We start from the raw sequence: 288,358 nt of genomic DNA on the forward strand, positions 1-288,358 counted from the left end.
TTATCATTGTTATTATTATTATTAGACAGAATGTATAGATACATTCCCTGCCCACAAGGAACTTACAGTCTAGAAGGGGAGACAGACATTGATATAAATAAATAAATTACCGGTATGTAAGTGCTTTGACGATACTATGTCCCCATTGGAAATATCCTTTTGCTAACGGACATTGGAACATCATCCCAAACTGGTCCGTCTTCCCTCTCTTCTAGGCAGCTACTCTTCCCAGTAACAGTGAATATGTGTATTAATCAATCAATCAGTGGTATTTATTGAGCATTTACTATGGGTTGGGCACTTTTCTAAGCACTTGGGAGACTAATAATAATAATAATGATTGGTGATGGTTAAACATTTACTATGCATTAGAGATGCAGTGTGGCTTAGTGGAAAGATCATGGGCTTGGGACTCAGAGGACGTGGGTTCTAATCCCAGCCCTGCCACATGTCTGCTGTGTGACCTTGGGCAAGCTACTTCCCTTCTCTGTACCTCGGTTATCTCATTTCTAAAATGAGGATTAAGGCTGTGAGCCCCACGTGGGACAACCTGATGACCTTGTATCTACCTCAGCGCTTAGAACAGTGCTTAACAAATACCATTATTATTATTATTAGTATTATTATTGTGAAAAGTGGCAGGGGAGATAGGAAAATAAATAGCAGATAGGGGAAATAATGGAGTAAAAGGATATGTACCTAAATGCTGTGGGAATGGTTAAGTTTCAAAGTGGTTGGGGAACACAAGTGCCCAGTTTTGTGTCGGGAAGAAGAGGTGTTCCGTGTTGGACATTTTAAATTTGAGGCATCAGTGGGACATCCCAGTTGACATGTCCCGAAGGGTATGATGGTATTCTCAGCTTTTTTATAGATGCAGAGCAGAGTAAGTTTAACACCGTAGAACACTGTTTAAATGTAAACAATGCTAACCTGAGTCTAAATTAAAATGTAAATACTGCAAACAGAGAGGGTGTGTTAGATTCGACCGAGCCAACAGCACCAGATGAGTGGCTCAAGGACCACTTGAGCCTCTCTTGAGACTCTAGATCCCTGCAGTCAAGGATCATGTCTACGAACTCAATGATACTGAACTTTCCCAAGTACTTAGTATCGGGCTTTGAACACAGGAAGTGCTCAATAAATACCTTTGATTGATGAATTGGCTTGGACTCCAGGGAAAGAAACAAGCATCCTATCATTGCAGCCTGATCCACACAGCTGAAGGGGGATTCCCATAGAGAAGCAGCGCGGCTCAGTGGAAAGAACGTGGGCTTGGGAGTCAGAGGTTGTGGGTTCTAATCCTGCCTCCGTCACTTGTCTGCTGTGTGACTTTGAGCAAGTCTATTCACTTCTCTGGGCCTCAGTTCCCTCACCTGTAAAATGGGGATTAAGACTATGAGCCCCATGTGGGGCAACCTGATTACTTTGTATCCCCCCCAGTGCTTAGAACAGAGCTTGGCACATAGTAAGTGCTTAACAAATGCCATTATTATTATTATCATTATTATTATCTTTCTGTGGCAAATACAACCATATGCTCATTGTGCCCAGAGAACGTGCCTGTTTATTGTTGAACGTACCAGCGCTTGGAACAGTGCTTTGCACATAGTAAGCGCTTAATAAATGCCATTATTATTATTACTTTGTTAGAGTGTACTCTCCCAAATGCTTAGTTCAGTGCTTTGCGCACAGCAAGTGCTCAGTAAATACGATTGAATGAATAAAAAGCTCTGGCCCTTTTTAGACCGAATCTTATTTATGTGCTAATGTACTGTTTTCCAGTGGTTAGTATAGTGCTTCAAAAACACGACCATAAGAAATTAGGTTATTAATAATAATTATAATCATGATAATGATGGTATAAAGCAGAGAAGAGATGGTGAGTGGGATAACGATTCATGTTCTAGGAAACACTCTAGAACTCTCAAGCATCGGTATTTGCAATATGCATTAAACACTTATATTGCATCAGGCACTGCTCTAAAGAGTGAGGTAGATGGTCTGATTGGATCACCTCCCCGTACCACCCAGGGCTCACAGTCCAAGAATGAGAGAGAACAGGTATTTTATTCCCGTTTTACAAGTTATGAATCTGAGACACAGAGAATCAAACAATCAATCAATCAATCAATCAATCAATCAATCGCATTTATTGAGTGCTTACTGTATGCAGAGCGCTGTACTAAGCACTTGGGAAGGACAAGTTGACAACAATCAGTCAATTGACTGATTGAATCAGTCAATCAATGGTATTTCTTGAGTGCATATGGTGTGCACAGCAGCGGACTAAGCACTGGAGAAAATACAATAAAAAAGAGTTGGTAGCTGTCATCCCTGCCCACGAGGAGCTTAAAGTCTCCTAGGGGAGATGATGAACATTCAAATAAATTATGGCTAGGGGAAATAGGAGAGCATAAGGATGCTTACATAAGTGCCGTGGGTGGGGTGAGTAAAAAAGTACTAAAGGGGTATGCAGCAATGTGCATAGTCAGCACAGAAATAATAATGATGGTATTTGTTAAGTGCTTACTATGTGCAAAACACTGTTCCAATCTCTGGGGGGATACAGGGTGATCAGGTTGTCCCACGGGGGGCTCACGTTCTTAATCCCCATTTTGCAGATGAGGGAACTGAGGCTCAGAGAAGTTGAGTGACTTGCCCAAAGTCACACAGTTGACAAGTAGCGGAGCCGGGATTTGAACCCATGACCTCTGACTCCAAAGCCCGGGCTCTTTCCACTGAGCCACGTTAATGTAATAATAATAATGATTGGATTTATTAAGCACTTACTATGTGCAAAGCACCGTTCTAAGCACTGGGGTACGTACAAGGTCATCAGGTTGCCCCATGGGGGGCTCACAGTCTTAATCTCCATTTCACAGATGAGGGAACCGAGGCCCAGGGAAGTTAAGTGACTTGCCCAAAGTCACACAACTGGCAATTGGCAGAGCCAGGATTAAAACCCACGACCTCTAGGCCTTCCCAGCGTGGCTCAGCGGAAAGAGCCCCGGCTTTGGAGTCAGGGGTCATGGATTCGAATCTCGGCTCTGCCAATTGCCCGTTGTGTGACTTTGGACAAGTCACTTCACTTCTCTGGGCCTCAGTTCCCTCATCTGTAAAATGGGGATTAAGACTGTGAGCCCCCCATGGGATAATCTCATCTCCTTGTAACCTCCCCAGTGCTTAGAACAGTGCTTTGCACATAGTAAGTGCTTAATAAATGCCATTATTATTCCCCCCATCTTACCTCCTTCCCTTCCCCACAGCATCTGTATATATGTTTGTACATATTCATTACTCTATTTATTTATTTATTTATTTATTTTACTTGTACATATCTATTCTATTTATTTTATTTTGTTAGTATGTTTGGTTTTGTTCTCTGTCTCCCCCTTTCAGACTGTGAGCCCACTGTTGGGTAGGGACTGTCTCTATATGTTGCCAATTTGTACTTCCCAAGCGCTTAGTACAGTGCTCTGCACATAGTAAGCGCTCAATAAATACGATTGATGATGATGATGACCTCTGACTCCAAAGCCCAGGCTCTTTCCACTGAGCCACGCTGCTTCCCTAATGTAGAGAGGTTAAGTGACTTGCCCAAAGACACAAACCCGGAAAGAGGCTGAATCAGCTCTAGAACCAGGATTTCCAGGCTCGTGTTCTTTCCATTAGCCCTCACTGCCTCCCAGTGAGTGATCCGGGTTCTCACTCAATCTCCAACCTAGTAGGAGATGGAAAAATGACATCGGGTAGTAACTCTGGGGAATTTTGTTTCCATTTAAGCCCGAATGTCACTCCTGAAATCTATGGTGATGATTCCTGGCCATTTAGAATATCTTTCTCTCTATCATTCCCACATTTTACAGGAAGACAGACGTACTGATAGAAAAATCGATAAGAGAAAAACAACAACTCGAGAGCGTGTTTGGTAGCAGGTGTCAAAATGAATACCAAGCAGGGAAATCAGATGTGTAGCTTAGCAGGCCTGTTGTGTATGTAATTTTTCCATTAAGAATTTCATAGATGAAGCACTGATAATCGCTCTCCCGATGAATCCTGATGAGGCATGCTTGCCTGGCTGAAGAGGAGGAAAATGAATATGTGCATTTAAAATTTTTATGATTACATTTTTAGTGAAGTGTGAGGACCCAAAGTTTCCTGACTGCTTTAATGCAATTGGTTCCACTTAGAAGAGATGACATGTTTAACTGTGATGAGCAAAGATGTTCTGAATGCGAGCAGAAACACTGGGCATTATCACAGCATTTAACTAAAGTGTCCTTAAATGGTTTCTCACTTTTCTGTCTGGAAGAAAATATAAAGAATTTCAGAACAGCAGAAAATACATGACCATTTACGATGAAAAGACATTTCAAAATATGCTTCTTAACTAACCCTCTTTTGGGTTTGATCTAAGTGTCGCTCCTGTTAGAATGTAAGTTTCCTGTAGGCAAACTACAGCAGTGTGAGAAGCAGCGTGGCTTAGTGGAAAGAGCCCGGGCTTGGGAGTCAGAGGTCATGGGTTCTAATCCTGGCTTCACCACTTATCAGCTGTGTGACTTTGGGCAAGTCACTTAACTTCTCTGTGCCTCAGTTACCTCATCTGTAAAATGGGGATGAAGACTGTGAGCCCCAGATTACCTTGTATCTACAACAGTGCTTAGCACCAAGTAAGTGCTTAACAAATACCATAATAATAATTATTATTATTAGGCAGAGAGGTGTCATTTCTTTTTTTTATCATCACTAGCATCAATGATATTTATTGAGCGTTGACTGTGCATAGGGAGAATACAATACAATAAAGTTGGTAGACACATTCCCTGGGATGGTGAGCTTACAGTTTGGAGGGGGAGACAGATATCAATAGAAATAAATCATTTATGATATAAAATTAATAATTTACAGATATGTACATTGCTCTTCTTTAGCTCTGCTTCAATTCTTCTCTAGAGTTTAGCAGTGTGGCTTAGTGGAAAGAACACAGGCTTGGGAGTCAGAGGCCATGGGTTCTAATCCTGACTCCACCACATATCAGCTATGTGACTTTGGGCAAGTCATTAACTTCTCGGTGCCTCAGTTACCTCATCTGTCAAATGGGGATTAAGACTGTGAGCCCCACGTGGGACAATCTGATTACTTTGTATCTACTCCAGGGCTTAGAACAGTGCTTGGCATATAGTGAGCACTTGAGAAATGCCATCATTATCATTATCATTATTAGAGGCCATTGTAACAAGTGGAAACTGGAAAGATATTACAATTACTACTATTACTATTTAAAGTTGAAACCACCTCTGGGAAACTGAACATTAGTTCTCTGTTATTCTACATCCCTAATTAATCAACCAATTAGTCATCTTTATTGTGTGTCTTCTTTGTTTATTAGATGGGACACTGTACTAAGCACTTGGGAGAGTAAAATTAAATTAGAAAATACAATTTCTGTCCTCCAGAAGCATACAATTCTAGTAGGGGAGGCAGACACGAAATAATTTAGACACCAACCAATCATTGTTGTTTGTCGAGTGCTTACTATGTGTGGAGAACTGTATGTAACACTTGGTAATCATAGAGTTAGTAGACTCTCTAGAATGTAAGATCCTTGTGGGCAGGGACTGTGTCTACCAACTCTGCTATATTGTATGCTCCCAAGTGCTTAGTGCAGTGCTCTGTGCACAGTAAGCCCTCAGTGAGTATCACTGATTGATTGATTGACTGATAGATATGATCTCTACCATCAAGTATCTTAGAGAAAAGAAAATTAAAGGGAAAGATGAATCGTGTTGCCAACTTGTACTTCCCAAGCGCTTAGTACAGTGTTCTGCAATCAGTAAATACGATTGATTGATTGATCGATTGATTGATAGTAGGATATACAAATTAATATGTGCTGAAATGCCTAGGACTTTCTCAAGGTCACACCTGGAGAGTTCCCAGTACTCAGCAGTCTCAACTACAGGAGAGAGAGTCAAGCAGAGGCCTACCCATTCTATTAAGCACTTAGTACAGTGCTCTGCACATAGTAAGCGCTCAATAAATATGACTGATGATGATTCGTGGTCGTGGGTTCTAATCCCAGCTCCACCGCTTGTCAGCTGTGTGATTTGGGGCAAGTCACTTAACTTCTCTGTGCCTCAGTTCCCTCATCTGTAAAATGGGGATTAAGACTGTGAGCCACACATGGGACAACCTCATCTCCTTGTGTTCCCCCCAGCGCTTAGAACAGTGCTTTGCACATAGTAAGCGCTTAACAAATACCAAAATTATCATTATTATTATTATTCCTAGCTTGACCAGTGGCTAGCGAGTGGAAGGCAATCTGTTACAAATCAAAACTCACCTGTGCTCGGCAGCAGCGACATGGGAGAGAGCTCAGGGAGGAGACTCAAGTTTACGGTGCGGAAGGAGGCAATGATAAACCAAGAAAACTCTAAGGATCCACTACCAGGACGATTGCAGATGGAAGTGGGGCATTCTGGAAGACATGTGACCATGGAGTCCCTATGGGTCGGTGATGACTCAACAGCAAAAGACAAGACAAGACAAGAAATGCTAAGGATGGGTGTGCGAGAAATGTTGAAGAGGCACAGGACTCCATTTGAATCCTGATGGTTCGTTGGTGGCCCAGGTGACAATTGGCTGGACGTCTCGTGTCCGGAAGCTGCCGGGGGAGTAGCATCAAATCAAATGTGAGCCCACTGTTGGGTAAGGACCGTCTCTATATGTTACCAACTTGTACTTCCCAAGCGCTTAGTACAGTGCTCTGCACACAGTAAGCGCTCAATAAATACAATTGAATGAATGAATGAATGAATGAATGTCCTCCTCATTCTCCACCCCCCCAGAGAGGTCCACTCCATCCTTTCTCTCTGTGATTCTCTTTTTTATTATTATTACGCTTTTGTTAAATGCTTACGACGCATCAAATACTGTTCTAAACATGCAATTCCTCCCCCCCCCCCGACCCCCAACCCCCGCAATTAAGAAAGTGAACTTGAGAGGACAAGGAATACAAACAGGTGAAGAGAACAAATGTTCAAGTAATAATAATAATAACAATTGGGGCTTTTATTAATTATTTACTACATGCCAGACATTGTTCTAAGCGTTGAGGTGAATGTAAGACTGTAAGCCTGTCGAGGGCAGGGATTGTCTTTTTATGGCTGTATGGTATTTTCCAAGCACTTACTACAGTGCTCTGCACACAGTAAGCGTTCAATAAATACGATTGAACAAATGAATTGATATAAGTAAATTGGTATGAACACAGTCCCCGTCCCATATGGGGTTCACAGTCTTAATCCCCTTACCAGACTAAGCCCCATCTTTCCTCATCTCTCACTCCCTTCTGCATCACCCTGACTTGGTCCCTTGGCTATTCCCCTCTCTCAGCCCCACAACACTTATGTAAATATTTGTAATTTATTTCTTTGTATTGTTGTCTGTCTCCCCCGCTGTAAACTGTAAGCTCATTGCGGGCAGGAAATGTATCTGTTTATTGTTGAATTGTAGCCTCCTAAGCATTTAGTATAGTGCTCTGCACACAGTAAGTGCTCAAAAAATATGATTGAATGAAGTACAATTAAATCAGTGCATTTTACAGATGAGGTAACTGAGGCACAGAGAAGTTAAGCAACTTGCCCAAGGTTGCAGAGCAGACCAGTGGCAGATCAGGATTAGAACCCAGGTCCTTCTGTCTCCCAAGTCCATGCTCTACCCACTAGACCCCACTCGAACTATGAAGCCAACGATAGGAGTTTCTGCTTGACGAGGAGGGAAATGGATATCAGCTGGAAGTCTTTGAGGAATGGAGATACGTGATGGTGGCCCATATTTTAGATAGAGAATCCAGGCTACTTTGTGTAGAATAGATGAAGGGGGCAGAGTCAGGAGGAAGAGGCATCAGTCAGAAGACTGCTGAGGTTATCAGATTGGGAGATAATAAGAACTCGAGCCAGGGTGGGGGCCGCTGTGGGGAGAGGAAAGTGCGGAACTGAGAGATTATGTTGGGGGACCGTCAAAGGAGTATTTAGGAACAGACTAGATGTGGGCGATATAAGATGGCGAGGAGCTAAAAACAAGATCGGATTTGTGGACTTCAGGGTCGGGGAAGATGGTGATTATGGCAACTGTGATGGAAAAAGAGCTTGGGAGAGTAAACTTCAACAAAGTTGGTAGACGTGTTCCCTGCCCACAATACGCTTACAGTCTAGAGTGGGGTGCAAACATTAATATGAAAGAATAACTTACATATGTAAGCTGTTGCCAGCTGTTGCCAGCGTGTACTTCCCAAGTGCTTAGTACAGTGCTCTGCACACACTAAGCGCTCAATAAATACGATTGATTGATTGATCGATTGATTGATATGTATTTGTGCATATTTAGTCTATTTTATTTTGTTAATATGTTTTGTTCTCTGTCTCCCCCTTCTAGACTGTGAGCCCACTGTTGAGTAGGGACCATCTCTATATGTTGCCAAATTGTACTTCCCAAGTGCTTTGTATAGTGCTCTGCACACAGTAAGCGCTCTATGAATATGATTGAATGAATGAATGAATATCTTCCAGACCGTTAGCCCACTGTTGGGTAGGGACCGTCTCTATATGTTGCCAACTTGTACTTCCCAAGTGCTTAGTACAGTGCTCTGCACACAGTAAGTGCTAAATAAATATGATTGAATGAATGAATGAATGTGACCTTAATAAGGTTTTGAAGGTGGGGAGAGTGATGGTCTCGTGTTTTTGGAGGGGCAGGAGGTTCCAGAGCAGAGGGAGGATTTGGGAAAGGGGTCGGTGAAGAGATAGATGAGATTGGGACACGGTAAGCCAGCAGGTGTTAGATGAGCCAAATGTGTGGTCTGGGCTTTATTAGGAGTTCGGGGAAGGAAGGTAAAGAGGGGAAGTGTTGATTGAGTGCTTTAAAACCAATGGTGAAGAGTTTCTGTTTGCTGCAGAGGTGGAATAGCAACCACTGGAGTTTTTTGAGGAGTGGGGAAACATGGCCTGAAGGCTTTCATAGAAGAATGATCTGGGCAGCAGAGTGAAGTAGGGACTGGAGTTGGCAGAGACAGGAGACAGGGAGGTTAGTCAGCAAGGAGGCTGATTCAATAATCAAGGCAGGATAGGATGAGTGCCCGGATTAAAACAGTAGCAATTTGCATGGAAAGTAAAGGCCAGATTTCAGCAATTTTGCGAAGGATGAGCAGATAGTATTTGGTGAGAACGAATAATTGGGTTGATAGAGATGAGTCGAGGATAATGCCAAGGTTATGGGTTTGTAGGTCAGAGAGGATGGTGGTGTTGCCTACGATGATGGGAAAGAGAGTGGAAGGACACATTTTGGGTAGGAAGATAAAAAAGTTCTAGTTTGGTCATGATTAGTTTGAGGAATCAGCAGAACTACCAGGTAGAGGTATCCTGAAGGCAGGAGGGAATTAGAGCCTGAAGAGGAGAGAGGTCAGGAGTGGAGATGTAGACTTGGGAACCGTCTACTTAGAGAGGGCATTGAAGCCATGGGAGTGAATGAATTCTCCAAGGGTGAACTGATCCTTAGGGGACACCCAACTGTCAGAGGGTGGTAGCCAGAAGAGGAGCCTGAGAAAGAGACTGAGAAGAAGTGATCAGGGAGATAGGAGGAGAGGCCAAAGAAAGGACAATTTCAATGAAGATAAAATCTGCCCTTTCCCCTCCTTCCAAACAGCTACTCTGTTGATCCAAGCACTTACCAATCAACCAATCGATCGTATTTATTGAATATTTACTGTGTGCAGAGCATTGTATTAAGTGCTTGGGAAAGTACAATGTAAAAATATAACAGATCTAGTAGATAATTCCCAGCCCACAATGACTTCCTATCCCACGTTGATTACTACATCGGCCTCCTCTCTAACCTCTCTGTCTCTTGTATCTCCTCCAACCATTCCAGACTTCACTCTGATGCCTGGATTATTTTTTCTGAACAATGTTCGCTCCATGTCTCCTGTCCACTCTTCAACAACCTCTAATGGTTGCCTATCCACTTCCACAACAAACAGAAAAGCTCTCATCCTATCCCGTCTGGACTACGGCATCAGCCTTCTCTCTGATCTCCCATCCTCGTGTCTCTCCTCACTTCAATCCATACTTCATGCCGCTGCCTGGATTGTCTTTGTCCAGAAATGCTCTGGGCATGTTACTCCCCTCCTCAAAAATCTCCAGTGGCTACCAATCAATCTGCGCATCAGGCAGAAACTCCTCACCCTGGGCTTCAAGGCTGTCCATCACCTCTCCCCCTCCTACCTCACCTCCCTTCTCTCCTTCTCCAGCCCAGCCCGCACCCTCCTCTCCTCTGCTGCTAATCTCCTCACCAGGCCTCATTCTTGCCTGTCCCGCCGTCGACCCCCGGCCCACGTCCTCCCCCTGGTCTGGAATGCCCTCCCTCTGCCCGTCCGCCAAGCTAACTCTCTTCCTCCCTTCAAGGCCCTACTGAGAGCTCACCTCCTCCAGGAGACCTTCCCAGACTGAGCCCCCTCCTTCCTCTCCCCCTCGTCCCCCTCTACATCCCCCATGTCTTCCCTTCCCCACAGCACCTGTATATATATATATATATATATATATATATATGTTTGTACTTATTTATTAATCTGTTTATTTATTCATTTATTTTACTTGTACAGATCTATTCTATTTATTTATTTTGTTAATATGTTTGGTTTTGTTCTCTGTCTCCCCCTTCTAGACTGTGAGCCTACTGTTGGGTAGGGACTGTCTCTATATGTTGCCAACTTGTACTTCCCAAGTGCTTAGTACAGTGCTCTGCACACAGTAAGCGCTCAATAAATACAATTGATTGATTGATTGATTGATTCAACACTGACTTTAAGAATTCAATCCCACTGCTCCCTGTTGTTCCCTTCTACCTTTCCTCACAGAGATCCACCTACAGCTGTCGCCCACTTCAGTCCTCTAGCCCCCGCTTCATCACCCCTTTCCTATCACTCCCCTTTTACTTGGAACTCCCTCCCTTTCCAAGTACAACAGATCACCACTTTCCCAACCTTCAAAGCCTTGCCGAAATCACATCTTCTCCAAAAGGCCTTCCCTGACTGAGCCTTCTTTTCCCTTACTCCCTCACCTTACTGCAATATCTGTGCTTTTATATCTGTACCCTTTTACTACTTGAAATTCATCTCACCTACCACCCTGCAGCACGTATGTACATATTAGTAATTTTTTCATGTATATTGATGTCTGTTTCCCCTCTAGACTGTAAGCTCTTTGTGATCAGGGAACACATCTCCCAACTTTACTGTATTGTACTCTCCCAAGCATTCAGCACAGTGTTCTTCACACAGTAGTGCCCAGTAAGTACCACTGGTGAAATGATGGATTGAGTTCCAGGAGGGATGGAGTTTCAGTCTTTAGTGACTTATACACAAGCAGCTCAGATACTCAAAATTACAGCAGACATACCTCCCTAACCATCATATATCTCAATTAATGGATCATTTATTCATGCATTCATTCATTCATTCATTCATTCATAGAGAAGTAGCATGGCTCAGTGGAAAGAGCCCAGGCTTGGGAGTAGGAGGTCATGGGTTCTAATCCCGGCTCCACCACATGTCTGCTGTGTAACCTTGTACAAGTCACTGAACTTCTCTGAGCCTCAGTTACCTCATCTGTAAAATGGGAATTAAGACTGTGAGCCCCCCGTGGGACAACCTGATCACCTTGTATCCCCCCAGCACTTAGAACGGTGCTTCGTGCATAGTAAGCACTTAACAAATGCCATCATCATCATTATTATTATTATTCATTCATTCATTTATTCAATCATATTCATTAAGTACTTACTGTGTGCAGAGCACTGTACTAAGCGCTTGGAAAGTACAATTCATCAACAGAGACAATCCCTACCCAACAACGGGCTCAAGAGAAGCAGCGTGGCTCAGTGGAAAAAGCGTGGGCTTGGGAGTCAGAGGTCATGTGTTCGAATCCCAACTCTGCCACTTAGCTGTGTGAACTTGGGCAAACCACTTAATTTCTCTATGCCTCACTTACCTCATCTGTAAAATGGGGATTAAGACTGTGAGCCCCATGTGGGACAACCTAATCACCATTTATCCCCCCAGCACGTAGAACAGTGCTTCGCACATAGTAAGTACTTAACAAATACCATTATTATTATTATTATTAGGGGGGAGACAGAGCACAAAACAAATAAAAAGTAGACAGGAATCAATACCATCAATACATATATTGATAAATACACATCGTTAATAAAATAAATAGAATAATAAGTATGTACATATATACACAAGTGCTCACATTAAGCATCATGCTCAAGCCCTAACCTACACATATACACATACAAACACATACAAAAAAACATTCATTCATTCATTCAGTCGTATTCATTGAGTGCTTACTGTGTGTAGAGCACTGTACTAAGCGCTTGGGAAGTACAAGTTGGCAACATATAGAGACGGTCCCTACCCAACAGCAGGCTCACAGTCTAGAAGGGGGAGACAGACAACAAAACAAAACATGTTAACAAAATAAAATAAATAGAATAAATATGTACAAATAAAATAAATAGAGTAATAAATATGTACAAACATCTATACAGGTAAACATGAACACCAGAGAAAACACAACTTCTAGTGCTGCAGAAAGCAACAGCAGCAGAGTGCTTAGTACAATACTCTGCAGACAGTAAACACTCAATAACTATGATTAATTAATTGGTTGATCCTCAGCAATGTAAGCAGAATAGTTCTCTTCTGTTATAGTCCTTAGTGTCTGTTATAATGGCTGTACCATTTACAGGGCTTTGAAATTCCCCCAGAGATTCCTATTCCCATTTGACAATCTTTATTCTATATCAATTACATCTAAGTGTTCCTTTCACCAGATATCTACAACTTGCTAAAAGATCAGGGATCAATACAGGTGAAACCATGCTCAAATTTGATGGTTCAACAAATGGGAACTTCATTGAAAGGAGAGAAAATGAGATGTTTTCAAATGGACAGGGCTACAAATAGGGAAAATGCAGGATTGCAATAATGCTGTTTGAGATGGATATAGTATTTAATGAGAGCTTGCTAAGGGATAAGCATTAGGATAAGGGAAAGATAATCAGATCAGATTATTTGTTTTTAACTTCATTTATCTTATATCTACCTCAGCACTTAGTGTTTGGTACATAGGAAACCCTCATGAGATAATAATTCAATAATAATAATAGTAATAATTACTATAATTGTGGTATTTGTTAAGTTCGTACTATATACTAGGCACTGTTCTAAGCACTGGGATAGACTAGACATGCGCTAATAAATTTGGATGCAGTCCATGTCCCACATGGGGCTCACAGTCTAAATTCCCATTTCACAGATGAGGTAACTGAGGCACAGAGAAATGAAATGACTTGCCCAAGGTCATGCAGCAGACACGTGATGGAGCCAGAATTTGAACCCAAGACTTAATGACTCCCAGGCCTGTGGTCTATCCACAAAGATCACAGGCCTGGGAGTTGGAGGACTTGAATTTTAATCCTGGATCTGCCACTTGTCCACTGTGTGACCTTGACCAAGTTGCTCAAATTTTTTGTGCCTCATTTACCACATCTGTGAAGTGAGGATTAAAACTACTCCCTCAAATTTCGATTGGCCTCCACGTGAATCAGGGACTGTGGTTCAAACTGATAAATTTGTACTTTCCCCAGCATTTAGAAAAGTGCTAAGTAAGCATAGTAAGCACTTCATAGATACCATATATTGTTAGTGTTATTATTATAAATGATTTTAGAAAATGACACACATCTAAATCACTTCTATACTAACATTTTCCTCATCTCCTTCCCACTCTGTCCTTTGCTCAGCTGCTTAACATAGAAAGAACTGAATGATCCCACCATGTGGATGAGAAAGTGTCCTCAGAAGAAATGGAGCAACTTGATTCTTAAAAACAGTGGAAGGAAAAACAAAAAAAGCTTGCAATCTGCTTAGCAGTTCTCTCTTCAAAGGTCCTTGAAAAGTGTCATATGAGGTTTGAATAGAGGCATAAAAATTGAAGAGAAACCTTTTTTTTCTTCAACTGTACAAATTTGTTTGGAAACATCGTGGCTTAGTGGATAAAGCACAGCCCGGGGAGTCCAGAAGGACCTGGGTTCTAATTCTGGCTTCACCAGTTGTCTGCTGTGTGACCATGGGCAAGTCACTTAACTTTTCCGTGCCTCAGTTACCTAATCTGTAAAACGGAGATCAAGACTGTGAGCCCCGTTTGGGGCAGGTACTATGTCTAACATGATTAGCTTGTATCTACCCCAGTGCTTAGAAAAATGTTTGACACATAGTAAGTGTTTAACAAATACTAACATTATTATTATTTTCAGTATCATTATGATGATGATAATATTATTAAATGTTTTGAAGACAGGTTTACAGCCACTATGCTCTATTCAGGATTATTCTACATTTCAATCATTCATAAGTAGTAAGTGAGTTCACCTAGGATCATAAAATGATCAAGACTAATACTGGGCCTGTAGGACCAAAGTAGAGAGAAAGACACAGTCTGCCGTTTAGGAGTTCGCTATCTAATGAAAGAGGCAGACAGGCAAAAAGGGTGTAATTGTAACAGTGGGAGCAGTCAGAAGGCAGTGACAACTGCTAATTGGAAATTTAGCCCTTTCATATATATACACAATATTAATAATAATAATAATAATGGTGTTTGTTAAATGCTTACTATGTACCGAGCACAGTTCTAAGCGCTAGGGTAGATACAAGGTAATCAGATTGTCCCACACAGGGTTTACAATCTTAATCCCCTTTTTGCAGGTGAGGTAACTGAGGCACAGAGAAGTTAAGTGACTTGCCCAAAGTCACACAGCTGACAACCTGTAAAATGTTTATTTGCAAACCAGTGTGCAAATAATGTTCAGAGTGGCTGATAGGTTGGGTGATGACCAGCTCCACTGGCCCCCACCTTCGGGAGAGAGAGCAGGAATCCAGAGTCACTTTGGTACCTCTCCCTGAATGGTAAACCAAACCCCAAAATACCATTACAAAAAAAAAAGAGAGAGGAGAATTGAGGAGGAAGAGTGGGGCAGGTAGGGAAGAGGTAGGAGAACCCGGACCATCCTGAGGTGAAGGAAAGCGAGCTGGGGTCCTGGAAACATAGGCCGTGTGGAGAGCTCGGGCTCTGGACCTTGGATGGACATAGGACATGGGAAGGGATTGGAGAGGATCCCTGGAGATTTGGAGACCAGCGGCCGGGACTCTGGAGGAGTGAGCCTCCTGCCCCTAAGTGGGAGAAAAATAGGAACCTTGGGAAACCAACAGGGAACTACTGGAGGGGGAACATTCATTCGCTCAATCATATTTATTGAGCGCTTACTGAAATGCAAAGCACTGAATTAAGTACTTAGCATTATATCCAGGGAAAGGCAATTTCCTGGATTTGTTTATTAAGGGCATATCAGATCTTGGTCCCTGACTGCAGTCGGGCTTGGGGAACAGCTCTAGAGGCTGGGGAGCCATGGGACCCGGGAAGCATGGGGAAGCAGTGCTTTGTCCACAGGCTTCCTGCAACCCGCTCCAGAACAGGGGTGGTAGACTAATACCTGATGGCCTCTACCCCTTCAGAGAGGCACCCGGGTAAGCTGTAGAGTGCGGGCAGCAAGAGGGTTGCAGGGACTCCTGCAGACACTAATTTGGATGCTCCCAAACCTGTGGTAAAAGAATGAAAAATCTAGAGGGCATCCAGCAGAGACTGACTGGGGTCTGGACATTCTTACGGTGATTACAGGGGCTTCTCCGGTTGGAATTTAGGGCTGAAGAACCCCAGGAACATCACATGATGATGTTGTCCACCACCGACCTCTCCAAGGACGGGTGTGGTTATGCTAAGGGTTATGCTTTATTTCTATTTATTGTGATGACTTGACACCTGTCCACATGGTTTGTTTTGTTGTCTGTCACCCCCTTCTAGACTATGCGCCCATTGTTGGGTAGGACCATCTCTATATGTTGCCAACTTGTACTTCCCAAGCGCTTAGTACAGTGCTCTGCACACAGTAAACGCTCAATAAATACGATTGAATGAATGAATGACTCCATCTTGTGCATACCAACAGTAACCCTCCATTTTGTGCAGACTGAGAGCAACTCCAGTGTGTGCAAGCCTACATTAATCAAAGTGGCTCTACTCTGTCTGGGATATCTCCATCCTGCGCAGGCTGTTATCTCCTGATAATATGGATTCTGACACTAACCAGACCATGACAGACAAAGCGGGGATAACAACTCAGGATCTAGGAATGCCAAGGTTTCATAGGCGCGGAATCCTTTGTGTAGCTCGGTTGGGAGACTAAATAAAAGATAATAAATAAATAAAATAATTGGGGCTGCTTGTCACTTGTACCTCTCTTGGGAGGTGAACGGGCAGGTAGTCACCTTCCTCCTTTACTGCTCTATCTGAACTCATGTCTCTGAGTCATTTTTCCTATCTGCATCACCACCTTGGGTTCTTGAACCCTGCGGCCGATTTATACCGGTTAACTTATTGCACCCTACTTTTGATAACAATGACATGACCAGGGAAGGCGAGATATACTGGGGAACATCAGCCAGTTATGGCAGCTTTTAAAGAGGGATGAAAATATAGAAACTCTTCTTTGTCCTTCCAGACTGAAGTTCATAATGGTCTGGGAACGTGTCTGCTAATCCTGTTGTACTGTTCATTGTCCCAAGCGCCTAGCACAGTGCTCTGCACATAGCAATCACTCAATAAATGTCGTTCATTGATTGACCACTGATTGAAACTATCCATTTCATGTCACTGAAATCATCTCAAATCCATCGTATTCTACAAAGCCCCCCTACTCCTTCATGGATGAGCAAAGGCAGATGCAAACTTGCTGTAAATTTCTACAGATTTCTACCAACATCTGGCTTGCAGAATAATCGTGCTGAGCCCATATGGCTCGTGTCATATGATCTAAACGCTTTCGCCCTCTAACAAACTCAAAAACACACACACACAGGCAAGTGGTGGAGCTGGGATTAGAACCCATGACCTCTGACTCCCAAGCCCAAGCTCTTTCCTCTAAGTCAGGCTCCCTCCTAATAAGATAGTCAGGTTGGACACAGTCTCTGAGCCACAAAAGGGTCACAGTCTTAATCCACTTTTAAGAAATGAGGGAACTGAAGCCCAGAGAATTTAAGTGACTTGCCGAAGGTCACACAGCAGACATGTTTAATTGTTTACAATTAATTAAATCTGCTTCATAATTCCTCAAGTATCTCCCAGTGTTTTTAGGATCCCCTTTTTCCATCGTATAAAAACATTGTTTCCTATTTGGGCTATGTTCTACTAATACTGGGGTAAATGCTTAAAGGGAGTTTACCTTTATTTTGTTTTCATATGTGAGGGATGGATTAGGCATATGGTCTTTCCTTCCTAATTTGAACAGAATTTTCCCAGGCACATATGGATGGTAGAATTTTCCAAAGCATATTATTCAGCAAATGTTTTCTAAATCAATGAATTACATTTAATCTCCTCAGACTTCTACATACCTGTTTCTCAACCAGTACAAAGCTAAAGAAGAGAAATTTGGTTGGGAAAACAAAATGCAACTTTCAAGATCAGAAACTGGTAAACTACTTACACATCAGAAGTTCAATTTAATCTGAAAGGAAAACAAATCCATCAATGTCTATTCAACTTGCTCTCAAACCCAGAGGGACATTTAGTTTTCTTCTAGTTGAATCTGTGTACTTTTATACATTGTTTAGGTCTTTCTGTCCATTCAACGCTCACTTTGTGAAAGGCTCTATAATTGGATTCTCTCATTCTTTTCTTAGTCCTTTCACGTCTGCATTACCCAGATGAAATGCCTTTAAAATGGAAGGAGAGTCATTTTCACTCCATTTCACACTGATGCTGAGGAATACTGGAGGACTTTGCTTGATGTTTTCAGATATATGGTGGCCAGTATAATTCTTTCTTATTCAGCAGACCTTCCCCATATCACAAACAAAATGTGACCTCTGTGGAGTTTGCTTTTCTCTTCTACCTCTGAGTAGTATTTATAATAATAATAATGGCATTTATTAAGCACTTACTATGTGCAAAGCACTGTTCTAAGTGCTGGGGAGGTTACAAGGTGATCAGGTTGTCCCATGCGGGGCTCACAGACTTAATCCCCATTTTATAGATGAGGGAACTGAGGCCCAGAGAAGTGAAGTGACTTGTCCAAAGTCACACAGCTGACAATTGGTGGAGCCCGAATTTGAACCCATGACCTCGGACTCCAAAGCCCGGGCTCTTTCCACTGAGCCACGCTGCTTCTCTAGTATTTGGAGGATAATGGCCTTAGGTAGATAAAAATCAGGCAATGCCAACATGAGAACATCAATTTAGGCATGATGTTATTCTCCGAGCAATGCTCCCATCAACAAATACTATGCAGAGAAGCAGTGTGGCTTAGTGGAAAGAGCTCAGGCTTGGGAGTCAGAGGATGTGGGTTCTAATCCCACCTCTGCCACTTGGCTGCTGTGTGACCTTGGGCAAGTCACTTAATTTTTTTGTGCCTCAGTTACCTCATCTGTAAAATGGGGATTAAAAGTGTGAGCCACATGTCGGACAATCTAATTACGCTGTATCTACCCCAGTGCATAGAAATATTAAGTGCTGAACAAATACCATTATTATCATTATGATTATTGAGTGCCAACTGGGTACAGAGTTCTGATATATACCATAAAATCAAGTGTAAAGTGATGTGGGAATCAAGTTGCTAGAGGGCTTCTTCATGTCAGTTGAAGTTTGCTTGTGCCCTGCCTTTCCCATTTTATTACTCATCATTTCAGATTGAGCTCTAATAATAATGATCATTAGTATGGGTAAAAACGTTTACTATGTGCCAAGCACTGTACTAAGCGCAGGGGAGTATAAGAGCAAATCGGGTTGAACACATTTCCTTGTCCCACCTGGGGCTCACAGTCTGAATCCTCATTTTACACCTGAGGTAATTGAGTCATAGAAAAGTTAAGTGACTTGCCCAAGGTCACACAACGAACAAGTGGTGGAGCCGGGATTAGAACCCATGACCTTCTGACTCATAGCCCCGTGCTCTCTCCACTATGCCAAGCTGCTTCTAGGCCGAAAACTTGTTATGGGCAGGGAACATGCCCCTGATTCTATTTTACTGTACTCTCCCAGGTGCTTAGTATAGTGGTCTTCACATAGTAAGTGCTCAAGAAATATCATTGCTTGATTGATTAATTGATAAGTAATGGCTCAGGGGAAAGCACAGGCTTAGAAGTCAGAGGTCATGGGTTCAAAACCCGGCTCCGCCAATTGTCAGCTGTGTGACTTTGGTCAAGTCACTTAACTTCTCTGGGCCTCAGTTACCTCATCTGTAAAATAGGGATTAAGACTGTGAGCCCCACCGGGGACAACCTGATGACCTTGTATCCTCCCCAGCGCATAGAACAGTGCTTTGCATATAGTAATAATAATGATAATAATAATAATGGCATTTATTAAGCTCTTACTATGTGCCATTAACAATTAAGTGTTTAACAAATGCCATTAATAATAATAATAACAATAATAATAATAATAATAAATAGTAGTAGTAGTAGTAGTAGTAAGTAGTAGTAGTAGTAGTAGTAGTAGTAGTAGTAGTAGTAGTAATAGTAGTAGCATATTTTAGTAAGGAAGAGCACAAACCTGGGAGTCAGAGGACCTGGGTTCTAATCCAAGATCTTCCACTTACGTGCCGTCTGATCTTGGACAAGTCATATAACTGCTATCTCTCAATTTCCTCATCTCTAAAATGGAATTGCATACTTATTCTCCCTCCGACTTAAACTATCAGCTCTGTGGGTCAGTAACCATATTAGATCTGATTGGATTATGTCTACCCAGCATTTAGGAGAGTGCTTAGCACATAATACGTGCTTAATGAATATGACAGTTCTTATCATTAATAGTTGATCAGCGGAGAGGTAATTCCTGTCTTTCATTGATGACCACAGTTCATTCATTCATTCATTCATTCATTCAATCGTATTTATTGAGAGCTTAATGTGTGCAGAGCACTGTACAAAGCACTTGGGAAGTACAAGTTGACAACATGTAGAGACGGTCCCTACCCAACAGTGGGCTCACAGTCTAGAAGGGGGAGACAGACAACAAAACAAAACATATTAACAAAATAAGATAAATAGAATAGTAAATACGTACAAGTAAAATAAATAGAGTAATAAATCTGTACAAACATATACACAGGTGCTGTGGGGAGGAGAAGGAGGTAAGGTAGGGGGGATGGGGAGGGGGAGGAGGGGGAGAGGAAGGAGGAGGCTCAATCTGGGAAGGCCTCCTGGAGGAGGTGAGCTCTCAGTAGGGCTTTGAAGGGAGGAAGAGAGCTGGCTTGGTGGATGTTGGGAGGGAGGGCATTCCAGGCCAGTGGGAGGACGTGGGCCAGGGGTCGATGGCGGGACAGGCGAGAACGAGGCCTAACGGTGAGGAGATTAGCGGCAGAGGAGTGGAGGGTGCGGGCTGGGCTGGAGAAGGACAGAAGGGAGGTGAGGTAGGGGAGGCAAGGTGAAGCAGAGAGTGAGGAGTTTTTGCATGTTGCATAGGTTGATTGGTAGCTCGTATCTTCATATGTTCATATCTTAAGTGGGAAAATTCCAAAGGGGTCAATGCTGAACAAATGCTTATGGCCCAGGAGTCAGAAGACATGGGTTCTAGTCCCGACTCTGCCAGTTGTCTACTGTGTGACCTAGGTCAAATCACTTACCTTCTCTGTGCCTCAAATACCTCATCTGCAAAATGGGGATTAAGATTGCGAACCTTATCCAATTGTATTTATTGAGTGTTCACTGTGTGTAGAGCACTGTACTAAGGGCTTGGGAAGTACAAGTTGGCAACATGTAGAGACAGTCCCTACCCAAAAATGGGCTCACAATCTAGAATGGGGAGGAGACAGACAACAAAACAAAACATGTGGACAGGTGTCAAGTCATCAGAATAAATAGAAATAAAGCTAGATGCACATCATTGACAAAATAATAATAATAATAATAATAATAATAATAATGGCATTTATTAAGCACTTACTATGTGCAAAGCACTGATCTAAGCACTGGGGAGGTTACAAGGTGATCAGGTTGTCCCACAAGGGGCTCACAGTCTTAATCCCCATGTTACAGATGAGGTAATTGAGGCCCAGAGAAGTTAAGCAACTTGCCCAAAGTAACACAGCTGACAACTGGTGGAGCCGGGATTTGAACCCCTGACCTATGACTCCAAAGCCCGTGCTCTTTCCACTGAGCCACGTTGCTTCTCAAAATAAATAGAATAGTATTGTAGACAGGGACACTGTCCAAATTGATTATCTTGTATCTACTGCAGTGCTTAGAACAGGGTCTGGCACATAGTAAGCACTTAACAAATGCCACAATTATTATTATTGTTATGTCAGAATTGCCAGGTTGATTGCCAATGCATTTCTTAGAAATTTTTATAGAGAAACACATTGGGATTTAAATTACCAACACAGATTACAAAGGTCAAGTGGGGATAACTGATTAGAGTGCAAGAGGAGGACAATAATAATAATAATAATAGTAATTGTGGTATTCGTTAAGTGCTTACTAGGCACTGTACTAAGCGCTGGGCGGGGGGGATGCAAGCAAATCGGATTGGACACAGTCCTTGTCCCTTGTGGGGCTCACAGTTCTTAATCCCCATTTTCCTGATCAGGTCTCTGAGGCCCAGAGAAGTGAAGTGATTGCCCAAGGTCACACAGCAGACAAGTGGTGGAGCCTGGATTAAAACTCATGACCTTCTGATTCTCAGGCCCATGCTCTATCCACCACACATGCTGCTTCACTATGAAGTAGTCCCCTAAGTACTTAGATGCTCATCGCAGCCCTACAGAATTTATATAAATATCCTTATTTTCTACCATTTCCCCTCTCCATAATCTATTTTCATGTCTGAATCTTCCTGCCGGCTGTAAATTCAGTCTAATCCTGTCTCCACCACTTGTCTGCTGTGTGATCTTGGACAAGTCACTTCACTTCTCAATTGCCTCATCTGTAAAATGGGTATTAAGATTGTGAGCCCCAGTGGGGACATGGATTGGGTGCAGCCTGATTACGTTGTAGCTACCCCAATACTTAGAACAGTGCCTAGCACATAGTAAGAGTGTAAAAAATACCATAAAACAATAGTAGGATGTACTGCGATATTCCTGTGGAAACAATCTAGATTTGGAGCTTCAAAAAGGATTCTGAATGATATTATTTGGGGGTATGGGGGATTTTCTTCCTCTGAAGCTGACCCTGCTTTCCATGTACTTGAAGAATGGAATCCAGAATGAAAATATCTGCTGGCATTAAATTGTAAAGCAGTCCAAATTAAAATATTCCTGGATTACTTTGCCCTAATTGTATTTTAATACCCACGGGGTGTTCTAATATATTTGAGTGTTGAAGAATGGAAACCTGGCTTCAGTTTGGTCAACTGAACTCCTGGGTTCAATTCTCTACAGAAATCAAGAGGCAAACAGATCTGAAATTAAGCTACACAATTGCATTTTGTTCGTTGATTATAAAACATGACAGCATCAAGCCTGTGGAGAGAAAAGATAATTACACCAAAATTTGCCTTTAAACAGGAGAGATTCAGCTTCCCTCTAAACCCTCTGGCTTTGTGCAGAACTTCCATGCGTCCCTGATAGAATTAACATTTAGAATTCCACAGCAGGTGTAATACCTCAGATTTACTAAAATAATCCACACTTCCCTGCTGACAAATTCGTTCCAGAATATTTAAGATTCTATCAGATTCCCACTAGGAGACTAAAGCCCCGTTTTCCCTGCTCCTTCTCCCCTCCCCATCACCCCAACTCCCTCCCACTGCTCAACCCCCTTCCCTGCCCCACAGTGCTTGAATATATATATATATATATATGCACATTTATTATTCTATTTATTTTATTAATGATGTGTATGTAGAGAAGCAGCATGGCTCAGTGGGAAGAGTACGGGCTGGGGAGTCAAAGGTCATGGGTTCAAATCCTGATTCTGCCGTTTGTCAGCTGTGTGACTTTGGGCAAGTCACTTAACTTCTCTGTGCCTCAGTTCCCTCATCTGTTAAATGAGGATTAAGACTGTGAGCCCCGCATGGGACAACCTGATCACCGTGTATCCTCCCCAGTGCTTAGAACAGTGCTTTGCACATAGTAAGTGCTTAACAAATGCCATTATTATTATTATCTATAATTCTATTTATTCATATTGATGCTATTGATGCCTGTTTACTTGTTTTGATACCTGTCTCCCCCCTTCTAAGATGTGAACCCATTGTTGGGTAGGGATTATCTCTATTTGTTGCTGAACTGTACTTTCCAAGCCCTTAGTACAGTGTTCTGTGTGCAGTCAGCGCTCAATAAATACAATTGAATGAATGAATGAGCTAAATCTGCCTTGTTATCTATATCTTCATTTCCAAACACTCTTGGAGAATGAATCATTTTACTGAAGAACTTGAGGAGGTAAAGCTTTGTGATAAGCAGTCCCCTTCAGATAAAAAATATGGTCTTCCAAATTCAGTGGCAAAGTGAAACATTACATCATAAGATCCTAGAGGGGAGGGTCTGTCTTTTATTTCTATTCTATATTTCCTAATTTAATATCAATCATTCAACCAATGGTATTAATTGAACATCTGCTGCTGCCAGCAACATCCTAAACTCTAGATTACACACAACAGTTGAGAGACCTTCATTGCTGAAGCAGGTATTCAGGAAAAGCTTCACCTGCTAACAATAATAATAATAATAATAATAATAATAATAATAGCATTTATTAAGCGCTACTGATTACTACTGATGTGGGTAATAATAATAATAATAGTAATAATGGTATTTCTTGACCATTTACTATGTGCCAAGCACTGTTCTAAGAGCTGGGGGAAATACAAGATAATTAGGTTGTCCCACAAGGGACTCACAGTCTTCATCCCCATTTTCCAGATGAGGTAACTGAAGCATCGAGAAGTTAAATGTTTTGCCCCAAGTCACACAGCTAACAAGTGGTGGAGCCGGGATTAGAACCCATGACCTCTGACTCCCAAGCCCGTCCTCTTTCCACTAAGCAATGCTGCTCCTCTATGACAATTTTAAGGAGAAGAGAGAAAATCCCTTAGCAGTGATGCTTTTCCTCTGCAACTCCATCCTCATGATTACAAACTTTGACTACGAAAATACGAGATTTGCCTCTAAAGGAAGTCATCCCTTTACATTTCTGAATTCATCTGTGGATGAAAACTCATAGGGTAAGGTGGGAAAATTGAGATTTCTGAGTGAATAGGAAAACCCGAAGGTGAGATGAGGATAACGTTCTAGCTTTTGACCCATCTCAGTTGTTTTTGACTGTTCATTATCCTTCAGTTCTCCATTGAATGTGTCTAGAATTTGTATTTTTCAATACCCAGAATTTATTACACCTCTAGACTCTGATTCATTATTTGGGTGCAAATGAGGACTCTGGATGGAGAGTCAAGTGAAATTAAACTCAAGGCCTCAGTCTATTCCTGAAAATAACAATTAATAATGAAAAAGGGAGGAAATCCAAGTGCCCTGATGACACAGAAGGTGGGAGAGAGTAGGGGACCTGAAGGTTTAGTGCAAGAAGGCCTCTTGGATTAAATATGATTTTAACAAGGTTTTCAAGGTGGGGAGATGGTGGTTTCTTGGATATGAAGTGGAAAGAAGATCCAGGCTAGAGGCAGGACATGTACGATGGAGCCAATGGAAAGACAGACCAGTAAGTTGATGTTAGAGGGGCAAAATGAGAGTGCTGGCTTGTAGTAGGAAATAGGAGAGATAAAATAAGAAGGGATCAGGTAATGGGGTGCTTTAAAGTCGATGGTGTGGAGTTTAGGTTTGGTGTAGAATTGAATGGACAACCACTAGGGATTGTTGAGGAGTGGAGAAACTGTGGAATCAGTGTTTTTTCAGAACAGTGATCTGGACAGCGGAGTGACGTGCAGATTGAAGTGGGGAGAAAGAGGAGGCAGGGAGGTTAGCAGGGAGGCTGATGCAGTAGCATGGCCTAGTGGATAGAGCATGGGCCTTGGGAGTCAGAAGGTCATGGGTTCTAATCCCAGGTCTGTTGCTTGTCTGCTGCATGACCTTAGGCAAATCACTTAACTTCTCTATGCCTCAGTTCCCTCATCTGTAATATTCATTCATTCAGTCAGTCATATTTATTGAGTGCTTACTGTGTGCAGAGCACTATACTAAGAGCTTGGAAAGTGCCAATTGGCAACATAAAGAGATGGTCCCTACTGAACAATAAGCTCACAGTCTAGAAGGGGGAGACAGACAACAAAACAAAGCAAACAAGTGTCAATACCATCAGAAAAAATAGAATTATAGCTGTATACACATCATTCATAAAATAAATAGAGTAATAAATATGTACAAATATACACAAGTGCTGTGGGGAGGGGAAGGGGGAAGGGTGGGGTAAACGATGGGGAGGGAAGGAGGAGGAGAGGAAAAAAGGGGGGGATCAGTCTGGGAAGGCTTCCTGGAGGAGGTGAGCTCTCAGTAGGGCTTCGTAGGGAGGAAGAGAGCTAGTTTGGCAGATGTGTGGAGGGAGGGCATTCCAGGCCAGAGATAGGACATGGGTCAGGGGTCGATGGTGAGAAAGGAGAGAACGAGGCACAGTGAGGAGGTTAGTGGCAGAGGAGCAAAGTGTGCAGTCTGGGCTGTAGAAGGAGAGAAGAGAGGTGAGGTAGGAGGGGGTGAGGGGATGGAGGGCTTTGAAGCCGAGAGTGAGGAGTTTTTGCTTAATTCGAAGGTTGACAGTCAACCAATGGAGATTTTTGAGGAGGGGAGTGACATGCCCAGAGCATTTCTACACAACCCCCGGCCCACGTCATGCCCCTGGCCTGGAATGCCCTCCCTCCCCACATCTGCCAACCTAGCTCTCTTCCTCCCTTCAAGGCCCTACTTAGAGCTCACCTCCTCCAGGAGGCCTTCCCAGACTGAGCCTCCTCTTTTCTCTCCCCCTCATCCCCCTCTCCATCCCCCCAGCCTTACCTCCTTCCCTTCCCCACAGCACCTGTATGTATGTATATATGTTTGTACGTATTTATTACTCTATTTATTTATTTATTTATTTTACTTGTACATATTTATTCTATCTATTTTGTTCTGTTAATATGTTTTGTTTTGTTGTCTGTCTCCCCCTTCTAGACTGTGAGCCTACTGTTGGGTAGGGACTGTCTCTATATGTTGCCAAATTGTACTTCCCAAGCACTTAGTACAGTGCTCTGCACACAGTAAGCGCTCAATAAATACGATTGAATGAATGAATGAATGGGCAACAGAGTGAAGTATAGACTGAAGTGGGGAGGACAGGAGGTTGGGAGATCAGAAAGGAAGCTGATGCAGTAATCAAGTTGTGATTGGATGAGAGATTGAACCAGCAAGGTAGCAGTTTGGATGGAGAGGAAAGAGCGGATCTTGGCGATGTTGTGGAGGTGAGACCGGAAGGTTTTGTCGACAGATTGGATATGTGGGGTGAGTGAGAGAGGGATTAAGACTGTGAGTACCACCTGGGACAGGGACTGTGTGCAAACTCAGTTATCTTGTATTCATTCATTCATTCATATTTATTGAGTACTAACTGTTTGCAGAGCGCTGTACTAAGTGCTTGGATAGTACAATTCAGCAAGAAAGAGAGACAATCCCTGCCCACAAAGGGCTTGCAGTCTAGAAGGGGGGAGACAGACATCAAAACAAGTAAACAGGCATCAATATAAATAAATTGAATTATAGATATACACATATATACATAAGTGCTGCGGGGCAGGGGGGAGAACAAAGGGAAGGAGTCAAGGAGACTGTGGGAGGGAGTGGGAGCTGAGGAAAAGGGAGCTTAGTCTGGGAAAGGCCGCTTGGAGGGTGTGAGCCTTCAATAGGGCTTTGAAGGGGGGAAGAGTGATTGTTTGGTGGATTTGAGGAGGGAGGGCATTCCAGGCCAGAGGTAGGACGTGGGCCAGGGATTGATGGCAAGACAGGCAAGAAGGAGGCACATTGAGAAGGTTAGTGGCAGAGGAGCGGAGTGTGCAGGCTGGGCTGGAGAAGGAGAGAAGGGAGGTGAGGTAGGAGGGGGCGAGATGATGGACAGCCTTGAAGCTGAGGGTGAGGAGCTTTTGTTTGATACGGAGATTGACAGGCAATCACTGGAGATATTTGAGGAAGGGTCACTGGAGATATTTGAGGAAGGGGGTGACATGCCCTGGACGTATTTACCCTGGGTCTTAGAATAGTGCCTGGCACATAGTAAGCGCTTAACAAATTATTATTGTTATAGTCAAATTAATAATACTTGATTATTAATAATAATATTATTACTGTTGGGTAGGGACCATCTCTATATGTTGCCAACTTGTACTTTCCAAGCGCTTAGTACAGTGCTCTGCACACAGTAAGTGCTCAATAAATACAATTGAATGAATGAATGAATGAATTATTATAGTCAAATGCTTGTATCAGTGTAGTAACAGTACAAGAAAATCACATTGAACGCTGCCCTTTTCCAATACAGAACTCAGTCTCTAAGGGGTAGAGAGAGAGAGAGAATGGGTATTTAATCTCCAAGTAATAATAATTACATTTAATCCCCATTTATAATAATCATCATTAATAATAATTATGACTTCTCTGGGCCTCAGTTTCCTCATTGATAAACTGAGGCCCAGAGAAGTTGTAATTATTGTTATCATTATTACTACATTTGTTATGCCTTACTATGTGTCAAGCACTTTTCTAAGCACTGGGGTACATACAAGTTAATCTGGTCAACGGCTCACTGTCTAACAACGAAGGAAAACAGAAATCAAATGTACATTTTACAGATGAAGAAACTGAAGCACAGAGAAGTGAAGTGACATGCCCATAGTCACAGCTGATAAATGGCAGAATTAGGATTAGAACCTAGGTCCTTTGCCTCCCAAGTTTGTGCTCTCTCCACTAGGTCACACTGCTTCAGAGGTAATGTTGTTCCGCTTATGTCTTTTCTGAACCTCTAGACTGAACCTCCAACCTTAGCCATCTTGGTCTCAATTAATCTCCTTCCTCTCTTTTCAAACACCAGTCCACCTTCTCTGCTCTCACCAGTCAGACCATTTTATAACCCCTCTTTTCTTCCTCTTCCCAAACAGGTTTTCCTCCCTCTTTTAATCCTAAATCACTGTCCTAGCCATGCTCTTTGTGTGCAATAACTTTCCATCCTTATCTACCATTCTCTCTCTTTCTAACCAATCGATAAATCGATCAATAGTATGTATTGAGCCCTTACTGCGTGCAGAGTACAGCTTTCAGCACTCTGGAAAATACAATAGTTAGTAGGTAGCCTAGGAGTCAGAAGTCTGTCAGATGTAATTTAAGTAGGGCTTTGAAAATGGTAAGATAAATGGTGAGAGTGGGGGGTCTGTCAGATATGGAGAGGGAGGGAATTCTAGGAAGGCAGGAGGAAAGCATCAAGGGTTAGAAAAATGAGACCGAGGCATAGAGAGTAGGTTGGTGCTAGAGGAGTGAAGTGAACTGGCTGGATTATAGTGAGAGAAGAGTGGGGATAAGTAGGGGGGGAGTTCTTCCATCTATTTACTACATTCCTTCTGAGTCAATGGCCAGAGAAATAGTGGCCTATTTAAACCACAGCTAACAAAATATGTTTCTTATCTCCCTGTTAAAACCATAATTCCCTCTATATTTCCAGTTAGGGTGAGGGAAAGAAAAAGCATGCCTTCCTATTTATTTTAACTGAATTTGTTTACCTCTAATTGAGTTTTTACTTTTTGTAATAACCGCAATCAAGTCCTCATACACTCTTATTTAGACTGCGTCACCAAGAGTTTTAACAATGGTGTCACGGCGCGGCGAGAGAGAGACCTGAGTTTTAGACAAAATTTATTCTGTGAGGCGAACTGAATTATTTGATTATTTTGACACGGCGAAATGAACTTCCCTTTCGGGAGGAATATGATTATTTGGTGATAATATATTCCTTTCAGGAGGAATATACTTGTATGTTACTCTCGCGTGGCAAAACACCCAGGTCGCCTCCAGGTGGAATTCACTTATGGTTTCTTGGCTTTGGTGAGGCGACTACCTCCCACCCACCAGTACTGCCCATTCGGGAGGAATCCTCTTATGTGTTACACACCCATGGTGAAGTGGCTAGCTCCCACCCACGACTACCTCCCATTTGGGAGGAATCCACTTCTGCATTACACACCATGGCAAAGCCACTAGCTCCCACCTCAGAGTACTTCCCACTAGGGAGGAATCCACTTCTGTGTTACACACCATGGCAAAGCCACTAGCTCCCACCTAAGAGTACTTCCCACTTGGGAGGAATCCATTTATGTGTTCCATAGCCATGGTGAAGTGCCTGGCTTCCAGCCCCACGAGCGTTAAGCGGGATGGGACACTCACTCACCCATCCCACAGCTCCTCACTTGGTGCAGGCAGAATGGGCTTATGCTCTGGACAGAGGCGCCCTGCAGCTGGCTGCTGCAAGTCTTGATCCTCTGCACAGAAGGTTAGGGGCTGTAGGAATTTATCACTTATGCTCTTAGGCCATTCCAGCTTCCGGCCTCAGTTTACCCAATCTCTGCCCTCCCCCCTCCTCCATACCTAATACGATTGGCATGGAGGCGACAGACACCTTTTGTGTTCCCGGCTTGGGCTGTCAATCTAGCACTTTTGGGGGGAGGCGGTGAAGCAGTGTGGCTCAATGGAAAGAGCACAGGCTTTGGAGGGTGCCGGCCCTTCCCTGTTCACTCCGGGGGACTGTCTGAGCCCAATGTACTGGGAGGGTCCAGAGGGTACGACCTTGAGTGTAAGGGTGGGTCACATCCACCCCTGGGCCCAAATTGAGGTGGCTGCCTTCAAAGCCCTACTGAGAGCTCACCTCCTCCAGGAGGCCTTCCCAGACTGAGCCCCCTCCTTCCTCTCCCCTGCCCTACCTCCTTCCCCTCCCCACAGCACTTGTATATATGTTTGTACAGATTTATTATTCTATTTATTTTACTTGTCCATATTTACTCTTCTATTTATTTTATTTTGTTAATATGTTTTGTTTTCTTGTCTGTCTCCACCTTCTAGACTGTGAGCCTATTGTTGGGTAGGGACCGTCTCTATGTGTTGCCAACTTGTACTGCCCAAGCGCTTACTACAGAGCTCTGCACACAGTAAGCTCTCAATAAATACAATTGAATGAATGAATGAAGAGTCAAAGGTCATGGGCTCAAATCCCGACTCCACCAATTGTCAGCTGTGTGACTTTGGGCAAGTCACTTCTCTGTGCCTCAGTTACCTCATCTGTAAAATGGGGATTAAGACTGTGAGCCCCCCATGGGACAACCTGATCACCATGTAATCTCCCCAGCGCTTAGAACAGTGCTTTGCACATAGTAAGCACTTAATAAATGCCATCATTATTATTATCCCACCCTCATTTCCAAGTTCCACCTGCTGGCTCAGGTGGTCAGGACATAGCATTTGACTTTGAGATGGCTGGTACCCCAGGGGCACCTTGAGACAAATGGGCATGCAAATTTTGTCGATTAATAAACTTGTTAATCAGTCTTGACCCTTTCAAGGGACTTAAACACTTAGGGGAGATGACGGTTAATTGCTAGGGAATTCTAGGGAGTCTGTGTAAGCATAGGCTTTTGAACTGCCCACATGGTCATTCATTAGTCATTTTCCCTCTGCCCTAAGAGAGCAAGAAACGTCCTCTTTTATGCAAACATGACCTGACCATGTTCAAAGACCCCTGTGTTAGTGTCTGTCTTCGCCGCTAGACTGCAAGTTCCTTGAGGGAAGGAATCATGTCTATGAATTCCATTTTATTCTCTCAATTGATTAATACAGTGCTCCACACAGAGCAAACAATAAAAACTATTGATTCCCAGATTGATTTTACTGGTGACACTACAAGTCAGGAGCAGCATAATAATAATAATGATGGCATTTATTAAGTGTTTACCAGGGGCAAAACACTGTTCTAAGCGCTGGGGAGATTACAAGGTGGTCAGTTCGTCCCACAGGGGGCTCACAGTCTTAATCCTCATTTTACAGATGAGGTAACTGAGGCAAGGAGAAGTGAAGTGACTTGCCCAAAGTCAGCCAGCTGATAATTGGTGGAGCCGGGATTTGAAACCATGGCCTCTGACTCCAAAGCCCATGCTCTTTCCACTGAGCCATGCTGCACAGTGGATTGAGCACAGGCCTGGGAATCAGAAGGTCATGGGTTCTAATCCCAGCTCTGCCACTTGTCAGCTGTGTGACTTTGGGCAAGTCACTTCACTTCTCTGGGCCTCAGTTATCTCATCTGTAAAATGAGGATTGTGACTGTGAGCCCTACGTGGGACAGGGACTGTGTCCAACTTGATTTGCTTGCATCCACCCCAGCGCTCAGTACACTGCCTGGCACATATAGTACATACTTACAAATATCATAAATATGAATTATTAATAGTAGTAGTAAAGATATCGAATTTGGCTGTTTGTCATCAGAACTACCGTTGTTAGATCTGAATTTCCCAGGGAACCCGCATACCGCTCCTGGGGAAATGAAGTGTAGAAAAGACTTGGAAAATGCTTTTTTGCCAGGTTAAATACCTACATTCCTACTTTCCCAGAGAGTGTCAGCATATACCTGCGGGTATCTGCCTGGAGAACAAGTTCCCTGAGCTCTCCTTAACCATCTACATATTTCCACTCGTAGTCCACCCAATCAGCCCACCTTGATGTCTGTCTCCCTGCTTCTATACTGTAAGCCCAGTACGGGCAGTGATTGTCTCTCTTCATCATCATCATCATCAATCATATTTATTGAGCGCTTAATGTGTGCAGAGCACTGTACTAAGCGCTTGGGAAGTACAAATTGGCAACAAATAGAGACAGTCCCTACCCAACAGTGGGCTCACAGTCTAAAAGGGGGAGACAGAGAACAAAACCAAACATACCAACAAAATAAGATAAATGGAATAGATATCTACAAGTAAAATAAATAAATAAATAAATGAATAAATGAATAAATAAATAAATAAATAGAGTAATTATTGCTGAATTGTACTTTCCAAGTGCTAAGTACAGTGCTTTGCCCACAGTAAGTGCTCAATAAACAGGATTAATTGAGTGAATGACTGTATGAATGAATGGTCCCACCGGCCTGAATCCTTCCTGGCTTGTCACCGGTTGTTGGGTTCCCAAGCAACTCCCTCAGCCATTCAGTGCTCGCTATCATACAACCTGCCACTCTTTGTGTAGCTCACTAGGATCTATTGCCAGTCCAAGAGCTACCAAGAAATATTCATCACTTTACAACTTCACTGAGTAAGGTAGAAGAAGAGAACAGGTAACAGATGGTTACCCGAAAAACTGCTCAGTGGTGAACTATAATGGAAAAATCATAGGTAAAGGGGATCAAGAAGGAAACAGACCCGTGAAAGCTAAGCTTCAGACACTGTTTAGGGCAGATTGGAGAAAGCAGCAGTAGAGAGATTAGGAAGTAGAACTGGGATGAACTTCTTAGGGACAACGAATGGAATATACTAACACTAAGGCCTAAACACTGTATTAAGTGCTAGAGATAGTACCAATGTAGCGAAAGATATATTCCCTACGTACAAGGTGCTTCCCCTCTCAGGGTCGTACCAGGAGTTTCCAGTACTCTACCAGCCTCGACTACAGGATGGAAAATCAAGCAGAGGTCTACCCATTCCACTTCTAGCCTGCGCAGTGGCTAGTGAGAGGAAGGTAATCTGCTACAAGTCTAAACTCTTCTGTGCTGGGCAGCAGCGACATGGGAGAGAGTCAAGGACAGAGACTAAAGTTACTGTGTGGAAGGATGCAATGGAAAGCCACTTCCATATTCTATGGATATACTACTGAAATGATTGCAGATGGAGGTGGGCCATTCTGGGAGAGATGTGGCCATGGTGTCCTTTGTGGATCGGACATGACTCAACAGCATAAGACAAGGAACTTAGAATTAGATTAGAAGTCTATCTGCCATTGCAGCTATGAGGTTGCTATTTTCTCTGGTCCCTCTATTTATTATTATTATTATTATTATTATTATTATTATTATATCGTCATTATTATTATTATTATTATTATCATCATCATCATCATCATGATCATTATTTTCTTGGAGTACTGTTTACACAATTCACACAGTTTAAACTGTTTAAACAATTAAACAATGAGAGAAGCAGCGTGGCTCAGTGGAAAGAGCACGGGCTTTGAGGTCGGAGTTCATGGGTTCAAATCCCGGCTCTGCCAATTGTCAGCTGTCATCTTATGAAATCTCTCGCTCCATCCCTTCTCCCCTCCTTAACTTCCATCTTCAACCGCTCACTCTCCACTGGTTCCTTCCCCTCTGCCTTCAAACATGCCCATGTCTCTCCCATCCTAAAAAAACCCTCTCTTGACCCCACCTCACCTTCTAGTTATCGTCCCATATCCCTCCTACCATTCCTTTCCAAACTCCTTGAACGAGTTGTCTACACGCGCTGCCTAGAATTCCTCAACAACAACTCTCTCCTCGACCCCCTCCAGTCTGGCTTCCGTCCCCTTCATTCCACGGAAACTGCCCTCTCAAAGGTCACCAATGACCTCCTGCTTGCCAAATCCAACGGCTCATACTCTGTCCTAATCCTCCTCGACCTCTCAGCTGCCTTTGACACTGTGGACCACCCCCTTCTCCTCAACACATTATCTGACCTTGGCTTCACAGACTCCGTCCTCTCCTGGTTCTCCTCTTATCTCTCCGGTCGTTCTTTCTCAGTCTCTTTTGCAGGCTTCTCCTCCCCCTCCCATCCTCTTACTGTGGGAGTTCCCCAAGGTTCAGTGCTTGGTCCCCTTCTGTTCTCAATCTACACTCACTCCCTTGGTGACCTCATTCGCTCCCACGGCTTCAACTATCACCTCTACGCTGATGACACCCAGATCTACATCTCTGCCCCTGCTCTCTCCCCCTCCCTCCAGGCTCGCATCTCCTCCTGCCTTCAGGACATCTCCATCTGGATGTCCGCCCGCCACCTAAAGCTCAACATGTCGAAGACTGAGCTCCTTGTCTTCCCTCCCAAACCTTGTCCTCTCCCTGACTTTCCCATCTCTGTTGACGGCACTACCATCCTTCCCGTCTCACAAGCCCGCAACCTTGGTGTCATCCTCGACTCCGCTCTCTCATTCACCCCTCACATCCAAGCCGTCACCAAAACCTGCCGGTCTCAGCTCCGCAACATTGCCAAGATCCGCCCTTTCCTCTCCATCCAAACCGCTACCCTGCTAATTCAAGCTCTCATCCTATCCCGTCTGGACTACTGCACTAGCCTTCTCTCTGATCTCCCATCCTCGTGTCTCTCTCCACTTCAATCCATACTTCATGCTGCTGCCCGGATTATCTTTGTCCAGAAACGCTCTGGACATATCACTCCCCTCCTCAAAAACCTCCAATGGCTACCGATCAATCTGCGCATCAGGCAGAAACTCCTCACCCTGGGCTTCAAGGCTCTCCATCACCTCGCCCCCTCCTACCTCACCTCCCTTCTCTCCTTCTACTGCCCAGCCCGCACCCTCCGCTCCTCCACCACTAATCTCCTCACTGTACCTCGCTCTCGCCTGTCCCGCCATCGACCCCCGGCCCACGTCATCCCCCGGGCCTGGAATGCCCTCCCTCTGCCCATCCGCCAAGCTAGCTCTCTTCCTCCCTTCAAGGCCCTGCTGAGAGCTCACCTCCTCCAGGAGGCCTTCCCAGATTGAGCCCCTTCTTTCCTCTCCCCCTCGTCCCCCTCTCCATCCCCCCCGCCGTACCGCCGTCCCCGCCCCACAGCACCGGTATATATGTATATATGGTTGTACATATTTATTACTCTGTTTATTTATTTATTTATTTATTTTACTTGTACATTTCTATCCTACTTATTTTATTTTGTTGGTATGTTTGGTTCTGTTCTCTGTCTCCCCCTTTTAGACTGTGAGCCCACTATCGGGTAGGGACTGTCTCTATGTGATGCCAATTTGTACTTCCCAAGCGCTTAGTACAGTGCTCTGCACATAGTAAGCGCTCAATAAATACGATTGATTGATTGATTGATTGATTTGGGCAAGTCACTTCTCTGGGCCTCAGTTACCTCATCTGTAAAATGGGAATTAAGAAAGACTGTGAGCCCCCCGTGGGACAGCCTTATCACCTTGTAACCTCCCCAGCGCTTAGAACAGTGCTTTGCACATAGTAAGCACTTAATAAATGTCATTATTACTATTATTATTATTTATTATTATATTAAAATAATATTATAATATATTATTATTATATTAATAATAATAATAATAATAATAATAATTCCTTGCCTGCAGTTCTCACTGGCTAAATTCCTTATTTATCTCCTATTAATGGAGTTTAGCACAAATATACGCATGATGCCACAAGACTTGCATAGTCCCAATTAGGCTAAAATTGGTCCAAAGGGAAGTTTCACTTGACAGATTCCATTTGAATGATAGATTGATCCCTCTAGCAGCTTCCGTGTCCACCATACCTCTTCCTTTCTCCAGATAAAGGGAACAGAACAATGTCATCCCTTCCACATTCCACCTGCTTATCAGCAATTCTCAAAAACTAAGTCATTTACAAAGGGTTTGTGCTTCACAAAGTACTTTTTAAAAGTTGGGGAATCTCCATGAAAGGTTGGATAATTTGCCGTTAAGATCAGGCAAACCTTTTGGAATGTAAAGAGAATGAGGAATGGGCTCAAATGGGAGGAAAATAGTGTTAGTTCTGGGAGAATAAGAAAGAGATTCCATTGATTGAAATATACTGAGTGCCTACGGTGAGAAATTATGCCATTCTGAATTCAAGTGTTTTGGAATTTAATTAACCGTCTTCCTCTTAAAATTGGTGTACATGATGCCATTTGGATATCTCTCCCATCAGAGAGAGGTGAAATAATGGAGAGTGCAAATTTTCTGGTGATTCTCTAGTCCCATTTTGGTCTGTAGACAGAGAGATTGCCAAACATCACACCTTTACTTGTGACTAGAAGAGATCTACTTCAGCTCGTAAGATGATTGATGACCCTTATTATCGTCATGATTTAAAAATTTGACTTCTCACTCATTCCAACCCATCAGAAAATGTCACCGTGTCTGTGACCTTCCCTGATTTAAGGCCTCATTATTCAGCTCAAGGAAATTGGTGGCATGTTAGCAGACCTAGGAGATCTGCACCTGGCTGAAAGAGACATTGTTTCCTTGACCATTCTTTCCTCTCCTCACTTCTCCAGGCTGGGTCCCTCTCCTGATTTCCCCCACGAGGCTACCTTTTCAACGCTCTCTGAAGTCTCAGCCTTAAGGGGAAGAGGGTTGATCTCAGGGAGGATCAATCTATCCTCCCACTCCCCAACAACTAGAGAGTAGTAATAATGCACAGCAATCTCTGCCCAAAAGCAAAGCCTACAATCTCAGGGAAGAGCTTTAGTAAAGGATATTAGTAGGAGGATTAATAGTAATAGTTGTAGCATTAATAGTAGTAGAAGTAGCATTTATTGAGCATCCCCCTAGCGCCTTGCACTGTACTAATCAATCAATGGAGACTGTTTATTCAGTCATAAATACTGAGTGCTTACCACGTGAGGTACTTACTAAAGAATTTATTATTAATTATGATAATAATAATGGTATTTGTTAAGTGCTTACTATGTGCCAACCAATGTTCTATGTGCTGATAGATACAAGGTCATCAGGTTGACCCATGTGGGGCTCACAGTCTTATAGATGAGATTACAGATGGGGAAGCAGCGTGGCTCAGTTGAAAGAGGCCAGGCTTTGGAGTCAGAGGTCATGGGTTCAAATCCCAGTTCCACCAACTCATCAATTAATGCCTGGAAAAGTTGCTACAAAATGCTTGGATTTTTTCATAATTAAGTTCTTAAGTGAGTCATAAGGGTTTCTGAAATACTTATTGTTAATCATATAAGCCAGTCGGTATAATGAAAATAGACAGGAACTCTACTATAATACAGTCACTGTGTAGCAGATTTCTTTCCCCAATTTAATTACCTTGCTCTCATTGTTATTCAAGGTTGACAATTTTCATTTTACTCCACTAAATTTTGGAAAGATATTTTTTAAAGGTTGTTGGGTAGAATTTTTGAAAAAATGTCATTTCTTTCTATTGACACATTTTTTCTATTCAGGAAGATACAATTGAATTTTAATTGTTTTATATAACACTAATTTGAATGAAACAGACATTTTTAATTACTTCAGGTGGATACCTAAATCTATGTGATTCTTTCCTTGATAAGAAATTAGTTTTCTTCCTGGTCATTAAACACCTCGTCATCTACCTTCTCATTCTGAACTGGTTTTAATAGCCTAGTTGGGGTGATGTGCTGATTTGAGATTGGTCGATAATGAAAAAAAAAAATTAAAAACTTTATGAGCCTCTGAGACCCAATCTGGAATCAAACGTTTCTTCCATCACCTGGGTCATCCAATGTTAATCATTTATGAAGGATCTAGATGTCTTTGGTGTTGAACTCGGGGCTATTCAAAAGCCAAAACTTGCCCACCCTCCCAGTCTCCACCCACTAGGACTGAAAATGGTATTTACTGAGTGCCCAGTGCAAGTAGTGCACTGTGCTAAGCACAGGCAATAAGCATCCAATAAATACGACAATGAAAATACAGCAGAAGCAAGAGATACATTCCCTCTCCACAAAGAGAAGCAGTGTGGCTCAGTGGGAAGAGCCCGGGCTTTGGAGCCAGAGGTTAGGGGTTCAAATCCCGGCTCTGCCACTTGTCAGCTGTGTGACTTTGGGCAAGTCACTTCACTTCTCTGGGCCTCACTTCCCTCATCTGTAAAATGGGGATGAAGACTGTGAGCCCACTGTGGGACAACCTGATCACCTTGTGACCTCCACAGCGTTTAGAACAGTGCCTGGCACATAGTAATTGCTTAATATATGTGGACTTGGACTTGGGAGTCATAAGGACCTAGGTTCTAATCCTGGCTCCACTACTTTTCTGCTGCGTGACCTGGGACAATCACTTAACTTCTCTGAGCCTCGTCTGTAAAATGAGAATTAAGCATATAGTTAGCACTTAACAAATACCACAAAACAGGAGCTTACTCTCGCACCCTAATAGAGCTTACAAAGATAACAGATATTCAGGGGCAGTTTTACTTGGGATTTTTGTAGTTGTATAGTGGGAATCAGCCTCTTCACCTCATTGTTTTTTTCTTGGCTTCACAGTTGTCCACACTATTGCTAGGTTTGAACAATGATTGGAAGACTGTGAATTTCAGGACCAGTATTTAAATGGGATTTCACGGGACCTCCGATCCAAGGGTCACAGTGAGTAGCAATGGGGTGGGGGGGATGAGCAGACACTTCAAACTTGAACCCTCTCAGTTGGAGGCTTAATTTCAGATCTCATCACCCAAAAAATATAGCCAGGCTCATATCCTCCACTCCTCTGCTGCCGCTCACCTCCTCACTGGGCCTCGTTCTCGCCTGTCCCGCCGTCGACCCCCAGCCCACATCCTTCCCCTGGCCTGGAATGCCCTCCCGCCACACATCCGCCAAGCTAGCTTCGTTCCTCCCTTCAAAGCCCTACTGAGAGCTCACCTCCTCCAGGAGGCCTTCCCAGACTGTGCCCCCCTTTTCCTCTCCTCCTCCAAATCCTTCCCGCCATACCTCCTCCCCACACCACAGCACTTGTGTATATTTGGACAGATTTATTACTATATTTATTTTACTTGTACATATTTTCTATTCTATTTATTTTGTTAATGATGTGCATACAGCTATAATTCTATTTCTTTTGACGATTTTGGCACCTGTCTACATGTTTTGTTTTGTTGTCTGTCTCCCGCTTCTAGAATGTGAGCCAGTTGTTGGGTAGGGACCATCTCTATATGTTGCCGACTTGTACTCCCCAGTACAAGTACAAGGGAAGTACAAGGGGAAAAGGGGGCTCAGTCTGGGAAGGCCTCCTGGAGGAGGTGATCTCTCAGTAGGGCTTTGAAGGGAGGAAGAGAGCTAGCTTGGCAGATGGGTGGAGGGAGGGCATTCCAGGCCAGTGCTTAGTACAGTGCTCTGCACACAGTAAGCGCTCAGTAAATATGATTGAATGAATGAATGAATCATTCACTCTGGTTCAATCTCTCATCCTATCCCGACTGGATTACTGCATCAGCCTTCTGTCTGATTTCCCATCCTCCTGTCTCTCCCTGCTTCAGTCTATACTTCATTCTGCTGCCCGGATTATCTTTCCACAGAAACGCTCTGGGCATGTCACTCCCGTCCTCAAAAATCTTCAGTGGTTGTCTATCAACCTTCGAATCAAGCAAAAACTCCTAACTCTCAGCTTCAAGGTTCTCCATCACTTCACCCCCTTCTACCTCACCCCCTTTCTCTCCTTCTCCAGCCCAGCGCACACCCTCCGCTCCTCTGCCACTAACTTCCTCATTGTGCCACGTTCTTGCCTGTCCTGCCATCGACCCCCAGCCCACATCCTTCCTCTCTCCTGGAATGCCCTCCCTCCACACATCCACCAAGCTAGCTCTCTTCCTCCCTTCAAAGCCCTACTGAGAGCTCACCTCCTCCAGGAGGTCTTCCCAGACTGAGCCCCCTCTTTTTCCTCTCCTCCTCCTCATCCCCTCCCCATTGCCCACTCCCCCCCTCTACCCTCCCCCTTTCCCCTCCCCACAGCACTTGTATATATTTGTATATATTTATTACTCTATTTTATTTGTACAGATTTACTATATTTTATTAATGATGTTTATATAACTATAACTCTATTTATTCTGATGGTATTGACACCCTGTCTACTTGTTTTGCTTTGCTGTCTGTCTCCCCCTTCTAGACTGTGAGCCCGTTGTTGGGCAGGGACCGTCTCTATATGTTGCCGATTTGTACTTCCCAAGTGCTTAGTACAGTGCTCTGCACACAGTTAAGCGCTCAATAAATATGATTGAATGAATGAATCCCCATTTTACAGATGAGGTAAAATGAGGCACAGAGAAGAAGAGTGACTTGCTCAAGGCACTGAAAAGTGGTGGTGCTGTGATTAGAACCCATGATTCCCAGACCCATGCTTTATCCAATATGCCACACAACAATGTAATGGACACATTCTCTACCCACAGTGAGTTTACAGTCTAGAGGGAGAGAGAGAAATTAATAGAAATAAATTACAGATATGTACATAAGTGCTGAGGAGCAGTGAACAGAGATGAATAAAGTGAGCAAGTCAGGATGAGGCAGAAGGGAGTTGAAGAAAAGGAAAAATGAGTGTAGCTAGAGAAGGTGTCTTGGAGGAAATATGCCTTCAATAAGGGTTTGAAGTAGGGGAGAGTAATTGTCTTTTGGATGTGAGGAGGGCGGGTTTTCCAAGCTAGAAGCAGCATGTGGGCGAGAGATCGGCGGCAAAATAAATGAGATCGAGGGACAGTGAGGAGGTTAGCATTAGCAGGCTGGATTGTAGGAGGAGAGTAGCAAAATGAGGTAGGAGGGAGCAAGGTGGTTGAGCATTTTAAAGCCAGTGGTAAGGAATTTCTCTTTGATGTGGAGTTGTTGGGCAACCACTGGCGGGTCTTGAGGAGTGGGGAAACATGGCCTGAACGTTTGCGTAGAAAAATCATCCAGGAAGCAGCCGAAAGGTAAGAAACAAGAAGACGAATGCTGGGAAGGGGTGGGAGGGTGCTCTCCCTTCCTATAATCCCCTTCCCCCTAGCTGGTCAGTCCAACAAGTGTATTTGTTCAGAGCCCATTTAAGATAGAGCACTGTGCTGGGTACATGGAGAGTGAAGTAGAGAGGTTCAACATGAACCCCAATCTTAAGAACCTTAGTGCTTAAATCTTCTTTTTCAATTTGCTTTTAAAGACGGGATAATTACGTTCATTTACCTTTTATTGGAACCTCTTATTTTCCATGTCACTGATTCTCCTCCAGTAAAGGGAAGAGGAAAGAAAAGAACCCCTGCATTACTGAAATCATCTAGGAGCTGGGATAATAGGCTCAGTAAATGGCAGAGAAAATAAATTGGTTATTTGGGAGTAGGGTGGAAACCTGAATCTTTTGTCTTTCGGAGAATTTCAGACCAGCTATCTCCTCGTAAGGAAAAGGAAGGCCTGCAATTCTGCCCAAGACCAGTGGAAGGTAATAATAATCTTGGCAATTGGATTTGAATCTATAAATGATGCCTGGCAGTTAAAAGAGTAAATAAATATTCAGGAAACCTGGGTGTCACCTGCCTTCAGGGCTTCAGGAAAATGGTGTAATATAGAAACTTCATGTACTGGTTCATTGGATCAATATTTCTTTCCATTACCTTGATGGAATTTGCATTGCCCTACCAAGCATAATTTAATTTCTCTCACTTCTCAAATTAAATGATACCTTAAAGGTTTAGCTGATGAATGACTCTATTTTACCCTTTGAGGTCTTCCACATGATTTTGCCAATGGAACTCACTGTTCCTAAAGTGCATTAGCTGTAATATAATGGCTTTGCGATGACATCTAATGCATGTATCTATTAGAAACATTCCAGTCTTGCAACTCAATTGCAAAGCTAGGGTTATTTAAAAAAAGGGTCACTAGAAACTATCATTTTTTTTGCCTTCGTTTAAAGAATGACAGAAGGCTGATCAGGTATGCAAGGAGATTTTTGTTCGAGGTGCAGCATGATATAGTGGATCCAGCATGGGGGCTCGGAATCCGAAGGTCATGGGTTCTAATCTCTCCTCTATCACTTGTCTGCCATGTGACCTTGGGCAAGTCAGTTAACTTCTTTGGGCCTCAGTACCTCATCCATAAAATGGGGAATGAGACTGTGAACCCCATGTGGGACAGAGACTGTGTCCAACCCTATTTACTTGTATCTACCCCAGAGCTCAGTACACTGCCTGGCTCATAGTAAATGCTTTAAAAATACAACTATCATTTCTTTCAGTGCATTAGCTGGTTATTGCATGAAAGTGGTTTTGTCACTATTTCAGGGAGAGTGTTGAGTACATGTTGGCTAGCTGACTATCCAGAATAATGACCTGAAAAACCCTTTTTGGTGAATCACATTATAAAAAAAGAGAAACGAAAAAGGGCACGGCAGAGGTAGCACGTTCTTTTGCCAAATGTAAGACTTCAGTGAACAGAAAATATAGTCACATTTTGTCTAGCAATTTTATATTTACATCTCTTTACTACTGTAGTCAACACGTGGTTGATGCTTGATGACTGTATTTGATGACGAAATGTGCGATATAAGACCTAACAATCAATCAATCAATCGAAGGCATTTATTGAGTAGTTGTCGTGTTCAGAGCACTGTTCTAACTGCTTGGAAAAGTACAGTATAAAAATAATAATAATAATTGTGGTATTTGTTATGTGCTTACTATGTGCCAGGCACTGTACTAAGCACTAAGGTGGATACAAGTATATTGGGTTAGATACTGTCCATGTCCCATATGGAGTTCACAGTCTTAATCCCCGTGTTACAGATGAGGTAACTGAGGCACAGAGAAGTGAAGTGACTTGCCCAAGTTCACACAGCAGACCCATAACCTTCTGGCTCCCAGAGCCAGTGAGCTATGCCATGCTGTGCCATGCTAGTAGATGTGATGTCTTTCCATCAATGTATTTACAGTCCATGGGGCGAGACAGACATTAAAAATAGTGAATTAGCAATAGGGGAAATAGTAATAATAATAATAATAATGGCATTTTATTAAGCACTTACTATGTGCAGAGCTGGGGAGGATACAAGGTAATCAGGTTGTCCCTCAGGGGGCTTACAGTCTTCATCCCCATTTTACAGTTGAGGTAACTGAGGCCCAGGGAAGTTAAGTGACTTGCCCAAAGTCACACAGCTGACAATGGGCGGAGTCAAGATTTGAACCCATGACCTCTGACTCCAAAGCCCGGGCTCTTTCCATTGAGCCATGCTGCTTAAAGATATTTACTTAAGTGCTGTAGGGCTGGGGCAAGTATCAAAGTGTGGAAAGGACACACAGCCAAGTTCAGAGGCAACACTGAAGGGAGATACGATAGGGGAAAAAAAAGGAATTAGGTCAGAGAAGGCCTCTCGGGGTTCCGATTCCAGAACTGTGCTAACTGCTATCACGTTAGTACAATCACTCATCCTATCCTGTCTGGTCCCAATTACTGCATCAGCCTCCTTGCTGGCCTCCCAACCTCCTGCCTCTCCCCACTTCAGTCCATACTTTACTCCACTGCCCAGATCATCTTTCTATAAAAACGTTCAGGGCATGTCACCTGCCTCCTCAAAAATCTCTGGTGGTTTTCTATCCACCTTCATATCAAACAAAAACACCTCATTATGGGCTACAAAGCTCTCCATCACCTTGCCTTCTCCTACCTCACCTCCCTTCTCTCCTTCTACAGCGTAGCACACACACTTCACTCCTCCGGGGCTAACCTTCTCACTGGGCCTCAACCTCGCCTGTCCCGCCGTCGATCTGTGGTCCACGTCTTACCTCTGGCCTGGAACTGGTCCTGACTGACTCTCTCCCCCCCGCCACAATCCCGGGGAAAAGGCCCTTGTTATCACCAAGTTACATTAATGACAACCTCATTCGCACCTACTCGGCCTTCCTGTCCCGCCATCGACCCCCGGCCCACGTCCTCCCCCAGACCTGGAATGCCCTCCCTCTGCCCATCCACCAAGCTAGCTCTCTTCCTCCCTTCAAGGCCCTGCTGAGAGCTCACCTCCTCCAGGAGGCCTTCCCAGACTGAGCCCCTTCCATCCTCTCTCCCTCGTCCCCCTCTCCATCCCCCCTGTCTTACCTCCTTCCCTTCCCCACAGCACCTGTATATATGTATATATGTTTGTACATATTTATTACGCTATTTATTTATTTATTTTATTTGTACATATCTATTCTATTTATTTTATTTTGTTAGTATGTTTGGTTTTGTTCTCTGTCTCCCCCTTTTAGACTGTGAGCCCACTGTTGGGTAGGGACTGTCTCTATATGTTGCCAATTTGTACTTCCCAAGCGCTTAGTACAGTGCTCTGCACATAGTAAGCACTCAATAAATACGATTGATGATGATGGAACGCCCTCCCTCCTTAAATCCACCAAAAAATCACTCATCTCCCCACTTCAAAGCCCTGCTGAAGGCATACCTCCTCCAAGAGGCCTTCACATACTAAGCCGCCTTTTCCTCAGCTCCCCCTCCCTTCCTCCTCACCTCGACTCGTTCGCTTTGCTCTCCCCCCGCCGCCCCACAGCACTTATGTATATATGTATATATCTATACTTCTATTTATTTTTATTCATTCAATCATATTTACTGAGCACTTACCATGTGCAGAGCACTGTACTAAGCACTTGGAAAGTACAATTTGGCAATAGAGACAATCCCTTTTATTCATTCATTTATTCAATCGTATTTACTGAGCACTTACCGTGGGCAGAGCACTGTACTAAGCACTTGGTAAGTACAATTTGGCAACAGAGACAATCCCTTTTATTCATTCATTTATTCAATCGTATTTACTGAGCACTTACCGTGGGCAGAGCACTGTACTAAGCACTTGGAAAGTACAATTTGGCAACAGAGACAACCCCTTTTATTCATTCATTCATTCAATCGTATTTATTGAGCGCTTACTGTGTGCAGAGCACTGTACTAAGCACTTGGGAAGTACAAGTTGGCAACATATAGAGATGGTCCGTAGCCAACAGCGGGCTCACAGTCTAGAGGGGGGAGACAGACAACAAAATGAAACATATTAACAAAATAAAATAAATAGAATAGTAAATATGTATAAGTAAAATAAACAGAATAATAAATATGTACAAACATATATACAGGTGCTGTAGGGAGGGGAAGGAGGTAAGGCCGAGGGGGATGGGGACGGGGAGGAGGAGAATAGGAGGGGAAGGAGGGGGAGAATTTTATTCATCATCATCAATTATATTTATTGAGCGCTTACTATGTGCAGAGCACTGTACTAAGCACTTGGGAAGTACAAATTGGCAACATATAGAGACAGTCCCTACCCAACAGTGGGCTCACAGTCTAAAAGGGGAAGACAGAGAACAAAACCAAACATACTAACAAAATAAAATAAATAGAATAGATATGTACAAGTAAAATAAATAAATAAATAGAGTAATAAATATGTACAAACATATATACATATATATATATATTGATACCTGTTTACTTGTTTTGATGTCTGTCTCCCCTCCACCCCCTCAGACTGTAAGCCCGTTGTGGGCAGGGATTGTCTCTCTTTATTACTGTACAGTACTTTCCAAGAGCTTAGTACAGTGCTCTGCACAGAGTAAGCACTCAATTAATATGATTGAATAAATGAATGAATATAACTATCATTTCTTTCAGTGCATTAGCTTGGTTATTGTATGAAAGTGGTTTTGTCACTTTTTCAGGGAGACTGCAGAGTACATGTTGGCTAGCTGACTATCCAGAATAGCGACCTGAAAAACATTTTTTGGTGAATTATATATATATATAAAAAAGAAAGAAAAAAGGGCATGGTAGAGGTAGTAATTTTTTTGCCAAATGTAAGACTTTAGTTAACAGATAGTCACACTTTGTCTAGCAGTTTTATATTCCAGTCTCTTTACTACAGTAGTCAACACGTGGTGGATGCTTGATGACTATATGTGATGATGATAATGTGTGATATAAGACATAGCAATCAATCAATCCATCAATGGCATTTATTGAGTGGTTATCGTGTTCAGAGCCCTGTTCTAACTGCTTGGAAAAGTAAATTATAAAAATGATAATATGGGGTGGATACAAGCATATCGGGTTGTAAAGGTAGGGAGAGTTGTGGACCAAAAGATACGAAGGGTGTAGGATTTCCAAGCCAGTAGGAGGATGTGGGAAAGAGTTTAATTCTGGGACAGATGGCCTATTGGATAGACCACAGAACTGGGAGTCATTCTGGTTCTAATCTGAGTTCTGTCACTTCTTTCATTCACTCAATCATATTTATTGGGGGCTTACTGTGTGTAGAGAACTGTATTAAGTGCTTGAGAGAGTACAACAATAAACAAGCACATTGTCATTGTCTGCTGTGGGACCTTGGGCAAGTCACTTAACTTCTCTGAGCCTCAGTTCCCTCATCTGCAAAATGGGGATTAAGTGAGCCCTTTTTAGGACAGGGACTGTGTCTAACCTGATTATCTTACATCTCCCCCATTAGGCTCCTTGTTTACCTCCCCGCTTCCTGCCTCTCCCCATTCCAGTCCCTACTTCCCTTTACTGCTTTATCATTTTTCTACAGAACTGTTACAACCATGTTTCATTCATGCATTCATTCATTCAGTCGTATTTTTTGAGCACTTACTGTGTGCAGAGCACTGTACTAAGCGCTTGGGAAGTACAAGGTGGCAACATATAGAGACGGTCCGTACCCGACAATGGGCTCACAGTCTAGAAGGGAGATATAGACATAATGTGAACTGCAGTTTCATCACCAACTTCCTGTTTTTCTCAGAAAAAATATTCCATAAATCGGGGAGAAAATAGAAATACAAAGTGAGAGGAAGTAAAGAAAGAGTGAAAAAATACTGGATTTAAGAAATGGAAGATTAACGATGGAAAAGCATAATCATTGATGACCATACTTATATTGATGAGAACGATCTATATTTACTTGTGAGCATTTTCCATTAGAATTTGGTAGGTAGGTTGACATTCTGACTTTAACCTGTGAACCATGAGTTCTGAAACACTAGTTCTACAAAGCATTTTAAAATTTCTCTAACTGTTATTCACCTCTAAGTGTTAGCTTTTAATTTTAGTGTGTCTCCCCCGCTAGATTGTGGACTCAATCAGTTAGTGGTATTTATCGAACACATACTGTGTGTATTAAGTGCTTGGGAGAGTACAATAAAACAGAGCTGGTATACATAATCCCTGCCCACAACAAGCATACAGCCTTGGCCGAGATCACATCTACTAATCATGTTGTACTCTCTCAAGCACTTAGTATAGTGTTCTATGCTTAGTAGGTACTCAATAAATACCATGACATGATCACAAAGCCCTCTCAGAATTGTTCCTTGGGTATTTCCATCAAAATTAACTTTCCTGGCTGGGTCTGGGCAGGATGGAAAATATATATTTCTCTTTTTTCATTCCTCAAGAAGCTGCAGCAGGTGCCTACCCACCTCCACATCAAACAGAAATGCCTTACCATCAATTTGAAAGCACTGTCACCTTCCTCCCTCTTACCTCACCTCAAGGCTCTCCAATTACAACCCAATGTGCACACTTTGCTCTTCCAATGCCAACCTACTCAATCAATTGCATTTATTGAGCGCTTACTGTGTACAGAGCACTGTACTAAGCGCTTACTCACTGTATCTTCTTCTCATCTCTTGACATCAACCTCTTGTCCACATCCTGACTCTGGCCTGAAACCTCCTCCCTCTTCATGATCACTGTCCCCACCTTCAAAGACTTATTGAAGGCACATCTCCTCCAAGAAGTTTTCCCCAACTAAGTCCTCAATCCCCTTCTCCCACTTCCTTCTGTGTCACTCCTGTACTTGGATTTTTACCCTTTACTCACCCCTCCTTCAGGCCCACAGCTCTTATATATCAGTAAATTATTCATTTATATTAATGTCCATCTCCATCTCTAAACTGTAAGCTCATTGTGGGCAGAGTCCATTTAATAATAATGGCATTCATTAAGTGCTTACTAAGTGCAAAGCACTGTTTTAAGCACTGGAGAGGTTACAAGGTGATCAGGTTGTCCCACGGGGGGCTCACAGTCTTAATCCCCGTTTTACTGAAGAGGTAAATGAGGCACAGAGAAGTTGTGACTTGTCCAAAGTCGCATAGTTGACAATTGGCAGAGCTGGGATTCGAACCCATGACCTCTGACTCCAAAGCCCATACCCTTTCCACTGAGCCATGCTGCTTCTCACTTCTACCAATTCTGCTATATTGTACTCTCCCAAGTGCTTAGTACAGTGCTCTGCACATAGTAAGTCCTCAATACATACGATTGAATGAATCACTGAATGGGTAGTCAAAATAGCTCTGCTTAAATCAATCAATCAGTCGTATTTATTGAGTGCTTACTGTGTGCAGAGCACTGTACTAAGTGCTTGGGAAGTACAAGTTGGGAACAGATAGAGACAGTCCCTACCCAACAGCGGGCTCACAGTCTAGAAGGGGGAGACAGAGAACAAAACCAAACATATTAACAAAATAAAATAAATAGAATAGATATGTACAAGTAAAATAAATAAATAAATAGAGTAATAAATATGTACAAACATATATACATATATACAGGTATAAGGTATAAGCTCTCAGATGGAGTCCAGGTCACTACCGTAGGGAAGCAGCATGGCTTAGTGGATAGAGCGTGGTCCTGGTGGGAGTCAGAAGGTACTGGGTTCTAATCCCTGTTCTGCCACTTCTCTGCTGTGTGACCTTGGGCAAGTCATCGAACATCCCTGTGACTCAGCTACTCCCTCAGTTACAGGGAGGTACTGTAGTAAGCACTGGGATGGAGACAAGCAAATTGGGTTGGACGCAGTCCCTGTCCTACGTGGGGCTCACAATCTCCATCCCCATTTTACAGATGAGGTAATTGAGGCCCAGAGAATAATAATGATAATACTGATAATAATGGCATTTATTAAGTGCTAACTACGTGCAAAGTACTGTTCTAAGTGCCGGGGAGGTTACAAGGTGATCAAGTTGTCCCACGGGGGGCTCACAGTCTTAATCCCCATTTTACAGATGAGGGAACTGAGGCACAGAGAGAAGTGACCTGCCTAAAGTCACACAGCTGACAAGTGGTGGAGCAGGGATTTGAACCCATAACCTCTGACTCCAAAGCCTGGGCTCTTTCCACTGAGCCATGCTGCTTCTCTAGAGAAGTCAAGTGACTTACCCAGGGTCACACAACAAACGTGTGGTGAAGCTGGAATTAGAACTCATGACTTTCTGGCTCCTAAGCCCATGCTCTCCCCACTACACCATGCTGAATAAACGGACGCTCTGCTCCAAGCCTGCTGTCCAGAGAGAAGGATGAGACCTCGTTCCCCTTGAAGCTTCCCCCTCCCTGCCCTCTGTGGCTCCTCCCTTCTGCCCACCGGGCATCGGGACCTGGTGTGCTCGGAAGACTCCAGGCCAGGTGTGAATCTTGCCCTGCCTTAGAGCTATCCGGGGCTCGAACACTATAGCGTGGCTCAGTGGAAAGAGCCTGGGCTTGGGAATCAATCAATCAATCAATCAATCAATCAATCATATTTATTGAGCACTTACTGTGTGAAGAGCACTGTACTAAGCGCTTGGGAAGTACAAGTTGGCAACATATAGAGACAGTCCCTACCCAACAGTGGGCTCACAGTCTAAAAGGGGGAGACAGAGAACAAAACCAAACATACGAACAACATAAAATGAATAGAATAGGTATGTACAAGTAAAATAAATAAATAAATAGAGTAATAAATATGTACAAACATATATACATATATACAGGTGCTATGGGGAAGGGAAGGAGGTAAGATGGGGGGGATGGAGAAGGGGACGTGGGGGAGAGGAAGGAGGGGGCTCAGACTGCCAAGGCCTCCTGGAGGAGGTGAGCTCTCAGTAGGGCCTTGAAGGGAGGAAGAGAGCTAGCTTGGCAGATGGGCAGAGGGAGGGCATTCCGGGCCCGGGGGATGACGTGGGCCAGGGGTCGATGGCGGGACAGGCGAGAACGAGGTACGGTGAGGAGATTAGCGGTGAGGAATCAGAGGCCATGGGTTCAAATCCCTGCTCCGCTGCTTGTCAGCTGTGTGATGATGATGATGATGATGGCATTTATCAAGCACTTACTATGTGCAAAGCACTGTTCTATGCGCTGGGGTAGAGACAAGGTAATCAAGTTGTCCCACGTGGGGCTCACAGACTTAATCACCATTTTCCAGATGAGGTAACTGAGGCACAGAGAAGTTAAGTGACTTGCCCAAAGTCACACAGCTGACAAGTGGCAGAGCAGGGATTTGAACCCATGACCTCTGACTCCAAAGCCCGGGCTCTTCCCACTGAGCCACGCTGCTCCTCTAACTCTGGGCAAGTCACTTAACTTCTCTGGGCCTCAGTTCCCTCATCTGGAAAATGGGGATTAAGACTTTGAGCCCCTCGTGGGACAACCTGATCAACTTGTATCCTCCCCAGCGCTTAGAACAGTGCTTTGCACATAGTAAGCGTTTAATAAATGTCATTATTATTATTATAGCTCTGGAAGGACCCTTCTGTATGCAGGAGCAGGGAATGGGAGAAGGATAGTGTCCTTCTCTTCTGACTTTCTATTCCCTGCTTGCCACAGACAGGCTCGGGGAGTAGAGAAGCTTGGCATCCCATCCCTCATCCAGCTCATGCTATCGTCACAGTACGTTGCCAAACCAGCATGTTATGATACAGGCATTCTGGTCAGAAATGTATTTTATTAGTAATAATAATAATAATAATAATAATAATAATAGTAATAGTATTGGTTAAGCACTTACTACGTGCCAGACCTTGTCCTAAGCACTGCAGTGAATACAAACAAATGGAATATATTTACTATTCTATTTATTTTGTTAATGATGTGCATTTAGCTTTAATTCTATTTGTTCTGATGACTTGACACCTGTCCACGTGTTTTGTTTTGTTGTCTATCTCCCTCTTCTAGACAATGAGCCTGTTGTTGGGTAGGGACCGTCTCTATATGTTGCCAACTTGTACTTCCCAAGCGCTTAGTACAGTGCTCTGCACACAGTAAGCGCTCAATATGATTGAATGAATGAATGAATGAATGAGTTGGACACATTTCCTGTCCCAAGTGGAACTCCCAGTTTCAATCCCCATTTTCCAGATGAGGTAATTGAGGCACAGAAAAATGAAGTGACTTGCCCAAGGTCAAACAAGGGGTGAGGCTGGGATAAGAACCCATCACCTTCTGACTCTCACGCCCATGCTGTATCCATCATGCTTCACTTTTAGTTTCACCCCTGTGCTGGGGATATGTACAACATAACTGAAAATGGAATAAATGAAGAAAACATGATCCTGAAAATATGCTATCATCACCACCACCATCCTAGTCTTCTATTTTCTACTGATGGTTCTACAATATTTTATTCCGTATCTTGTTCTGACTTTGTTAACGTCCCGTGCTTCTCCTCTCTCTTTTTCTTTTACCTTAATCTCCCTTCTTGTCTTATATGGATCTCTTTTCGACCAATGTGGAGAAATGAGTAGTCATAGTAGTAATGATATTGATTGAGAGCCCAATGAGTCAATGAGAAACGCATTTGCAGCACATAGGAAAGCACAAAAAAGCATTCCCTGTCTCCAATGCCCAGAAAACTAATCTCTAAACAAATATTTTTATTGTTAAAGGGAATATGGTTGAGTATCAATAGTATAACTGGCATATAGCATGTGCATTATAAACCAAGAAATCATTTGAGAATGGAATAGAGCTTGTACAATGAAATCCTCTTTTGCAACAGAGATAAAGGTCAATGAATTTTCATGTAAAATTACAAAAAGAAGACATTTGTACAAACTTTTTAGTCATTATATTTCTGTGTTTGTCCACGCATTTTAAGTGTACCTAGGCTATCCAAGCTATAATTGCATTGAACTTCTTATGGAGGTCGAGAAATATGGTAATAGACATATTTTTAAGTCATATATCGAATAGATCATGGATTTCATTTGCCTTAGAGAAGCAGCATGGCTCAGTGGAAAGAGCCTGGGCTTTGGAGTCAGGGGTTATGGGTTCAAATCCCGGCTCTGCCAATTGTCAGCTGTGTGACTTTGGGCAAGTCACTTAACTTCTCTGTGCCTCAGTTCCCTCATCCTAAAATGGGGATGAAGACTGTGAGCCCCACGTGGGACAACCTGATCACCTTTGTAACCTCCCCAGGACTTAGAACAGTGCTTTGCACATAGAAAGCACTTAATAAATGCCATTATTATTATTATTATTATTATCATTATTATTATATACTACCTTTTGCCATTAACATACATACAGTTTATCCATACTAACCTAATTCATTGAAGAATTAATTATAAAATATTAATTCTCCTGATTGGATTAGTCATACCAAGTGATACAGCCCGGGCTATGACACCAATTTCCAGAAGAGAAAAGCCCCAGTCTAATAGTCTGATTTCTTATGGAGTACATTTTCCTCAATATTATTAATTTTATTTGTCTTAACTTCATCTCGTCTTCCTGAATGAGTCCAAATATAAACCTGAAATAATGGTCTTTGATGATCTTGGGTTTCCCTTCCCCATTTGGCTATCATTTTCAGGAAGAAAACTATATAACGCAACGTGGCTCAGTGGAAAGAGCACGTGCTTTGGAGTCAGAGGTCATGGGTTCAAATTACAGCTCTGCCAATTGTCAGCTGTGGGACTTTGGGTAAGTCACTTAACTTCTCTGTGCCTCAGTTACCTCATCTGTAAAATTTGGATGAAGACTGTGAGCCCCAGTGGGACAATCTGATCACCTTGTAACCTCCCCAGAGCTTAGAACAGTGCTTTACACATAGTAAGTGTTTAATAAATGCCATAAGTATTATCATTATTATATAATGGAATACAGTGTCACTACAATGGTATTTTCCTTTGTAATAGATAATGAAGATGATAACAATGACAATTAACAAGTAAAGAATTTTAAACATTTATTGCATGCTTAGTGCTGAGGTAGATGCAAGATTAGGATTACCAGATGGACCAATTTCTGTCCCTTTCAGGACTCACAGTTAATTTTATCCCCATTTTATAGATGAGGAAAGAGCTGAGATTTGAACTCTCCCGTCTCCCAGCACTATGCTCAGTCAGTTTTATTCAGCATATCCAATGCTCTAATCTACCACCTGGGCAAAATTGAGCTTCAGTTCAGAAGAAAGCTTGTGCAGAAGTTTTTGATTGAGAAATATTTCACCTAATTCATCAGTGTTAAGGGATGTCAAAAATCAAACCTTTTCCCCGCACCATTATAAATCAACCCGGCTAAAACGTTACAAAATGTGCTATCAAAAATGAAACACCCACTGCTATGCATTCCAAACTACCAACAGAAAGTCAAATAAAACCTGCAGGGCCCAATATGAATTGATGGCACTTTTTGAGGAGCTATAAATTTCAAGAATGCAAGTGCAGGCAGCTTTAAAATGGTGACACCCGAAAAGAGGAAAGATGATTAAATAGTGGAAAGCATGGAACTGGAACACACACAGACTTCTCCTCAGGGAGTAATGAAAATGTTGTGAGCTTTGGAAGAAAGATTCATTCATTCATTCATTCAATCGTATTTATTGAGCGCTTACTGTATGCAGAGCACTGTACTAAGCGCTTGGGAGGTACAAGTTGGCAACATACAGAGACGGTCCCTACCCAACAGTAGGCTCACAGTCTAGAAGGGGGAGACAGAGAACAAAACAAAACATATTAACAAAACAAGTAGAGTAAATATGTACAAGATAAAGTAAATAAATAAATAAATAAATAAATAAATAAATCAGAGGTAAAGTGAAATGTTACGCCGACAAATTAAAATGATGTATGAAGACCATCTTCTAAGGTGAAAATGAGGGTTTTGCAACACAGCAACACTGCCAGATACGATGTTTTACTGAACCTCTAATTATATAGCATTACATGTGGAAGAGTAAAACATTGATTTATGCTGAGAAATTAGGCAGAAGAATTTGCAAAAACAGAACAGTGATGTAATAATAATAATAATGATATTTGCTAAGTGCTTACTATGTGCCAAGCACTGTTCTAAGCACTGGAGTAGATACAAGAGAAGCAGCGTGGCTCAGTGGAAAGAGCCCGGGCTTGGGAGCCAGAGGTCATGGGTTCTAATCCTGCCTCCGCCACTTAATAATAATAATAATGATGGCATTTGTTAAGCACTTACTATGTGCAAAGCACTGTTCTAAGCACTGGGGGGTGATACATGGTGATCAGGTGGGGCTCACAGTCTTAATCATTTTACAGATGAGGTAACTCAGGCTCAGAGAAGTTAAGTGACTTGCCCAAGGTCACACAGCTGACATGTGGCGGGGCCGGGATTCAAACCCATGACCTCTGACTCCAAAGTCCGTGCTCTTTCCACTGAGCCACGCTGCTTCTCTTGTCAGCTGGGTGACTTTGGGCAAGTCACTTCACTTCACCACACCTCCCTTCTCTCCTTCTCCAGCCCAGCCCGCACCCTCCGCTCCTCTGCCGCTAACCTCCTCCCCGTGCCTCGTTCTCGCCTGTCCCGCCGTCGACCCCCGGCCCACGTCCTCCCCCGGGCCTGAAATGCCCTCCCTCCGCACATCCGCCAAGCTAGCTCTCTTCCTCCCTTCAAGGCCCTACTGCGAGCTCACCTCCTCCAGGAGGCCTTCCCACACTGAGCCCCCTCCTTCCTCTCCCCCTCCTCCGCCTCTCCATCCCCCCATCTTACCTCCTTCCCTTCCCCACAGCACCTGTATATATGTATATATGTTTGTACATATTTATTACTCTATTTGTTTATTTAACTTGTACATATCTATTCTATTTATTTTATTTTGTTAATATGTTTGGTTTTGTTCTCTGTCTCCCCCTTCTAGACTACGTGCCCACTGTTGGGTAGGGACTGTCTCTATATGCTGCCAACTTGTACTTCCCAAGTGCTTAGTACAGTGCTCTGCACACAGTAAGCACTCAATAAATACGATTGATTGATTGATTGATTCTTTGGGCCTAAGTTACCTCATGTGTAAAATGGGGATTAAAACTGTAAGCCCCACACGGGACAACCTGATCACCTTGTATCTCCCTCCCCAGTGCTTAGAACAGTGCTTTGCACATAGTAAGCACTTAACAAGTTCCATCATTATTATTATTTCAAGGTAATTGGGTTGTCCCACATGGGGCTCATAGTCTTAGTCCCCATTTTACAGATGAGGTAACTTTGACACAGTGAAGTTAAGTGACTTGCCCACTATGTGCCAAACACTGTTCTAAGCACTGGAGTAGATACAAGAGTAGCAGAGCGTGGCTCAGTGGAAAGAGCATGGGCCTAGGAGCCAGAGGTCATGGGTTCTAATCCTGGCTCTGCCACTTGTCAGCTGGGTGACTATGTGCCCACTATGACTTGGCACAGCGAAGTTAAGTGACTCCTCACCCAGCTCACAAGTGGCAGAGTCAGGATTAGAACCCATGATCTCTGATTCCCAAGCCCGGGCTTATATATAAATATATATATATATATATGTAATAATAATAATGGTATTTGTTAAGCACTTACTATGTGCAAAGCACTGTTCTAAGCACTGGGGAGGTTACAAGGTGATCAGGTTGTCCCATGGAGGGGGCTCACAGTTTTAATCCCCATTTTACAGATGAGGTAACTGAGGCACAGGGAAGTTAAATGACTAGCCCAAACTCACATAGTTGACAGCTGGCAGAGCCGGGATTAGAACCCACGATCTCTGACTCCCAAGTCCGTGCTTATAGGTATGCATATATATTATATATATAATAATAATAATAATAATAATAATAATGGTATTTGTTAAGCGCTTACTATGTGCAAAGCACTGTTCTAAGCGCTGGGGAGGTTACAAGGTGATCAGGTTGTCCCACGGGGGGGGCTCACAGTTTTAATCCCCATTTTACAGATGAGGTAACTGAGGCACAGAGAAGTTAAGTGACTTGCCCAAAGTTACACAGCTGACAGTTGGCAGATCCGGAATTTGAACCCATGACCTCTGACTCCAAAGCCCGTGCTCTTTTCACTGAGCCACACTGCTTCTCTGATATTATATTATATTATAATTATAATATAACATCTTATATTATAATTATATATAGCGCCCCTTCTAGACTGTGAGCTCACTGTTGGGTAGAGACCATCTCTATATGTTGCCAACTTGTACTTCCCAAGCACTTAGTACAGTGCTCTGCACACAGTAAGTGCTCAATAAATATGATTGAATGAATGAATGAATGAATGAATGAATAATATAATATATTATATTATATATGCAGATGATACCACCCAAGAGCTGCCTAGGGAACTCAAGAACTACCCCAAAAGGTATATAAAAAACTACTGCAAAGTAGAATACAGTGATTAAAGCAATCAATATCATATTTATTGAACACTTACAGTGTGCAGAGCACTGTACTAAGTGATTGGGAGAAGACAATGTAACAGTATGATAGACATATTCCTTGCCCATGACAAGCTTACTTATTTGGTTATGGTATTAATGGAGACGGCCTGGTAGTTGAAGGACCTGGGTTCTAATTCCGGCTCTGCCGCCAGTCTGCTGTGAGACCTTGGGCAAGCCACTTCACTTCTCTGTGCCTCACTTACCTCATCAGTAAAATGGAGAGGAAGATTGTGAGCCTCATGTCCACCCTCATGTATCCACCCCAGTGCTTAGTGACAAGTGCTTACTCTGTGCCAGGCACAAAACGAAGTGCTGGGGTGGATATCAGCTAACCAGGAGCCACAGAAATAAAACTCCAGCTTCTGTGTGAATGGAGGGAAGTGAGAAACACTCAATAAATGCCAGGCAGAAAAGGTAGGAAAAGGAGAGTGAGCACTTGGATAATATGGAAAGAAGACTTTTCTTTTCTTTCTATTTTCCTGAAAATCAGGCCTGGTCACCATCTCCAACCCCTTGGACCTACAATAATAATAATGGTATTTATTAAGCGCTTACTATGTGCGAAGCACTGTTCTAAGTGCTGGGGGGGGATACAAGGTGATCAGGTTGTCCCACGGGGGGGGCTCACAGTCTTCATCCCCATTTTACAGATGAGGGAACTGAGGCCCAGAGAAGTTAAGTGACTTGCCCAAAGTCACACAGCTAACTGGCGGAGCCGGGATTTGAACCCATGACCTCTGACTCCAAAGCCCGTGCTCTTTCCCACTGAGCCACACTGCTTCTCTTACAATAGTAAGGAGTCCTGCCCTTTCCTCTCTCCCTTCTAATAATAGTAATAATTATTATTATTATGGTATTTGTTAAGCACTTACTGTGTGCCAAGCCCTGTTCTAAGTGCTAGGGTAGATACAAGGTAATCAGGTCGGACACGGTCCCCGTCCCACAAGGGGCTCACAGTCTTAATCCCCATTTTAGAGATGAGGTAACTGAGGCACAGAGAAGTTAAGTGGTTTGCCCAAAGTCACACAGCGGTAAGTGGCGGGGCCAGGATTGGAACCCACGACCTCTGACTCCCAACCCCAGGCTCTTTCCACTTCATCAGATGAGAATGGTTGATTTTTGTTAATACTTCCGTATTAAATGAAAGGGAAACCTAAAAGATAAGTGGATTACCCCTGACTCTGCCTCAAAAGCGGTTTTACACTGTATGAACTTGATCCACCCAGATATCAAAAGGAACATTTCCTCTTTGCCTCTTTTCATTTTCAGCCTGACTACCAGAAACTCAAAGGATGGTGATTTTCCTTCTGCTAATCCCATATAGGATCTGCAGAGAGGGAATGATGTGCTCTCAGGCAATTACTCAGGTGCACTGTGCCCATGCACACCGATTTTTATCGGTAAATTGGCACTTTTGAGTGTAATTTTTTAAACTCAGTCTAATGTAATCCTTTCAAAACTCCCACTGCCCTGAGTTGCTTCTTGCATATTATATTTTTAGACTGTCATTTACTTATATGTGTATAGTTCAATAAGAAAGTGACCACACACACACACATATATATATATATATATATACATATAATAATAATAATGATGATGATGGCATTTATTAAGCACTTACTATGTACAAAGCACTGTTCTAAACGCTGGGGGTGGATACAAGGTGATCAGGTTGTCCCACATGGGGCTTACAGTCTTAATCCCCATTTGACAGATGAGGTAACTGAGGTCCAGAGAAGTTAAGTGACTTGCCCAAAGTCACACAGCTGACAATTGGTGGAGACAGGATTTGAACACATGAACTCTGACTCCAAAGCCCAGGCTCTTTCCACTGAGCCACACACTACATACGTATATGTACATACCTATAAATATATATATATTTATAAGACAGATGAGAAGCAGTGTGGCTCAGTGTAAAGAGCCTGGGCTTCGGAATCAGAGGTCATGGGTTCGAATCCCTGCTCAGCCACTTTTCAACTGTGTGACCTTGGGCAAGCCACTTAACTTCTCTGTGCCTCAGTTACCTCATCTGCATAATGGGGATTAAGACTGTGAGCCCCATGTGGGACACCCTGATCACCTTGCATCCTCCCCAGTGCTTAGAACAGTGTTCTGCACATAGTAAGTGCTTAGCAAATACCAACATTATATTATTATTATTATTATTATCATTATTATTATTATTATTATTATTATCATATATATATACACACAATCTGTCATTCAAACTCCAAAGAAGATGCCACTGATGGTAAAATTCACCTCAACATCAATGTCACCACTAAAGAGCCCAGGCTTGGGGGTCAGAGGATGTGTGTCCTAATCCTGGATCCACCACTTGTCTGCTGTGTGACCTCGGGCAAGCCACTTAACGTCTCTGTGCCTCAATTGGCTCATCTGTAAAATGGGGATTAAGACTGTGAGCCCCACGTGGGACAACCTGATTACCTTGTATCTATCCTGGCGCTTAGAACAGTGTTCGGCACATAGTAAGTGCTCAACAAATACTGTTATTATTATTATTATTATTACAAATATTGGCATTAATAGTATTTATTCAATGCACAACATGTCCTGGTGGAAGAAACATGGTACTGGGAGTCAAAGAACCTGAGATCTAATCTGCTACTTGACTGCTGTGTGATCTTGGGCAAGTCACCTAACTTCTCTGTGCCTCAGTAATCTTATCTGTAAAAAATGGGGATTGAATCCTCCTCTCTCTAAGAAGGTGAACTTCACTTTGAACAGGGACTGTGTCCAACATAATTAATAATAATAATAATAGCAATGATGGAATTTATTAAGGACTTACTATGTGCAAAGCACTGTTCTAAGCACTGGGGAGGCTACAAGGTGATCGGGTTGTCCCACGGGGGGGGCTCACAGTCTTAATCCCCATTTTACAGATGAGGTAACCGAGGCCCAGAGAAGTGAAGTGACTTTCCCAAAGTCACACAGCTGACAATTGGCGGAGCCGGGATTTGAACCCGTGACCTCTGACTCCAAAGCCTGGGCTCTTTCCACTGAGCCACGCTGTTTCTATTACCTTGTGTCTATCCCAGGGCAGTGCCTGATATATAGTAGGCACTTAACAACAACCATAAAAAATAGAATTTAAAAACACACTTTTATGAAAGCACATAGTCGTATCCTCTGTTGAACAGGCAAAACTTCCCTGAGAAAGGTAGAAAATCAGAGAATGAAAGTCACCACCCTATACCAACTTCGATTAGACCGCAGCAGATTGAGCTAATGTGCCCTTCTATTCCACTCTGTGTGTGTTTGTTCTTTAATAAAATGGATGACTTTCACCAGGGATAATGCAATAATTCAGAAGCACTGAAAGAATCCTGACCTCTACTCCCTCCGATGAAAATTGTTACGCTCCGCTTGTATTCCATGCTTGGTCTTTATGTGTTTGCATAGTCTATTTTGTTGTGTCTTTATTGATTTTAACTCCCTTTTCCCAGTTGGGTTTTCTACTGGGAAAAACATATGCTTGAAATGTGAAACCACAGGCCAGAGATACCTGAATACCTGATGAAAGTCTGAAACATGTGGAAAGTTTCCTTTAGAGTAATCAGAATAGGGGCCATCTTCAGAGGCAAGCAAGTATTCTTCACAAAATCAGGCTTAAAGCAGAAAATGAACTCAGTTGAGAGTTTTTTCCCCTCACAATTCAAAGAGGAGGCCAGTTATTTGATTCAAAGTTACACTGCGAACCCAATAATCTAACATTGTCGACTGCTATAAATATAGGAGGCTGCTGCTCTCTTAGTACAACCCAGCCTGAACCTTCATTCCTCTAGTGTCAACCTACACAGCCTACCTAGATTCATTCATTCAATCGTATTTATTGAGTGCTTACTGTGTGCACAGTACTGTACTAAGCGCTTGGGAATACAAATTAGCAACATATAGAGATGGTCCCTACCCAACAATGGGCTCACGGTCTAGATGGGGGAGACAGACAACAAAACAAAACATGTGGACAGGTGTCATCAGAATAAAGTGCCTGATCATCATCATCATCATCAATCGTATTTATTGAGCACTTACTATGTGCAGAGCACTGTACTAAGCGTTTGGGATGACTTGCTGTCATCATTCTCTGTGCCCAAGAGCCCTATACCCACTTATTAACATAGCTGTAATTTATTTATTTCTATTAATGTCTGTCTTCTCATCTAGACATAAGCTCATTGTCAGCGGGGACTGTGTATACCATTTCTGTTACAAATTTTACTCGCTCAACTGCTTACTACAGTGCTCTGCAAACAGTAAGTGCTAAACAAATATGAGTGATTGATTGACTGATTAAAAGTGACCATTCAATACAGTTTGCAATACGAGAGAAGCTTCACCTATTGCTTATATGTTATATCCCGGCTCTGCCAATTGTCAGCTGTATGACTTTGGGCAAGTCACTTAACATCTCTGGGCCTCAGTTCCCTCATCTGTAAAATGGGGATTAAGAGTGTGAGCCCTCCGTGGGACAACCTGATCACCTTGTATCCTCCCCACGCTTAGAACAGTGCTCTGCACGTAGTAAGCACTTAATAATAATAATAATAATTATTATTATTATTATTTTAGGCCCTCCTAGCAGGAAGTCTTTTTTGAACACTCTATTTCTCTTCCACACTGTCCTTTCAACAATCTCATCCCTCATTTAATGATTATAATGACAGTTATGGTATTTATTCAGTGCTTACTATGTGCCAGGTACTATACTAAGCACGGGATGGATACAAGCAAATCAGGGTGGACGCAGTCCCTGTCCCACATAGGGCTCCACAGTCTTCATCCCCATTTTACAGATGAGGTAACTGAGGCCCAGAGAAGTGAAGTGACTTAGCCAAGGCCACTCAGCAGACAAGTGGCATTGCCAGGATTAGAACTGATGACTCCCAGGCTCTCCAGTAAGTGCTAAACAAATATGAGTCATTGATTGACTGATTAAAAGTGACCATTCAACACAATTTGCAATACTAGAGAAGCTTCACCTATGGCTTATATGTTATATCTCAGCTCTGCCAATTGTCAGCTGGGTGACTTTGGGCAAGTAACTTAACTTCTCTGGGCCTCAGTTACCTCATCTGGAAAATGAAGATTAAGAGTGTGAGACCCCCGAGGGACCACCTGATCACCTTGTATCCTCCCCAGCGCTTAGAACAGTGCTTTGCACATAGTAAGTGCTTAACAAATACCAAAATTATTATTATTAGTATTTATTAAGGTCAGTTCTATCCTTAATACAGTGCCTTGCACATAGTAGGCGTTAAATAAATATGATTGAATGAATGAATGAACAAGAGGAAGAGATGGCATGAGAATTATTTTAAATAAATTAATGAGCAAAGGAAATAATCTCTGAAGAAAAGGTAGGTTAAGCAAACGGAATTAAGAAAGCCCATCCAATCAATGGAAATTATTGAACACTTACTGGGTATAGAGCACTGTAATAAGCATTTGAAGAGTACAATGCAATAGAAGTTATAGTAATGATCTCTGTCCTCAAGGTGCTTACAATTTAGGGCCTTTAGTGTCTGCTCCACTCAGTCAGAAAGACAAAAACTCTCTGAATTCATGGCTCAGTGGAAAGAGCCCGGGCTTTGGAGTCAGAGGTCATGAGCTCAAACCCCGGCTCCGCCAATTGTCGGCTGTGTGACTTTGGGCAAGTCACTTAACTTCTCTAGGCCTTAGTTACCTCATCTGCAAAATGGGGATTAAGACTGTGAGCCCACCAAGGGACAACCTGATCACCTTGTACCCTCCCTAGAGCTTAGAACAGTGATTTGCACATAGTAAGCACTTAATAAAATGCCATCATTATTATTCACTTGTAGGGAACTATTTTCTTGGCAAATTCCTAATTTTCACCCAGATATTGTTACCCCATTTTGAAAGAGGGTTTGAATCCAAAACCAAGGCTAGTTTATTCGAAGGGACAGGAGCAGCGGTCGTAGCTGGAGTTCCAGATGGGTGAGCCGGCTGTTGGGTAGGGACCGTCTCTATATGTTGCCAACTTGTACTTCCCAAGCATTTAGTACAGTACTCTGCACACAATAAGCTCTCAATAAATACGATTGAATGAATCAACAGAAGCAGGCAGTAGAGCTCCTCCTTCTGAACTCTTAAATTATTTCTCTAGTTTGTTTTGAGGAGATGAAATATTTCAGTCAGCACCTCAGGTCACACTGTTAGCCTAGACTATCAGCTCTTTGTGGGCAGGGAATATGTCTGTTATTGTATTGTACTCTCCCACGTGCTTAGTGCAGTGGTCTGCACACAGCAAGCGCTCAGTAAATATGATTGAATGAATTCATGAGAAGCAGCAAAGCCTAGTGAACAGTGCACATGTCTGGAAGTCAGGAAGACCTAAGTTCTAATTATGGCTGTGCCCCTTGTCTGCTGTGTGACGTTAAGTCACTTCACTTCTCTGTGCCTCATCTATAAAATGGGGCACTGTGAGCCCTGTGGGCGACAGGAACTGTGTCCAACCCAATTTGCTCGTTACCACCCCAGTGCTTAGTAGACTGCCTGGCTTAACAAATATTGTCGTTATGATTTCATATTATATTATTATGTCTACTTGGAGTCCTATAGGCTCTCGACAGGTATTGATGATGATGATGGTGTTTGTTAAGTGCTTCCTATCTGCCAGGCACTTAACTAAGCACTGGGGTGGATACGAGCAAATTGAGTTGGACACCATCCCTGTCCCATGTGGGGCTCACAATCTCAACCCCCAATTTACAGAGGAGATAACTGGAGCCCAGAGAAGTGAAGTGACTCCCAAGGTCATGCAGCAGAAAGTGGAGGAGCCGGAATTAGAACCCATGACCTTCTTACTCCTAGGTCCGTGCTCTATCCACTACTCTGTGCGGCTTCTCAGGGAGGGCAGAGGAAAATATCCATTCATTCGTTCATTCAATCATATTTATTGAGCGCTTACTGTGTGCAGAGCACTGTACTAAGCACTTGGGAAGTACAAGTTGGCAACATATAGAGAGGGTCCCTACCCAACAGTGGGCTCACAGTCTAGAACGGGGAGACAGAGAACAAAACATATTAACAAAATAAAATAAATAGAATAAATACGTACAAATAAAATAGAGTAATAAATACATACAAACATATATACATACATACAGGTGTTGTGGGGAGGGGAAGGAGGTAAGGTGGGGGGGGATGAGGAGGGAGAGGAGGGGGAGAGGAAGGAGGGGGCTCAGTCTGGGCCCCAAGCATTCAGGCGGTACCCATCATTAGCCCCTTCTCCACGCCTATCCCAGTATTAGCTTGTTCTCCTGATCGGTGGAAAGCACTTTACGCTCCATCCCTTTGCTCCAGCCCTGCCTCCCTCAGTGTTTCACAGAGTTTAGTCAGGGAATGATAATGAATAATAATTACGGTATTTGCTAATTTTGGCTTTCTAAGTGCCAATCACTGAACTAAGCCCTAGGGTAGACGCAAGATAATGAAGTTACATTCCCTATCCCACATGAGACTAGCATTAGGAATGTTAAACATCCAAACTAAATATTGGATTATAATAATAGTGGCATTTGTTAAGTGCTTACTACGTGCCAAGCACTGTTCTAAGCGCTGGTAGATTTGAGGTTATCAGGTTGTCCCATGTGGGGCTCACAGCTTTAATTCCCATTTTACAGTTGAGGTAACTGAGGCACAGAGAAATTAACTGATTTGCCCAAAGTCACACAGCCGACAAGTGGTGGAGCCAGGATTAGAACCCATGACTTCTTACTCCCAAGCCCGGGCTCTTTCCACTGAGCCACACTGCTCTGCTGGATGTCACTGTTGGATGTCAAGGATGGGATGCCAAATGATTAATTCAAGGACCCAACTGATAAAGTTGGAAACAGAATTCCACCAAGCTCGTTGACCACTGGTGATACTCAAGAATGGCATTGCTGTTATTCCTATTCTCTTAAGAAATTTTTGCCAGCCTATGGGAAAATAATAGATGCTTAAAAGCAAGTTAAAAAAAAAAACACAACAAATCCCTCCTCAAATCCTCCAATCACTCTTCCCCCCCGTCAAAGCCCTATTGACAGTGCACCTCCTCCAAGAGGCCTTCCAAATATTCCCCACTTTTCCTCAACTCCCACTCCCTTCTGTGTCACCCTATGTGTGCATGGGTGTATGTGGCTTTATATTCCTGGCTAGACACATTTATGTAAATATAGTACCTTCTCAGGTGTCCTGTACACTCACTATTAGCATCCAAACAATACCCCAGTCAGGCACAAGGTATAACCTAAATAGGAAACATCTGGTGCTTAAATGAGCTCTCAGCATCAGTAAACAATTTCTTGTTCCTCTATAATTTGGTTATCAAAATGAAAGATGGCTTTTCGAGAAATGATCAGAAAAACGGATGGTCTGAGCAACCTATGTACTACATATGTACTAAGAGAAGCAGCGGGGCTAAGAGAGGCAGTGTGGCTCAGTGGAAAGAGCCCGGGCTTTGGAGTCAGAGGTCATGGGTTCAAATCCCAGCTCTGCCAACTGCCAGCTGTGTGACTTTGGGCAAGTCACTTCACTTCTCCGGGCCTCAGTTACCTCATCTGTAAAATGGGAATGAAGACTGTGAGTCCCCCTTGGGACAACCTGATCACCTAGTAACCTCCCCAGTGCTTAGAACAGTGCTTTGCACGTAGTAAGCACTTAATAAATGCTACCGTTATTATTAAAGAAGGTACATATGCATTTCTTGGTTTATATAATGGAAAGAAAAACGTATGAAATTACTATTTTTAATCTTCAATGCCTTTCATTCACAAAGGAGCTTTCCCTTAATACTATCTTGGCTGGAGTTTATCCCGAGATCCTCTAATTGATTTTTTTTTTTTTGACAAGTTTCTTTTATACTAAAGCATTCTGTTTTTCATTTTATTGCCCTTCTCAAAGCCAAATTCGATTATTGTATTCCTAGCCGTTCTTTTTAAATCATTTAATGTGTTTTCAAGATCCCAATTAGTACTCATTCCCCCAAGATCAACAGTCATTATTTCTCCATATCTAGATTTTCCTTTTGAAGCCCTTGTTCAAGTTTGAGGACAGAGAAGAAATTCATTCCCCAAACTTCATTGCAATATGTGCACATGTGAATTTCCTCAAACCTCAAAACACTATAGAAAACGATGAGTGTTGTCATATCCAGTGAAAAGGTGAGGATAATAAACGCAAATGCTTCCCCCAAATTTGCTGGCACCTACAGGTATCTAGGAAAAGAATCTCTTGAAGAATTAAATAAATAGATTTGGGGCCCTCTTTGCCTATTGTCTTTTAAATCATGTACTAACCACCAGCTCAGAAGCTGAAAGAGTGGTGATGGAAGCCAAATGCAAGAGCCATTGAGCATAAATGAGAATGGGATGAGGCCCAGACTGCAAGCTTGATGTGGGCAGGGAAGGTGCCTATCCAACTACCCTGCATTGCACTCTCCTTAGCATTTAGTACAATGTTGTGCACACAAGTGCTCAATAATAATAATAATAATAATGGCATTTATTAAGCGCTTACTATGTGCAAAGCACTGTTCTAAAAACAGGGGAGGTTACAAGGTGATCAGGTTGTCCCATGTGGGGCTCACAATCTTAATCCCCATTTTACAGATGAGGTAACTGAGGCACAGAGAATAATAATGATGATGATGGTGGTATTTGTTAAGCGCTTACTATCTGCAAAGCACTGTTCTAAGCACTGGGGGGATACAAGGTGATCAGGTTGTCCCACGTGGGGCTCACAGCCTTAATTCCCATTTGACAGATGCGGTAACTGAGGCACAGAGAAGTGAAATGACTTGCCCAAAGTCACACAGCTGACAATTGGCAGAGCCGGAATTTGAACCCATGACCTCTGACTCCAAAGCCCATACTCTTTCCTCTGGATTGATCAAGTCTTAGCATACCACTGAATCAGACAGGCAAGTTTAGCAGGAAAAGATTTGAGAAGAGTATTGCTCTCCTGGAGCAAAGGTTTCATGGAGATTGGGGTAAAAGATAGCAGAGACCCCCCGGAATATGGACAAACTCTCTACCTCAAGAAAGATCAATCAATCAATCAATCGTATTTATTGAGCGCTCACTGTGTGCAGAGCACTGTACTAAGCGCTTGGGAAGCACAAGTTGGCAACACATAGAGATGGTCCCTACCCAACAGTGGGCTCACAGTCTAGAAGAGGGAGACAGAGAACAAAACGAAACATATTAAAATAAAATAAATAGAATAGATATGTGCAAGTAAAATAAATAAATAGAGTAATAAATATGTACAAACATATATACATATATACAGGAAAGATCTATCCTTTCTCGAGAAGCAATGTAGCCTACGGGAAAGAGGCAGGACTTGGGAGTCAGAAGAACTGGATTCTAGCATTGGCTCCACTACCTGCCTGCTGGGTGACCTTGGACAAGTCACTTAACTTGTCTGTGCCTCAGTTAGTTTATCTTTCAACTTGGGATAAGATGTGTGTTCTTCCTCCCGCTTTTACTGTGAACCCCATGTGAGGGAGGCTTATCAAGTCGGTTTATATTGTGTTAAGGCTAGTGTTTAGTAGTGCTTATTACTATTATTATTATTTTATCATTGATGTGAATGATGCAGGAGGGTGCGTCAATCCCATATCAGTCTTTTCAGGCATATCCACACATTCATTCATTCAATCGTATTTATTGAGTGCTTACTGTGTGCAGAGCACTGTACTAAGCGCTTGGGAAGTACAAGTTGGCAACATATAGAGACGGTCCCTACCCAACAGTGGACGATAGGACTTCATCATCAGTAGTGTCGTCTTCAAATAAAAAGAGTGCACACACACACACACACACACACACACACACACACACACACGTACACACACTCTCTCAACCCTGCCCTATAAATAATTGTGGTATTTCACATTCTAAGTGGGAGGGGGAACAGGTATTAAATCCCCATTTTGGCAGTTGAGGGAACTGAGGCACAGAGAAGTTAAATGACTTGCCCAAAGTCACATAGCAGGTAAGTGGCAGAGCCAGGATTAGAACTCAGGCTCTTCTGAATCCCAGGCTTGAGGTCTTCCCACTAGGCCAAACTGCTGGTTTACAGGTTGTGGATTAAAGGCTAACAACCTCAGAGTGAAATCCTCTCGGCAGGATTGGTCATTCAATCATATTTCATTCGTTCAATCATATTTACTGAGTGCTTACTGTGTGCAGAGCACTATACTAAGTGCTTGGAAAGTACAATTCAGCAATAAAAACAATCCGTGCCCTCACTGGGTTTACAATCTAGAATTATTATTACTATCAGTCACAGAAGCATGCTGAAAAAAAGATACTTGCCTACTAGCTGTTGTTTAGTCAAAGCAACCCAATAGAAAGTTGAGAGATAATAATAATAATTCATAATAATAGTGATTTTAGGCCCTTACTCTTAATCAATCAATCAATGATGCATTTTGAATACTTCCTGGGTGCAGAGCATTGTCCTAAACTCTTGGAAGAATTTGAGAGAGTAAATCAGTGCTTGGAACAGTGCATTGCACATAGTAAGTGCTTAACAAATGCCATCATTATCATTATTATTAAATAGATACGATACCTGCTCTGAAGTAGCTTTGAGCACTATGATAAGCTCTGGGGTAGATGGACTACATCCCTGCCCACATGGGACTCACCGTCTAAAGTGGAGAATGATGCAACTTTCCACTCACCACTTTACAGATGAGGAAATTGAGGCACCAAGAAGTTGTTAAGTTAATATATGTTGCCAACTTGTACTTCCCAAGCGCTTAGTACAGTGCTCTGCACACAGTAAGCACTCAATCAATCAATCAATCAATCAATCGTATTTATTGAGTGCTTACTGTGTGCAGAGCACTGTACTAAGCGCTTGGGAAGTACAAATTGGCAACATAATAAATACTATTGATTGAATCAATAAATACGATTGATTGATTAAGACACCTGCCCACGGCCACCCAGCAAGCAAATGGGGCAGGCAGGATTAGAACCTGGGTCTCCTCACTTCCTTTGGGCTACCTCCCCCTCCACCCCACACCACTGTCTATATATGTACATATCTATAATTCTATGTACATATCTATAATTCATTCAATTGTATTTATTGAGTGCTTACTGTGTGCAGAGCACTGTACTAAGCACTTGGAAAGTACAAGATGGCAACATATAGAGACGGTCCCTACCCAACAGTGGGCTCACAGTCTAGAAGACTTATAGTAATGCCTGCTTTACTTGTTCTGATGTGTCAGCGCTTAGATCAGTGCTTTGCACATAGTAAGCACTTAATAAATGCCATTATTATTATATATATATATATAAATATATCTCATTCTATTTATTAATATTGATGCTATTGATGCCTGTTGACTTGTTTTGCTGTCTGTCTCCCCCATTCTAGACTGTGAGCCAGTTGTGGGCAGGGATTGTCTCTCTTTGTTGCCCAGTTGTACTTTCCAAGTGATTAGTACAGTGCTCTGCATACAGTAAGCGCTCAATAAATGTGATGGAATGAATGAATGAATGGATGGATGGATGGATGGATGATGAATGAATGAGTGAATGAATGATTCCTGTGCTCTTTTCACTAGGCCCCACGTTTTCTTTCAACATTCTGAGGTTTTGGATGTAGATAAGTTACCACACAAGAATGAAAATAAAACACCAACCAGAAGTTGAAAATCATGGAATCATAGATCTGGACAGAGCGTCTAGGCCAGGCTGGATGTATCATTTGATCGATCAATCAATCAATGGTATTTATTGGGTGCTTACCACTGTACTAAGCACTTGGGAGAGTACAGTATCACACAGTTGGTGGACAGGTTCCCTATGGTGCCTCTACACTAACCTAGAAGGAGAGAAATGCAATCAAGGAAAATGAGTCTTCACTGTATTCTATGTGCTAATGAAATTACATCATAGGAAAGAGTGTCCAAGGAGCTTTTTTGAGAAGAAAGAACCAGTCAATTCATCAATGGTATTTATTGAGTGTTTACTGTGCGCAGAGTACTGTACGGAGCAATTGGGAGAGTATACTACATGTTCCCTGTCCTGGATTGTCCCTTCTTAGAGTAGCTTCTGTTTAATACATAATGAGATCACCTGATGTAATCTTGTTATGGGCCGGGAATGTGTTTGCTAATTCAGTTCTAATATACTCTCCCAAGTGCTTAGTACAATGCTCTGCACATAGCAAGTGCTCAATAAATTCCATTGACTGACTGATTATGGATAAGAAGATATCATAGAAGAGAAGCAGTGTGGCTCAGTGGAAAGAGCATGGCTTGGGAGCCAGAGGGCATGGGTTCTAATCCTGCATATATGTTTGTACAGATTTATTACTCTATTTTACTTGCACATATTTACTATTCTATTTATTTTGTTAATGACGTGCATTTGTTAGCCCACTGTTGGGTAGGGACTGTCTCTATATGTTTCCAACTTGTACTTCCCAAGCACTTAGTACAGTGCTCTGCCCACAGGAAGCGCTCAATAAATACGACTGATTGATTGATTGATTGATTTAGCTTTAATTCTATTTGTTCTGACGACCTGACACCTGTCCACACGTTTTGTTTTGTTGTCTATCTCCCCCTTCTAGACTGTGAGCCCGTCATTGTTTAGGGACCAACTCTGTATGCTGCCAACTGGTACTTCCCAAGCGCTTAGTACAATGCTCTGCAAACAGTAAGCGCTCAATAAATACGATTGAATGAATGAATGAACCAGTGTACATAACAGATTGATCTAGACCTCATATTCACTTTTTTAAATTCTAAAAAACAAAGGGTTAGTTTAAAAAATGTTTCCGTGGCATCATATTTGCAGAGTTCATCATTGTGCTGATTTCTCATCAGCCTGCAAGATAAAACTCTTCTGATTGCCGATCCAGCATCCGTTTGTGGAGAAATGTTGATGGAGTCACAGGAGGCACTTTATTCCATCCAGTGGGAAATAAGCAGAGCGCCTGCAGGGACATTTAACCAAGAGCATTCCTCTGCCTCCAAATTATTAAACAGGACTCATTGTGAAACGATGAAACAAAGACTCTATTTTCAAGCAAACGGCCCTCGTGACGCTCAGAATGGGAGCAAAAAAACAGGGAAAAAGACAATTAAACAGAACGGTCTCGGTGCAACATTTTCAAAAACTTTATTCTGGGACAACAGATTCATTCATTCAATTGCACTTATTGAGTGTTTACTGTGTGCAGAGCACTGCACTAAGCGCTTGGGAAGTACAAGTTGGCAACATATAGAGACGGTCCCTACCCAACAGTGAGCTCACAGTCTAGAACAGTTGTCCTAAACATTTCCAGGGAAAAGTGTTTGAATAGATAAATGACTCAAGTTTCTCAAAATTTTGTCTTTATCACATCCAATATTCTGAAATGATGGACTTGGGCTTCTTGAGAAGGAGCCATGGCCTATTGGATAGAGCATGGACCTGGACATCAGAGGACCTGGGTTCAAACCCTGGCTCTGTCACTTGTCTGCTGTGTGGCCTTCACTTCTCTGAGCCTCAGTTACCTCATCTGTAAAATGGGGATGAAGACTGTGAGCCCTATGAGGAACAGGTACTGTGTCCAACCTGATTTGCTTGTATCCACCCCAGGGCTTAGTACAGTGCACGGCACAGAGTAAGAGCTTAAGAAATACCAAAATAATAATAATAATAATTATTAATGCTATTATTAGAAGGATCAATCAATCGTATTTATTGAGCGCTTACTGTGTGCAGAGCACTGTACTAAGTGCTTGGGAAGTACAAGTTGGCAACATATAGAGACAGTCCCTACCCAACAGTGGGCTCACAGTCTAAAAGGGGGAGACAGAGAACAAAACCAAACATACTAACAAAATAAAATAAATAAAATAGATATGTACAAGTAAAATAAATACATAAATAAATAGAGTAATAAATATGTACAAGGATGTGGGAAGCGCCTTTCTTGAGCATCTCACAAGGTTAGGCTTTCCCTCAAGACTATAAGATCATCATGAGCAGAGAACAAGTCTACCAACTCTGTTGTAACCTATTCTCTCAAGCACTTAGTATGGTGCCCAGCTCACAGTAAGCGCTCAGTAAATACCACTGATTAATTGATTCTGATAATACCCAAACCAACACTGAACCGTCTCTATATGTTGCCAACTTGTACTTCCCAAGTGCTTAGTACAGTGCTCTGCACACAGTAAGCGCTCAATAAATACGATTGAATGAATAAATGAATGAACCTTAGGTTCACTGCCGGGTTAACCTCCAATGCTTAACTTTCCTTCATCCTCTTTCTCATCTTCCTGTCCATCACTATCATCATCACTATAATCATTCATCGACGAGTCATTGGTTTTAATTAACCCTCCCGGCCCTATGGAAAACTGCCAAGATTTCATTCATTCAACCACATTTACTGAGTGCTTACTTTGTGCAGAGCACTGTACTAAGCGCTTGGGAGAGTACAATGCAACAATAAATCGACACATTCCCTGCCCATAATGAGCTTACGGTCTAGAGACCACTCCACTCCCATGAGGAGATCCCTAAAATAGGAAATTTTATAGCCACTGAACTTTTTTTCAGCTGGTTTGCTCTCTGTTTGGTATTGGTGGTATAATAATAATAATAATGATAATGATAATAATAATAATAATAATAATAATATAATGGCATTTATTAAGTGCTTACTATAATAATAATAATAATGGCATTTATTAAGCACTTACTATGTGCAAAGCACTGTTCTAAGCACTGGGGAGGTTACAAGGTGATCATGTTGTCCCATGGGAGGCTCACAGTCTTAATCCCCATTTTACAGATGAGGTAACTGAGGCCCAGAGAAGTTAAGTGACTTGCCCAAAGTCACACAGCTGACATTTGGCGGGGCTGGATTTGAACCCATGACCTCTGACTCCAAAGCCCGTGTTCTTTTCCACTGAGCCACGCTGCTTCTCTATGCACTGTTCTAAGTGCTGTGGAGGTTACAAGGTGGTCAGGTTGTCCCACAGGGGGCTGACAGTCTTAATCCCCATTTTCCAGATGAGGTAACTGAGGCCCAGAGAAGTTAAATGACTTGCCCAAAGTCACACAACTGACAATTGGCAGAGCAGGGATTCAAACCCATGACCTCAGACTCCAAAGCCCGTGCTCTTTCCACCGAGCCACGCTGCTTCTTGTGATATGGCACCAGACTCCTGTATGTCTTGGATTTTTTGTTCTTAAGCACACTGCGACTATTTAAATGGATATTTACAATCTGAGAATCCCTGCATAAAACGTTCTCAATCACTCAGTTGTGTTTATTGAATTCTTACGTGCGGAAAGCACTGTACTGTTTGGGAAAGGATTATATCACAGAGTTGGTAGATCTTTCATTAGTTTATTTAAATAAGACTAAGAGGGGTGGTAGCCAATGGGGATGGATGATTTCCTATGTGCCTTCATTGGCTGCTTCTTTGAAAACCATCCCGCCCCATTCCTTCAAGTAACACCGGCATCTGGGAGCAGTCCTTGCATATAGGAGTAGCCTTCACATCATCATCATCATCATCAATCGTATTTATTGAGCACTTACTATGTGCAGAGCACTGTACTAAGCGCTTGGGAAGTACAAATTGGCAACACATAGAGACAGTCCCTACCCAACAGTGGGCTCACAGTCTAAAAGGGGGAGACAGAGAACAAAACCAAACATACCAACAATATAAAATAAATAGGATAGATATGTACAAGTAAAATAAATAAATAAATAAATAGAGTAATAAATATGTACACATCTTTTTTCTTACTGGTATCTATTAAATGCTTTCTATGTGCAAGGCACCACACTAAGCGCTGACAGATACGAGCTATCTAGTTTCGACACAGTCCATGTCCCACGTGGGGCTCACGGTCTTCACGCCCATTTGACAGATGTGGTAACGGAGTCGCAGAGAAGTGAAGTGACTTGGCCAAGAGCACACAGCAGACACATGGAGGAGCCGGGATTAGAACCCCGGTCTTTCTGACTGCCCGTGCTCTCTGTACTGTGCCAAGCAGCTTCTCATCTCCCACAGCCACCCCAACATCCTGACAGTGCCAGGCTTTCTCAATCCTCCAAGGAGTTGAGGGGCTGGCAGATCTGTGTACTTTCACCCCTGCAGGGGCATGGCCACCATCTTCTCCAGGACCAGCTCCTTTCGCATTCTGCATGCCACTCGGGGCACCAGGGGTTTGTTCACTCTTTCTGCATGAGGGCCCCCGGAGGATTTCTCACTAATTATTTATTTTACTTGTACATATCTATTCTATTTATTTTATTTTGTTAATATGTTTGGTTTTGTTCTCTGAGCCCACTGTTGGAGGGCCTTCCCAGACTGAGCCCCTTCCTTCCTCTCCCCCTCGTCCCCCTCTCCATCCCCCATCTTACCTCCTTCCATTCCCCACAGCACCTGTATATATGTATATATGTTTGTACATATTTCTCTATTTATTTATTTATTTATTTATTTTATTTGTACATATCTATTCTATTTATTTTATTTTGTTAGTATGTTTGGTTTTGTTCTCTGTCTCCCCCTTTTAGACTGTGAGCCCACTGTTGGGTAGGGACTGTCTCTATATGTTGCCAATTTGTACTTCCCAAGCGCTTAGTACAGTGCTCTGCACATAGTAAGCACTCAATAAATACGATTGATGATGATGATGATGTTGGGTAGGGACCGTCTCTATATGTTGCCAACTTGTACTTCCCAAGCGCTTAGTACAGTGCTCTGCACACAGTAAGCGCTCAATAAATACGATTGATTGATTAATTCAGGTATTCATTCATTAATTCATTCATTCAGGTTTTTTTGATAGCATTTATTAAGCGCTTACTATGTGCAAAGCACTGTTCTAAGCGCTGGGGAGGTTAACAAGGTGATCAGGTTGTCCCACGGGGGGCTCACAGTCTTCATCCCCATTTTCCAGATGAGGGAACTGAGGCCCAGAGAAGTGAAGTGACTTGACCAAAGTCACACAGCTGATAAGTGGTGGAGCCGGGATTTGAACCCATGACCTCTGACTCCAAAGCCCGGGCTCTTTCCACTGAGCCACGCTGCTTCTCTAGCGTGAGAATTCAGTTGTAGTTGAATTTCAGTTGTATTTATTGTGCGCTTACTGTGTGCAAAGCACTGAACTAATAATAATAATGATTTTGATGGCATTTGTTAAGTGCTTATAATAACACTGATGGAATTTGTTCAGGGCTTATAATAATAATGATGGCATTTGTTAAGCACTTACTATGTGCAAAGCACTGTTCTAAGCACTGGGGGGGATACAAGGTGATCAGGTTTTCCCACGAGGGGCTCACAGTCTTAATCCCCATTTTACAGATGAGGTAACTGAGGCTCAGAGAAGTCAAATAACCTGCCCAAGGTCACACAGCAGGCATGTGGCAGAGCAGGGATTAGAACCCATGACCTCCAACTCCCAGGCCCATGCTCTTTCATTCAATCGTATTTATTGAGCGCTTACTGTGTGCAGAGCCCTGTACTAAGCACTTGAAGCTAGCTCTCTTTCCACTGAGCCACACTGCTTCTTAGCGCTTTCCAAATAAGCGCTTGAAAAGTACAATTTGGCAACAGGTAGAGACAATCCCTACCCAACAACGGGGTCACAGTCTAGAAGGGGGGAGACAGACAACAAAACAAAACAAGTAGACAGGCATCAATACCATCAAAATAGATAAACAGGATTATGGATATATACACATCATTAATAAAGTAAATAGAGAAATATTTACAAGTGCTGTGGGGAGGGGAAGGGGGTAGAGCAGAGGGAGGGAGTTGGGGAAACGGGGAGAGGAGGGGGAGCAGAGGATAAGGGGGGATCAGTCTGGGAAGGCCTCCTGGAGGAGGTGAGCTCTCAGTAGGGCTTTGAAGAAGGGAAGAGATTTAGCTTGGTGGATGTGCGGAGGGAGGGCATTCCAGGCCCAGGGGATGACGTGGGCCGGGGGTCGATGGCGGGACAGGCGAGAACGAGGCACGGTGAGGAGATTAGCGGCAGAGGAGCGGAGGGTGCGGGCTGGGCTGGAGAAGGAGAGAAGGGAGGTGAGGTAGGAGGAGGCGAGGTGATGGAGAGCTTTGAAGTCAAAAGAGAGGAGTTTTTGCTTGGGAGGACAGAACAGCTCCTCCCTTTGCTCCCAGTGAACAAGAATGTATTGCATGGAAATGAGTTTCACAATCATGCAGTCACGCATTTGGTCAATAAATGTATTAAGCGCTCGATAAATGTTTATTGAGTGAGTGTTCGATAAATTCCAACTGACCGTAGGAGGAGGAGAAGGAGCAGCGGTGTGGCCTAGTGGAAAGAGCCCAGACTCGGGAGTTGGAGGAACTGGGTTCTAATTCCCAGCTCGGCCACTTTTCTGCTGTCTTCACCCATTGACTTAGGCTGTGAGCCCCAGGTCGCAAAGGGATTATGCCCAACTTATCTTGTTTCTACCACAGGGCTTAGAACAGTACTTGCCACATAGTAGATGGTTAAAAAAGGCCATTTTAATAATAGTAATAGTATTTATTAAGCACTTGTGTTCAGAAGAGTCTTCATTCATTCAATTGTATTTATTTAGTGCTTACTGTGAGCAGAGCATTGAACTAAGTGCCTGGATAGTACAATACAACAACAAAGAGAGACAATCCCTGCCCACATCGGGCTCACAGTCTATTAAGAGCTAGGAAAGGAAACACAGGTGGGAAATACATACATACCCTGACCCTCAAGCATTTCAAAATTGTTTCAAAATCAAGTGGACCAAAAGGGCCGTAGAGTCAGCCACAACAGAAGTGTTTAGATGATAAGCGCTTAGTACAGTGCTAAGCGCTTAGTACAGTGCTCTGCATACAGTAAGTGCTCAATAAATACTATTGATGATGATGATGAAGCAGCATAGCCTAATGGATAGAGCACAAGTCTGATACTCAGAAGGACCTGGGTTCTGGCACCTGTCTGCTGTGTGATCTTGGGCAAGTCACTTAACTTCTCTGTGCCTTAGTTACCTCATCTGTAAAATGGGAATTAAAACTGTGAGCCCAACAAGGGACAGGGACTATTTACAACCCCATTTGCTTGTATCCACCACAGCGCTTAGTGCTTAACAAACATTAAAGAAACTAAAGACAAGGGAAAACAAAAAAAATAAAATAAAAGCAGAAATCCACAGGGTGAAGTGATAGTAATTAAAGGAGCAGAATTGCAGGGTCCTGGTGGCTCAGAGGCCAAGGCACCGCCATAGCTGTAGCACCACTAGTCATGTCAATGTACGAATCAAGCAAAAACTCCTCACTCTCAGCTTCAAGGCTGTCCATCACCTCACTCCCTCCTACCTCACCTCCCTTTGCTCTTTCTCCAGCCCAGCCCACACCCTCCGCTCCTCTGCCACTAACCTCCTCACTGTACTTCATTGTCACCTGTCCTGCCGTCGACCCCCAGCCCACGTCCTCCCCCTGGCCTGGAATGCCCTCCCTCCACTCATCTACCAAACTAGCTCTCTTCCTCCCTTCAAAGCCCTACTGAGAGCTCACCTCCTCCAGGAGGCCTTCCCAGACTGACCCACCTTTTTCCTCTCCTCCTCCCCATGCCCCCACGCCCTAAATTCTTCCCCTCCCCACAGCACTTGTATATATTTGTACAGATTAATTGCTCTATTTATTTTACTTGTACATATTTACTACTCTATTTATTTTGTTAATGATGTGCATATAGCTTTCATTCTATTTATTCTGACAATTTTGATACCCATCTATATGTTTCATTTTGTTGTCTGTCTCCCCCTTCTAGACTGTGAGCCCGTTGTTGGGTAGGGACTGTATCTATATGTTGCCGACTTGTATTTCCCAAGTGCTTAGTACAGTGCTCTGCATGCAGTAAGCACTCAATAAATGACTGACTGACTGAATGAATGAATCCTATGGTTTTTGTGGTGGTCTCTTTCTGCGGGTGCTTTTCTCTTTCCCCCTGGCAGTGGGATGGAGTCCCCCATGATGACCTGAGGTGGGGTCAGTGCCACTACCTCCAGTGTGGCTGTCTGGTTGAGTGGGGATGGAGGGGAGGACATCAAGATCATCCAGTAAAGCTTTCACTTTCAACCAACCTCTTCTCCTGGTAATATTGCCCAACCTTGGCTTCACTGACCCTGTCCTCTCTTGGTTCTCCTCATCTCTCTGGCTGCTCATTCTCAGTCTCTTTCACAGGCTCCTTCTCTGCCTCCCACCTCCTAATAGTGGGTGTCCATCAAGGTCTGCATCCCCTTCTATTCTACATCTATATGCACTCCCTTGGAGAACTCATTTGCTCCCATGACTTCAAATACCACCTTTATGAGGATGATACCCAAATCATCATCTCCAGCCTTGATCACTTTCCCTCCCTGCAGACTTTGCATTTCTTCCTGCCTTCAAGACATCTCCACTTGGATGTCCTCCAGTCACCTCAAGTGTAATACATCTAAAAACCAGAACTTCTAATCTTCCCACCCAAACCCTCCCCTCCCCCTCACATTCCCATCACTGTAGATGGTACCACCATCCTTTCTTCATTCATTCATTCATTCAGTCATATTTATTGAGCACTTACTGTGTGCAGAGCACTGTACTAAGTGCTTGGGAAGTACAAAACAGCAACATATAGAAATGGTCCTTACCCAACAATGGGCTCACAGTCTAGAAGGAGGGAGACAGACAAAAAGCAAAACAAAACAAGTAGATAGGTGTCAATGCCATCAGAATAAATAGAATTATAGCTACATACACCTCATTAATAAAAAATATAGTAAATATGTACAAATGAAATAGAGTAATAAATATGTACAATTGTGTACAAGTGCAGTGGGGAGGGGAAGGGGGTAGGAGAAAGGGAGGGGGTACAATGGAGAGGGGAGGAGGAAGAGAGGAAAGAAGGGGGGCTCAGTCAGGGAAGGCCTCCTGGAGGAGGTGAGCTCTCAGTAGGGCTTTGAAGGGAGGAAGAGAGCTAGCTCAGCGGATGTGTGGAGGGAAGGCATTCCAGGCCAGGGGAAGGACGTGGGCCAGGGGTCGACGGCGGGACAGGCGAGAACGAGGCACAGTGAGGAGGTTAGCGGCAGAGGAGTGTAGGGTGCAGGCTGGGCTGCAGAAAGAGAGAAGGGTGGAGAGGTAGGAGGGGTGAGGTGATGGAGAGCCTTGAAGCTGAGAGTGAGGAGCTTTTGCTAGATTTGTAGGTTGACAGGCAACCACAGGAGATTTTTGAGGAGGGGAGTGACATGCCCAGAGTGTTTCTGTAGAAAGAAAATCTGGGCAGCAGAGTGAAGTACAGACTGAAGGGGGCAGAGACAGGAGGATGGGAGATCAGAACGGAGGCTGATGCAGTACCCCAGTCAGGGTAGGATGAGAGATTGAACGAGCAAGGTAGCGGTTTGGATGGAGAAGAATGGGCGGATCTTGGCGATGTTGTGGAGCAGAGACCAGCAGGTTTTGGTGATGGATTGGATGTGTGCAGTGAATGAGAGAGTGGAGTCAAGGATGGCACAAAGTTGCGGGCTTGTGAGATGGGAAGGATGGTAGTGCCGTCTACAATGACAGGAAAGTCAGGGAGAGGACAGGGTTTAGGAGAGAAGATAAGGAGCTCAGTCTTGGACATGCTGATTTTTAGATGGCAGGTAGATATCCAGATGGAGATGTCCTGAAGGCAGGAGGGGATATGAGCCTGGAGGGAGGGAGAGAGAGCAGGGGCGGAGATGTAGATTTGGGTGTCACATTTCTGTCTCACATTCCAGTAACCCTGGAGTTATCCTTGACTCCTCTCTCTCATTCAACCCATATATTCAATCCAACAGTAAATCCTGTTGGTTCCACCTTCACAGCATCACCAACGTCCACCCTTTCCTCTCCATCCAAACTGCTACTACATTACTCCAAGTACTCATCCTATCCCACCTGGATTACTGTATCAGCCTCCTTATTGACCTCCCAGCTTCCTCTTTCACCCCAGTTCAGCCCATATTTCACTCTATTGCCTGGATCATTTTCCTGCAAAAACTTTCAGACAAGGTTTCCCCACTCCTAAAGAAATTCCAGCGGTTTCCCATCCATCTCCGCATCAGACAAAAGCTCCTCACCATTGGTCTCTGAATTAAACAAAAGCTCCTCACCATTGGCTTTAAAGCAGTCAATCACCTTGACTCCTCCTACCTCACCTCATTACTCTCCCACTTCAACCCAACGCGTAGACTTTGCTCCTCTAATGTGAACTTTCTTTCTTTACCTCAATCTCGTCTATCTCGTCACTGACCTCTTGGCTACTTGCTGCCTCTGGCTTGGAACTTCCTCCCTCTTTAAATCTGACAGAAAATTACTCGGCCCCGCTAAAAAATCTTATTGAAAGCACATCTCCTCCAAGAGGACTTCCCTGATTAGAACCTCCTATCCTCTTTTCCTATTCCCTTCTGTGCCACCCTGTCTTGCTCCCTTTATTCATCCTTCCTCTCTGTCCCACAGGACTTCTGTACAGATCTGTAATGTATTTGTTTATTCCTTTATATTAATGTTTGTCTCCCCCTCTAGACTGTCAGCTCGTTGTGGACGGGGAATATGTCCATTTATTGTTATATTGTACTCTCCCAAACTGTTTGTACAGTGCTTTGCACACAGTAAGCACTCAATAAATATCAAATGAATAGTCCAGCTTGCAAAGGGCATGTCGGGAGCCAGGACCCTAGGTGACAGGGAGGAAAGACAGGAGTGTTGTCTATTCTTTTGTTCAGACGCAGTGCACTGGGGGCAAAAATACACAGGGAGGGGAGCCTGCAGTGTCTCACTCAAACGCAGTGCAGAAGGTCTGAGAACACTCAGCTGCTGCAGGGACAACAAGAGATCTCTGAAGGACATCTCAGTGCACCTTCTCTTTAATGGGGAAAATGCAGTGGGTGGGAAAGAAATGCATGAGTCTAGTTTGGCTTCTGGTTCCTGTCTCTCCAGTAGCTTCTCTTCATTAAAAACAGGATGCTGTTGTCTACTTTGCAGTCCATTATTTCATTTCTTTAATGGTAAAGTGGAGGATTATGCAAAATTGATGAAGGGAGAGGCATGTCTCTACTAGCTAGGTTTTTGAGATTTCTCCTTACTGGGAGATAACAGTGGCCTAAAGACTGTAATTACTGAATCTCCCATCAAGTCTCTGGAAAACAGTGGAGAAAAGAAGGATCCACTCTAAGGAAACTTCCCTGACTGAGAAATTTTTCAGGATGGTGTCTATTCTTTTTAGAGAGGCAGGGCGGTATTTGTGGTCCCAGAGTCTGAAATGATAACTCACTGGAGCTACAACTAAAATGATTTAAACCATCTCAGTTTCCAAAAGCTCTGTGACAGTGGAATAATGTACAGGATAAGACAACGATCATTTTGAGACAAAAAGAATGTAAATGGTATTTCAAGGGTCCATCATAGCTTCCAATACCAATCAAAAACCAAACCAATTCCCCCCCCGCCACTTAGCATCCTGGTGGAAGAATTTCCCAGCCTGTACTGTCTTTTAACCTATAATTTGTTAGGGAACTGCCTGAAAGAAAATTAATACAGAAATCAATTATGTCAATGTTAAAAGCTACTTTTGAGAATTGAGCAGCACTCCAAAATTCTTTTATTAATGCTTTTCCTCATGGATTTAATGTACCCTTGCTATCTCAGTAGGTTTCTAAGATACGTAATTAACAAAGTATTTTGAGATAGTGTTCTCAGATTTTCAGATAATTGCTTCAAAGGAGCTCAGAATATGCACACATTTTTATTCTATTTTTCACGATTTCTTCATTGGCAGTCATATTCATAACAGCTCCTCTTGTTTCTTGCTTCTTTTGGGAAATGATTTTGGACCTAGTACAACCTTAAAAAGATCACACTTGGCTGACTCTGAAGGTTAATGCATTAGCAACAGATTCTGCAGCACCTGGCTTAAGGTCTTCTATCAGTGAAAATTTTAATTCTTTTGTACACATTACTAATTGATTCAATCCATGGTTTGGGACATTTTAAAGGCAAGGTGAAAACCTGCATGAAAATCATCAAAATTATCATTTATTTTCAGGTATCCTGCGCAGTATCACAACCTTTTTATTATATTAATGGAGTGAATTACTTTTGCACTATACGGCACTAAAAATATCATTTTCTTCCCACTGTTAAAGATACCAATAGCCTAGGTCAAGTTGACTCTAGACTGTAAGCTCGTTGTGGGCAGGGAACGTGTCTGTTATATTGCTGTACTGTACTCTCCCAAACACTCAGTACAGTGCTCAATAAATATAATTGATTGATTGACTCAGCTTAGCATACAATACGCTTCAATACATGTTAGACAATTATATATGTAAAATTGATTGGAAATGATTTAGTATAAAAGAAAAATAAGTGTTTCCTGCACAGAAGGATAGTGCCAAAGAGAAAATCATACTTAAGTACTTTCTGCTTACAGCAGCGTAGTTTAGTGGAAAGAGCATTGGCTTGGGAATCAGAGGTTGTGGGTTCTAATCCTGGCTCCACCACTTGTCAGCTGTGTGAGTTTGGGAAAGTCACTTAACTTCTCTGGGCCTCAGTTCCCTCATCTGTAAAATGGGGATTAAGACTGCGAGCCTCATGTAGGACAACCTGAAAACCTTGTATCTATCCCAGCGCTTAGAACAGTGCTTGGCACATAGTAAGTGCTTAACAAATACCATTATTATTATTATTATCATTATTATTATTATTATCTTTCAAGAAGATCGAGGATTTGGGTTGGGATTTCTGAGTTCTTTTTCAAGTTGCCCATTAAAACTAAGTATAATCCAAAGAGAAATAATTTGTATCCTCTACACCACAGTTTCCCCATAATAATAATAATGATGGCATTTATTATTGCATGTCTAGGTGTGTCTATTACATTGTTATATTGTAATCTCCTAAATTCTTGGTACAGTACTCTGCACACATTAAGTACTCAATAAACAGAAGTGCATTCATTCAATCCTATTTATTGCAAATATACTGTGTTCAGAGCTCAGTACTAAGCACTTGGAAAGCACAATACAGCAAATCAAGAGAAACAATCCCTGCCCATAATCGGCTCACAGTCTAGAGGGCGGGCGGAGGATGGGACAGACATCAATACAAGTAAACAGATGTCAGTAAGAATAGAATTATAGATGTATATTATATATTATATATATATATACATATATATGCATATATATATATATATATATATATATATATATACATACATGCATATATATATATATAAGTCCTGTGGGGTGGGGAGAGGGGGCATGAGCAAAGAGAGTGAGTTGTGATGATGTGGAAGGGAGGGAAAGCTGAGAAAAAGTGGGGCTTAGTCTGGGAAGGCCTCTTGGAGGTGTGCCTTCAGTAGGGCTTTGAAGTGAGGAAAAGTGATTGCTTGGCAGATTTGAGGAGGGAGGATGTGCCAGGCCAGAGGTGGGATGTGGGCCAGCGATTGGCAGCCAGACAGGAGAGATCGAGGCACAGTGAGACGGTTATTAACAGAGGAGCACAGTTGTGTGGGCTGGGCTATAGAAGGAGAGAAGGGAGGAGAGGTAGGAGGGAGTAAGGTGATGGAGAGCTTTAAAGCCAATATGAGGAGTTTTTGTTTGATATGGAGGTGGATGGAGATTTTTGAGGAGAAGGGTGACATGCCCTGAACATTTCTGTAGAAAGATGATCCGGGCAGCAGAGTGAAGTATGGACTGAAGTGGGAAGAGGCAGGAGGTTGGGATGTCAGAAAGGAGGCTGATGCAGTACTCCATTTGAGGTAGAACAAGTGATTTTACTAACGTGGTAGCGGTTTGGATAATAATAATAAAAATAATAGCATTTGCTAAATGCTTACTATGTGCCAAACACTGTTCTAAGCCCTGAGGGGATACAAGGTAATCAGGCTGTCCCACATGGGGCTCATATCTTAATCCCCATTTTACAGATGAGGTAATTGAGGCACAGAGAAGTTAAGTGACTTGCCCAAACTCACGCAGCTGACAAGTGGTGGAGCTGGGATTAGAACCCATGACCTCTGACTCCCAAGCCCGGGCTCTTTCCACTGAGCTACGCCGTTTGGATGGAGAGGAAAGGGTGGATCTTGACAATGTTGTGAAGGTGAGACCGGCAGGCTTTGGTGACAGATTGGATATGTGGGGTGAATGAGAGAGCAGAGTCAAGGATGACACCAAGGCTGTGGGCTTGTGAGATGGGAAGGATGGTATTGCCATCCACAGTGATGGGAAAGTCAGGGAGAGTACAGGGTTTGGGAGGGAAGATAAAGAGCTCCATCTTGTTCATGTTGAATTTGAGGTGGCGGGAGGACTTCCAGGTAGAGATGTCCTGAAAGCAGGAGGAGATGTGATTCTGGAGGGAGGGAGAGAGTACAGGGGAGAAGATGTAGATTTGGTTGCCATCTGCATAGAGATAGTAGTTGAAGCCAGGGGAGTGAATGAGTTCTCCAAGGGAGTGAGTGTAGATGGAGAATTAAAGGGGATGAAAAACTGAACCTTGAGGACCCCCTACAGTTAGGGGATGGGGAGGGGAGGAGGAGCCCGCAAAGGAGACTGAGAATGAATGGCCAGAGAGATGAGGAGAACCAGGAGACGATGGAGTCAGTGAAGCCAAGGTTGGATAACGTATTGAGGAGAGGGGGGTGATCCACAGTGTCAAACATTGCTGAGAAGTAGAGGGGGATTAGGATGGAGTAGGAGCCATTGGATTTTGCAAGGAGGAGATGATTGGTGACCTTTGAGAGGGCAGTTTCAGTGGAGTGAAGTGGGCAGAAGCCAGATTGGAGGGGGTCCAGGAGAGAGTTGGAGAAGAGGAATTCAAGGCAGTGAGTGTAAACCATTTGCTCAAGGAGTTTGTAGGGGAAAGGTAAGAGGGAGATGGGGTGATAACTGGAGGGGGCTGTGGGGTCAAGGGGGGTGCTTTTTTAGGATGGGGGAGACAAGGGCATGTTTGAACACAGTGGGGAAGAAGCTATTGGAGAGTGAGCAGTTGAAGATGGTAGTTAAGGAGGGAAGGGGCAAGAGTTTTTATGAGGTGCAAAGGAATGGAGTATGATGAGAATGTGGAGGGAGTGGCACTTTAGAGGAGGCAGGAGATCTCCTCTGGAGATACTGCTGGGAAGGATTGGGAAGATGAAGAGTGGGCAGAGAGGAGGGAGGCTTCTGGGGGGTGATTTGGGGGGAGCTCAACCCTGATGGTGTTAGTTTTCTTAATAAAGATCATGGCCAGCTCTTTGGGTTCAAGGGGAGGGGTGGGACTGGGGGCCTGAGGAAGGAGTTAAATGTCTGTAACAACTGGCGAGGGTGATGGACATGGGTGGCAATAAGGGAAGAGAAATATTTTTGCCGGGCAGAAGAGAGGGCAGAGATTAGGCAAGAAAGGACAAACTTGAAATGGACAAGGTCAGCCTGAGGTTTAGATTTCTGCCAGCAGCTTTTAGCAACTCGAGCAAAAAGAGTGATGGAGGAGAACAGTGTAGGTGATTCAGGACTGTGGGTTATTGGTGTGAGAGAGACAAAGGGAGAGGGGAGGATGTGAGTTGAATAGAGTAGAGAATGTGATTTGGAGATTATCTATTTGGCCATCCACAGTAGGTAGATCGTGTAAAGAGGCTAGCTGGGGTTTGATGTACTGAGAGAGATGGATGACATCGAGAGATGAGAGGTCTCTGTGGAAGAATAGTAAAGATTTATGGGGAGGAGGGGTGTGGGAATCAAGTGAGAAGGTTGTGGGCAGAGAGAGGGATTTCAGAGTTGGTGAGGGTTGAGATTGTGCAGTGGTTAGAGATGATGCTTTGTACTGTACTTTACCAAGCACTTCGTTCAGTGTTCTGCACAGTAAGTGCACAATAAATACCTTTCCTAATACCTGTAGTAATCACATTTATAAAGTTATTTCTGGATCCAGGTGATGATGAAGTAATGATAATAATAATAATATTTGTTAAGGCTGGTCTTACTACATGTTGGAGTGGATAAAATACAATCAAGCTGTGACACAATATCTGTACCACAAGAGGCTCTCAGTCTAAGGGGAAAGGACAAAAGTTATTTTACAGTTGAAGAAACCAAGTGACAGAAAAGATGAGTGACTTCCCAAGCTTAGCCAACAGGCAGAAAGAGTCCTAAGGCAAATCATTTCACTTCTCTATGGCTCATTTTCCTCATCAGCAAAGTGCAGATTAAGACTGTGAGCCCCATGTTGGGACAGAGACTGAGCCCCACCTTTTTCCTCCCCTCCATAACCCCCACCTCCCTCCCTCTGCCCTTCCCCCTTCCCCTCCCCACAGCACTTGTGTATATTTGTACATATTTATTACTCTGTTTATTGTATTAATGATGTGTATATAGCTATAATTCTATTTATCCTGATGGTATTGACACCCGTCTACTTGTTTTGGTTTTTTTTTGTCTGTGTCCCCCTTCTAAACTGTGAGCCCATTATTGGGCTGATTTGCTGATTGGTACTTCCGAAGCGCTTAGTACAGTGCTCTGCTCACAGTAAGTGCTCAGTAAATACGATTTAATGAATGAATGAAAGAGACTGTGTCCAGTCCAATTTTCTGGTATTCACCCCAGGGCTTAGTACACTGCCTGGAATATACTAAGTGTTTAACAGATACCATTAATATTATCACTATTATTATTACAGTGCTTGATGTAGTAAGTGCTTCACAAACACCACAATATTATTACATAGTAAGCACTTGTTCATTGTCTGACTGAGCCCCCCTTTTCCTCTCCTCCTCCCCATCCCCTCCGCCCTACCTCCTTCCCCTGCCCACACTTGTATATATATATTTGTACAGATTTATTACTGTATTTATTTTACTTGTATGTATTTACTATTCTATTAATTTTGTTAATGATGTGCATACAACATTAATTCTATTCGTTCCGATGATTTTGACACGTGTCAGCATGTTTTGTTTTCTTGTCTGTCTCCCCCTTCGAGACTGTGAGCCTGCTATTGGGTAGAGACCGTCTCTATATGTTGCCAACCTGTACTTCCCAAGCGTTTAGTACAGTGCTCTGCACAAATTAAGCGCTCAATAAATACGACTGAATGAATGGTCATCTTTATTTCTATGACTTTTGGAGTTTCCATTCATGAAGAGTTAAAGAAAAAATTGACAGTAGCTCTAGAGGTTTCAGTTATTCAATTCATTTGTTCAGGATAACGAGATCATTAACTCATTCAGATTAAATTACTATAATCAAAACTATACATTCAGAAACTAAACTGCATAATTTTTTAGCACATATAGCACATTTATAGCATAATCAAAGCAATAAAAATCTCTACAATACAATCGTCATTGTTACTATTGACTTAATAAAGCCACCTTTTTCCTAAAGAAAATTCGGATCGGATGTTAGATTCTTAAACCGGAGCTGACAAATTTAGATATTTTATATATGTAGGATTGTGAAAAATATGAGTATTGCTCAAAGAGGCATCTTATTAGTTAAACATTAGTGTCCTGACCAAAAATTCCTAATCTTTTTTCAGAATACTAGTTGAACTTTAGCTTAATCCCTACATTAAATCCACAGTTCTTCCTTCTGATTTCTCCAACTCCCCTCACTATTGCCCAAATTATTCAGAAATGTTTCAAGCCTCACTTTGAAATACATCTTGACTAGTGTGTTGTGCAGTTATAATATCAAAGAAAATGCTCATTTCAGGTCAAATCATTAAGATGAAACAGAAATTTTCCATAATTATGTTCCCCAAAAGGCCTGTTAACAAAGACAGAATGGAAGGGAGAAACCAAATGGTTTGTAATGATGTATTTGTCTTCTCGCTAAGTAGCAATAGTACTTTCTGGTACCCACTATGCAATGTGTCTGGGAAGCTACAATAGAAAATCAAGATAAACTTCGCAGGAAATCAAGATAAACTCCACAGAAAATCAAGAGAAACTCCGTCCACAAAGAGCTTACACTCAGGTCAAGGTGAGGACAAGTTATATTCTTTAACAAAGTGACAATACAATACAAGCAAATTTGACACAGTTTTTTTTTTTTCCACCCAGAGCTTACATTGTAAAGGAGAGGGAGATAGCATCTCCATTTTATAGATGAGGAAACTAAGGCACAAATGAGAGGCATTATGAGAATTCCTTGCTCTATTAGTGAAGCAGTGTGGCTCAGTGGAAAGAGCCCAGGCTTGAGAGTCAGAGGTCATGGGTCGAAATCCCGGCTCTGGCACTTGTCAGCTGTGTGACTTTGGGCAAGTCACTTAACTTCTCTGTGACTCAGTTACCTCATCTGTAAAATGGAGATGAAGACTGTGAGTCCCAAGTGGGACAATCTGATCACCTTGTATCCTCCCCAGCGCTTAGAACAGGGCATTGCACATAGTAAGCACTTAACAAATGCCATCATCATCATTATTACTATTAGTGCTCTCCTGAACCGAGAGTGCAAGCCTCATTCACCTGAAGACAGTTGGTGTCAGCCATGCCCCTCGTCATAAGGATTCATCCAGCTTGGTTCCAATTACTCTCCCCCCATTCAGTGTCTTATTGATGATGGTGATTGTGGTATTTGTTAAGTGCTTACTACATGCCAGGCAATGTGCTGTGCCCTGGGCACATCTCCTCCAAGAGGCCTTCCCTAAGCCATTCCTTTCCTCTTCTCCCTCTCCCTTCTGCTTTGCCCTGATTTGCTCCCTCTATTCTTCCCCACTCCCAGCCCCCCAGCACTTATGTTCGTATCAGTCATTAATTTATACTGACGTCTCTCTCTCCGCCTCTAGACTGTAAGCTCACTGTGGGCAGGGAATGTCTGTTTGTTGTAGTGTAATCTCCCGAGAGTACAGTGTTCCACACATGGTTAAGCACTCAATAAAAAGGAAGGGAGGGAGGAAGGGAGGAAGGGAGGAAGGGAGGAAGGGAGGAAGGGAGGAAGGGAGGAAGGAAGGAAGGGAGGGAGGGAGGGAGGGAGGAGATTAGATGCTGTGCCTGTTCCATATAGGGCACACCCCTTCAGGACATGTCACTCCCCTCCTCAAAAAACTCCAGTGGATGCCCATCCACCTCTTTATCAAGCAAAAACTCCTCACCATTGACTTTATAGCCGTCAATCACCTTTCCTCCTCCTACCTCACTTTGCTACTCTCCTGCTACAACCCAGACTAAATACTTCCCTCCTCTAATGCTAACTTTGTCAATGTGCCGCGATTTCTTCCATCTCACTGCTGACCCCTCGTCCGCATCCTGCCTCTGGCCTGCCCTCCTCAAATCCAACACACAATTACTCTCCCCATCTTCAGTGCTTCATTGAAGACACATCTCCTCCAAGAGGCCTTCCCAGACTAATCCCCACTTTGCCTCATCCCCATCTCCCTTCTGTATTGCCCTGACTTGCTCCCTTTGCTTTCCCCCCGGCCCCCTGCAGCTCCAAAGCACTTGTGTACATATTTGTCATTTTATTTGTATCGATGTCTGTCTCCCCACTGTAGACTGTAAGCTCGTTGTGGGCAGGGAATGTGTCTGTTTTTTGTTGTATTCTACTTTCCCAAGCACTTAGTACAATGCTCTGCACATAGTAAGTGCTAAATAAATAAAGTTTAATGAATGAATGAGTGAAAAAAACCTGGGTTCTAATTCCAGCTCTGCCATTCGTCTGCTGTATGACTTCGAGCAAGTCACTTAACTTCGCTGGGCCTCATTTACTTCATTTATAAAATGGGGATTTTTTTGAGCCCCAGGTGATATATGTACTGTGGCCAACCTGATCAGCTTGCATCTTCTAGACTGTGAGCACGCTGTTGGGTAGGGACCGTCTCTATATGTTGCCAACTCGTACTTCCCAAGCACTTGGTACAGTGCTCTGCACACAGTAAGCGCTCAATAAATACGATTGAATGAATGAATGAATGAATCTACCCCAGCACTTACTACAGTGTGTGGCATATAGTAAGTGTTTAACAAATACAATTTTGAAGCAGCATTGCCTAGTGGAAAGAGCCTAGGTTTGGGAGTGAGAGGACCTGGATTCTAATTCCAGATCCTCCACTTGTCTGCTGTGTGACCTTGGGCAAGTCACTCACTTCTCTTATCTTCATCTGATAAGTGCCTGGCATATAGTAAGCCCTTAACAAACATCGTAATTATTATTAATTATAATTAAGTGGGGATTGAGACTGTGAGCCCCATGTGGGACATGGACTGTGTCCAACCGGAATGACTTGTATCTACCCCAGGCTATGTGCTTAGCCTGACATATGGTAGAGGTCATGGGTTCAAATCCTGCTCCTCCAATTGTCAGCTGTGTGACTTTGGGCAAGTCACTTAACTTCTCTGTGCCTTAGTTACCTCATCTGTAAAATGGGGATTAAGACTATGAGCCCCACATGGTACAACCTGATCACTTTGTAACCTCCCCAGTGCTTAGAACAGTGCTTTGCACATAGTAAGCATTTAATAAATACCATTATTATTATTATATGGTAAGCCCTTAACAAATAACAGTAAAAAAAAAGTTTCCCAATTCCCAGGCCCGTGCTCTTTCCACTAGATTACACAACTTCTACTCCGTCAAATTCTACTGAGTCACTCATTTCTTTATTTGGTTGAGAAGCAACATGGCCTAATGGACAGAGTACGGGCTTGGGAGTCAAATGGACTTGGGTTCGAATTCCAGCTCCCCAACTTTGCTGTGTGAGCTTGGAAAAGTCAGTTCACTTCTCTGTGCCTCAGTTATCTCATCAGTAGAATGGTGATTAAGACTGTGGGCCCCATGTGGGACAGGGACTGTGTTTAAACTGAAAAGCTTGAATTTACTTCAGCACTTAGAATAGTGCTTGAGACACAGGAAGCACTTAAAAAATACCATTATTGTTATCATTTCTACCATTTCTTAGAGAAGCAGCGTGGCTCAGTGGAAAAAGCCCGGGCTTTGGAGTCAGAGGTCATGGGTTCAAATCCCGGCTCTGCCGATTGTCAGCTATGTGACTTTGCGCGAGTCACTTAACTGCTCTGTGCCTCAGTGACCTCATCTGTAAAATGGGGATGAAGACTGTGAGCCCCCCGTGGGACAACCTGATCACCTTGTTACCCCCCCAGTGCTTAGAACAGTGCTTTGCACATAGTAAGTGCTTAATAAATTCCATTATTATTATTATTACCAATTTGAGACACCCTCCTTCCATCATCCTCGGTCCAACAGTTCAGAGCCAAGATTGGAGATGCACGTTAGTAGAGAAGCAGCATGGAGTAATGGCTATAGCACAGGCCTGGTCATGGGTTCTAATCCTTACTCTGCCACTTGTCTGTTGTGTGACCTTGAACTAGTCACTTTACTTCTCTGTGCCTCAGTTACCTCATCTGTAAAATGGGGAGTGAGCCTGTGAGCCCCAAAAGGACTGTGTCCAATCCAATTTGCTTGTATCCACCCCAGTGCTTTAAACAGTGCTTGGCACACAGTAAGTGCTTAAAAAATACCATTAATGTAAAATATTAATGTTGTGACTCACACCTGGATCAGTTTAGGGTATCAGCTCTATTCCATATTGTACAATGCTCTGCACACAGAAAATACTCAATTAATACAATTTATCGACCTCTGCCACTATGACTCAAGTACATCCCACCTCTTCATTTAGGTTCATACCTTTCAAAATGTGTCATTTACATCCTGTATTTAACTCCCTATTAATAATGAATACAGGTGAAGAAGACTTGCTATTAATATCGATCAATGTTCCAATGGAAAGCACAGATGTCAGGATGATTTTTTTTTTAGCAAATTTGGTTCTACTTAATAAGGCTGTTGATGAGAGAAAATCTAATTCAAACCAACAGATGGTCTATTTAATATCGTTCTAGATTTTGAAGGATTTGCCAAAAACCTTCAAAAGCACTTGTTAGAGTCATCACTGGGAACCCTTAATTATAGTTACTTTCACTTCTGGGCCTACTGTTACTGCAAACCTAAAACTGCAACTCTACCACTGGTCAAGCCAGGATTTAAATATAGCCTTTTGTTGTCACCTGAATTCCCTGTCGTTATGCCAGTAAATTTCTTAAATATTACTAGTGCACAGTGGCTTATTGACATCTGAATCTGATGGAAAGAAAAGTGAACCGACCCTTTGATCTCTAAGAATTGGTCAGACTTGGGGACCTCTGTCCTTAGAGCCACAGAATAATAACAACAACAATAATAACAGTTATATTATAATAATAGTATTTGTTAATAAATGTCATTATTATTATTATTATTATTATTATTATTATTATTATTATTATAAAAACCCCGGCTCCGCCAGTTGTCAGCTGTGTGACTTTGGGCAAGTCACTTAACTTCCCTGGACCTCAGTTCCCTCATCTGTAAAATGGGGATGAAGACTGTGAGCCCCCCGTGGGATAACCTGATCACCTTGTAACCTCCCCAGCGCTTAGAACAGTGCTTTGCACATAGAAAGTGCTTAACAAATGCTATTATTATTATTATTATTAAGCATTTACAATATTTCTGCAGTATCCATGCACCCAAAAACCAATTTCATCAACAATGGTCTTCTTTGAGTACAAAAGACAACTATACCTTATCAGTTATCAAATACACTGGATGAATTTACCAATCAATGATATTTATTGATCACTTATTGTGGGCAGAGGACTGTACTACATGCTCGGGAGAGTATAGTAAAACAGAGTTGGTAGACACATTCCCTGCCCACAGTGAACTATTTATAATAATAATAATAATAATAATGATAATAATTATAATAATAATAATAATAATGGCATTTATTAAACGCTTACTATGTGCAAAGCACTGTTCTAAGTGCTGGGAAGTTACAAGGTGATCAGTTTGTTCCACAGGGGGCTCAAAGTCTTAATCCCCATTTTTACAGATGAGGAAACTGAGGCACAGAGAAGTTATGTGACTTGCCCAAAGTCACACAGCTGACAATTGGTGGAGCTGGGATTTGAACCCGTGACCTCTGACTCCAAAGCCCGGGCTCTTTCCACTGAGCCACACTGCTTCTAATTTATGGGAGAATTCAACCTGCAACCTCCTTTATAACTGGCCCCCCTAGATAGAGATGGCGTCTGCTGGCATCGCCCAAAAGGAGCAACAGAAGATCCTTGGGGATGAGATTTCATGAATGAAACCTGTGCGGAAAATCCGCTCCTCAATTTATTGATTTTAGCCTTGTTATTCACATTTCCTCAACACCACTACTCATTTTGTCTCCACGGGGTCCAGAGTGCAACAAGCATGTAGGCGAGCAGGGGTGTAGTCCATTGAGAGAAGCAGCGTGTCTCAGTGGAAAGAGCCTGGGCTTTGGAGTCAGAGGTTATGGGTTCAAACCCCAGCTCTGCCAATTGTCAGCTGTGTGACTCTGGACAAGTCACTTCACTTCTCTGTGCCTCACTTACCTCACCTGTAAAACGGGGATTAAAACTGTGAGCCCCCCGTGGGACAACCTGATCACCTTGTAACCTCCCCAGCACTTAGAACAGTGCTTTGCACATAGTAAGCGCTTAATAAATACCATTATTATTATTATTGAGAAATCAGTGAGTGGTCTTTAACCATGTTAGGTGTTATACTGTTCTCTCTCAAGCACTTATTATAGTGCTCTGCAGACAGAAAGAGCTCAGTAAATACAATTGATTGATATTTCCCAATTACTGCCAGAACTATTGCTACAATCAAGTCTTCCTGACACCAGTCGTCTTGGTGCCAAGGTAGATACAGGAAAAAATTGATTTTTTTATAAATAGCAATTAGATTAACTACCTACCAACCTCACTCTCCTTCTGGGATCCTCTCTGAGCATCAGAGGGGCTGGGGCTCCATCAGCCTATCAGTGGCAGAAACAACACACATGTTTTCTCTTGTCCATTCTCCTCCCAGCAACTGTACTAAGCTCAGCACAATGATGACTGCAGCTCTGATGTAGAAATAGGGGAACAATTGCATTCTCAGAAGGTCGCCTAATCGGGTGCCTCGGACCTTCCCTGCCGTGATCTCACCAGAGCCATAACCTGTCAATAAGAAGCTTGGCCTAGTGGAAAGACAATGAGCCTGGGTTTCTGAGGACCTGGGTTCTAATCCCAATTCCTCCACTTGTCTGCTGGGTGACCTTAGGCAAATCATTTGACTGCTCTGTATCTCAGTTCCCTCATCTGAAAAACAGGGATTCAGTACCTGTCCTCCATCCTGTGAGTCCTTAGACTGTGAGCCCGTTGTTGGGTAGGGACCGTCTTGATATGTTGCCAACTTGTACTGTCCAAGCGCTTAGTACAGTGCTCTGCACACAGTAAGCACTCAATAAATATGATTGAATGAATGAATAATTAGACTGTGAGCCCCGTCTACATGCTTTGTTTTGTTGCCTGTCTCCCCCTTCTAGACTGTGAGCCCGTTGTTGGGTAGGGACCCTCTCAATATGTTGCCAACTTGTACTTTCCAAGCACTTAGTACAGTGCTCTGCACACAGTAACTGCTCAATAAATATGATTGAATGAATGAATAATTAGCCTGTGATCCCCGTCTACATGTTTTGTTTTGTTGTCTGTCTCCCCCTTCTAGACTGTGAGCCCGTTGTTGGGTAGGGACCCTCTCTATATGTTGCCAACTTGTACTTCCCAAGCACCTAGTACAGTGCTCGGTACACAGTAAGCACTCAATAAATATGATTGAATGAATGAATAAACTTGTATGTATGCCAGAGCTTAGTATATTGCATGTCACATAGTATGCACTTTACATATACCACAATTTTCATTATTATCATTATTATGAGCTTCTGTCTACCACCTGCATTTGTTCTCTCCCAAGTGTTTAGTACAGTACTCTGTACATAGTAAGCACCCAATAAATACCACTGATTGACTTATCAAAGCATTGTGATAAGTACAGATAAAATGACATCAGACCAGACACAGTCTCTATCCCACACAGTGCTCATGATATAAGAGGGAGGGAAGTTGATATTTAATTTTGATTTTACAGATGAGCAAATTGAGGTACTGAGAAGTCAAATGACTTACCCAAGTTCACCCAGCAGGAAAGTGACAACAGTGGTTAAACCATAGACTGCCTTGGTATATGGTACAGAGATTGGTATGGTCCTTGGCAGCCAGATGTCATGGGTTCTAATCCCGGCTCCGCCACATGTCTGCTGTGTGACCTTGGGCAAGTCACTTCACTTCTCTGAGCCTCAGTTATCTCATCTGTAAAATGGGGATTAAGACTGTGAGCCCCACGTGGGACAACCTGATCACCTTTTATCCCCCCCAGCGCTTAGAAAAGTGCTTTGCACATAGTAAGCACTTAACAAATGCCATCATCATCATCAGATACTGTTGTCTATGGGCTAGCAATATTTCTGGAGGTCATGACAGGCTCTAGACCTTGTAGCTCTGAATCTAGGCTGGTGTTCAGAGCTCATCCTTTATCAAACTTCCAGACAAAAAAAAAGAGAGAAATTCTTATGCAAACATTAATAAAGTTTACGGAAATAAACACCTCTGTAGGCAATAAAAGCACCAGAAGCCTAGTGAGGAAACTTCCACTAGCAAAACAAAGTCATAGAAAATAAATTTCCTCCGGGAAAGGTCTTTAAAACCCTCAGCATCTTATAAATCAACTGGAGTAAATCAAATATGGCAATTACCTTCCTGAAAGTCTAAACTCAATCTCTAGCAAAGTAATGGAAGAAAATTACAGATCTTTTTTTCTCCCTTAAACCATCCCCAGAACAGCAGAAACAAGAACAGGGAGTGACATTGGGGTTTAAATAGGACAAGTAGGGCCTGGCTAATTTAATTGCTTTGTAGATAAAATTACAAGATTAGTAGAGGAGGAGAATGCAGCAGACACAATATATCTTAATTTTACTAAAGCATCTGATTTGGAGTCTCATAGAATCATACTCAAGATCTAATTCAAATCGACTTACCGAACAGCCTTGTCATATGGATTTTAGCAGAGTTTACAGAACCACGAGCAAGGGAAATGATGAACGACAGCCAAAGTTGTGGCTGAGGGGAAAACCCAGTGAGTTGGGATTTGCCCAGCAGGATAGCGCAACTCTTCATTAGTGATGTGTGAATGCTGATAAGCAGTCTATTAAATTATTAACAGACCAACATGGAGTTTTCACTGTGATCAGTACAGAGGGCAAAGATTCAGGAGAAAGCGGGAAGGCAGAAGTCAGAGGATTACCAGGGACATGCTGGGGAAGAGCTTGTATAAATTTTAGAAAGCAGATGGAGCCTTCCTTGCGTGAGGATCTTGGTTAGGTAAGACACTGGGTTGCAGTGTTCTTTATTTTTATGGCTCTGACTTCTGTGGTAATTTCCTTAAGATTTGGGTCGACTGCTGTGTCATCAGAAGGGATCCTGGGTTTTGAAGAGACTCTTCAGCAGTTGTGTTGAAGTGGACACTGAAAAGCTGTCCTCTAGATCGTAAGCTCATTATGAGTGGGGAATGTGGCTATTTATCATTGTATTGTACTCTTCCAAGCGCTTAGTACAGTGCTCTGCACACAGTAGGAGCACAATAGATACGATTGACTGACTGTTATAATAATGATGGCATTTATTAAGCGCTTACTATGTGCGAAGCACTGTTCTAAGCGCTGGGGAGGTTACAAGGTGATCAGGTTGTCCCACATGGGGCTTACAGTCTTCATCTCCATTTTACAGATGAGGTAACTGAGGCACAGAGAAGTGAAGTGACTTGCCCAAAGTCACTCAGCTGACAAGTGGCGGAGCCGGGATTTGAACCCATGACCTCTGACTCCAAAGCCCTGTGCTCTTTCCACTGAGCCATGCTGCTTCTCAAGATGACTGTTGTCATCTCGTCAACATTCCCACCTTGTTCTCGATGAGGCTGAAGTCGCCCTCGTGCATGGGGTTGTATTTTATTTTCAATAGTGTGTAAACGTTGTTGGTTTTGTGGTGAGCTGAATAGCTTTGGTATCTCCCCACTCGCCAATCAATCATATTTATTTTATTGTTTAATAAATAATAATATTGTTCAATATTAATAAGTGTTTAATAATATTGTTCAATATTAATTAATATAAATTAATATAATTAATTGTGTAATGTTAATGTTTAATAAATTAATATTGTTTAATATTGATATTTAATAATATGGTTTAATAATATTGTTTGATGAATATAATAATAAACAACAATATTTATTGTTGCCAACTTGTACTTCCCAAGTGCTTAGTACAGTGCTCTGCACACAGTAAGTGCTCAATAAATACGATTGATTGATTGATTGATTGATTGAGCACTTACTGTGTGCAGAGAGCCATACTAAGTGCATGGGAGAGTAAAATACAACAGAAATGGTAGACATATTCCCTGCCCAGGAGGAATGTATGATCTAGAGGAGAAGCGTAGTCTAGATGACTGTAGTCTGGTAGCCATATTCTTCCATTTAATTTGCATATTACAGTGAAAGTTTCTGTTTGGAATCAATTTGGTGCCGTGACCAGAGGCTTGAACTTGCTCTAGGAGGAGTTGTTAATTTGTAGCAAGCTGCCATTTAATCTCAAAGTCATTTTCTTTTGATTCGGTCTTATCGACTACGCTTAGCCATAGCCACTGGGTTGAATATTGCCTATGGTATGGAAAGAATCATGGGACAATGAACATGTTTTACTTACAATGGGCTAATCCCAGCTTTGCCACTTGTCTGATGTGTGACCTTGAGCAAGTCATTTCACTTCTCCTTGCCTCAGTTGCGTCATCTGTAAAATGGGGCTGAAGACTGTGAGCCCCACATGGGACAACTCGATTACCTTGTATTTACCCCAGGGCTTAGAACAGTGCTTGGCACATAGTAAGCGCTTAACAAATACCATAATAATAATAATAATAATCAAAACCATCATCTTCTAGGTATTCTTCTGTCACCTGGTAGGACTGCATGTCAACCATCCAAGGGAACATGGCAAAATCCTCCTCAGCCACATCTTGCAGAGAATCACAGTAAGCAAGGCAAAATCATCCAGAGCCAGATTTAGAGAAAAGGCCAATGATCCCATTTACATAGAAAGAGGCTGAAGTAGTGTTGCCTATAGTGGAAAGAAAGTATGCTGAACTCAGGAGACCTGAGTTCTAGTTCCAGCTTTGTCCCTGGCCTGTGGTGTGACTTTGGGCAAATCATTTAGCTTTTCCACATGGCTCAGTTTTCTCATCTGTAAAACTGGGATAAGATACCTGCTCTCTCTGCCCCTGGCTTAGTGGAAAGAGCACGGGTTTAAGAGGAGTCAGTGGTCATGGGTTCTAATCCCGGATCTGCCATTCATTCATTCATGAATGAATGAATGAGTGGATACAGAGTGGATACAATCAATCAATCAATCAATCATATTTATTGAGCGCTTACTGTGTGCAGAGCACTGGACTAAGCACTTGGGAAGTACAAGTCGGCAACGTATAGAGACGGTCCCTACCCAACAACGGGCTCACAGTCTAGAAGGAGGAGACAGACAACAAAACAAAACATGGAGACAGGTGTCAAAATTGTCAGAACAAATAGAATTAAAGCTATATGCACATCATTAACAAAATAAATAGAATAATATATATGTACAAGTAAAATAGAGTAATAAATCTGTACAAATGTATATACAAGTGTTGTGGGGAGGGGAAGGAGGAAGGGCGGAGGGGATGGGGAGAAGGAGAGGAAAAAGGGGGCTCAGTTTGGGAAGGCCACTTATCAGCTGTGTGACTTTGGGCAAGTCACTTAACTTCTCTGTGCCTCAGTTTACCTCATCTGTAAAATGGGGATTAAGACTGTGAGCCCCACATGGGACAACCTGATTGCCCTGTATCTACCCCAGAGCTTAGAACAGTGCTTGACACATAGTAAGCACTTAACAAATACTATAATAATAATAACTTAAATTATGAGCCCAGTGTGAGATTGAGTCTGGGCCGATTATCTTGCATTAATCAGTGCTTGATATATAGTGGAAAGAGCACAGACCTGGAATCTAATCCCAGGTCCACCATTTACCTTGGGTACTTACCGTGTGACCTTGGGCAAATCGCTTAACTTCTCTGTGCCTCAGTTCCCTCATCTGCTAAATGGGGATTCAATCAATCAATCGATCGATCGTTTTTATTGAGCAATTACTATGTGCCGAGCACTGTACTAAATGCCTGGGAGAGTACAACAGAATTAGCAGATACGTTCCCTGCACATAACAAGTTTACCTGATCTCCCTCCTACTTTCTCTGTGAGCCCCATGTGGGACCTGATTATCCTGAATCTACCCCAGGATTCAGTACAGTGCTTTGCACATAGTAAGCAATTACCAAATATTATTATTATTATTACTGTCATCATTACTATTATTATTATTACTATTGAATACCACAACTACCAACTTGTGGGCTGAAAATCTATGTTTTCATTTAGTTATTTCAATCAATCGTTCAGTCTATGCTATTTATTGAGGGTAAAACTGTGCAGAACACAATGGTAAGTGATTGGGAGAGTACAGTAAAGCAGACACAAGCCTTGCACTCGTGGGTTTTACAATCAAGTAGGAGAGACAGACATTAAAATACACAGATAAAGGAAGCAACTAAATATAAAGAGATGCATATAAGATTTTGGGGGGATGAGGATGGGATGAGTATCTAAGTATTTATGAGACACGGACTCCAGTTCCCAGGTGATGCACTGAGGAGGGAAAGAAGGATGCAGAGATCAATCAATCAATCAATCAATTGTATTTATTGAGCGCTTACTGTGTGCAGAGCACTGTACCAAGCGCTTGGGAAGTACAAGTTGGCAACATATAAAGACAGACCCTACCCAACAGGGGGCTCACAGTCTAGAAGGGGGAGACAGAGAACAAAACCAAACATATTAACAAAATAAAATAAATAGAATAGATATGTACAAGTAAAATAAATAAATAAATAAATAGAGTAATAAATATGTACAAACATATATACATATATACAGGTGCTGTGGGGAAGGGAAGGAGGTAAGACGAGATGAGAGAATACTCAGGGAAGGCTTCCTAGAGGAAGCTAAACTCTGTCCTTTCCTTTCCATTCAAACTGCTACCACGTTAATCCAATCATTTATCCTACCACCCCTTGATTACTGTATCAACCGCCAAGCTGAACTCCCTGCCTCCTGTCTCTTCCCAATCCAGTCCGCACTTCACTCGGCCACCTGGATTATTCAGGCCATGTTTCCCCACTCCTCAAGAAACTCCACTCATTACCCATCCACCTCCACATCAAACAAAAACCCCACACTATTGGCTTTAAAGGACGACATCACCTTGGCCCCTTCTACCTCACCTCGCTACTCTCCAACTATAACCCAGAACACATACTTCACTCCTCTAATGCTAATCTTCTCACTGTATGTCGATCTCGTCTCTCACCGCCAATGTCTCACTCAAATTCATTCATTCATTCAATCGTATTTATTGAGCGCTTACTGTGTGCAGAGCACTGTACTAAGCGCCTGGGAAGTACAAGTTGGCAACACGTAGAGACGGTCCCTACCCAAAAACGGGCTCACAGTCTAGAAAGGGGAGACAGACAACAATTTAGAACAGGACAGGCACGGGAAGCAGCATGGCTCTCTTACCTCTGGCCTGGAATACCCTCCCTTGTCAAATCCAACAGATCATTTCTCTCTCCCCCTTCAAAACTTGTTGAAAGACATCTCCTCCAAGAGGCCTTCCCTGACTAAGCCCTCCTTTCCTCTTCTCCCTCTCCTTTCTTTGTCACCCAGACTTGCTCCCTTCATTCATCCCCCCTCCCAGCCCCAGAGCACTTAGGTACAGATCTGTAAACCATTTATATTAATGTCTGTCTCCTCTCTATCATCATCATCATCATCATCAATCATATTTATTGAGCACTTACTGTGTGCAGAGCACTGTACTAAGCGCTTGGGAAGTACAAATTGGCAACATACAGAGACAGTCCCTACCCAACATTGGGCTCACAGTCTAAAAGGGGGAGACAGAGAACAAAACCAAACATACTAACAAAATAAAATAAATAGAATGGATCTGTACAAGTAAAATAAATAAATAAATAACTAAATAGAGTAATAAATATGTACAAACGTATATACATATATACAGGTGCTGTGGGGAGGTAAGATGGGGGGATGGAGGGGGGGCGAGGGGGAGAGGAAGGAAGGGGCTCAGTCTAGGAAGGCCTCCTGGAGGAGGTGAGCTGTTGTGGGCAGGGAATATGTCTGTTTATTGTTATACTGTACTCTCCCAAGCGCTTAGTACAGTGCTACGGACATAGTAAGGACTCAATGCTCATGATTGAGTGGATGAATGAATAAATAGTAGGGTTTGGGGAGAGTAGTGGTCTGTCAAATATATAAAGGAATGGAGGTCCAGACAAGGCCAAGAAGCCATGGATAAAAGAAAAAAAGAGCAAAGCAGAGTGAGTCTGTGGGTATTAGAAGAATAAAGAGTAAGGGCTGGGTTGCAGTGAGAGAGACTATGATGTGTGAGCCCGCTGTGGGCAGGGATTGTCTCTCTTTATCGCTTTGTTGTACTTTCCAAGTGCTTAGTACAGTGCTCTGCACGCGGTAAGAGCTCAATTCATATGAATGAATGAATGAATGGATGCTTTGATCACATCATTTGAGTATAACTAACTTCCCCTAACCATATCCATATAACCATAGAGAAGTAGCGTGGCTCAGTGGAAAGAGCACGGGCTTTGGAGTCAGAGGTCAGAGGTTCGAATTCCGGCTCCACCAATTGTCAGCTGTGTGACTTTGGGCAAGTCACATCACTTCTCTGTGCCTCAGTTACCTCATCTGTAAAATGGGGATGAAGACTGTAAGCCCCCCCGTGGCACAACCTGATCACCTTGTAACCTGAACAGTGCTTTGCACATAATAAGCGCTTAATATATGCTATTATTATTATTATTATTATTATTATATCCCACTTTCTCCGGGATATTTTCCTTAATTGATTTTTCTTCTCCTCCGGTCATATGCTTCCAAGTACCATCTTAACCCTGCCACTTCTGCCCTTGTGCACATACAGCCACTGGTAAGACTGTTGTACATACTGATACACACATACTACTGTTTAAAAATCTTACTCAGCCACATATACATAACTTTAATTCTATTTGTTCTGATGATTTTGACACCTGTCTACATGTTTTGTTTTGTTGTCTGTCTCTCCCTTCTAGATTGCAAGCCCGTTGTTGGGTAGGGACCGTCTCTATATGTTGCCGACTTGTACTTCCCAAGAGCTTAGTACAGTGCTCTGCACATAGTAAGTGCTCAATAAGAGGTCATGGGTTCAAATCTGACTCTGCCACTTGCCAGCTGTGTGACTTTGGGCAAGTCACTTCACTTCTCTGTGCCTCAGTTACCTCATCTGTAAAATGGGGATGAAGACTCTGAGCCCCCCGTGGTTCAATCTGATCACCTTGTAACTTCCCCAGCACTTAGAACAGTGCTTTGCACATAGTAAGCGCTTAATAAATACTATCATTATTATTAATAAATGCGATTGAATGAATGAATACACGTTGCCATTCTTTTGTGTTTGTCTCCCCCATGAGATTGTCATATCTACCCACTTAAGAAATCAATAGCATCATTATCTCTTACTCCTTCCTGCATAATGATAAGAGAATATAAGATTCTACTTGTACAGACAGAGACTTTCTCTAAATAAAAATTCCTCCAGAAAACTCATCAGTCTAATCATTCCTTCTGGGCTCTTGCCACCAATTTTCCTTATGCTGTACCTGTTTATTAAACCCACACTTTACAAAGCACATGCTAATTTAAATGGAAGGTAAAAAAAATAATGAAGATAATAGAGATACTTAACAAAACCATTGTATAATGGCACAGTGCAGTTATTTTGACAGTAGTCATTTAACTTCAGTTCAAGTATAATTGTGCAGGTGAGTCTCCCCTGTTGAATATTAAGATCTTGAAAGATGGAATTGTGTCTTTTTCCTCTATTATGCGATCCCAAATGCTTAGTGCAGTCCTCGGCCTATAGCAGACACTCAAGAAAAGCTATGGAATGATTCTTCTCCTTTCTTCTGCTTTATTTTTTTATGGTATTCGTTAAACACTTACTATGTGTCAGTCACGATACTTAGCACTGGGGTAGATACAAGCTAATGGTAATAATAATAATAATAATGATAATAATGGCATTTATTAAGCGCTTACTATGTGCAAGGACTGTTCTAAGCGCTGAGGAGGTTACAAAGTGATCAGGTTGTCCCACAGGGGGGCTCACAGTCTTAATCCCCATTTTACAGATGAGGTAACTGAGGCCCAGAGAAGTGAAGTGACTTGCCCAAAGTCACACAGCTGACAAGTGGCAGAGCCGGGATTTGAACCCATGACCTCTGACTCCAAAGTCCGGGCTCTTTCCACTGAACCAAGCTGCTTCTCTGGTTGGGCACAGTCCCATGTCCCACGTGGGGCTCACAGTGTGAATAATTATTTTACAAACGAGGTAACAGACACAGAGAAGTTAAGTGACTAGCCCAAGTTCACACAGCAGACAAGTCCTGTATCAGCCACCTTGCTGATCTCCCTGCCTCCTATCTCTCCCCACTGCAGTCCATACTTCACTCTTAGGTCTGGATCATTTTTCTACAGAAACATTCAGGCTGTGTTTCCCCACTTCTCAAGAAACCCATCTACCTCCGCATCAAACAAAAAGTCCACACCATTGACATTGAAGCACTCAATCACTTTGGCCCCTCCTACCTTAACTGGCTACTCTCCTACCACAAGCCAGACTATACACTTCACACCTCTAATTGCAACCTTTTCATTCTATCTTAATTCGTCTACATCTCTCCCGCATCCTCCTCAAATCCAACAATGACACTCCCCAACTTCAGAGCCTTATTGAAGTCACATCTCCTCCAAAATGCCATTCCTGACTAAGCTCTCCTTTCCTCTTCTCCCATTCCTTTCTGCATCGCCCTGACATGCTCTTTTCATTTACTCATTCATTCAGAGAAGCAGCGTGGCTCAGTGGAAAGGGCCCGGGCTTTGGAGTCAGTGGTCATGGGTTCAGATCCTGACTCCACCAATTCTCAGCTGTGGGACTTTGGGAAAGTCATTTCACTTCTCTGTGCCTCAGTTACCTCATCTGTAAAATGGGGATGAAGACTGTGAGCCCCCCGTGGGACAACCTGATCACCTTGTAACTTGAACAGTGCTTTGCACATAGTAAGGGCTTAATAAATGCCATCATCATTATTATTATTCATTCATTCAATCGTATTTATTGAGTGCTTACTGTGTGCAAAGCACTGTGCTAAACGATTGGGAAGGACAAGTTGGCAACATATAGAGATGGTCCCTACCCAACAGCGGGCTCACAGTCTAGAAGGGGGAGACAGACAACAAATAAAACATATTAACAAAGTAAAATAAATAGAATAGAATAAATAGAATATAATAAATATGTAAAAGTAAAATAAATGGAGTAATAAATATATACAAACACTCATGTATATAACTCTCATTCATTCATTTATATTATTGTTATATAATATATTAATATAATATAATATTCCTCCTTCCCCTCCTCCCCCTCCCCATCCCCTCCACCTTATCTCCTTCCCCTCCCCACAGCACCTGTATATATATATGCATATATATATATGTATGTTTGTACGTATTTTTACTCTACTTATTTATTTTATTTGTACATATTTATTCTATTTAATTTACTTTGTTAATATGTTTTGTTTTGTTGTCTGTCTCCCCCTTCCAGACTGTGAGCCCGCTGTTGGGTAGGGACCGTCTCTATATGTTGCCAACTTGTACTTCCCAAGCACTTAATACAGTGCTCTGCACACAGTAAGCGCTCAATAAATACGATTGATTGAAGGAATGAATGAATATATTATATATTATTAGATATTATTATTTATATATCAGCACGGAGAACAGTGCTTTGCACTTAGTAAGTGCTTAATAAATGTCATTATTACTAACGTCTGTCTCCCCCTCTAGACTGTAAGCTCATTGTAGGCAGGGAATGTGTCTGTTTATTGTTATAATGTACTCTCCCAAGCGCTTAGTACAGTGCTCTGCACACAATAAGCACTCAATAAATATGACCGACTGACTCAATGACTACAGTAGCAGAGCTGGAATTAGAACCCAGGTCCTTTTCATTCTGTTGTTTCTCCAGTGAAACTATTAATTCTTCCTAGAGCATGAGTCTATTTGGAATATAACTCAATGCACAAATTGGACAGAGTAGAGCTTGGGGGTAGGAAGAAACTTGCACATCCATGGATGCATCTGTCGAAGTGGGATAATCCCACGCTTCCCACCCAATGTCTTTGTTCTGCCAGTTAACCCACAATAGGGGGAATCACTCTCGGTGTCATTCCCACTTGAACTTCGTTGGCACTGAATTCCTGTAAATTTATTCAACAAATGAGTCGTAAGCTAGCAATGGGAATGCTAGAGATGTCACTGAAATTTCTCTCATTTTATAAAAGGGTATGCCAGTGATAGAAAGGAGTAGTGTTTTGGCAAAATTCCTCCGTAGCATTAAGTAGCGAAGATAATGGGTAAAAATAGTTCATCTGGGAATTTTACTTGTAGTCCTCTGAAAATGTTTTCTTTCAAAGAACCCCCCTCATACAGATTTTCTTTTTCTTCTGACCTAAGATGATCTTACATTTTGTTGGCCAAAATATAGACAGTTTTTTTCATTCTTATTCCCATACTGAGTGTTATTATAACACAAAATATGTAATAACCTAGGAATTTGTATTGAAAATATTAAGCATGGGGATATTCTTGGAACCATGCATCCCCTGTCACTTTAATTTACATTGAATCTATGATCTGTGAGGTTCTTCAAAGAACACAGCTATTGTGTTATAGGAAAAATGACTGTGAGCATTTAAGAAATCTGGGGGTATGGTTGAATTGGTAGTGTTATTTATCAAAGTAAATCCAAAAATACTTTAAGCTGGTATCTCATTTTTACTTATCACTGAGTTCTGTGGGGTGTTTTTTGATTATTTGGTGTGTTTTTTCTTTTTATGGTATTTGTTAAGTGCTTACTATGTCAGGCACTGTAGTAAGTGCAGGGATGGATAATAATAATAATATTAATATTAATATTATTAATAATAATAATAATAATAATAATAATAATAGTATTTGTTAAGCCCTTACTATGTGCCAAACACTGCTGTAAGTGCTGGGGTAGATACAAGGTAATCAAGTTGTCCCACGTGAGGCTCACAGTCTTAATTCCCATTTTACAGATGAGGTAACTGAGGCACAGAGAAGTTAATTGGCTTGCCCTAGGTCACACAGCAGAGAAGTGGCAGAACCAGGATTAGAACCCATGTCCTCTGACTTCCAAGCCTTTGCCCTTTTCATTAAGCTTATCGGGTTGGACACAGTTCATGTCTCAAGTGGGGCTCACTGGCTTACTCCACGTTTTATGGAAGAGGTAACTGAAGCATAGAGAAGCCAAGTGACTTGCCCAAGATCACACAGCTGACAAGTGGCACAACTGGGATTAGAACCCAGGTCCTTTTGACTCCCAGGGCTGTGCTTTATTCACTTAATCCCACTGCCTATGATTCGTGTTTCCTACCTGCAAATTGAGGTTTGATGGGTTTGGAGCTAAAGAAGACTGGGCTGTCTCTGAAATTATCTATAAGGCTGCATTAAGGGCCTGACAACAACAACAGCAACAACAAAATAGAAATTACCCTCATCAGAACAAGGCAAGTCGCTTGCTATATTTTAATCAAAAACTGCTTTGAAGTCATCGCCATCTTCATCATCATCAACAGCACCTATTCAGCACTTCCAGTGACAAACTTTAGCAAATGTGGATGGTTGATTTTAGTGATAGTTTTTGGTGGAGAAATGCCGCGTAGAACAATAAATATTCAGGTCCTTATTAAGTTTCCCTAATTAAAGTGTACACTCTTTGTGAATTGGGAGATATCTCATGCTTCAGTGTATCTTCCCAAGCACCTAGGTTAGTGCACAATTATAAGACACTATAATACCACTACTAATAAAGTCATACAAGTGATAATAATAATAATAGCAATAATACAGATAATAGCAAATTGGTATTTGCTAATTGCTTACCATATGCCAAGCACTGTACTAAGCACAAGGTAATTGGGTTGGACATGGTCCCTGTCCCACTTCGGGCTCACAGTCTTAAACCCCACTTTACAGATGAGTTAATTGTGGCCCAGAGAAGTGAAGTGACTTACCCAAGGTCACACAGCGCACAAGTGGCAGAGCTTAGGTTAAAACCCAGGTCCTTCTGAATCCAGGCCTGTGCTCAATCCACTAGGCCACAAAGCAGTGGGACCTAATTGATTCATTCATTCAATCATATTTATTGAGTGCTTACTGTGTGCAGAGCACTGTACTAAGCGCTTGAATGGATAACTAATGGATAGAGCATGGATCTACCCAAGTCAGAAGGGCTTGGGAGTCCCTTCTAGACTCCCGTCTAGACTGCGAGCCTGCTGTTGGATAGGGACCGTCTCTATATGTTGCCAACTTATACTTTCCAAGCGCTTAATACAGTGCTCTGCACACAGTAAGCTCTCAATAAATACGATTGAATGAATGAACGAATGAATGACTTGGGCTCTAATTCCGGTTCTGCCATTCATCTGCTGTAGGATCCTGAGCAAGTCATATCACTTCTCTGTGCCTCAATTTTCAAATCTGTAAAATGAGGGATTAAGACTGTGAGGCCCACGTGGGACAAAGACTGTGTCCACCCTGATCACCTGAAGCAGCGTGGCTCAGTGGAAAAAGCCCGGGCTTGGGAGCCAGAGGTCATGGGTTCGAATCCCGGCTCCACCACTTGTCAGCTGTGTGACCTTGGGCAAGTCACTTCACTTCTCTGGGCCTCAGTTCCCTCATCTGTAAAATGGGGACTAAGACTGTGAGCCCCATGTGGGACAACCTTGATCACCTTGTATCCCCCCAGTGCTTAGAACAGTGCTTGGCACATAGTAAGTGCTTAACAAATACCACCATTATTATTATTATTATTATCTTGTAGGGAAGCAACGTGGCTTAGTGGCAAGAGCATGGACCTGGGAATCAGAGGACGTGCGTTCCAATTCTGGCTCTGCCCCTTGTCTGCTCTGTGACCTTGGACAAGTCACTTCACTTCTCTGTGCCTCAGTTACCTCATCTGTAAAATGGAGAGTAAGACTGTGAGCCCCACGTGGGAAAACTTGATTACCTGGAATCTACCCCAGTGCTTAGAACACTGCTTGGCACTTTCATTCATTCAATCGTATTTATTGAGCACTTACTGTGTGCAGAGCACTGTACTAAGCACTTGGGAAGTACAAATTGGCAACAACTTAGCACTTAGTAAACACTTAACAAATACCATAATAACAATTATTATTATTATTATAACTCAAAGCTTAGTTCAGTGTCTGGCACACAGTAAGTATTTAACAAATACCATTAAAAAAAGTCTTAGTAACAGGTGTTCAGTCAATAAATGGTATTCATTGAGGACTTACACTGTGTCAAGCACTTAGCACTTGGGAGAGTACAATACAACTGAGTTGATAAACACATTCCTTACCCACAGCGTGCACCCAACACAGAACCGGACGGGACCAAGAGTTTCAGGGAAATTGTCCACCCACTCAAAGTATTCCATAATTAGAAGAGGCTAGAACTGCTGAATTGTTTTGTAAAATCAATTAAACTCTAATGAGTATTGGTTTCAGATGTGCTGTGGGATGATTCACTGTTTAAGCTGACCTTCTTTGCTCAGGGTTATCAATCCACCCTTTCTGCTTTTATCGATGTTTCCAAATGTCCCTTTGAATCTCCTTGACATGCAAAATCAGAATGTTCGCTGTCATAGACAACAGTGGTAACTTGCTCCAGGGAGCAGGTCCCAAGATAAACAGCCTTTTAGGTTTTCTAGCTATTAGCTATGTATTCATTTATTCAATCATATTTATTGAGCACTTATTGTGTGCAGAGCACTTACTAAGCACTTGGGAGAATACAATAAAACAACAAACACATTCCTTGCCCACAATGAGCTTACAGTCTAGAGTAGGGGAGACAGATATTAATATCAAAAATGAATTAGAGATATATAAATGTGTGCTGTGGGGCTGGGAGAGGGGTTGAAGAAAAGGCGTAAGTCAGGGTGACGCAGAAGGGAGTGGGAGAAGAGGAAAGGGGGGAATTGTCTGGAGGAGGTGCACCCTCAATAAGGCTTTGAAAGAGGGGAGGGTAATTGACTGTCGGATTTGAGGAGGGAGGATGTCCCAGGGCAGAGGTGGGACATGGGTGAGGGGTCAGCAGTGAGATAGGAGAGATCGAGGCATTTTGAGAAGCTTAATATTAGAAGAGTGAAGTGTGTGAGCTGGATTGTAGTGGGAGAGTTGCAAGGTGAGGGAAGAGAGGACAAGGTGATGGAGTGCTTTAAAGCCAATGGAGTGGAGTTTCTGTTTGATGCGGAGGTGGATGGGCAACCACTGGAGTTTTTTGAGGAGTGTGGTGACATGTCAAGAAAGCTTTTGTAGAAAAATGAGCAGGGCAGCAAAGTGAAGGATGTATGCACGCCTATGTCTGTACATGCAGGCCCAGCACAAGAACGTTGTACTCAAGGAGAAAAATCTAGGATTAAGCAGAGGAATTTAGGGTGCTGTGGCTTTGAAATGACCACAGATCCTGAGGAATCCCAGCACACAGTTTCCATAACACTTTGATATGTGGGCTTCCACAAAAGCACTAAGCATTCTGAGAGGCAATCAAATGGGCACAAAGCAGGAAGAGATGTTTATCACTTAATAAGCCCGGGAGGCCCAGCAAAATACGTATGCTGGACTGGACAGTCTTTTTTTTAATGGTGTTTGCTAATCGCTCGTTATGTGCCAGGAACTGTAGCAAGCACTGGGGATGATACAAGGTAATGAGGTTGGACATGGACTGTGTCTAGCTGGGATTCACAGTCTTAATCTCTGTTTTACAGAGGGAACCAAGGCACAGAGAAGTGAAGTGACTTACCCAAGGTCACATAGCAGACAAGAGTGGTGAACCCCACAACAAGCTGCCCTACTGGTGACGGTTTGTGATCCCGTGAACAACAAAGAAGAGACTGGCGAGGGCACTAATGGGCTCTACCTGAGGTGATTGCTAGACAGAGGGGGTGGAAAATGGAGGGAAGTGTGGCCTTCTCTCCCTGCTCTCCCCAATGTGGCCTGGAACGATCAATGACTTCCACATAGAGCCAGAGCTGCGATGCCTAAGTCAGATAAAAAGGTAGTCACTTTGAATCACAAGAAGGCATGCAGAAGCAAGCATTGAAGGAAGCACTCAGAGCAGGAGCAGAAGAATGAGAAGCATGAGGAGAGAGATAGCAGGAGAGCAGCACTCAAAAGCAGCAGAAGTCAGTAGCACTTAGAAGCATAGAGGAAGCAGTGTTTGGGGGAACCGGTGTGTGGAGGAGGCACACAGCGTCAGCGGTCCGTGTTGCCAGGAACTTCTCCCAACCTTCTGCTGTGGACAGAATGGGGTTCTCTGACCAGCAGACTGGGAATGGACCCTTGATGGAGAGGAGTGAGAGAGTGAGAGTATGTTTCACTCCCTTGCAGATTGGTAAAACTAAGTAAAAAAAACCTTCCTCAGTAACCTCAGTGGTCAGTGGTGTGGTTTAACTCTACTACACGTCACTGAGGCTCCCCTGGTAGAGGAAAGTCCTGGATGGGTACTTCCTAAGCGCTTAGTACAGTGCTCTGCACACAGTAAGTGCTCAATAAATATGACTGACTGAATGAATGAATGATTAGAACCCAAGGCTTTCTGACTACGAGGCCCATGGTCTATCTACTAAGCCAAGCTGCTTTGTCTCCCCCTTCTAGACTGTGAGCCCGTTGTTGGGTAGGGACCGTCTCTATATGTTGCCGACTTGCACTTCCCAAGCACTCAGTACAGTGCTCTTCACACAGTAAGCGTTCAATAAATACGATTGAATGAATGAATGAATCGTGGAAAGATCTAGGAAGCTGAACCTCAGCCTTGGGTCCAGAAATGCTGCAGGTGATGCCAGGCGACCGGAAACAGTGTGAGCACAGAAGGTCCGCTTGAGAACCCAGACCGCCCTCAAAGCAGAAGAACACTGCTATGGTATTATTTCATCTTTATATCCAGCTCTTTATGACGGTCTCCTACGTGTATACTGATTGACTGCAATTATCCCAATGACTCCCTCTGATTCCCAGGCCTGGGCTCTTTCCATTAGGCCATGTTGCTTCTCTTCTCATAAGAAATTCTTCTCATGATGATGCAAACAGCATTGATTCTCCCCTTTTGTTGGTAGAATGTGGAAACTCTTGCTGAGAGATCTTTGTTTTAATGCTAGCGTGTGTGAATCTCTCTTTGAGCTGTTCCAGAGATGACCAGATTGTCCGCCAGTGATCGATGCCGGCCCAGTGAGGGAATCCTGCTGTGATTATTCTGCAGTTGGTATGCCATGGACCTATTTGTCCCCTGGACCACTGATAAAACTTAGTATCTATTTTTTTGGCCGTGCAACTTGATATGATCTTTTTTCCTGCGTGTCTAAAGTAGACTGTATTGTTTTGTTGTTTGTCTCCCCCTTCTATACTGTGAGCCCATTGTTGAGTAGGGACCGTCTCTATATGTTACCGACTTGTACTTTCCAAGCGCTTAGTACAGTGCTCTGCACACAATAAGCACTCAATAAATACTATTGAATGAATGAATGAATGAATACGGCACACAACTATCACAGCTACGAGAATCCTCCCTGACCTCGCTGGCTCCAGCCTCTACCACTCCAGACTATACTTCTCTCTGCTGCCCTGCTCATGTTTCTAAAACACCACTCTGCACACATCTCCCCACACTTCAGAAACCTCCAAAGGTTGCTCATCCTTCTCCACATCAAGGAGAGACTCCTCATCATTGGTTTTAAGGCAGTCTATCAGACATCTCCTCCCAACGTATCCTCACTCTTCTCCCAGTATAACCTTGTCATGAGCCCTTTTCTGGGGAGTCACCTCCCGCTATAGTTAGGTGCTCAATGACAAGTTTATTATCTTATTTATTATCTTGTTTATCAAATTTATTACCTGGAATATTTTTGTGCAGAAATGCTTTGGCCATGTTACTCCCTCCTTAAAAATCTCCAGTAGCTGCCTGGCAACCTACAAATCAAGCAAAAACTCCTCACTCTCAGCTTCAGGGGTATCCATCACCTTGCTCCCTCCTACCTCACCTCCCTTCTCTCCTTTTACAGCCCAGCCCGCACCCTCCACTCCTCTGTTGCTAGCCTCCTCACTGGGCCTCCTTCTCGCATGTCCCACCATTGACCCCTGACCCACGTCCTTCCCATGGCCTGCAATGCCCTCCCTCTGCACATCTGCCAAGCTAGCTCTCTTCCTCCCTTCAAAGCCCTGCTGAGAGCTCACCTCCTCCAGGAGGCCTTCCCAGACTGAGCCCCCTTTTTCAATCAATCAATCAATCAATCAATCGTATTTATTGAGCACTTACTGTGTGCAGAGCACTGTACTAAGCACTTGGGAAGTACAAGTTGGCAGCATATAGAGACAGTCCCTACCCAATAGTGGGCTCACAGTCTAAAAGGGGGAGACAGAGAACAAAACCAAACATACTAACAAAATAAAATAAATAGAATAGATATGTACAAGTAAAATAAATAAATAAATAAATAGAGTAATAAATATGTACATACATATATACAGGTGCTGTGGGGAAGGGAAGGAGGTAAGATGGGCGGGATGGAGAGGGGGACGAGGGGGAGAAGAAGGAAGGGGCTCAGTCTGGGAAGGCCTCCTGGAGGAGGTGAGCTCTCGTAGGGCCTTGAAGGGAGGAAGAGAGCTAGCTTGGTGGATGGGCAGAGGGAGGGCATTCCAGGCCAGGGGGATGACGTGGGCCGGGGGTCGATGCCAGGACAGGAGAGACTAAGTAAGGTGAGGAGATTAGCAGCAGAGGAGCGGAGGGTGCGGGGTGGGCTGTAGAAGGAGAGAAGGGAGGTGAGGTAGGAGGGGGCGAGGTGATGGACAGCCTTGAAGCCCAGGGTGAGGAGTTTCTGCCTGATGCGCAGATTGATTGGTAGCCACTGGAGATTTTTGAGGAGGGGAGTAACATGCCCAGAGCGTTTCTAAACAAAGACAATCCGGGCAGCAACATGAAGTATGGATTGAAGTGGAGAGAGACACGAGGATGGGAGATCAGAGAGAAGGCTGATGCAGTAGTCCAGACGGGATAGGATGAGAGGTTGAATGAGCATGGTAGCGGTGTGGATGGAGAGGAAAGGGTGGATCTTGGCCCTTATTTTACTTGTACATATCTATTCTATTTATTTTATTTTGTTAGTATGTTTGGTTTTGTCTCCCCCTTTTAGACTGTGAGCCCACTGTTGGGTTGGGACTGTCTCTATATGTTGCCAATTTGTACTGCCCAAGCGCTTAGTACAGTGCTCTGCACACAGTAAGCGCTCAATAAATGCGATTGATGATGATGATGATGATGATGATGATGATCTTGGCAATGTTGCGGAGCTGAGACCGGCAGGTTTTGGCGACGGCTTGGATGCGAGGGATGAATGAGAGAGCGGAGTCGAGGATGACACCAAGGTTGCAGGCTTGTGAGACGGGAAGGATGGTAGTGCCGTCAACAGAGATGGGAAAGTCAGGGAGAGGGCAGGGTTTGGGAGGGAAGACAAGGAGTTCAGTCTTGGACACGTTGAGTTTTAGGTGGCGCGCAGACATCCAGATGGAGATGTCCTGAAAGCAGGAGGAGATGCAAGGCTGGAGAGAGGGGGAGAGAGCAGGGGCAGAGATGTAGATCTGGGTGCCATCAGTGTAGAGATGACAGTTGAAGCCGTGGGAGTGAATGAGGTCACCAAGGGAGTGCATGTAGATCGAGAACAGAAGGGGACCAAGCACTGAACCCTGGGGAACCCCCACAGTAAGGGGATGAGATGGGGAGGAGGAGCCTGCAAAAGAGACTGAGAATGAACGACTGGAGAGATAAGAGGAGAACCAGGAGAGGACGGAGTCTGTGAAGCCAAGGTCAGATAGCGTGTTGAAAGAAGGGGGTGGTCCACAGTGTCAAAGGCAGCTGAGAGGTCGAGGAGGATTAGGACAGAGTATGAGCCGTTGGATTTGGCAAGCAGGAGGTCATTGGTGACCTTTGAGAGGGCAGTTTCCGTGGAATGTAGGGGACTGAAGCCAGACTGGAGGGGGTCGAGGAGAGAGTTGTTGTTGAGGAATTCTTGGCAGTGCGTGTAGACAACTCGTTCAAGGAGTTTGGAAAGGAATGGTAGGAGGGATATGGGGCGATAAAAAGAAGGTGAGGTGGGGTCAAGAGAGGGTTTTTTTAGGATGGGAGAGACATGGGCATATTTGAAGGCAGAGGGGAAGGAACCAGTGGAGAGTGAGCGGTTGAAGATGGAAGTTACGGAGGGGAGAAGGGATGGAGCGAGAGATTTCATGAGATGAGAGGTAATGGGGTCAGAAGCACAGGTGGCCGGAGTAGCACTTGAGAGGAGGGAGGAGAGCTCCTCTGAGGATACTGCTGGGAAGAATGGGAGAGTAGCAGAGAGTGTTGAGAGCCCGGGGGTTGGAGAAGGGGGGGAAGTGACTTTCCTCTCCTCCTCCCCATTCCCCCTGCTCTACCTCCTTCCCCTCCCCACAGCACCTGTATATATATTTGTACAGATTTATTACTCTATTTTACTTACTTATATATTTACTATTTTATTTATTTTGTTAATGATGTGCATATAGCTTTAATTCTATTTGTTCTGACAATTTTAACACCTGTCTATATATTTTGTTTTGTTGTCTGTCTCCCCTTTCTAGACCGTGAGCCCATTGTTGGGTAGGGACCGTCTCTCTACGTTGCCAACTTGTACTTCCCCAAGCACTGAGTACAGTGCTCTGCGCAGTAAGCGCTCAATAAATGCGATTGAATGAATGAATGAAAGTTCAAAGTGAAACTAAACCATTACTGTATATCCATTCAATCATATTTATTGAGCGTTTACTGTGTGCAGAGCACAATACTAAACAATTGGGAAGTACAAATTGGCAACATATAGAGAAGGTCCCTACCCAACAATGGGCTCACAGTCTAGAAGGGAGGAGACAGTCAAAAAACAACAACAAGTAGATAGGTGTCAATACCATCAGAATAAATAGAATTATAGCTATATACACATCATTAGTAAAATGAATATAGTAAATATGTACAAAAAATAGAGTAATAAATATGTACAAATGTATACAAGTGCTGTGGGGGGTAAGGCAGAGGGAGGGAGGGAGGCAATGAGGAGGGGAAGAGGAGGAGGAGAGAAAAAAAGGAAGGCTCAGTCAGGGAAGGCCTCCTGGAGGAGCTGAGCTCTCAGTAAGGCTTTGAAGGGAGGAAGAGAGCTAGACTGGTGGATGTGTGGAGGGAGGGCATTCCAGGAGAGAGGAAGGATGTGGGCCGAGGGTTGATGGCAGGACCGGCAAGAACGTGGCACAGTGAGGAAGTTAGTGGCAGAGGAGCGGAGGGTGCGGGCTGGGCTGGAGAAGGAGAGAAGGGAGGTAAGGTAGGAGGGGGCGAGGTGATGGACAGCCTTGAAACCGAGAGTGAGGAGTTTTTGCTTGATTTGAAGGTTAACAGACAACCAATGGAGATTTTTGAGGAGGGGAGTGACATGTCCAGAGCATGTTTCTGTACAAAGATAATCTGGGCAGCAGAGTGAAGTATAGACTGAAGTGGGGAGAGACAGCAGGATGGGAGATCAGAGAGGAGGCTGATGAATTAATTCAGTCGGGGTAGGATGAGAGATTGAGCCAGCAAGGTAGCAGTTTGGATGGAGAGGAAAGGGCGGATCTTGGATATGCTGTGGAGGTGAGACCGGCAGGTATTGGTGACGGAGTGGATGTGTGGGGTGAATGAGAGAGCGGAGTCAAGGATGACACCCAGGTTGCGGGCTTGTGAGACGGGAAGGATGGTAGTGCCGTCAACAGTGATGGGAGAGTCAGGGAGAGGACAGAGCTTGAGAGAGAAGATAAGGACCTCAGTCTTGGACATCAGCAGAAAACCTTATTCCATGCTTAGTCTAATTAGAATGGGTAAAGGTATACACACACTCATACACACACTACACACACACACATATATACAGATATCTGTATATAGGTAGGAGAGGGCAAGATGATTGACTGCTTTATAGCTAATGGTGAGGAGTTACTATTTGATGTGCAGTGAAATTCACCTATGAATTTTGTCTTCGCCCCCTAAGCACTAGATACCTATCCCATCTCCTCCCTTAAAAGCACTTACCCACATATATTTACACTAAGTTGGTTCCCTGCCTATAATTTATCTTAATGTCTGTCTTCCCCACTAAACTTGCTCCTTGAGGGCAAGTATCATCTCTAGTGTACTCTTCCAAGCACTTCAATACAATGTTCTGCACAGCGTTAGCATTCAATAAATGATCGATCAATTCTTATATCTAGGAAATATTAGACAGAATACAGTTCCTACACTGGCAAAGAGAAAGATATCATTTTCAAATGAATACAGTGAATTCAACTCAGATACGATGGAAATTACAAAACGCTTGCCATTTTCCACAGGTATGTGCAGATTATCCATCATGCATAAGTAGAGAATACCATATTTTCCAGAATTTTTGCAAATGATATACTTTATTTTGACAATATTAAAATATTTTCATTTAATTTGTGTAGATAGATTCCTTTTCTTTTCAGTGATATAAAGTCTCATTTTGTCGACATAATTTTGAGGATGGAAAGCAAAAATCCACGAGTGGAAGGGTTTTCCACGGAGATTGCACTGACTACGGAGAACCAGTGAAGAATATCAGGAAATATAACACTTGAAATGTTTATTGTACAGAAATAAGAGATTTGGTCACTTTGGCAAACACTTAAGTTTATTCTAACTGAACATCATTATCTACTTTGTAATTGGCATGCTTAATCAATAAATCAATGGAATTTATTCAGGGCTTACTGTGGGCAGAGCACTGTACTAAGCACTTGGAAGAATACACTACTACAGAGTTGGTAGACACAGCCCCTGACCAGAAGGAGCTTACAATCTAGAGGGGAAAATGGACATTAAGATGAATAAGTGACTTAGGAATATGCACGTAAGTTTTTTGGGACTGAGAGTGGGGGAAATAACAAATACATAAAAGGAACAGATCTTAGCGCATAGGTGAAGCAGAAAGGAGAGGGAGAGGGGAAGGCCTTCTGGAAGAGATGTGATTTAAATAAGTCTGTAATTCCTTGCAGATCCAGTAAAATGGATTGCTTAAAAGCTAGTGAGTTTGTTAACAAAAGACATGTTTGTATTCAATATCAGTTATAAAACTACTTGGATGGGAAATCTAAGTTTTATTGGCCACAAAATAGATAGGATCTGGTTAGGGAAATCACCTTCTTGTGCTTAGGAGGTAAGGTAGTGTGGCTTTCATTGAAGCTGTGTAACGATTCCCCTTGGGCATTGGACAACTCTGGATAATTAAGGCATAGATTGCTTTATCGCTTGGTAAGGGATGTAACGATCAGTTCATCGACATAAAATTCAGTGATTCATTATGGATCTTACTATATATTTTCACATGAAAATACCTTGTTTGGTTCTGAAACAGTGCATAAAGGTGACCCCTGAGCTGGGAGGGCAGCTTGCTCTGTAAATGGTCTCACAGTTAGTGTGATTTATATCACCTCAGGACAGCTGTGTGGGCACTGCTTTTGAATTCCATCACAGGAATTTCTAGTAGCATCATTCTCTCCACTTATTGGGCCAAACATCACCTACCCAACTTTTCTGATGGAGAAATTGAGGCTGAGGAATGGTAAGCAAGGTGGCTCAAGAAACACAAATTCATTCATTCATTCATTCATTCAATTGCATTTATTGAGCGCTTACTGTGTGCACAGCACTGTACTAAGCGCTTGGGAAGTAGAAGATGGCAACATATAGAGACGGTCCCTACCCAACAACAGGCTCACAGTCTAGAAGGGGGAGACAGAAGTCTAGAGTCTAGAAGGAGTCTAGAAGGGGGTAGGTATAAGGTAATTAGGTCAGATTCAGTCCGATACAATCAATGTTATCTATTGAGTGTTTATTGTGCCGGGCACAATCCTAGGTCCTATTTTTATGATACTTGTTAATAGCTTAAGATATACCTGGCACTGTACTAAATCCTGGGGTAGATACCTCTTCCCCTCCCCATCACCCTCACTCCCTCCCTCTGCCCTACCCCCTTCCCCTCCCCACAGCACTTATGCATATTTGTACATATTTATTACTCTATTTATTAACGACATGTATATAACTATAATTCCATTTATTTTGATGGTACTGACACCTGTCTACTTGGTTGTTTTTTTTGTTTATCTCCCCTTCTAGACTGTAAGCCCATTGCTGGGTAGGGACCATCTCTAGATGTTGCCGAATTGTACTTTCTAAGCGCTTAGCACAGTGCTCTGAACACAGTAAGTTCTCAATAAATATGACTGAATAATGAATTAATACAGGTTCATTCATTCAACCATATTTGTTGAGCACTTACTGTGTGCAGAACACTCTACTGAGCACTTGAGGGGGGTACAGTATAAACAGACATATTCCCTGCCAGGCACAGTCTCTGTCCCACAAAGGGCTCCCAATCATATTCTCCATTGTATTGATGAGGTCACTGAGGCACAGAGAAGTTAAGGGATTTGCCCAAGGTCATACAGCATACGAGTGGCATATCTGGTATAAGAACCCACGTCTTTCTGACTCTCATGTTTGTGCTCTATCCACGAGGCCACGCTGTACTTGGGAGACTATAATAGAGTAGGTAGAAACTGTCCCTACCCACAAGGAGCACACAGTCTAGAGGGGGAGAATGATGGGAGAATGAAAGAATATACAGATATGTACGTACGTGCAGTGGAACTGGAAATGGGGTAAATACCAAATTTTTAAAAGGTACAGCTCCAACTGCATAGGCAACAGAGAAGGGAGAAACGAAGGCCTAGACATGGAAAGCCTCTTGGAGGAAGTGCAATTTCAGCAGGGCTTTAAAGTGAGGAGAGAAGTGGTTTGTCAGATGTGAGGGAGGAGTGAGTCCCAGCCCAGAGGGAGAAAGTGGGGAATGGGGTCAACAGAGAGACAGAAATGTTTGAGGTACAGAGACTAGGTTAGCTTGAGAGGAGTGAAGTGGATGGATTGGCTTGTATCTGAAGATCAGTGAGGGAAGGTAATAATAAGAATAATAATGGCATTTATTAAGTGCTTACTATGTGCAAAGCACTGTTCTAAGCGCTGGGGAGGTTGCAAGGTGATCAGGTTGTCCCACGGGGGGCTCACAGTCTTCAACCCCATTTTATAGTTGAGGTAACAGGCACAGAAAAGCTAGGTGACTTGCCCAAAGTCACACAGCTGACAAGTGGCGGAGTTGGGATATGAACCCGTGACCTCTGACTCCAGAGCCCGGGCTCGTTCCACTGAGCAACGCTGCTTCTCCGCGTGGTAGGTAGGTAGGAGGGAGAGAATTGATTGGGTGCCTTGAAGGGAAGCAGCGTGGCTCAGTGGAAAGAGCATGGGCTTTGGAGTCAGAGGTTATTGGTTCAAATCCCGGCTCTGCCACTTGTCAGCTGTGTGACCTTGGGCAAGTCATTAACTTCTCTGTGCCTCAGTTACCTTATCTGTAAAATGGGGACTAAAACTGTGAGCCCCACGTGGGACAACCTAATCACCTTGTAACCTCCTCAGCGCTTAGAACAGTGCTTTGCACATAGTAAGCGCTTAATAAATGCCATCATCATTATTATTATTATTAAGATGATGGTAAAGACTTCCTGTTGGATGTGGAGGTGGAGAAAGAGTCAGTGGCCTGCCCCAGATCTCACAGCAAGGTTGTGACAAAGCTAGGATGAGAACCTGGACCTTCCGACCCCCAGTTTTGTCCTAGGAACCATCCGTGAGGTTGAAAGGTCAGTACGTTTCCAAAAACATTTTCCATAATGTGGGGTTGACTAGATTGCCCTGGGCGGGCAGGGGAGTCACTTTATGACCTGTGTATTCTTTCCCAGCATGTACTAAGGAGTAGCATGGTGTATTGGAGAGAGCACTGACTTGGGAGTTAGAAGGCCATGGTTTCTAATCCTGGCTCTGCCACTTGTCCTTGGTAAGTCACTCCACTTCTCTGTGCCTCAGTTATCTCATCTGTAAAATGGGGATTAAAACTGTGAGCCTCATAGGGGACAAGGACTGTGTTCAACCTGATTTGCTTGTATCCACTCCAGCACTTAGTATAGTGCCTGGCACATAGAAAGCGCTTATTTTATTTTGTTAGTATGTTTGGTTTTGTCTCCCCATTTTAGACTGTGAGCCCACTGTTGGGTAGGGACTGTCTCTATATGTTGCCAACTTGTACTTCCCAAGCGCTTAGTACAGTGCTCTGCACACAGTAAGCGCTCAATAAATATGATTGATGATGATGATGAACAAATGCCATAATTATATGCAGTAAGTGCTTAATAAATACTGCTACTGAACACACACACACACACCCTAAATATTAGGTAATTAAATGAACTTGGGGAGAATTTATAGACTGAGCCACTACCTTTGAATCTCTTCAGAACTATTATCAAATTATTGGAAAAAGCATGACTTGGTGGGAAGAGCATGGGTTTGGGAGTCGCGGGTCATGGGTTCTAATCCTGCTCCGCCACTTCTCAGCTGTGTGACTTTGGGCAAGTCACTTAACATCTCTGTGCCCTCAGTTACCTCATCTGTAAAATGGGGACTAAGACTGTGAGCCTCACATGTGACAACCTGATAACCTTATACCTACCCCAGCACTTAGAACAGTGCTTGGCACATAGTAAGCGCTTAACAAATACCATTATCGTCATCATCATCAACCTTTTCCAGGAATATCCCTGTGCCTGTCTGAAGCTGTTGGGTAGGGACCATCTCTATATGTTGCCAACTTGTACCTCCCAAGCGCTTAGTACAGTGCTCTGCACACAGTAAGTGCTCAATAAATACGATTGAATGAATGAATGAATGAATGAAAACATATTGCATTTTTTTTATGAATGAGGGGTAAAGTGCTGAAAGAAATGCAAAGTCATGACCCCACTTTATTGAATATATTATTAAAGTGCTTACTTGGTTTATAGTCCAAATTCTTAATATAATGAACCCACTTATTTTAATTGTGAGAATTTATTACATCTTATAATCTTTGAATTGAGGTTTAGAGCAGCAATGAGCAAAGTTAAAAGATGTTTTGGATTGTTCTGGATCTGATAGGGGGCCTAGAAATGTAGCTGCAGTTTGCAATTACAAGTACCAGTCAGGCTCCCCCTGCTTTTTTTTTCTTCTGTTTTGTTTTTTTTTTTTCTTGGTTCTTCCCAAAATTTAGTTAAAAAACAGATTCTTCTTTGGCAGGCTCACCGGCAAATTTTCCATATCCATGGAACTTTGGGGCTCCAGAGAAGTGACGAACTTGATGACGGCCACAGGAGGTGAGAAAGGATGGTGAAAACAGAATCAATCAATTAATGGTGTTAATTGAGCAATTACCTTGTGCGGAGCTCGGTACTGACCCCTGTGAGAATACCACTAAAGCAGAGTTGGTAATAATAATAATAACAATAATGACATTTATTAAGCGCTTACTATGTGCAAAGCACTGTTCTAAGCGCTGGGAAGGTTACAAGGTGATCAGGTTGTCCCACAGGGGGCTTACAGTCTTAATCCCCATTTTACAGATGTGGTAACTGAGGCACAGAGAAGTTAAGTGATTTGCCCAAAGTCACACAGCTAACAATTGGTGGATCCGGGATCTAGTTTACGATCTAGAGAAGAAGCAGCATGGCATAATGGATTGAGCATGGGCCTGGGATCCAGAAGGACCTGGGTTCTAATTCTGCCCCACCACTTGTCTGCTGTGTAACCTTGGGCAAATCACTTCACTTCTCTGTGCCTCAGTTACCTCATCTGCCAAATGGGGATTGATACTGTGAGCCCCACGTGGGACAGGGACCTTATATCTACCCCAGTGCTCAGAACAGTGCTTGTCACATAGTAAGCACTTAACAATTAACACCATTAGAGGAGGCCCTTTCAGTTTGGAGGAGGAGCTTAATAATAATAATAATAATGTTGGCATTTGTTAAGCGCTTACTAAGTGCCAAGCACTGTTCTAAGCGCTGGGGGAGATACAAGGTGATCAGGTTGTCCCACGTGGGGCTCACAGTCTTAATCCCCATTTTACAAATGAGGTAACTGAGGCTCAGAGAAGTTAAGTGACTTGTCCAAAGTTACACAGCTGACAAGAGGTGGAGCCGGAATTAGAACCCGTGACCTCTGACATCCAGGCCTGGGCTCTTTCCACCGAGCCACGCAGCCATGAGACCAGACAAGGACATTGGGATTGCAGGAATATTCTGGTGGATGGATGTCTGGGTGGATGGGTGTCTGTATGGACCCCCTAGGCTACTGTCTGAACAGCCCTGAATCCAATCTGCTTTCAAACAGTTCCTAACTCTCTTTGAGCAAGCTAGGAGCCTCTTTGAGCCAGTTAGGAGAATGAAACAGAAATAAATCTTCCATTCTTATCGGTCGGTAGTATTTAGTGAGAATCCAGAGCACCGAACAAGTAAACATATAAAATGAAATTAGTAGAAAAATGCTCTGCCCTCTAAGACTTTACAATCAAGTGGTGAAGGCAGAAATTAAAATAAAATGCAGGTAAGTAGAAAGTAAGAGTGTAGAGATATGCACAAAAGTGCTATGGAATCCGGGAGGGTATGGCAACCCAAGTACTTAGGTGGTACAGAAGTATTCAAGTGCCAATAGGATATACTATAAAAAAATAATTTGGGAAGGACTCCTGAAAGCTATGCAGTTTTAAAAGGCCTCTGAAGTTGGGGCGAGCAGTAGTCTGCCAGATGTGAAGGTAGAAGGCAGCCTTTTTTTTTCTTTTTCGGTATTTCTTAAGCACTTATTAGGTACCATTCATTCATTCATTCTCCCCCTCGTCCCCCTCTCCATCCCCCCGTCTTCCTCCTTCCCTTCCCCACAGCACCTGTATATATGTATATATGGTTGTACATATTTATTATTCTATTTATTTATTTATTTATTTATTTATTTTACTTGTACATTTCTATCCTACTTATTTTATTTTGTTGGTATGTTTGGTTCTGTTCTCTGTCTCCCCCCTTTGGACTGTGAGCCCACTGTTGGGTAGGGACTGTCTCTATGTGATGCCGATTTGAACTTCCCAAGCGCTTAGTACAGTGCTCTGCACATAGTAAGTGCTCAATAAATACGATTGATTGATTGATTCATTCAATTGTATTTATTGAGCGCTTACTGTGTGCAGAGCACTGTACTAAGCGCTTGGGAAGTACAAGTTGGCAACATATAGAGACAGTCCCTGCCCAACAGTGGGCTCACAGTCTAGAAGGGGGAGACAGAGAACAAAACAAAACATATTAACAAAATAAAATAAATAGAATAAATATGTACAAGTAAAATAAATAGAGTAATAAATATGTACAAACATATATACATATATACAGGTGCTGTGGGGAAGGGAAGGGGGTAAGATGGGGCGGATGGAGAAGGGGAGGAGGGGGAGAGGAAGGAGGGGGCTCAGTCAAGGAAGGCCTCCTGGAGGAGGTGAGCTCTCAGTAGGGCCTTGAAGGGAGGAAGAGAGCTAGCTTGACGGATGTGCAGAGGGAGGGCATTTCACACTGTACTAAATTCAGGGAAGATTTAGCTAACAAGGCTCTCAGTCTTAATCCTCATTTTACAGATGAAGCACAGATAAAAATAATAATAACAATGATGGCATTTATTAAGCACTCGCTATGTGCAAAGCACTGTTCTATGCACTGGGGGGGTTACAAGGTCATCAGATTGTCCCATGGGGGGCTCACAGTCTTCATCCCCATTTTACAGAGGCCCAGAGGAGTTAAGTGACTTGCCCAAAGTCACACAACTGACAAGTGGTGGAGCTGGAATTTGAACCCATGACCTCTGACTCCAAAGCCTGGGCTCTTTCCAGTGAGCCATGCTGCTTCTCTAGCAGATAAGTTAAATGACTAGCTCAAGGTCACAAAGCAGACAAGTGACAAAGCTGAAATTAGAATCCAGATCCTCTGACTCCTGGACTGTGCTCTTTCCAACAGGCCATACAGCTTCTCTGAGCTTTAAACCCTCCCTATCCTCTTCCCTACTTCTCAAGCATCCACCCCTGGATTTCCCTGGAATCATTTTGGAGGCAGTGTAGTAGTGTGCAGGATTCTGCTTACTGTGATGAAATGTCTAAGACTAAGTTTCCAAGACGTTTCTCAGCATCAATCGTTTAGTTGATCCTCCAGAATTGCAATAAATAGCATATAGGATCAATCCATCAAGAGTAATTATTTTTTATTGTATTTATTAAGTGCTTACTCTGTGTCAGGTCCTGTACTAAACCCTGGGGTGAAGACAAGAAATCAATCAATCAATCAATCAATCAATCGTATTTATTGAGCGCTTACTATGTGCAGAGCACTGTACTAAGCGCTTGGGAAGTACAAATTGGCATCACATAGAGACAGTCCCTACCCAACAGTGGGCTCACAGTCTAAAAGGGGGAGACAGAGAACAGAACCAAACATACCAACAAAATAAAATAAGTAGGATAGAAATGTACAAGTAAAATAAATAAATAAATAAATAAATAGAGTAATAAATATGTACAACCATATATACATATATACAGGTGCTGTGGGGAAGGGAAGGAGGTAAGACGGGGGGTTGGAGAGGGGGACGAGGGGGAGAGGAAAGAAGGGGCTCAGTCTGGGAAGGCCTCCTGGAGGAGGTGAGCTCTCAGCAGGGCCTTGAAGGGAGGAAGAGAGCTAGCTTGGCGGATGGGCAGAGGGAGGGCATTCCAGGCCCGGGGGATGACGTGGGCCGGGGGTCGATGGCGGGACAGGCGAGAGCGAGGTACAGTGAGGAGATTAGTGGTGGAGGAGCGGAGGGTGCGGGCTGGGCAGTAGAAGGAGAGAAGGGAGGTGAGGTAGGAGGGGGCGAGGTGATGGACAGCCTTGAAGCCCAGGGTGAGGAGTTTCTGCCTGATGCGCAGATTGATCGGTAGCCATTGGAGGTTTTTGAGGAGGGGAGTAATATGTCCAGAGCGTTTCTGGACAAAGATAATCCGGGCAGCAGCATGAAGTATGGATTGAAGTGGAGAGAGACACGAGGATGGGAGATCCGAGAGAAGGCTAGTGCAGTAGTCCAGACGGGATAGGATGAGAGCTTGAATGAGCAGGGTAGCGGTTTGGATGGAGAGGAAAGGGCGGATCTTGGCAATGTTGCGGAGCTGAGACCGGCAGGTTTTGGTGACGGCTTGGATGTGAGGGGTGAATGAGAGAGCAGAGTCGAGGATGACACCAAGGTTGCGGGCTTGTGAGACGGGAAGGATGGTCGTGCCGTCAACAGAGATGGGAAAGTCAGGGAGAGGACAAGGTTTGGGAGGGAAGACAAGGAGCTCAGTCTTCGACATGTTGAGCTTTAGGTGGCGGGCGGACATCCAGATGGAGATGTCCTGAAGGCAGGAGGAGATGTGAGCCTGGAGGGAGGGGGAGAGAGCAGGGGCAGAGATGTAGATCTGGGTGTCATCAGCGTAGAGATGATAGTTGAAGCCGTGGGAGCGAATGAGGTCACCAAGGGAGTGAGTGTAGATTGAGAACAGAAGGGGACCAAGCACTGAACCTTGGGGAACTCCCACCGTAAGAGGATGGGAGGGGGAGGAGGAGCCTGCAAAAGAGACTGAGAAAGAACGACCGGAGAGATAAGAGGAGAACCAGGAGAGGACGGAGTCTGTGAAGCCAAGGTCAGATAACGTGTGGAGGAGAAGGGGGTGGTCCACAGTGTCAAAGGCAGCTGAGAGGTCGAGGAGGATTAGGACAGAGTATGAGCCGTTGGATTTGGCAAGCAGGAGGTCATTGGTGACCTTTTGGAAGCAGTCCACGTCCCACATTTCATTTATTCATTCATTCATTCATATTTCTTGAGCACTTACTGTGTGCAGAGCACTGTGCTAAGCACTTGGAAAGTGCAATTCGACAACAGATAGAGACAATCCCTCCCCCAAAACAGGCTCACAGGCTAGAAGGAGGAAACAGAGAACAAAACAAAACAAGTAGACAGGCATCAATACCATCAAAATAGATAAATATAATTATAGATATGTACACATCATTAATCAAATAGAGTAATAAATACGTACAAATATACACAAGTGCTATGGGGGAAGAGGGTAGAGCAGAGGGTTAAGGCTCACAGTCTTAATCCCTATTTTACATATGAGATAACCTAGGCACAAAGAAGTTATGTGACTTGCCCAAGGTCACCCAGCTGACAAGTTGTGGAGAGGGGTTCAGAACCTATGTCCTTCTGAATCCTGGGCCCGTACTCAAGAAGCAGTGTGGCTCAGTGGAAAGAGCCCGGGCTTTGGAGTCAGAGTTCATGGGTTCAAATCCCGGCTCCGCTGAGTGTCAGCTTTGTGACCTTGAGCAAGTCACCTAACTTCTCTGTGCCTCAGTTACTTCATCTATAAAATGGGATTAAAACTGTGAGCCCCCTGTGGGACAACCTGATCACCTTGTAACCTCCCCAGCGCTTAGAACAGTGCTTTGCGCACAAAGTAAATGCTTAATAAATGCCATTATTATTATTATTATTATTATTATTATTATTATTATTATTATCCACTAGGAAACACTGTTTCTCTGAGGACCTACTAATAATAACTGTGATATTAGTTAAGTACTTTCCATGAGCCAAGCATGTACTGAGAGCTGGAGTAGCTATAATAAATTAGGTCAGACGCAGTCCATGACCCACAGGGGACTCCTCACATTAAATCTATTGAGTGTGGCGTACTTCAGCAAGCGTTTAGGTGAATGGACATCATCACTGTCCTCAAGAATATTACAGTCTAATGGAAAACCAGCTTCTTAAGGCACAATTAACTCAACTCAATTCATTTCCTTCTCCACTCCTCCTCGCCCATTCACCAACTTGGACACACACTCCCTCTCATCATCTCTAGTCAGTGGACGATTTCTACCCACACCAACTCGGAAATCCCTCTATCCAACCACAGCCTCCTCACCTTCCTTTTCTCCCATACACCTCCCCCCTGCAACTCTGTCCTTTCTCCCAAAGAGATCTCCAATCCTTTGGCCCCATTCAATGTTTCAAGTTATCATGCTCCGTGTAGTTTCCACAGTCAAACACCTTTTCCTTGAAGACCAAATTGACACTCTCAACACCATCGCTACTGAACTCAACTCACTCGCTCCCCTATCTCTTCAACAATTTTGTATGACTAATCCACAGCCCTGGATCACCTCTGCAATCTGCTTCGTTTGCTCCTATGCACAAGCTGCAGCAGGCTTCTGGCACAAATCCAGATATCAGGCTGACCTTATCCATCAGGCCGACCTGAGTACATCCTTGCCCATTTTAACATTGCCCTCTCTTCTGCCAGGCAACAATATTTCTCCATCCTTATGGGCTACCAAACATATTGCCCTCGCCAGTTGTTTCAGATGCTCCCTCCTCATCCCTCCTCATCTCCAGCGTGGAGATGCTTCTCCATGCTGGAGAAGCAGCGTGGCCCTGTGGAAAGAGCACGGGCTTTGGAGTCAGAAGTCACAGGTTCAAATCCCAGCTCCGCCAATTGTCAGCTGTGTAACTTAGGGCAAGTCACTTCACTTCTCTGTGCCTCAGTTACCTCATCTGTAAGATGGGGATTAAGACTGTGAGCCCCCCGTGGGACAACCTGATCACCTTGTAACCTCTCCAGCGCTTAGAACAGTGCTTTGCACACAGTAAGCATTTAATAAATGCCATTATTATTATTATTATTAAATAGCCTGACCCCCTCACTTCCCTAAAGTGGCTGCCCATCATCTTCCATATCAGACAGAAACTCTTTCCCATCGGCTCTAAAGCACTCCATCACCTTCCCCCATCCTACCTAGCTGTTTTCCAAATACAACCCAGCTGATACACTTTGGTCCTCCAATGCCATCCTGCTCCCAGTACCTAGATAATAATAATAATAATAATAATAATGATAATAATAATAACAATAATAGCAGCACTTTTTAAGCATTTACTATGTGCAAAGGACTGTTCTAAGCACTGGGAAGGTTACAAGGTGATCAGGTTGTTCCATGGGGGGCTCACAGTCTTAATCACCATTTTACAGATGAGGTAACTGAGTCCCAGAGAAGTTAAGTGACTTGCCCAAAGTCACACAGCTGACAAGTGGTGGAGCTGGGATTTGAACCCATGACCTCTGACTCCAAAGCCCGTGCTCTTTCCACTGAGCCATCTCACCTATCTCACCACCATCCTCTTGCCCAAAGCCTGACTCAAACCAGGAACTCACACCCTCTTCATATCTGACAGATGATCACTCTCCCCACGTTTTTAAACACATCTCCTCCAAGAGGTCTTCCCTGACTCGGGTCTCATTTCCCCTTCTCCCACTCCCTTCTCTTTTGTCATTTGCAGTTGGATTTGAACCCTTTTATTCACCCCTCTCTCAGTCCCACGTAACTTCTGTATACATCCATAATGCAATCATTCACATTAATAATCGTCTCCTCCTTTAGAGTGAAAGCTAGTTGTGGACAGGGAATGTGACTACCAATGCTGTTACAGTGTACTCTCCCAAGGGCTTATACAGTGCTGTGCATATGGGAAGTTCTCAATAAACATGATTGTCATTTGATTAATTAACATGGAAATCCTACCAGATATACCCTTTTCTCATACATCGTCATGAATTTAGGTTGAAATGGTAGTGTCAAATGGCAAGATGGAGGGAAAGAAAGGATTAGCTTTCAAGAGAAGCAGCGTGGCTCAGTGGAAAGAGCATGGACTTGGGAGCCAGAGGTCATGGGTTCTAATCCTGGCTCCGCCACTTGTCAACTGTGTGACTTTGGGAAAGTCACTTCAATTCCCTGGGCCTCAGTTACCTCATCTGTAAAATGGTGATTAAAAATGTGAGCCCCATGTGGGACAATCTGATCACCTTGTATCCCCCCCAGCTCTCAGAACAGTGTTTTGCACATAGTAAGCACTTAATACATGCCATTATTATTATTATAACAAATGCCTATATATATGCCTTTATATCTATCTATCTATCTATCTATATGCATGTATGTATGTATATTAGCTGAAATACTACCCAAAACCCTAGTAGAGCCAGGAAACCCTAATTTCAAGATTTGGCTTTAGGTCATTCCTCAGAACAGTTTCACTAACATATCCAGCCCTTCTGCATCTTAAGCCTATTTTAAAGATCCTTCACTATTAAAGGGGAAGGCAGCTGCAGTAGTAGCCAATGGTGACAGAGCGGGTCCTTCCTTACTTCCAAATGAGGCTTGGGTTAGACCCAGGTTCTTGTTTCACAGAATTTAGGATCAATAAAGCCAAACAAGGATTAATCCTAATCGGTTATAGCTCATCTCTTTGAAAGTTCTACTGGCTCCGTTTGGACCACTCTGATTTATTTTTTAGAAATAATGCTTTTCTTATTTGTTCTTCCCCTCCTTCAGTAACCGTGCCAGATGTACTTTCCACTTCACATGAATTCTGGTCTATTCCAATTTTCCACTTCCCTGCCTTTAATCCCACTGTTACAAATGGAATCCCAAGCTACACAAATATCTCTTACTGCCGGCACTGAAGGTATCAATATTTCAAAATGCCATATGTTTTATAGATCAGCTGTATTATGCATACAAATACAACAATATTTGAACCATCGCACAGTATTTTCAAATTACCTGAACCAATGGGAAAACAAATGGAAATTTACCCATGGAAGCGTATTTCAAAAGTTATTTTCACTTCCTGTCCAAGAGGAAGATTCTTGAGATATCTATAGGTCCATAGAGATAGAGCTTTGGAGTTCTTCATGTAATTAGGAAATTAAAGGGGTGAATACAATGTTGAAGTGGGAAGTGGTAATCTGGTCTCTGTGGTAAAAAACCTGGGGGAATCTGTGTTCTTTGTGATTTGGTCAACTGCAGAGAATTGGTGACTTTGGACAACTCGTTTTTCTCTCCGTGATTCTGTCTTCCCTTCTAGTTAAGTAATTATATTTGTTCTGACAGGATGTTGTGATTTCATCTGCAAAAATGCTTGGATCCCTCAGAGAAAAGCTTGGAAGATGTGGGGCAGTTGCCGCGAACATAAAAGATTAAGAGGATTAAATTGAAGAGAAGGAAGAGGTCAGAGTATCTCCTCCTGAAGTGTCTCATCTTTTCTGGATTACCTAAGTAGTCCTCTTCCTTGTTTTGGCATTCAGTGTCTTTAATCAGCAATCTGCTTAGTCAACCAATTAGTCATGTGTTAGATAAGAAAGGAGAGGAGAGTTCTCATGGCCAAAGAGAGAAATCTGCACTTCTGGGAGCCCTGGTTTTGGGGGTTCTGGACACATGCATGAATAAGAAATGGGATATGAGGCTATATTTCCACAAAGGCCCTTTCTTCCCCTCTCAGCCTCAAGGTCTTTGGTTAAATACTTCTATCAGGATGTTGTGAGTCACATCTACAAGACTGATTCCATTCAGCAGTCCTGCACCAAATTGATCTCTTCAAGATGGTTTCCCAACTGGACCATGAAATGATGATCATTCTAATAATTGTGGCATTTGTTAAGAGCTTACTATGTGCTGGACACTATACTAAATCACTAAATCAGGTTGGACACAGTCCCTGTCCTATTTGGGGTTCACAGCCTCACTCCCTATTTTACAGATGAGGGAATGGAGGTCCAGAGAGGTCAAGTGATTTGCCCAAGGTCACACAGCAGGCAAGTGGCAGAGTGAGGATTAGAACCCAGGTCCTTCTGACTCCCGAGCTTCTGCTCTCTCCACCAGATCACGTCTCACCACATAGAAGTGGGATGGGTGGGAGTCCTGATTTGCCTTTATTGTGAGGATCTGGAGAAGGTCTGCCTTGTACACCAGTCCTGGTCAGGGGAGCAGAAGATGGTTTCCTGAGCTTTTTCTAGGATTGAGGGTAGGGAGGAAGAAGAGGAGATAGAGGAGATGGAGGAAGAGAAGGAAGAGGAGAACTAGGGAAATGCCAACCATGATACCATCTATGGAAAGAGATTCAGTGGAAGGGGCAATCCTTAGGGGAAGTGTAGGGAGGGGAAAACAAGAAGGAAGAGAGAGATCTGTATAGAGACGAGTTATTGGAGTATGTGGCAGAGGCAGATGATGATGATGATGATGATGGTATTTGTTAAGCACGTACTATGTACCAAGCACTGTTCTAAGAGCTGGGATAGATACAAGGCTATCAGGTTGTCCCATGACTCCCAGGGCTCACAGTCTTAATCCCCATTTTACAGATATTGTAACTGAAGCTCAGAGAAGTTAAGTGACTTGCCCAAGGTCACACAGCTGACAATTGGTGGAGTCGGGATTTGAACCCACGGCCTCTGACTCCAAAGCCCGTGCTCTTTCCACTGAGCCACACTGCTTCTCTAAATAATAATAATGATGGTATTTATTAAGCACTTCCTATGTGCAAAGCACTGTTCTAAGCACTGGGGAGGATACAAGGTAATCAGGTTGTCCCATGGGGGCTCAAAGTCTTAACCCCCATTTTACAGATGAGATAACTGAGGTACAGAGAAGTGAAGAGACTCGCCCAAAGTCTCACAGCTGACAATTGGCAGAGTCGGAATTTGAACCCATGACCTCTGACTCCAAAGCCCGGGCTCTTTTCCACTGAGCCACGCTGCTTTTCCAGGACACTCTTCCCCACTTAATTCACAACACACCAGTCGCATTGTGCGACAGGGACTATGTCTAACCTGATTTGCTTGTATTCATTCAATCGGATTTATTGACCTCTTACTACGTGCAGAATAATCCCAGGATCCAGTATCCACCTAGGCGTTTAGTTCAGTGCCTGGCTCTTAATAAGTGCTTAAAAAATACCATCATTATTGTTATTATCATTATCAACCCATAACCCGTCTTTCCAAGTACTGCTGTACCTCATTCCTAACCTCAGTACTTATGGATAGATGCATATTTTCATGTACTTGTAGCAGTATTGGTATTTTTTGAGCACCCACTGAATGCAATGCACTGTATTGAACACTTGGGAAAGTACGGCCTCCTTGCTGACCTCGCTGTCTCTAGCCTTTCCTTCTCCAGTCCATAATTCATTCTGGCCCCCAAATCGTCTTGAAAATCATTCTACTTACATTTCCCCACTCATAAAGGAGCTCTAGCTTTTGCTTATCCATCTCATTATCAAGCATAGGACCCAAGACACTCCACCAATCAATCACTCAAAGGCATTTACTGAGCGCTGACTGTACAGAACACTGTACTAAGCACTCGGGAGATACAGTATAACAGAATTGGTAGACGCACTCCCTGCCCACAATGAGCTTACAGTCTAGAAGTCGAGCTTACAGTCGAGAAGCAGCGCGGCTCAGTGGAAAGAGCACGGGCTTGGGAGTCAGAGGTCATGGGTTCTAGTCCCGGCTCTGCCACTTGTCAGCTGGGTGATTTGGGGCGAGTCACTTAACTTCCTTGTGCCTCAGTTCCCTCATCTGCAAAATGGGGATTAAGACTGGGAGCCCCACGTGGGATAACCTTATTACCTTGTATCCCCCCAGTGCTTAGAACAGTGCTTGGCACATAGTAAGAGCTTAACAAATACCATCATTATTAGTGATCTGCTCTGTTCTCTTACATGTTCTCACTTTTCTTCCCCTTGAACCCAGCCTGTACACTTCACTCCTCTATCAGCATACTCAAAGTCACTCATTCTTGCCTCACCTGCTATCAATCCCTTGCTCAAATCCTTTTTCCTGCTTGGGACTCTTTTCTTCTACATATACAAAAGACATATCCTACAGACCAGTAGTCTCCCCATCTTCATAGCCCTATTAAAATCATGTCTCCTCCAGGAAGGCTTCCCTGACTAAACTCTCGATTCTCCCAACCTATTTTCTCTATGTCCTCACCCACTAAGTCCAATCCACTAAGCATTTCAGTCCTCTCTCCACCCCCACAGCCTTTATCTACATATCCTCATAATTGATTGCTTCCCTTAGCTGTAATTTATTTAACCATCTGTCTAGCCCACTAGGCCGTAAACTCTTTGAGGGCAGGGACCCAGTCTACCAACCGTCTTCTACTCTCTGTATTCTTCTTCTTCTTCTTCTTATTATTATTATTATTATTATTATATATCATCACCATTACTTTCCCACAGCTCCCTTACACCACCCTGTCATAAGGGTTAGTGACAAAGGAAGCTAGAAAAATGAAGTTGAAATGAATGACTTGGAAAGCAGAAACTGTAAATTTAAAAAGCAGCGTAGGTGCTGGTAGTCTCGACTCAAAATATCTTAAATTGAGGATTTCCTCTATTAAATGTGTTTATGCTATTAGTATTATACAACATGAATTAATGAATTATCACTCGGTGCCTCAGTTACCGCATCTGTAAAATGGGGATTGAGCTTGTGAGCTCCACTTGGGACAGGGACTGTGACCAACCCGATTCGCTTGTATCCATCCCAGTTCTTAGTACAGTGCTTGGCACATAGTAAGTGCTTAACAAATATCAGTATTATTATTGAGTGCTTTTACCTATTCTTAATAGTACCTTATCATTGTCACCGTCACTTCACTTCTCTGGGCCTCAGTTCCCTCATCTGTAACATGAAGATTGAGACTGTCAGTCCCATGTAAGACAGCCACTGTGTCCAAACCGATTCGGTTGGATCCACCCCAGCGCTTAGTGCTGTGCCTGGTAGATAGTAAGCACTTAAAAAATACCAAATTATTATCATTATTATTATTTTTATTATTAAGTGCTTGGGAGAGTACAATGCAACAGATTGGTAGACATATTCCCTGACCACAAACATCTTACAATCTAGGGGTGGAGGGGGCAGACATTAATATAAATAAATAATTTATAATGTGCAATTTATAGAGATGTACATAAGTGCTATGGGGAACATGTCAAAATCCCAAAGGTCACATATCCAAGTGCATAGATGATTCATCTGATAGCGAGGAACAGCTGCACCTGATAGAGTTCTTCTGTAAGGGTCTGGAATTATTAGTGCAATTATTGTTTATCCATAGGCTGCTTTTTTCATGTCTAATTTATTTAAGTCCCTGGCTTTATGGTTTCACATGACTAAAAGATTTTCCTATTCTAACCTCTTGCTTTGCTTCCATCTCGTAAATGCTAATGAATAGTGTATTGTTGTTGTCTTGCGCTGTCGAGTTGTGTCCGGCCCATAGCTCTGCACACAGTAAATGCTAAATAAATATGATTGAATAAGCACTTAATACAGTGCTCTGCACACAGTAAGTGCTCAATAAATACGATTAATTGATTGATTGATTGATTGATTGATTGACTCTCTCCCACAGCACTGCTGCCCAGCACAGGGGAGTTTTGACTTGTAGCTGATTGCTTTCCACCTGCTAGCCACTGCCCAAGCTAGGAATGGAATGGATATTCATTCAGTCATATTTATTGAGCACTTACTGTGTGCAGAGCACCGTACTAAGCGCTTGGGAAGTACAAATTGGCAACAGAGACAGTCCCTACCCAACAATGGGCTCACACTCTAGAAGGGGGGAAATGCTTCTGCTTGACTCTTCCTCCTGTAGTCGAGACTGGTAGAGTACTGGAAACTCTCCAGGTGCGACCCTGAGAGGTGTAATAGTTTATACAGCCCAAATATTCCCTTTCATCCTTTGTTTCCCAATTTTGTTCAAGCATTTCTGACAGGTTTACCTCCGGATTGAGTTTGTCTTCCACCTTGCTAGCATTAAGAACCAAGGACATGTAGGTGGGAAAAGAAATGCAGATATGGTGATTTAGGGGCTGAAATGTGCTTGAATTAAAATATACTACAGAGACCGCCTCATCTTCATTCAGTCATATTTATCGAGCACTCGCTGTGTGCAGAGCACTGTACTAGGTGCTTGGGAGAATACAATACAACAATAAACAGACATATTCCCTGCCCACAATGAGCTTACAGCCTACCACTATCCTCCCTAGTCTCACCAACCATAAACTTGACATTACCCTCGACTCATTTATAATAATAATAACAGCATTTATTAAGTGCTTACTATGTGCAAAGCACTGTTCTAAGCACTGGGGAGGTTACAAGGTTATCAGGTTGTCCCATGGCGGGGCTCACAGTCTTAATCCCCATTTTACAGATGAGGTAACTGAAGCACAGAGAAGTTAAGTGACTTGCCCAAAGTCACACAGCTGATATTTGGCGGAGCCGGGATTTGAACCAATGACCTCTGACTCCAACGCCCATGTTCTTTCCACTGAGCCACGCTGCTTCTCCATTTCTCATCTCTCTCATTTAATCCATAAATTGAGTCAGCAAATCCCGTTGGTTCCACATTCACAGCATCACTAAAATATGCATTTTTTTCCTCTCTCTTTTTTTAATGGCATTTGTTTAATGCTTACTGTGTGCCAGACACTGTATTAAGTGCTGGCTTATACTGTACTCTCCCAAATGGCTAGCACAGTGCTCTGTACAGTAAGCACTTACTAAATAAGGTTGAATAAATGAATACAAGCTAATCAGGTTGGACTCAGTACACAGTTTTTATTTTTATTTTTAATGGTATTTGTTGAGCACTTACTATCTGCCATGCACTGATCTGAAGTGCTGGGGTACATGGCTCAGTGGAAAGAGCACAGCCTTTGGAGTCAGGGGTCATGGGTTCAAATTCTGGCTCCACCACTTGTCAGCTGTGCGACTTTGGGCAAGTCACTTAACTTCTCTTGCCTCGGTTACCTCAACTGTAAAATGGGGATTAATACTGTGAGCCCCCCGTGGGACAACCTGATCACCTTGTAACCTCCCCAGTGCTTAGAACAATGCTTTGCACATAGTAAGCATGTAATAAATGCCATTATTATTATCATTATTATTATATAATGCAATCTGTTTGGACACAGTCCCACATAGGGCTCACATTTGTAATCCCCATTTTACAGATGAGGTAACAGCCACAGAGAAGTTCACTGACATGTAAATTCATTTATCAGGGTCTCAGGGGAACAAGGGTTACATGACAACTTGTACTTCCCAAGCACTTAGTACAGTGATCTACACACAGTAAGCGCTCAATAAATACGATTGATTGATTGATTGACAATGTCCTGTTGCTGAAGTGTGAATCAGTGGCCATTTTCATTTCTATCGTAACTGTAAGTCAGGGACCATGAAATATACCCACAAGGCCTCTTAGACTATAGCGTGGACTCTTGTTATTTACTTTGTTCTTTGTAGCCCACTATCCTGGGCGGAATCAATACTACATTTGTTGGAGGAAAAGAGTACCCCATTTGGAATTCTATATTTATCAATCAATGGCATTTATTGAGCACTGACTGTGGGCTGCGCGTAAAGCGTTTGCCTGGGATTCAGATGGACCCGGGTTCTAAGCTCTGCCCCTTGTCTGCTGTGTGACCCTGGACAAGTCGCTTAACTTCTCTATGCCTCTTGCCTCAACTGTAAAATGGGGATTAAAGAGTGTGAACGCAAGTGGGACATGTACACTGTTCAATCTGATTTGCTGGTATCCTCCCAGTGCTTCGAACAGTGCCTGGCACGTATTAAGTGCTTAACAAATACCCTAAAATGAAACAAATGGAGTTGGTAGACGGGTTCCCTGACCACGGGTTTAGAGTCTAGAGGACTAGTTTACAGTCTATATTGTAATTATTCTGCAGGGTAGTGAAGAGGATTATCTAGAGAAAGAGTACTCCTTTTACCTTGTGAGGCTCAATGGTCAGGGATTGTGAGAGAAGTAGCGTGGCTCAATGGAAAGAGCCCAGGCTTGGGAGTCAGAGGTCATGGGTTCAAATCCTAGCTCCTCCAAGTGCCAAATGTGTGACTTTGGGCAAGTCACTTCACTTCTCTGTGCTTCAGTTACCTCATCTGTAAAATGGGGATGAAGCCTATGAGCCCCATGTGGGACAACCTGATCACCTTGTATCCTCCCCAGTGCTTAGAACAGTGCTTTTCACATAGTGAGCACTTAACAAATGCCACTATTATTATAGTATTATGACTAATTCCCACCTGTATAGTCTCTTCCAGCACTTAGCACAGTGCTCTGCACACAGTAACTGCTTAAGCAGTACTGTTTAGGACCTGGGTTCTAATCAATTCTCTGCCACTCGTCTACTCTGGGAAAGTCACAATTTCTCTGTGCCCCAGTTCTGTCACCTGCAAAATGTGGATTTAAAACCTGTTCTTCCTCATACAAAGACTGTGAGCCCCATGTGAGACCTGAGTCTCTTGTATCTACCCCAGCACTTAGTACAGTTTGAGAGAAGCAGCGTGGCTCAGTGGAAAGAGCACAGACTTTGGAGTCAGAGGTCATGGGTTCAAATCCCAGCTCTGTCAGCTGTGTGACTTTGGGCAAGTCACTTCACTGCTCTGAGCCTCAGTTACCTCGTCTGTAAAATGGAGATTAAACTGTGAGCCCCTAGTGGGACAACCTGATCACCTTGTAACCTTCCCAGTGCTTAGAACAGTGCTTTGCACATGGTAAGCATTTAACAAATACCATCATCATCATTATTATTATTATTACAGTTGTTTGGCACATAGTAAGTGCTTAAGCCACACAATTATCATTATTACTGTTATTACATTGATTACTATAATTACTAGAGTAATTGTGAAATAATGATAAAAACAAAAGTAAGCAATTAAGTAAAAAAATAGATAACCGGCAAATAGTTGAACGTATCAGTGGTAATGTAGTTGATGGAGTTGAAAGTTAGTCAGAGAATTCTCCTTCGAAGAGATGCCTCTCTAGGAAGGTTAGGAAGGTGAGGGGAGTCCCGGCTCTTTCCTGTAAACTCTTGCAAGCTCCTCCCTCTGGCCTGTAAGCTCCTCCCTCTGATCTATTCACATCCACAATTTATTTTAATGTCTGTTTCCCCCATTAGACTGTAAGCTCCTTGTGGGCAGGGATCATTACCAACTGTTTTGCGTTGTACTCTCCCAAGTGTTTAGTACTGTGCTCTTGATTGACTGTGTGAGCAGGGATTGAGTTCTGATAGTCAATGGCATTTATTGAACTCTTACTGCGTGCAGGGCACTGTACTAAGCACTTGGCAGAGTACAATATAACAGTATAACAGTTACATTCCCTGCCCAAAACGAGCGTAAATAAATACCATTGATTGATTGATTGGGAGGAACACGGCTTCATTCACTTGAACAGAGGAGACTCTCTTGCAGAGGGAAAGGTATGAATAGTTGGTTGGAAAAGGGAACGTCATCAGTGAACTATAAGTAGGAGGTTTGTTCGGGAGAAAGATGGAATGTGAGACACAGTGTAACACGCCAAGAGAGCACGTACTTACATAACAATATTAATTTCTAGACTGTGAGCCCACTGCTGGGTAGGAACCGTCTCTATATGTTGCCAACTTGTACTTCCCAAGTGCTTAGTACACTGCTCTGCACACAGTAAGTGCTCAATAAATACAATTGAATGAATTAATAATGACTGTGGTGCCTGTTAAGCTTTTATTATGTGCCAAGCAGCAAACTAAGCAAAGGGGTAGGTGCAAGATTGTATCATCATCATCAATCGTATTTATTGAGCACTTACTGTGTGCAGAGCACTGTACTAAGCGCTTGGGAAGTACAAATTGGCAACATATAGAGACAGTCCCTACCCAACAGTAGGCTCACAGTCTAAAAGGGGGAGACAGAGAACAAAACCAAACATACTAACAAAATAAAATAAATAGAATAGATATGTACAAGTAAAATAAATAAATAGAGTAATAAATATGTACAAACATATATACATATATACAGGTGCTGTGGGGAAGGGAAGGAGGTAAGATGGGGGGATGGAGAGGGGGACGAGGGGGAGAGAAAGGAAGGGGCTCAGTCTGGGAAGGCCTCCTGGAGGAGGTGAGCTCTCAGCAGGGCCTTGAAGGGAGGAAGAGAGCTAGCTTGGTGGATGGGCAGAGGGAGGGCATTCCAGGCCCGGGGGATGTCGTGGGCCGGGGGTCGATGGCGGGACAGGTGAGAACGAGGTACGGTGAGAAGATTAGCAGCGGAGGAGCGGAGGGTGCGGGCTGGGCTGGAGAAGGAGAGAAGGGAGGTGAGGTAGGAGGGGGCGAGGGGATGGACAGCCTTGAAGCCCAGGGTGAGGAGTTTCTGCCTGATGCGCAGATTGATTGGTAGCCATTGGAGATTATTGAGGAGGGGAGTAATATGCCCCGAGCGTTTCTGGACAAAGATAATCTGGGCAGCAGCATGAAGTATGGATTGAAGTGGAGAGAGACACGAGGATGGGAGATCAGAGAGAAGGTTGATGCAGTAGTCTCTCCCAAGTGCTTAGTACAGTGCTCTGCATCCAGTAAACACTCAGTACATACAACTGACTGATGGACACAGTCGCTGTCCCAAATGAGGCTCGTGGTTTAAGTGCAAGAGCAGGTATTCAGCTCCATTTTACAGATGAGGAAACTGAGGTATTGACAACTTAAGTCACTTGCTCATAGCAGGAAAGTGATAGGGCTGGAATTAGAACCCAGGACCTCTGATAATAATAATAATAATGGTATTTGTTAAGCATTTACAATGTGCCAGGCACAGTTCTAAACACTGGGGGTGGGGGGGGGGGGTTACAAGGTGATCAGGTTGTCCCACGTGGAGCTCACAGTCTTAATCCCCATTTTACGGATGAGGCATAGAGAAGTTAAGTGACTTCCCCAAAGTCACACAGCTGACAAGTGGCAGAGCTGGGATTAGAACCCATGACCTCTGACTCCAAACCCGTGCTCTTTCCACTGAGCCACGCTGCTTCACAGGTCTGTGCTCTTTGCACTAGATGACACTGCATACGCAACTATTCCTTGTGAGCAAATACTTGTCTTGTCTCATGCCGTCGAGCCGTCTCGGACCTACAGTGACACCACGGACACATCTCTCCCAGAACGCCCCACCTCCATCTGCAACCGTTCTGGTAGTGGATCCAAAGAACTTTCTTGGTAAAAATCCAGAAGTGGTTTTTCCATTGCCTCCTTCCACATAGTCAACCAGAGTCTCTGCCCTCAACTCTCTTCCATGCCACTGTTGCTCAGCCAAGGTGAGTTTTGACTTGTAACAGATCGCCTCCCACTCACTAGCCACTGGCCAAGCTAGGAATGGGAAGGATCTGCCTCTGCTTGATTCTCCCTCCCAGAGTCACGACTGGATAGTACTGGAAACTCTCCGGGTGCGACACTGAGAGGGGATAATAATAATAATAATAATAATAATAATAATAATAATAATAATAATAATAATAATAATAATTGGCATTTGTTAAGCGCTTACTATGTGCAAAGCACTGTTCTAAGCGCTGGCTAAGCAAATACACCCAATTGCAATATGATGTGTCATGTTCACCCCTGCTTCTAAGAAGCCATCCCTTCTGCTTTCTTAGCAGAACAAGAAAATGAGAAAAATGCGGGCGAATTTTCATGTAATTACTCTATTTACTCTACTCTAATTACTCCAATTACTCTATTTACTCTACTCTACTATTTATTTACTTATTTATTTACTTAACTCTATTCATGTATTACTCTATTTATTACTCCATTTATTTATCTTACTTGTACATATCTATTCTATTTATTTTATTTTGTTAATATGTTTGGTTTTGTTCTCTGTCTCCCCCTTCTAGACTGTGAGCCCGCTGTTGGGTAGGGACTGTCTCTATGTGTTGCCAACTTGTACTTCCCAAGCGCTTAGTACAGTGCTCTGCACACAGTAAGCGCTCAATAAATATGATTGATTGATTGATTGATGTAATTTTGCATAGGAGAATGCAAGGTGTAATGGAAAGTCTTATCTGGGACTCAGAGGACCCAGGTTCTAATCCCAGCTCCGAATCAGACTCGTGGTGGGACCTTGTACAACTCATTATGGGAAGCAGCATTCATTCATTCAATCACATTTATTGAGCGCTTACTGTGTGCAGAGCACTGTATTAAGCACTTGGAAAGCATTATTGAGCAACAGAGACAATCCCTGCCCACAACGGGCTTACAGTCTAAAAGGGGGGAGATAGACATCAAAGTGGGCTTGTTGGGTGGACTACGAGTGGAAATATGTAGATCGCATGTGGATAGAAGAGCACAGGCCTAGGAGTCAGAAGATCCTGGGTTCTAATCTGAGTCTCCCCACGGGTCTGCTGTGTAACCTTGGGCAAATCCCTTCACTTCTCTGAGCCTCAGTTCCCTCATCTGTAAAATGGGGATGAAGACTAAGTCCCATGCAGGACAGGGACTGTGTCCAACCCGATTTGCCTGTATCCACCACAGTGCTTAGTACGGTGCCTGGCACATAGTAAGAGCTTAACAATTACCATCATCATCAGCATCATTATCATTATTATTGTCCTTGACTTCAGGTCTAGTCACGTTACATCTCTACTCAATTTCCTCATCTGGAAAATATGGACTTTAATGTTTCTCTTTTCCTACATTTCAGGGATGGCTTAAGGACAAGAAGGAATGAAGTGATATGAGAGTTCGTTGGGTGCAAATTGTCATACAGTCAAGGTATTACACAACCTGTTCTGGCGCAGGTTTTAAAAGCTAGTGAGACTGTGAGTCCCTTCTAGACTGTGAGACCATCTCTATATGTTGCCAACTTGTACTTCCCAAGTGCTTAGTACAGTGCTCTGCACACAGTAAGTGCTCAATAAATACGATTGAATGAATGAATGAATGAACTACCTTCAGAGAATCTCGAAAATGTACTAGACCATAAGCACATTGTGGGCAGAGTGTATGTCTACTGTACTCTCCCAAAGTCTTAGAACAGTGCTCTGCCCACATTAAGCAGTCAATAAATACCACTGATTGATCGAATGATCCCAGTTAGCTTGGTAAAACAGGTGGGCTCAGACTGATGCTCGCTTGAAATTCTGAAACCAAAGGAAGTTTCACCAACCTTTTTCCGGCAACCATTTTGCTCTTCTGGCTGAAAATTTCCAGAAGCCCAGCAGACTTCTCTAAAAAAATAGTAAAATACTATTTTCTTTCGAGATGATAAAACTGTTATTTTTTCTTTCCTCTCGCCATGCGTTTTTTCCTGTCATGTATCTGGTCTCCAATGGCTCTTTCTCAGAAAGATTACCGCATTAGCAAAGTCCCCCAAAGAAATTGATTTGCATGCCCCACTGTCTGAAAATCATCGCTGCTTTATTTTTAAGTCCTTTATCCCTTCTCTATAATCATATTTTGAAATATAAAACACTCCAGCTGATATATGTCTATCAGAGAAAATGGAATGCACAGGAAGAACACTATTGTACTCAGCTCATGAGTCAGTAAAGGAAAAGCATTTTTTGCCACTTCAAAGCATTTTTAGAGAAGTCAAAGGGCTCAGGCATTCCCACTGACATTGAATAATAAAATTAATTATTCATTATACATTTTAAGAACTTCATCAGATCCTTTCATTGCTGACTAATTTAAGGAAATATTTTCCCAGACAAAATACAAATGTTATCGTTAATCCCTACAGATTGGAATAGATCATTCCAAAATGTGACATTTTGCATTACTTGGGACATATTGATTTTCTCAACAAAGAAAATCAGAGCATAATTAGTAGGTACTGGACATAAAAAAAAAAAACAAATTATTCTTCCTATCGGAAACTAGCCTTTGAGGACAGGAATGAAGGTTTCCAATCACAGTGCACTTTTCCAAGTGTTCAGCTTAGTGCTCTGCACACAGTTGGTACTTGTGGACAGAGATCATCTCTATTGCTAAATTGTACTTTCCAAGCGTTTAGTACAGTGCTCTGCACATGGTAAACATTCAATAAATATGATTGAATGAATTGTCAAGTGATTTAAAAGTTGGATTGTAGTTTCCCTGAGGGTAGGGATTTTGTGTTTCAACTTTATTGTAATCTCCCCAGTGCTTATTGTAGTACTTTGCATATAGTGGATATTTAAGGACATATGGACAGGGAATGTATCTATTTATTATTATACTGTACTCTCCCAAGCTCTTAGAATGATGTTCTGTACACAGAAAGTGCACAATAAAATTGAATGTATATTTAATACATGTAATTGATTGATTGATCAATTAAACTAGCACAGCAGATAGTTACTCCAGCCACTAAACTTTTCCTGTCTCTCTGTCCACTTTTTATTTTGAATGGTATTTGTTAAGTGCTTACTATGTGCCAGGTCACACCTTTTCGATGACATTTCCATGACGTTTCCCCAGCTCAACATCCCTTCTTTTTCCCTGTGCCCTAGGATCCTTGACATTTCGACATTGTTTTTTATTACATTCTTTAAGCACTTACTACATGTCAGACATGGTTCTAAGCATTGGGTGAGATACAACGTAATCTGGTTGAACATAGTCCATGTCCCACAAGGGGCTCACAATCTTAATCCCAATTTTACAGATGAAGTAACTGAGGCACAGAGAAGTTAAGTGGCTTGCCCAAGGTCACACAGCAGACAGTGGCAGAGCCAGCATTAGAACCCAGGTCCTTCTGATTACCAGAACAGTGCTCTATCCACTAGGCCAACCCCACTTCTCATTTGATATTCACCCCACATCCAACCCCACAGCCTTTTCGTATATATCTTTAAAGGATTTAGAATTAATTACTTCTTTCATTCATTCAATCGTATTTATTGAGCAGTTACTGTGTGCAGAGCACTGTACTAAGCGCTTGGGAAGTACAAGTTGGCAATATATAGGGACAGTCCCTACCCAACAGCGGGCTCACAGTCTCATATTAACATCTGTCTCCCCCTCTAGACTGTAAGCTCATTATGGGCAGGGAGCATGTCTGCTAATTCTGTTCTGTTATACTCTCCCAAGCGATTAGAACAGTGCTTTGCACATAGTAAGTGCTCAATAAAAGCTATTGATTGATTGATTGATTGACTCTCGGGCACTGTACTCTATCCGTTAGGACTCACTGGCATTCCAAAGCTGGAAATACGTAGAGTCAAATAAAATGCCTCAATTCATACTTTCCTCTCCAATTAATAGTAATAATAATAATGATGATGGTATTTGTTAAGCACTTATTATGTGCCAAGCACTGTTCTAAGTGCTGAGTGCTGTTCTAAGCACTGATAATGATGATGGCATTTGTTAAGGGCTTACCATGTGCCAAGCACTGTTCTAAGCGCTGGGGTAGATATAAGGTAATCAGGTTGTCCCACAGGGGGCTCACAGTCTTAATCCCCATTTTACAGATGAGGTAATTGAGGCAGAGACATGAAGTGACTTGCCCAAAGTCACACAGCTGACAAGTGGCAGAGCCAGGATTAGAACCCATGACCTCTGGCTCCCAAGCCCCTGCTCTTTCCACTAAACCACACTGCTCCTCTCTAAGCAACCAGAACTAATGATGATAATGATGGCATTTGTTAAGCTCTTACTATGTGCCAAGCACTGTTCTAAGCGCTGGGGTAGATACAAGGTAATCAGGTTGTCCCATGTGAGGCTCAGTCTTAATCCCCATTTTGCAGATGAGGTAACTGAGGCACAGAGAAGTGAAGTGACTTGTCCAAAGTCACACAGCTGACAAGTGGCAGAGCCAGGATTAGAACCATGACCTCTGGTTCCCAAGCCCCTGCTCTTTCCACTGAGCCATGCTGCCTCTCAATTAATCAACCAGAAATTTGAATTGAGTTCCAACTGCATGCAGAACACTGTACTAAGCACTTGGGAAAGTATGTTGGAACCAGTGAAGATGATCCTTGCACTCAAGGAGACTACAATCTCTAACCAGCATCATGTTCCAGGTAATGAATAATGATGATGGTATTTGTAAAGCGCTTAATATGTGCAAAGCACTGTTCTAAGCACTGGCACTGTTCTAAGCGCTGAAGTGCCTGGCTGGGTTAGAGCAGGAGAAGCAAAAGATCATCTTCAGGGATATTTTTTTAAAAACATACAGCGCTACATAAAGCCATTAGTGGATAATGGACTCTTGAATTCTGCTAAGAATGTCCAAAGTTGAATGACTGTAACGCGGTGAAATTATCTCCTGATTACTCTATGCTTGTGATGTTTTGAGCACGGATATTTTTTGCTTTGAATTCTATTAACAATGGCACAAAAAACCCCCCTCCAAGTGGCAAAATTAATTAGTAGGTATGAAGTTGCAGTGCAATTTGTGAGAAATTTCAACACTATAATGAAAACTGTGGAACTTGTTCACATTTAGCAGGCTGCACAGTGAAGGAAAATGTGAACACATTTGTCATTATCTAAGATGGAATTTAAGGCTCTTTTGTCCAAATTATTGCCCCATGCCGCACCAACAGAATACTCTGATTTTAAAATTTCATTCTGAGACAAAGTAATGTTGTCTTCTAACAACATTAATTTTCTGACCCAGAATGACAAAAATCACTTTTCAGTGTTGATGAAATTGTGCGGTGGGATTTCATTATGTTGGGAAATTGAAAGAATGTACAGTATGAAAAACAGGAATGCTTTACCACAGATAGAAGTGGCTGGCAGAATCTTATAGCAAAGATAAAATAAGATATAAATATATCATAATCCTAGACTTTTATTCTATTACACCTCAAGAACAGCTTCGCATCATGGGGTCTAAAACCAAATGACATCAGTGGCTGTTCTACCGGTCAAAGACAAATTCTGACTTGTCTGGGGCAAAGGGGCAAGTGACTTTCTGAGGCTCAGTTATCAGGTATATATAGAAGGCTTTGTGTGGAGAAAGAATGACAGCGGGATACCCCAAACACTTCTGTTTGGAGAGCTGAAACTGGGGAAGGCAATGCGTCAGAAGAAACATTTTAAGGCTGCGAGTGAAAACAAACCCTTAGACAAGTTGCTTTTCAGCTGAAAACCTGGCATCATTTGCAGAGGACAGACTTGCCTGATGCCCTGCTTTTGTCTAAGCAGAAGCTCAGGAGGCACAAGAGACAAGGAGGTATAAGAGAAAAAGCATCAATGCTGAAACATAAAACATAACGACATGGCCAAGGGTCAACCCTTTAATAATAATAATAATAATAATAATAATGATGATGATGGCACCTATTAAGCTCTTACTATGTGCAAAGCACAGTTCTAAGCGCTTGGGAGGTTACAGGGTGATCAGGTTGTCTCATGGGGGGCTCACAGTCTTAATCCCCATTTTACAGATGAGGTAACTGAGGCCCAGAGAAGTTAAGTGATTTGCCTAAAGTCACACAGCTGACAAGTGGCGGAGCTAGGATTTGAACCCGTGACCTCTGACTCCAAATAATAATAATGATGGCATTTGTTAAGTGCTTACTATGTGCAAAGCACTGTTCTAAGCATTGAGCAGGTTACAAGGTGATCAGGTTGTCCCACGGGGGCCTCACAGTCTTAATCCCCATTTTACGGATGAGGTAACTGAGGCACAGAGAAGTTAAGTGACTTGCCCAAAGTCACACAGCTGACAATTGGCGGAGCTGGGATTTGAACCCATGACCTCTGACTCCAAAGCCTGTGCTCTTTCCACTGAGCCACCCTGCTTCTCAGACAGACATTCTGTCTGGGCCTATGGGCCTCACATTGGCCTTCTCAAAGATACAAATACACAGACACCTCTTTGTGCGCCGAGAATATGTCTATTTGTACTCTCCCAAGCGCTTAGTACAGTGCTCTGCAAACAGTAAGCATTCAATAAATATGATTGAATGAATTATATATATATATGTTATTCACTCCCACGGCTTCAACTATCATCTCTACGCTGATGACACCCAGATCTACATCTCTGCCCCTGCTCTCTCCCCCTCCCTCCAGGCTCGCATCTCCTCCTGCCTTCAGGACATCTCCATCTGGATGTCTGCCCGCCACCTAAAGCTCAACACGTCGAAGACTGAACTCCTTGTCTTCCCTCGCAAACCCTCCCCTCTCCCTGACTTTCCCATCTCTGTTGACGGCACTACCATCCTTCCCGTCTCACAAGCCCGCAACCTTGGTGTCATCCTCGACTCCGCTCTCTCATTCACCCCTCACATCTAAGCCGTCACCAAAACCCGCCGGTCTCAGCTCCACAGATTGTCAAGATCCGCCCTTTCCTCTCCATCCATACCACTACCCTGCTCATTCAAGCTCCCATCCTAACCCGTCTGGACTACTGCATCAGTCTTCTCTCTGATCTCCCATCCTCGTGTCTCTCTCCACTTCAATCCATACTTCATGCTGCTGCCCGGATTATCTTTGTCCAGAAACACTCTGAGCATATTACTCCCCTCCTCAAAAATCTCCAGTGGCTACCAATCAATCTGCGCATCAGGCAGAAACTCCTCACCCTGGGCTTCAAGGCTGTCCATCACCACGTCCCCTCCAACCTCACCTCCCTTCTCTCCTTCTCCAGCCCACCCCGCACCCTCCACTCCTCTGCCGCTAATCTCCTCACCGTATCTCGTTCTCGCCTGTCCCGCCATCGACCCCCGGCCCACATCATCCCCGGGCCTGGAATGCCCTCCCTCTGCCCATCCGCCAAGCTAGCTCTCTTCCTCCCTTCAAGGCCCTACTGAGAGCTCACCTCCTCCAGGAGGCCTTCCCAGACTGAGCCCCTTCCTTCCTCTCCCCCTCGTCCCCCTCTCCATCCCCCCATCTTACCTCCTTCCCTTCCGCACAGCACCAGTATATATGTATATATGTTTGTACATATTTATTACTCTATTTATTTATTTATTTATTTATTTTACTTGTACATTTCTATCCTACTTATCTTATTTTGTTGGTATGTTTGGTTCTGTTCTCTGTCTCCCCCTTTTAGACTGTGAGCCCACTGTTGGGTAGGGACTGTCTCTATGTGATGCCAATTTGTACTTCCCAAGCGCTTAGTACAGTGCTCTGCACATAGTAAGCGCTCAATAAATACGATTGATTGATTGATTGCCAATTTGTACTTCCCAAGCACTTAGTACAGTGCTCTGCACATAGTAAGCACTCAATAAATACGATTGATGATGATGATGATATATATATATATATATATTTGCATATGTGCACATTCACATATCCATGTGTGTATCCAAATAATAATAACGATAATAATAATAATGGTATTTGCCAAGTGTTTACTATGTTCCAGGAACTGTAGTAAGTGCTAGCCAGGTTCGATGTAAGCATATTGGGTGGGACACATTCCCAGTCCCACATGGGGCTCACAGTCTTAATCCCAATCTTACAGATGAGGTTAATGAAGCACAGAGAAGTTAAGTAGCTTGACAACAGACAGGTGGTGGAGCCAGAATTAGAACCCAGGTCCTTTGGACTGCTCATCCTCTAACCACTAGGCCAACCTACTTCTCCAAACTGCTTCCTACTGTTTGTGGAGCATTATACTGAGCACTGGGCTGAGTACCATAGAATTAGTAGAAAGAGTCTTTGGTAGAATAAGCCCCTCTCACCGACCTCATGGCCCAGTGGAGAGAGCATGACCCTGGGAGTCAGAAGGTCATGGGTTCTAATTCCACCTCTGCCATTTGTTTGCTAAGTGGACTTGGTCAAGTCACTTCATTGTGCCTCAGTTACCTCATCTGTAAAATAGGGATTAGGACTGTAAACCCTATGTGGGACAGGGACTGTATTTAATCTGATTTGCTTATATCCACCCCAGCGCTTCATACAATGCCTGACATATAATAAGTGCTTAAGAGGAAACATAATTATTAATATTATCATCATCCCAGCCTGTACTGCAACAACATAGTGGGAAGGACATAAGAAGGAAAGGGCAAAGCACCTAAGCGTTGAACCAGGATGGCATGCTGCGAGGTCCAGACTCATTGAAACTCCTGTGATGTGGGACTATCTTCAGGAAACTTGGGGAAGCCAGACGGATTACCTCAGCAGGTCCCCAAATCTAGAGCCATGGGAGAGCGTGGATCCTACCCAGCCTCAAAGGTTGCTCTCGATTAACCAGCTGTGGAAGCCCATAGAGGTGCCGCAGAAGGTGAGGAAGCCGACCGAATGACCGAGGCGACCAAGCCACCGGCCCCCGCGGTCCTGGAAACCCAGCGGAATCACCTCCATACAACCTCGTCTTCCGAACCAGCTCGCAGAGATGCATCCACTGCATTCTCAGGGTCTCCCCCACATCCAGGGGCCTCCTTGGGCTGGGGTCTCCTGCTCCCAAGGAGGGTCAGCCTAGCGGGCCAGCGACCAGACAAGTGGCATCTGGCCTAAACCCAGCGCTCCCAGTTTGGCATGCCAGTCTTCTCTGGAAAGCCCAGCCTGCACATTCCACTCTTCTGGTGCTAAACTTCTCACTGTGCCTCAATCTCCCCTGTCCCGCTGTTGACCCCTGGCCCATGCCCTACCTCTGGCCTGGAATGCCCTCCCTCCTCAAATCTGCCAAAAGATCACTCATCCCCCCCTTCAAAGCCCTACTGAAGCCTCAATTCCTCCGAGAGGCCTTCCAAGACTAAGTCCCCCTTTTCCTCAGCTCTCCCTCCCATCCGCATCACCTCAACTCACTCCCTTTGCTCTTCCCCCCACTCCCCACCCCACAGAACTTATGTATAGTTCTTTTCATTTATATTGATGCCTGTACAATTATTTTGATGTCTGTCTTCCCCCCCCCCCCCCCCGCGCACCCTCCACCCCCGGACTGTAAGCCCTGTGTGGGCAGGGATTGTCTCTCTCTATTGCTGAATTGTACTTACCAAGCGCTTAGTACAGTACTCTGCACACAGTAAGTGCTCAGTAAATACGATTGAATGAAGGAAGCAGACATACATCACCTCCGACAAAGGCTGAAGGCTGAAAAGGCCTCAGCTATGGTGGTCACTGTGTCTGCTGGTGGGACCCTTGAATTCTAACAAGCAAGGACACTGAAACTCTTCTCTTCTAGCCACATGGCTATTGCTTTCATTGTTTTAAATATATAGTTATTTTTTCCTTGCTTGATGTTGTTCAAGGTTTATAGTTCCATCTTTCCTCATTTGTCAGACACAAGCCTCCTATTTCTTCTTTATTTTTCCCTTGTGATTCCCTTGAAAGATAATGATGGCATTCATTTTCTACCTAAATACTCTTGACAAATCATATCTCCACTAAGAGGCCTTCTCTGACTAAGCCCTCATTTTCCTGGACTCACTCATTCCCTTCTGCGATGCCTATTTACTTGGCTCTGCACCTGTTAAACACTTCATAATCACCCCAATCTCTCTACCACAGCACTTACCTACATATCCATAATTTATTTTAATGTCTGTCTCCACTTCTAGACCGTAGCTCCTAACGGGCACAGAACGTGTCTGCTAATTCTGTCGTATTGCACTCTTCCAAGCCAACAGTATGGTACTCTACACATAGTAGGTACTCAATAAACACTACTAATTGTTTGGTGGTCAGGGGATGTGTCTATCAAGTTTTTTCTTTTTATTGTACTCTCCCAAGTGTGAGCCCGTTGTTGGGTAGGGACCGTCTCTATATGTTGCCAGCTTGTACTTCCCAAGTGCTTAGTACAGTGCTCTGCACACAGTAAGTGCTCAGTAAATACGATTGAATGAACTGAATGAATGAAAGTGCTTAGTACAGTGCTCTGTAGATAGTAAGTGCTCAATAAGTCTAACGGATTGATTGATTTTTGTTTTTCATAGAGTAGACATTTAATAAATACCATTACTCCTCCTCTTCCTCCTCAAGATGCTTACATTCTGGCAGGGACACTGAAAAACTTTATAGATAGGCAGAAAGAAAAGGTGATATGAACTTGTGCTATTTTCTGTTAAAGGACTGAAATACTTTCTTGCTTGTCTTTGTTCCTTGTTGACTGCACCTGCCTTTTTAATCTCTTGTAGCTACGAGTTTGTTTATTTCATGAATCGACCTTTTGTGCCCACAAAACCTCAGTGAAGTGGAGGTTAAACTTTCAACCTTGTTTCTGTTGATAAAAATTTTACTGATATTTGAACATGTTTCACTTTTGACAATTTGTCATCCCGTATGTCATCACACTGCACTCTCTATAGAACTATCATTTCCCAGCTGTTATTAGGTTTTGTTACCTTGCTTTGGTTTCTCTTTCAGTATATCCGTAGGGCATGTCTTCTTTTCACCTGGGGTATGTTGCTACCCTTCAGCTCTGGAAAGCTGCTAAGTATGGATCTTACCAAGCAACCATCTTCATTTAAAGGCACTGAAAAATCTTGGCATCTCAAAGACTATAGTTCAGAAAAATTTGCTATAGCTTGGGGAATATCATCCATTTTTTTCCCCTCATGATAAACAAAACTAAAACATTGGATCCAGGAGAAAATGAAACCTGTAAAAAATGTTGTTGTTCATTGTTAAGCAAGAACAGCGCAATGTATTGGATAGAGCATGGGTCTGGGAATCAGAAGGTTATCGGTTCTAATCCTAGCTCCGCCACCTGTCTGCTGTGTGACCTTGGGCAAGTCACTTAACTTCTCTGTGCCTCAGTTACATCACAGTTACATCATCTGTAAAATGGGGATGAGAGGGTTAGCCCCATGTGGGACAGGGCTGTGTCCAAGCAGATGAACTTGTATCTACCTCAGTGCTTAGAAGAGTGCTTGGCACATAGTAAGCGCTTAACAAGTACCATTATTATTATTATTATTATTATTATTATTATTATTATTATTATTAATAACATCAATTCTACAGAATTTTCTAGAACTAAATGAGGTTTTATTTCCTCATGTGGCATCAAAATTCACTGGAAATCTTATATTAAAATGTCATAAAAAGGCTATATAAAATGTGTATCGCGTTACATATATGCATATATAAATGAATTTATACAAAAACAGAGAGACAGAAAGAGAGGAAAGAAGAGATAAAAACAGATAGAGTTTAAGCTCCTTGAGCACAATGATCATGTCGTCTAGCTTTCGTATTAATAATTGTGTTAATAATAATAATAATAATAATGGCATTTATTAAGTGCTTACTATGTGCACAGTACTGTTCTAAGCGCTGCTGAGGGGGATACAAGGTGATCAGGTTGTCCCACATGGGGCTTACGGTTCCCATTTTCCAGATGAGGTAACTGAGGCACAGAGAAGTTAAGTGACTTGCCCAAAGTCACACAGCTGACAAATGGCGAAAGCGCTTAATATGTGCCAAGCAATGTTCTAAGCGCTGAGATAGATACAAGGTTATCAAGTGGTCCCAGATGGGGCTTCTAGTCTTAGTCACCATGTTACAGAAGAGGTAACTGAGGCAGAGAGAGGTTAAGTGATTTGCCCAAAGTCACACAACTGACAAATGGTGGAACCGGATTAGAACCCATGACCTCTGACTCCCAAGCCTGTGCTTTTTCCACTAAGCCATGCACGTGCTCTGCACATAGCTGGTACTCAAAAAACACTATTTACTGATGAATGGATTGCCTAATTGTAAGCTCACTGTGGTCAGAGATTGTGTCTTCCCCTTCCATTGTATTCCCCCAAACTCATAGCACAGTGCTTTGCACACAGTGGTTATCAATATTATCAACTGAAACGTCTTTACTGAGTCAAGCGGATAGCTCATCCAAACTAGAGTTTGCTGCTAATGAACCTCCAAGATACTCAAAAGATCACACACCCTAAAGGCTATGAATGTACTACCTAGAATTCTTAAATTTCCCTTCAGTAACATGTTATCTTTTGGTGAAGCAGCGTGGCTCAATGGAAAGAGCAGGAGCTTTGGAGTCAGAGGTCATCGGTTCAAATTCCGGCTCCACCACTTGTCAGCTGTGTGACTTTGGGCAGGTCACAACTTCTCTGGGCCTCAGTTCCCTCATCTATAAAATGGGGATTAAGACTGTGAGTCCCACGTGGGACAACCCGATCACACTGTAAACTCCCCAAGGCTTAGAACAGTGCTTTGCACATAGTAAGTGCTAATAAATTGTACTTTCCAAGCGCTTAGTTGTACTTCCCAAGCGCTTAGTACAGTGCTCTGCACACAGTAAGCGCTCAATAAATATGATTGAACGAATGAATGTGCCATTATTATTATTATGTTTATCTAATTCATCATTTTATCTAAACCTTGTGTGTGTGTGTGTGTGTGTGTTTGATGAATATACTTACGTCCCCTTTGATTTATCTGTAGAGAGTCCTTCTTATGTACAATCGCAGACTTCCATTCATTCATTCAATTGTATTTATTGAGCGCTTACTGTGTGCAGAGCACTATACTAAGCACTTGGGAAGTACAAGTTGGCAACATATAGAGACGGTCCCTTCCCAACAACAGGCTCACCAGACTGAGCCCCCCTTTTCCTCTGCTCCTCTTCCCTTCCCCATCGCCCCTACTCCCTCCCGCTGCTCTTATCCTCCCCACCCCACAGCACTTGTGTAAATATGTACATATAGAGACGGTCCCTTCCCAACAGTGGGCTCACAGTCTAGAAGGGGAAGACAGACAACAAAACAAAACATATTAACAAAATAAAATAAATAGGATCTGTACAAGTAAAATAAATAAATAGAGTAATAAATACGTACAAACATATATACATATATACAGGTGCTGTGGGGAAGGGAAGGAAGGAGGTAAGGTGGGGGGGATGGAGAGGGGGAGGAGGGGGGGAGGAAGGAGGGGAAGAGGAAGGAGGGGGACTTGAGCCGAGAGGATCTTTGACATTATCTAGGTTAAACTCCTGCCTCCAAAAAGCTAATCCATGCCAATAAATGATTTATTCCAGATTCTTGCCGAGGGACCTGTGCAATCAATCAATCAATCAATCGTATTTTTTAAGCGCTTACTGTGTGCAGAGCACTGTACTAAGTGCTGGGGAAGTACAAGTTGGCAACATATAGAGACAGTCCCTACCCAACAGTGGGTTCACAGTCTAGAAGGGGGAGACAGATGATAGCCACTATTTCATCTTTCACTAACTCCCAAAATTAATTTCAAGTCACAATAACTTCTATTCCTGATGTTGTACTTGGGCTGTTAACACTTTCTGATAATGATGGAGCTATTTGTCATTATTATCAGTGGTGTATATTGAGCACTTCCTATGTGCAGAGCACTGTTTTAAGCGTTAAATGAGTCTCATGAGAAATTTTGCTGTCCAATTAATGGGAAGGCTAGTGGTTTCCCTCTAGACTGTAAGGTTCTTGTGGGCAGGGAACATGTCCACCAACATGTTGGATAGGGACCATCTCTATATGTTGCCGATTTGTATTTCCCAAGTGCTTAGTACAGTGCTCTGCATTCATTCAATCATATTTATTGAGTGCTTACTGTGCGCTTGGGAAGTACAAGTTGGCAACATATAGGGACAGTCCCTACCCAACAGTGGGCTCACAGTCTAGAAGGGGGAAACAGAACAAAACAAAACATATTAACAAAATAAAATAAATAGAATAAATATGTACAAATAAAATAAATAGAGTAATAAATACGTACAAACATGTATACATACATACAGGTGCTGTGGGGAGGGGAAGGAGGTAAGGCGGGGGAAAGTACTGCGTACTCTGCACACAGTAGGTGCTCAATGAATACAATTGAATGAATGAACTCTGGTATGGTGCAATGATATCAGTAATAATAATGATAATTATGATAATAATTATGGTAACTGTAAAGTGCTTGCTTTACCGAGCCCTGTTCTAGGTTCTGAGGTCGACATAAGTTAATTAAGTTGGACACAGTCTCTGGCCCACATGGGCTCACAGGCTTAATCCGTTTTACAGGTGAGGTAACTGAGGCCCAGAGAAGTGAAGTGACTTGCCCAAGGTCACACAGCAGACATGTGGCAGGGCCGGGATTAGAACCCAGGTCCTTCAGGCTCCCAGGCCTGTGCTCTATCTGCTAACCCACACTGAATCTCACTAAACTCATCCTTGACTCTGCTCTCTCATTCACCCCCCACATCCAATCCGTCACCAAAACCTGCCGCCACCTCCGCTCCTCTGCTGCCGCTAACCTCCTCACTGGGCCTCATTCTTGCCTGTCCCGCATCCTACCTCTGTCCTTGAATGCCCTCCCTCCTCACATCCACCAAATTATCTCACTTCTCCCCTTCAAAGTCCTACCGAAAGCCCACCTCCTCCAGGAGGCCTTCCCATTCATTCATTCATTCAATCGTATTTATTGAGAGCTTACTGTGTGCAGAGCACTGTACTAAAACACTTGGAAAGTACAATTCAGCAACAGGTAGAGACAATTCATTTCATTCAGTCAATTGTATTTATTGAGCACTTACTGTGAGCAGAGCACTGTACACTAAGCCCTTGGGAAGTACAAATTGGCAACATATAGAGACGGTCCCTTCCCAACAACAGGCTCACCAGACTAGCCCCCCTTTTCCTCTGTTCCCCTTCCCTTCCCCATCGCCCCTACTCCCTCCCTCTGCTTTTATCCCCTCCCCGCCCCAAAGCACTTGTGTAAATATGTACCTATTTATTATTCTCTTTATTTTATTAATGATGTGTATATATTTATAATTCTACTTATCTATTTTGATGGTATTGATGCCTATTTGGGTTTTTTGTTGTTATTGACTGTCTCCCTCCTTCTAGACTGTGAGCCTGTTATTGGGTAGGGATTGTCTCTATCGGTTGCTGAATTGTATTTTCCAAACGTTTAGTACAGTGCTCTGCACACAGTAAGCACTCAATAAATATGACTGAATGAATGACTGAAGAAATCACACTTGTTCTCGGGTATTTTCATGATCTTTCCCAAGCGCTCAGTAAGTGCTCTACACACAGCAAGTGCTCAATAAATAACTCTGATTGATTGACTGATCGCTCAGTGGCACCTCACACTCTCTCGCCCCTGCCAGCCACATTCCTTTTGAGGCACAGACTCCCACGAAGGCATCGACTGGCATAGCTGCAACAAGCAGCATGGCTCAGTGGAAAGAGCATGGACTTTGGAGTTGGAGGTCATGGGTTCAAATCCCAGCCCTGCCAATTGTCAGCTGTGTGACTTTGGGCAAGTCACTTCACTTCTCTGGGCCTCAGTTACCTCATTTGTAAAATGGGGATTAAGACTGTGAGCCCCCGGTGGGACAACCTGATCACCTTGAAACCTCCCCAGCACTTAGAACAGTGCTTTGCACATAGTAAGCGCTTACTAAATGCTATCATTATTATTATTACAACACATGGCTAGGGAGGGGCACACGAAGGCATGGACACACTTGGGATTGATTAAAGGCCAAGGTTTCTAGAACACTGAGCAGATACTGCGCCTTAAAACCATAACCCGGCAAGCGGTTGCCTTGATTACCGCTACATGCTTTTTCCTTCTGGCTAATGGATTCTTTTTCAGGATTTCTGCTGGGCCTGTGCACCTCACAAAACACCCTAAGTGGTTCCTGAGTCAGACTCCTTAGTCACTGATGGTCTTTCAACTTGCAGATTCAGGACCAGAACGCAGGTCCTCTGATTTCCAGCACTGGGCTCTATTCACTGTAAACAAGCCAATTATTTCTTTAACAGTTTACCCAAACCTGACAAGTTGGCCTGGACCGCTTTCAGAATGGTCATACAAATGCAACCCTTTGCACCGCATTTAAATAATTAGTCCAGTAGATTATTTGGAACCTAACTCCCCTTCGGTGGGTTACGAAGTTCCACAAATCACGGGGGAAACAACAACAAACAAAAGCCATCTATTCCCTGGCAGGTGGTGACAGACAGATCTGTCATGTGAAGACCAATGTGCTTTAAAATTATAATCACTGCTTTCCTAGTCATTTATTAATCACTTACACCCTGTGAAACACCGACTTGGTGCTGTAGCAGAGGGTAGCAAGACAATGAACTGACAGTCTCTGCTCTGGAAGGGTCTCAGAGGCTGAAGTAAAACTCTACAATTCACAGGACTCTATAAGAGAAAATGGAACAACCTCTTGTGCGTCAATGGAAGAAACTCACTAAGGAATTCAATTCCCTGCGTTTCCAAATCTCCAGGCATGAATATTCCGGTTCACAACTGCCATCTTCCTCCCAGTGGATGAAGTATTGAAAAGTCAGACCTTCTTCCTCATACGTAATTCTTCCTCGTGTGCTTAGAACAGTGCTTTGCACATAGTAAGCGCTTAATAAATGCCATTATTATTATATTAATAGTCTGGCCTAGCAGAATTAGAATGGGACCGAAGTCAGGAGGTAAGTAATAATAACAATAATGATAATTATGGCATTTGTTAAGTGCTTACTATGCCCCAGAGACTGTACTAAGCGCTGGGGTGGATACAAGCAAATCAGGTTAGACACACTCCCTGTCATTCATTCGATCATATTTATTGAGCGCTTACTATGTGCAGAGCACTGTACTAAGTGCTGTCCCACATAGGGACAATTTACAGTTGAGGTAACTGAGGCCCAGAGAAGTGAAGTGACTTCCCCAAGGTCTCACAGCAGGCAACTGGCAGAGCAGGGATTAGAACCCATGGCCTTCTGAGTCCCAGGCCCAACCTCTAACCATTTTATTCAGTCATTCAATCATTCAATCACATTTATTGAGTGCTTACTTTACCACATTGTTTCTGAGAAGCAGCGTGGCTCAGGCGAAAGAGCCCGCGCTTGGGAGTCAGAGGTCGTGGGTTCAAATCCCGCCTCCGCCACTTGTCAGCTGTGTGACTTTGGGCAAGTCACTTAACTTCTCTAGGCCTCAGTTACCCCATCTGTAAAATGGGGATTAAGATTGTGAGCCCCACATGGGATAATCTGATCACCTTGTACCCTCCCCAGTGCTTAGAACAGTGCTTGGCAGCATGGCTCAGTGGAAAGAGCACGGGCTTTGGAGTCTGAGATCATGGGTTCAAATCCCGGCTCCACCAATTGTCAGCTGTGTGACTTTGGGCAAATCACTTAACTTTTCTGTGCTTCAGTTCCCTCATCTGTAAAATGGGGACTAAAACTGTGAGCCCCACATGGGACAACCTGATCACCTTGTATCCCCCCAACGCTTAAAACAGTGCTCTGCACATAGTAAGCGCTTAACAAATACCAAACTTATTATTATTATTATTATTATTCTCAGTTTCACCATGAGTCTGCTCTGTGACATTGTGGAAGTCACTTAACTTCTCTGGGATTCAGTTACCTCATGGGGATTAAGACTTTGATTCCCACCTGGACATGAACTGTATCAATCAATCAATCATATTTATTGAGCGCTTACTGTGTGGAGAGCACTGTACTAAGCACTTGGGAAGTACAAGTTGGCAACATATAGAGACAGTCCCTACCCAACAGTGGGCTCACAGTCTAGCACAGTCTTCTAGAAGACTGTCCTAATCAGCTGGTCCCACCCCAGTTTTCAGTACAGTGCCAGGCAAATCGGCACATATTGGATGGAGGACAGGCTTGGGAGTCTGAAGGTCATGGGTTCTAATCCTGGCCCCGCCACATGTCTACTGTAGGACTTCGGGCAAGTCATTTCACATGCTTGTGCTCAGTTAACCCATCTGTAAACTGGGGATTGAGACTGTGAGCCCCACATGGGAACTGCGTCTAACCTGATTTGCTTGTATCCACCCCAGTGTTTGGCACATAGTAAGCAAATACCACACTCATTGTTATCACATATTAAGCACTTAACAAATATCATAAAAATTCCCTATTAATAAGAAAGTAGGGTGCTATCCTGACCTTCCTGTTCCACTGCCCAACCCAAAACCCCCAGGCCCTCATGGGAAGAAAGGAGAAGGATTATCCCCAGTTGGAATAAAGACAGCTTTAAAAGTGTATGGTTGGGATATGGCAGGGAACGTTGGCTACTGGAAAATCATTCTCTTTGTGAATCAGAAGGAAAAAAGTAGTGAGACAATTTAGGACGAAATATGTTCCAGTTCTGAACTGTAGATGAAAATCAATTTGAGTTTTGATCGCAAAGAGGTCAGAGAACTCAGACATCATCAGTTCAGTTCTATTTCTGCCCCTGCTTCACTCTATCTCCAAAAGTCATTTTATTTTTTTTCTGGGGCTTTACCCCAAATGGTAACCCAGTTAAATATACAACGGAAGTTAGTGGTAGTAGCCTGTTCATTCAGCTACAGTCATGGCAGGCTATCAGATAAACCCATTATCTTGAACTACAACTGCCTCGCTGCTCCTCCGCTGAATAAATATAGCCCTTTCGAAGAGTATTACTGGGTCCGGAAAGCCACTTCAAATTCCCAGCAAGACTGAAAGTCTGACTCTGAAACTACTTAAAAGGAAAGAGAAAAAATATGAGCAAGAAAGAGAGAAAAGCTTTGTAATAACACGATCCCATTTAAGTAACTCAGATGATAACTTTTAAGGAATTTCATTCCAAGCCAAGCTATTATTTTGTAAGAGAATTTAATCTGGAAGTGCTAAAGTATTGGGCCACACTATCCCTATTTTAAAACCAAGTGGCTCTCTCAGCACGAATTAGAAGGCTCAACAGAGGGAAGGCTGGGAATACACAGGACCCAACTATAGCTTTTCAAACTGAGGACTGCTCTGATGCGGTGAATAGGAGCAGCAAAGGAGAGCTCCTGCTCTCCTGAAGCAGTGAGAATGTTTTCCCCCACATAATGTGACACCAGAACATAGTGGTATGGCCACATAATTAACTAAACTCCTGCTATGCCCCTTTTTCCCATTCTACCTTGCAGCACCTGGTAGGATGAGAAAAGTAGCCAAATCCTATCTCTGATCTATTTTAATATCTACCTTTCCTTGTAAGATCTAAGCCCCTTATGGGGCTCTGTAGTGTTGTACTTTCCCAAGTGTTTAGTACAGTGCTCTGCACAATAGAAGTGCTAAATAAATACTATTGATTGATGGTCTCCCTTTTATTTGTAAATCCCACATGAAACAGGGACCGTGTCCAACTGGATGATTTATTATGTACCTCAGTACTTAGTATAGTGCTGAACACATAGTAAGCACTTCGCAAAATCCCACAAATATTATTTTAGTATCATCGTCATCATCATCATCGTAATGATAATGGTATTTAAGTGCTTACTATGTGCAAAGCACTGTTATAAGCACTGGGGAGGTTACAAGGTGATCAGGTTGTCCCACGGGGGGCTCACAGTTTTAATCCCCATTTTACAGATGAGACAACTGAGGCACAGAGAAGTTAAGTGACTTGCCCAAAGCCACACAGCTGACAGTTGGTGGAGCTGGGATTTAATAATAATAATAATAATAATAATAATAATAATAATGGCATTTATTAAGCACTTACTATGTGCAAAGCACTGTTCTATGCGCTGGGGGGATACAAGGTGATCGGGTTGTCCCACGGGGGGCAACAAGGGGGATTTGAACCCATGACCTCTGACTCCAAAGCCCGTGCTCTTTCCACTAAACCACGCTGCTTCTCTCAGGAGTTCAGTTAATTATGTGGCCAGACCACTATGTTCTGGTGTCACATTATATGGGGGAAAACATTCTCACTGCTTCAGGAGAGCAGGAGCTCTCCTTTGCTGCTCCTATTCACCATATCAAATACTCATCACTAAGATTTCCATGGAGATTCCTGTGCAACTCTGTTTAACAATCTGTGCCTCAGTTTCTAAGCGCAGGCAGAGGAAGCAACTCTACACACTACATGACAGTGAATTGACCACTGGTGTGGGTGTCAGAATAATAATAATAATGATGACATTTGTTAAGCGCTTGCTATGTGCAAAGCACTGTTCTAAGTGCCGGGGAGGTTACAAGGTGATCAGGTTGTCCCACGTGGGGCTCACAGCCTTAATCTCCATTTTACATATGAGGTAACTGAGTCCCAGAGAAGTGAAGTGACTTGCCTGAAGTCACACAGCTGACAAGTGGCGGAGCCAAGATTTGAACCCATGACCTCTGACTCCAAAGCCCGGGCTCTTTCCACTGAGCCACGCTGCTCTAATCCCAGCTCTGTCACATGCCTGCTGTGTGACCTTGGGCAAGTTACTTCACTTGTGTGCCTCAGTTATCTCATCTGTATAATGGGGATTAAGAGTGTGAGCCTCATGTGGGACAGGGACTGTGTCTAACCTGGTTGACTTGTATCTACCCCAGCGCTTAGAACAGTGATTGACATGTAGTAAGTGCTTAACAAGTGCCACTGTTATTATTATTATTATTGTTGTTGTTATTATTAGTGGAATTAATATTATTACAGACTGTCCTAGAGGTATGTTTATGTCTTTATAGGTTGATTCTATTATTAATATTTTAAGTATTAAATATTTTAAGTTCCACTATCTCCATGGTACCCTGGGGGAGGGCAGAGTAGCAAAATTAACTAAACGTAACATAATTGTTTTTCTCTCCAAAAGTTAGTCAACTAAAATAATTGTGATCTGCTCAGTCAAATGTGAAAGAAAATACGTTTGAGAAAGAACTCCTACTGAGTCCAGAATATAACTAAGCCCCTATTATTTCTCTGACATGTAATTGAATTACTGGGCTGAATACTGCAAGAATAGAAAACGAGCACTTGCTCAAAGGAGAAGTGGTAGGGCCAATCTGTTCCCAGCTCTTCGAACAAGTGAATCCTTGGTGGCCAGCTGGGCTCAGTTCTGGGTAGCCTTTTTTTTTTTTTCTTCATTTTATGATATTTCTTAAATGCTTACTTTGTGCGCGGCACTGTACTAAATGCTGGGATAGATACCAGCTAAATCAGGGTGGACACAGTCAACCGTCCCACATGCCGCTCACAATCTTAATCTCCATTATACAGATCAGGTAGCTGAGGCCCAGAGAGGTAAAGTCAGGTGGAGGAGCCAGGATTAATAATAATAATGATAATAATAATGGCATTTATTAAGCGCTTACTACGTGCAAAGCACTGTTCTAAGTGCTGGGGGAGGTTACAAGGTGATCAGGTTGTCCCACGGAGCTCACAGTCTTAATCCTCATTTTACAGATGAGGTAACTGAGGCCCAGAGAAGTTAAGTGACTTGCCCAAAGTCACACAGCTGACAAGTGGCGGAGCCGGGATTTGAACCCCTGACCTCTGACTCCAAAGCCCGTGCTCTTTCCATTGAGCCACGCTGCTCAGGCCTTCCTTACTCCCAGGCCTATGCTCTATCCTTTAGGCAACACTGCTTCTTCATGTGATCTTTGGAAGAGCACTGGCTTGAGAGCCAAGAGAGCAGAGTTTTAATCCCTGCTCCACCACTTACCAGCTTTGTGCCCATGGACAAATCACTTAGCTCCGCCACACGTCAGCTGTGTGACTTTGGGCAAGTCACTTAACTTCTCTGTGCCTCAGTTACCTCATCTGTAAAATGGGGATTAAGACTGTGAGCCCCCCATGGGACAACCTGATCACCTTGTAACCTCCCCAGCACTAAGAACAGTGCTTTGCACATAGTAAGCACTTAATAAATGCCATTATTATTATTATTACTATTATTATCTCATCTGTGCCTTTCCTTGCCCTCTAAGACTATGAGATCCCTGATTTTGATACTACTCTTGACAGCACCGCTACCATCCCGGGCTCACAATTCCTACATCTTGGAGTTTTCCCTAAAACACTGGATGGTAGAGTGTGGGCTCCAGTTCACACTTCACTCTGCTGCCTGGATCATCCTTCTACAAAAGCCATTCGGGATATGTCACCGACCCCTCCTCAAAAATCTCCAGTGGTTTCCTATACACCTCCGTATCAAACAAAAACTCCTCACCTTTGGTTTTAAAGCAGTCCATCACCTTTCCTCTCCTTACCTCACCTTGCTTCTCTCCTACAATCCATTCTGCACACTTCACTCCTCTGGTGCTAACCTTCTCACTGAGCCTCAATCTCGCCTGTCTCACTGCCAACCCCTGGCCCACATCCTGCCTCTGGCCTGGAATGCCTCCCTCCTCTCAAATCTGACTGCCAATTGTTCCCCCCATTTCAAAGCCTTCCCAGACTAAGCCCCACTTTTCCTCATCTCCCACTCCCTTCTGTGTCACCTTGACTTGCTCCCTCTGCTCTTCTCTCTGCCAGCCCCACAGCACATATATATATATATATATATATAGATATAGATATAGATATATATATCTATCTGTAATTTTATTTATTTGTATTGATGTCAGTCTCCCCACCTCTAGGCTGTGAACTCATTGTGGGCAAGGAATATCACTGTTTATTATTGTACTGTACATTCCCAAGTGCTTAATACAGTGTTCTGCACACAGTAAGCACCTAATAAATACAATTGAATGAATTTAATGAATGAATGGTCCCAGCAAATCTTGATTTCTGAATCAGGTTTTTTCCCTACTCTTTCTGTGTCCACCCTCAACCTTCTCCAGTACATATTTCACTCCTCTGCCAAGATAATTTTCCAAAAATAATACTGTGCTTCCAACTCCCCACTACTCACAAACCACCAATCGTTGTCCATCCATCTCCACATCAAGCAAAAATTCCTCGTCACTGGCTTTTAAGACACACAATCAGCTGTTTCCCCACAATTTATCCTTATGTCTCTCCCACTGCAACCCAGCCCGCACACTTAACTCCTCCAACACCAATCTACTCACTGGGCTTCACTAATCATCTCGTTCACTGTGAACCTCTTGCTCACATCCTCCCTCCAGCCTGGAACTTCCTCCCACTTCACACCCAACAAAACACTATTATCCCCATATTCAAAGACCTACTAAAATTGCATCTCCTCCTCCTCCCCTAATGAATCTCTCCTCTTCTCATCTTATTTTCCCTCTAGAACATCTAGTATTCTGCTTTGAACTGAGTAAAGATTTATTCAATGCTATTTGTGATGATAATGAAAGAGGAGTGAGGAGAGAAGAAGGCGACTTTGAATTTTAGGATAACTCTAATAGCCGAGATAACAAGCCTTCCAAAGAGATCAAATCTAGGAAGCAACATGGCCTACTGGATTGAACAGTGGCCTGGGAACCAGAGGACCTGAATTCTGATCCCAGATCTGCTGCTTACCTGCTGTGTGACCTTGGGCAAATCACTTCACTTCTCTGTGCCTCAGTTACCTCAACTGAAAAGCAGTGATTCAATACTTGTTCTAACTCCTACTTAGAATGTAAGCCCCATGTGGGACAGGGACTATTTCTGGACTGATTAATCCATAGTTACCCAGAGCTTAGAATAGTGCTTGACACAGAGTGAACACTAAATGAATGCCACAAAAAAAAAAAAATGAGGAGAGCCAGTTTTATATTAGAGTCTCTTCACTGATTTAGGTGGGATTAGTTTGAATCAAAATTCTATGTTCTTCCATACCATTTCCACTAAATCCTTCAGGATCATTCTTCCACAGACACATTCCCCTGCGATGGTGTTTTTGGGAAGCATCTAGCCTTGAGAAATAAAAAAAATAATCCCCCACCTCTTGCCCTACTAGCCTATGAATTGAGATCTGGAATGTGATGAGATTAATGTAGTCTATTTTATGCCTTCCTGAGACGCCAACAAGGAAATCATAATTATAAAAATTTGAAGGAGTAGGAGGCTTTGGAATAAAGATTTTAACTCTTTACTAAAACGAAGCAAAATTTCATACAAGGAATATAAACAAGGTCAAATGGAAATCTCTTCTTAATTAAACAGAGCGAATTTGATTGATTTAACAAAATCATATTGTTACTTAATGACTGCTGGCAATTCTGTTCAGGGCAGAAAGACTGGCATTTCATCTTAATCAATGCATATTTTATTAAAATCAATATGTTCCGTTATGTAACAACCATCGAAAGAAATTTCATTATACAGTCTAATCTATAGAAAATAACCAACTCTTAATCCATCAGAAAAGTAACTTGGTGGGAACGATTCACAAACAGATAGCTTTCTCCCTTAACAGAGGAGTTAGATAATTAACAATCCAGTAAAGTCAAAATGGAAATACTAATTGTCCATTCATCCAATCATTTATTGAGTGCTTACTGTGTGCAGAGCACTGTACTAAGCGCTTGGGAGGTACAAGTTGGAAACATATAGAGATGGTCCCTACGCAACAGCGGGCTCACAGTCTAGAAGGGGGAGACAGAGAACAAAACAAAACATATTAACAAAATAAAATAAATAGAATAAATATGTACAAATAAAATAAATAAATAGAGTAATAAATACGTACGAACATATATACATATATACAGGTGCTGTGTGGAGGTGAAGAAGGTAAGGCGGGGAGGATGGGGAGAGGGAGGAGGGGGAAAGGAAGGAGGGGGCTCAGTCTGGGAAGGCCTCCTGGAGGAGGGGAGCTCTCAGTAGGGCTTTGAAGGGAGGAAGAGAGCTAGCTTGGCGGATGTGCGGAGGGAGGGCATTCCAGGCCAGGGGATTGACGTGGGCCGGGGGTCGACGGCGGGAGAGACGAGAACAAGGCACAGTGAGATTAGCGGCAGAGGAGCAGAGGGTGCAGGCTGGGCTGTAGAAGGAGAGAAGGGAGGTGAGGTAGGAGGGGGTAAGGTGATGGACAGCCTTGAAGCCCAGGGTGAGGAGTTTTTGCCTGATTTGTAGGTTGACAGGCAGCCACTGGAGATTTGAGGAGGGGAGTAACATGCCCAGAGCATTTCTGCACAAAGACGATCCGAGCAGTGGTGTGAAGTATAGATTGAAGTGGGGAGAGACAGGAGGATGGGAGATCGAAGAGGAGGCTGATGCAGTAATCCAGACAGGATAGGATGAGAGCTTGAATGAGCAGGGTAGCAGTTTGGATGGAGAGGAAAGGGCAGATCTTGGCGATGTTGCAGAGGTGAGATCGGCAGGTTTTGGTGACGGATTGTATGTGAGGGGTGAATGAGAGAGCGGAGTCAAGGATAACGCCAAGGTTGCGCGCTTGTGAGATGGGAAGGATGGTAGTGCCGTCAGCAGTGATGGGAAAGTCAGGGAGAGGGCAGGGTTTGGGAGGGAAGACAAGGAGTTTGGTCTTGGACATGTTGAGTTTTAGGTGGCAGGCAGACATCCAGATGGAGATGTCCTGAAGGCAGGAGAAGATGCAAGCCTGGAGGGAGGGAGAGAGAGCAGGGGCAGGGATGTAGATTTGAGTGTCATCAGTGTAGAGATGATAGTTGAAGCCGTGGGAGTGAATGAGTTCACCGAGGGAGTGAGTGTAGATCGAGAACAGAAGGAGACCAAGAACTGACCCTTGAGGAACCCCTACAGTAAGGGGATGGGAGGGGGAGGAGAAGCCCGCAAAAGAGACTGAGAATGAGTGGCTGGAGAGATAAGAGGAGAAACAGAAGAGGACAGAGTCCGTGAAGCCAAGGTTGGATACCCTTGTCAATTGTTGACACTTTTTTGGTTTACGACAATATAATGTCTGGTCAGGCAGCTCATTCCTAGAGCTATGTCACAATAATGATGTTAATAAGAACTGTAGTATTTGTTACTATGTACCAAGCACTGTGGTTGATGTATAAGAGGATAAGATGCTATAAAAGCAGATTGGATGCAATATAAGCAAATCAGATGCAGTCCCTGTCCTACATGGGGTTTACTGTCTAAGAGGGAGGGAGAAGAACTTTTACAGATCATGAAACTGAGGTTCAGAGAAAAGAAGTGACTTGCCCAAGATCACATGGTAGGCAAATGACAGAGCTAGGATTAGAATGCAGGTCCCTGGCTCTGGTCCATTCTCTTTCCACTAGGCCTTGCTGCTTCTCTGCCAGTTTCTGCTGAGAGGTCTCTGCACGAAAAAGGAAAATCTTGTACTTAGTTCCTAAACCATTTCCCATTAATGGCACAAGGTGACTTTTTTTTTAAATGGTATTTTAAGTGCATACAATGTCTCAAACACTGTTCAAACACTCCTAGAACGAATCATCTACACTTGCTGACAAATTCCTCAACACCAACTCTCTCCTTTACCCCCTCCAATCTGGCTTCCATCCTCTATACTCCACTGAAACTGCCCTTTCAAAGGTCACCAATGACCTCCTTCTTGCCAAATCCAATGGCTCCTACTCTATCCTAATCCTCCTCGACCTCTCAGCTGCCTTCGACACTGTGGGTCACCCCCTTCTCCTCAACACGCTAACCAACCTTGGCTTCACAGAATCCATCCTCTCCTGGTTCTCCTCTTATCTCTCCGGCCGTTAATTCTCAATCTCCTTTGCGGGCTCCTCCTCCTCCTCCCATCCCCTTACTGTAGGGGTTCCTCAAAGGTCAGTTCTTGGTCCCCTTCTGTTCTCTATCTACACTCACTCCCTTGGTGACCTCATTCACTCCCATGGCTTCAACTATCAGCTTTACACTGATGACACCCAAATCTACATCTCTGCCCCTGCTCTCTCTCCCTCCCTCCAGCCCCGTATCTCCTCCTGTCTTCATGACATCTCCATCTGGATGTCTTCCCACCATCTAAAACTCAATATGTCCAAACTGGACTCCTTAATCTTCCCTTCCAAACCCTGTTCTCTCCCTGACTTTCCTGTCATTGTAGACGGCACTACCATCCTTCCCGTCTCACAAGCCCGCAACCTTGGTGTCGTCCTCAACTCCGCTCTCTCGTTCACCCCACACATCCAATCCATCACCAAAACCTGTCGGTCTCACCTCCAAAACATGGCCAAGATTTGCCCTTTCCTCTCCATCCAAACTGCTACCTTGCTGGTTCAATCTCTCATCCTATCCCGACTGGATTACTTCATCAGCCTCCTCTCTAATCTCCCATCCTCCTGTTTCTCCCTGCTTCAGTCTATAGTTCACTCTGCTGCCTGGATTATCTCTGTACAGAAACACTCTGGGCATCTTACTCCTCTCCTCAAAAATCTCCAGTGGTTGCCTGTCAACCTACGAATCAAGCAAAAACTCCTCACTCTCGTATTCAAGGCTGTCCATCACCTCGCCCCCTCCTACCTCACCTCCCTTCTCTCCTTCTACAACCCAGCCCGCACCCTCCACTCCTCCGCTGTTAACCTCCTCACTGTGCCTTGTTCTCGCCTGTCCCACCATCGACCCCCGATCCACATCCTTCCCCTGGCCTGGAATGCCCTCCCTCCGCACATCTGCCAAGCTAGCACTCTTCCTCCCTTCAAAGCCCTACTAAGAGCTCACCTTCTCCAGGAGGCCTTCCCAGACTGAGCCCCCTTTTTCCTCTCCTCCTCCCCATCCCCCCCCCGCCTTACCTCCTTCCCCTCCCCACAGCACTCGTATATATTTGAACAGATTCATTACTCTATTTATTTTACTTGTACATATTTACTATTCTATTTCTTTTGTTAATGATGTGCATATAGCTATAACTCCATTTGGTCTGATGATTTTGACTCCTGTCTACATGTTTTGTTGTCTGTCTCCCCCTTCTAGACTGTGAGCCCATTGTTGGGTAGGGACTGTCTCTATATGTTGCCGACCTGTACTTCCCAAGCGCTTAGTACTGTGCTCTGCACACAGCAAACACTCAATAAATATGATTGAATGAATAAATGAATGAATGTTCTAAGTGCCGGGGTAGATGCAAGTTAATTTGGGTGACCAGAGTACCTGTCCTGCATGGTGTTCACAGGTGAGCCTTCAACAAGCTGCCTCATTAGTGACTGTTTGTGATTCCATGAACAACAACAATGAAGAGACTGGCAAAGGCACTGATGGACTCTACCTGGAACAGGTGATAACAATAATAACAATGATAATAATACTAATAATAATAATGGTGCTTATTAAGTGTTTACTATGTGCAAAGCACTGTTCTAAGCACTGGGGAGGTTACAAGGTAATCAGGTTCTCCCACGTGGGGCTCTCAGTCTTAACCCCCATTTTACAGATGAGGTAACTGAGGCCCAGAGAAGTTAAGTGACTTGCCCAAAGTCACACAGCTGACAAGTGGTGGAACTGGGATTTGAACCCTGGACCTCTGACTCCAAAGCCCGGGCTGTTTCCAATGAGCCATACTTGCGGGCCTGTGGGGGCAGAGCATGGAGGGAAGTGGGGTTTTCTCTCCCTGCTCTATCCAGTAATGGCCCTGGACCAATCAATGACATCTACAAGAGAAGCAGCGTGGCTCAGTAGAAAGATCATTGGCTTGGGAGTCAGAGGTCATGGGTTCTAATCCTGGCTCCGCCAATTGTCAGCTGTGTGATTTTGGGCAAGTCACTCAATTTCTCTGTGCCTCACTTACCTCATCTGTAAAATGGGGATGAAGACTGTGAGCCCCCCCGTGGGACAACCTGATCACCTTGTAACCTCCCCAGCACTTAGAACAGTGCATTTCACATAGTAAGCACTTAATAAATGTCATTATTATTATTATTATTATTATTATTATTATTATTATTCTCTGAGCCTCAGTTACCCCATCTGTCAAATGGGGATTAAGACTGTGAGCCCCACGTGGGACAACTTGATCACCTTGTATCTTCCCAGCCTTAGAACAGTGCTTTACACATAGTAAGCGCTTAACAAATGTCATTATTATTATTATTATTAATTATCTACAAAGCTCCACAGCTGCGATGCCTGAGGCAGATAAAAGATGGCCACTTAGAATTGCAAAAGGACATTGGGGCACACGCAGAAGCAACAAGAGAAGCAGCACAGAGGCACAAGCAGAGAGGCCCGCTGAGACACGCAAACGGCAGCAGAAGAGCAGCAGAAGCAGGAGTGCAGCATTTGGAAGCAGAAAAAAGAAGCACTGACAGAATGGGATATTTGACAGACTGGTATTGGACGCTTGGCAGAGTGGAGTGAGTGAGTGTATGTGTCATTCCCCTGCATGTTGGTATAACTAAGTAAAAACTTTCCACAGTAAACCTGATGATCAGAGGTGTGGTTTGAACTCTACTGTCACTGAGGCTCCCTCAGTCCAGGAAGGTCCTAGTTGATACAAACTGGGGGCTCATGACAAGTAGGGGGGAGAACAGGAGAACTGGGGCACAGAGAAGTTAAGTGACTTGCCAAAGGTCACACAGCAAGAAATTAGCAGAGCTGGGATTAGAACCCATATCTGCTGACTCTCAGGCATGGGCTTTTTCAACTAGGTCTTGCTGCTTCTTTGACCTTGGCCGGTGGGACTATCTTCCTACTGATGCTTTGGTGTGGCTGCTGTAGGTCACGGGCAAGAAAGCTCATAATAGGAAAGGAAAAATGCCAACACTTGATCTGCCCTGAACATAACAGGTTGGAAAAAGAGAATACCTTCCATTCTGGGGCTCATTTTCTCTTTTCCTGCTCTGACCAAGATGGGATGTATTCAATCCACCATGGGGGCTATTTTATAGAGCTGATTCCAGTCCATTTCACAAGTTGGAGGACACATACAGAATTTCTGCTCCAAGAGGCGTTATTTGCTGCCATGACCCAAGGACAAACCCCCTCCATGTACACCAGTTCACGACTCTCTCCACCTTCAAAGCATTAGTAAGGTCACACCTCCTCCAAGAAGCCTTCCTCAGTGAAGTCTTCTTTTCCCCAGCAAGTTCTCCTTTCTGTGTCATCTGTGCACTTGGACCTGTGATCTTTGGGAATTTGTTAGAGAAGCAGCTTGGCTCAGTGGAAAGAGCCTGGGCTTTGGAATCAGAAGTCAGGTGTTCAAATCCCGGCTCTGCCAATTGTCAGCTGTGTGACACTTAACTTCTCTGGGCCTCAGTTCCCTCATCTGTCAAATGGGGATGAAGACTGTGAGCCCCCCGTGGGACAACGTGATCTCCTTGTAACCTCCCCAGCGCTTAGAACAGTTATTTGCATATAGTGAGCACTTAATAAATGCCACCATTATTATTATTATTTGTTATTCGCTCCATCTCACACCATTACACTTATGCACGTCTTAAATTATATATTACAAATTAATATCCGTCTTCTCCTCTAGACTCTAAGCATGTTATGGGCAGAGAATGTGTCTGCTAATTCTGTTGTACTCTCCCAAGCGCTTACTACAGGGCTCATACATAGTAAACTCTCAAATACCATTGATTGATGAAAAGACTAAGTTTGTTTTGGGAAGGGTATTCCCCTGCAAATTCTGTTGTATTTTAATAATGATAATAGCATTTATTAAGCACTTACTATGTGCAAAGCACAGTTTTAAGCGCTAGGTAGGTGACAAGGTGATCAGGTTGTCCCACAGGGGGCTTACAATCTTAATGCCCATTTTACAGATGAGGTAACTGAGGCCCAGAGAAGTGAAGTGACTTGCCCAAAGTCACACAGCTGACTAGTGGTGGAGCCGGGACTTGAACTCATGACCCCTGACTCGAAAGCCTGGGCTCTTTCCACTGAGCCACGCTGCTTCTCCATTTTACTTTCTTCCATCTTACTTTATTTTATTTTACTTTCCCAAGTGCTCAGTATACTGCTGTGCACACAAAAAGCACTCAATAAATACCACTGATGGATTGATTGATGAGAAATGTATCAAGAAAACCCAGTGGGATTAACTTTGCATTTGTTCAGCCTACGGGATACAAGTTTGGGAGCCCATTGGAAAATGTTTCCAGGGTACCTCAGAAACAAACAGCTCTTCTTTCATTTGCAAATTGTCTATAGATTAAGTCACTGTCCAGGGGAGACTACTGGTAAAATTGTCTATCATTTGCTATAAATCAGTCCTTCAATGAGGATAAATTAGTCTTCTGAGGGGAATTAACTCTTTCAGTCCATTTCTGGTATGTAAAAGTACCGCTTTAGTGGCCTGCGAGAAATGTCTGTGAACCCACTCCATGTATCTAGAGGATTATTTGTTTTCTTTAAAGTAGAACGGGGCTGAGGTTGCCTCTTTTACAAAATGTGAAAGTCCAAATAAGAATACTGGCCCATAGCATAAAAGGGTCCAAGATCAATTCCCAAAAGGATATTATAGGCAACACAAACTTTACCTGCTCCTTCCTCTAACTGTCAAATTCACTTGACAAACAGTATACCCGCAACAGATGAAAGCACTAAATATGCAATTTCTATCTAATTTTATGGCTGACATTTGTTCCCTGAAAACAGCAGTGCTATCCCAGAATGGAACCATCTATAATTTCTGAAGTTTTTATTTTTTTGTAAATCACACTGAATATTTTGATTACGGACAATTTTAAATGTAAGGCAAAAGTTAAAATATATTTATTCACAATAAAAAACAAAAGCCTTTGAAAATGTCATAAAAGATTTGCTTCCCCAAATAGAATGAAGTAAATATGGCCACGGGGAATATCATGTAAGAGCAGGAAAGTAACCCAGAAAGGACTTTAACCTAATTATATTTTTTTTATTGCTTCAATCAAGTCTTCATGGGCAAGCCAGCTCAATTGCTGATGCCACTCCTCCTGCCATTTCTAAACTAAGTTTTTTTTTTTTATGAGGCTGTGACTGACAAAATCTGAAACTTACATTGTAATAATAATAATAATAATAATAATGGCATTTATTAAGCGCTTACTATGTGCATAGCACTGTTCTAAGCACTGGAACTCATTAGGGCTTTAGCTAGCTGTAACCAGTGACCACCGACCCATCCAGGAGAAAGAAATGTCATTATAAGGGAGGCAACAAGGAATTTGAAAATTTCAGAATAACAATAATGGTGACATCCCCCTCTCCATCCCCCTCATCTTACCTCCTTCCCTTTCCCACAGCACCTGTATATATGTATATATGTTTGTACATATTTATTACTCTATTTATTTATTTATTTTACTTGTACATATCTATTCTATTTATTTTATTTTGTTAGTATGCTTGGTTTTGTTCTCTGTCTCCCCCTTTTAGACTGTGAGCCCACTGTTGGGTAGGGACTGTCTCTATATGTTGCCAATTTGTACTTCCCAAGCTCTTAGTACAGTGCTCTGCACATAGTAAGCGCTCAATAAATACGATTGATGATGATGATGATGATGATTTACTATGGGCCTTGCACTGAAAACAGGGCTGGTGTAGAGGCAGTATATGCAGATTAGGCACGGTCTCTGTCCCTCATGGGGCTCACAGTCTACATAAAAGGGGAACAAATATTTAATTCCCATTTTATAGATGAGGAAATTAAGGCACTGAGAAGTGAAGTGATTTGCCCCAAGTCACATGGCAGGCAAATAAGTAGTAGAGCTGGGTTAAGAACCCAGATCCTCTGAATCCCAGGGCAGTACTACCTTCACTAGGTTCTGCAGAATAAAGTAGATGGGGGCTGAGGGGGTGTGGTGTGTATTTATCCCTCTCCCCCATTTCTGAATACTACGACTCCTTCCTGTCCAACTTATCTCCTCACAAACTATCTGAGGGCACTGAAATAAGGATGTGAACGATGACAAGCCTCCCACCCTAATCACACAAACTCACACACACACCAACAGAATGACATCTAGTCCGCCATTCTGCAACAAAAAATTGTCACAATGTACGTAGCCTAAGCCCCATTTCTACAAGACAGGAAATAAGTGCCAGTCGTCAAGACTGTGAGCCTGTTGTGGACAGGGAATGTCACTTTTATTGCTGCATTGTACTTTCCAATCACTTAGTACAGTGCTCTCCACAGAGTAAGTGCTCAATAAATATGATTGAATGAGAAATAGCACATTGAAAAGGTTTCCACTCATTAAAGGAATTAGAATCCGGTGAAGTTACTTCAGTGGTGGTTGAAAATTCAGGCTGTGTTACTGAATAATCGTGAATGAAGACAAGCATGAGTCATTGTGTATTTGAGGTTCCAAAAACAAGATGTGTAATTGGGGTGGTAATATAATGATAATGATAATTGTGATATTTCTTAAGTGCTTACTATGTGCCAAGCACTGCGGTAGATACAAGGCAATCAGAATGGACACAGTCGATGTGCCACATGGGGATAATAGTCTGGATGAGGTAACTGAGGCACAGAGAAATTAAGTGACTTTCTCAAGGTCTCACTGCTGACATTTGGCAGAGCCAGGATTAGAACCCACATCCTCTGACTCCCAAGCCCAGGCTCTTTCCACTAGGCCGTACTACTTCTCTATTGGATCCATTCTTTTATTCATATTAATTTCTGTCTCTCCCTGCAGATTGTCAGCTCATTATGGACAAGGAAAGTGACTGTTAATTCTGTTGTAGTGTGCTCTCCCAGCTGCTTAGTACAGTGCTCTGCACATGATGATGATGATGGCATTTATTAAGCACTCACTATGTGCAAAGCACTGTTCTAAGCGCTGGGGAGTTTACAAGGTGATCGGGTTGTCCCACGTGGGGCTCACAGTCTTAATCCCCATTTGACAGATGAGGGAATTGAGGCACAGAGAAGTTAAGTGACCTGCCCAAAGTCGCACAGCTGACAAGTGGCAGAGCAGGGATTTGAACCGATGACCTCTAACTCCAAAGCCCGTGTTCTTTCCACTGAGCCATGCTGCTTTCCTTCTGCTTCTTGAGCACATAGTAAGTGCTCAAGAAATACCATTGATTGATTGATTGATTGATTAGCCAGAGATAACTCTTGGGAAGATATTGCTCAGGTTGCCAAAATTAATAAGGAAAATATTGCTAAAGAAGGTTTATTCAGGAGGAAATTAAATGTAAGACACATCGCTTAAAGCATACAGTGAATTTTGGTTAGAACCTGATGTAGAAGCAAGGTAGCACTATATGGAATGGAGCTGCTATTTCTAAGTAGATAAACTTTTTTTTTTCTTTTCTGATCTCACCCTGACTCCACAGCGGTGGCCGAGAGGACTTCCCCTCCCTGTCGTCTGTGCCAAGGAAGGTACCAGGCCCGGTCATGGTTCCTGTCCCCAACCAAGGCCTCTGTGCCCAGACCATATTCATCCACTTTCAGTGCAGTAATTTATCAACAGAACCACCAGATTTAAAAACTTGCTGTTCACCACCTCACCTGCCTTCCACTTCTCTGACCGCCCCCCACATCCCCTCATCCTTTCCCCCTTAGGAGCACATTCCTGCCCTTCTCGTCTTCATCTTCCTCCATCCAACCCCTGCCCATCTCTTGCCTTCACCCTTCTCCACACTCCACCGTTGTTCTGTCCCAGTGCCATCCATCATTGCCCTCCCCCTGCACCAGCCCCCATTAGTTAACTCCCAACCAATGCCCTCCCACCTCAGACCATCCTGTGTCCCCTCTCCCTCCTCACAGCCTTAGCCAAGCATGCCTTGTGAAACCCCCTACTCCATTATGGGAAAGATTCCTTTCATCTTTGTCCTATTCCTGTCACTGCTCCTCCTCACCATCACTGAAACCTTCTTCTCCCCGGATGACAAAGTCTCCCAGCAGCTCTCTTTAGAGGGGACCTCACCTTCACCTAATCCCCTAAATTTACTTGGAAAAAGGAAGGAGTGGGCTTCTTTCTCATTCCCCATTATCGCTTATTCATTTAATCATATTTATTGAGCACTTACTGTGTTCAGAGCACTGTACTAAGCACTTGGGAAGTACAAGCTGGCAACAATGCTTACACACTCTTCCTCCTTTCCTATTATTCTTTCCCTTCCTCTGAAGCCTGTATCTTCCAGCCCTACCACCTATGCCAGTTACTATTTCATTCATTCATTCATTCAATCGTATTTATTGAGCACTTACTGTGTGCAGAGCACTGTACTAAGCGCTTGGGAAGTACAAGTTGGCAACATATAGAGACGGTCCCTACCCAACAGTGGGCTCACAGTCTAGAAGGGGGAGACAGACAACAAAACAAAACATATTAACAAAATAAAATAAATAGAATAAACATGTACAAGTAAAATAGAGTAATAAATATGTACTAATCATGGTCACCTAGCTCCCCCCACGACCTACCTCCAATTTTCTGAACCGTTTTGATCCGTTTCTCGCGTTCCTTGCCTTCTTTCTTTTTCCATCCCTACATTCATCCTTAGGGATTTCAAATATCCATGGAGATGTTTCCAATGACCCTTGCAGTGCCTGCTTTCTATCACCCCTCAACTCCACTGACCTTCTGCTCTGCCCCAACTTACCTACTCACCACCTTGTAAACACGCTCAATGCAATTATCTAGTCACTGTACAATCTCTACCCATATCAACTTGTCAGCTGTGTGACTTTGGGCAAGTCACTTAACTTCTTTGTGCCTCAGTTACCTCATATGTAAAATGGGGATTAAGACTGTGAGCCTCCCGTGGGAATCACCTTGTAACCTCCCCAGTGCTTAGAAAAGTGCTTTGCACATATTAAGCACTTAATAAATACCATTAAAAAAAAAACTCTGAAAACCCTATACTGACCACAAACTTCTCACCTGCCTTCTCTCCCACCCACTCCTTCCCTGTAAATCTGTCCTGTTCTACCACCGAGTCCTTCAATCTATTGACCCCATTCAATTTTCTCAGCTCATCACATCCCATTTAATCTCCATTCTAAAATGCTTTTGGTGACTCAGTTGACACTCACTCTTAAATCTCACACTTCCCTATCCCTTCTCATATCTCTTACCACTAGCCCACAGCCCTGGATCACATCCACAGTGCATATATGTTGCCAACTTGTACTTCCCAAACGCTTAGTACAGTGCTCTGCACACAGTAAGCGATCAATAAATATGATTGATGATGATGATGATTTCCTTCATTCCTTTGCATGAGCTGCAGAGCAGAGTTGGCAGAAATCCAGAAATCGGACCAACTTTGTCCACCAGAAGTTCATCCTTACCTGCTTTAAACACTGCCCCTCCTCTATCCAGCAACATTAATTCCCTATAGTTACCAACTCCCATGCTCATTGGCCTTGCCATTTGTTCCAGACGTTTACTACCTCTTCCAGCCCACTCGCCCTCCCTCACCACATCTGTTTTTCCAATGATCAATGACAAAATTGAAATTATTAGGCAAGATAATAATAATAATAATAATAATAATAATAATAATAATAATAATAATAATAATGGCATTTGTTAAGCGCTTACTATGTGCAGAGCACTGTTCTAAGAGCTGGGGGGATACAAGCTGATCTAGTTGTCCCACGTGGGGCTCACAGTCTTAATCCCCATTTTACAGATGAGGTAACTGAGGCTCAGAGAAGTGAAGTGATTTGCCCAAGGTCACACAGCAGACATGTGGTGGAGTCGGGATTTGAACCCATGACCTCTGACTCCAAAGCCCGGGCTTTTTCCACTGAGCCATGCTGCTTCTCTAGCCATGCAAAGATCTCCCTTAAATCTCCCCTGATCCTCTCCAGTCCCTCCCTCCTCTTGACTATCCCTTTTTCCAGGAAATAACTCAAAAGATCTATCTCCTCTCAAAATTCACCTGTCAACCTGCGCCAATAAAACCATCCCTTTGCACATTATCAGAAACACTTCCCCCATCCCTCACCACCATCTTGTTAATAGGTTTTGTTTTGTTGTCTGTCTCCCCCTTCTAGACTGTGAGCCCGCTGTTGGGTAGCGACCGTCTCTAAATGGTGCCAACTTGTACTTCCCAAGCGCTTAGTACAGTGCTCTGCACACAGTAAGCACTCAATAAATACGATTGAATGAATGAGTGAATCTTCAACTCTTCCCTCTCCAACAGCTTCTTCCCCACTGCTTACGTGTGCTTATGTCTTCCCTATCCTTAAAAACCTTGAACTGACCCCACCAATCCCTCTATCTATCACCCATCTCCCCTCTACCATGCTTCTACAAAGTCCTTGAGTGAGTCCTTTATTGAAGGCACATCTCCTCCAAAAGGACTTACCCAACTAAGCCCTCCTTTCCTCTTCTCCCACACCCTTCTGGGTCCCCCTGACTAGCTCCCTTTAATCACCAACCCCAGCCCCACTGCACTTATGTACATTTCTGTAATTTATGTATTTATATTAATGTCTATCTCCTCTTCTAGACTGTAACCTCATTATGGGCAAGGAATGTGTCTGTTTATTGTTGTATTAGTACAGTGCTCAGCACTGTAAGCACTCAATAAATGACTGACTGACCGACTGAGTTTTCTCCACCCACTGCCCTCATTTCCTCTCCTCCAATTCTCTTTGTGACCTCTTCCAATCCGGCTTCCATCCTCTTCACTCCACAGAAACCACCCTCTCAAAGGTCACCAATGATCTCACTTCCACAACATAGCCAAAATCTTCCCTTTCCACTCCATCCACACTGCTACCACATTAATACAATCACTCAGGTTATCCCTCCTGGATTACTGCATCGGCTTTCTTGCTGATCTCCCAGCCTCCTGCCTCTCCCCACTTCAGTCCATACTTCACTCTGCTGCCTGGATCACTTTTCTACAAAAATGTTCAGGATATGCCACCCATCTCCTCGAAAATCTCCAGTGGTTGCCTATCCACCTCCACATTAAACAAAAACTCCTCAGGATTGGCTTTAAAGCACTCCATCACCTTGCCCCCTCCTACCTCACCTCAATTCTCTTCTTCTACAACGCAGCCACACAATTTGCTCCACTAGTGCTGACCTTCCCACTGTGTCTCCATCTTGCCGATCTCGACACCGCCCTACCCCACGTCCTACCTCTGGTCTGGAACACCCTCCCTCCTCAAATCCAACAGACAATTACTGCCCTCATCATCAAAGCTGATTGCAGGCTCATCTCCTCCAAGAGGCCTTCCCAGACTCAGTTCCCCCTTTCCTCATCTCCCACTCCCCTCTGCATCACCCTTTCTCCCTTTGCTCTTCGCCCTCCTCCTCCCACCCCACAGCACTTATGTAGCTATCTGCAATTTATTTATTTGTAGTGATGTCTGTCTCCCTCTCTCTAGACAGTAAGCTTGTTGTGGATAGGAAATGTGTTTGCTTATAGTTGTATTGTAATAATAATAATAATAATGGCATTTATTAAGCACTTACTATGTGCAAAGCACTGTTCTAAGTGCTGGAGAGGGTACAAGGTGATCAGGTTGTCCCACAGGGGGCTCACAGTCTTAATCCCCATTTTACAGATGAGGTAACTGAGGCCCAGAGAAGTTAAGTGACTTGCCCAAAGTCACACAGCTGATAGTTGGTGGAGCAGGGATTTGAACCCATGACCTCTGACTCCAAAGCCCGTGCTCTTTCCACTGAGCCACGCTGCTTCTCCAAGCTCTTGTACTCTCCCAAGCTCTTAGTACAGTGCTCTGCATACAGTAAGTGCTCTGTAAATAAGACTGAGTGAATGAATGACCCTCCTTCTTGCTAATAATAATAATGATGGCATTTGTTAAGCATTTACTATGTGCCAAGCACTGTTCTAAGCACTGGGGTGGATACAAGGTGATCAGGTTGTCCCACTTGGGGCTCACAGTCTTAATCCCCATTTTACAGTTGAGGTAACTGAGACACAGAGAAGTTAAGTGACTTACCCAAAGTCACACAGCTGACAAGTAGCGAACCAGGATTAGAACACATGACCTCTGACTCCCAAGGACATGCTCTTTCCACTAAACCACACTGCTTCTCTAATCCAATGGCCTCTACTTCATCCTAGGGATTGTCTCTGTTGCTGAATTGTACTTTCCAAGCACTTAATACAGTGCTCTGCACACAGTAAGTGCTCAATAAATGTGATTGAATGTATGCTAATCCTCCTAAAGTTCTCAGATGCATTTCACATTGTGGACCACCCCTTCTCCTGGAAACATTATCCAACCTCGGCTTCACTGACACTGTCCTGTTCTGGCTCTCCTCCTATCTCTCTGGCCACTCATTCTCAGTCTCTTTCATGAGCTCCTCCTCTGCCTCCCATCCCCACAACTGTGGGTGTCCCTCAAGACTCAGTTCTGGGGCCTCTTTTATTCCCTATCTACATCCACATCCACTCCCTGGGAGAACACATTCACTCCCTTGGCTTCAATTACTATCTCTATGCAGATGTTTCTTAATTTACATCTCTTGCCCTGATTTCTCTCCTTCTCTACAATTTCATATTTCCTCCTGCCTCCAGGACATCTCTACTTGGATGTCCCACCAACATCTCAAACTTAATTTGTCCAAACCAGAACTTCTTATATTCCTATCCGAACCCTGACCCCCACTTACTTACCTATCACGTTAGCCAACGCCAACTTTCTCACAAACCCATAACCTTGGCGTTATCTATCTCATTCGGCCCAATCTGTCAGCAAATCCTGCTGGTTCAACCTTCAAAACATTGCTAAAGTCCACATTTTCCTTTCCATCCACACTGCTACCACTTCAATCACTTATACTATCCCACCTTGATTACTGTATCGGCCTCCTTGCTGACCTCCCCTGCCTCCTTTCTCTCCCTACTCAAGTCCATACTTCAATCTGCTGCCCAGATCATTTTTCCACAAAACTACTCAGTCCATGATTCCCCCACTCCGTAAGAACCTCCAGAGTTTGCCCATCAACCTCCATATCAATATCACACAGAAACCCCTTACAATAGGCTTTAAAACACTCTATCACCTTGACTCCAACTAAGTTATCTTTCTGCATGTTCATTCTCAGTCTCCGCTCCTCTTCCCCTCCCATCCCCTAACTGTAGGGGTTCCTCAAGGGTCAGTTCTTTGTCCCCTTCTATTCTCCATCTACACTCACCCCCTTGGTGAATTCATTTGCTTCCGCAGCTGCAACTATCGTCTCTTGGTGGATGATACCCAAATCTCTATCTCCTCCCCTTGTTCTCTCTCTCTCTCCACGCTTGCATCTCCTCCCGATTTCAGGACATCACCACCTGGATGTCCTTCCGCCAACTAAAACTCAACATGTCCAAGACTGAGCTCCTTATTTTCCCTCCCAAACCCTGCCCTCTCCCTGACTTTCCCGTCACTGTGGACGGCACTACCATCCTTCCTGTCTCACAAGCCTGCAACCTTGATGTCATCCTTTACTCTGTTCTCTCATTTAACCCACGTATCCAATCCGGCACCAAAGCCTGTCAGTCTCACCTCCACAACATTGCCAAAATCTGCCTTTTCCTCTCCACCCGAACTGCTACCACGCTAATACAGTCACTCATTCTATCCCGAGTGGATTACTGCATCAGCATCCTTTCTGACCTCCGAACTTGCAGCCACCCCCAACTTCAGTCTATCTTTCACTCTGCTGCCTAGATTATCTTTCTACAGAAATGTTCTGGGCATGTCACTCCCCTCCTCAAAAATATCCAGTGGTTGCCTAACAACATCTGTATCAAGCAAAAATTTCTCACTATTGCCTTCAAAGCTCTCCATCACCTTGCCCCCTCTTACCTCACTTCCTTTCTCTCCTTCTACATCTCAGCTCACACACTCCGCTCCTCATGTGCTAACCTTCTCACTGTGCCTCATTCTCACCTGTCCCACCGCCGACCCTTGGCCCATTTCCTATATCTGGCCTGGAATGCCCTCCCTCCTCAAATCCACCTAACAAACTTCCCCCCTTCAAAGCCCTACTGAAGGCTCACCTCCTCTAGGAGGCCTTCCCAGAATAAGCCCCCCTTTTCCTCAGCTCCCCCTCCCCTCATAGGCCCATCTCACTCCCTTTGCTCTACCCCCCTTCCCCAGTTTAATGAAGAAGAAACCAAATTAAAGAGAAGTTAAATGAGTTGTCCATGGTCCCATAACAGGCTAGTGCCAGAGGCGCAACTGGAAACCAGGTTTCGAGACTTGCCATCCCATTCTTACTTGGCTACACAATTGCAACAACTTCTTGGGGCTACAGGACTCACCTCAGCTAGGCTGGGAATCCCTGGCCATGCCACTTCCCTTCCTCCCAATGTCCAGGCTTACCAAAACAGCTGGGAATTTAAATCTCCTGGCCATTCCCCTCTGTGCAGCATGTTGAGTTTCAGAAATATCATTTTTCCTGGTAAAGCGATAATCAGCCAATCATATTTATTGAGCATTTAATGTGTGCAGAGCACTGTACTTAAGTGCTTGGGAGTGCAACAGACAAGCAGCATGGCCTAGTGGAGAGAACCCAGGCCCGAGAGTCAGAAGGACCAGGGTTCTACCCAGGACCTGGAGTCTGCTCTGTGACCTTGGGCGACTCATTTAACTCCTCAGTGCCTCAGTTACTTCATCTGTAAAATGGGGATTAAGACTGTGAGCCCCACATGGGATAGGGACTGTGTCTAATTTGGTTACCTTTTATCTACCCCAGCACTTAGAGTAGAGTCTGACACATAGTAAGTGCTAAACAAATGCCATTAAAAACACACACACACACACACACACACAAACACAGTTAGTAGACACTTTCCTTACCCAGAATAAGCTTACAGTCTAGAGGGATTAGACTGAATCCTTCTCGGGTTCAAAACTGAAAAGTATTTCGTTAAGTTCTATCCTCTTCTTTTTGTAGAAATGAAAGTGTGGTCCAAAATGTTAGCAAAATAATTGGTGTTGTCATACTGGACATTATCTTTAAGGTTTTTCAACTGAGAGAATTTCTCTGTTTTCGTAAAAGATGCTGAGTAAACAAGTTGGTTACAATTGCAAGTTTTTCGGTATCTGATTACTAATTTGATATACAGTTGCTTATTGAAACCCTTCTAGGAATTCTGTATATACAGCTTTGAATAATTGCAGTTCCCAAGGTTCACACCCAAGGCTTCATTAGATGCACATTTTTAATACAATGTGAGTGAACTGTGAGGTTACAGGAATACTGCATTCATATTCAACAACAATCCATAATGCTGAAAATAAAATATTGAATTACCTTTAGGGGGAATATATCCTGGTGAAATTTCCTATTTAAAAACATTGACTCACTTATTTAAACAAAGTGAAACTTTCCATGAGAGCTAGATATTATGCAATCTTCAGATGTAGAAAATGGCCAGATTGCAACCCAACTGATAAACTTCAAGACTATATTCGATTTCATACAAATCTAGAAAGGCAATCTATGATTGATGATTATATGTTTGCCACCAATGAAGGTTTATATTGAGTTCATGTCTAATTACAAAAAAAAAATCCATCCGTCAAGGTCTCATAACGTCATAATATACAACATCATCTGTGGCCTCATTGGCCAGGGTAAAAAAGTATAGATCTTCACTGCTGGTTCTTTATAGGATGCTTGGATGAAGTAAAGAATAGGTGCAACATGATTAATCAATCAATTGTATTTATTGAGCATTTATTGGGTATAGAACATTGCACTAAGTGCATAGAAGAGTACATTATAACAGGGGGGTCAACACAAGCTAGAGGGGGAAACAGACATTAGTATGGATAAATAAATTATGGATACGTTTGTAAGTTCTGTAAATAAAAAATCAATAGTGTTTGTTGAGTGGTCACTGAATACAAAGCACTGTAATAAGTACTTGAGAGAAAATAGAATGGGTAGACATGATCTGCAAATCAATCAATGGTATTTATTGAGCACTTACTATGTGTAGAGCACTGTACTAAGTGCTGGGGAAAGAACAATATGGCAGAAGTAGCAGACACATTCCCTGTCCATTAACCAGTTTACAGTTTGATTTCCAGACACATGAAAACAAGAGACTAAAATTTAGCTGAAATGTAGCACTAACTTGTAGAAAGAGCATGGCTCTACCAGTCAGCAAACCCAATTTGAAACCCAGCTCCGGCACTGACATTGCATTGATCTGTTCCCTTTGACAAGTCACTCCAATCTACTTCCTGCGTCTCTTTCTCTTGTCTTCCACCACTGACCTCTTGCTTACCCCTTTCCCCATTTATGGATCTCCTCCCCTCAAAATAGGATCCTTTGACCAGATATAGTCCAAATGTCTGTCCTTCCATTCCTTTCCAAACTACTGGAGTGGTTGTTTTAAACCCATGGTCTTCACTTCATCTCCTGTATTTCTCTTCTCAACTCCCTGAAATCTGGCTTCTGCTCCCTTCGCTTTGTGGAAACTGCCTTCTCTAAGGTCACCAATGTACTCTTTTCTGCCAAATCAATGGCCTCTACTCAATCTTAATCATCTTGGACCACTCAGCTGCCTTCAGCACTGTGGATCACCCTCTTCTCCTGGAAACATTCTCCACCCTTAGCTGTACTCACATTGTCCTCTCCTGGTTCTCCTCCTTTCTTTCTGGCCACTTAGTCTCTTTCTTGGGCTCCTCCTCTATCTTTCCTTCAATCATATTTATTGAGCGCTTCCTATGTGCAGAGCACTGTGCTAGATCTACTTCCCACCCCCTAACTGTGGGAGTCCCTCAAGGCTCAGTTCTGGTGCCTCTTTCTATCTACATCCACTCCCTTCCTCTTCCTCTATCACCCTCTTTTACCAAATATGTCTCTCAAGGCTCAGTTTTAAGACAGCTTTTGTTCTCTATCTAAACCTATTTCCTCAGAGAACTCATTTGCTCCCACAGCTTGGATTGTCATCTCTATGTGGATGATTTGTGAATCTTCCTCTCCAGCTCTGATCTCTCTCCTTTTCTACAGTCTCAAATTTCCTCCTGCCTTTAGTATCAATCATTCAACCCATCAATGGTATTAATTGAGGGTTCACTTTTATTTTGGTGGCATTTACTCTGTGCCAGGCAATGTACTAAGTGCTGGAGGAGATACAAACTAATCAAGTTGGACACAGTCCATGTCCCACGTGGGGCTCACAGTAGTAATCCCCATTTCACACACGAGGAACCTGAGACACAGAGAAGTTAAGTGACTTGCCCAAGGTCACACAGAACACATGTGGCGGAGCCAGGATTGGAACTCAGGTCCTTACAGGCTCGTGCTCTATCTGATTATCTTTTGTTTACCCCAGCACAGAGCATCATAAGCAATTAGTTAAAGCTATAACAATTATGCAAAGTTGGAATACATCAGTACTAACCCAAAGTGGCAAATAATAATGGTGGTATTTGTTAAGCATTTACTATGTGCAAAGCACTGTTCTAAGCTCTGGGAAGGTTACAAGGTGATCAGGTTGTCCCATGGGGGGCTCAAAGTCTTCATCCCCATTTTACAGATGAGGTAACTGAGGCCCAGAGAAATTAAGTGACTTGCCCAAAGTCACACAGCTGACAAGTGGCAGAGCTGGGTTTTGAACTCATGACTTCTGACTCCAAAGCCCATGCTTTTTCCACTGAGGCACGCTGCTTCTCAAATTAGAGACAACTGTGAGGTTGTGCAACAAAACACTTAATTGGGCCCAAGCTTTGACCCCTGGGGCACATGGTTGCCGCCATTTAAAGAATGGAGCACAATATCCAGTGATCCCATGCACACAAGATCTTGCCCTTCCTGTACTGTTCCACAGAAGAGGTGAAAACTTTCATGTAGTCCCTTGAGCCTCCAAGTAATAACAATAATATATTCAAACATAATAAATACACACATATAATTATTATTATCATTAGTGGGGTATTTATCAAGTACTTACTATGTGCCAACTATTCTACTAAGCACAAGGGTAGATACAAGATCATCAGTCACCCCATGGGGTTCACAGACTAAGGTGGAGGGAGAACAAGCATTGAATCCTCAATTTGCAGATGAGGGAACTGATGCACAGAGAAGTTGAGTGACTTGCCCAAGGTCACACAACAGTGAATTGGCAGAGCCAGGATTAGCACTCAGGTTCTCTGATTCCCAGGCCTGCTCTCTTTCCACTAGGCCACACTGCTTCTCTGAGGAGCAGCAGTAAGGATGAATAGAATTTCCTTACAATAACCCTTTCCCTAGGGACATCAATATTAATATAACCTCACTTTCCGGTAGGGAGAATGGTTAATCGGAAAAAGCCGCAGAGTTAAACTTAAATCCAATCAATCATATTTATTGAACACTCACTATGGGCAGAGCACCATACTTAGAGCTGGGAAGAACATAATGCAACAGGATTAGCAGATCCAGTCCCTATCCACAACGAGCTTACAGTCCAAGACTCCATTTTCAGTATGTAGCGTGACGTGCCTCAATGCCCAAGAGCAGCAGATAATGAATCAATCCAGACCCACGTGTCATCAGCACATTCAGAGAGCCAGGGCTGGAATGATGGGTGGGGGAACTACAAGCTTATCCATGCACACTCTAATTCTGCCCCTTCCTCTGTCGGCAAAATGATTTCTCCACCCTTACTGACAACCATGCCCATCGCCCCTCTCAATTGATCCAGACATTCATTCATTCATTCAATCGTATTTATTGAGCACTTACTGTTCATTCATTCAATTGCATTTATTGAGTGCTTACTGTGTGCAGAGCACTGTACTAAGCGCTTGGGAAGTACAAGTTGGCAACATATTGAGACAGTCCCTACCCAACAACGGGCTCACAGTCTAGAAGGGGGAGACAGACAACAAGAGAAAACATGTGGACAGGTGTCAAGTCATCAGAATAAATAGAAATAAAGCTAGATGCACATCATTAACACAATAAATAGAATAGTAAATATGTACAAGTAAAATACATAGAGTGATAAATCTGTACAAACATATATATAGGTGCTGTGGGGAGGGGAGGGAGGTAGGGGCGGAGGAGGAGATGGGAAGGAGGAGAGGAAAAAGGGGGCTCAGTGTGGGAAGGCCTACTGGTGGAGGTGAGCTCTCAGTAAGGCTTTGAAGGGAGAAAGAGAGCTAGCTTGGCGGTTGTGCGTAGGGAGGGCATTCCAGGCCAGGGGGAGGACGTGGGCCGGGGGTCAACAACAGGACAGGCGAGAATGAGGTACAGTGAGGAGGTTAGTGGCAGAGCAGCGGAGGGTGCGGGCTGGGCTGGAGAAGGAGACATTTAACTGCTGCCTCCTCAATCCCCCTGACCTCCCCACCTCCCCCAACCTCCCCAGTGCCTAGTTCCCAATGACCTGGCCATCTACTTTATTAAGAAAATTGATACTATTAGAAATGAGCTCCCTAAAGTCACCCCTGCCTCTCCTCATTCCCTCCCTCTCCTGCCCTTTTTTCAACTCATCCATCTTTCCCAGTAATATCTCAAAAAGGGATCTCCTGCCTTATCTCAAAATCCACACCCTCCACCTGCACATTGGACCCCTTTCCTCTGCCCCTTATAAAAAACACTTCCTCCTCTCTTCTTCCCTCCCCAACTGCTCACTCTCCAATGGCTTTGTCCCAACTACTTTCAAACATGCCCTTGTCTCTCCTATCCTACATAAACCCTCCCTTGTCCTCCATCTCCTTCCAATTATCACCCCATGTCTCTCCTACCATTCCTCTCCAAATTCCTTGAACAAGTTGTCTACACCCAGTCTCCAATTCATCTCCTCCAATTCTTTCCTTGACCCCCTCCAGTCTAGCTTCCATCCCCTTCTCTCCACTGAAACTATCCTCTCACCAATGACCACCTTCTTGCCGAATCCAGTGCCCTCTACTCCATTCTAATCCTCCTCGACCTCTCAGCTGCCTTTGGCACTGGGGACCACACCCTTCTCCTGGAAATAAGTTATCCAACCTTGGCTACACTGACTCTGTCCTCTCCTGTTTCTCCTCATTTCTCTGGCCATTCATTCTCGGTCTCCTTTGCAGGATCCTCCTCTGCCTCCCACCCTCCATCTGCGGGTGTCCCTCAAAGTTCCATTCCGGGTCCCCTTCTATTCTCCAGCTACATTCACTCCCTTGGAGTACTTATTCTCTTCCATGGTTTCCACTACCACATCTATGTGAATGACATCCAAATCTACATCTCCAGCCCTGATCTCTCTCCCTCTCTCCAGTCTCGCATTTCCTCCTGTCTTCAAGATATCTCTTCTTGGATGGCCTCCCATCACCTCAAACCTAACATGTCCAAAATAGAACTCCTTATCTTCCCACCCAAACCCTGTCCTTCCCCTGACTTTCCCATCACTGAGACAGCACCACCATCCTTCCTGTCTCAAAAGCCCCTAACCTTGCCATTACACTGGGCTCCTCTCTCTCATTCACCCACATATTCAATCTATCACTAAATCCTGTCAGTTCCACCTTCACAACATTGCTAAATTCTGCCCTCTCCATTCCATCCAAACAGATACTACATTAATGCAATCACGTATCCTCTCCCAGCTTAAATTAGTGTATTAGCCACCTTGCTGATCTCTCAGCTTCCTGTCTCTCCCCACTCTAGTCCATAACTCACTCTTCAACCCAGGTCATTTTTCTCTAGAAATGGTCAGACCATGTTTCCCCACTCCTCAAGTAACTCAGATGGTTGTCCATCTACCTCCTCATCAAATAAAAACTCACCTCTGACTTTAAAGCATTCAATCACTCACCTTGCCCTCTCCTACCCCACCTTGCTACTCTTTACTACAACCCAGCCCGCATTCTTAGATCCTCCAATGCTAACCTTCAAAATGTACCTCTATCTTGTCTAACTCACCGTTTACCCCTTGTCCACCCCCTCCCTGTGGCCTGGAACACGTTCCCTCCACAAACCTGACAGGTAATTACTCTCCCCCACTTCAAAGCAGCATGGTATATACGTGGGTAGACCATGGGCCCGGGGGTCAGAAGGTTATAGGTTCTAATCCTGGCTCCACCACTTGTCTGCTATGTGACCTCGGGCAAATCACTTCACTTCTCTGTGCCTCAGTTACCTCATCTGTTAAATGGGGATGAAGATGAAGAGCATTATGTGGGATAGGGACTGCGTCCAGCCCGATTTTCTTGTATCCACTCCAGTTCTTAGTACAGTAACCTGGCACGTAGGAAGCACTTAAATTTTATGATTATGATTATTATCCAAACAGAACTGCACAAAAGAGGATATGGAAGACCAGTCAGACCTGCAATATAACAATATTGTGTTTACCTTTGGTGACAGTGAGATTGTGATTTGGGTTGGACCATGTGTTATAATGATAATAACAATAATAATAATAATGGTATTTGTTAAATGCTTACTATGTGCCAGGCATTGTACCAAGTGCCAGGGGGTATACAAGCAAATTAGGTTGGACACAGTCCCTGTCCCACAAGGCTCTCATTATCTCTATGCCCATTTCACAGATGAGGTAGCCAAGGCACAGAAAAGTGATCTGCCCAAGGCCACACAGCAGACAAGTGGCAGAGAGAGGATTAGACTTTCTCATTCCCAGGCCTATGCTCTATACTCTACACCATGCTGCTTTTCAACAGAAGACTATACTGTGAGCCCATTGTTGGGTAGGGACCGTCTCTGTATGTTACCAACTTGTACTTCCCAAGTGCTTAGTACAGTGCTCTGCACACAGTAAGCACTCAATAAATACAATTGAATATGACTGAATGAACAGAGTGGTTAACACAATTCCAGCAAGGTGGACAGAGTTGCCTAGTGGAAAGAGCCCAGGCTCGTGAGTCAGGAGACCAGGATGCTAATCCCTGTTCTAGCAGTTGCCTGCTGGGTGACATTGGGTAAATCACTTCCCTCTGACTCTTTTTCCTCATCTGTAAAACAGAGATTAAGTACCTTTTTCCTTCCCAATCAGACTGGGAGCCCCATCTGGGACAGGGACTGTGTATGCGCACCTGCTCTTAGAACAGTGCTTGAAACATAGCAAGCATTTAGCAAGTACCACAATTATTATTAGCTTAATCTGAAGCCAGGGTTATCTGCATGCATGGTAAAGTTCAACTTCTCCAGACCTCCCTTCTATATCCAAACTCAGTGGCCAAAGGCCAGTATAATAATAATAACAACAACAACAACATGTACTTCCCAAGCGCTTAGTACAGTGCTCTGCACACAGTAAGCATGATTGAATGAATGAATAATAATAACTGTGGCATTGGTTCATTCATTCAATCATATTTATTGAACGCTTACTGTGTGCAGAGTACTGTTCTAAGCGCTTGGGAGACTACCCCCATAATGATAAACAGATACATTTCTGCCCACAACAAGCTCACAGTCTAAAAGGGAAGACAGACATTAATGCAAATAAATAAATAGATAAATAAATAAATTTGTTAATCAATCAATCGTATTTATTGAGCGCTTACTGTGTGCAGAGCAGTGTACTAAGCACTTGGGAAGTACAAGCTGACAACATATAGAGACAGTCCCTACCCAACAGTGGGCTCACAGTCTAGAAGTGCTTACTATGGGCCAGGCACTGTATTAATCACTGGGGTGGATACCAGAAAATTGGGTTGGACACAGTCCCTGTCTCACATGAGGCTCACAGTCTCAATCCCCATTTTACAGATGAGGTAACTGAGGCAGAGAGAAGTGAAGTGACCTGCCCAAGGTCACACAGCAGACAAGTAGTGGAGCCAAGATTAGAACCCATGACCTTCTGACTGCCAGGCCTGTGCTCTATCCACTAGTCATTCATTCAGTCGTATTTATTGAGCGCTTACTGTGTGCAGAGCACTGTACTAAGCGCTTGGGAAGCACAAGTTGGCAACATATAGAGACGGTCCCTACCCAACAGCGGGCTCACAGTCTAGAAGGGGGAGACAGAAAACAAAACAAAGCATAACCACCTTGCCCGCCATAGGCTCTTTATACCCAACTTAAAACTTGGGATCTCCTCTGTGAACGTCTGCTTTGATACATGAGATACTCAGTCTTTGAAGTCTGTTGTTTGACGGGTTGACATGCACATCATCTTGAGGGCTAACTTTGAATATACCTTCAGAAGGAGCCGAAGGCAATAAACCTGTTTATTTCCTGAGCCTACCTCACTTCAGGAAACTAAATACACCTTTAATATTTACCAGTAAAGGGAAAACTGCTTTGACATGCAACCCTTTGAGGAAAATAGCATGGATCAATGCAGGCCTGGTATAGAGTAAATGAAGAAACAACAGAAATATTTATTTCTCTGTCCACATAGCACATAGTCTCTTGAGGGGAAAAAAAAAATTACCAGCTATCATAAAGCACTCGGAGCTCTTTGGACAGTGACTATTTTTATATAGAGCAACTGGGGGAGTTTTTATTACTATAATTTTTAAGTCATCTGCATAAAAATTCAGGCATGACAGACAATTACATGCATCTTTTAAAGATGGTTTGTGGTGGCCTCAGGTATTAAAGGAAAGGAGCATTGACCCCAGCGCTTTTAGACATTACCTTTGGGAATTTCCCCATCAACATCAGTAATTTTTGTTTGTTTTGGAATCTCCTGATTTCTTTAATTTTGCAGGCTCTTCCTCTGCATCAAACAGAAACTCCTTACCACTGGTTTTAGAGCACTCAATCACCTTGCCCCCTCCTACCTCGCTTCTCTGATTTTCTACTACAATCTTGTCAGCACACTTCTCTCCTTTAGTGCCTCAATCTCACTTAGCACCTCAATCTACTGTGCTGCTGACCCCTCACTCAAGTCCTGCCTCTGCCCTGGAACTTCCACCCCCTTTAAAATTGGTAGGCAATCACCCTCTCCACTTTCAAAGCCTTACTGAAAGCACAGTTTCTCCAAGTGGCATTCCATAATTGAGCCCTCATTTCCTCTTCTCCCACTCCCTCCTGCATTGCCCTTGAACTTGGATTTGTACCCTTTATTCATCCCTCTCTCAGCCCTACACCACTTACGTACATATCCGTAATTCATTTATTTATATTAACATCTGTCTTCCCCTCTAGACTCTACGCTCTTTGTGGGCAAGGAACGTGTCTATGAACTGTCAAAATGAACTCTCCCAAGAGCTGCAGACCGTAAGCACTCTATAAATACGTTTGGTTGGCTGAGTTATGATTTCCTTATGAATATTAGCAAATTGCTCTCTGTTAATTGGTTAAATAAAGGGGATGATGTTAACGAGAATCCAGCTATCCAAGGAAGTAATGGGATGGGATGGTGACATGGACAGGGCTGGGGCAGATTCATATCACTGAATAGAAGTGGGAGAAGCCTTCCATTCTCTCTCCTAACCCCTCTCTCCATTCCAGTGCTTTATGAATAAAAAGGACGTCATTGTTCACATGTATAATCTCTGTTAGCTCCTCCTGGTGTCACCTGCTTTCCCTACCGTCAATTACACACAAACACACAAACACACGTACACACTGGAATCAGCAGAAGCATCCATCTGAGACCGAGTAGAGGGATGATCACACAGATTCTTTCTCTCCTTCACAGTCTTCCCCATCCTCCCCCTAACAGACTCCAAACGACTCTTCCCACCGTCCCAGGCCCAGAGAGAGCTGGGGTCTCATGTTCCTTGCTCTCAACTCCATCTCCGAGCCTGTTTGGCTCAGGAATTTGTACACTCACACCCCTATGTTTGCCACTTCTCTCCTGACCCTAGCTTTTTCCCTATCTTCTCTTGCAATGACTCTGCCACTCTCCTCAGCTTCTGCTTCCCACTAGCTACAAGCAAATAATTCCAATGTAGATTCTGTGGGGCCATCCAATGAGGTCATACATTACAAGACTTAATTACACTGAGTTCCTTGAAGCAACCTCGAAATTGACCAATCTCGGGCTGTACTGTGGGGTTTACTTAGCCTAGGCCTTGAGCAGAGTCTTCGGGAGAATCAGAAAGCCGAAAGACAGATTTATGCAAGTCAGCATGGCAGAAGACAATCTTCATATGACCACAAGCCCAGTGGGAAATATAGTGTCAGTCACAAACAGGTGTTAATAATTTTTTAAAAAAAATACCAATAGCAGTAGCATTGGTTAATCCTTATGTGTCAAGCACATTATGAATATTGGATCAGACACAGTCCATGTCCCACAGGAGATTCACAGTGTAAAAGGGAGAGAAAAAATGTATTTTATTCTCATTTTAAATATGAAGAAACTAAGTCTCAGAGAAGGTAAATGACTTTTCCAAGGTCACGGAACAGGCAAGTGGCCAGGTCTCAATCAACCGATGGTGTTTACTGAGTGCTTGCTATGTACAGAACACCGTATTAAGAACATAAATTCCCCAGCACTTAGAACAGTGCTTTGCACATAGTAAGCACTTAATAAATGCCTTCATTATTATTATTATTATTCAATACAACAGTGTTGGCAGGCACATTCCATTCCTACTAATAGCTTACAGTCTAGAAGGTGAGACAGACGTTAATATAAATGAATAGTTTACAATGTACAATTTAAAGATCTGTACATAATCAATCAATCGGATGGGACAATGTCAAATTCTCCAAATTCACAAATCCAAGTTTCCCAACTCCAAGTCATTTTGTCTTTTCCCTAGACCACACATATTGTTTCTCCGGCCCTTTAAGACACACTTAGAACTATGGTTAGGATTTCACCTTCTAGAACTACACATACACATAAGTACTCCCATATATGCATATTTAAATTATGGTGCCTCTATATTAACCTAGAAGGCGAGAAATGCAATCAAGGACAAATGAGTCTTCACTGTATTCTATGTGCTAATGAAATTACATCATAGGATAGAGTGCCCAAGGAGCTTTTTTGAGGCGAAAGAACCAGTCAATCCATCAATGGTATTTATTGAATGTTTACTGTGTGCAGAGTACTGTACTAAGCAATTGGGAGAGTACACTACATGTTCCCTGTCCTGGATTGTCCCTTCTTAGAGTAGCTTCTGTTTAATACATAATGAGATAACCTGATGTAATCTTGTTATGGGCAGGGAATGTGTTTGCTAATTCAGTTCTAATATACTCTCCCAAGTGCTTAGTACAATGCTCTGCACATAGCAAATGCTCAATAAATTCCACTGACTGACTGATTATGGATAAGAAATCATACAAGGCAAGCAGTGTGGCTCAGTGGAAAGAGCATGGGCTTGGGATTCAGAGGTCATGGGTTCTAATCCCAACTCCGCCATTTATAGGCTGTGTTACTTGGGGCAAGTCACAACTTCTCTGTGCCTCAGTTACCTCATCTGTAAAATGGGGATTAAGACTGTGAGCCCCACGTGGGACAACCTAATCACCTTGTATCCCCCCAGCGCTTAGAACCATGCTTTGCATATAGTAAGCACTTAACAAATACCATCATTATTATTATTATACAAGGAATCATGGAACATTGTCGTAGGTTTGTTCTTTAACTTTTCTGTTGAATAGCTTTTTAAAAAGTGGGACAAAATTATATCTTCCTTGAAAAGTGGGACAGAATTATATCTTCCTTTACTCTCCTTCAGAGATCTTGTGGATCTTGTACATTACAGCACAAAAATAGGCTTCTGGCAGTTCTATATAAATGTGAGGTATTATAATCAAAAGATCAAAGAATATAGCTCCATTCGACTATTACTAGGCTCCACAATAAAAGTACATTCAAGGTGAGCGTACGTGGCATAATTTTCATAAATTCTATCTTAACCACTTCAGAATTCCTAATGCCCCTTCAAAGACCTAGAAAGATGATTATGATTCACCATAAAAGTCTGACAATAGACCACTAAGAGTGCCGCAAAGAAATGTCAGATGAGGAAGGGGGTTAATTGCCGCTGGAAGAGGCAAATACAGTAGTTAGAAAGGTCAAGTAGACATGAAAATATTACGAACACAAATTTCACCTGGGGAGTATTGAAAACTCACCCACCGTCTGGATGAGGATCCGTTAGGGCAGAACGAACCAATTTTCCTTTCCTGCTGGATGTTCTCAATTCTAAGCCAGGATCCTTTTAAGGACCACAATTAATCACTGGGCAAAGGGAGAGCAGGTGGTGGCAGAGGGAAATGAGTGACCTAACTGTAAGGAAGCCTAGGAGAATGCAAACAATTGGTGGGGCCTACGAGCCTGCCCCATGGGTGGTGATTTCCACATTCCCCACAGCTCATCCAACCTGCTGAAATGGCAAGCATGGGGAAACACTGTAAAGACCTCCATTTTCACAGGCATTTCACATACTTTGGCCTGGATGTTTAATTTTACTTGCACTTCTGCCGTGCAAGAAAAGGAAAAAAGCTAAAGGAGGCATGCTATTATTTATGCTATGACCCTTCACATTTGCAATTATTAAAGTGTCATTTGATTAGGAAACTAGAGGTTTTGTTTGCTGGATGGAAGATCAAAATACTTCCCTGTGTTTAGGGTTGGCTTTTTCTCCGTCTCCAGTGTTCTGTTTTTGTGTACCACCAGGAAAAGTTAACACTTGAAATGACCCACTTATTAAATACTTCCCAAGCACTTAGTACAGTGCTCTGCACACAGAAGAGCTCAATAAATATGATTGAATGAATGAATTAAAACTCCAACTATTAATTTTATTAATGACATGTATATATCTAATTCAATTTATTTTCATGGTATTGACACCTGTCTACTTGCTCTGTTTTGCTGTCTCCCCATCTAGATTGTCAGCCTGTTTTGAGTAGGGACTGTCCCTATATGTTGCCAAATTGTACTTTCCAAGTGTTTAGTACAGTGTTCTGCACTCGGTAAGCACTCAATAAATACGATTGAATGAATGAATGAATTTGTTTTTTCTCAGTCCATTATTTACTCTTACTTCTTCTAAGTGAATGGATGGGTAGGAATTTTAAACGTATATCTGGAAGGAGGGAGTCAGGAAGATAGTTTCTATTCCCAACTATGCCATTTGTTTGCTGTGAGACTTTGGGCATACTGCTTTGTGCCTCAGTTTCCTCAGCAATTAAACATCTACTGTCACCTTCTTTGCCCTGTCCCAATCCACCAATCTGTTACTTTGTACTGACACATGGACAGTTGGTGGTGGGTAAGATTTGGTGTCCATGTTGACTGGGTTCAATTCTGCAAAGCCATTAGGCTGATCTCCTGCCTAGAACAAGTAGTAGTAGTAGTAGTAAAAATAATAATAACAGTATTTGTTAAGTACTTACTTTGTGCCAAGTGCTGTTTTAAGCAACAGGGTAGATACAAGCTCACCAGGTTGTCCCACATGAGGCTCACAGTCTTAATCCCCATTTTACAGATGCAGTAACTGAGGCACAGAGAAGTGAAGCAATTTGCTGAAGGTCACATAGCAGACAAGTGGCAGAGCTGGGATTAGAACCCATGACCTTATGACTCCTAGGTTCATTCATTCAGTCAGTCAGTCAGTCATATTTACTTAGCGCTGTGTGCAAAGCACTGTACTAAGCGCTTGGGAAGTACAAGTTGGTAACATGCTCTATCCATTATAGTGTGATAGACATAAAGTAGTAGTAACATTGGTAGCAATGACATTTATTGATTTCCTACTAGGTGTCATTAATCAATCAATGTTTTTATGGAGCCCTTGTAATACGCTCTTGAGAGAGTATAATACAGTGCAATTGATAGACATGATCCAGGCCTCCAGGACCTTACAGGCTAGTGTACAAAGTGTTGCTTAGGAAATATAAGACAGGTGGCAAAATCTCCAGTGGCTACCAATCAACCTACACATCAGGCAGAAACTCCTCACCCTGGGCTTCAAGGCTGTCCATCCCCTCGCCCCCTCCTACCTCACCTCCCTTCTCTCCTTCTCCAGCCCAGCCCGCACCCTCCGCTCCTCTGCCGCTAATCTCCTCACTGTGCCTCGTTCTCGCCTGTCCCGCCGTCAACCCCCGGCCCACATCCTCCCCCTGGCCTGGAATGCCCTCCCTCCTCACAGCCACCAAGCTAGCTCTCTTCCTCCCTTCAAGGCCCTACTGAGAGCTCACCTCCTCCAGGAGGCCTTCCCAGACTGAGCCCCCTCCTTCCTCTCCCCCTCCACCCCTTCTACATCCCCCCTGCCTTACCTCCTTCCCCTCCCCACAGCACCTGCGTATATGTATATATGTTTGTATGTATTTATTACTCTATTTATTTTATTTGTACATGTTTATTCTATTTATTTTATTTTGTTAACATGTTTTGTTTTGTTCTCTGTCTCCCCCTTCTAGACTGTGAGCCCACTGTTGGGTAGGGACCGTCTCTATATGTTGCCAACTTGTACTTCCCAAGTGCTTAGTACAGTGCTCTGCACCCAGTAAGCACTCAAGAAATACGATTGAATGAATGAATGAATGAATGAATGAATGAATGAAATCAAATACAAAAGTCATCTTGATATATTTGAAATGATAAATGAATCTGACTGGGCAAACCTGTGCAGCTAATACCAATGAGAGCTGCCTACTAACTTTGGTAGAGACTTGGAGATCCTCCAAGACCTAGACCCTTCTCTTTTCATTCATTCATTCATTCATTCATTCAATCGTATTTATTGAGCGCTTACTGTGTGCAGAGCACTGGACTAAGCGCTTGGGAAGTACAAGTTGGCAACCTATAGAGACGGTCCCTACCCAACAGCGGGCTCACAGTCTTTTGCAGACACCATGCCTGGGAGAGAGGGAATGATGACACATCGCTCTATGAAACTGCTTGGGAGACAGTGAGGATGGTGGTGCTGTCTATAGTGATAGGAAAGTCAGAGGGAGGACTGGGTTTGGGTGAGAAGGTGGATTGGAGAAGTAGCGTAGCTCAGTGGAAAGGGCACGGGCTTTGGAGTCAGAGTTCATGGGTTCAAATTCTTGTCAGCTGTGTGACTTTGGGCAAGTCATTTAACTTCTCTCTGCCTCAGTTTCCTCATCTGTAAAATGGGGATTAACACTGTGAGCCCCACATGGGACAACCTGATCACCTTGTATCCCCCCAGCACTTAGAACAGTGCTTTGCACACAGTAAGCGCTTAACAAATACCATTATTATTATTATTAACTAAGTAATCAAAATAAAAGGTGAATGTACAATTGAAAAACTGCATTATGTGCTGAGGATGAGGACAGGTAAGTACTTCAGGACTAGAAGTGGCTGATAGGCTCCCAGCAGCTGCACATATTGAAATATATAAATTAGAAAATGCTTTACACCTTCCTAAAACCCACCCAACAAACTTCCCCTGGTGAATTATCAGTATGTAAAATCTTCAGCTCCCTTGCAATTATATATTAATTTATTTTTGACATTCCTCGGGACTTGGCGTATATGTGTGTGTGTGTGTGTGTGTGTGTGTGTGTGTGTGTGAGAGTGTATAAGTGAATGTATGGGAAAAGCAAGCACTTATATGTGCCAAACACTGTACTAAGAATAGGGGTGAATACAAAATAATCAGGTAGGAGGGTGAACGGGTACTGAATCCACATTCTACAGATTAGGAAATTGAGGCGCAGCTGAGTTAAGTGACTTGCCTAAGGTCACACAGCAGACAAAAAATCAAGCTGGCATTAGAACCCATGACCTCTGATTCCCAGGCCCTTGCTCTTTCCACTACACCACACCGTTGGAAATATAGGATGTGGAATTTTGTTCTATTGCTCAACCTTTTCTTATTATTTGAACTCGACTCAGAGCCAATTAGTTCAGCTATTGACTTTCTACCTCACGTAGGAAGCTCTTTGGGATCCTCACAGATTTATTGTAGTCAACCCGTATAGTAGGAAACTGTTCCCCTCAGACTTCATTTCCATAATGCTTTATGATCATGTTCCTTCAGTGTCCAAACTGGAAATGTTGATCCCTCTTGATTTAAAGAAGGCGGTAGTCCTTTGCAGCTGGTAACATCACCAAAAAGGCTGCTAAGAGAAGATAAATACTTCTATTCGAGGTATTCATTTTTTGATTGTGTGAACTGGTAAAGAAAGTAAAGTAGAAGATTCTTGTTAAGTTGCCATAGGTTCTGGAAGTCAGAAGACCTATAACAAAGCGTAATAGAAGATGTCATGTGGGTACACTTTATAGATGGAATTTCTCATTCGAATGATACATAGTTATTTGGTAAAAAAACAAAGGACATAAAACATATAGGGAGCAAGTCAGCTGATCAGAATCTAAGCCAAATGACAACACAGAGAGTGAAAAAGAAGAGAGAGACAGGAAGATAGCACTGAGACAGATCTCAGATACCCTGCGGCATTTAAGGGTGAAGAGGAAAATGTGCATAAATAAAAGCTACATATTTTTGCTTGGGAGGAGATAAGCAAGAACTGTGTGAGGGTCTGCAAAGCCCAGGTAGCTCAAACAACAATAATAATAATAATAATAATAATAATAATAATAATAATAATAATAATAATAACATTTATGCAGAGCACTGTTCTAAGCGCTGGGGAGGTTACAAAGTGATCAGGTTGTCCCACAGGGGGCTCACAGTCTTAATCCCCATTTTCCAGATGAGGTTACTGAGGCCCAGAGAAGTGAAGTGACTTGCCCAAAGTCACACAGCTGACTAGTGACAAGTGGGGAGCCTGATATATTCCCATCTCCTGAATCCCATCACCCCAGCCACCACCACTGTCAATCAATCAGTGGTATTTATTGAGAGTTTTCTCTGTGCAGAGTACTGTACTAAACACTTCATACTGTATTACAGAGTACTGTACCCTCACCCCACTCCCCCACTTAGTGAGATAAATACAATTAATAATAATAATATTTGCTAAACGGTCACTAGCTAGCCCTCTTCCTCCCTTCAAAGCCTTACGGAGAGCTCACCTCCTCCAAGAGGCCTTCCCAGACTGAGCCCCCTTTTTCCTCTCCTCCTCCCCATTCCCCCCGCCCTACCTCCTTCCCCTCCCCACAGCACCCATATATATGTTTGTACAGATTTATTGCTCTATTTCTTTTACTTGTACATATTTACTATTCTATTTATTTTATTAATGATGTGTATACAGCTATAATTCTATTTATTCTGATGGTATTGACACCTGTCTACTTGTTTTGTTTTGTTGTTTGTCTCCCCCTTCTAGACTGTTAGCCCGTTGTTGGGTAGGAACCGTCTTTTTATGCTTCCAACTTGTACTTCCCAAGTGCTTAGTACAGTGCTCTGCACACAGTAAGTGTTCAATAAATATGATTGAATTGAATTGAATTCACTATATGTCCAGCAATGTTCTAAGTGCTGGAGCAGACACAAATTAATAACTTTGGACACATCTCTGTCCCACATGGGGCAGGGATCAGCAGGTGAGAGATCAGGTATCAAATCACCATTTTACAGCTAAGGAAACTGAGACATGGAGAGGTTCAGTGCCTTCCCCAAGATCACCCAGCGGGCAAGACTTATCCATCTTTTTTCCATGATGACAGGTGTGATTGAGAAAGTTCCAGCGGGCTTTTATCTTGACATTTCCCAAATCCACCCTTGGATCGAGCTAAGTTTCTAGAGCTTAAATAGTAGTAAAGATTCTCATTCATTCATTCACTCAATCATATTGATTTAGTGCTCACTGTGTGCCAAGCACTGTATACTCACTGGAATATCCTGTAAAGAAATAATTCACAACAATGGCATGCCCCACTTGGATTCCCTACCTGGCCTCCCTCTCTTGATGCCCCAAACCATGGCCTCAGTTCTGTCTTTCCCTCCAACTCCAATCCCTCAGCATTCTGTGTCTCTGTTGATCTTGGTCTCACCTTCGCAACATAGCCAAGATCCGCCCTTTCCTCTCCATCCTAACCGCTACCCTGCTGGTTCAATCTCTCATCCTATCCCGACTGGATGACTGCATCAGCCTCCTCTCCGATCTCCTTTCCTCCTGTCTCTCCCCACTTCGATCTATACTTCACTCTGCTGCCCAGATCATCTTTGTGCAGAAACGCTCTGAGCATGTTACTCCCCTTCCCAGAAATCTCCAGTGGTTACCAATCAACCTGCACATCAGGCAAAAACTCCTCACTCTCTGCTTCAAGGCTGTCCATCACCTGGCCCCCTCCTAACTCATCTCCCTTCTTTCCTTCTACAGCCCAGCCCGCACCCTCCGCTCCTCTGCTGCTCACCTCCTCACTGTGCCTCGTTCTCACCTGTACCGCTGTTGACCCGCTGCCCACGTCCTCCCCCTGGCCCAGAATGCCCTCCCTCCACACATCCACCAAGGCAGCTCTCTTCCTTCAAAGCCCTACTGAGAGCTCACCTCCTCCAGGAGGCCTTCCCACACTGAGCCCCCTCCTTCCTCTCCCCCCTACTCCCACTGCCCTACCTCCTTCCCCTCCCCACAGCACCTGTATATATGTTTGTACAGATTTATTACTCTGTTTTACTTGAACATATTTACTATTCTATTTATTTTATTTTGTTAATATGATTTGTTTTGTTGTCTGTCTCCCCCTTCTAGACTGTGAGCCCACTCTAGGGTAGGAACCGTCTCTATATGTTGCCAATTTGTACTTCCCAAGCGCTTAGTACAGTGCTCTGCACACAGTAAGTGCTCAATTAATACGATTGAATGAAGGAATGAATGAATCTTGCCTCACTAACCTCCAGCCCTGCGTCACCTCCACACTCTGCTCTCTCTGTTCTTAGGTATCTGCTATTGGAGGAAATCCAGGCATCATTCATTCAATCATATTTATTGATAATAATAATAACTACGGTATTTGTTAAGCACTTACTATGTGCCAGGCACTGTTCTAAGCCCTGGGGTAGTTATGAGGTAATCAGGTTGTCCCAAGTGGGGCTCACAGTCATAATCCCCATTTTACAGATGAGGTAACTGAGGCACAGAGAAGTTAAGTGGCTTGCCCAAGGTCACACAACAGGCAAGAGTGCTTCCTGTGTGCAGAGCACTGGACTAAGCACTTGGAAGAGAACAATTCAGCAATAAAAAGACACATTCCCTGCCCACAATGAGCTTACAGTCTAGAGGTGACAAGGCAGATATCAATATAAATAAATAAATTACCGATGTGAAAATAAGTGCTGCAGGGTTGGGAGGGGAGAAGAACAAAAGAAGTAAGTCAAGGTGACACCGAAGGGAAGGGGAGAAGAGAAAAGGAGGGGATTAGTCTGGGAAGGCCCCTTGGAATAATAATTATTGCATTTATTAAGCACTTACTATTTATTAAGTACTTACTATATGCAAAGCACTGTTCTAAGCACTGGGGAGGTTACAAGGTGATCAGGTTGTCCCACAGAGGGCTTACAGTCAATCCCCATTTTACAGATGAGGGAACTGAGGCCCAGAGAAGTGAAGTGATTTGCCCAAACTCACACAGCTAACAATTGGCGGAGCCAGGATTTGAACCCATGACCCCTGACTCCAAAGCCCGTGCTCTTTCCACTGAGCCATGCTACTTCTCTTGGAAGAGAGGTGTCTTCAATAAGGGTTTGATGGTTGGGGGTAGTAATCGTCTGTGGGAGTTGAGGAGGGAGGGTATTCCAGGACAGAGACAGGATGTGGGCTAGGGGTCGGCGGCAAGATAGGTGAGTTGGAGGCAAAGTGAGAAGGTTAGAATTAGAGGAGTGAAGTCTGTGGTCTGGGTTGTAGAAGGAGAATAGTGAGGTAGGAGAGCTCACTTCCTCCAGGAGGCCTTCCCGGGCTGAGCCCCCTTTTTCCTCTCCTCCTCCCAACCCCCCCCCCCCACCTCCTTCCCCTCCCCACAGCACCTGTATACATGTTTATACAGATTTATTACTCTAACTTGTACATATTTACTATTCTATTTTGTTAATGATGCGTATCTAGCTTTATTTTATTTATTCTGATGACTTGACTCCAGTCCACATGTTTTGTTTTGTTGTCTGTCTCCCCCTTCTAGACTGTGAGCCCATTATCGGGTAGGGACCGTCTCTGTATGTTGTCAACTTGTACTTCCCAAGTGTTTAGTACAGTGCTCTGTACACAGTAAGTGCTCAATAAATACGATTGAATGAATGAATGAAAGGTGGTGGAGTGCTCTACAGCCGGTGGTGAGGAGTGTTTGTCTGATCAGAACTACTTTGGCCCCTTTAGACTGACCCTTAATGCTGCCTCTCATAGGGTTGGACACAGTCCCTGTCCCACATGGAGGTCCCAGTCTTAATCCCCATTTTACAGGTGAGGAAACTGAGGCACAGAGAAGTGAAGAGACTCACCCAAGGTCACATAGCAGACAAGTGGTGGAGCTGGAATTAAAATCCAGCTCCTTCAGACTCCGAGGCCCATGCTCTATCCCCTAAGCCATGCCAATAGCGTAAAAACATAAACAATTCCAGAGTAGGTGGGTTTAGTCGTCCATTAGTTTGTTGCTACAAGTAGCACAGAAAGAGGACACTTTGTGAAATTTTGGACTTTTTGGATCATTGGTCCAAACCAGTAATGGCATGACTTCACCATATCTTTATCTACATTTGAAAAGCAGCATAATCAATCAATTGTACTTATTGAGCACTGACTGTGTGCAGAGCACTGTACTAAGCACTTGGGAAGTACAAGTTGGCAACATATAGAGACAGTCCCTACCCAACAGTGGGCTCACAGTCTAAAAGATTTGTCACAGATGTGTCACAGCATAACAATTCATTCAATTGCATTAAGTGCTTACTGTGTGCAGAGCACTGTACTAAGCACTTGAAAAGTACAATTTAACAACAGATAGAGACAATCTCTACCCAACAACGGGCTCACAGTCTAGAAGGGGGGAGACAGACAACAAAACAAGTAGACAGGCATCAAGAGCATCAAAATAAATAAATAAAATTATAGCTATATACATATCATTAATAAAATAAATGGAATAAAGTGCTGTGGGGTGGGGTGGGAGGGTAGAGCAGAGGGAGGGAGTAGAGGTGATGGGGAGGGGAGGAGGAGGAGAGGACAAGGGGGGCTCAGTCTGGAAAGGCCTCCTGGAGGAGGTGAGCGTTCAGTAGGGCTTTGAAGGGGGGAAGTGAGCCAGTTTGGCAGCTGTGAGGAGGGAGGGCATTCCAGGCCAGAGGTAGGACATGGGCCAGGGGTCAATGGTCAGACAGGTGAGAAGGAGGCACAGTGAGGAGGTTAGTGGCAGAGAAGTGGAGTGTGCAGGCTAGGTTGTAGAAGGAGGGAAGGGAGGTGAGGTAGGAGGGGGCGAGGTGATGGAGAACTTAGTGTCAAGAGCAGGGGTCTGTGTGCCAGAGGACTGAAGTCCTAGTCTCAGCCCTGCCATTTCACTGCTGTATGATCTTGGGCAAAGACCTTCATCTATCTATGCCTCTGTTTCTTCGTCTGTAAACCTGTGATCCATTATCTGTTCTCTCTCCTACTGAGACTGTGAGCTACATGTGGAATAAGGACTACGTCCAACCGGATTTTCTTGTATGTATCCCAGAACTTAGTGCAGTGCTTGGAAGAGAGGTAGTGCTTAAGAAACACAATTATTATTTTATTGTCATTATTATTTTTATTATTAATGTAAAGTGACACAAGGTGCCAACACCAGCTCCCATAATAATAACGATGGCATTTACTAAGCGCTTACTATGTGCAAAACACTGTTCTAAGCGCTGGGGGGGTTACAGAGTGATCAGGTTGTCCCTCAGGAGGCTCACAGTCTTAATCCCCATTTTACAGACGAGGTAACTGAGGCACAGAGAAGTTAAGTGACTTGTCTAAAGTCACAGAGCTGATAATTGGTGGAGCAGGGATTTGAACCCATGACCTCAGACTCCAAAGCCCATGCTCTTTCCACTGAGCCACACTGCTTCTCCCATCCCCAACTAGTTCTTAAAATATTCCACTTTCTCATTCACCTACAGAATAGCTTTTCGGCTACTCAGGTGAGCCCACTGTGGGCAGGGATTGTCTCTCTTTATTTCTGTATTGTGTTTTCCAAGCTCTTAGAACAGTGTTCTGCACATAGTAAGCCCTCAATCAGTACTCTTAAATTAATGAACCGAGAGAACATCTGAATCAGAGTTGCCGGGCAAAAAGTGATTCATGCTTAAACAGGAACTTTAAATTCTAATTGAAGAAGATTAGAAAAAAGATCATTAGGAAAAGAACAGGTTTATCCATAATGCAAATAAGTAAAGCAGGAACCCTGAAAAGCTGGGATCTTAGTGAAGTATTAAAGCCTATGGAAAAGCTTAGTGAGATGACACCAGAATGAAGCGCCGAGAGTGACATACTTAGTGGCAATCAGAAATATGACTTAACTGGTAGAGCATGATACAGAGCCAGATCGAGGATATCAACTGGCATTCTGAGAAGCCTCAGTGGAAAGAACTGGCCCATCTCAGAGCAGCCAAAGAGAATACAAAATGCTCCCAGGCCAAAATGGAAGCGACAACTTGAATTCCCCTAAAGGGAAAGAACAGGGTAATTGGAAATTGTATCCTAAGCACACCTTCTAATTATAGACAAGAGTAAATCACTAAAGGAAATTCAATGTCTCAAAGCCAGAACAAAATGAGGGGATAAGAAGCCTACGGAATTGGCTCATTTATCTCTAATGGTTGACTCCACTGATAAAACAGTATATTTTCCTTATGGGAAAGGCATGGGGCTGGTTCAATTATTATATTGTATTCCCCCAAGCACTTAGTTCAGTGCTCTGAATACAGTAAGTGCTCAACAAATACAACTGACTGATTGATCTTGGAGAGCAAATGCTCTTTGATAAGAGCAAGTTCTGAAGACTACATTTTCATTTTGTGAAAGTGTATGACAGAGTCTAGAGCACAGGTGTTTGAATTTACTATCCCCCCCCCCTCAAAAAAAAAGTGGATGACGTGGAAATGACAGAATGAAAATAGTCTATTTTATACATTATGACCAAGTTTTGATGAATTTGAAAGCAATCATGAGCTGGCCTATAGTCCTAGTAGATTGAATCCCTTTAAGGGGCACGATTCATAAAACATGCAAGCTTAATCCTAAGTAAAGTCCTTTTTTCCAAGAATAAGCCATCAATGAAATAAATTAACAGCAATCATTGTCAAATGTGAAGGTTATGTTTCCGTCTAATGATTTTGGATGTTTGTTGTTACTTTCTTCAGGTACTCCCTTCCAATTAAAAATCTTATTTAGGACAAAGAAGACATCAACTTTCACTATTTGAGTTCACCAAAAAAAGCAAAATAAAATAATCTAATTTCTCGTTTCACAGTCTTCATGTTCTCGGAGAACTGAGTTCTTGAAGACTCCTGAAAGCCATCATAAACTCTCTACTCACTTTCCCAATGCCGATTGTTATGCCAAGTGGAGACTTATCCTTTGACTAAAAACTCTTACATTTCCCCATTAGCAGGGAATAATGTTCCCTAGTCACATTAGAGAAATATAGTTAGTTGATCATATTTATTGAGCACTTGCTGTGAGCAGAGCACTGTACTAATCATTTGGGAGAGAACAGTTTAACATTATAACAGACAGTAAGTGCTCAATAAATACGATTGATGATGATATTCTCTGTCCACAATAAAAGAGATTCATTGGAGCCATCACAACTCTTCTGGACTCAAGATTTGAAATAAGAATTGCTCCTGAAAGAATGTCTGAGGAAGAGCGTTGCTTGTGGCTGGGTTTGTGTGGCTTGACCTGATCTGGAATAATAATGATAATAATAATTTTGTTATTTGTTAAGCGCTTACTATATGCCAAGCACTGTTCAAAGCGCTGGGGGAGATACAAAGTAATCAGGTTGTCCCACATTCATCCATTCATTCAATCGTATTTATTAATAATAACAATAATAATAATGATGTCATTTGTTAAGAACTTACTATGTGCAAAGCACTGTTCTAAGCACTGGGGAGGATACAAGATGATAAGGTTGTCCCATGAGGGGCTCACAGTCTTAATCCCCATTTTCCAGATGAGGTAACTGAGGCACAGAGACGTTAAGTGACTTGCCCGAGGTCACACAGCTGACAATTGGCAGAGCAGGATTTGAACCCATGACCTCCGACTCCCAAGCCCGTGCTCTTTCCATTGAGCCATGCTGTTTCTGTGCTTACTGTGTGCAGAGCACTGTACTAAGCGCTTGGGAAGTACAAATTGGCAACATATAGAGACAGGCCCTGACCAACAGCAGGCTCACAGTCTAGAAAGGGGAGACAGACAACAAAACAAAACATGTAGATGGGGATCACAGTCTTAATCCCCATTTTCCACATGATGTAACTGAGGCACAAAGAAGTTAAGTGACTTGCCCCAGTCACACAGATGACAGGTGGTGGAGCCAGGATTAGAACCCATGACCTCTGACCCCCAAGCCCGCACTCTTTCCACTGAGCCACGCTGCTTCTCTAATCTTGAATCAGTTTATGGTGGGTGTAAAAAGTAATCAGAATTCTATTGTAGACTCACCAGATGTCCTTGTTCACACATGTGATTACTTTCAGAAGAGAGACATAGGTACACTGCCTTGAAAGGGAGGTTCCCTACTACCACAGAGAACAGAACTTTTATATGACTGCCAAAAACCCTAGGTATCCAAATTTTTGAGTTGTACTTAGCTTAACGCAGCACCAAAAAGAACGTCATCAGATAAATATTGGCAATAAATATTCTTCCGCTGAAAAGATTGGTAGAAACGCATAATAGCCTCCTAACATCGGATACACAATTTGAGCAGACAATGTTTAGGGCAGACAAAACAATGTCAAGAGAGCTAACTCAAGTCCTCTAGACTAAAAGCTCATTAATAATAATAATAATTATAATAATAATGGTATTTATCACTATTATTAATTCAGGAGAGCTAACAAGTCAAGAGAGCTAACTCAAGTCCTCTAGACTAAAAGCTCATTAATAATAATAATAATAATAATAATAATGGTATTTATCATTATTATTAACTCAAGAGAGCTAACACAAGTGAAGAGCGCTAACTCAAGTCCTCTAGACTAAAAGCTCATTAATAATAATAATAATAATAATAATAATAATAATGGTATTTATCACTATTATTAACTCAAGTCCTCTAGACTGAAAGCGCATCATGGACAGGGAACATGTCTATAAACTCTACTGTATTGTACTTTCCAAGTGCTTAGGACCCAAAACGTACTCAATAAAAGCGATTGATTGATTGAAGTTACATGACCTCCTCTTGATTTGTAAAATGAATCGACAGTGAAGTGTAGATTACAATGAAGTCTAACTTCGCTTAATCCTTAGAGCTATTTAGGGAAAAATCAGCAACAGTACATTTTCTGAGATTGAACACGAGAAAGATTCTGCCTCAACATGTTATAAAATGTTTCCTATGAGAAGATGAAAGTTTCAACAGAACAGACATTGGTGAAGGTATTTCCAAACTCCTCGAAAGAGAAAACAGAACAATGCTTCCACACATTTTTCTCCTTACATATTGGCACTATTCTTGAGTTTGACTACTAGGAAAGAAAATATTTGTACATATTTATTCTATTCATTTATTTTGTTAATATGTTTCGCTTTGTTCTCTGTCTCCCCCTTCTAGACTGTGAGCCCATTGTTAGGTAGGGACCGTCTCTAAATGTTGCACTTCCCAAGTGCTTAGTACAGTGCTCTGCACACAGTAAGCGCTCAATAAATCAGTTGAATGAATGAATGAAAAGAGAAATACATGACATTATGCAGGTCTCTTCAAGTCAAGACTGAACAGGAAGGATCAAAAGTACAAGCTGCTCTCTATCTACTATGCCTTCCAGGCTTGGCTTTGCAGATATTTTAAATATTGATTTTACCAAACTGAATAAATAATGAATAATGTTCCTGAACTTCCATGCACTCTACAGCATTTCCTATCACTGTGCCTCATTCCCATCTCTCCCACTACTGACCTCTTGAACTTGCATCATTAACCCTGCTTTAAACTTCTTCTTCCTTTACATCTGGCAGATCACTGCTCTCTCCATCTTTACAGCCCTTTCCTTCTAAAATCAAATCTCCTCCGGGAGGCATTCCCTGATTGACTTCCCCTCTCCTCACCCTAAGTTCCTCTCCCCTATTGCCACTTTGATAGGACTACACTAGAGTACACGTGCCCCCTCTTTCCCCTCCCCACAGCACCTGTATATGTTTGTACATGTTTATTACTCTATTTTACTTGTACATATTTATTCTATTTATTTTATTTTGTTAATATGTTTTGTTTTGTTGTCTGTCTCCCCCTTCTAGACTGTGAGCCCGCTGTTGGTTAGGGACCGTCCCTATGTGTTGCCAACTTGTACTTCCCAAGCGCTGAGTCCAGTGCTCTGCACACAGTAAGTGCTCAAAGAATTCTATTGAATGAATGAATGAATGAATGAGGGAGAGTCAAGCAGTTGCTTACCCATTTAATAATAATAATAATAATAATAATGGTATTTATTAAGCACTTACTATGTGCAGAGCACTGTTCTAAGCGCTGGGGGGGGGGGAATACAAGGTGATCAAGTTGTCCCACGTTGGGGCTCACAGTCTTAATCCCCATTTTACAGATGAGGTAACTGAGGCTCAGAGAAGTTAAGTGACTTGCCCAAGGTCACACAGCAGACATGTGACGGAGCCAGGATTTGAACCCATGACCTCTGGCTCCAAAGGCCATGCTCTTTCCACTGAGCCATTCCATCCCTAGCTTGGGCAGTGGCTAGCGAGTGGAAGGCAATCTGCTACAAGGCAAAATTCACCCATGCTGGGCAGCAGTGGCCAGACACAGATTTGCTGCATGGAAGGTAGCAGTGGTAAACCACTTCTGAATTTTTACCAAGAAAACTCTGTGGATATACTCCCAGAATGGATATAGTCCCAGAACGATTGCAGGTGGAGAATGGGACATTCTGGAAGTGATGGGTCCGTGGTGACGCCATGAGTCAGAAACGACGTGATGGCATAAGACAAGATCTTAGTGCAGTGTTCTGGGGACAGTAATGCTCAATGAATTCAACTGATTGATTGATTGATTGAAAAGAAGAGGCATGTCTTTTAAGAGCTTAACAAGGTTGGGATTTTAGTCCCACATTGGTCTTTTCAACTTTTCAACACACGCACATAAACACACACACAGACGGATTCTCTCTCAATATATTCATTCATTCACTCAACCGTACTTATTGAGCGCTTACTGTGTGCAGAGCACTGTACTAATCCCTTGGGAAGTACAAGTCGGCAACATATAGAGAACTGTCGCTACCCAACAACGGGCTCACAGTCTAGAAGGGGGAGACAGGTAACAAAACAAAACAAATAGGTGTCAAAACCTAGTACAGTGCTTAACACACACTAAGAGCTTAACAAATACCTTCATCATTACTATCATTACTTCATCATTACTTTGTTACCTTGGTAAACTTTCATCATGCTTCCTCCCAGGATTTGTCTTTCCAGTCTGAAGAGTCTCACTCTTTTAAGATTATTGTCATATAGAATCTGTCTCATCTCCCCGATTAAATCAGTTGCCTTTTTTGTATCATTTCCAGGTTTATTTGATTGCTTAATAAATTTGGGACTACGTACTGGCAGGGGTGGGCTTTCAAGAGAAAGCACAAAGGACTAAAATTCAGGAGACCTGGGTTCTATCTAATCCAGGCTCCACTGCTTGCCCTGCTGAATACCCAAGGGCAAGTCATTTGATTTCCCTCTGCCTCAGTCTCTCATCTGTAAAATGGGAATTAAATGCCTGTTCGCCTGTACTGTGAATTTTTTGAGACTGAGATTGTATTTGCTTTGATTTTACTGTATCTTCCACAACACCTGGAACATACAAGCATCATCTCTCCCCTCGCCAATCCATCCTTCCCTCTGATGGCTGGATCATTTTTCTTAAAAAAACCCAAAAATACTTCAGTCCACATCTCCCCACTCTTCAAAAATTTCTAGTGGTTGCCCATCCATCTCCACATCAAACAGAAACTCTTGATCATTGTCTTTAAGGCATTCAAACACCTCTTCCCTTCTTATATAATGCTGCTCATCTCTTACATCACCCCAACCCACACTCTTCACTCTGCTAACACCAACCTACTCACTGTATCTCAAACTCATCTGTCTCATATATATGAGACAGATATATATATATATATATATATATCTGTCTCATATATATATATATACAGTGATAGAGAGAGACAGAGAGGGAGAGAGTGCAAGAGAGAGATGGTGAATTCAACTGAGTGTGAGTGTGTATAGTGTGGCTCAGTGGAAAGAGCCCAGGCTCTGGAGTCAGAGCCCAGTTCAAATCCCAGCTTTGCCACTTGTCAGCTGTGTGACTTTGGGCAAGTCACTTAACTTCTCTGGACCTCAGTTACCTCATCTGTAAAATGGGGATTAAGACTGTGAGCCCCCCGTGGGACAACCTGATCACCTTGTAACCTCCTCAGCGCTTAGAACAGTGCTTTGCACATAGTAAGCGCTTAATAAATGCCATCATCATCATTATTATTATTGCAGTTGAAAAGACCAATGTAGAACTACAATATCAGCCTAATTATGCACCTAGATATATATTTGTACTTACATCTATGTCTTCCCCACCAGACTATATGCTCCTTAAGTGCTTCTAGACTAGGGACCATCTCTATATGTTGCCAACGTGTACTTCCCAAGAGCTTAGTACAGTGCTCTGCACACAGTAAGCGCTTAATAAATACAATTGAATGAATGATCATGGAGGTTTCCATGAATGTCCAACAGGGGAAATATACTGATATCCTTTTCAATGATTGTGCCAGCTGATAATGGAAACAAAAGTGATCTTTCAAGGTGGTGGATGGGAAACAGCTTGGGACTATGGGTCAAGAAAAATGGACTCTAATCCAAGTGAACTTGGGCAAGTCACCTATGTTTTAATTTATCAAATGAGATAAGATTCTTTCGTTCATTCAATCGCATTGCTTGAGCGCTTGCCATGTGAAAAGCACTGAACTAAGCACTTGGAAAGTATAATTCTGCAACAAATAGAGACAATCCCTGCCCACAATGGGCTCACAGTCTAGAAGGGGAGAAACAGACATCAGAACTAATAAACAGGCATCAGTAGCATTATACGTGTTCTCCAATGGGACAGGTACTGCATGAGATCTATTTCTCTTGAAACAAGATGATGAATAAATATCATGACTTAATAATTGACTTTTTAGTCAACCAATCAGAAATACTTATTGAGTGTTCAGATAGTATATGGAAGTACACGTGCAGTCCCAGTTCATGGAAGGGGTGCTTTATATTCAGGTCTGTCTCCCTGTAAGCTCGTTCTTGGCAGGGAATGTGTCTTCTAATTATGTTGTACTCTACTCTCCCAAGTGCTTAGAACAGTGCTCTGCACATAATAAGAGCTCAATCAATTAATCAATCAATCGTATTTATTGAGCGCTTACTGTGTGCAGAGCACTGTACTAAGCACTTGGGAAGTACAAGTTGGCAACATAAATAAATACCAATCAATAAATACCAATCAATAAATACCAATCAATAAATACCAATTAATAAATATCATTTGATTGATTGATTGATTACTAGCTCCAGAACAATGTCCTAACCACATGGGAGAATATAATAAAGATAGAAGGTACATTCTACACCTCAAGGATTTTATAACACAACAGGAATTTAAAAAGAACTTGAAAGTATTGAATATTGAGTGAGCACCTCATCTTTGTTCAATGGAAGTTGCTCCGAGTTCGTGATCTTTCCCTGGAGTAACTAACATTTGAAAAATGCTTTGAGCTATAATAATAATCATGATAATGATATTTGTTAAGTGCTTACTGTGTGCCGAGCACTGTTCTAAGTGCTGGGGTAGATATAAGGTCATCAGGTTGACCCCTGTGAGGCTCACAGTCTTGATCCCCATTTCACAGATGAGGTAACTGAGGGCCAGAGAAGTGAAGTGACTTGCCCAAGGTCCCACAGTAGACAAGTGGTGGAGCTGGGATTAGGACCCAAGTCCCCTGACTCCCAAGCCCCAGCTTTGCCACTAAGCCACGCTGCTTCTCAATTATATTTCTCAATATATATTCCCAATATATTAGATAATCACTCAACTAACAGTGCTTACTGAACACTATGTGAAGAGAACTGTACTAAGTTCTTGATCATTGCACTTTCATTCAATCATATTTATTGAGCGCTTACTGTGTGCAGAGCACTGTACTAAGCGCTTGGGAAGTACAATCGGCAACTTATAAAGACGGTCCCTACCCAGCAACGGGCTCACAGTCTGGAAGGTGGAGACAGACAACAAAACAAAACATGTCATCCGAATAGATAGAAGTAAAGCTAGATGCACATCATTAACAAAATAAATAGAATAGTAAATATGTACAAGTAAAATAAATAGAGCAATAAATCTGTACAAACATATATACAGGTGCTGTGGGGAGGGGAAGGAGGTAGGGCAGGGGGGGAGGGGGAGGAGAAGGAGTATCTGTTGGCCCTCCTTCTTAGACTGTGAGACCCACGTGGGACCTGGTTATCTTGTACATGTCATGGCACTTAGTACAGTATAGTAGAGCACTTTGTACAGCGCTTGGAATATAGAAGGCTCTTAAAAAATACTATTATTATTAATATCATCATGATTATCATTAATTTTAGAGTTGGTTCCATGTGATCAGGCCCTTGTCTGAACCCTATCCGATTCCATTTATTGGTCTTCCCATTGTAATGTGATGGCCAAGTCCAGTGGAGTTGGGGGACATGATCCCTGCCCTCAAGAAACTTGCAGTCTACTGTGCAGCGGGTTCAGGACTGATTTGTTCACCCCATCCTGAGTCCCACAGCACTTAAGCAACATGGCACAGTGTGTAGAGCATGGGACTGGGAATCAGAAGGTAATGGGTTCTAATCCTGCCTCCTCCATTTGTCTGTTGTGTGACCTTGGGCAAGTCACTTAACTGTTCTGTGCCTCAGTTACCTCATCTGTGAAATGGGGATTGAGACTTTGAGCCCCATGTGGGATGAAGGACTGCTTGTATCCACCCCAACGTTTAGCACAGAGCATGGCATGTAGTAAGTGTTTAATAGTACCATCGTTACTATCATTCTAAAGACAAACAAATGGATTTTGGAACAAAAGAAACCCAAGTGGTCTTTGGAAGTCCAAATGACTCGACTCAGATTAGTATATTTTGGACACGTAATCAGGAGGACCAATTCTCTGGAGAACACACTAACGCTAGGAAAATGCCAGGGAAAACGTGGAAGAGGCAGGCTGGCAGCTAGATAAAATAAAAAATTTAAAAAGTATTTGTTAAGTGCTTACTATGTGCCAAGCACTGTTCTAAGCACTGGGTGGGATACAAGGTGATTAAGGTTGTCCCACCTGGTGCTCACAGTCTTAGTACCGATTTTACAGATGAGGGAACTGAGGCCCAGAGAAGTTAAGTGACTTGCCCAAGGGCACACAGCTGACAACTGTGAGCCCACTGTTGGGTAGGGACCGTCTTTATATGTTGCCAACTTGTACTTCCCAAGCACTTGGTACAGTGCTCTGCACACAGTAAGCACTCAATAAATACAATTGTATGAATGAAGTGGCGGAGCCGGTATTCGAACCCATGACCTCTGACTCCCAAGCCCGTGCTCTTTCCACTGAGCAACACTGCTTCTCACAGATGCATAGAGGCCGTTGCAACAGTAAGGGAAGAACCATTAGAAAGGTGGTGGATTATGGCAGAGGAAAGGATGTTCTGGATGGGGAGGAGGGGAGGAAAAAGGGGGCTCAGTCTGGGAAGGCTGTCCATGCCAGAGGCAGGGCATGGAAGTGAGATTGGTGGTGAGATAAACAAGATCGATGAACAGTGAGTAGGTTGGAATTGGAGGAGTGCGTTGTTTGAGCAGGTTTGCAGTAGGAGAGCAGCAAGGTAAGATAGTGGGGGACAAGGTGATTGAGTGCTATAAAACATATGTTAAGGGTTTCCTGTTTGGTGCAGAAGTGGAGAGGCAACCACATTTCTGGACAAAACATTTCTGGCGAAAAATGATCTGGGCAGCAGAGTGACCTATGGATTGGAGTGAGGAGAGACCAGAGGCAGGGAGGTCAGCAAGGAGGCTGATACAGTAACTATGGCAGGATAGGATATATGCTTGGATTAATGTGGTAATAGTCCAGAACAAGTTTTTAACCTTCATTTTACAGTTGAGAAGACTGTGGCACAGAGAGGTTAAGTGGCTTGACTAAGGTCACGCTGCCGGGCAAGCAGCAGAGTTCATTAGAATCCAGGTTTCCTGAATCCCAGACTCTTACTCTTTCTACTTGGCCTTGCTACTCCTACATGAAGAAGCTGAGACCCCCCGGGAGGTCAACAAAATTCATTCAGTCTTATTTATTGAGCGCTTCCTGTGTGCAGAGCACTGAACTAAGCACTTCGAAAGTACAATTAGGCAAAAGATAGAGACAATCCCTACCCAACAACGAGCTCACAGTCTAGAAAGGGGGAGACAGACAAAAAACAAAACAAGTAGACAGGCATCAATAGCATCAAAAGAAGGAAATAGAATTATAGGTATAGACACGTCGTTAATAAAATAAATAGAATAATAAATGTGTTCATATATACACAAGTTTGGTGGGGCGGGGTAGGGGTAGAGTAGAGGGAGGGAGTAGGGGCCATGGAAGGAGGAGTAGAGGAAAATCAACCTCCTGTTAGTGGACAGATACTTAGACTGCCCAGGAGAGATGGTTGTCTAGTTACTATGAACAGATTTGAAAATAAATCAAAAATGGTAAGATTGAGGCAGTTCCATTTAACAGTGTTTATCATCAGTAGTTCAGTCATCACTTCAACTAATATTCACAGGAGATGAAAGGTATAAGATTGGAATTAGGACAAAAACTGGATTTGCCTCTCACTGCCCTAGAGAAGCAGTATGGCTCAAGCAGTCCATCAATAATATTCACTGTGCACTTGAACTGTAGCAACCGAGCCACTAAATTTGCCCATTCCTCTCTAGCCAAACTGCTACTATGTTAATCCAAGCATTTATCCTACCCTGCCTTGATTACTCTCCTCTCAGGATCGCACCTGGAGTTTCCAGTACTTTTTCATTCAATTGTATTTATTGAGTGCTTACCGTGTACAGAGCACTGTACTAAGCACTTTTTCAGTCTTGGATACAAAAGGGAGAGTCAAGCAGAAGCCAATCCATACCATTCCCAGCTTGGGCAGTGGCTAGCGAGCCCCAAGCAAGCTACTCCCAAGCCTGGGCTCTTCCCAATGAGCCATGCTGCTTGCAATGAGCCACACTGCTTCCATACAATTCTTATTCTTCTTATTCTTATAATTATTATTACTATTATTATTGCTGCCCAGAAGAAGGCAAAGGTAAATCACTTCCATATTTTTACAAGAAAATTCTATGGATACACTACCAGAATGATTGTACATGGAGGTGGGACATTCCAGGAGAGATGTATCTATGAAGCCACTGTAGGTTGGAGACAACTTGACAGCAAAAGACAAGACTTGATTACTGCTTCAGCCTCCTTGCTGACCTCCCTGCCTCTGGTCTTTCCCCACATCAGACCATTCTTCAGTCTACTGCCTGAATCATTTTTCTACAAAACCATTCAGTCCATGTTCCCCCACTCCTCTAGAAAACCCAGTGGTTGCCCATCCACCTCTGCATCAAACAGAAACTCCAGACCATTGGCTTGAAAGCACTCTTTCACCTTGTCCCCACCTATTTAATCTCACTTCTCTCCTACTACAACCCAGCCTGCCCTCACTTTGTTCCTCTAATGCCAACCTTCTCACTGTACCTCAATCTCATCAATCTTGCTGCCGACCCCTCCCCCGTGGCCTGGAATTCCCTCCCCCTTCATAACCAACAGATGATTACTCTCTTCACCTTCAAAGCCTCACTGAAGGCATACCTTCTCCAAGAGGCCTTCCCCAACTAAATTCTTATTTCCTCTTTTCCCACTTCCTTCCTCGTCACCTTAGCCCTTGGATTGGTACGTGATGAGGGGAGTGTCGTGGACGTGAGAGCCAGAGAAGTCATCCAGACCCCATACTGCATCTCTTGCTGAAAATCCCCACTGCAAGAAGCAAGGTGAGAGTTGAGGGAGAAGGCCCCGGGGACCCCAGCCCCAACCTTGCGTTACGGGAATCTCCATCAAGGGGCCACAATCGTTTGGACTTCTGGAGAGGGAAGGTGTCCCAGCTACGGCAGTCTTTATGTTAAGAAAGCAGGTTCATGAAGCAGACGGGGACCCTGACGTCCCCTGGAGGCAATGGGCGGTTATCTGGTTTGATGCCCTGGGGAAAATTCAGCTTCCACCTTGTATGCCCTCTGGCCAGGCTGGATAGGACTCCAGATATTTGAAGACCTGGTGCTTCTGACTGTCAGCCCCTACCCCAGCTGTCGAGTTCTGCAGTGTAGCCCCAACACCTGTTTACAGAGTGAGCAGGGAGGCATGTGATTGGAGGAGAAGAGAGGTGTGGGCCCCCCGCCCCGGGCCCACAGAGAAATAGTCTAGTTTGGGCAGACCCGGGACATCCCATCAGCTCATCGGCCCACATGGCCGGAGCCGGTATGTGTCATTCGGGACATCAGATCAGGTGTCCACCGAGACCATGGTTGGCCCGTAGGCCTGGGTATGGTCAGGAGCAGAAATCCCTCCCTTGGGACTGGGCTTCTCCCCATCTGGGTAGCCTGGAGTCTTTGTTTTGAGGGCCAGAGTCCACTGGTCCCAGCCCCAGCAGATGGGTGAGCCAATATACTGCCAATAAACACTGTGGACCTCGTGACGTGTCATCCCGTTCTTCGATTGGTAATTATTCCACGGTGGCAGAAGGGTCCTTTCCCTTTCCTAGGGTTGTTCTCTACTAGGAATGCCTCTACATTGCTGCCGGGAGGTGGTTGTTGGCCCAACCTGGAGTCGGAGGACCTGGATTCTATATCTCCCTCTAACCTGCCCACTCTAGGACTTCAGGCAAGTTATTTAGCTTCTCTGGGCCTCACTTTCCCCATCTGTAAAATGGAGGGGTGAATTAGCTCTCCTCCCTCCCAATTAGACCGTGAGACCCATGTGGGATGGGGATGGCAGGTAACCTGAATAAATCTTCTCTACTCCAGCATTCAGTGCAGAATGTGACACAATTAATATTTTCAATATATTTGAGGAACATTCATTGCACATGAATAATTCAATTTTAAAACAACACTGTAAGGACAAAGAGGAGAGGTTCAGCGGAGTGGTTCAGAGGAGCAGTTCAGCTTAGCTGATGTGGGACTTGAGCGAACCCAGGTCTCTTATTAAATATCCTGGGTTCTGACGATGACGGAGTGAAGCAGCCGGCTCGGACAACCGCCGGGCTCCTAGTTCTGGGAATCGTCCACTGGACTGGCCTCGGTCTGGGCAGAAGATCCACTGGGAGGAGGCGGGACCTTAATTGAGAAATCAGGTGGGGTCAGTGGGGGTCATCTGGGAAGGAGGGGGGTGTCTCTTGGACGGTGGGGCCCTGAGGCAGGGCGGGCCACGCCCCGGGCAGGAGGCAGGAACGATTGCAGCGGGGGGTCAGGGCCGGAGGATTCCCTCCCGTGTGGTGATGAGGGGGGCCGGAGGTGTCCTGGGGTGGCAGCGGCTTTAGGAGATGCTGTAGGCGGGCTGTGGAAGTTGTGATAGTCCTGGACCACTGGAGCCAGTCTGTCCGGGGAGTTGGACCTGGAATTCTTGGTAGGGTGCGGAGCGGAGCGGGCTGCACAATGGCTGGGGCCCGGCTCCCTGAGGAGAGGCTCCGTAGGGCCAGCTGCTCCAATGTGAGGCCCATAGGGGCTGCTATAGAAGACTGGGGCAGAGGAATGGGGGGTGAGCAACAGAACCAAGGGATAAGGATGCAGCACAGTGTCCCTACACGGCCAAGCCCGCCCTGGGCCACCAGGACAAACACGGAGGAAAAGAGAGAGGGAAGGAAGATGGCAGCCAACGCTCTGCACCAAAGGGAAGAAGTCAGGTCCCACCAACTTCCTCCTGCACTGACAAGGGGTGACATCTGCCAGGAGGAGATGAGATGTGATTGTGGGGCGAGGGTGGAGAAGGCGGGTTGGGAACAACCTGCTGGAGGCAGAACCCGGTAGGGGGTTATCGAGGAGGCCATCACACTGTCTTGTTCAATCGCACCAACGGGAAATGACAGTGGCATCTTGGAGTGTCTGGCTGGGATGGCTCTGGTACCCCTCGGCTGGACTGACCACAATAGGGGCTAAATGTCCGTCGCAGTGAGCTGGGACCTTGTGTGGGAAGGCAGGCGTTGTCCCCGGGATCTGTCCCGGATCGGGTTGTTCAGACGGTGGGGCTCCAGGGTGGAGGAGAAGGAACCCCGAGCAGGAGAAGGCAAAATTGGGTCCGAGAATCAGGGCTGGGGGGCCGCTGGGGGTCTCTTCCAGGAAGCAATGGGGAGGGAGCCAAAGGCATTGTGCAGTGACTGAGGCCGGAGGAGAAGTCTTGGGTGGGGCTCTGGGGCTGAAGCGGTGGTGGCGCCTGCGGGAGGGGTGGTGATCCCGGCCTGCTGAAGCCAATCTGACCAGGCAGTCAGGCCTGGGACCCGTGAGGTCCTGGGGGGCACTTTGCAGAGCTTTGGGCCCGGTGCCCCGGGATGAGTCTCTGTAGGGGCAACGGCTCCATGTGAGATGTTTTCAGGGGATGACGCCGATAGGGGAGTGGGAGGAGCAGTGCAGCATGGGGATGATGACAGGACACATGTCCCTGCCCGAGGCAGGGCTCACCCTGGGCCACATGGGCAACGTGGAGATGGAGGGAAGGGGAAGGAAGATGGCAGCCACAACTGGGCCCCACAGGGATACACCAGAGAGAAGATCGGGGTGAGGAAAATGGCAGCCACTGCTGCCCTGGGTCAGAGGGATGACACTGGGGAAAAGAGAGGAATGATGAAACGGACGTGGCAGCCCCTGGCTGAAGAGATGTAGCCTGTGGGGGGGAAAGGGGTGAGGAAGATGGCCTTGGCAGATGAGGGCCTCCCTGCAGCAGCAGCGACTCTCATGTAGAGAGCTGCACGAGGCACCATGGTCCTCGGGGCACGGGGGAGGGTCCGGGGTGGGCTCCAGAGTCTGCATGGTCCTTGGTTCCCCTCTCTGCCACTCGATCTGAGTCCGAGGAGGGCGACTGCAGCGGCGGCGACCAGGAGGGCTGCCTGATGTCAGATCCTGGGAGAGCCAGGACATGATCCCTGGATGTTCCTTGGATGCAGGACATTCACTGGCAGTCACAAGGTTTCACCCTGTTCTTCCTTAGGAAATAACGTTGCATCCACTTCCATAGACTAGATATGCAGCCCTGCCCCCTTCTCTTCTGCGTGGGTCTGCAACCTGCTTCCTCTTGGGGCCATATTTTCCCTGACCTTAGGATGAAGAAGCCCACACTGCAGAACATTTATGCGGACATGGGGACTATGAGCGAAAGCATGCCGGGTGGCTCCATCTCAAATTTGTCCTCATTTTCCTCTTCCTCCTTGTCTTTCTCCCCCTTATCCATCTTCTCCTTCTTCCTCTTCCCTTCCTTTTCCTTTTCCTCTTTTCACTCCTCCTGCTCCTTCACTTCCTCCTCCTTCCTCTCCACCTCCTGCACCTTCTCCTCCTTTTTCTTCTCTTCCTCCTTCTGCTCTTCCTTCTCCTTCTCCTCCACCTTCTTCTCTTTCTCCTTCTGCTCTTCCTCCTCCTTCTGCTTTATCTCCTCCTTCTCTTCCACCTTCTCCTTCTCCTCCACCTTCTTCTCTTCCTCCTTCTGCTCTACCTCCTCCTTCTCCTCCTCTTTCTTCTCTACCTCCTCCTTGTCCTCCATTTTCTTCTCTTCCTCCTTCTCTTTCTTCTCTTCCTCTTTCTGCTCTTCCTTCTCCTCTTTCTTTTCTTCCTCCTTCTCCTCTCCCTCCTCTTCCTCCTCCTCCCCATTCTTCTCCTCCTTCTTCCGCTTTTCCTCTACCCTGTCCAGATACTCCACTTTCTCCTCCTCCACCTTCTCTTCCTTCTCTTGCCTCACCTCCTTACCTCTCCATTCCACTTCTTGCTCCATCTCTTTCTCCTCCTCTCCTTTCTCCACCACACTCTCTTTCTCTTTCTTCACACACTTTGCCTTTAACAAGATTTGAGTGATCCGATAGACCTCCATGTGATTCCATGTGGCCAACCGATGATGGTAACTGTGGAGGCCAAAAGAACAGAGAATTAGGGTCTGGTGGCTCCTGGGCCGTCTTCTCCCCATCCCGCCTTCCCTGGCTCCAGCCTGACCTGAGCAGGGCCTCCGCTTCCACCCACGGCCCTTGACCAGCCCAAGGCCCATTGGACGGCACCTCCACTTGCCCCCCACAACACCCTCCTCCCTGAGCCCCCTTGGAGAGGTCTTTCTCTGCCAGACATTCCGCTGCAGGCTCTCGGCCCAAAAGTCGTTGCTGTGTCCCCATTAATCTTGGAGGTGCCATGTTAAACAGACCCCGTCCTCCTCCTGCCCTGCCCACTGTTGTCCGTCAGGAGGGGAGGGGTATTCATTTTTTTGGGGGGGGGTATGGGCGGGCCCATAAAGCAGTCATAGAGGGGGAAGTCATTGAGGCGACGCACAGAGTGTCGGGGGAATCAGTGACAAGGTCAGTCACGGTTGGGGAGGGGCAATGATGGGTGCGGGGTAAGGATGGGACGGGGCCTGTTGGGGTGAGTCAGGTAGAGGGCAGGTCGTAGAGGGGGCTCCGAGTGGGGACACACCTCATGACCCTATGGGCCCCCAGAACAGTGGGTTTGATTCCTTTAGATGGGTGAAGCTCATCCTGGGCTGGCTAGGTCCTGTCTGCCCTCAAGCCCAGAGCTCCTGTCGATCGTCCTTGCCGGGCCCAATCCCCTCTGGCCCTCTTCCCTTCCAGCCCACTCCCTCTCCGGCCCAGTCCCCTCCTGGTCCACTCTCCCTCCAACTGATTCTCCCCATCATCGGATTCTTTCCTGCAGGCTGACCCTCCCCTCAGAGCCTTCCTGGCTGAGGCGGCCAGGGAGTGGGCAAGTGCTTAGAACAGTGCTCTGCCGTCAGTATTTGCTCAACATATAATAATGATGGTATTTGTTAAGCGCTTAACTATGTGCCAGGCACTGCACTAAGCGCTGGGGTTGATACAAGCTAATTGGGTTGGACACAGTCCCTGTCCCATGTGGGGCTCACAGTCTCAATCCTCATTTTATGGATGAGGCAACTGAGGCCCAGAGAAATGAAGTGACTTGCCCAAGGTCACACAGCAGACAAGTGGCCAAGGCAGAATTAGAACCCATGACCTTCTGAATCCCAGGCCCGTGCTCTATGTGCTCTATCCACTATGCCATGCTGGTTCTCTCTCTCTCTCTCTCTCTCTCTCTCTGTATATATATTATATATATATATAATACATAAATATATATATATATATATTTCATAGTGTTTGATAAGTGGTTACTATGTGCCAGCCACTGTACTGAGCACTGGGATTAGATGCAAATTCATCAGGTTGGACGAAGTCTATGTTTTACATGGGACTCTACATGGCACTACCATTCTTCCCGTCTCACAAGCCCGCAACCTTGGTGTCCTCCTCAACTCCGCTATCTCATTCACCCCTTACATCCGAGCCGTGACCAAAACCTGCCAGTCTCAGCTCCACAACATTGCCAAGATCCGCCCTTTCCTCTCCATCCCAACCGCTACCCTGCTCATTCAAGCTCTCATCCTATCCCGTCTGGACTACTGCATCAGCCTTCTCTCTGATCTCCCATCCTCGTGTCTCTCTCCACTTCAATCCATACTTCATGCTGCTGCCCGGATTATCTTTGTCCAGAAACGCTCTGGGCATATCACTCCCCTCCTCAAAAATCTCCAGTGGCTACCAATCAATCTGCGCATCAGGCAGAAACTCCTCACCCTCGGCTTCAAGGCTGTCCGTCACCTTGCCCCCTCCTACCTCACCTCCCTTCTCTCCTTCTACAGCCCAGTCCGCACCCTTCACTCCTCCACCGCTAATCTTCTCACCGTACCTCGCTCTCGCCTGTCCTGCCATCGACCCCCGGCCCACATCATCCCCTGGGCCTGGAATGCCCTTCCTCTTCCCATCCGCCAAGCTAGCTCTCTTCCTCCCTTCAAGGCCCTGCTGAGAGCTCACCTCCTCCAGGAGGCCTTCCCAGACTGAGCCCCTTCCTTCCTCTCCATCCCCCCATCTTACCTCCCTCCCTTCCCCACAGCACCTGTATATATGTATATATGTTTGTACATTTTTTTTTTACTCTATTTATTTATTTAATTTATTTGTACATATCTATTCTATTTATTTTATTTTGTTAGTATGTTTGGTTTTGTTCTCTGTCTCCCCCTTTTAGACTGTGAGCCCACTGTTGGGTAGGGACTGTCTGTATATGTTGCCAATTTGTACTTCCCAAGCGCTTAGTACAGTGCTCTGCACATAGTAAGCGCTCAATAAATACGATTGATGATGATGATGATGATGACTCATAGCCTTAATCTCCATTTTGCAGCTAACATAATTGAGGCCAGGAGAAGTTAAGTGACTTTCCCAGTGTCAAACAGCAGACAAGTTGCAGAGCTGGGAGTGGAACTGGGTCCTCTGACACCCAGGCCCGTGCTCTATCCACTAAGTTACACCGCTTTGATTATTTTTACTGAGGTCCGTTTGCTTGTATTGTTGTCTGCCTCCCGAGCTCTAGACTGTGAGATCACTGTGAGTCTCTCTTTATTGCTGTATCAAACTTTCCTAAGCGCTTAGTACAGTGCTCTGAGAATAGTAAACGCTCGATCAATATGACTGAATGCATGAATAAAAGGGAAGAAAGTGTGACCATCTCCTTTGACTGTCTCTTTCCCCCCTCCTCTCCCAGTCACCTCCTTCCCTCCCATCTGCCGGTCCCAGGCCTTCCTTATCTTTCCCCTTATAGTTACGTTGCTCTCTCTAGACCCTTAAGGATTTTCCTCTGGGTGTGAGGCTGCCCGCTCCGGTCCGCCATGGTGGCTCTGAAAAGAAAACCATTGGACAGGAAAACCTGCAGTCAGTGGGGAGGGTGGTGACCCCTCAGTCTCCTCCACTTCTGTCTCTCCCCCGACCCCGTCCCCCCCACCCCACCACCCCATCGGCCCCCTCCCGGGCTGCCCATGTCATGTTTTATCATTATCATTTTGTCGCTCCTGATGTGTCCTTCCCAGGACCTCCCCCCACTGACATGCTGTGGACAAGACTGTGAGCCCACTGTTGGGTAGGGACCATCTCTATATGTTGCCAACTTGTACTTCCCAAGAGCTTAGTACAGTGCTCTGCACACAGTAAGCGTTCAATAAATACAATTGAATGAATGACAAGGAGATCCTCAGGAGAGATTGCTGGACCTGATTCCCAACTGGGAGAGCTCTCCCAGTACTCAGTACAGTGCTCTGTCCACAGGAAGTGCTCAGTCAATGCCCTCCCCATCCTGTTACTCCAGTAGTGGGATCACTGGCCTTGGGAAAACACACCCTGGAGTGGCAGGGAGCGAGACTTTCCCCTTCCCCACCTTCGCTGGGCAGGTCCGGCCTCTGGGACTCTTTCCTGAGCTCGTGTCTTCTGTTTCCAGCCTCCCCAAGGCCCCTTTCTCGCTGGAGGATACCCCCATCCACAAACCCACGAGCCCACAGAGACTCCCCTCACCAGAGGCAATAGCAGGTCACAGACGCTATGATAAAAGTTGAGACGTCTCACGCGGGTTTAGCCGATTCAAACCGGTGGGGTCTGGAGAACAGACTCTTGCCTGGTCAGTCCTCGGGGTCAGACAGCATCCCTGGGGGTAGCAATCAATCAATCAATCAATCGTATTTATTGAGCGCTTACTATGTGCAGAGCACTGTACTAGGCGCTTGGGAAGTACAAATTGGCATCACATAGAGACAGTCCCTACCCAACAGTGGGCTCACAGTCTAAAAGGGGGAGACAGAGAACAGAACCAAACATACCAACAAAATAAAATAAGTAGGATAGAAATGTACAAGTAAAATAAATAAATAGAGTAATAAATATGTATGTATTTATATAATAATACATAATATAATAATATGTAATAATACATATTAATAAATATGTAAAATAAATAAATATGTAGCAGCCAATGTAGGGATCTCCGTTGCCATGGAGATGACTGTTGAGGTAGAAGGGTGCTGACATGGGGGGTCCCTGGAGGAGATACTCTAAAGTGGGGGGAGCTTGTCTTGAGTGCGTGGCCTCAGGCTGGTGGGGCCTGGGAAGGGGCCATGGCCATCACCCACCCAGGGATCTGTGAGGAGACCGTTGAATTCCCGTCTGGTCCCTTTGTCCTCTCTCTTCCTTTTGATGGTATTTTTAAGCTATCACTCTGTGGCAGGCAATGCTCTAAGCGCTGGGGTAGCTACACGCTGATCAGGTTGGACGCAGTCCCTGTCCCAATCGGCGTTCACCGTCTTAAACCCCATTTTCCAGATGGGGTAACTGAGGCCCAGAGAAGTGAAGTGACTTGCCCAAGGTCACACAGCGGACAAGTGGCAGAGCCAGGAATAGAAGCCAGGTCATTCTGCCCCTTAGGCCTGTGCTCTATCCAGTACGTCATGTTGCGCTTCTCTTCCCAACCTCCTGTCCACACCCAATGTTTAGAATACAGATCAAAGCACCCAACAATTTTGATAATATCTGCGGAATTTGGTAAGGTGTGACAGTGTGTCAAACACTGCACTGAAAGTGCTAGGGCAGGTAGTAACAATAATAATAATGATTGTATTTATTAAGCCCTTACTGTGTGCAAAGCACTGTTCTAAGTGCTGGGGAGGTTACAAGATGATCTGGTTGTCCCATGGGGGGCTCACAGTCTTAATCCTCATTTTCCAGATGAGGGAACTAACGCACAGATAAGTTAAGTGACTTACCCAAAGTCACACAGCTGACAAGTGGAAGAGCTGGTATTTGAACCTCTGACTCCAAAGCCCGGGCTCTTTCCACTGAGCCAAGCTCCATCTCATAATAAGAATAATAACTGTGGCATTTGTTAAATGCTTACTATGTGTCTTGCACTGCTCTTAGAACGGGGATAGATACAGGCAAATCGGGGTGGAAACAGTCCCTGTCCAACATGGGGCTCACAATCTTAATCCCCATTTACAGCTGAAGTAACTGAGGTACAGAGAATAATAATAATGATAATAATAACAATAATAATAATGTTGGTATTTGTTAAGCGCTTACTATGTGCAAGGCACTGTTCTAAGCGCTGGGGGGAATACAAGGAGATGAGGTTGTCCCATGTGGGGCTCACAGTCTTAATCCCCATTTTACAGATGAGGGAACTGAGGCACAGAGAAGTGAAGTGACTTGCCCAAGGTCACACAGCAGACATGTGGGGGAGGAACTAAATGACTTACTAAAGGCCACACGGTAGACAACTGGCAGAGCCGGGATTAGAATCCCAGTCCTTCTGGCTGCCAGGCCCGGGCTCTCTCCACTAAGCCGTGCTGCTTTTCGATAATATGGGGTTCACTTTTACATTAAGGATTATCCCATTTTGAACTACAACCTACCAGGAGAAATCTTCAAGATTAGAGAAGCAGTGTGGCTTAGCTGAAAGAGCAGGGATTTGGGAGTCAGAGGTCATGGGTTCTAATCCCCCCTCCGCCGCTTGTCAGCTGTGTGACTTTGGGCTGGTTACTTAACTTCTCTGGGCCTCAGTTATCTCATCTGTAAAATGGGGATGAAGACTGTGAGCCCTACATGGGACAACCTAATTACCTTGTATCTCCCCCAGCGTTTAGAGCAGTGCTTGGCACATAGTAAGTGCTTAACAAATGCCATAATTTTAACCGTAATTATGTATCTTAATTATGTGTATTTATCTATAATTATAGATTATAGATGAATATATATTTAATATATAGATTATATATATAATATATAGATTATTATATAATTATAATTATAATGATAGAATTGGTTCTATCATTGCCAGTTTACTTGTTGTGATGCCTGTCTCCCCCCTTCTAGACTGTAAGCCATTTGTATGCAGGGATTGTCGCTATTTGTTGCTGAATTGTACTTTCCAAGCGCTTAGTACAGTGCTCTGCACACAATTAGCGCTGAATAAATATGATTGAATAAATGAATGAATGCTACTACTCATACTACCCCTGCTGCTACTACTGATGCTCCGATTACTACCGCAGCTCCTACTACTGCTATTATAACTTCTACTGGAAGCAGCATGGCATAGTGATAGAGCCCAGGCCTGGGAATCAGAAGGTCATGGGTTCTAATTCCAGCTCTGCCACTTATTTGCTGTGTGACCTTAGGCAAGTCACTTCACTTCTCTGTGCCTCAGTTACCTCATCTGTAAAACGAAGAATAAGTCTGTGAGCCCCACTTGGGACAAGGACTGCGTCCAACCTGATTTGCTTGTAGCCACTCCAGTGCTTTCTACAGTGCCAGACATATAGTAAGTGCTAACCAGATACCATAAACATTACTGGGCTTAGAACAGTGCTTGGCACATAGAAAGCACTTAACAAATAGCATTATTATTATTATTAGTAGTAGTAGTAGTAGTAGTAGTAGTATTACTACTACTACCATGGCTACTACTAGCAGTGGGATAGGGTGAGATAATAATAATAATAACAATGGTATTTATTAAGCGCTTACTATGTGCAAAGTACTGTTCTAAGCACTGGGGAGGTTACAAGGTGATCAGGTTGTCCCAGGTGAGGCTCACAGTCTTAACCCCCATTTTACAGATGAGGTAACTGAGGCCCAGAGAAGTTAAGTGACTTGCCCAAAGTCACACAGCTGACAATTGGTGGAGCCGGGATTTGAACCCATGAACTCTGACTCCAAAGCCCGGGCTCTTTCCACTGAGCCATGCTGCTTCTCCAGCAGAGATGGCCCTGGAATCTTGCATCCTAATTCTCCTTCCTTTGGGCACTCCAAAGATCTGAATATTTCTTTCTTTTTTTCCACAAGAGGTGATATTGGCAAAATATCCAGCCTGTGAAGGAGGAGGAAGAGGGGGAGGAGGAGGAGGAGGAGGAGGAGGAAGAGTAGTAGAAGGAGGAGAAGAAACAGAAAGAAGAGGAAGATGAAGAGAAGGAGGAGAACCAAGATGAAGAAGAGGAGAGGAAGAGAAGAAGGTGGAGGAGGAGAAGAAGGGGAAGAAGAAGGAAGAGAAGGAGGAAGAGGAGGAGAAGAAGAGGAGAAGGAAGAGAACAGGAAGAGAAAATGGAGAAGAGGAAGGAGGAGGAGAAGGAACAGAAGGCAATGGTAACGGTAAAAGTATTAGTAGTAGCACTCGATATTCACCCCCAACCCCAGCCTCACAGCACATATGTACAAAACCATCATTTATTAAGTTATATTTTCTCTCTTCTCTAGGCTTTAGCTCCTTGTTGGCAGGAAATGTGTCTACAAACTCCGTTGGATGGTACTCTCCCAAGCTCTTTTTACACTGGTCTGCACACAACGTGTTCAATAAATTTGATTGATAGATAGTTGTCATAGTAGCAGTAGTAGTAGTAGCAGCAGTAGTAATAGGGGTAGCCATAGCAGTAACAGTACTAGCAGGAGTAACGTTAGTAGTAGCGGTAATAATAATGATAATTGTGGTATTTGTTAAGCATTTACTATGTGCTAGGCACTGAACTAAGCACTGGGGTGGATACCAGGCCCATGCATTATCCATTCATTCATTCAGTCGTATTTATTGAGCGCTTACTGTGTGCAGAGCACTGTACTAAGCGCTTGGGAAGTACAAGTTGGCAACATATAGAGACGGTCCCTACGGAACAGTGGGCTCACACTAAGCCTATAGTCACTGTACTGAGCTCTGGGGAGGATACAAACACATCGGGTTGGACACAGTGCCTGTCCCATATGGGGCTCACAGTCTTAATCCCCATTTTACAGCCGAGGTAACTGAGGCCCAGAGACAGGAAGTGACTTGCTCAAGGTCACACAGCAGACGAGTGGCAGAACTGGGATTAGAACCCATGACCTCCTGACTCCAAGACACGTGCTCTATCCACAGCGCCATGTGGTACTCAATCCAGCAATCATTAATGGTGTACGCTGAGCACTTGTCTGGATCGCAGGAGCGGGCCGCCTAAAGGACTGTTCACGTTTGAAATTTCTCTAGCCCTTACTTGATTTCCAAAGCCTTTGGCAGCTGTGCCATTCATCATTTCACCTGGAGGTGAAACAGTAACGTGCCCAGATTTGTACTTGCTGACGGCTTATCCATAACTTCATTATTTTAATGTCTGTCTCCCCTTCTGAACTGTAAGCTCAACGTGGGCAGGGAATGTCTTAACCAACTCTCTTGTATGGTACTCACCCGAGTGCTTAATTCAGTACTCTGCATACAATAAGTGCTTAACAAATTGCATTGATTGATGGATTGATTAATGTTGAAGGGTGGGTCCAATATCCTTTTCTTATCTTTGACTCCACTCTCACATGGTCCCTCAGAATACCCGTTTCTCATTAAAATGGCACCCGACTCATTTTGGGAATCACCAGATCTTTGTAAACTCAGTGTCAATGGATCTAGGCCTCAGTGGGATTCTGTCTGGCTGAGTGCAGACTGCCCTGGCCTGGGGTCAGAAGGACCTGTGTTCTCATCCTGATCCCACCACTTGCCCGCTGAGTGACCTTGGGCAAGTCTCTTCACTCCTCTGTGCTTCAATTCCCTCAACCGCACAATGGGGATTCAATATCTGTTGGCCCTCCTTCTTAGACTGTGAGACCCATGTGGGAACTGGTTATCTTGTATCTGCCCTATTCACTCATTCATTCATTCAGTCATATTTATTGAGCACTTACTGTATGCAGAGCACTGTACTAAGCACTTGGGAAGTACAAGTTGGCAACACATTGAGACGGTCCCTACCCAACAATGGGCTCACAGTCTAGAAGGAGGAGACAGACAACAAAACAAAACATGTGGACAGGTTTCAAGTCATCAGAATAAATATTAGTAAAGCTAGATGGATATCATTGTCAAAATAAATAGAATAGTAAATATGTACAAGTAAAATAAATAGAGTAACAAATATGTACAAACATATAAGAGAAACATACAAGAGAAGCAGTGTGGGTCAGTGCTTTGGAGTCAGAGGCCATGGGTTCAAATCCCAACTCCCCCAATTGTCAGCTGTGTGGCTTTGGGTAAGTCACTTCACTTCTCTGTGCCTCAGTTCCCTCATCTGTCAAATGGGGATGAAGACTGTGAGCCCCCCATGGGACAACCCGATCACCTTGTATCCCTCCTCAGCGCTTAGAACAGTGCTTGGCACATAGGAAGCGCTTAATGAATACCATCGTTATATACAGGTGCTGTGGGTTAGTGGTAGGGGAGCGGCGAAGGGAAAGGGGAGCGAGCGAGTTGAGCCAAATAGAGGGGGTAGAGTTGAGAGCAGTAATCTGATCATCAAGATTGGGTAGAGAGGAAAGGGAGGCGAGGTGGGGTGTGAGGCGCTTACAAAGATGGATGGGGTCAAGAGAGCGAGGTCTCTATGAGGTAGTAATATAGATTTACAGGGGAGAGGAGTGTGAGTGAGGAGGCAGGTGAGAAGGTTATGATAATAATAATAATAATAATAATAATGGTATTTGTTAAGTGCTTACTATGTGCAAAGCAGTGTTCTAAGTGCTGGGGAGATACAAGGTGATCAGGTTGTCCCACGGGGGGCTCACAGTCTTAATCCCCATTTTACAGATGAGGGAATTGAGGTCCAGAGAAGTTAAGTGACTTGCCCAAAGTCACACAGCTGACAAGTGGCAGAGCTGGGATTTGAACCCATGACCTCTGACTCCAAAGCCCGTGCTCCTTCTATTGAGCCACGCTGCTTCTGTATCAGAGAGAGGGATTTCAGAGTCGGTGAGGGCGACCCTTCCCTCTTCCCCTCCTTAACTTCCATCTTCAACCGCTCACTCTCCACTGACTGCTTCCCCTCTGCCTTCAAACACGTGGTCAAACCACATTAGGCTGTGCCAAGGATCTACACTATCCCAGATACCATGAGCCATGTATCAAATATGTAATCAGCACTCGTTGCTCTTTTCTCAGCTTATTTTAAAAAGATAACTGCTTGGAATTAAACAATGACTCCAAAGTAAGGAGGCTAATGATGTGGAAAGCAGCAATTGCGTAAACCCTTTTTAATTTTGATGAGCAATTAATTTTCAAAATGAAAGCGGCAAAATCCATACGTGATCAATGCAATTTTAGAGCGCCATTAGAGTGTTTGGTTAGCTTTTATCGTGAACAGTACACTGTAAAAAAATTACTGAGAAAAGCAAAACATTAGGATTCAGTCCCGGTAATGTAGGTGACATATTTATAGAGCAAATTGATTTGTGACGTAGTTATTTTTTCTGACTCCAAACATCAGAAGCATTGTTCTGCAGATGGATGAGAATACTGGAAATTAAGGACATGGCACTGACAGTTCATTTCTCAGGTCAGTAAAGAAATGCAGTGGAGACATTCATGTTCAAAAAAGTTTTAACCAATCAATGGCACTTATTGAGCACTTATAGAGCACTAGAGGAAATCAAGCTGAGTGGTCAGACTCACCCCAGGGCTTGGTCCTGTTGGAATCCATTTATTTTTCTGCTTCTACAAGCAGATCTTTTTTTTTTTCATTCCAACAACATAAATTCAGAAGGCCTCAAATGTCAAAGCCTCAGTTAGCACTATGGGCTCCAAATCCAGCTATTCAAATGAGGAGCAAACAATTTTGACAATGACTCTCCCTGGCTTCAAAGCCTTATTGAAGGCACATCTTCTCCAGCAGGCCTTCCCTGACTGAGCTCCCCTTTCCTCTTCTCCCACTCACTTCTACCTCACCCTGAATTTCTCCCTTTGTTCTTCCCTCTTCCCAGCTCCACAACACTTAGGTACATCTCTGTAATTTATTTACTTATATTCATGTCTGCCTCTCCTCTCTAGACTGTAAGCTCGTTGTGGGCAGGGAAATGTGTCCATTTATTGTTTCCCAAGGGTTAGTACATTGCTCTGCACCTAGTAAGCTCTCAATAAATGCAATTGAATGAATGAATGAGTGACACAGCATGACCTACTGGAAAAAGCATGGGCCTGGGAGTAAGGGGACTGGCGTTTAAATCCCAGGTCCACCATATGTCTGTTGTGTCATCTAGGGCAAGTCACTTAACTTCTCTGTGCCTCTGTTACCTCATCTGTAAAATGGGGATTCAATTCCTGTTCTCCTTCCTACTTAGACTGAGGTTCACATGGGACAAGGACTTCAGTATCTTGTATCTATTCCAGTACATAATAGTGTGCTTAATGTGTGTGCATAAATATATATATATGTATATTATGTATGTATATATATATACATATATACATATATATATGTTTATAGTAGGCACTCAACAAATACCATAAAAAATGGAAACATCATTAATCAGTAAAGCATTGTCAAGTATTGGCAAATTTCCAGGAAAAGATTTTCCCCATTGCCCAGGGGAAGGTCAAAGTTGGGCTTTGATTCTATTCCTTACAGTATTTGGAAAGGGTACCCTTTATTCACCCCACCCTCAGCCCCAAAAAACTTACGTACCAATCTACAAATGATTTATTTATCTGAATATCTGTCTCCCACTTTAGACTGAGCTCACTCTGGGCAGGGAACATATCTACCAACTCTGTTGTACATTAATCTCCCAAGCTCTTAGTATAGTGGGACTCGTAGTCCGCCGGCCTCCATCCGCCCAGTGGAAACAATGTATATATTTATTCTAGACTGTGAGCCTGTTGTTGGGTAGGGACCGTCTCTAGATGTTGTCGACTTGTACTTCCCAAGCACTTAGTCCAGTGCTCTGTACACAGTCAGCACTCGATAAATATGATTAATGAATGAATATTACTCTATTCATTTATTTTATTTTGTTAATATGTTTTGTTTTGTCGTCTGTCTCCCCCTTCTAGACTGGGAGCCCGCTGTTCGGGAGGGACCATCTCTATATGTTGCCAACTTGTACTTCCCAAACGCTTAGTACAGTGCTCTGCACATAGTGAGTGCTCAATAAATACGATTGAAGGAATGAATGCTCAGCAGCAGTAAGTGCTCAATAAGTACCATGGGTGATGATGATGATAATGATTTCCCTGTAATGCCTGACCCAGATGCAGATTACTGTGAAAATTCCTCCCAGTGATTGTCGCTTCCCTCGAATAGGCGTTTCAGTCAAAATCCCAAGAACCTCTCCACAGTGAGAATACAATGGCCGCAGTCAATGAAGGCTCAACTTATTTCCCTGGAAGGAATCCCACTTTTGTGAAAACGATTGTCACCATATTGCTTCCGTTGGCCAGATCCACAGTCCTACCTATGCTTCTGAAGTCTTTAAAAATGATTTAAGATATCGCTGTCCTCATTAGCTGGAGCTGTCTAAGCAGCATTCCCTAGCTGCTTTAGTGTTGTTTTAATGTAGTCAAAACTGATGTTTGGGGCCATCCCTCTTCCAGACTGTTTTTTCTAAACTATGTTACACCAGTTCACCTTTAAACACCTTCCTCAGCCCCTCCAGTCCACAGAAAAAAATCACATAATCTTCTCTTAGACTAAATGAGCCTTTAGACTCTTTTCCAATTGGGCTCTGCCTTGAGGCAGGTTGGAGTAGAAACTTTTATTCTATTCCTTAAAGTATTCAGAAAGGAAGATTACCCTATAACATATCCCACATTCAGATTAAAGTTCTTTGGGGTTTTTTTGCTAGGACCTTTCTTGCTCCTCCTTCTCACTTACCCAGGGAATTCGTAAGAAACAGACTAGGGTAAAAATACACCTTTTTTCTAATTTAAAGCCTAGCAAATATGCCCCAAACAATTAATATTCTCTGACAACACACTCATAACAAAAGGGCAGTTGATGACTCGCCAGTTGGCAATAAACTACGTGAAATGACAGGGGTTCATCCAATCATTTTTAAGGACCATCATTCCACATAAAATGAAATTCATTACTGCGGATTTTTTCCTAAACTGGATATCACTCTGTGTGTGTATGTGTGTGTATTTATCTGTGTCTCCATGACTCCTCTTTCCAAGCCTTGACCATTCAAAACTTGGGCACTATGGTCTAGTGGAAAGAGCATGTATCTACTACTTGTCTGTTGAATGTCCCTGGGCACTTCTCTGTGCCTCAGTCTTCACATCTGCAATATGGGGATAAAACCACCTGTTCTTTCTCCCACTTCGACAATGAGTTTCATGTGGGACAGGGAATGAATCTGACCTGATTATCTTGATTCAACCCCAATGCTTAGTACAGTATTTGGTGAATGGTATGTGCTTACCAAGTATCACAAGGATGATGATGATTTAAATGCTTATCACATGACAAACCACTCTGTTAGGTACTGGAGTATTTCTAAAATAATCAGATTGGACACAGTTCTGGGTTTCCAATCTTTGAGGTAAGGGGGGCAAACATTTTACCCCCATTTTACACCTGAGAAAACTAAGGCCCAAAGAATTTAAGTGACTTGCCTACAGTTACACAACGGGCCAGTGACACAACTGGCACTAGAACTCAGGCCTCCTTACTTCCACCCTTATGCTCTTTTCACTAAACTAACTCCTTCAATGAAGGGGAACATAATTCATTATCACCTGCTGCTATAATGATTATTTTCAAGTTGTCTTTTTTCAGTTTTCCCTGCTTGCCTCAGAAAGATAACATTTCCCACATCCATTCTCTTGTTGGCTTCTTTTCCAAATCACCCTCATTACTTTACAGCAGTGTCCATTCTTTACAACCCAATTATGAATAACGATTCATTCATTCATTCAATCGTATTTATTGAGCGCTTACTGTGTGCAGAACACTGTACTAAGCGCTTGGGAAGTACAAGTTGGCAACATATAGAGAGGATTCCTACCCAACAGCAGGCTCACAGTCTAGATGGGGGACATAAGAAACATTAATAATCAGTCTACCAATAATAGCAGTATTGAACTATAATAATAATGGTACTTGTTAAGCCCTTAGTATGTGCCAAGCACTGTTCTAAGCACTGCGGTAGATACAAGCTAATCAGGTTAAACACAGACCATGTCCTACATGGGGCTCACAGTCATTCATTCATTCATTCAATTGTATTTATTGAGCACTTACTGTGTGCAGAGAATTGTACTAAGCGCTTGGGAAGTACAAGTCGACAACATATAGAAACGGTCCCTACCCAACAACGGGCTCACAGTCTAGAAGGGGAAGACAGACAACAAAACAAAACATGTAGACAGGTGTCAAAATTGTCAGAACAAATAGAATTATAGCTATATGCACACCATTAACAAAATGAATAGAATAGTAAATATGTACAAGTAAAATAAAGAGAGAAATAAATCTGTACAAGTATATACAAGTGCTGTGGGGAGGGGAAGGAGGTAGGGCGGGGGATGAGGAGGAGGAGAGGAAAAAAGGGGCTCAGTCTGGGAAGGCCTCCTGGAGGAGGTGAGCTCTCAGTAGGTCTTTGAATGGAGGAAGAGAGCTAGCTTGGCGGATCACACCAGGTAACTGAGGCCCAGAGACGTGATGTGACTTACCCAGGCACACAACAGACATGTGGCAGAGCTGGGATTAGGGCCTAGGTCCTTCTGATTCCCAGGCCCATGTTCTATGCACTAAGCCAGGCACTTACTATGTGTCAAGCACTGTACTAAGCAGTGAGGTAGATACAAGATAATCAGGTCAGCCACAGTCCTAGGCTCTAGCAATCCTAACCCTTGGACTAAAAGTAATGGGCGAGGCAACTTGGACCGTGAGCCCTGTATAATAATAATAATAATAATAATAATAATAATAATAATAGCATTTATTAAGCGCTTACTATGTGCAAAGCACTGTTCTAAGCGCTGGGGAGGTTACAAGCTGATCAGGTTGTCCCACGGGGGGCTCACAGTCTTAATCCCCATTTTACAGATGAGGTAACTGAGGCCCAGAGAAGTTAAGTGACATGCCCAAAGTCACACAGCTTGCTATTGGCAGAGCCGGGATTTGAACCCGCGACCTCTGACTCCAAAGCCTGGGCTCTTTCCACTGAGCCACACTGCTTCTGTATGGGAGAGGGATTCGTGCATTCATTCATTCAATCGTATTTATTGAGCGCTTACTGTGTGCAGAGCATTGTACTGTTTGGGAAGTACAAGTCGGCAACCTATAGAGACGGTCCCTATTCATTCATTCATTCATTCAATCGTATTTAATGAGTGCTTACTGTGTGCATAGCACTGTACTAAGTGCTTGAGAAGTACAAGTTGGCAACATATAGAGACGGTCCCTACCCAACAGTGGGCTCACAGTCTAGAAGGGGGAGACAGACAACAAAACAAAACGTATTAACAAAATAAAATAAATAGAATAGATATGTACAAGTAAAATAAATAGAGTAATAAATATGTACAAACATACATACATATATACAGGTGCTGTGGGGAAGGGAAGGAGGTAAGGCGGGGGGGGATGGAGGGGGGAGGAGGGGGAGAGGAAGGAGGGAATTGTACTAAGGTGCTTACTATGTGTCAAGCACTGTACTAAGCAGCGAGGTAGATACAAGATAATCAGATCGGCCACAGTCCTAGGCTCTAATATGGTAAATATGGTTGTACATATTTATTACTCTATTTATTTATTTTACTTGTACATTTCTATCCTACTTATTTTATTTTGTTGGTATGTTTGGTTCTGTTCTCTGTCTCCCCCTTTTAGACTGTGAGCCCACTGTTGGGTAGGGACTGTCTCTATGTGATGCCAATTTGTACTTCCCAAGCGCTTAGTACAGTGCTCTGCACACAGTAAGCGCTCAATAAATACGATTGATTGATTGATTGATTGATTGACTAAAAGTAATGGATGAGGCAACTTGGACTGTGAGCCCTATACGGGAGAGGGATTCATGCATTCTTTCATTCAATCATATTTATTGAGTGCTTACTGTGTGCAGAGCACTGTACAAAGTGCTTGGGAAGTACAAGTTGGCAACATATAGAGACGGTCCCTACCCAACAACAGGCTCACAGTCTAGAAGGGGGAGACAGACAACAAAACAAAACATGTGGACAGGTGTCAAGTCATCCGAACAAATAGAATTAAAGCTAGATAATAATAATAATAATGATGTTGGAATTTGTTAAGTGCTAACTATGTGCAATGCACTGTTCTAAGCGCTGTGGTAGATACAATTTAATCAGGTTGTCCCATGTGAGGCTCACAGTCTTCATCCCCATTTTATAGATGAGGGAACTGAGGTCCAGAGAAGTTAAGTGACTTGCCCAAAGTCACACAGCTGGCAAGTGGCAGAGCTGGGATTTGAACCCGCGACCCCTGACTCCAAAGCCTGTGCTCTTTCCACTGAGCCACACTACATCATTAACAAAATAAACAGAATAGTAAATTTGTGCAAGTAAAATAGAGTAATAAATCTGTACAAACATATATACAGGTGCCGTGGGGAGGGGAAGGAGGTAGGGCGGGTGGGATGGGGAGGAGGAGAGGGAAAAGGGGGCTCAGTCTGGATTGTGTCAACATGATAAACTTGCATCTAGCCCAGCACTTAGAACAGTCCAGACACATAGTAATGCTTAAAAAATACCATGAAACAAAACAGCAAAAACACCCTCAGTGTAAAGGTCCACAAATGAAACAGTAATTATCAAAATGTACTGAGGAATAAATGAGTCAAGGCCTGTATGTAGTAGAAGGAGACATAGCCTTTATTTAAGGCCCACCAGGGGTTGGGTGGAAGCGAATCGTGGCAACACGGTGGAACTCAGGACCAAGTTTCAGACCAGGGAAGGAAGTGCAGGATATGATGATGATGATGGTATTTGTTAAGCGCTTACTATGTGCAAAGCACTGTTCTAAGCACTGGGGGGGATGCAAGATGATCAGGTTGTCCCACCACGTGGGGCTCACAGTCTTAACCCCCATTTTACAGATGAGGGAACTGAGGCACAGAGAAGTGAAGTGACTTGCCCAAAGTCACCCAGCTGACAACTGGCGGAGCCGGGATTTGAACCCATGACCTCTGACTCCAAAGCCCGGGCTCTTTCCACTGAGCCACGCTGCTTCTCTAAAAAAGAGGATATCAACTCTTTTTAGACCGGCAAGTAACTCATCCAATCCAGAGTCCTGGGGTGAGCCTGCAGCAGATGCGGTCCTGCCAGAAGCACAACAGGGGATGGAGCATTTTCATTTTTGACATCCTGAGAAATGGCATGCTAATTAATCAAATCTTCCACGGTTCAGTCAATTAAAAAAAAACAGGAAGTGGTGAATGAAAAAATATTCCAGGCATGAAACGCACACATTCAAAGGTAATGTGTCCATAATAAATGAGCAATGACTAGCCTAAAGGATCTCAGGCATATTTTATATTTAGTGGGTACATGAAATGAGATTGCTGAAATAACAGCAATGTTCTTTCACACAAGGGGATTTTGAGCACTTTAGTCAACTTATAAATTTAGTTAGAATTCTATATTTATATTGGGCCTTTAAGCTGTCCAACACTATTAAATTAGTCTAGGACAAAAATAAGAAAATACCTTTTCTCCAGGGTAAAGTCTACAATGAGGCCAGGTCAGAAGAGAAGGGAGAGAGGCCAGAACTGGAGGGATCCAACATAACAGCTTGAGTCAGAGGTCATGGGTTCAAATCCCCGCTCTGCCAATTGTCAGCTGTGTGACTTTGGGCAAGTCACTTAACTTCTCTGGGCCTCAGTTACCTCATCTGTAAAATGGGGATTAAGACTGTGAGCCTCATGTGGGACAACCTGATCACCTTGTAACTTCCCAGCGCTTAGAAGAGTGCTTTGCACACAGTAAGCGCTTAATAAATGTCATTATTATTATTATTATTATTATTATTATTATTATTATTATAACAGCTGGAAGAGAGGCTTTGAGTGTCCAAGTGCTTGCCTGGGTGTCTAGCCACAATCCTCAATTGTAAAATGGGAATTAAATTCTCCCTCCTATTTAGCTCCTGGGACTGGGACTGTGTGCAACCTTATTAACTTGTTTCAACCCCAGTGCTTTAGAACAGTGCTCGACACAAAGTACTTCGCAAATATAAAAATGATGATGATGATGATGATAATAATAATGATAATAATGATACATTTCTTGGAAGATGACAACTTTTTTTTCTATTGGGTACACATTCAGGAATACATACAGGAAGATGACTTGTAGACCACTTAATAAGCAGTGTAGCTCAGTGGAAAGAGCCCGGACTTTGGTGTCAGAGGTCAGGGGTTCAAATCCCGGCTCTGCCACTTGTCAGCTGTGTGACTTTGGGCAAGTCACTTCACTTCTCTGGGCCTCAGTTAACTCATCTGGAAAATGGGGATGAAGACTGTGAACCCCCTGTGGGACAACCTGATCAACTTGTAACCTCCCCCGCACTTAGAACAGTGCTTTGCACATAGTAAGCACTTAATAAATGCTATTATTATTATTATTTATTATTATTATTATTATTATTATTATTATTATTATTATTATTATTATTATCTGTGGTGCTTGCTAAGTGTTTACTATGTCCTAGGCAGTGTACTAAGCTCTGGGATAGATGCAAGCCAACCAAGTAGGACACAATCTCTATCCCACACAGGACTCACAGTCTAAGGAGGAGGGAGAACTGACAACATAGAAAAGAGGGTGAATAGCCCTACCTGTCTCCCCTCCCCACAGCACCCATATATATGTTTGTACAGATTTATTACTCTATTTTACTTATACATATTTACTATTCTATTTATTTTATTGTGCTAATATGTTTTGTTTTGTTGTCTGTCTCCCCCTTCTAGACTGTGAGCCCGCTGTTGGGTAGGGACCGTCTCTATATGTTGCCAACTTGTACTTCGCAACCGCTTAGTACAGTGCTCTGCACACAGTAAGCGCTCAATAAATACGATTGAATGAATGAATGAATACAGTGAACAGGCTGGTGTTAGAAGAGCAAAGTGTGCTGCACGGATTGTTGTGTGAGAGCTCTCCCCACCTTCAAATCCCTCACTAAACCCACGTCGTCCAACAAACCTTCTCCAGAAAAATTCCCTGTACCTTGAGCTATGTTATTCTCCAGTCAACTTAACATTCATGCCCGTATGTCTTGATTTATGTTTATTGACTGCAGTAAATCATTTTACGTGTGCCTCCCTCATTATCATTAAATCATTTTGACAGAAAGGTATATAGAACTTTCTTGTGCTGTACTTCCCATGCTCCTACCATGCTCAATGGTAAGAGCACGGGCTTTGGAGCCAAAGGTCATGGGTTCAAATCCCGGCTCCACCACATCTGCTGTGTGACCTTGGGCAAGTCACTTAACTTCTCTGAGCCTGTTACCTCATCTGTAAAATGGGGATTGACTGTGAGCCCCCTGTGGGACAACCTGATCGCCTTGTATCCCCCAGCGCTTAGAACCGTGCTTTGCACATAGTAAGTGCTTAACAAATGACATTATTATTATTTTTATTATTATTATTATTATTATTATTATTATTATTATCCACCATCTCATTTGGGCAATCAAACAATGCTACTACTACTTCCCTCCTCTCCTCCTCTCCCATTCCCTTCTGTGCTGCTCCTACTTGCTCCTTCATTCATTCTCCCTCCCATCCCCACAGCACATATGTATATATCTGTATACATCTATAATTCATTTATTTATCTATTTATTCATAATAATGCTGTCTCCCCCCACCAAGACTGTGAGCTCAGTGTGAGCAGGAATGTGTCTGCTGTTATACTGTACTCTCCCAAGTGCTTAGAGCAGTGCTTTGCACACCATAAGTGCTCAATAAATACGAATGAATGAATGAATGAATGAATGAACACAACACTATAACAGACACATTCAGTCCCACAAAGAGCTTAAAATCCGATATTTATGGAACACCAAGTGGGTGTAATGCATTGTGTTTAATGCTTGGGAAAGTCCAACAGATACATGAGACACTTCCTCTGCCCACAAAGAATTTACACTCTACTGAGGGAGACAAGCATAAGAATATTTACAAATTAAGCAGTCAGATTACTAGTCTGTGCAGTTGCATTTATCAAGCAAAAACTCCTCACTATTGGCTTCAAAGCTTTCTATCACCTCGCCCTCTCCTACCTCACCTCCCTTCTCTCCTTCTCCAGCCCAGCTCGCACACTCCGCTCCTCTGCTGCTAATCTCCTCACTGTGCCTCGTTTTCGCTTGTCCGGCCGTCGACCCCTGGCCCACGTCTTAGCTCTGGCTTGGAATGCCCTCCCTCCTCACATCTGCCAAACTAGCTCTCTTCCTCCCTTCAAAGCCCTACTGAGAGCTCACCTCCTCCAGGAGGCCTTCCCAATCTGATCCCCCTTTTCCTCTGCTCATCTTCCCCTCCCCATCACCCCTACTCCCTCCTTCTGCTCTACCCCTCTCCCTGCCCCACAGCACTTACGCATATATGTACATATTTATTATTTCATTATTCTATTCATTTTATTAATGATGTGTATTTATCTGTAATAATAGTAATGATGGTATTTGTTAGGCACTTACTATGTGTGAAGCACTGTTCTAAACACTGGGGGATACAAGGTGATAAGGTTGTCCCACGTGCTCACAGTCCTCATCCCCATTTTACAGATGAGGTAACTGAGGCATAGAGAAGTGAAGTGGCTTGCCCAAGGTCATACAGCAGACAAGTGGTGGAGCTGTGATTCGAACCCATAATCTCTGATTCCAAAGCCCAAGCTCTTTCCACTGAACCAATTCTATTCATTTTTACTGATGCTATTGATGACTGTCTACTTGTTTTATTTTGTTATCTGCCTCCCCACTTCTAGATTGTGAGCCCGTTGCTGGGTAGGGATTGTCTCTATTTGTTGCCCGAATTGTACTTTCCAAGCGCTCAGTAAATACGACTGACTGAATGAATGCCACTGAAGGAAAGGAAATTTGCCTTGAAAATGGAGGCCTCTTCAAGACGGAGGTCTGGGGTTCACACTTCTCACCCACCAACTCGTGTCTTTCTTGTTTTCTTTTTGTTAATGGTCAGAGTAAGGCCTCCTGCATCCAGGGCAACTGCAGTTAATTTGCCGCTTCACATTAAGAATTTGATTCTAATCACAGATTGTGGTAATGTATCCAGCACCAAATAACCTGTAGCTATCAAGTGGGTAGATGTATTTACTGATTCTTATCTATTGAGAATAGATAAGGTCATATCTTACTGCTATGTTCTCCTCATGGCTTAAGGCAACCCCGGGCCTCGTTCTCTTATCTTCTATTTTAACAGTTACTCCTTAAGCATGTAGAGATAACCACATTTTCCATTCATGGTTTACTTGGTGTATTCTCCCTCTAGTTGTTAGCAAATTCCAAAAAACATGAAAATACAATGCTATTCTTGGGTCTGAACAATCTTTCATCACAGCCAGTGTTCTGCACACCATAAGTGCTCAATAAATTCATTCATTCAATCGTATTTATTGAGCACTTACTGTGTGCAGAGCACTGTACTAAGCACTTGGGAAGTACAAGTTGGAAACATATAGAGAAGGTCCCTACCCAACAGTGGGCTCACAGTCTAGAAGGGGGAGACAGACAACAAAACAAAACATATTAAAAAAATAATATAAATAGAATGAACATGTACAAATAAAATAGAGTAATAAATCCATACAAACATATATACATATATTCAGGTGCTGTGGGGAGGGGAAGGAGGTAAGGCTGGGGGGATGGGGAGGGGAAGGAGGAGGAGAGGAAGGAGGGGGCTCAGTCTGGGAAGGTCTCCAATACGATTGAATGAATGAATAAATGAATTCATTGTGGCCCGGTGCAAAGAACCCAAACCCGGGGGTCGAAAGAAACCCTGGCTTGGATATTTGCCTTCTGTGAGACCTTGGACAAGTCACTTATTTTATTTGTGCCTCAGTTTCCTCATCTGTAAAATAGGGGTAAAATACCTCTTCTCCCTCCTTTTTAATAATAATAATGGTGGCATTTGTTAAGCGCTGTTCTAAGCACTGGGGGGATACAAGGTGATCAGGTTGTCCCACGCGAGGCTCACAGTCTTAAACCCCATTTTACAGATGAGGGAACTGAGGCTTAGAGAAGCGAAGTGACTTGCCCAATGTTACACAGCAGACGTGGCAGAGCCAGGATTAGAACCTGTGACCTCTGACACCCAAGCCTGGGCTCTTTCCACTGAGCCATGCAGCTTCTCTTCTGCTTCTGCTTCTTCGCTGCTTTTAGACTATGAGTCCCCTCTGAACCAGGGACCACATCTGATCTCATTATTGTGTATCTACTCCAATACTTAGCACAGTGCTTAGGACATAGTAAGCACATAATACATGTCATTATCGTTACTTTTTATTATTATTAATTTTCCCAGGTATAGCTAAAAATAATAATGCTTTAAAACTCTCTTCCACATAGTATGAATCTAAAGATTGTCTTTTACTGTGCTGTTACCACCGGGGCATGAGGTCATTCTTTTATTATTCATTCATTCATTCAATCGTATTTATTGAGCGCTTACTGGGTGCAGAGCACTGGACTAAGCGCTTGGGAAGTACAAGTTGGCAACATATAGAGACGATCCCTACCCAACAACAGGCTCACAGTCTAGAAGGGGGAGACAGACAACAAATCAAAACATGTGAACAGGTGTCAAGTCATCAGAATAATTAAGCATGTAGCATGTGCCAATCAATTAGTAATATTTATTGGGTGCCTATTTTGTGCCAAAATCTATACTTATCTCTTGGGACAATACAGTAGAGTTAGTATACATGATCCCTGCTTTTTGACCACACTGGTCCCTGAAAACTGCATTTTAAGGTGAAATGGGTTTTTTTTTTCAATGGAATTTGTTGTTTTTTGGGGTTTTTTCGATGGCATTTATTAAGCGCTTACTGTGTGCAAAGCACTGTTCTAAGTGCTGGGGAGGTTACAAGGTGATCAGGTTGTCCCACTGGGGGCTCACATTTAAGTTTTTACTATATGTCAAGTACTCCACTATGCACTGAAGTAGGTTCAAGCTCATCAGGTTGGACACAGTCCCTGTCTCACATGGGACTCCCAGCCTTAATCCCCATTTTTCAGATGTTGTAACTGGGGCCCAGAGAAGTGAATTGGTTTGCCCAAGAACACACAAAAGACAAGAAGTAGAGCTAGGACTAGAACCCAAGTCCTTCTGCCTCCTCCTCTGTGCTCTATCCAGTACACCATACTGCATCCTATTTTCTCATAAGAAGAGAAGCAGCATGGTTTAGTGAAAAGATCGTGGTCCTGAGAATCATTTGTTCACTCATTCAAACACATTTATTGAGCGCTTACTGTGTGCAAAGCACTGTACTAAGCACTTGGGAAGTACAAATCTGCAACATATAAAGACGGTCCCTATCCAAGAATGGGCTCAGAGAACCTAGGTTCTAATCCTCACTTTGCCAATTGCCTGCTGTGTGCCACTGTGCAAGTCACTGCACTTCTCTATGCCTCAGTTCCTTCAACTGTAAAATGGGGATTAAATACCTGTTCATTCCCCCTCATTCTAAGACTGTGAGCTCCATGTGGGGCAGGGATTGGGTCCAAACTGATTAACATGACTCTACCCCAGTGTGTGGCTCAGTGGAAAGAGCACGGGCTTTGGAGTCAGAGGTCTTAGGTTCAAATCACGACTCCACCAATTGTCAGCTGTGTGACTTTGGGCAAGTCACTTCACTTCTCTGGGCCTCAGTTCCCTCATCTGTAAAATGGGGATTAAGACTGTGAGCCCCCCTTGGGACAACCTGATCACCTCGTAACATCCCCAGTGCTTAGAACAGTGCTTTGCACATAGTAAGCGCTTAATAAATGCAATTATTATTATTATTATTATTACTTGACACATAGTAAGCTCTGAAAAAATGTAATCGGAGTAATGATGATAATAATAATGACATTTATAAGGATAATGATAATTATAATAGGCTTGGTTCCTAAAAACAGCTAGATAGCCTATTTTATACCCATTTGACAGTAGGTCAATTTAAAAAAAATAATAATAATAATGGTGGTGTTTGTTAAGCACTTACTATGTGCCAAGCACTGTTTTAAGTGCTGGGATAGATACAAGGTAATCAGGTTGTCCCACGTGGGGCTCACAGTCTTAATCCCCATTTTACAGATGAGGTAACTGAGGCCCAGAGAACTGAATTGACATGCCCAAAGTCCCACAACTGAAAAATGGTGGACCCGGGATTAAAACTCATGAACTCTGGCCCCCAAGCCTGGGCTCTTTCCACTAAGCCATGCTGCCTCTCTTAAATGGTAGGCTTGGGGTGACGAATCCGTCTGTGGTTGCGGATCAGAACGCTCCTCAGCTCTGCTGTATCATGTTAAACTCAGTATGGACACTCCCAAGTGCTTAGTTCAGTGTTCTGCACACAATACACCCTCAATAAATATGATTGACTGCCTAATAATAAGAAGAAGAATAACTGTGGTATTCATTAAGCCCCCAATATGGGCCAAACACTGTTCTAAGCGCTGGGGTGGATACAAGAAAATCAGGTCCCACATGAGGCTCATAGCCTGAGTAGGAGGCATAATGAGTACTAAATCCCCATTTTTGTAGATGAGGTTACTGAGGCCCAGAAAATTTAAGTGACTTGCCTAAGGTTATACAACAGAGTAGTGATGGAGCTTGGATATTCCCCGTCAAACGCCATTGCTAAGTTCAGTAGTCATTCCGATTATTCATAGAGCATTTTCCCTGACTTATAGCAGCCTCCATGCAGACCTGCAGTGTCCTGTCAACCCAGAACTAAAAGCAGTTGGAGCACACCGGAAGAATATCAAGTTGTGGCCATGTTAAAGTTGAATTGAAATGAAAGTGCACCCTCAGACTGTAGCTTTTGTCCAGTGAGAGACGTCACTGGGACTTTAGGAAGAAAAAGTTGATATCAAGGTTTGTGGCAGATGTGGTAGAAATGCAGTGTGGCCTGCTGGATAGAACAGGCCCTGCTAATCCGAAACACCTGGGTTCAATCCTGGTTCCATCACTTGCCTGCTGTGGGACTTTGAGCAAATCACTTCACTTCTCTGCACCTGTTACCTCATCTATAAAATGGGTTTAAGACTTGGGACTCCCATGTGGCCCAGGGACTGTGTCCAACCTGATCAGCTTGTAGCTACCTCAGTGCTTAGTACAGAGCCTGGCACTAGAAAGCATTTGACAAATACCACAATTACTATGTTTGAGCTTGTCAACAAAGCTGCTGGAGCCCACCTTTATCAAATGACATTTAGCTTTCTCATCGCATTATCAATCCACCTGAAAAACAGTTTCAATCTTGTTTCTCCTCCCACTTCTGCCATTAAGATTCTCCTCATTTCGTGCAGAGCTAAAAATAACATCAGGGAATTTCAGGACAGCTATTGGAGCTGTCCACTGGGCTGGAAGAAAAATTATAAAGTGGAGTTTCAGTTCTTACTCCAACCTTCTTTCTGTACAGCTGTCAAAAGCCTGATACGGTTTTCTATTTGTTAAAGCTGTCAAATCTTACTCATTTTTAAAGTAAATCTATTAAATCTTGGGTGGATTAACATCTCATTATCCCACTCTCATTACCAGAATGAAGCCTTCATTATGTAGACAGTTTCAAATGGCTCTATCCGTGCCTGAAGTTCTTTCACTTTTTGCTCTAGAATATATGGTCCTACAAATTTGCTATTATTATGCAAAAATCAATGGATTGCCATAGGTTCAGCTACTAAAGGTTAGTATGGTACTGTGATTTAAATAATTTTTTACATTATGATTCAGCTTGTAATTTTGTGCAGCTTCTCGCATTATTATCATAATTGTTTATATTACTTTTTAACGTACTAAATAATAGGAGAGGCAACTCAGTGAGCTGTGTTAGAGAAAGTCTTTCAATCATTGGATGTGCAGGGAAGCGAGCAATGAAGATGAGAACGGAACCCACCCTCTCAATGTGGCCTAGTGCACGGGCTTGGGAGTCAGAAGGTCATGGGTTCTAATCCTAGCACTGCCACTTGTCTGCTGTGTAACCATGGGCAAATCACTTTGCTTCTCTGTGCCTCAGTTGCCTCATATGTAAAATGGGGATTAAGACTGTGAGCCCCATGTGGGACAGGGACTGTGTCCAAGCTGATTACCTTGTATCTGCCCCAATGGTTAGAAGTTTGACACATAGCACTTAACTATCTTAATTAATTATAATTATTATTATTAACCTTAGAACCCAGGGAAGGCTGTTGCCGTTGGACTTGAGCCACATGGAGAATGAAACTCTGCTCCTCTATCAACTAATCAATCAATGATATTTATTAAGTCTTTACTGGGTGCAGAAAACCATACTGAGCCCTTGGAAAAATGCAACACCTGAGAGTTGGAAGGCACACTACCTGCTCACAAGGGGTTCACAGCAGACAAGGGAGCTAGGTATTTTTTAGAATAGGGGAAATAGTAGAGTATAAGGAGATGTACAAAAATGCTGTGGAACTAGGATGAGTATCAGAGCACTCAAGGAGTACACAGACAAGTGCCTAGTCGATGCAGGAAGGAAGGGAGTGTGCCGACTGGGTTGTAGTAGAGATCTGCCGGGTTAGATAGAAGGGAAAAAGCTGATTGATTGCCTTAAAGTAAGGACGTTCTGTTTGACATGAAGGTGGACAGTCAATCGTCAGCCTTTTCTAAGGAGTTGGTAGACATGACCTGAAGGTTTTTCAGAAAAACGATCCATGCAGCAAAGTGAAGCAAGGATCGAAGAGGGGAGAGACAGGAAGCAGGGAGGTCAGCAAGGTCTATTCACAGGCCATAACCAAGGAAAAGATAGGACATCCCTGGGAGAGAAAGGAAAATACAGTCTAATTTTTCCTTGCCACCTCCAAATAAGGGTTCTGTCTCCATATCCATATCCATATTCAGTGCTTAGAACAGTGCTTTGCACATAGTAAGCACTTAATAAATGCCATTATTATTATTATTATTATATCCAGTTTCTAAGCCCAAAAGTAGGAATCTGATAGTCCACTCCTAATTTCACCCCCAAGCTTGAGAAGGTTGAGTGTTCCAGGACTGTGATTTTTATATGGAAAATACACAAACACATACCCCCCACACACATACACATGCTTCTTCTGGAAATAAACCCCAGTGCTACTCAGATAATCTGAACCTTGTATATATTTGTCAATTTATGCATGGGATAACATCCATAACAAGTGCTTCTCTTCCCTTTCCACCCACCCTCGCTGCCCTGAGAGGCAGCACACAGGCCTGGGAGTTGGAAGGACCTGGATTCTAATCCCTACTCTGCCAATTGCTTGCTGTGTGACCTTAGGCAAGTCATGTCACTTCTACGTGCCTCTGTTTCCTCAACTGTAAAATGATGATACCTGTTCTCCCTTCTACTTAGTCTGTGAGCCCCATGTGCGATAGGGACCGTGTCTGTCCTAATTATGTTGTGCCTATCACAGCACTTCCAACAGTGTTTGACACAGAGTAAGTGCTTAGCAAAAAGGAACCAGCATGGCCTAATGGGTAGAGCACGGGCTTGGGAGTCAGAAGGACTTGGGATCTCATCGTTACTCCAACACTTGTCTGTTATGTGACCTCGGGCAAGTCACTTTACTTCTCTGTGCCTCAGTTCCCTCATCTGTAAAATGGGGCTTAAGAGTGTTAGCCCTTTGTGGGACAGGGACTGTGTCCAACCTAACTTGTATCTACCCCAGTGCTTAGTACAGTGATAGGCACATATTAAGTACTTAAACATTTTGGACTTTTTGGATCATTGGTCCAAACCAGTAATGGTATGATGATGATGATGATGATGATGGCATTTGTTAAGCACTTACTATGTGCAAAGCACTGTTCTAAGCACTGGGGAGGATACAAAGTGATCAGATTGTCCCACGTGGGGCTCACAGTCTTTATCCCCATTTTACAGATGAAGTAACTGAGGCCCAGAGAAGTTAAGTGACTTGACCAAAGTCACACAGCTGACAATTGGAGGAGCTGGGATTTGAACTCATGACCTCTGACTCCTAAGCCTGTGCTCTTTCCATTGAGCCACGCTGCACTGTCCTTATATACATTTGAAAAGCGGCATAACTTAATTCATTCAATTGTATTTATTGAGCACTTACTGTGTGCAGAGCACTGTATTAAGCACTTGGGAAGTACAATTCAGCAACAGAGAGAGACAATCCTTACCCAACAACGGGCTCACAGTCTAGGAGGGGGAGACGGACAATGAAACAAAACAGGTAGACAGGCATCAGTAGCATCGAAGAAGATAAATGGAATTAGAGATACACATCATTAATACAATAAATAGAATAATAAATATGAATATATTTATATTTATAAATAAATAAATAATATATATTATATAATATATATAATAAATATGTACAAATATACCCAAGTGCTGTGGGGTGGGGAAGTGGGTAGAGCAGAGGGAGGGGAGGAGGAACAGAGGAAAAGGGGGGTTCAATCTGGGGTTGCACTTGCAAAGCATGTGCAATCTCCTTTATCAATGCCATAGGGACTTTGCACTATATGGCAAAAAGTCCTTTTCAGCTTTGGGGAAAGGAGCTTAGATCCCAAATGAATAGTTTATGAAAGAGATGAGACCCCATCAGGAACTACAGATCAGCGGCATCTGCATCGCATAAAGCCTCTCCCAATGGAAGACTCACAAACCAATAACAAATGAATGGCCAATATAATTTCAAATGATTCCCCAGGTTTCTGAAGCAGAATACTTCTGTCAAAGCTTTGAAGACACAGGTGATCATTCTATTTTTAGCAAAGCAACATACCTTTATTGGGACAGAGAAGTTGTTACTCATGTCACAGAAAACACTAATAAACTTGGTAAAAATTATTAGCAGTTCATATTTTCATAATTTTTTCCAACCTATATTTGTTATTGTCAATTAGAATTTCATGATCCCTAGTCAAACCACTCTCATCCCCCCTCCTCTATTAGAGTTTTGTAATTTTCATGAGAAAGGGCAAAAGTAGAGAGGCATGAGAGGTTAAAAGAATGAAAGTGCAGCACGTCAATACTCACTAGAAATTAGCGGCCAAATGCCTTCCATCTGCCAGTTGGACTCATCCTTAGTTCTAGAGATATAAGGATAAATCATTCCAGTTCGCAAAGTCAAGCTTCATATTCCATTCTCTCAGACAATAATTCAGTTCCGACAAGGACTTTGTGACCTGTGAACGCCAAAACAAAAAATACCACAGTAATTTTCTCCTCACTAGATGGGGTTTCGCCAGTGAACCTAGAAAAGTTAAAAAACCACCCATCCACACTGATAAGTTTAAAATTGGGGAAATGATGAAATGTGAAATGCTTTCTAGAATGATTTATCCCAGGATTAATGGTGGGGGCATCTATGGACTCACTTTCAGGAGGCCTGTTTTCGGCACTGACTTTGTTCAGCTGTGGATAACTCTTGGTTATTGTGTTGATTCAGTTGTACACTGAAGTATTTATTTTTACTTTATTTGCACATATTTCTATGCCTGTCTCTCCCCTATTAGAATGTAAGTTCCCTGTGGGTAGAGAAAAAGTTCACCTTCTTGTTTTACTTTTTGCAAGTGTTTAGTCTTGTGCTTAATTCCCAGGGTTGCTTGCTCAACGAATACTACTAATTCATTCATTCATTCAATCATATTTATTGAGCACTTACTGTGCGCAGAGCACTGTACAAGTCAGCAACATATAGAGATGGTCCCTACCCAACAATGGGCTCAGTCTGGAAGGGGGAGACAGACAACTACACAAAACAAGTAGACAAGTGACTATTACTACTACTACTACTACAACCTCCATTAGTAATAATAATAATACTTGTGGTATTTGTTAAGTGCCAAGCATTGTTCTAAGAGCTGAGGTAGCTGCAAGGTAATCAGGTTGTCCCACATAGGACTCACATTCTTAATCCCCATTTTGGAACTGAGGCACAGAGAAGTTAAATGACTTGCCCAAGATGACACAGCCGACAAGCAGCGTGGCTCAGTGGAAAGAGCCCGGGCTTCGGAGTCAGAGGTCAGGGGTTCAAATCCCGGTTCCGCCAATTGTCAGCTGTGTGACTTTGGGCAAGTCACTTCATTTCTCTGTGCCTCAGTTCCAAAATGGGGATTAAGAATGTGAGTCCTATGTGGGACAACCTGATTACCTTGTAGCTACCTCAGCTCTTAGAAAAGTGCCTTGCACATAGTAAGCACTTAATAAATGCTATTGTTATTATTATTATTATTATTATTATTATTATTATTATTATTATTATTATTATTATTATTATTATTATGTGGCAGAGCCGGGATTAAAACCCACGACCTCTGACTCCGAAGCCCCTACTCTTTCCATGAAGCCACGCTGCTTCTTGCATAAATAATAACAATGATAATGATGGTATTTAAGGGCTTAGTATGCGCCAAGTACTCTTCTAAGCTCTGAGGTAGATCCAAGGTTATCAGACGCAAACCATTCTACACAGAGGCAGCCAGAGCTGGCTGCAGGAGCTGGTTATAAGCAAAGATGTCACGGCTGTCTATGTCATGGGAACATGAGTATGATCTGCAGGCTCTATGACAACACCCAGGCTCCTGCCTGGAGGGAGCAAGGGAAGAGTGGTCTATCATGTTGGTGCTGTGTTGAGAAACACTACCCTCCAGTCAATAATAATAATAATGATGGTATTTATTAAGCGCTTACTATGTACCAAGCACTGCTCTAAGTGCTGGGGTAGATACAAGGTAATCAGGTTGTCCCACGTGGGGCTCACAGTTTTCATCCCCATTTTACAATGTAACTGAGGCCCAGAGAAGTTAAGTGAACTGCCCAAAGTTGCACAGCTGACAAGTGGTAGAGGCAGGATTAGAATCCATAACGTCTGACTCCCAAGACCGGACTCTTTCCACTAAGCCACGCTGCTTCCTTTAATATAAAGCCTACAGCACCCGGTATTCCCGGGCTGTCTCTCATCCAAGTACTAACCAGGCCGGACCCTGATTAGCTTCCGAGATCAGAGGAGCTCTGGCACGTTCAACTACGGCATGAGCTAGCAGAGATCAATCAATCAATCAATCAATCATATTTATTGAGCACTTACTGTGTGCAGAGCACTGTACTAAGTACTTGGGAAGTACAAGTTGGCAACATATACAGTCCCTACCCAACAGTGGGCTCACAGTCTAGAAGATGTCTTAGGGATGGAAGAGAAGCCTTGAAGTCACTGCTTTTGTTCCCAGTTTCTCCCTCGCCCCACCCCTTTGGACTGTTCGCTCATAATGGGCAGAGAATGTATTTGTTTTATTGTACTCTCCTAAGTGCTTAGTACAGTGTTCTGCACACAGTGAGCACTCAGTAAATAGGATTGACTTACCCCAGTAAAATATGTGCTTTGTGATGAATTCCCAAGCTTACTGCAGTGATAGAAAAGCTGGTAAATTAGTCCATGACATACCAAATATACCCAGAATGTCTTTTTGATCATTCCTGAGTTTAGGAAAATCTGTCCTACCTGTAAACTATGCTTGTCTGTCACAGTGTAGGTGATTATTACTCTTCTGTTATTAAGCCACAAAGGGAATTGCTGTTATCAAGCTTCCCTTCACAAAGAGGCCTTCCCTGGCTAAGCCCTCCTTTCCTCTTCTCCCACTCCCTTCTGTGTCACCCTAATGTGCTCCCTTTATTCATTTATTCCCCCTCCACATCCCCCCCACCTTACCTCCTTCCCCTCCCCATAGCACCTGTATATATGTATATACGTTTGTACATATTTATTACTTTATTTTTCTATTTATTTTATTTTGTTAATATGTTTTGTTTTGTTCTCTGTCTCCCCCTTCTAGACTGTGAGCCCGCTGTTGGGTAGTGACCGTCTCTATATGTTGCCAACTTGTACTTCCCAAGCGCTTAGTACAGTGCTCTGCACACAGTAAGCGCTCAATAAATACGATTGAATGAATTCATTCTCACTCCCAGCCCCAAAGCACTTATGTATCAGTAATTTATCTATTTATATTTATATTACTGTTTGTCTCCTGCTCTAGACTGTCAGCTCCTTGTGGACAGGGAATGTGTCTGCTTGTAGTTATATAGTACTCTCTCAAGTGTGCTTTGCACACAGTAAGTGATCAATAAATACAATTGAATGAATTCATTCCCCCTCCCAGCCCCAAAGCACTTATGTATCAGTAATTTATCTATTTATATTTATATTAATGTTTGTCTCCTGCTCTGGACTGTCAGCTCCTTGTGGACAGGGAATGTGTCTGCTTGTAGTTATATAGTACTCTCTCAAGTGTGATTTGCACACAGTAAGCGCTCAATAAATGACTGAATAAATTAATGAATAAATGGCAATCCTTTAAGGCTTTACAAGCTATTGTAATAGATTCTTAATTACTTCCTTCCTCTGGTGCTAACCTTCTCATTGTACCTCGATTGTACCACATCCTGCCTCTGGACTGGTATGCCTTCCCTCCTCACATCAGACAGATAATTGCTCTCCCTCAATTCAAAGCCTTATTGAAGGCACATCTCCTCCAGAAAGCCTTCACTGATTGAGCCCTCCTCTCCTCTTCTCCCACTACCCTATGCACTGCTCAAACTCACTCCCTCATTCATCCTCCCTCCCTTCCCCATTCCATATATCTGTAATTTATTGATTGATTGATTTATATTAATGTCTGTCTCCCCCTCTAGACTGTGAGCATGTTGTGGGAAGGGAATGTTTTTGATGTTTGATGTTATATTGTACTCTCCCAAGTGGTTAGTACACAGCAAGTGCTCAAAAAATACAATTTAATGAATGGATATTTTACAGCAGCTCTCTATCTTCCTCCTGAATAGCAAGGCTGCCCCATCCATAAAAATATCCCCAGATTTATCACCTGATCATCACCAGCTCCCAGAATAATTTTCCAAATGTCTTCCGTTATGCTGCTGCCTGCTTTGGTTGTGAAAATTTGCTCACTTCTAAAATAAAATTTTCAGTCCGAGGTTGTGCATCTTCACATATTAAAAGTGATATAGGGTGACATTTCATTTCAACACTGGAAGTAATAGGTTTGAATAATATCTTGCTTCTTGTAGCTAGGGGCTGGTTTGGTGAGGATGGAATAAAATCTTCAACTTCTCTGAATCAGGATTCATGAAGTCAGTGAGAGCTGGGGACAGAAGACAAGAGTTGCCTTATAACAAGATAAAATCATTCCAAGCATTCACCTGAGGCTGAGGGATTAGGAGATCAGCACATCTATCAAGTCAACATTGTGTGTGTGAAGATAGCTGAAGCTATACCTCCTTTTGTGATATCTCAAAGAGGAGGCCCATAATCTTTTATTCCGAGAACTTTATAGGGATCCTCCCGGCACACGCGTGCACACAAGCCAACAACTATGCACTACCACTGGAGCTGGGTGTGAGAAATAGCTAAAGTTTTAAAGTTGGAAACTGCTTTTGGCCCCAAATCTACATCTACATCTCTGCCCCTGCTCTCTCCCTCCCTTCCAGCTCATATAATAATAATAATAAAAATAATGTTGGTATTTGTTAAGCGCTTACTATGTGCAATGCACTGTTCTAAGCGCTGGGGGGGAATACAAGGTGATGGGGTTGTCCCACATGGATCTCACAGTCTTAATCCCCATTTTACAGATGAGGGAACCGAGGCACAGAGAAGTTAAGTGACTTGCCCAAGGTCACACAACAGACATGTGGCAGAGCCGGGATTAAAACCCATGACCTCTGACTCCCAAGCCCACGCTCATTACACTGAGCCATGCTACTTCTCTCGTATCTCCTCCTACCTTCAGGACATCTCCACCTGGATGTCTGCCTGCCATCTAAAACTCAGTATGGTCAAGACTGAACTCCTTATCATCATCATCAATCGTATTGATTGAGCGCTTACTATGTGCAGAGCACTGTACTAAGCGCTTGGGAAGTACAAATTGGCAACATATAGAGACAGTCCCTACCCAACAGTGGGTATCTTCCCTCCCAAACCCTGTCCGCTCCTTGACTTTCCCATCACCGTAGATGGCACTACCATCCTTCCCGTCTCACAAGCCCACGACCTTGGTGTCATCCTCGACTCCGCTCTCTCGTTCACCCCACACATCCTATCCATCACCAAAACCTGACAGTCTCACCTCCACAACATCGCCAAGATCGCCCTTTCCTCTCCATCCAAACCACTACCTTGCTTGTTCAATCTCTCATCCTATCCTGACTGGATTACTGCATCAGCCTCCTCTCTGATCTCCCATCCTCCTGTCTTTCCCCACTTCAGTCTATACTTCACTCTGCTGCCCAGATTATCTTTGTGTAGAAAAGCTCTGGGCCTGTCACTCCCCTCCTCAAAAATCTCCAGTGGTTGCCTGCCATCCTATGCATCAAGCAAAAACTCCTCACTCTCAGCTTCAAGGCTGTCCATCACTTCGCCCCCTCCTACCTCACCTCCCTTCTCTCCTTCTCCAGCCCAGCCCGCATCCTCCGCTCTTCTGCCGCTAACCTCCTCACTGTGCCTCGTTTTTGCCTGTCCCGCCATCGACCCCTGGCCCACATCCTAACTCTGGCCTGAAATGCCCTCCCTCCACACATCCACCAAACTAGCTCTCTTCCTCCCTTCAAAGCCCTACTGAGAGCTCACCTCCTCCAAGAGGCCTTCCCAAACTGAGCCCCCTTTTCCTCTCCTCCTCCCCATCCCCCCTGCCCTACCTCCTTCCCCTTCCCACAGCACTTGCATATATATTTGTACAGATTTATTACTTTATTTTACTTGTACATATTTACTATTCTATTAATTTTGTTAATGATGTGCATATAGCTTTAATTCTATTTGTCCTGATGACTTTGACACCTGTCTACGTGTTTTGTTTTGTACTCTGTTTCCCCCTTCTAGACTGTGAGCCTGTTGTTGGGTAGGGACCATCTCTATGTGTTGCCAACTTGTACTTCCCAAGCATTTAGTACAGTGCTCTGCACCCAGTAAGTGCTCAATGAATACGATTGAATGAATGAATGAACCCAGTGCTTAGAACAGTGCTTTGCACATAGTAAGCGCTTAATAAATGCCATCATTATTATTATTATTAACTTCTCTGGGCCTCAGTTCCCTCATCTGCAAAATGGGGATTAAGACTATGAGCCCGCTGTTGGGTAGGGACCGTCTCTATATGCTGCCAACTTGTACTTCCCAAGTGCTTAGTACAGTGCTCTGCACACAGTAAGCGCTCAATAAATATGATTGAATGAATGAATGAATGAACAGGGACTGTATGCAATCTGATTATCCTGTATCAACTTCAGCACTTAGAACAGTGCCTGGCACATAGTAAATTCTTAACAAATACCACAGTTATTATTATGATCATTTTCCAGATGAGGCAACTGAAGAATAGAGAAGTTAAGTGATTTGCTCAAGGTCAAAAAGCAGACAAGTGGCAGAGCTGGGATTAGAACTCATGACCTTCTCACCTGTATATATGTATATATGTCTGTACGTATTTATTACTCTATTTTATTTGTACATATTTATTCCATTTATTTTATTTTGTTAGTATGTTTTGTTTTGTTCTCTGTCTCCCCCTTCTAGACTGTGAGCCCACTGTTGGGTAGGGACCGTCTCTATATGTTGCCAACTTGTACTTCCCAAGCGCTTAGTACAGTACTCTGCACACAGTAAGCGCTCAATAAATACGATTGAATGAATGAATGAATGAATGAATGACCTTCTGAGTCCCAGGTCCGTGCTCTATCCACTAGGCCGTGTTGCTTCCCACTACGCTTACAATCCCCTCTCTCCAGAAAGCACAAGTCATGACCGTTTCTATCCATTTATCTTCCAGTCTGGAGGAAGTAAGGGGCTGATCACTGCATTCACACTGGCCCCTACGTCCATTTCCACCTTTGGAGAAAATGAGACTCTTAGCTGCCCTAGTCCTGAAGACAAGTTCTCAGAAAAGATTAAAACAGGCTCACGTTTAATGCACTGACAGAAGACACCTCCATTTCACTTACAGTTAAACTTGATTGGATAAAGGTTTTATGCTAACCATCATTGCCAGTTCTACGGTGATCCCGGTCTTACCTATAAACAGGTTGAGGATATTTCATAGTAAATGGCATGTAATGACTACTTCTTTTGGTGTTTATTGTAATGAGATAAACCATGACGAATCTTTTAAATGTTCATGCAATATCCCATAGAGTTTCCATTATGGTTTACCGGGAAATAAATTACAACACTTTTACAACTGTACTATCATGTAAAGTGAGGGCAGGGGAAAAGCATTTCAATGGCTAGATAATAGGACTTATGTTCTTTGTGAGAGAAATTCTGTTGTGCTATTCCACTCCAAGCCATCCCTTCTTCTCTGGAGAATTGTCTGGGACGTTATACCGACTTGGGCCTTCCAACTCTAAAGAAGTGGTGTGGAAATAGTGTTTAGAACAGTGCTTTGCCCATAGTAAGTGCTTAACAAATACCATTATTATTATTATTAATAGTGGAAATAATGATGATAATACTGGTATTTGTTAAGTGCTTACTATGTGCCGGGTACTGTACTAAGTGTTGGGGTTGACACAACCAAATTGGGTTGGACACAGTCTCTGCCCCACGTGGGGCTCACAATCTCAATCCCCATTTCACAGATGAGGTAACTGAGGCGCAGAGAAGTTAAGTGATTTGCCCAAGGTCACACAGCAGACAAGTGTGGCTTAGTGGAAAATGCACAGGCTTGGAAGTCAGAGGTCATGGGTTCTAATCCCAGCTCCACCACTTGTCAGCTGTGTGACTTGGGGGAAGTCACTTCACTTCTCGGTGCCTCAGTTACCTCATCTGTCAAATGGGGATGAAGACTGTGAGCCCCACGTGGGACAACCCGATTACCTTGTATCTACCCCAGTGTTTAGAACAGTGCTTGGCACATAGTAAGTGCTTAACAAATGCCATACTTATTAGTATTGTTATCATCATTATTATTAAGTGGCGGAGCCGGGATTAGAACCCATGACCTTCTGACTCCCAGGGCTGTGCTCTATTCATGCCATGCTGCTTCCCATAAAAGCACAGGCCTGGGATTCAGAGGACTTGGGTTCTAATCCTGCCTCAGCAGTTCACCTGCTGTGTTACCTTGGGCAAGCAACAACTTCTATGAGCCTCAGCTCCCTTATCTTCCCAGCCAGTTTTCCCATCTACTTAGATTGTAAGCCCAGTGTGGGACCTTATCTTATATCTTCCCCAGGGTGTGACTTTGGGCAAGTCCCTTCTCTGTGCCTCAGTTCCCTCATCTGTAAAACGGGGATTAAGACTGTGAGCCCCACGTGGGGCAACCTGATTACCTTGTATCTACCCCAGCACTTAGAATAGTGCTTGGCACATAGCAGGCGCTTAACAAATACCAACGTTATTATTATTATTATTACAGTGCTTGGCACAGAATAAGCATTTAACCAATGCCACAACTTGTACTAAACAAAGAACTGTCAGGAAAGACTTTGACACAGTGTCCATTGCTTCATCCAAATGATAATAGTATTATTGATTCTTCTTGAAAGATGCACTCAGCTCAGATGCAATGCATGTTTGCAACTCAGAATTGGCTAGAATCTGATTAATCCATCAACTGAATTTACTGAGTGCTTACTGCTTGCAGAGCACTGTACTTCGTCCTTGGGAGAGTACAATATAACAATGTAACAGACACCTTCTTCTCACAAGAGGAGTCCATCATCATCATCAATCGTATTTATTGAGCGCTTACTATGTGCAGAGCACTGTACAATTGTGCTCAGTGTTGGACCTGTCCTCTTGACTTCATAACAGGCAAGCACTGCAGCCTGACTGTTCAAGATAATAATAATAATAATGGTATTTGTTGAGCATTTATGTGCCAAGCACTGTTCTAAGCACTGGGGTAGATACAAGGTAATCAGGTTGGACACAGTCCCTCTCCCACATGGGGCTCACAGTCTCCATCCCCATTTTAAAGATGAGGTAACTGAGGCACCGAGAAGTTAATAATAATGATAATGATGGGATTTGTTAAGCGCTTACTATATGCCAAGCACTGTTCTAAGCACTGCGTGAGATACAAGACATTTAGGTTGTCCCTCGTGGGGCTCAGTCTTAATCCCCATTTTACAAATGAGGTAACAGACATAGAGAAGTATCTTGCCCAAAGTCACACAGCTGACAAAGTGGTGGAGCCAGGATTAGAACCCATGACCTCTGACTCCCAAGCCCGGGGTCTTTCCACTGAAGTGACTTGCCCAAGCTCTCACAGAAGACCACAGCCCTAGGTCAATCCTAGTCTTCCAGAAGTACAAGCAAGCATCTCATGCAGTGAGAGGAGGGGCGAGGTTGGGGACAATAAAATTAAATGTATCTCAATTTATACAAGCCCAACAGGCAACCGCAGAGCTGATTGCTCCTCAGACTCAGTCTCCATGAGAGAGAGACTGCCATGCAGCCAACACCTTCACCCACAAACTTCCCATCCCCCTTTCTGCCTGCCCTCCCCACTGGATAATTATGGTGTAACAATAATTACATTTGTTTAGTGCTTACTACGAACCAAGTACCGTACAAAGTGCTAGGGGAGGAAAAGGAGCATTACCTTGGACACAGTTCCTGTCCACATGGGGCTCACAGCTTTAATTCCCATTTTACAGATGAGGCAACTGAAGCCCAGAGAAGTGAAGTTACTGGCCCATAGGCACACAGCAGAGAAATGGCGAAGCTGGGATTCATTCAATCGTATTTATTGAGCGCTTACTGTGTGCAGAGCACTGTACTAAGCGCTTGGGAAGTACAAGTTGGCAACGTATAGAGACGGGCCCTACCCAACAGTGGGCTCACAGTCTAGAAGGGGGAGACAGAGAACAAAACAAAACATATTAACAAAATAAAGTAAATAGAATAAATATGTACAAAAAAATAAATAGAGTAATAAATATGTACAAACATATATACATATGTACAGGTGCTGTGGGGAGGGGAAGGAGGCAAGGTGGGGGGGATGGGGAGGGGGAGGAAGGGGAGAGGAAGGAGGGGGCTCAGTCTGGGAAGGCCTCCTGGAGGAGGTGAGCTCTCAGTAGGGCTCACCTACTCACCTACATATATACATATCTACCTATATACAGATATGCATTCATTCATTCATTTATTCATTTAATCGTATTTATTGAGCGCTTACTGTGTGCAGAGCACTGTACCAAGCGCTTGTGAAATACAAGTCAGCAACATATAGAGACAGTCCCTACCCAACAATGGGCTCACAGTCGAGAAAGGGGAGAGAGACAACATAACAAAACAAAACATGTAGACGGGTGTCAAAATCGTCAGAACAAATAGAATTAAAGCTATATGCACATCATTAACAAAATGAATAGAATAGTAAAAATGTACAGGTAAAATAAAGAGAAATAAATCTGCACAAATATATGCAAGTGCTGTGTGGGGGGAAGGAGGTAGGGCAGGGGGATGGGGAGGAAGAGAGGAAAAAGGGGGCTTCAGTCTGGGAAGGTCTACTGGAGGAGGTGAGCTCTTAGTAGGGCTTTGAAGGGAGGAAGAGAGCTAGCTTGGTGGATGAGTGAAGGGAGGGCATTCCAGGCCAGGGGAAGGATGTGGGCTGGGAGTCGACGGTGGGACAGGCGAGAACAAGGCATAGTTAGCAGCAGAGGAGCGGAGTGTGCAGGCTGGGCTGGAGAAGGAGAGAAGGGAGGTGAGGTAGGAGGGGGCGAGGTGATGGACAGCCTTGAAGCCAAAAGTGAGGAGCTACCTCATCTCCCTTCTCTCCTTCTCCAGCCCAGCCCGCACCCTCCATTCCTCTGTCGCTAACCTCCTCACTGTGCCTCGTTCTCACCTGTCCTGCCGTCGACCCCCGGCCCACATCCTGTCTCTGGCCTGGAATGTCCTCCCTCCACACATCCGCCAAACTAGCACTCTTCCTCCCTTCAAAACCCTACTGAGAGCTCACCTCCTCCAGGAGGCCTTCCCAGACTGATTCCCCCCTTTTTCCTCTCCTCCTCGTTCTCCTCCCATCACCTCCCTTCCCTCCTCCTGCCCTACTCCCTTCCCCTCCCCTCAGCATTTGTATATATTTGTACGTATTTATTACTCTATGTATTTTATTTGTACATATGTATTACTCTATTCATTTTATTAATGATGTGTATATTCTATTTATTCTAATGGTATTGACATCTGTCTACTTGTTTTGTTTTGTTGTCTGTCTCCCCCTTCTAGACTGTGAGCCCATCGTTGGGAAGGGACCATCTCTATATGTTGCTGATTTGTACTTCCCAAGCGCTTGGTACAGTGCTCAGCACACAGTAAGCACTCAATAAATATGACTGAATGAATAAACATTATTGAATGAATGAATGAATGAATGAATGAAATGCCTGGTCTAAGGACATTTTTCTGCCCTTTGTGGCCATGGTTGCTGTTTGCAGTGTATAGCCCTGTTTTTCACTGTGTCACGGTCTTATTCTCTGAGGCTGTGTGACCATGACTTGAAGCAAAAATCTTGTGGCAGGAAAGAAATTGGTTGTGTCCAGGGTAGGCAGCAGGATTTCATGATTTGTGAGCTCACTGTCTCCTTGTTCATTTTTTTTATTTTGATTTTTTTAAATGGGATTCATTAAGTGCTTACTATGTGCCAGGCACTGTACTGACAAACTAATCAGGTGGACTCAGTCCACGTCCCATATGGGGCTCTGAGTGCCCATTTTACATGAGGCAACTAAGGCACAGAGAAATGAATTGACTTGTCCAAGGTCAAAGCGGACAAGCGGCGAAGACAGGATTAGAACCCAGGTCCATCTGACCCCTAGGTTCATGCTCTATCCATTAGGCCACAATTATTTTCAGCTGTATTTTCAGCTTCTCATCTCTCGAGAAAACACCATAAGGGTCAGGTTTCTGCCCTCCCTTATCCTTCAAAATCCCTTCAGCTCCTGGGGAGAGCAGGAATCAGCTCTCCATTCTTCACAGACATATTTTAGCCCTTCTGAACTAAAATGCAACCAATAATACAAGCAACAAATCCCCTTTCTTAGCTGCCTTGACATGTCAAATACCATCCAGATCATCTCCTGACAGTCTATGGAAGGTGTTTTTTTTTCAACCTACCATTAATTTTGTCTTTTGGAGACCCAGCCATTCTTGGCTGAGGCCGGGTCCACTGAGCACAGAGGAAAGTGTAAAGGTACTCAGGTATCTGTACAATTTAGACCTTCCCAAAATGGTTGGCAATTTATGCGAAGGCAAGAGTAGCATTGCCCAATTACACCTTTTTCCTGACATCCTATCCTCCTCATTTTGCCATCAATTAGTTTTAGGTTAATGTGCAGCTTTATATCCTAGGAGAAAGAATAATAATAATTAGAGTATTGATTTACTGCTTTCTGTGTGCTAAGATCTGGGGTAGATACAAGGTTATTGGGTTGGATAAATCCCTGTAACCCCAGATTAACAATCTATTTTAACCCCATTTTACAGAAGGAACTGAAGCCTTCAGAACTTAAATGACTTGTCCAAGATCCCAAAATACGCTGGTAGTCAGAGAAATGCCACTGTCTCTAGTTACTCAGTTCTGGGTTCTCACTGGAATTAACTACCACAGAAAAAGCTGAGGGAGGGGATTAAGGATGATTTTCAAATAGATTAAAGGGATTAATAGAAATTGCATAGCATCAGTAGAATGTAAAGTAATTGTGAGCAAGAAATGTGTCATGCCTTCATTTTGCACTTCCTAAATGTCTTTTATGATGCACCTCAGCACTATGACCTAGTGTGTTTACCATCTCTAATGTCTTGTACTCTCCCAAGCATTTAGTGTGTTGCTTAGAACAGTGCTTGGCACATAGTAAGTGCTTAACGAATACCATCATCATCATATCATCATCTGCACATAGTAAGACCTCAATAAATGTCATTGAATGATTGATTTATGTCCTAATAGGAAGAGCACATAACCAGCAGGAGAAGTAGGATGGCCTAGTGGATAGAGCATTCATTTATTCATTCAATTGTATTTATTGAGTGCTTACTGTGTGCACAGCACTGTACTAAGTGCTTGGAAAGTACAATTAGGCAACAGATACAGATAATCTCTACCCAACAATGGGCTCACAGTCTAGAAGGGGGGAGACAGACAACAAAACAAAACAAGTAGACAGGCTTGGGCCAGGGAACCAGAAGGAGCTGGGTTCTAATTCCAGCTCCACCAATCAATCAATCAATTTATTGAGTGCTTAATGTACTAAGAGCACTGTACTAAGCGCTTGGGAAGTACAAGTTGGCACTTTTCTGCTGTGCGACATTTGGCAAGTTACTTAACTTCTCTGTGGCTCAGTTACTTCATCTGTAAAAGGGGGATTAAGACTCTGAGCCCCATGTGGGACGTGGAATGTGTCCAACCTGATTAGCTTTTATCTACCCTAGCACTTAGAACAGTGCCTGGCACATTTGAAGTGCTTAACAAATACCATTAAAAAGTATAGAAAAACAAGTTCTAGATCCTTCTCTGCCAACTATTTTCTCTCTGCCTTATTTTTCCTCATCTTTAAAATGAGGGTAAAATTCCTGCACTCCATCACTCCATCTTTCTTCTCAGAGTGTGAGCCCTATGCAGGACAGTGACTGTGTCCAGTACTATTAAGTTGAATGTACCCCAGTGCTTCGCACAGTACTTGGTACATAGTAGTCCATAATAAATGCCATCATCATAATTAGTAGCACAAGACCGGAGGAAGACGACCCTGGTTCTAATCTTAGCTGTTACTAGTCTGCTGCGAGACTTTGACCAAGTCGCTATCCTCTCTGGGTTTCCATTTCCTCATCAGTAATACCCCTCTCAGTGTCGCACCTGATGAGTTTCCAGTACTCTACTTGTCTCGACTAAAGGAGGGAGAGTCAAGCAGAGGCATATCCGTTCCATTGCTTGCTTGGCCAGTGGCTAGCGAGTGGAAGGCAATCTGCTACAAGTCAAAGCTCATCTGTGCTGGGCAACAGCAGCATGGGAGAGACCCGAGGGTGGAAACTCAGGTTTACTGTGTGGAAGGAGGACATGGTAAATCACTTCTGATTTTTACCAAGAAAACTCTATAGATCCACTACTGGAACCATGGCAGATGGAGGTGGGGCATTTTGGGAGAGACGCGTCCATGGCCTCGCTATGGGTCAGAGATGACTTGACAGCATAAGACAGGAAATTGAGAATAAAATGGATTGTGCATGTTGCATGGAATAGTGGTTTGTCCGATTTGGTGAACCTATGACTCCAGCACCTAGTAGCACTTAATGAATGCCATTATTATTTTTGCCTAATTTACCACAATGTTCTAGATGCTAGAGGAAAGTTACAGACATTGCAAAGCCCCATTGCAAAGCTCCCTTACATACTCCCTTTATTCAGCCCCATCCCAGACCCACAGCACTTATATATACATATATGTCTGTTATTTACTTATTTGTTTTAATGTCTGTCTCCTGCTCTAGACTGTAAACTCATTATGGGCAGGGAATTTCTTATGTTTTATTGTTATATTGTACTGTCCCAAACCCTTAGTACAGTGCTCTGCACATAGTAGGCACTCAATAAATACTATTGACTGACTGACTGCTCTTTAATTTCATTAAAGATGAGATATGGGGAAATGAACTTAGTCTGCTGTGGAGTAATCGCCTGCACACTAGCATGCATTTACAGGCAGTGTTTGGAAAAGGGTTTTGTGGAAGATTGGCAAATACCCTTATGTGGAGGAAAAAAAAAAGGAAATAATCCTCTCTGGGGAAATAATTGAAGTGCAAACCTGGCCAGAAGCAGGGGGATTAGTTAGATGACATCTCAAAACCCTTCACACTTATGAATCTAAAGATCGCAAAAACCATTGCCTCTTTTTTAGGGTATTGAAACTCCCACAGTTGAACTGTGGAATGACAGGTGAGGTTAATACCACATGCTTAAAAACTAGAGCTCCTGGTTAATAATAATAATATTAATAATCTTTTTTAATCCCTTAGTTTGTATTAGGCGCTGTACCAAACCCCAGAGTAGATATAAGACAATCAGTTCCCACATGGGGCTCTCAGTCTGAAGAGGAAGAACAGGTATTGAATCCCCATTCTGTAGATGAGGGAACTGAGGCTCTTAGAAGTTAAGTGACTTTCACTCAGTTGTATTTATTGAGGGCTTACTGTGTGCAGAACACTGTACTAAGCACTTGTGAGAGTACACTATAACAATAAACAGACCCATTCCTTGCCCATAACAAGCAGTCACACAGCAGGAGAGTGGAATAGTCGGGATTAGAATCCAGATCCTCTGAGCAATGGGGCCTGAGCAGTGGAAAGAAAAGAGGGCTGAAAATCAAGAAGCATGAGTTCTAATCCCAATTCCACTCATTCATTCAATCATATTTACTGAGCACTTACTGTGTGCAAAGCATTGTACTAAGCGCTTGGAAAGTACAATTCGGCAATAGATAAAGACAATCCCTACCCAACAACAGGCTTCCCATCTGTGTATCCTAGGGAAATTCACTTAATTTATCTGTGACTCTGTTTCCTCATCCTTAAAACGTGGTCTCAATACTTTATCGTGTGCTCACAGGGGCACAACATTGTCCTAAGCCCGTGAAACACATGTTCAAGAACCCCAGAACCCCTACTAATTCCTATCATGGAGTTTGTACTCTAGTAGACAACTAAAGGTAGTTTTGTATCCTCTTAAGAGCTATGTGTCCATGTTAGACATGAATATCTTTTATTTGTAAATAAAGCAAGTTCTACAAAGCATATTGGCATCTTCCTTACAGAGCTCAAATTACTTAATTCCATGTCATCCATCACTGTTGTTTGCTTAGGTTTCATTCAAAAAATAGCTTTATTTTGGTGCACAGTGGAAACATCTTAATTAATGTGTTATTTTTCAAGGTGATTCTGAAAAAGCTTCCTCTATAAAAAGAATTAAGGGGAAAAGTAGCATAGTCAGAAATCCAGAAAAATGTGTTCAGGCTGATTTTTGCTTCTATAATTGGGAAATGAGAGAGAATCAGATGAAGCCATCAACCTTGGATAAAGATGGGAACAAGGCCAATAACAACAGCAACAATAATGACAATAATAGTATTTGTAAAGTGCTTACTACAGACTTATTACTCTATTTGTTTTACTTGTACATATTTACTATTCTATTTATTTTATTTTGTTATTGATGTGCATCTAGCTTTACTTCTATTTATTCTGATGACTTGACACTTGTTCACATGTGTTTTGTTTTATTGTCTGTCTCCCCCTTCTAGACTGTGAGCCCGTTGTTGAGTAGGGACCGTCTCTATATGTTGCCAGCTTGTACTTCCCAAGCGCTTAGTACAGTGCTCTGCACACAGTAAGCGCTCAATAAATACGATTGATTGAATGAATGAATGATAAGCACTGTATTAAGCATTAGATAGAAAGTCATCAGGTCAAACATGGGCTCACAGTCCAAATAGGAGGGAGAACAGGTATTGAATTTTGCAGATCAGAACTGAGGCACAGAGAAGTTGAGCCCAAGGTCACAGAGCAGGTAAGTGGTGGGCTCAGGATTAGAACCCAAGACCTCTGACACCCAGCCCCATGCTCTCTCCACGAGGCCAGATTGCTCCCCAAGCCAATGTCATACCCTTCTAGAAAATGTTTCATTTATTTAAACGTCTAATTTTGGTAAACATGAATTTATTCAATCATTACAGAAATACCAGTCCAATGCCTCAGCGGGAACTAGAGAAAAAGAAAAGCTAAACCCTTAATGCTCTCAAAAATCCGTGAAAACTTTAAACCCTTTCCTTTCTAGTCAAGAGCACTTGCTTTGAATCAGTTCTTCTCAATTAAATTATTCACTGTTCCTCAATTTCTCCTTCTTGCCGACTAACCCTTGCTCATGTCCTCCCTCTGGCTGAGAAGCAGTGTGGCTTAGTGGAAAGAGCCAAAATTTGGGAGTCAGAGGTTGTGGATTCTAATTCCGGCTCCTCCACTTCTCTGCTGTGTGATTTTGGGCAAGTCACTTAACTTCTCTGTGCTTCAGTTACCTCATCTGTAAAATGGGGATTAAGACTGTGAACCCGATGTGGGACAAGCTGATTACCTTTTATGTACCCCAATGCTTAAAACAGTGCTTGGCACATAGTAAGCACTTATCAAATACCATCATTATTATATATATAAAAAAAGTGGGGAAGCCAGGATGTTGTAGAGAAGCAGCATGGCTCTGTGGAAAGAGCATGGGCTTTGGAGTCCGAGATCATGGGTTCAAATCCCAACTCCGCCAACTGTCAGCTGTGTGACTTTGGCCAAGTCACTTAACTTCTCTGGGCCTCAGTTACCTCATCTGTAAAATGGGGATTAAGACTGTGAGCCCCCATGGGACAACCTCATCACCTTGTAACCTCCTCAGTGCTTAGAACAGTGCTTTGCACATAGTAAATGCTGAATAAATGTCATTATTATTATTATTATCATTGTATGCAACACCGACTTACCAGATGGGTGAGGGCCTCGTGATGCCGCTGATATTGTCTCTGAGAGATCCTGTTCATTCATTCATTCAATTGTATTTATTGAGCGCTTACTATGTGCAGAGCACTGTACTAAGCACTTGGGAAGTACAAGTTGGCAACATATAGAGGCGGTCCCTACCCCACAACGGGCTCACAGTCTAGTCTGTTCTGTGACAATAGGCAGTATCCTAGTTTTCCTTCCGGCGCCCTCACAATTCACCCCACTGGGCACTTGGGCCCCGGATGAGAGAGTGTGGTTGACTCAGCCCAAACCAGGATTACTGCTGCAAAAACCTGGCAGTTGGACAGAACTTCTCCTTTCAAATGTCGATGTTTGGACAAAGCGCTTAGTGCAGTGCTCTGCACACAGTAAGCGCTCAATAAATACGATTGATGATGATGACAAAGGCCCCCGGATGGCCAGACCCACTAGCAGCTACACTACTGCATTTTCATGGCCAAAGTATGTAAGTGAAAATCGCAGTTGTGAACTTGGTCTTACCCTTGCACTTGGAAGTACAGCCTTTATTCTTCCCTCCCTCAGCCCCACAGCACTTATGTACCTATCCACATTTCATCTATATTCATGTCTGTCACCCCCTCTAGACTGTAAGCTTGCTGCAGGCAAGGAAGAGTCTACCAACTCTTACATTGTACTCTCCCAAGAACTTAGTATAGTGCTCTGCACGCAGGAAGAGCTCAGTGAATACGATTGATTGATTGATATGACAGACCTCCACCCTTGCCTCTCTCCCAGCACGGGTGAGTTTTGACTTGATTGCCTCCCACTCGCTAGCCACTGTACAAGCTAGGAATGGAGTGGGTAGGCCTCTGCTTGACTCTCCCTCCCATAGCCGAGACTGGTAGAGGACTGGACACTCTCCAAGTGCCATCTTGAGAGGGGGAGAGGATATAAACTACCCATGATATAATTCAAACATGAAAACCAAAGAAAATTGATAAAAAATATAAACAATTACTAAGGTAGAAAATATGGGGGCATGACCAAGAAGATGAGGGATTAGTCAGTGGAATTCTTCTCGGACTGAGTGATTTTTAAAAAGTGTTTTCAGGCTCCCCTCCTTAGCCAAATGCCACCTTCTTTCTGCTATCCTAGGTACATTCCTTCTTATCCAAACAAATTAATCACTCAGTAGTATTTTTTGAATGCTTACTCTGGGCAGAATGCTTTACTAAGCATTTGGGGGAATTTCATAGAGTCAGTTGACATGCTCTCTGCTCTCAAGGTGTTTATAGTTAAGTTGGGGAGAAGACACTAAATAAAATCACATGCAAAAGAAGCATCAGAGAGTAAAGATATGCAGGTAAGTGCTGTGGAGCGAGAGGGTGTTGAAGTAAACAGGACCCAAGGATTCAGGTGATGCAGAAGTGCTGAAGTGGCAGTAGAGGAGGAAATGGAGGGAGGGGAAGAGGAGGGGAAAATGGATTAATCAGGGAAGACCTCCAGGAAGAGATGTGATTTCAGAAGAGCTTTGAAGAAGAGGAGAGTAATGGTCTTTTGAATGTGAAAGAGCAGAATGCTCCAGAAAGAAAGGAAGTCATGAGCAAGGGATCAAAGGAGAAAGAGACAAGAATGAGGAACAGTGGGTTAGGTTGGCTTGGGAAGAGAAGCATGAGAATTTGGCTAGAGGGAGAGGAATGAGATTGAGGGGAGAGAGGTGAATATGTGCCTTAAAGCCAACACTCATTCATCCATTCAAGCGTATTCAATCGTGTGTACAGAGCACTGTACTAAGCGCTTGGGAAGTACAAGTTGGCAACATATGCAAAAGTTTCTGTCCAATACGGAGGACTAGGCTGTAGACTCTAGACTGTATGCTCCCCCCTCTAAATAGTAAGCTCGTTGTGGGCAGGGAATGTGGCTGTTTATTGTTATATTGTACTCTACCAAGTGCTTTGCACTCTGCGCAAGATAAGCACTCAATAATTGTCATTGGCTGAATGAAATACAATTGAATAAATAAATGGAGAAGGAATGGCCAACCATTAGAGGATTGTGAGACATGGGTTGTAGGACAGTCTGTCTAGCTGCCCCCCACCTTCAGGAGTCAGGGAGGAGGCAGCCAGGTGAATCACTTCATTCAGTTGCATTTATTGAGCACTTACTGTGTGCAGAGCACTGTACTAAGTGCTTGGGAAGTACAAGTTGGCAACTTATAGAGACGGTCCCTACCCAACTTCATCATCATCATCATCAATCGTATTTATTGAGCGCTTACTATGTGCAGAGCACTGTACTAAGCGCTTGGGAAGTACAAATTGGCAACATATAGAGACAGTCCCTACCCAACAGTGGGCTCACAGTCTAAAACTTCTTGATAACTGTCCCATAGGGAAGTGTAAATTCTAAGCCATGCCAGTTAGAGAGGATTGGGAGGAAGTGGAGGGTCCAGGCAGCTGAAAAGGACAACCCTCGGCCATCTCATAGGTGAGGTGGTGGTGGGATGGGAGGTAGCTCGTGGTTTAGACCCTGTAAGGACACAGGCCATAAGTAAAGATTGGAGAGGATCCCAGCTGTGAGTTGATACCCTGGAAGTTTGAGATCCAGCAGCTAAGACTCCAGATATGCTGTGCATCTGACAGACCGCATGTCTCAATGACTTAGATAGGGGAGACTGGAACCTTAGATATAATGATTAAACAGAGGAGAAAAGACCAGATAAACATGAGCCCCGAGATGCTTACAGGAAAGTAGATAGGGTCCTGGGGGCGGGGGGGGGGGGGGAGGTTGTGGATGGTTGGGGGGGGAGTATTACTCCTACAGAAAGGCGGTTTGAACTGGAATTGTTTTTCATGCTATTCAATTAAGAAACTATTAAACATGATTGAGATCTCAGATCTTGGTGTGTGACAAGTCGTGGCTGGAAGACAAGGTCTGGATGCTGCAGTGACACATGCAATGCGGACCCGGAATGTGCCAAAAAGAGCAATTTTTCTGTGAGTTTCCTTTAGCCACCTCCAGGTTGGGGGTGGTAGGTGAATCTTTTATGACCCCTTTGCCTTTGTCTCAGTTAAAGGGTGGTGACAGCCTAGAGGTGCACTGAGCAGAAGTTCCCCAAATGTGAGTTAGATCAGAAGAACTGGAGGGGCTTAGGACTCTGTGAAGGCTGACCAGAATCTCGGTGCTTCTAAATAATAATAATAATAATAATTGCATTTGTTGAGCACTTACTATGTGCAAAGCACTGTTTTAAGCACTGGGGGGATACAAGGTGATCAGGTTGTCCCACATGGGCCTCACAGTCTTAATCCCTATTTTACAGTTGAGGTAACTGGGGCACAGAGAAGTGAAGTGACTTGCCCAAAGTCACACAGCTGACAAGTGGCAGAGCCGGGATTTGAACCCACCACCTCTGACTCCCAAGCCCTTGCTCTTCCCTCTGAGCCACACTGCTTCTAAAGTAACTCCATTGGCCCTTTCGGCAGGAATTTAATAATAATGATAATGATCGTATTTGTTAAGTGCTTACTATGTGCCAAGCACTGTCTGGGAAGCCCAGCAATGTCACAGGGACGTATGTGCAAAACTGTGCCTTAATAATAAGAATGATAACGATAATAATTACAATAACTGTGGTATTTAAGTGCTAACTATGTGCCAGGCACTGTACTAAGTACTGGAATAGATATAATCAAGGAGGTTGGACACAGTGCCTGTCCCACATGGGGCTCACAGTCTTAATCCCCATTTTACAGATGAGGTAACCGAGGCACAGAGAAGTTAAAAAACTTGCCCAGGGTCATATAACGGACAAGTAGCAGAGCTGGGATTAGAACCCAGGTCCTCCTGACTCCCAAGCCTGTGCTCTAACCACTAAGCATGCTGCTTCTCAGAAAAATGCTTCTTAGAAAAATGATCAGGGCTACAGAGTAACCATCTACTGGAGAGATGGCAGTGAGGTTTGCTTGAGGCAATGAGGTCTGCAAAATAATCTGTTCACCGTCTTTCATTCATTCATTCAATCGTATTTATTGAGCGCTTACTGTGTGCAGAGCACCGTACTAAGCGCTTGGGAAGTACACGTTTGCAACAAATAGAGACGGTCCCTACCCAACAGTGGGCTCACAGTCTAGAAGGGGGAGACAGACAACAAAACAAAACATATAAACCAAATAAAATAAACAGAATAAATATGTACAAGTAAAATAATCAATCAATCAATCAATCGTATTTATTGAGCGCTTACTATGTGCAGAGCACTGTACTAAGCGCTTGGGAAGTACAAATTGGCATCACATAGAGACAGTCCCTACCCAACAGTGGGCTCACAGTCTAAAAGGGGGAGACAGAGAACAGAACCAAACATACCAACAAAATAAAATAAGTAGGATAGAAATGTACAAGTAAAATAAATAAATAAATAAATAGAGTAATAAATATGTACAACCATATATACATATATACAGGTGCCGTGGGGAAGGGAAGGAGGTAAGACGGGGGGATGGAGAGGGGGACGAGGGGGAGAGGAAAGAAGGGGCTCAGTCTGGGAAGGCCTCCTGGAGGAGGTGAGCTCTCAGCAGGGCCTTGAAGGGAGGAAGAGAGCTAGCTTGGCGGATGGGCAGAGGGAGGGCATTCCAGGCCCGGGGGATGACGTGGGCCGGGGGTCGATGGCGGGACAGGCGAGAGCGAGGTACAGTGAGGAGATTAGCGGTGGAGGAGCGGAGGGTGCGGGCTGGGCAGTAGAAGGAGAGAAGGGAGGTGAGGTAGGAGGGGGCGAGGTGATGGAGAGCCTTGAAGCCCAGGGTGAGGAGTTTCTGCCTGATGCGCAGATTGATCGGTAGCCATTGGAGGTTTTTGAGGAGGGGAGTAATATGTCCAGAGCGTTTCTGGACAAAGATAATCCGGGCAGCAGCATGAAGTATGGATTGAAGTGGAGAGAGACACGAGGATGGGAGATCAGAGAGAAGGCTAGTGCAGTAGTCCAGACGGGATAGGATGAGAGCTTGAATGAGCAGGGTAGCAGTTTGGATGGAGAGGAAAGGGCGGATCTTGGCAATGTTGCGGAGCTGAGACCGGCAGGTTTTGGTGACGGCTTGGATGTGAGGGGTGAATGAGAGAGCAGAGTCGAGGATGACACCAAGGTTGCGGGCTTGTGAGACGGGAAGGATGGTAGTGCCGTCAACAGAGATGGGAAAGTCAGGGAGAGGACAAGGTTTGGGAGGGAAGACAAGGAGCTCAGTCTTCGACATGTTGAGCTTTAGGTGGCGGGCGGACATCCAGATGGAGATGTCCTGAAGGCAGGAGGAGATGCGAGCCTGGAGGGAGGGGGAGAGAGCGGGGGCAGAGATGTAGATCTGGGTGTCATCAGCGTAGAGATGATAGTTGAAGCCGTGGGAGCGAATGAGGTCACCAAGGGAGTGAGTGTATATTGAGAACAGAAGGGGACCAAGTACTGAACCTTGGGGAACCCCCACCGTAAGAGGATGGGAGGGGGAGGAGGAGCCTGCAAAAGAGACTGAGAAAGAACGACCGGAGAGATAAGAGGAGAACCAGGAGAGGACGGAGTCTGTGAAGCCAAGGTCAGATAACGTGTGGAGGAGAAGGGGGTTGTCCACAGTGTCAAAGGCAGCTGAGAGGTCGAGGAGGATTAGGACAGAGTATGAGCCGTTGGATTTGGCAAGCAGGAGGTCATTGGTCATTGGTGACCTTTGAGAGCGCAGTTTCCGTGGAATGAAGGGGACGGAAGCCAGACTGGAGGGGGTCGAGGAGAGAGTTGTTGTTGAGGAATTCTAGGCAGCGCGTGTAGACAACTCGTTCAAATAAATAAATAAATAGAGTAATAAATATGTACAAACATATATACATATATACAGGTGCTGTGGGGAGGGGAAGGAGGTAAGGTGGGGGAGATGAGGAGGGGGAGTAGGGGGAGAGGAAGAAGGGGGCTCAGTCTGGAGGCTTCTTTTGTTGTGCTCTCCAACCATTATAATTCCTTTTTCCTCTTTACCAAACTATGCCTCACCTTTCATCATGACTCTATTCCCAGCTCCCTTGTTTAACACTTTGTAGACCCCTGTTTTAATAGTATGCATCCTCTTGTGCAGTATGCAATAGATTCCTCTTGTGAGACTCTTCTAGTCTCCTTTTGTTCTGTACATCCTGGGACTTCTAGTCTGTGACCCCATTGTTGGGTAGGGATTGTCTCAATCTGTTGCCAAATTAAACTTTCCGAGAGTTTAGTGCAGTGCTCTGCACACAGTAAGCACTCAATAAATACCACTGAATGAATGAATGAATTACTTTCACATTTGTGCATTTGTATCAGTTTGTTTAATGACATTTATTATGCACTTACTATGTGCAAAGCACTGTTCTAAGTGCTGGGGAGGTTACAAGGTGATGAAGTTGTCCCACAGGGGGCTCACAGTCTTCATCCCCATTTTACAGATTCATTCATTCATTCCATCATATTTATTGAGCGCTTACTGTGTGCAGAGCATGGTACTAAGCACTTGGGAATATAGAGAAGTCACTTAACTTCTGTGGGCCTTAGTTCCCTCATCTAGTTCCCTCCTCCCCCTCCCCCTCCCCCCCGGCCTTACCTCCTTCCCCTCCCCACAGCACCTGTATATATGTTTGTACGTATTTATTGCTTTATTTATTTATTTATTTATTTTATTTGTAAATGTTTATTCTATTTACTTTATTTTGTTAATATGTTTTGTTTTGTTCTCTGTCTCCCCCTTCTAGACTGTGAGCGCACTGTTGGGTAGGCCCTACCCACAATAAGTGCTCAATAAATACGATTGAATGAATAAATGAAGCACAGAGAAGTTAAGTGGCTTGTCCAAGGACACACAGCAGACTAGTAGCAGAGCTGGGATTAGAACTCACATCCTTCTACTCCCAAGCCCATGCTCTTTGCACTAAGCCACACTGCTTCTCCAGTAATATTAGATTCGTTCATTCATTCAATCGTATTTATTGAGTGCTTACTGTGTGCAGAGCACTGTTCTAAGCACTTGGGAAATACAAGCTGGCAACATATAGAGACAGTCCCTACCCAACAGTGGGCTCACAGTCTAAAAGGGGGAGACAGAGAACAAAACCAAGCATACTAACAAAATAAAATAAATAGAATAGATATGTACAAGTAAAATAAATAAATAAATAGAGTAATAAATATGTACAAACATATATACACATATACAGGTGCTGTGGGGAAGGGAAGGAGGTAAGGTGGGGGGGATGGAAAGGGGAAGTAGGGGGAGAGGAAGGAGGGGGCTCAGTCAGGGAAGGCCTCCTGGAAGAGGTGAGCTCTCAGTAGGGCCTTGAAGGGAGGAAGATGTTCAACACAGTTGAATTAATATAAACGTAAGTGAATTTTTGTGTGTGGAAGGATAATCCAAAGTCTTCCTCATTTTAGGAGTATATGTCTATGTTTTGAAATCCTCACCGCCTTCCTCATCCTCAACCTAAGTCTTCTTAAATCACCTTACTGGAAACACTTCATTTTGGAATCAAGCAAGAGGTCCCAGCTTGACTAGTTCTAACAATCTCGCATCAGAGAACCTAAGACTGTGCAGTGCACGGGAAAATTAGCCCCATGAGTATGATATTTCCTTTACCAATCGGTAGCATTTATTGAGCACATAGAGCAGAGCAGTTGGAAGAAAACTACAGAAACAAAACACATTAAACTTTAGGACAATCAACTCACTCCCTTCAAGTAAACTTCACTCCTCTCCCACTGCATACCAGCCTGCAGATTTTACTCCTAAAACAAGCAACCTACTAACCAGGCCTCACTTTTGTCTTCTCAGCATCAACCTCGGACTCCTATCCTCCCTCCTGCCTGGAGCTCACTACTCTTTCATATCCAGCTGACTGAAGCAGCGTGGCTCAGTGGAAAGAGCCCGGGCTTTGGAGTCAGAGGTCATGGGTTCAAATCCCGGCTCTGCCAATTGTCAGCTGTGGGACTTTGGGCAAGTCACTTCACTTCTCTGGGTCTCAGTTACCTCATCTGGAAAATCGGGGTTAATACTGTCAGCCCCCCGTGGGACAATCTGATCACCTTGTAACCTCCTCACTGCTTAAAACAGTGCTTTGCACATAGTAAGTGCTTAATAAATGCCATTATTATTATTATTATTACCCTAGAACCCTGGTTGTGAGTTCTAATCCCAGCTCCACCACTTACCTGCTGTGCGACATTGGGCAAATCACTTCACTTCTCTGGGCCTCAGCTACCTCATCTGGAAAATGGGGATTAATACTGTGAGCCCCCCGTGGGACAATCTGATCACCTTGTAACCTCCTCAGTGCTTAGAACAGTGCTTTGCACATAGTAAGTGCTTAATAAATGCCATTATTATTATTATTGTTGTTGTTGTTATTGTTATTATTATTATTATTATTATTATTACCCTATAACCCTGGTTGTGAGTTCTAATCCCAGCTCCACCACTTACCTGCTGTGCGACATTGGGCAAATCACTTCACTTCTCTGTGCCTCAGTTACCTCATCTGTAAAATGGGGATGGAGACTGGGAGCCCCATGTGAGACAGAGACTGTGTCCAACCCGATTAGCTTGAATTCATTCATTCATTCATTCAATCGTATTTATTGAGCACTTACTGTGTGCAGAGCACTTTACTAAGCGCTTGGGAAGTACAAGTTGGATCCATCCCAGCGCTTAGTACAGTGCCTGGCACACAGTAAGCGCTTAACAAATACCACAAATATCATGATAAGCCACCCCATCTTCAAAGCCCTTCTGAAATCATATCTCCTTCAGGAAACCTTCCCTGAGTAATCTTTAATTTATCTCCCTCTAGACTGTAAACTCACTGTGGCCAAAGAACATGTCTATGTCTACCAATTTAGAGAGACACCTGGCTTAGTGGCTAGAGCAAGGGCCAGGGAGTGAGAAGGACCAGGATTGCTCTGCCATTGAGAAGCAGCATGGTTCAGTGGAAAGAGCCTGGGCTTGGGAGTCAGAGGTCACGGGTTCTAATCCTGACTCCACCACTTATCAGCTGTGTGACTTTGAACAAGCCACTTCTCTTCTCTGTGCCTCAGTTACCTCATCTGTAAAATGGGGATTAAGACTGTGAGCCCCACGTGGGAAAACTTGATCACCTTGTATCCCCCCCAGTGCTTAGAACAGTGCTCTGCACATAGTAAGCGCTTAACAAATGCCATTATTATTATTATTATTATTATTATTATTATTATTATTATTATTGTGAGCCCCCCGTGGGACAACCCGATCACCTTGTAACTTCCCCAGTGTTTAGAACAGTGTTTTGCACATAGTAAGCGCTTAATAAATGCTATGATTATTATTATTACAAGCAAATCAGGTTGGACAAGGTCCCTGTCCCAGAAGGGGCTCAGTCTCAATCCCCATTTTACAGATGTGGTAACAGACACTGAGAATAAAACAATCAATCAATCGTATTTATTGAGCGCATACTGTGTGCAGAGCACTGTACTAAGCGCTTGGGAAGTACAAGGTGGCAACATATAGAGACAGTCCCTACCCAACAGTGGGCTCACAGTCTAGAAATACTGTCTAATACTCTCTTTTCTGGCTGTGAAGACGTGAGGCTGAGAAATAAAAGCTGGAAGTTGTTTGCAAGAAGCAAAATGCTCCTTTCTTGCCTCAGATACCCTCTTTTCCACCCCTAAGACCATAGAAAAGTAATATCTTGGGCATGGTTTGTTGGCATGAAGCAAATTTCTCCTTTTGCCCCTCAAGTACTCTCTGTTCATTCTCAAATTAAAGGACTATTAGGCCTGAGGAAGAGAAATGCACAGGACGTGGAGCAGCACTTGAAGGTCTGCCTTGTATAGAGAAATCAAATCTGGAGGTTGTCTGCATGAAGCAAATTCATTCATTTTTCCCTCAGACATTCTCTCTTTGATGGCCTAGGAGACCTGAGGTAGAGAAATCAAAGCAGAAGGTTGTTTGCATGACGCAAACCTCTCCTTTATCACCTCAGATCATATCCATTCACTCTCCATTCAAAGGCTTCGAAGGCCAGGGGGTGATGGTGATGGTGATGATGGCATTTATTAAGCGCTTACTCTGTGCAAAGCACTGTTCTAAGCGCTGGGGTAGAGACAAGGTAATCAAGTTGTCCCACGTGAGGCTCACAGACCTAATCCCCATTTTCCAGATGAGGTAACTGAGGCCCAGAGAAGCTAAGTGACTTGCCCAAAGCCACACAGCAGACAAGTGGCAGAGCCAGGATTAGAACCTGTGACCTTCTGATTCCCAGGCCCGGGCTCTATCCACTAGGCCATGCTGCTCCTACATGAAAGTGCATTCCAGCATGCCCCGACAGGAAGGTGGACATTGGCAGCAATGACCAATATTTGGCTGAAGGTACAGATTGACAGCACGGCAACCAATGGAAAGCCATCGAGGATTTGTACCATCATCATCATCATCAATCGTATTTATTGAGCACTTACTGTGTGCAGAGCACTGTACTAAGCGCTTAGGAAGTACAAGTTGGCAACATATAGAGACAGTCCCTACCCAACAGTGGGCTCACAGTCTAAAAGGGGGAGACAGAGAACAAAACCAAACATACTAACAAAATAAAATAAATGGAATAGATATGTACAAGTAAAATGAATAGAGTAATAAATATGTACAAACATATATACATATATACAGGTGCTGTGGGGAAGGGAAGGAGGTAAGATGGGGGATGGAGAGGGGGGCGAGGGGGAGAGGAAGGAAGGGGCTCAGTCTGGGAAGGCCTCTTGGAGGAGGTGAGCTCTCAGAGGAGCTGTATTGAGGAGGGATTGAGCAAATGGACAGAAGCTATCAAAGGCTTGCTCACTGGGCCTCCTTCTTGTCTATCACAATGCCAAACCGTTCTCCACATCCTCCCTCTGGCCAGGAACTCCCTTCTCCTTCATATATCCAACAGACCACCACTCTCCCTAACTTCAAATCCTTATTAAAACCCATCCAGTCCAAGAGGTCTTCACGTACTAAGCCCCCATTTCCACTACTCAATCAATCAATTGTATTTATTGAGCGCTTACTGTGTGCAGAGCACTGTACTAAGCGCTTGGGAAGTACAAGTTGGCAACACATAGAGACGGTCCCTACCCAACAGTGGGCTCACTGTCTAGAAGACTACTCCCTCTCCCTTCTGTATAATCTATAATAATAATAATAATAATAATAATAATAATAATAATGTTGGTATTTGTTAAGTGCTTACTATGTGCAAAGCACTGTTCTAAGCGCTGGGGTAGGTACAAGGTAATCAGTTTGTCCCATGTGGGGCTCACAGTCTTCATCCCCATTTTATAGATGGATGTGTACACTTTAAGCACGTACTCTTCACTTCATTCATTCATTCATTCAATCATATTTATTGAGTGCTTACTGTGTGCAGAGCACTGTACTAAGCACTTGGGAAGTACAAGTTGGCAACATTAGAGATGGTCCCTACCCAACAATAGGCTCACATTCTAGAAGGGGGAGACAGACAACAAAACAAAACACGTAGACAGGTGTCAAGGCCTCAGAATAAATAGAAGTAAAGCTAGATGCACATCATTAACAAAATAAATAGAGTATTAAATCTTTACGAACATATATACAGGTGCTGTGGGGAGGGGAAAGAGGTAGGGCAGGGGGGATGGGAAGGGGGAGAGGAAAAAGGGTGCTCACCACACCCTCAGCCCCACAGCCTTTATGTACGTATCCATAATTTATTGATTTAATATACTTCTCCCCCTCTTGACTCTAAGCTCTTTGTGGGCAGGGAATGAGCCTATGAACTCTGTTGTACTGTACTCTTTCAAGAGCTTAGTACAGTACTCGGCACACTGTAATTGCCCAATAAATTCCACTGATTGATTTCTCAGTACCTAGACCCACAGATAAGATAGAGAAGCAGCATGGCTCAGTGGAAAGAGCCCGGGCTTTGGAGTCAAAGGTCATGGGTTCAAATTCCAACTCCGCCAATTTTCAGCTGTGTGACTTTGGGCAAGACACTTCACTTCTCTGTGCCTTAGTTCCCTCATCTGTAAAATGGGGATTAAGACTGTGAGCCCCCCGTGGGACAACCTGATCACCTTGTAACCTCCCCAGCGCTTAGAACAGTGCTTTGCACATAGTAAGTGCTTAATAAATGCTATCATTATTATTATTATAGTAAGCACTTAACAAATACCAACATCATAATTATTATTATATGTCCTGGGACCGACAGGAGGAAGTAGGAATAAAAGCGCTTAGACTGGAATTCACGGCCCTGAGGGTGTTTTCCACACTACTTTCCTCCAGGGAGTGAAACCAGCACATTTTAAAACGAATGTTTAATGAGTTATCTCATAATGTTGAAAACCAAGAACAATCTTGGTCCTCTAAGATATGAGTTGGGTAACCAGGGATCAATCTGATTCTATAAGTTCATCAGCATGGGCCAGGAAACGTTTAGCTTTTGTGTTTGGGAGAGGTGAGTGTTTGCACCAGGAAGAATAATTCTTATCTCCTCTGAGCACACTATGCAGGAATTCAAATGAAGATAATTCATTATCCTAGAATGCAAGTGAAGATAATTTTCTCTTATCAGATAATGCTCTCCCTTCCAAACTGTGAGCCCGTTGTTGGGTAGAGACCGTCTCTATAGGTTGCCAACTTGTACTTCCCAAATGCTTAGTACAGTGCTCTGCACACAGTAAGCGCTCAATAAATATGAATGAATGAATAATGAAAGTGCTCTTCAAGAGTCAAACATCAAAGAGAATCCACTACAGATACTGATTGTAGTCAGAATGTGAACTGCAGTTTCATCACAAACTTCCTGTTCTTCTCAGAAAAAAAAAATTCATTAATCGGGGAGAAAATTAGAAATACAAAGTGAGGGGAAGTAAAGAAAAAGTGAAAAAATACCGGATTTAAGAAATGGAAGATTAACGATGGAAAAGCATAATCATCGATGACCATACTTATATTGATAAGAACAATCTATATTTATATAAGTGAGCATTTTCCAGCAGAATTTGGTAGGTAGGTTGACATTCTGACTTTAACTTGTGAACCGTGAGTTCTGAAACACTAGTTCTACAAAGCATTTTAAAATTTCTCTAAATGTTAATCACTTCTAAATGTTAGCTTTTAATTTTAGTGTCTGATTCCCCTGCTAGATTGTAGACTCAATCAGTCAGTGGTATTTATTGAACACATACTGTGTGTATTAAGTGCTTGGGAGAGTACAATAAAACAGAGTTGGTATACATAATCCCTGCCCACAACAAGCATACCGCCTTGGCCGAGATCATGTCTACTAATCATTTCATACTCTCCTAAGCACTTAGTATAGTGTTCTATGCTTAGTAGGTACTTAATAAATACCATGGCATGATCACAGAGCCCTCTCAGAATAGTTCCTTGGGTATTTCTATCAAAATCAACTTTTCTGGCTGGGTCTGGTCAGGATGGAAAATACATATTTCTCTTTTTTCTTAAAAGTTGTAGAAGACTGGCTGGTTTGCAAAGTTATCAATGACATTTCTAGATTAGAAACATGTGCATACTAATTTACGGTCTCACATTTTTTGCTATTACTTTTGATTAGTCAAATTATTTTTCCCCGGCTTTTAAACAGCTCCTAATATTATGCTCACAGGGCCTAAAACTGTCTTCTGGGACAAATTAATAGCTGGTTTATTGGCTCATTATTTTTGACATCTGTTTGGAAGTACAAAGCAATAACTATTAAGTAATAATAGCACTAGCTTCTGATTAGAAATTAACAACATTAGCAATAAACTTTGAATTCAATCATGATGATACTCAATCAAAAAAAGAGAAAACTAAGGTTCTTTCTACCTTCGAAGATGGGGAAGATGAATGTGAAGGGATTTTCTCTGCAGATTCAGGCTTTGGATTTGAAGAGTGGAAAGCAGCATGGCCTCTTGGATAAAATACGGCCCTGGGAGCCAGAGGACCTGGGTTCTAATCCCAGCTCTGCTACATGTCTGCTGTGTGACCTTGGGCATGTCACTTAACTTCTCTGTGCCTCAACTGAAAAACAGGGATTCAGTACCTATCGTTCCTCCAACCTAGACTGTGAGCCCCATATGGGACAGGAACTGTATCTACCCCAGTGCTTGACACAAATTAAGTACTTTAAAGACCATAAAAAATGAATAAACTCAAGTTCATTTGTAATCTATGGCAACCAAGGCAGAAACTGGTACAGTTTAAAGGTGAGTCTCACCTCTCTAACCCAGAGCACAAGCCTGAGAAGAGGAAGGGTAAAAATTTTAATCTGGACAGAGAGGGGAAAAAAGAAATTTAGAACAAATCTAGACTTACACAAGTTCCCAGCATGATAGACTTTCGGACATTCTCATAAAGGAGGTGAATAGAGTTGGTTCCTTTAATCGGGTCGATAATAATAATGATAATGGCATTTATTAAGCACTTACTATGTGCAAAGCACTGGGGAGGTTACAAAGTGATCAGGTTGTCCCAAGGGGGGCTCATAGTCTTAATCCCCATTTTACAGACGAGGTAACTGAGGCACAGAGAAGTGAAGAGACTTGCCCAAAGTCACACAGCTGACAATTGGTGGAGCCAGGATTTGAACCCCTGACCTCTGACTCCAAAGCCCGTGCTCTTTCCACTGAGCCACGCTGCTTCTCCCAAAGTGTGGTGACCCACTGTTCCCACTTTCTTCTCAGGACAAAGCCTGACCAAATGGTTTAGATTGCAGCAAAAGAGACCCAGGTTTGAAATAAGGAAAATTTCCTGAGAGTGAAGGTGTTTGTATCCTAGACTGGTTTACTGAAGAAATTTATTAAGATCCTTTGGAAATTTCTAGACTGTGAGCTCGTTATGGGAAGTGTTCAATAAACTGAATGAGTCATAAAGTTAAGTTTCTCATCCATCAGGTTAAGGGAAGCCCCACCCAAAACCAGGGAGACGGATCAGATGACATCTTAATGGAGGTAATGATAATGATATTTGTTAAGTGACACTGTAATAAGCTTGGGGTAGATACAAATTCCCCTCTCAGGGTTGCACCTGGAGAGTTTTCAGTACTCTATCCGTTTCAACTGTGGGAGGGAGAGTCAAGCAGAGGCCTACCCATTCCATTCCTAGCTTGGCCAGTGGCTAGTGAGTGGAAGGCAATCTGCTACAAGTCAAAACTCACCCATTCTGGGCAGCAGCGGCATGGGAGACAGTCGAGGGCGGAGACTCAAGTTCACCGCTCGGAAGGCGGAAATGGTAAACCACTTCTGTATTTTTACCAAGAAAACTCTCTGGATCCACTACCAGAATGATTACAGATAGGAGTGCGGGGCGTTCTAGGAAAGATGTGTCCGTGATGTCTTTATGGGTCAGAAATGACTTGACAGTATAAGACAAGACAAGATACAAATTAATCAGGTCAGACACCATCCCTTTCACAAATGGGAGCTCGCAATCTCCACATGTTTTGTTGTCTGTCTCCCCCTTCTAGACTGTGAGCCCCTTGTTGGATAGGGCCCTCCTCCCCTTCTCCATCCCCCCCCGCCTTACCTCCTTCCCTTCCCCACAGCACCTGTATATATGTATATATGTTTGTATGGATTTATTACTCCATTTATTTATTTATTTTACTTGTACATATGTATTCTATTTATTTTATTTTGTTAATATATTTTGTTTTGTTCTCTGTCTCCCCCTTCTAGACTGTGAGCCCACTTTTGGGTAGGGACCGTCTCTATATGTTGCCAACTTGTACTTCCCAAACACTTAGTACAGTGCTCTGCACATAGTAAGCGCTCAATAAATATGATTGATTGATTGATTGACCGTCTCTATATGATCCCAACTTGTACTTCCCAAGCGCTTAGTACGGTGCTCTGCACACAGTAAGCGCTCAATAAATATGATTGAATGAATGAATGAATGAAAGAGGCATTGAATCCCCATTTTACATGAGGTTACTGAGCTGCAGAGAAGTTAAGTTACTTGCCCAAGGTCACACAGCAGACTGGTGGAAGACCTAGGATTAGAATCCAAGTTCTCTGACTCTCAGATCTCTGAGCTCTTTCTACTAGGTCACGCTACCCCTCTTAGAAGCAGCATGGCGCAGTGGACAGAACACGAGCTTGGGAGACAGAAGGTCATGGGTTCTAATTCCAGTTCTGCCACATGTCTGGTGTCAGACCTTGGACAACTCCCTTCCCTTCTCTGTGCCTCAGTTCCCTCATCTGCAAAATGGGGATCGAGAGTATGAGCCCCCGGGGGATAGGTGTGGCTCAGTGGAAAGAGCTCGGGTTTGAAACTGTGAGCCCACTCTTTTAGACTGTGAGCCCACTGTTGGGTAGGGACTGTCTCTGTATGTTGCCAACTTGTACTTCCCAAGCGCTTAGTACAGTGCTCTGCACACAGTAAGCGCTCAATAAATATGATTGATTGATTGATTGATTGAGAGTCAGAGATCATGGGTTCAAATCCCGGCTCCGCCAGTTGTCAGCTGTGTGACCTTGGGCAAGCCACTTAACTTCTCTGGGCCTCAGTTACCTCATCTGTCAAATGGGGATAAAGACTGTGAGCCCCATGTAGGACAACTTGATCACCTTGTATCCCCCCCATGCTTAGAACAGTGCTTTGCACATAGTAAGCGCTTAACAAATGCCATCATTATTATTATAATTATAGGGACTGGGTCCAACCCAATTTGCTTGCATCCAGTATGGTGCTTGGTATGGTGCCTGAAACATAGTAAGCACTTAACAGATACCACAATTATTATTATTATTATAGCCACCAAGACATCTGTCAGCTACCCCACTCATGCTTCAGTCAGTAAGTCATCCAGTGAGCATTTACGGCATGTACAGCACTGTCCTAGGAGCAGGGACGAGTACAATGGAGTAACTAAACATGATCTCTAACCTGAAAAATCTTTCCCTCTCTAACCATTTCGAAATCAATCAATCAATCAATCAATCATATTTATTGAGCACTTACTGTGTGCAGAGCACTGTACTAAGTGCTTGGGAAGTACAAGTTGGCAACATATAGAGACAGTCCCTACCCAACAGTGGGCTCACAGTCTAAAAGGGGGAGACAGAGAACAAAACCAAACATACTAACAAAATGAAATAAATAGAATAGAGATGTACAAGTAAAATAAATAAATAAATAGAGTAATAAATATGTACAAACATATATACATATATACAGGTGCTGTGGGGAAGGGAAGGAGGTAAGATGAGGGGGATGGAGGGGGGACGAGGGGGAGAGAAAGGAAGGGGCTCAGTCTGGGTAGGCCTCCTGGAGGAGGTGAGCTCTCAGTAGGGCCTTGAAGGGAGGAAGAGAGCTATCTTGGCGGGTGGGCAGAGGGAGGGCATTCCAGGCCTAGGGGATGATGTGGGCCGGGGGTCGATGGCGGGACAGGCGAGAACGAGGCACGGTGAGGAGATTAGCGGCAGAGGAGCGGAGGGTGTGGGGTGGGCTGTAGAAGGAGAGAAGGGAGGTGAGGTAGGAGGGGGCGAGATGATGGACAGCCTTGAAGCCCAGGGTGAGGAGATTTTTGAGGAGGGGAGTAACATGTCCAGAGCGTTTCTGGACAAAGACAATCCAGGCAGCAGCATGAAGTATGGATTGAAGTGGGGAGAGACATGAGGATGGGAGATCAGAGAGAAGGCTGATACAGTAGTCCAGACAGAATAGGATGAGAGCTTGAATGAGCAGCGTAGCGGTTTGGATGGAGAGGAAAGGGTGGATCTTGGCAATGTTGCGGAGCTGAGACTGGCAGGTTTTGGTGACGGCTTGGATGTGAGGGGTGAATGAGAGAGTGGAGTCGAGGATGACACCAAGGTTGCGGGTTTGTGAGACGGGAAGGATGGTAGTGCCGTCAACAGAGATGGGAAAGTCAGGGAGAGGGCAGGGTTTGGGAGGGAAGACAAGGAGTTCAGTCTTGGACATGTTGAGTTTTAGATGGCGGGCAGACATCCAGATGGAGATGTCCTGAAGGCAGGAGGAGATGCGAGCCTGGAGGGAGGGGGAGAGAGCAGGGGCAGAGATGTAGATTTGGGTGTCATCAGCATAGAGACGATAGTTGAAGCCGTGGGAGCGAATGAGGTCACCAAGAGAGTGCGTGTAGATCGAGAACAGAAGGGGACCAAGCACTGAACCTTGGGGAACCCCCACAGTAAGAGGATGGGAGGGGGAGGAGGAGTCTGCAAAAGAGACTGAGAATGAACGATCGGAGAGATAAGAGGAGGACCAGGAGAGGATGGAGTCTGTGAAGCCAAGGTCGGATAGCGTGTTGAGGAGGAGGGGGTGGTCCACAGTGTCGAAGGCAGCTGAGTGGTCGAGGAGGATTAGGATAGAGTATGAGCCGTTGGATTTGGCAAGCAGTAGGTCGTTGGTGACCTTTGAGAGGGCAGTTTCCGTGGAATGTAGGGGACGGAAGCCAGACTGGAGGGGGTCGAGGAGAGAGTTGTTGTTGAGGAATTCGAGGCAGCGCGTGTAGACAACTCATTCAAGGAGTTTGGAAAGGAATGGCAGGAGGGCTATGGGGCGATAACTAGAAGTTGAGGTGGGGTCAAGAGTGGGTTTTTTTAGGATGGGAGAGACATGGGCATGTTTGAAGGCAGAGGGGAAGGAACCAGTGGAGAGTGAGCGGTTGAAGATGGAGGTTAAGGAGGGGAGAAAGGATGGAGCGAGATATTTCATGAGATGAGAGGGAATGGGGTCAGAAGCACAGGTTTCGAAAGTTGAGTGGTTCCTCTCTTTATAAAGTCATTAGCCCTGTAGGAATTCCATACCTAGAACCTTAAGGTAATTGAGTCTCCCTCCTCTTCTAGGTCAAAAAAAAGAAAAACATTGCTTTCTCTTCTCTTCTTTTCCAAGCGCTTAGACTGTACACTCCATGTGGGACAGGGACTGCGAACATCCTGATTGACTTATATCTGTCTTATTGTCTGTCTTCCCCTTCTTGACTGTGAGCCCGCTGTTGCGTAGGGACCGTCTCTATATGTTGCCAGCTTGTACTTCCCAAGCGCTTAGTACAGTGCTCTGCACACAGTAAGCGCTCAATAAATACGATTGAATGAATGAATGAATGAATGAATGAATAACCCACTGCTTAGACCCATGCATGACACATTTTGAGGAGCAGTGCGGTCTAGCTGTGGCTCAGTGGAAAGAGCCCGGGCTTCGGGGTCAGAGGTCATGGGTTCAAGTCTCAGCTCTGCCAATTGTCAGCTGTGTGACTTTGGGCAAGTCACTTAACTTCTCTGTGCCTCACTTCATCTGAAAAATGAGGATTAATACTGTGAGCCCCCTATGGGACAACCTGATCACCTTGTAGCCTTCCCAGCACTTAGAACAGTGCTTTGCACATAGTAAGTGCTTAATAAATGCCATTATTATTACATTATTATAGCCAGCAGAGAATCGGCCTGGGAGACAGAAGGACCTGGGTTTTAATCCTGACTCTGCCACCTGTCAGCTGTCTGACCATGGGCAAGTTACCTCACCTCTCTGTGCCTCAGTTACCTCATCTGTAAAATGAAGATTAATACTGGGAGCCCCATGTGGGACATGGGCTGTGTTCAACCTGATTACATTGTATCTACCTGACACATAGTAAGTACTTAAATGTAATTGAAAAAATAGTAAATACATAATAGTAATGATAATGATAATTTCAAAAAGCAGAGGCAAGCTTAGAACAATGTCTGGCATATAGTAAGCACTTAAAAATACTAATGAAAAAAAAAAGTACATAATAGTACTATTATTATTATTATTTTAAAAAGCAGAGACATCCTGACCTAATTTTTTTGGTGCTGTTAAGTTGGAAAACAGTATCAAAATGTTTGTGGACCTCTGAATTCAGTCTGAGCTGAAAGGTAAAGTTACAGAAAGAAAAATCAAAATCGTACTCTTCAGTGTTACTTTACACTAGGATCTTCTGCAAAACCTACTGCTTTGTTGGAACATCTTTGCCACGAAGCAACATGGAAATTTCTTTTCCTGCTCTGATCAGGCCAGATCACCATGGTTACCCTAGCCAAGTACTAGTCCATCAATCATGTAATAGTACTTACTGAAGCAGAAATTCAAAGCTCCAAAAGATAAAATTTACTCAGTTGTATTTATTGAGCACTTCCTGTGCACAGAGCACTGTACTAAGTGCTTGGGAAAGTATAATAATAATGACATTTATTAAGCGCTAACTATGGTCAAAGCACTGTTCTAAGTGCTGGGGAGGCTACAAGGTGATCAGGTTGTCCCACGGGGGCTCACGGTCTTAATCCCCATTTTACAGATGAGATAACTGAGGCTCAGAGAAGTTAAGTGACTTGCCCAAGGTCACACAGCAGACATGTGGTCGAGCGGAATTCGAACCCATGACCTCTGACTCCAAAGCCTGTGAAAATAATTTCTGAGAGGGGAACTGACAGGGTATAATGGTATCTACGTAAATGCCGGGTGGGGGTAGTATCAAAGTGCTTAGGGGGTGCAGATCTGTTTGCATAGGTGATGTAGAAGTGGTGATAGATGAGCGGGCAGGGAGAGGAATTAGGGAATGCCTCTTGGAAGAGATATGATTTCTGATTTGAGATATTATTTAATTCTTTATGTATTTCTTCTTTGTTAAGCTTTTAACCTCTCCAGGTACATCCTTCCACTTCTGCACTTCCACAGCACCTAAACCCTAAATTATGTTCATTTCATATACAGATCTTTTGTGGCTCAGTGGAAAGAGCCCAGGCTTTGGAGTCAGAGGTCATGGATTCAAATCCAGGCTCTGCCAATTGTCAGTTGTGTGACTTTGGGCAAATCACTTCACTTCTCTGGGCCTCAGTTCCCTCATCTGTAAAATAGGGATGGAGACTGTGAGCCCCCCGTGGGACAACCTGATCACCTTGTAACCTCACCAGCGCTTAGAACAGTGCTTTGCACATAGTAAGAGCTTAATAAAGGCCATTAATAATAATAATAACAATAGCATTTATTAAGCGCTTACTTTGTGCCAAGCACTGTTCTAAGCTCTGGGGAGGTTACCAGGTGTTCAGGTTGTCCCACGTGGGGCTCACAGCCTTAATCCCCATTTTACAGATGAGGAAACTGAGGCCCAGAGAAGTTAAGTGACTTGCCCAAAGTCACACAGCTAACAATTGTCGGAGTCAGGATTTGAACCCTTTACCTCTGACTCCAAAGGTCATGCTCTTTTCCACTGAGCTATGCTGCTTCTCTAATAATAATAATAATATTATTATTGTTAATCTCGCGGGGAAGAGGGCGATTCCAGTTGTGGTGGGGGATGGGGATCCCCCTTCTCCTCCCTAGAGGAATTTTTCCCACCCAGCTCTGAGTCCATCACCCGCTTCATCTCCTGCTGAGTTACGGGAAGTTTCCTCCGTTCTTCTAACTCCTTAGCCACCCAGGGTGCCAATTTCTGCCCTAAAAGGATGACCTGCTGCATTTTTACCTAGGCCGCTGTCTGCAATAGGAGGTATTTCGTGTCACGTTCCTTTAGTTTTGTCTCTGGGGTGGCCCTTTCCTGCAGCCACTGCCGGCGGTCCCGAGCTGCGGCCTGCAGCGCCATTGCTAGGAGACTGAGGAAGGCTGTCTTTATCTTCTTTTTCCTGATTTGGGTAGCCTCCTGCCAATCCCAAAATTCCCTTCCCAAATTGGCCGGATCCTCCCGGTGCTCCTCCACCCAGCAGCTGTCCCATCTCAAGGTTTTCCAGCCCTGATCCTCGAGGAATTCCAACAGCCCTCTCGGCTCTCTGTCACCTGTCACTGATCCCATCCTTGTCACCATTTATAATAATAATAATAATAATAATGGCATTTATTAAGTGCTTACTACGTGCAAAGCACTGTTCTAAACACTGGGGAGGTTATTATTATTATTATTAGTAGTAGTAGTAGTAATAATAATAATGATGATAATAATAATAATAATAATAATAATGGCATATAATGGCTTTTAGACTGTGAGCCCACCGTTGGGTAGGGACTGTCTCTATATGTTGCCA

At 43.5% G+C, this 288,358-nt stretch overlaps 1 non-coding gene across 1 annotated transcript; it reads left to right on the forward strand.

Annotated features, from left to right (window-relative positions):
* Positions 1-281,369: 281,369 nt before the first annotated feature.
* On the forward strand, positions 281,370-281,507 carry LOC119936742. Its single transcript, XR_005453835.1, has one exon. It is a non-coding gene; the product is annotated as a small nucleolar RNA SNORA7 (small nucleolar RNA).
* Positions 281,508-288,358: the final 6,851 nt, after the last annotated feature.

Source organism: Tachyglossus aculeatus, chromosome 1 (assembly GCF_015852505.1).
Source record: "Tachyglossus aculeatus isolate mTacAcu1 chromosome 1, mTacAcu1.pri, whole genome shotgun sequence".
Classification (NCBI taxonomy): Eukaryota; Metazoa; Chordata; class Mammalia; order Monotremata; family Tachyglossidae; genus Tachyglossus; species Tachyglossus aculeatus.